At 29.1% G+C, this 288,358-nt stretch overlaps 3 protein-coding genes and 1 non-coding gene across 10 annotated transcripts; 3 read left to right on the top strand and 1 right to left on the bottom strand.

Moving 5' to 3' along the window:
- The first annotated feature begins 42,936 nt into the window (after positions 1 to 42,936).
- LOC129969481 (suppressor of tumorigenicity 7 protein homolog) lies at positions 42,937 to 64,723 on the top strand. 2 transcript variants are annotated; one of them, XM_056084070.1, is made up of 16 exons: positions 42,937 to 43,204; positions 45,370 to 45,452; positions 45,733 to 45,937; positions 47,402 to 47,572; positions 48,610 to 48,688; positions 49,458 to 49,512; positions 49,881 to 49,980; positions 52,184 to 52,281; positions 55,514 to 55,628; positions 56,591 to 56,663; positions 56,757 to 56,859; positions 57,972 to 58,122; positions 58,986 to 59,078; positions 60,945 to 61,084; positions 62,942 to 63,030; positions 64,541 to 64,723. In XM_056084070.1, the coding sequence occupies exons 1-15, from the start codon at positions 43,054 to 43,056 to the stop codon at positions 62,993 to 62,995; spliced, it is 1,671 nt and encodes a 556-aa protein (XP_055940045.1). In that variant the 5' UTR covers positions 42,937 to 43,053; the 3' UTR covers positions 62,996 to 63,030; positions 64,541 to 64,723. The 2 variants fall into 2 exon arrangements, with proteins under 2 accessions (XP_055940045.1, XP_055940044.1); XM_056084069.1 differs by lacking the exon at positions 62,942 to 63,030.
- A 39,497-nt stretch (positions 64,724 to 104,220) lies between these two features.
- On the top strand, positions 104,221 to 135,265 carry LOC129968678 (myotubularin-related protein 3-like). 3 transcript variants are annotated; one of them, XM_056082814.1, is made up of 14 exons: positions 104,221 to 104,737; positions 109,319 to 109,611; positions 109,874 to 110,040; positions 110,717 to 110,819; positions 112,321 to 112,434; positions 112,511 to 112,698; positions 113,403 to 113,622; positions 114,459 to 114,654; positions 116,255 to 116,440; positions 117,120 to 117,284; positions 119,033 to 119,953; positions 127,628 to 127,741; positions 131,826 to 131,947; positions 134,896 to 135,265. In XM_056082814.1, exons 2-13 carry the CDS (start codon positions 109,331 to 109,333, stop codon positions 131,940 to 131,942), a joined length of 2,772 nt encoding a protein of 923 aa, XP_055938789.1. In that variant the 5' UTR covers positions 104,221 to 104,737; positions 109,319 to 109,330; the 3' UTR covers positions 131,943 to 131,947; positions 134,896 to 135,265. The 3 variants fall into 3 exon arrangements, with proteins under 3 accessions (XP_055938789.1, XP_055938787.1, XP_055938788.1); XM_056082812.1 differs by lacking the exon at positions 104,221 to 104,737 and adding an exon at positions 105,318 to 105,341; XM_056082813.1 differs by lacking the exons at positions 104,221 to 104,737; positions 131,826 to 131,947 and adding an exon at positions 105,318 to 105,341.
- A 2,822-nt stretch (positions 135,266 to 138,087) lies between these two features.
- On the bottom strand, positions 138,088 to 228,540 carry LOC129968744 (cytospin-A-like). 4 transcript variants are annotated; one of them, XM_056082948.1, is made up of 16 exons: positions 227,590 to 228,540; positions 162,355 to 163,002; positions 161,195 to 161,392; positions 159,161 to 159,342; positions 156,692 to 156,944; positions 155,066 to 155,329; positions 153,668 to 153,856; positions 152,786 to 153,055; positions 152,098 to 152,259; positions 149,309 to 149,522; positions 147,693 to 147,796; positions 146,308 to 146,525; positions 144,568 to 144,673; positions 143,514 to 143,630; positions 142,541 to 142,600; positions 138,088 to 140,063 (listed from the first exon to the last, which is right to left on the bottom strand). In XM_056082948.1, exons 2-16 carry the CDS (start codon positions 162,937 to 162,939, stop codon positions 139,974 to 139,976), a joined length of 3,012 nt encoding a protein of 1,003 aa, XP_055938923.1. In that variant the 5' UTR covers positions 162,940 to 163,002; positions 227,590 to 228,540; the 3' UTR covers positions 138,088 to 139,973. The 4 variants fall into 4 exon arrangements, with proteins under 4 accessions (XP_055938923.1, XP_055938926.1, XP_055938925.1 ...); XM_056082951.1 differs by lacking the exon at positions 227,590 to 228,540 and adding an exon at positions 206,722 to 206,742; XM_056082950.1 differs by lacking the exon at positions 227,590 to 228,540 and adding an exon at positions 194,023 to 194,149.
- Positions 228,541 to 255,339: 26,799 nt separating this feature from the next.
- Positions 255,340 to 255,411, top strand: Trnah-gug (transfer RNA histidin (anticodon GUG)). Its single transcript has one exon. It is a non-coding gene; the product is annotated as a tRNA-His (tRNA).
- The last annotated feature ends 32,947 nt before the right edge of the window (positions 255,412 to 288,358 follow it).

Below are 288,358 nucleotides of genomic sequence, written 5' to 3'. Positions count from 1 at the left end.
GTACGAGACTTGGTGGCTAGAAAGGCAGAATGTGCCATTGTATTTTTCTGGTCTTCTGTTCGAATCTCTAGAGCAATAAATAATTTTGTAATTTTTCTTTTTTTTTTTTAAATAAATTTTATCTATATTTTTCCATTAATCATAGAGTTACTAAGAATCAATCCAAATCATATATTTCAAAACAATATTTTAATTTCAAAATATTTCTATTTTTAATCGGAATTTAGAGAGTCGAGTTCGCGCACATGCGCACAATCTACTCGTATTCTTAGCATTGTGCTTTTAAAACCAGATTTACACTGTACTTAAAACTTTTTGCAGAGTCGTAATGAGATTTTTAGACCCTTCAGACTCTCTCGAGGTACGAGATTTGGTGGCTAGATCAGCAGGATGTGCCATTGCATTTTTCTGGTCTTCTGTTCGAATCTCGAGAGAGACAAATAATTTTGTAATTTTTCTTTTTTTAAATAAATTTTATCTATATTTCTCAATTATTCATGCAGTTATGATGAATTATTCCATGTCATATATTTGAAAACTCTATTTTAATTTCAAAATATTTCTATATTTAATCGGAATTTAGAGAGTCGAGTTCGCGCACATGCGCACAATCTACTCGTATTCTTAGCATTGTGCTTTTAAAACCAGATTTACACTGTACTTAAAATTTTTTGCCGAGTCGTAATGAGGTTCTTAGACCCTTCAGACGCTCTCGAGGTACGAGACTTGGTGGCTAGAAAGGCAGAATGTGCCATTGTATTTTTCTGGTCTTCTGTTCGAATCTCGAGAGCAATAAATAATGTTGTAATTTTTCTTTTTTTTTAAAAAAATAAATTTTATCTATATTTTTCCATTAATCATAGAGTTACTATGAATCAATCCAAATCACATATTTCAAAACAATATTTTAATTTCAAAATATTTCTATATTTAATCGGAATTTAGAGAGTCGAGTTCGCGCACATGCGCACAATTTACTCGTATTCTTAGCATTGTGCTTTTAAAACCAGATTTACACTGTACTTAAAACTTTTTGCAGAGTCGTAATGAGATTTTTAGACCCTTCAGACTCTCTCGAGGTACGAGATTTGGTGGCTAGATCAGCAGGATGTGCCATTGCATTTTTCTGGTCTTCTGTTCGAATCTCGAGAGAGACAAATAATTTTGTAATTTTTTTTTTAAATAAATTTTATCTATATTTCTCAATTATTCATGCAGTTATGATGAATTATTCCATATCATATATTTGAAAACTCTATTTTAATTTCAAAATATTTCTATATTTAATCGGAATTTAGAGAGTCGAGTTCGCGCACATGCGCACAATCTACTCGTATTCTTAGCATTGTGCTTTTAAAACCAGATTTACACTGTACTTAAAATTTTTTGCCGAGTCGTTATGAGGTTCTTAGACCCTTCAGACGCTCTCGAGGTACGAGACTTGGTGGCTAGAAAGGCAGAATGTGCCATTGTATTTTTCTGGTCTTCTGTTCGAATCTCTAGAGCAATAAATAATTTTGTAATTTTTCTTTTTTTTTTTAAATAAATTTTATCTATATTTTTCCATTAATCATAGAGTTACTAAGAATCAATCCAAATCATATATTTCAAAACAATATTTTAATTTCAAAATATTTCTATATTTAATCGGAATTTCAAGAGTCGAGTTCGCGCACATGCGCAGAATCTACTCGTATTCTTAGCATTGTGCTTTTAAAACCAGATTTACACTGTACTTAAAACTTATTGCCGAGTCGTAATGAGGATCATAGAACCTTAAGACGCTTTCGAAGTACGAGACTTGGTGGCTAGATCGGCAAGATGAGTCATTGAATTTTTCTGGTCTTCTGTTCGAATCTCGAGAGCGACAATTAATTTTGTAATTTTCTTTTTTTTTAATAAATTTTATCTATGTTTCTCAATTATTCATGCAGTTTTGATGAATTATTCTAAATCATATATTTCAAAACTCTATTTTAATTTTAAAATATTTCTATATTTAATCGGAATTTCTAGAGTCAAGTTCGCGCACAACCGCAGAATCTACTCGTATTCTTAGCATTATGCTTTTAAAACCAGATTTACACTGTACTTAAAATTTTTTGCCGAGTCGTAATGAGGTTCTTAGACCCTTCAGACGCTCTCGAGGTACGAGACTTGGTGGCTAGAAAGGCAGAATGTGCCATTGTATTTTTCTGGTCTTCTGTTCGAATCTCGAGAGCGACAAGTAATTTTTTAATTTTTCTTTTTTTGTAATAAATTTTACCTATATTTCTCAATTATTCATGCAGTTATGATGAATCAATCCAAATCATATATTTCAAAACAATATTTTAATTTTAAAATATTTCTATATTTAATCGGAATTTCAAGAGTCGAGTTCGCGCACATGAGCAGAATCTACTCGCATTCTTAGCATTGTGCTTTTAAAACCAGATTTACACTGTACTTGAAACTTTTTGCAGAGTCGTAATGAGATTTTTAGACCCTTCAGACGCTCTCGAGGTACGAGACTTGGTGGCTAGATCGGCAGGATGTGCTATTGTATTTTTCTGGTCTTCTGTTCGAATCTCGAAAGGGACAAATAATTTTGTAATTTTTCTTTTTTTTGTAATAAATTTTACCTATATTTCTCAATTATTCATGCAGTTATGATGAATCAATCCAAATCATATATTTCAAAACTCTATTTTAATTTTAAAATATTTGTATATTTAATCGGAATTTCTAGAGTGAAGTTCTTGCACATGCGCAGAATCTACTCGTATTCTTAGCATTGTGCTTTTAAAACCAGATTTACACTGTACTTAAAATTTTTTGCCGAGTCGTAATGAGGTTCTTAGACCCTTCAGATGCTCTCGAGGTACGAGACTTGGTGGCTAGAAAGGCAGAATGTGCCATTGTATTTTTCTGGTCTTCTGTTCGAATCTCGAGAGCGACAAATAATTTTGTAATTTTTCTTTTTTTGTAATAAATTTTACCTATATTTCTCAATTATTCATGCAGTTATGATAAATTATTCTAAATCATATATTTCAAAGCTCTATTTTAATTTTAAAATATTTCTATATTTAATCGGAATTTCTAGAGTCAAGTTCGCGCACATGCGCAGAATCTACTGGTATTCTTAGCATTGTGCTTTTAAAACCAGATTTACACTGTACTTAAAACTTATTGCCGAGTCGTAATGAGATTTTTAGACCCTTCAGACGCTCTCGAGGTACGAGACATGGTTCCTAGATCGGCAGGATGTGGCGTTGTATTTTTCTGGTCTTCTGGTCAAATCTCGAGAGCAATAAATAATTTTGTAATTTTTCTTTTTTTTTTTTTAAATAAATTTTATTTATATTTTTCCATTAATCATAGAGTTACTATGAATCAATCCAAATCATATATTTCAAAACAATATTTTAATTTCAAAATATTTCCATGTTTAATCGGAATTTCTAGAGTCAAGTTCGCGCACATGCGCAGAATCTACTCGTATTCTTAGCATTGTGCTTTTAAAACCAGATTTACACTGAACTTAAAACTTATTGCCGAGTCTTAATGAGATTTTTAATCCCTTCAGACGCTCTCGAGTTACGAGACTTGGTGGCTAGATCGGCAGGATGTGGCGTTGTATTTTTCTGGTCTTCTGTTCAAATCTCGAGAGCGATAAATAATTTTGTAATTTTTCTTTTTTTGTAATAAATTTTACCTATATTTCTCAATTATTCATGCAGTTATGATGAATCAATCCAAAACATATATTTCAAAACTCTATTTTAATTTAAAAATATTTCTATATTTAATCGGAATTTCTAGAGTGAAGTTCGCGCACATGCGCAGAATCTACTCGTATTCTTAGCATTGTCCTTTTAAAACCAGATTTACACTGTACTTAAAATTTTTTGCCGAGTCGTAATGAGGTTCTTAGACCTTTCAGACGCTATCGACGTACGAGACTTGGTGGCTAGATCGGCAGGATGTGCCATTGTATTTTTCTGGTCTTCTGTTCGAATCTCGAGAGCGATAAATAATTTTGTAATTTTTTTTTTTAAATAAATTATATCTATATTTTTCCATTAATCATAGAGGTACTATGAATCAATCCAAATCATATATTTCAAAACAATATTTTAGTTTCAAAATATTTCTATGTTTAATCGGAATTTCCAGAGTCGAGTTCGCGCACATGCGCAGAATCTACTCGTATTCTTCGCATTGTGCTTTTAAAACCAGATTTACACTGTACTTAAAATTTATTGCCGAGTCGTAATAAGATTTTTAGACCCTTGAGACTCTCTCGAAGTACGAGACTTTTTGGCTAGATCAGCAGGATGTGCCATTGTATTTTTCTGGTCTTCTGGTCGAATCTCGAGAGCGACAAATAATTTTGTAATTTTTCTTTTTTTGTAATAAATTTTATCTATATTTCTCAATTATTCATGCAGTTATGATGAATTATTCCAAATCATATATTTGAAAACTCTATTTTAATTTCAAAATATTTCTATATTTAATCGGAATTTCTAGAGTCAAGTTCGTGCACATGCGCAGAATCTACTCGTATTCTTAGCATTCTGCTTTTAAAACCAGATTTACTCTGTACTTAAAACTTATTGCCGAGTCGTAATGAGATTTTTAGACCCTTCAGACGCTATCGAGGTACGAGACTTGGTGGCTAGATCGGCAAGATGAGTCATTGTATTTTTCTGGTCTTCTGTTCGAATCTCGAGAGCGACAATTAACTTTGTAATTTTTCTTTTTTTTTAATAAATTTTATCTATTTTTCTCAATTATTCATGCAGTTTTGATGAATTATTCTAAATCATATATTTCAAAACTCTATTTTAATTTTCAAATATTTCTATATTTAATCGGAATTTCTAGAGTGAAAATCGCGCACATGCGCAGAATCTACTCGTATTCTTAGCATTGTGCTTTTAAAACCAGATTTACACTGTACTTAAAATTTTTTGCCGAGTCGTAATGAGGTTCTTAGACCCTTCAGACGCTCTCGAGGTACGAGACTTGGTGGCTAGAAAGGCAGAATGTGCCAGTGTATTTTTCCGGTCTTCTGTTCCAATCTCGAGAGCGACAAATAATTTTGTAATTTTTCTTTTTTTGTAATAAATTTTACCTATATTTCTCAATTATTCATGCAGTTATGATGAATCAATCCAAATCATATATTTCAAAACAATATTTTAATTTTAAAATATTTCTATATTTAATCGGAATTTCAAGAGTCGAGTTCGCGCACATGAGCAGAATCTACTCGCATTCTTAGCATTGTGCTTTTAAAACCAGATTTACACTGTACTTGAAACTTTTTGCAGAGTCGTAATGAGATTTTTAGACCCTTCAGACGCTCTCGAGGTACGAGACTTGGTGGCTAGATCGGCAGGATGTGCTATTGTATTTTTCTGGTCTTCTGTTCGAATCTCGAAAGGGACAAATAATTTTGTAATTTTTCTTTTTTTGTAATAAATTTTACCTATATTTCTCAATTATTCATGCAGTTATGATGAATCAATCCAAATCATATATTTCAAAACTCTATTTTAATTTTAAAATATTTGTATATTTAATCGGAATTTCTAGAGTGAAGTTCTTGCACATGCGCAGAATCTACTGGTATTCTTAGCATTGTGCTTTTAAAACCAGATTTACACTGTACTTAAAACTTATTGCCGAGTCGTAATGAGATTTTTAGACCCTTCAGACGCTCTCGAGGTACGAGACATGGTTCCTAGATCGGCAGGATGTGGCGTTGTATTTTTCTGGTCTTCTGGTCAAATCTCGAGAGCAATAAATAATTTTGTAATTTTTCTTTTTTTTTAATTAAATTTTATCTATATTTTTCCATTAATCATAGAGTTACTATGAATCAATCCAAATCATATATTTCAAAACAATATTTTAATTTCAAAATATTTCTATATTTAATCGGAATTTCAAGAGTCGAGTTCGCGCACATGCGCAGAATCTACTCGTATTCTTAGCATTGTGCTTTTAAAACCAGATTTACTCTGTACTTAAAACTTATTTCCGAGTCGTAATGAGGATCATAGAACCTTAAGACGCTCTCGAGGTACGAGACATGGGGGTTAGATCGGCAGGATGTGGCATTGTATTTTTCTGGTCTTCTGGTCAAATCTCGAAAGCGATAAATAATTTTGTAATTTTTTTTTTAAATAAATTTTATCTATATTTTTCCATTAATCATAGAGTTACTATGAATCAATCCAAATCATATATTTCAAAACAATATTTTAATTTCAAAATATTTCTATATTTAATCGGAATTTCAAGAGTCAAGTTCGTGCACATGCGCAGAATCTACTCGTATTCTTAGCATTCTGCTTTTAAAACCAGATTTACTCTGTACTTAAAACTTATTGCCGAGTCGTAATGAGATTTTTAATCCCTTCAGACGCTCTCGAGTTACGAGACTTGGTGGCTAGATCGGCAGGATGTGGCGTTGTATTTTTCTGGTCTTCTGTTCAAATCTCGAGAGCGATAAATAATTTTGTAATTTTTCTTTTTTTGTAATAAATTTTACCTATATTTCTCAATTATTCATGCAGTTATGATGAATCAATCCAAAACATATATTTCAAAACTCTATTTTAATTTAAAAATATTTCTATATTTAATCGGAATTTCTAGAGTGAAGTTCGCGCACATGCGCAGAATCTACTCGTATTCTTAGCATTGTCCTTTTAAAACCAGATTTACACTGTACTTAAAATTTTTTGCCGAGTCGTAATGAGGTTCTTAGACCCTTCAGACGCTATCGAGGTACGAGACTTGGTGGCTAGATCGGCAGGATGTGCCGTTGTATTTTTCTGGTCTTCTGTTCGAATCTCGAGAGCGACAAATAATTTTGTAATTTTTCTTTTTTTGTAATACATTTTACCTATATTTCTCAATTATTGATGCAGTTATGATGAATTAATCCAAATCATATATTTCAAAACTGTATTTTAATTTCAAAATATTTCTATATTTAATCGGAATTTCTAGAGTCAAGTTCGCGCACTTGCGCAGAATCTTCTCGTATTCTTAGCATTGTGATTTTAAAACCAGATTTACACTGTACTTAAAACTTATTGCCGAGTCGTAATGAGATTTTTAGACCCTTCAGACGCTCTCGAGGTATGAGACTTGGTGGCTAGATCGGCAGGATGTGGCGTTGTATTTTTCTTATCTTCTGGTCAAATCTCGAGAGCGATAAATAATTTTGTAATTTTTTTTTTAAATAAATTAAATCTATATTTTTCCATTAATCATAGAGGTACTATGAATCAATCCAAATCATATATTTCAAAACAATATTTTAATTTCAAAATATTTCTATGTTTAATCGGAATTTCCAGAGTCGAGTTCGCGCACATGCGCAGAATCTACTCGTATTCTTCGCATTGTGCTTTTAAAACCAGATTTACACTGTACTTAAATTTTATTGCCGAGTCGTAATAAGATTTTTAGACCCTTGAGACTCTCTCGAAGTACGAGACTTTTTGGCTAGATCAGCAGGATGTGCCATTGTATTTTTCTGGTCTTCTGGTCGAATCTCGAGAGCGACAAATAATTTTGTAATTTTTCTTTTTTTGTAATAAATTTTATCTATATTTCTCAATTATTCATGCAGTTATGATGAATTATTCCAAATCATATATTTGAAAACTCTATTTTAATTTCAAAATATTTCTATATTTAATCGGAATTTCTAGAGTCAAGTTCGTGCACATGCGCAGAATCTACTCGTATTCTTAGCATTCTGCTTTTAAAACCAGATTTACTCTGTACTTAAAACTTATTGCCGAGTCGTAATGAGATTTTTAGACCCTTCAGACGCTATCGAGGTACGAGACATGGTGGCTAGATCGGCAGGATGTGGCATTGTATTTTTCTGGTCTTCTGGTCAAATCTCGAGAGCGATAAATAATTTTGTAATTTTTCTTTTTTTTTAAATAAATTTTATCTATATTTTTCCATTAATCATAGAGTTACTATGAATCAATCCAAATTATATATTTCAAAACAATATTTTAATTTTAAAATATTTGTATATTTAATCGGAATTTCTAGAGTGAAGTTCGCGCACATGCTCAGAATCTACTCGTATTCTTAGCATTGTGCTTTTAAAACCATATTTACACTGTACTTAAAATTTTTTGCCGAGTCGTTATGAGGTTCTTAGACCCTTCAGAGGGTCTCGAGGTACGAGACTTGGTGGCTAGATCATCATTATGTGCCATTGTTTTTTTCTGGTCTTCTGTTCGAATCTCGAGAGCGACAAATAATTTTGTAATTTTTCTTTTTTTGTAATAAATTTTACCTATATTTCTCAATTATTCATGCAGTTATGATGAATCAATCCAAATCATATATTTCAAAACAATATTTTAATTTTAAAATATTTCTATATTTAATCGGAATTTCTAGAGTGAAGTTCGCGCACATGCGCAGAATCTACTCGTATTCTTAGCATTGTGCTTTTAAAACCAGATTTACACTGTACTTAAAATTTTTTGCCGAGTCGTAATGAGGTTCTTAGACCCTTCAGACGCTCTCGAGGTACGAGACTTGGTGGCTAGAAAGGCAGAATGTGCCAGTGTATTTTTCTGGTCTTCTGTTCGAATCTCGAGAGTGACAAATAATTTTGTAATTTTTCTTTTTTTGTAATAAATTTTACCTATATTTCTCAATTATTCATGCAGTTATGATGAATCAATCCAAATCATATATTTCAAAACAATATTTTAATTTTAAAATATTTCTATATTTAATCGGAATTTCAAGAGTCGAGTTCGCGCACATGAGCAGAATCTACTCGCATTCTTAGCATTGTGCTTTTAAAACCAGATTTACACTGTACTTGAAACTTTTTGCAGAGTCGTAATGAGATTTTTAGACCCTTCAGACGCTCTCGAGGTACGAGACTTGGTGGCTAGATCGGCAGGATGTGCTATTGTATTTTTCTGGTCTTCTGTTCGAATCTCGAAAGGGACAAATAATTTTGTAATTTTTCTTTTTTTGTAATAAATTTTACCTATATTTCTCAATTATTCATGCAGTTATGATGAATCAATCCAAATCATATATTTCAAAACTCTATTTTAATTTTAAAATATTTGTATATTTAATCGGAATTTCTAGAGTGAAGTTCTTGCACATGCGCAGAATCTACTGGTATTCTTAGCATTGTGCTTTTAAAACCAGATTTACACTGTACTTAAAACTTATTGCCGAGTCGTAATGAGATTTTTAGACCCTTCAGACGCTCTCGAGGTACGAGACATGGTTCCTAGATCGGCAGGATGTGGCGTTGTATTTTTCTGGTCTTCTGGTCAAATCTCGAGAGCAATAAATAATTTTGTAATTTTTCTTTTTTTTTTAATTAAATTTTATCTATATTTTTCCATTAATCATAGAGTTACTATGAATCAATCCAAATCATATATTTCAAAACAATATTTTAATTTCAAAATATTTCTATATTTAATCGGAATTTCAAGAGTCGAGTTCGCGCACATGCGCAGAATCTACTCGTATTCTTAGCATTGTGCTTTTAAAACCAGATTTACTCTGTACTTAAAACTTATTTCCGAGTCGTAATGAGGATCATAGAACCTTAAGACGCTCTCGAGGTACGAGACATGGGGGTTTGATCGGCAGGATGTGGCATTGTATTTTTCTGGTCTTCTGGTCAAATCTCGAAAGCGATAAATAATTTTGTAATTTTTTTTTTTAAATAAATTTTATCTATATTTTTCCATTAATCATAGAGTTACTATGAATCAATCCAAATCATATATTTCAAAACAATATTTTAATTTCAAAATATTACTATATTTAATCGGAATTTCAAGAGTCAAGTTCGTGCACATGCGCAGAATCTACTCGTATTCTTAGCATTCTGCTTTTAAAACCAGATTTACTCTGTACTTAAAACTTATTGCCGAGTCGTAATGAGATTTTTAATCCCTTCAGACGCTCTCGAGTTACGAGACTGGGTGGCTAGATCGGCAGGATGTGGCGTTGTATTTTTCTGGTCTTCTGTTCAAATCTCGAGAGCGATAAATAATTTTGTAATTTTTCTTTTTTTGTAATAAATTTTACCTATATTTCTCAATTATTCATGCAGTTATGATGAATCAATCCAAAACATATATTTCAAAACTCTATTTTAATTTAAAAATATTTCTATATTTAATCGGAATTTCTAGAGTGAAGTTCGCGCACATGCGCAGAATCTACTCGTATTCTTAGCATTGTCCTTTTAAAACCAGATTTACACTGTACTTAAAATTTTTTGCCGAGTCGTAATGAGGTTCTTAGACCCTTCAGACGCTATCGAGGTACGAGACTTGGTGGCTAGATCGGCAGGATGTGCCGTTGTATTTTTCTGGTCTTCTGTTCGAATCTCGAGAGCGACAAATAATTTTGTAATTTTTCTTTTTTTGTAATACATTTTACCTATATTTCTCAATTATTGATGCAGTTATGATGAATTAATCCAAATCATATATTTCAAAACTGTATTTTAATTTCAAAATATTTCTATATTTAATCGGAATTTCTAGAGTCAAGTTCGCGCACTTGCGCAGAATCTACTCGTATTCTTAGCATTGTGATTTTAAAACCAGATTTACACTGTACTTAAAACTTATTGCCGAGTCGTAATGAGATTTTTAGACCCTTCAGACGCTCTCGAGGTATGAGACTTGGTGGCTAGATCGGCAGGATGTGGCGTTGTATTTTTCTTATCTTCTGGTCAAATCTCGAGAGCGATAAATAATTTTGTAATTTTTTTTTTTTAAATAAATTATATCTATATTTTTCCATTAATCATAGAGGTACTATGAATCAATCCAAATCATATATTTCAAAACAATATTTTAATTTCAAAATATTTCTATGTTTAATCGGAATTTCCAGAGTCGAGTTCGCGCACATGCGCAGAATCTACTCGTATTCTTCGCATTGTGCTTTTAAAACCAGATTTACTCTGTACTTAAAACTTATTTCCGAGTCGTAATGAGGATCATAGAACCTTAAGACGCTCTCGAGGTACGAGACATGGGGGTTTGATCGGCAGGATGTGGCATTGTATTTTTCTGGTCTTCTGGTCAAATCTCGAAAGCGATAAATAATTTTGTAATTTTTTTTTTAAATAAATTTTATCTATATTTTTCCATTAATCATAGAGTTACTATGAATCAATCCAAATCATATATTTCAAAACAATATTTTAATTTCAAAATATTACTATATTTAATCGGAATTTCAAGAGTCAAGTTCGTGCACATGCGCAGAATCTACTCGTATTCTTAGCATTCTGCTTTTAAAACCAGATTTACTCTGTACTTAAAACTTATTGCCGAGTCGTAATGAGATTTTTAATCCCTTCAGACGCTCTCGAGTTACGAGACTGGGTGGCTAGATCGGCAGGATGTGGCGTTGTATTTTTCTGGTCTTCTGTTCAAATCTCGAGAGCGATAAATAATTTTGTAATTTTTCTTTTTTTGTAATAAATTTTACCTATATTTCTCAATTATTCATGCAGTTATGATGAATCAATCCAAAACATATATTTCAAAACTCTATTTTAATTTAAAAATATTTCTATATTTAATCGGAATTTCTAGAGTGAAGTTCGCGCACATGCGCAGAATCTACTCGTATTCTTAGCATTGTCCTTTTAAAACCAGATTTACACTGTACTTAAAATTTTTTGCCGAGTCGTAATGAGGTTCTTAGACCCTTCAGACGCTATCGAGGTACGAGACTTGGTGGCTAGATCGGCAGGATGTGCCGTTGTATTTTTCTGGTCTTCTGTTCGAATCTCGAGAGCGACAAATAATTTTGTAATTTTTCTTTTTTTGTAATACATTTTACCTATATTTCTCAATTATTGATGCAGTTATGATGAATTAATCCAAATCATATATTTCAAAACTGTATTTTAATTTCAAAATATTTCTATATTTAATCGGAATTTCTAGAGTCAAGTTCGCGCACTTGCGCAGAATCTACTCGTATTCTTAGCATTGTGATTTTAAAACCAGATTTACACTGTACTTAAAACTTATTGCCGAGTCGTAATGAGATTTTTAGACCCTTCAGACGCTCTCGAGGTATGAGACTTGGTGGCTAGATCGGCAGGATGTGGCGTTGTATTTTTCTTATCTTCTGGTCAAATCTCGAGAGCGATAAATAATTTTGTAATTTTTTTTTTTTAAATAAATTATATCTATATTTTTCCATTAATCATAGAGGTACTATGAATCAATCCAAATCATATATTTCAAAACAATATTTTAATTTCAAAATATTTCTATGTTTAATCGGAATTTCCAGAGTCGAGTTCGCGCACATGCGCAAAATCTACTCGTATTCTTCGCATTGTGCTTTTAAAACCAGATTTACACTGTACTTAAATTTTATTGCCGAGTCGTAATAAGATTTTTAGACCCTTGAGACTCTCTCGAAGTACGAGACTTTTTGGCTAGATCAGCAGGATGTGGCATTGTATTTTTCTGGTCTTCTGGTCAAATCTCGAGAGCGATAAATAATTTTGTAATTTTTCTTTTTTTTTAAATAAATTTTATCTATATTTTTCCATTAATCATAGAGTTACTATGAATCAATCCAAATTATATATTTCAAAACAATATTTTAATTTTAAAATATTTGTATATTTAATCGGAATTTCTAGAGTGAAGTTCGCGCACATGCTCAGAATCTACTCGTATTCTTAGCATTGTGCTTTTAAAACCATATTTACACTGTACTTAAAATTTTTTGCCGAGTCGTTATGAGGTTCTTAGACCCTTCAGAGGGTCTCGAGGTACGAGACTTGGTGGCTAGATCATCATTATGTGCCATTGTTTTTTTCTGGTCTTCTGTTCGAATCTCGAGAGCGACAAATAATTTTGTAATTTTTCTTTTTTTGTAATAAATTTTACCTATATTTCTCAATTATTCATGCAGTTATGATGAATCAATCCAAATCATATATTTCAAAACAATATTTTAATTTTAAAATATTTCTATATTTAATCGGAATTTCTAGAGTGAAGTTCGCGCACATGCGCAGAATCTACTCGTATTCTTAGCATTGTGCTTTTAAAACCAGATTTACACTGTACATAAAATTTTTTGCCGAGTCGTAATGAGGTTCTTAGACCCTTCAGACGCTCTCGAGGTACGAGACTTGGTGGCTAGAAAGGCAGAATGTGCCAGTGTATTTTTCTGGTCTTCTGGTCAAATCTCGAGAGCGATAAATAATTTTGTAATTTTTCTTTTTTTTTAAATAAATTTTATCTATATTTTTCCATTAATCATAGAGTTACTATGAATCAATCCAAATTATATATTTCAAAACAATATTTTAATTTTAAAATATTTCTATGTTTAATCGGAATTTCTAGAGTCAAGTTCCCACACATGCGCAGAATCTACTCGTATTCTTAGCATTGTGCTTTTAAAACCAGATTTACACTGTACTTAAAACTTTTTGCAGAGTCGTAATGAGATTTTTAGACCCTTCAGACGCTCTCGAGGTACGAGACTTGGTGGCTAGATCGGCAGGATGTGCTATTGTATTTTTCTGGTCTTCTGTTCGAATCTCGAAAGGGACAAATAATTTTGTAATTTTTCTTTTTTTGTAATAAATTTTACCTATATTTCTCAATTATTCATGCAGTTATGATGAATCAATCCAAATCATATATTTCAAAACTCTATTTTAATTTTAAAATATTTGTATATTTAATCGGAATTTCTAGAGTGAAGTTCGCGCACATGCTCAGAATCTACTCGTATTCTTAGCATTGCGCTTTTAAAACCATATTTACACTGTACTTAAAATTTTTTGCCGAGTCGTTATGATGTTCTTAGACCCTTCAGACGGTCTCGAGGTACGAGACTTGGTGGCTAGAAAGGCAGAATGTGCAATTTTATTTTTCTGGTCTTCTGTTCGAATCTCGAGAGCGACAAATAATTTTGTAATTTTTCTTTTTTTGTAATAAATTTTACCTATATTTCTCAATTATTCATGCAGTTATGATGAATCAATCCAAATCATATATTTCAAAACAATATTTTAATTTTAAAATATTTCTATATTTAATCGGAATTTCTAGAGTCAAGTTCGCGCACATGCGCAGAATCTACTCGTATTCTTAGCATTGTGCTTTTAAAACCAGATTTACTCTGTACTTAAAACTTATTTCCGAGACGTAATGAGGATCATAGAACCTTAAGACGCTCTCGAGGTACGAGACTTGGTGGCTGGATCAGCAGGATGTGCCATTGCATTTTTCTGGTCTTCTGTTCGAATCTCGAGAGAGACAAATAATTTTGTAATTTTTCTTTTTTTTAATAAATTTTATCTATATTTCTCAATTATTCATGCAGTTATGATGAATTATTCCATATCATATATCTGAAAACTCTATTTTAATTTCAAAATATTTCTATATTTAATCGGAATTTCTAGAGTCAAGTTCGCGCACATGCGCAGAATCTACTGGTATTCTTAGCATTGTGCTTTTAAAACCAGATTTACACTGTACTTAAAACTTATTGCCGAGTCGTAATGAGATTTTTAGACCCTTCAGACGCTCTCGAGGTACGAGACATGGTGGCTAGATCGGCAGGATGTGGCATTGTATTTTTCTGGTCTTCTAGTCAAATCTCGAGAGCGATTAATAATTTTGTAATTTTTCTTTTTTTTTAAATAAATTTTATCTATATTTTTCCATTAATCATAGAGTAACTATGAATCAATCCAAATCATATATTTCAAATTATTATTTTAATTTCAAAATATTTCTATGTTTAATCGGAATTTCTAGAGTGAAGTTCGCGCACATGCGCAGAATCTACTCGTATTCTTAGCATTGTCCTTTTAAAACCAGATTTACACTGTACTTAAAATTTTTTGCCGAGTCGTAATGAGGTTCTTAGACCCTTCAGACGCTATCGAGGTACGAGACTTGGTGGCTAGATCGGCAAGATGTGCCATTGTATTTTTCTGGTCTTCTGTTCGAATCTCGAGAGCGACAAATAATTTTGTAATTTTTCTTTTTTTGTAATAAATTTTACCTATATTTCTCAATTATTGATGCAGTTATGATGAATTAATCCAAATCATATATTTCAAAACTCTATTTTAATTTCAAAATATTTCTATATTTAATCGGAATTTCTAGAGTCAAGTTCGCGCACTTGCGCAGAATCTACTCGTATTCTTAGCATTGTGATTTTAAAACCAGATTTACACTGTACTTAAAACTTATTGCCGAGTCGTAATGAGATTTTTAGAAACTTCAGACGCTCTCGAGGTACGAGACTTGGTGGCTAGATCGGCAGGATGTGGCATTGTATTTTTCTGGTCTTCTGTTCGAATCTCGAAAGGGACAAATAATTTTGAAATTTTTCTTTTTTTGTAATAAATTTTACCTATATTTCTCAATTATTCATGCAGTTATGATGAATCAATCCAAATCATATATTTCAAAACTCTATTTTAATTTTAAAATATTTGTATATTTAATCGGAATTTCTAGAGTGAAGTTCGCGCACATGCGCAGAATCTACTCGTATTCTTAGCATTGTGCTTTTAAAACCAGATTTACACTGTACTTAAAATTTTTTGCCGAGTCGTAATGAGGTTCTTAGACCCTTCAGACGGTCTCGAGGTACGAGACTTGGTGGCTAGAAAGGCAGAATGTGCCATTTTATTTTTCTGGTCTTCTGTTCGAATCTCGAGAGCGACAAATAATTTTGTAATTTTTCTTTTTTTGTAATAAATTTTACCTATATTTCTCAATTATTCATGCAGTTATGATGAATCAATCCAAATCATATATTTCAAAACAATATTTTAATTTTAAAATATTTCTATATTTAATCGGAATTTCTAGAGTCAAGTTCGCGCACATGCGCAGAATCTATTCGTATTCTTAGCATTGTGCTTTTAAAACCAGATTTACTCTGTACTTAAAACTTATTTCCGAGTCGTAATGAGGATCATAGAACCTTAAGACGCTCTCGAGGTACGAGACTTGGTGGCTAGATCAGCAGGATGTGCCATTGCATTTTTCTGGTCTTCTGTTCGAATCTCGAGAGAGACAAATAATTTTGTAATTTTTCTTTTTTTTAATAAATTTTATCTATATTTCTCAATTATTCATGCAGTTATGATGAATTATTCCATATCATATATCTGAAAACTCTATTTTAATTTCAAAATATTTCTATTTAATCGGAATTTCTAGAGTCAAGTTCGCGCACATGCGCAGAATCTACTGGTATTCTTAGCATTGTGCTTTTAAAACCAGATTTACACTGTACTTAAAACTTATTGCCGAGTCGTAATGAGATTTTAAGACCCTTCAGACGCTCTCGAGGTACGAGACATGGTGGCTAGATCGGCAGGATGTGGCATTGTATTTTTCTGGTCTTCTGGTCAAATCTCGAGAGCGATAAATAATTTTGTAATTTTTCTTTTTTTTTTAAATAAATTTTATCTATATTTTTCCATTAATCATAGAGTAACTATGAATCAATCCAAATCATATATTTCAAAACAATATTTTAATTTTAAAATATTTCTATATTTAATCGGAATTTCTAGAGTCAAGTTCGCGCACATGCGCAGAATCTACTCGTATTCTTAGCATTGTGCTTTTAAAACCAGATTTACACTGTACTTAAAATTTTTTGCCGAGTCGTAATGAGGTTCTTAGACCCTTCAGACGCTCTCGAGGTACGAGACTTGGTGGCTAGATCGGCTGGATGTGCCATTGTATTTTTCTGGTCTTCTGTTCGAATCTCGAGAGCGACAAATAATTTTGTAATTTTTCTTTTTTTGTAATAAATTTTACCTATATTTCTCAATTATTGATGCAGTTATGATGAATTAATCCAAATCATATATTTCAAAACTCTATTTTAATTTCAAAATATTTCTATATTTAATCGGAATTTCTAGAGTCAAGTTCACGCACTTGCGCAGAATCTACTCGTATTTTTAGCATTGTGATTTTAAAACCAGATTTACACTGTACTTAAAATTTATTGCCGAGTCGTAATAAGATTTTTAGACCCTTCAGACGCTCTCGAGGTACGAGACTTGGTGGCTAGATCGGCAGGATGTGGCGTTGTATTTTTCTTATCTTCTGGTCAAATCTCGAGAGCGATAAATAATTTTGTAATTTTCCTTTTTTTTTAAATAAATTATATCTATATTTTTCCATTAATCATAGAGGTACTATGAATCAATCCAAATCATATATTTCAAAACAATATTTTAATTTCAAAATATTTCTATGTTTAATCGGAATTTCCAGAGTCGAGTTCGCGCACATGCGCAGAATCTACTCGTATTCTTCGCATTGTGCTTTTAAAACCAGATTTACACTGTACTTAAAATTTATTGCCGAGTCGTAATAAGATTTTTAGACCCTTCAGACGCTCTCGAGGTACGAGACTTGGTGGCTAGATCGGCAGGATGTGGCGTTGTATTATTCTGGTCTTCTGTTCAAATCTCGAGAGCGATAAATAATTTTGTAATTTTTCTTTTTTTGTAATAAATTTTACCTATATTTCTCAATTATTCATGCAGTTATGATGAATCAATCCAAAACATATATTTCAAAACTCTATTTTAATTTAAAAATATTTCTATATTTAATCGGAATTTCTAGAGTGAAGTTCGCGCACATGCGCAGAATCTACTCATATTCTTAGCATTGTGCTTTTAAAACCAGATTTACTCTGTACTTAAAACTTATTTCCGAGTCGTAATGAGGATCATAGAACCTTAAGACGCTCTCGAGGTACGAGACATGGTGGCTAGATCGGCAGGATGTGGCATTGTATTTTTCTGGTCTTCTGGTCAAATCTCAAGAGCGATAAATAATTTTGTAATTTTTTTTTTAAATAAATTTTATCTATATTTTTCCATTAATCATAGAGTTACTATGAATCAATCCAAATCATATATTTCAAAACAATATTTTAATTTCAAAATATTTCTATTTTTAATCGGAATTTCTAGAGTCAAGTTCCCACACATGCGCAGAATCTACTCGTATTCTTAGCATTGTGCTTTTAAAACCAGATTTACACTGTACTTAAAACTTTTTGCAGAGTCGTAATGAGATTTTTAGACCCTTCAGACGCTCTCGAGGTACGAGACTTGGTGGCTAGATCGGCAGGATGTGCTATTGTATTTTTCTGGTCTTCTGTTCGAATCTCGAAAGGGACAAATAATTTTGTAATTTTTCTTTTTTTGTAATAAATTTTACCTATATTTCTCAATTTTTCATGCAGTTATGATGAATCAATCCAAATCATATATTTCAATACTCTATTTTAATTTTAAAATATTTGTATATTTAATCGGAATTTCTAGAGTGAAGTTCGCGCACATGCGCAGAATCTACTCGTATTCTTAGCATTGTGCTTTTAAAACCAGATTTACACTGTACTTAAAATTTTTTGCCGAGTCGTAATGAGGTTCTTAGACCCTTCAGACGCTCTCGAGGTACGAGACTTGGTGGCTAGATCGGCAGGATGTGCCATTGTATTTTTCTGGTCTTCTGTTCGAATCTCTAGAGCGACAAATAATTTTGTAATTTTTCTTTTTTTGTAATAAATTTTACCTATATTTCTCAATTATTGATGCAGTTATGATGAATTAATCCAAATCATATATTTCAAAACTCTATTTTAATTTCAAAATATTTCTATATTTAATCGGAATTTCTAGAGTCAAGTTCACGCACTTGCGCAGAATCTACTCGTATTCTTAGCATTGTGATTTTAAAACCAGATTTACACTGTACTTAAAACTTATTGCCGAGTCGTAATGAGATTTTTAGACCCTTCAGACGCTCTCGAGGTACGAGACTTGGTGGCTAGATCGGCAGGATGTGGCGTTGTATTTTACTTATCTTCTGGTCAAATCTCGAGAGCGATAAATAATTTTGTAATTTTCCTTTTTTTTTTAAATAAATTATATCTATATTTTTCCATTAATCATAGAGGTACTATGAATCAATCCAAATCATATATTTCAAAACAATATTTTAATTTCAAAATATTTCTATGTTTAATCGGAATTTCCAGAGTCGAGTTCGCGCACATGCGCAGAATCTACTCGTATTCTTCGCATTGTGCTTTTAAAACCAGATTTACACTGTACTTAAAATTTATTGCCGAGTCGTAATAAGATTTTTAGACCCTTCAGACGCTCTCGAGGTACGAGACTTGGTGGCTAGAAAAGCAGAATGTGCCATTGTATTTTTCTGGTCTTCTGTTCGAATCTCGAGAGCGACAAATAATTTTGTAATTTTTCTTTTTTTGTAATAAATTTTACCTATATTTCTCAATTATTCATGCAGTTATGATGAATCAATCCAAATCATATATTTCAAAACAATATTTTAATTTTAAAATATTTCTATATTTAATCGGAATTTCTAGAGTCAAGTTCGCGCACATGCGCAGAATCTACTCGTATTCTTAGCATTGTGCTTTTAAAACCAGATTCACTCTGTACTTAAAACTTATTTCCGAGTCGTAATGAGGATCATAGAACCTTAAGACGCTCTCGGGGTACGAGACATGGAGGCTAGATCGGCAGGATGTGGCATTGTATTTTTCTGGTCTTCTGGTCAAATCTCAAGAGCGATAAATAATTTTGTAATTTTTTTTTTAAATAAATTTTATCTATATTTTTCCATTAATCATAGAGTTACTATGAATCAATCCAAATCATATATTTCAAAACAATATTTTAATTTCAAAATATTTCTATTTTTAATCGGAATTTCTAGAGTCAAGTTCCCACACATGCGCAGAATCAACTCGTATTCTTAGCATTGTGCTTTTAAAACCAGATTTACTCTGTACTTAAAACTTTTTGCAGAGTCGTAATGAGATTTTTAGACCCTTCAGACGCTCTCGAGGAACGAGACTTGGTGGCTAGATCGGCAGGATGTGCTATTGTATTTTTCTGGTCTTCTGTTCGAATCTCGAAAGGGACAAATAATTTTGTAATTTTTCTTTTTTTGTAATAAATTTTACCTATATTTCTCAATTTTTCATGCAGTTATGATGAATCAATCCAAATCATATATTTCAATACTCTATTTTAATTTTAAAATATTTGTATATTTAATCGGAATTTCTAGAGTGAAGTTCGCGCACATGCGCAGAATCTACTCGTATTCTTAGCATTGTGCTTTTAAAACCAGATTTACACTGTACTTAAAATTTTTTGCCGAGTCGTAATGAGGTTCTTAGACCCTTCAGACGCTCTCGAGGTACGAGACTTGGTGGCTAGATCGGCAGGATGTGCCATTGTATTTTTCTGGTCTTCTGTTCGAATCTCGAGAGCGACAAATAATTTTGTAATTTTTCTTTTTTTGTAATAAATTTTACCTATATTTCTCAATTATTGATGCAGTTATGATGAATTAATCCAAATCATATATTTCAAAACTCTATTTTAATTTCAAAATATTTCTATATTTAATCGGAATTTCTAGAGTCAAGTTCACGCACTTGCGCAGAATCTACTCGTATTCTTAGCATTGTGATTTTAAAACCAGATTTACACTGTACTTAAAACTTATTGCCGAGTCGTAATGAGATTTTTAGACCCTTCAGACGCTCTCGAGGTACGAGACTTGGTGGCTAGATCGGCAGGATGTGGCGTTGTATTTTACTTATCTTCTGGTCAAATCTCGAGAGCGATAAATAATTTTGTAATTTTCCTTTTTTTTTTAAATAAATTATATCTATATTTTTCCATTAATCATAGAGGTACTATGAATCAATCCAAATCATATATTTCAAAACAATATTTTAATTTCAAAATATTTCTATGTTTAATCGGAATTTCCAGAGTCGAGTTCGCGCACATGCGCAGAATCTACTCGTATTCTTCGCATTGTGCTTTTAAAACCAGATTTACACTGTACTTAAAATTTATTGCCGAGTCGTAATAAGATTTTTAGACCCTTCAGACGCTCTCGAGGTACGAGCCTTGGTGGCTAGAAAAGCAGAATGTGCCATTGTATTTTTCTGGTCTTCTGTTCGAATCTCGAGAGCGACAAATAATTTTGTAATTTTTCTTTTTTTGTAATAAATTTTACCTATATTTCTCAATTATTCATGCAGTTATGATGAATCAATCCAAATCATATATTTCAAAACAATATTTTAATTTTAAAATATTTCTATATTTAATCGGAATTTCTAGAGTCAAGTTCGCGCACATGCGCAGAATCTACTCGTATTCTTAGCATTGTGCTTTTAAAACCAGATTTACTCTGTACTTAAAACTTATTTCCGAGTCGTAATGAGGATCATAGAACCTTAAGACGCTCTCGGGGTACGAGACATGGAGGCTAGATCGGCAGGATGTGGCATTGTATTTTTCTGGTCTTCTGGTCAAATCTCAAGAGCGATAAATAATTTTGTAATTTTTTTTTTAAATAAATTTTATCTATATTTTTCCATTAATCATAGAGTTACTATGAATCAATCCAAATCATATATTTCAAAACAATATTTTAATTTCAAAATATTTCTATTTTTAATCGGAATTTCTAGAGTCAAGTTCCCACACATGCGCAGAATCAACTCGTATTCTTAGCATTGTGCTTTTAAAACCAGATTTACTCTGTACTTAAAACTTTTTGCAGAGTCGTAATGAGATTTTTAGACCCTTCAGACGCTCTCGAGGAACGAGACTTGGTGGCTAGATCGGCAGGATGTGCCATTGTTTTTTTCTGGTCTTCTGTTCGAATCTCGAAAGGGACAAATAATTTTGTAATTTTTCTTTTTTTGTAATACATTTTACCTATATTTCTCAATTTTTCATGCAGTTATGATGAATCAATCCAAATCATATATTTCAAAACTCTATTTTAATTTTAAAATATTTGTATATTTAATCGGAATTTCTAGAGTGAAGTTCGCGCACATGCGCAGAATCTACTCGTATTCTTAGCATTGTGCTTTTAAAACCAGATTTACCCTGTACTGAAAATTTTTTGCCGAGTCGTAATGAGGTTCTTAGACCCTTCAGACGCTCTCGAGGTACGAGTCTTGGTGGCTAGATCGGCAGGATGTGCCATTGTATTTTTCTGGTCTTCTGTTCGAATCTCGAGAGCGACAAATAATTTTGTAATTTTTCTTTTTTTTTAATAAATTTTACCTATATTTCTCAATTATTGATGCAGTTATGATGAATTAATCCAAATCATATATTTCAAAACTCTATTTTAATTTCAAAATATTTCTATATTTAATCGGAAATTCTAGAGTCAAGTTCACGCACTTGCGCAGAATCTACTCGTATTCTTAGCATTGTGATTTTAAAACCAGATTTACACTGTACTTAAAACTTATTGCCGAGTCGTAATGAGATTTTTAGACCCTTCAGACGCTCTCGAGGTACGAGACTTGGTGGCTAGATCGGCAGGATGTGGCGTTGTATTTTTCTTATCTTCTGGTCAAATCTCGAGAGCGATAAATAATTTTGTAATTTTCCTTTTTTTTTTAAAATAAATTATATCTATATTTTTCCATTAATCATAGAGGTACTATGAATCAATCCAAATCATATATTTCAAAACAATATTTTAATTTCAAAATATTTCTATGTTTAATCGGAATTTCCAGAGTCGAGTTCGCGCACATGCGCAGAATCTACTCGTATTCTTCGCATTGTGCTTTTAAAACCAGATTTACACTGTACTTAAAATTTATTGCCGAGTCGTAATAAGATTTTTAGACCCTTCAGACGCTCTCGAGGTACGAGACTTGGTGGCTAGAAAGGCAGAATGTGCCATTGTATTTTTCTGGTCTTCTGTTCGAATCTCGAGAGCGACAAATAATTTTGTAATTTTTCTTTTTTTGTAATAAATTTTACCTATATTTCTCAATTATTCATGCAGTTATGATGAATCAATCCAAATCATATATTTCAAAACAATATTTTAATTTTAAAATATTTCTATATTTAATCGGAATTTCTAGAGTCAAGTTCGCGCACATGCGCAGAATCTACTCGTATTCTTAGCATTGTGCTTTTAAAATCAGATTTACTCTGTACTTAAAACTTATTTCCGAGTCGTAATGAGGATCATAGAACCTTAAGACGCTCTCGAGGTACGAGACATGGTGGCTAGATCGGCAGGATGTGGCATTGTATTTTTCTGGTCTTCTGGTCAAATCTCAAGAGCGATAAATAATTTTGTAATTTTTTTTAAATAAATTTTATCTATATTTTTCCATTAATCATAGAGTTACTATGAATTAATCCAAATCATATATTTCAAAACAATATTTTAATTTCAAAATATTTCTATTTTCAATCGGAATTTCTAGAGTCACGTTCCCACACATGCGCAGAATCTACTCGTATTCTTAGCATTGTGCTTTTAAAACCAGATTTACACTGTACTTAAAACTTTTTGCATAGTCGTAATGAGATTTTTAGACCCTTCAGACGCTCTCGAGGTACGAGACTTGGTGGCTAGATCGGCAGGATGTGCTATTGTATTTTTCTGGTCTTCTGTTCGAATCTCGAAAGGGACAAATAATTTTGTAATTTTTCTTTTTTTGTAATAAATTTTACCTATATTTCTCAATTATTGATGCAGTTATGATAAATTAATCCAAATCATATATTTCAAAACTCTATTTTAATTTCAAAATATTTCTATGTTTAATCGGAATTTCCAGAGTCGAGTTCGCGCACATGCGCAGAATCTACTCGTATTCTTCGCATTGTGCTTTTAAAACCAGATTTACACTGTACTTAAAATTTATTGCCGAGTCGTAATAAGATTTTTAGACCCTTCAGACGCTCTCGAGGTACGGGACTTGGTGGCTAGAAAGGCAGAATGTGCCATTGTATTTTTCTGGTCTTCTGTTCGAATCTCGAGAGCGACAAATAATTTTGTAATTTTTTTTTTAAATAAATTTTATCTATATTTTTCCATTAATCATAGAGTTACTATGAATCAATCCAATCATATATTTCAAAACAATATTTTAATTTCAAAATATTTCTATTTTCAATCGGAATTTCTAGAGTCACGTTCCCACACATGCGCAGAATCTACTCGTATTCTTAGCATTGTGCTTTTAAAACCAGATTTACACTGTACTTAAAACTTTTTGCAGAGTCGTAATGAGATTTTTAGACCCTTCAGACGCTCTCGAGGTACGAGACTTGGTGGCTAGATCGGCAGGATGTGCTATTGTATTTTTCTGGTCTTCTGTTCGAATCTCGAAAGGGACAAATAATTTTGTAATTTTTCTTTTTTTGTAATAAATTTTACCAATATTTCTCAATTATTCATGCAGTTATGATGAATCAATCCAAAACATATATTTCAAAACTCTATTTTAATTTAAAAATATTTCTATATTTAATCGGAATTTCTAGAGTCAAGTTCGCGCACTTGCGCAGATTCTACTCGTATTCTTAGCATTGTGCTTTTAAAACCAGATTTACACTGTACTTAAAATTTATTGCCGAGTCGTAATGAGATTTTTAGACCCTTCAGACGCTCTCGAGGTACGAGACTTGGTGGCTAGATCGGCAGGATGTGCTATTGTATTTTTCTGGTCTTCTGTTCGAATCTCGAAAGGGACAAATAATTTTGTAATTTTTCTTTTTTTGTAATAAATTTTACCAATATTTCTCAATTATTCATGCAGTTATGATGAATCAATCCAAAACATATATTTCAAAACTCTATTTTAATTTAAAAATATTTCTATATTTAATCGGAATTTCTAGAGTCAAGTTCGCGCACTTGCGCAGATTCTACTCGTATTCTTAGCATTGTGCTTTTAAAACCAGATTTACACTGTACTTAAAATTTATTGCCGAGTCGTAATGAGATTTTTAGACCCTTCAGACGCTCTCGAGGTACGAGACTTGGTGGCTAGATCGGCAGGATGTGGCGTTGTATTTTTCTTATCTTCTGGTCAAATCTCGAGAGCGATAAATAATTTTGTAATTTTTCTTTTTTTTTAAATAAATTATATCTATATTTTTCCATTAATCATAGAGGTACTATGAATCAATCCAAATCATATATTTCAAAACAATATTTTAATTTCAAAATATTTCTATGTTTAATCGGAATTTCCTGAGTCGAGTTCGCGCACATGCGCAGAATCTACTCGTATTCTTCGCATTGTGCTTTTAAAACCAGATTTACACTGTACTTAAAATTTATTGCCGAGTCGTAATAAGATTTTGAGACCCTTGAGACTCTCTCGAAGTACGAGACTTTTTGGCTAGATCAGCAGGATGTGCCATTGTATTTTTCTGGTCTTCTGGTCGAATCTCGAGAGCGACAAATAATTTTGTAATTTTTCTTTTTTTGTAATAAATTTTATCTATATTTCTCAATTATTCATGCAGTTATGATGAATTATTCCAAATCATATATTTGAAAACTCTATTTTAATTTCAAAATTTTTCTATATTTAATCGGAATTTCTAGAGTCAAGTTCGCGCACATGCGCAGAATCTACTCGTATTCTTAGCATTGTCCTTTTAAAACCAGATTTACACTGTACTTAAAATTTTTTGCCGAGTCGTAATGAGGTTCTTAGACCCTTCAGACGATATCGAGGTACGAGACTTGGTGGCTAGATCGGCAGGATGTGCCATTGTATTTTTCTGGTCTTCTGTTCGAATCTCGAGAGCGACAAATAATTTTGTAATTTTTCTTGTTTTGTAATAAATTTTACCTATATTTCTCAATTATTCATGCAGTTATGATGAATTAATCCAAATCATATATTTCAAAACTATATTTAATTTCAAAATATTTCTATATTTAATCGGAATTTCTAGAGTCATGTTCGCGCACATGCGCAGAATCTACTTGTATTCTTAGCATTGTGCTTTTAAAACCAGATTTACACTGTACTTAAAATTTTTTTCCGAGTCGTAATGAGGTTCTTAGACCCTTCAGACGCTCTCGAGGTACGAGACTTGGTGGCTAGATCGGACGGATGTGAAATTGTATTTTTCTGGTCTTCTGTTCGAATCTCGAGAGCGACAATTAGTTTTGTAATTTTTCTTTTTTTTTAATAAATTTTATCTATATTTCTCAATTATTCATGCAGTTATGATGAATTATTCCAAATCATATATTTCAAAACTCTATTTTAATTTCAAAACATTTCTATATTTAATCGGAATTTCTAGAGTCAAGTTCGCGCACATGCGCAGAATCTACTCGTATTTTTAGCATTGTGCTTTTAAAACCAGATTTACTCTGTACTTAAAACTTTTTGCAGAGTCGTAATGAGGTTCTTAGACCCTTCAGACGCTCTCAAGGTACGAGACTTGGTGGCTAGATCATCATTATGTGCCATTGTTTTTTTCTGGTCTTCTGTTCGAATCTCGAGAGCGACAAATAATTTTGTAATTTTTCTTTTTTTGTAATAAATTTTATCTATATTTCTCAATTATTCATGCAGTTATGATGAATTATTCAAAATCATATATTTGAAAACTCTATTTTAATTTCAAAATATTTCTATATTTAATTGGAATTTCTAGAGTCAAGTTCGTGCACATGCGCAGAATCTACTCGTATTCTTAGCATTCTGCTTTTAAAACCAGATTTACTCTGTACTTAAAACTTATTGCCGAGTCGTAATGAGATTTTTAGACCCTTCAGACGCTCTCGAGGTACGAGACTTGGTGGCTAGATCGGCAAGATGTGCCATTGTATTTTTCTGGTCTTCTGTTCGAATCTCGAGAGCGAGAAATAATTTTGTAATTTTTCTTTTTTTGTAATAAATTTTACCTATATTTCTCAATTATTCATGCAGTTATGATGAATTATTCCAAATCATATATTTCAAAACTATATTTAATTTCAAAATATTTCTATATTTAATCGGAATTTTAAGTGTCAACTTCAAGCACATGCGCTGAATCTACTCGTATTCTTAGCATTGTGCTTTTAAAACAGTTTTACACTGTACTTAAAATTTATTGCCGAGTCGTAATAAGATTTTTAGACCCTTGAGACTCTCTCGAGGTACGAGACTTTTTGGCTAGATCAGCAGGATGTGCCATTGTATTTTTCTGGTCTTCTGTTCGAATCTCGAGAGCGACAAATAATTTTGTAATTTTTCTTTTTTTGTAATAAATTTTATCTATATTTCTCAATTATTCATGCAGTTATGATGAATTATTCCAAATCATATATTTGAAAACTCTATTTTAATTTCAAAATATTTCTATATTTAATCGGAATTTCTAGAGTCAAGTTCGTGCACATGCGCAGAATCTACTCGTATTCTTAGCATTCTGCTTTTAAAACCAGATTTACTCTGTACTTAAAACTTATTGCCGAGTCGTAATGAGATTTTTAGACCCTTCAGACGCTCTCGAGGTACGAGACTTGGTGGCTAGGTCGGCAGGATGTGCCTTTGTATTTTTCTGGTCTTCTGTTCGAATCTCGAGAGCAACAAATAATTTTGAAATTTTCCTTTTTTTTAAATAAATTTTATTTATATTTCTCCATTAATCATAGAGTTACTATGAATCAATCCAAATCATATATTTCAAAACAATATTTTAATTTCAAAATATTTCTATATTTAATCGGAATTTCAAGAATCAAGTTCGCGCACATGCGCAGAATCTACTCGTATTCTTAGCATTGTGCTTTTAAAACCAGATTTACACTGTAATTAAAACTTATTGCCGAGTCGTAATGAGGTTCTTAGACCCTTCAAACGCTCTCGAGGTACAAGACTTGGTGGCTAGATCGGTAGGATGTGCCATTTTATTTTTCTGGTCTTCTGTTCGAATCTCGAGAGCGACAAATAATTTTGTAATTTTTCTTTTTTTTTAATAAATTTTATCTATATTTCTCAATTATTCATGCAGTTATGATGAATTATTCCAAATCGTATATTTCAAAACTCTATTTTAATTTCAAAACATTTCTATATTTAATCGGAATTTCTAGAGTCAAGTTCGCGCACTTGCGCAGAATCTACTCGTATTCTTAGCATTGTGATTTTAAAACCAGATTTACACTGTATTTAAATCTTATTGCCGAGTCGTAATGAGATTTTTAGACCCTTCAGACGCTCTCGAGGTACGAGACTTGGTGGCTAGATCGGCAGGATGTGGCGTTGTATTTTTCTTATCTTCTGGTCAAATCTCGAGAGCGATAAAAAATTTTGTAATTTTTCTTTTTTTTTTAAATAAATTATATCTATATTTTTCCATTAATCATAGAGTTACTATGAATCAATCCAAATCATATATTTCAAAACAATATTTTAATTTCAAAATATTTCTATGTTTAATCGGAATTTCTAGAGACAAGTTCGCGCACATGCGCAGAATCTACTCGTATTTTTAGCATTGTGCTTTTAAAACCAGATTTACTCTGTACTTAAAACTTTTTGCAGAGTCGTAATGAGGTTCTTAGACCCTTCAGACGCTCTCAAGGTACGAGACTTGGTGGCTAGATCATCATTATGTGATATTGTTTTTTTCTGGTCTTCTGTTCGAATCTCGAGAGCGACAAATAATTTTGTAATTTTTCTTTTTTTGTAATAAATTTTATCTATATTTCTCAATTATTCATGCAGTTATGATGAATTATTCCAAATCATATATTTGAAAACTCTATTTTAATTTCAAAATATTTCTATATTTAATCGGAATTTCTAGAGTCAAGTTCGTGCACATGCGCAGAATCTACTCGTATTCTTAGCATTCTGCTTTTAAAACCAGATTTACTCTGTACTTAAAACTTATTGCCGAGTCGTAATGAGATTTTTAGACCCTTCAGACGCTCTCGAGGTACGAGACTTGGTGGCTAGATCGGCAAGATGTGCCATTGTATTTTTCTGGTCTTCTGTTCGAATCTCGAGAGCGAGAAATAATTTTGTAATTTTTCTTTTTTTGTAATAAATTTTACCTATATTTCTCAATTATTCATGCAGTTATGATGAATTATTCCAAATCATATATTTCAAAACTATATTTAATTTCAAAATATTTCTATATTTAATCGGAATTTCTAGAGTCAAGTTCGTGCACATGCGCAGAATCTACTCGTATTCTTAGCATTCTGCTTTTAAAACCAGATTTACTCTGTACTTAAAACTTATTGCCGAGTCGTAATGAGATTTTTAGACCCTTCAGACGCTCTCGAGGTACGAGACTTGGTGGCTAGATCGGCAAGATGTGCCATTGTATTTTTCTGGTCTTCTGTTCGAATCTCGAGAGCGAGAAATAATTTTGTAATTTTTCTTTTTTTGTAATAAATTTTACCTATATTTCTCAATTATTCATGCAGTTATGATGAATTATTCCAAATCATATATTTCAAAACTATATTTAATTTCAAAATATTTCTATATTTAATCGGAATTTTAAGTGTCAAGTTCAAGCACATGCGCAGAATCTACTCGTATTCTTAGCATTGTGCTTTTAAAACAAGATTTACACTGTACTTAAAATTTATTGCCGAGTCGTAATAAGATTTTTAGACCCTTGAGACTCTCTCGAGGTACGAGACTTTTTGGCTAGATCAGCAGGATGTGCCATTGTATTTTTCTGGTCTTCTGTTCGAATCTCGAGAGCGACAAATAATTTTGTAATTTTTCTTTTTTTGTAATAAATTTTATCTATATTTCTCAATTATTCATGCAGTTATGATGAATTATTCCAAATCATATATTTGAAAACTCTATTTTAATTTCAAAATATTTCTATATTTAATCGGAATTTCTAGAGTCAAGTTCGTGCACATGCGCAGAATCTACTCGTATTCTTAGCATTCTGCTTTTAAAACCAGATTTACTCTGTACTTAAAACTTATTGCCGAGTCGTAATGAGATTTTTAGACCCTTCAGACGCTCTCGAGGTACGAGACTTGGTGGCTAGATCGGCAGGATGTGCCTTTGTATTTTTCTGGTCTTCTGTTCGAATCTCGAGAGCAACAAATAATTTTGAAATTTTCCTTTTTTTTAAATAAATTTTATTTATATTTCTCCATTAATCATAGAGTTACTATGAATCAATCCAAATCATATATTTCAAAACAATATTTTAATTTCAAAATATTTCTATATTTAATCGGAATTTCAAGAATCAAGTTCGCGCACATGCGCAGAATCTACTCGTATTCTTAGCATTGTGCTTTTAAAACCAGATTTACACTGTAATTAAAACTTATTGCCGAGTCGTAATGAGGTTCTTAGACCCTTCAAACGCTCTCGAGGTACAAGACTTGGTGGCTAGATCGGTAGGATGTGCCATTTTATTTTTCTGGTCTTCTGTTCGAATCTCGAGAGCGACAAATAATTTTGTAATTTTTCTTTTTTTTTTAATAAATTTTATCTATATTTCTCAATTATTCATGCAGTTATGATGAATTATTCCAAATCATATATTTCAAAACTCTATTTTAATTTCAAAACATTTCTATATTTAATCGGAATTTCTAGAGTCAAGTTCGCGCACTTGCGCAGAATCTACTCGTATTCTTAGCATTGTGATTTTAAAACCAGATTTACACTGTATTTAAAACTTATTGCCGAGTCGTAATGAGATTTTTAGACCCTTCAGACGCTCTCGAGGTACGAGACTTGGTGGCTAGATCGGCAGGATGTGGCGTTGTATTTTTCTTATCTTCTGGTCAAATCTCGAGAGCGATAAATAATTTTGTAATTTTTCTTTTTTTTTTAAATAAATTATATCTATATTTTTCCATTAATCATAGAGTTACTATGAATCAATCCAAATCATATATTTCAAAACAATATTTTAATTTCAAACTATTTCTATGTTTATTCGGAATTTCAAGAGTCGAGTTCGCGCACATGAGCAGAATCTACTCGCATTCTTAGCATTGTGCTTTTAAAACCAGATTTACACTGTACTTAAAACTTTTTGCAGAGTCGTAATGAGGTTCTTAGACCCTTCAGACGCTCTCAAGGTACGAGACTTGGTGGCTAGATCAGCAGGATGTGCCATTGTTTTTTTCTGGTCTTCTGTTCGAATCTCGAGAGCGAGAAATAATTTTGTAATTTTTCTTTTTTTTGTAATAAATTTTACCTATATTTCTCAATTATTCATACAGTTATGATGAATTATTCCAAATCATATATTTCAAAACTATATTTAATTTCAAAATATTTCTATATTTAATCGGAATTTTAAGTGTCAAGTTCAAGCACATGCGCAGAATCTACTCGTATTCTTAGCATTGTGCTTTTAAAACCAGATTTACACTGTACTTAAAATTTATTGCCGAGTCGTAATAAGATTTTTAGACCCTTGAGACTCTCTCGAAGTACGAGACTTTTTGGCTAGATCAGCAGGATGTGCCATTGTATTTTTCTGGTCTTCTGGTCAAATCTCGAGAGCGACAAATAATTTTGTAATTTTTCTTTTTTTGTAATAAATTTTATCTATATTTCTCAATTATTCATGCAGTTATGATGAATTATTCCAAATCATATATTTGAAAACTCTATTTTAATTTCAAAACATTTCTATATTTAATCGGAATTTCTAGAGTCAAGTTCGCGCACTTGCGCAGAATCTACTCGTATTCTTAGCATTGTGATTTTAAAACCAGATTTACACTGTATTTAAAACTTATTGCCGAGTCGTAATGAGATTTTTAGACCCTTCAGACGCTCTCGAGGTACGAGACTTGGTGGCTAGATCGGCAGGATTTGGCGTTGTATTTTTCTTATCTTCTGGTCAAATCTCGAGAGCGATAAATAATTTTGTAATTTTTCTTCTTTTTTTAAATAAATTATATCTATATTTGTCAATTATTCATGCAGTTATGATGAATTATTCCAAATCATATATTTCAAAACTATATTTAATTTCAAAATATTTCTATATTTAATCGGAATTTTAAGTGTCAAGTTCAAGCACATGCGCAGAATCTACTCGTATTCTTAGCATTGTGCTTTTAAAACCAGATTTACACTGTACTTAAAATTTATTGCCGAGTCGTAATAAGATTTTTAGACCCTTGAGACTCTCTCGAGGTACGAGAGTTTTTGGCTAGATCAGCAGGATGTGCCATTGTATTTTTCTGGTCTTCTGTTCGAATCTCGAAAGCGACAAATAATTTTGTAATTTTCCTTTTTTTTTAAATAAATTTTATTTATATTTCTCCATTAATCATAGAGTTACTATGAATCAATCCAAATCATATATTTCAAAACAATATTTTAATTTCAAAATATTTCTATATTTAATCGGAATTTCAAGAATCAAGTTCGCGCACATGCGCAGAATCTACTCGTATTCTTAGCATTGTGCTTTTAAAACCAGATTTACACTGTAATTAAAACTTATTGCCGAGTCGTAATGAGGTTCATAGACCCTTCAGACGCTATCGAGGTACGAGAATTGGTGGCTAGATCAGCAGGATGTGCCATTGTATTTTTCTGGTCTTCTGTTCGAATCTCGAGAGCGACAAATAAGTTTGTAATTTTTCTTTTTTTAAAATAAATTTTATCTCTATTTCTCCATTAATCATAGAGTTACTATGAATCAATCCAAATCATATATTTCAAAACAATATTTTAATTTCAAAATATTTTTATATTTAATCGGAATTTCAAGAATCAAGTCGCGCACATGCGCAGAATCTACTCGTATTCTCAGCATTGTGCTTTTAAAACCAGATTTACACTGTAATTAAAAGTTATTGCCGAGTCGTAATGAGGTTCTTAGACCCTTCAGACGCTCTCGAGGTACAAGACTTGGTGGCTAGATCGGCAGGATGTGCCATTGTATTTTTCTGGTCTTCTGTTCGAATCTCGAGAGCGACAAATAATTTTGTAATTTTTCTCTTTTTTTTAATAAATTTTATCCATATTTCTCCATTAATCATAGAGTTACTATGAATCAATCCAAATCATATATTTTAAAACAATATTTTAATTTCAAAATATTTCTATATTTAATCGGAATTTCTAGAGTCAAGTTCGCGCACTTGCGCAGAATCTACTTGTATTCTTAGCATTGTGCTTTTAAAAAGAGATTTACAATGTACATAAAACATTCTGCCGAGTCGTAATGAGGATCCTAGAACCTTAAGGCGCTCTGGAGGCACGAGACTTGGTGGCCAGATCTTCAGGATGTGACATTTTATTTTGCTGGTCTTCAGTTCGAATCTCGAAAGCGACAAATAATTTTGTAATTTTTATTTTTTTTAATAAATTTTATCTATATTTCTCCATTAATCATAGAGTTACCTCATTTGAAAGAAAATTAGATGATAATGGTGATGTCGTGCCCGCGTTACAACATAAAGGGTGGTATTATTATTATTTTTTTATGTTTGAATAATCTAAAGATTTGGAATTAAGAAAAATTAGGAGTGAAAAATTAGGAAAAATTTCGAGTTTCTGGCTCCATTAAAGGGGGCCGCGGTGGCCTAGTGGTAAGGACTCGGCTCTGGAACCGAATGGTTTCAGGTTCGTGATCCGATTCCACTGAAAGACCTTCGTGTAAACAGTCTGGTGCACGTAAAATCCGTCCGGACCAAAAGTTCCCCTCGCTGGTGTGGAGAGGGGGGTTGCCAGCTCAGATGTCGCCATCGTCATCTGCCGCGGTTCAAAATTACGAAGTCCATCCCAAAATCGCCCTAGTGTTGCTTTAAAATGGGGCGTTTATATAACTAAACTAAACCCCCACTCAAATTGGAAATAATTAATGAAAATGTAAATGGTTTCGAGAAAATTTTCTTGGTGTCCTTTATTTTTAAAAATAACTATTTTCTAACTTAAATTTTTTAGTGCATTGTAAGAACAAATCTTATTTATGAATTTCTCTTTTGGACTCAAATTATATTCTAAACTCGAATTTGTATAAAATTAATTTAATTAAAAGGACTATTCAAAATTAGAATGGGAGGTCCAATTTTGAAGGTTCTACCTATTTTTCATGTGGTGATACTCGTATCGAGAGGAAATTAGCACTCACTCCATAATTGGTGCTCTATTTCCTCCTCAATGCAGATTAATTCCTCCTGAAATTCCTTGAGTAAACCTCTTCCTTTTTTTTCGGAGCTAAATTAGACTTCAACCGCAGATACTACTTAAGTGTGTTTAAAAGAAGCTGTCCCATTTATCCTTTTAACATAATTAAATTTATATTGGTGGACGTACTATCTGTAAATTGGACATACATGATAAAAAAAAATATTTAGTTCTCTTAGTTACTTAATAATTTATAAGATTTAGAGCTACCATGTTTAGGGTACAGTTATATGCTTTTTAACTAGCAGACGTTCTTTAAGAAATGATTTTTCTCACGCGCGCGTTGTTAAATCCAATTTTTGTGCCTGAGTTATCACTGCTACAACTAAAAATTTCAAAAGTAATATAAAGATAGATGAATCAGTCCTCAAATATTAATTATCAAGCTATAATATTTCTGACTAAGATTCCCTTTTTTCTATGAGAAAAAATGGAAATGAGAATTTGATTCACAAATTTTTTAATTTGTTTCAAATACAATAGAAAACTACGTGCTGCCCATATTAGTAACAAATACATATTTATATATAAATACCACGAAAAAAAATGAACTCATTCGTTAAAAAAAACTCTATGTATTATAGAGGAAAATTAAATAAAACTGAATTTCAGGTCAAATAAAAAATTTTAAGATAAATCTTCAATGAAAAAAGATAATTTCCCCAATTCGGCATTAAAAAAGCCAAAATGGCAACTCAGAACTATAATTAAAAGTTATTCAGTTATTTTTCCGCTCTTTAGAAAAAGTGTAGTTGGCAATTTCTTTTCCGAAATATGTTTGCTTTTATATGCAAATGTAAAATGGAGGAACAAAATTCTGTTTCATTTGAATGAAAAACATTCATTTCATGATTAGAATTTTTCTTACAAAAATTGAATTGTTTTCTTTGAAGTTTGGACAACAATATATATATATATATATATATATTAATTTTTTTTTTCTGCGTGAAACCATTTGATCGTTGTACACCTCATATTTTAAAATATTAGTCTTAACATCATGATGTATGTAGGTGAGATCATGAAAAATTTTTTTGAAAAAGGTAAGATTTTAAACTTTATGATGCCTGCATTCTTTTTCTTACTTATTAAACCTATTTTTTAATGAGCTATTTCGATTATGACGTAAAATTCTATTTTGTATTAATTAGTAAAATGTTTCAAAAACAAAAATGTCTTTTTTATGTGCTTTATTGTTATTATTATTGTTGTTGTTCTTGTTGTAGTCTTTGTGAGTTACTCAAATCTTACTTAATTTGATCGAAAATTTGGTGATTGAATACGTTAAAAAACCCGAAATTTCTCGCATTCATCTAACATTTTCTTTCTTAGTGAGAAGTAAAACGATGAAAATAATTCCCGAGTTCATACTAAAAATAAGAAATTGAATTTCATATAGTCTAAAAAAAAATTAATTGATAGAAATTTATTAGGCTAAACTTTGATATATAATCATTTGGCGCCTTGTGAGGTTGGTAATTTTTCAGCGATGTTTTTGCTATCGTTCCGCTATTGGTGCCGTTCGTGCCACATTCGGGCGTTTCGCTAAAATTTAGCGATAAACATTTTTTTTTGGGTGGGGGGTGAAAATGATTGCATATCAAAGCTGTTCCAATCTATCTGTGTGGCTTTGCTAGTCGCTTAAAAATGATATATATATTTCTGAATAATTTATCGTGCTAGGATTTATCATCAAAGACATACGAAATAATAAAAAAAATGTATTTTTCCTGTACTGAAAAAAATTGGGGTTGAAATCTACTTTAATGTGCCATTTGAGTTTGTCGTTAGTATGGTAATCCAAATAAGCAAGTGGAATAGTTCTTTTAGCAACGTTATGCCCTGATTTTTTACCTTGCTAGCCATCTTGATGTATAACGTTATCGACTTGGCACTATTGGCATTCTTCAAGATGTCAAGAGGCACATTTAATTAAATTTCAACCAAATTTTGACATTTTAAGACAATTTTGCATTATTTCAAAAACAGCTAATGTTACATAAACTTTAATAAAATTGGATTGAAATTTGCTTACTTTATATTACGCTTTGCCCTTTCGAAATTAAATGAAGCATTAATTGCAATGTTAGATAGCTAAATTTGAATTTTCTTATTTAATTACACGTAATTAAAAAATTTCTTAAAAACTCAAACTAAATTTGTGTTTTTCAATCCAAAATATAGCCAAATTTAATCTATTGTGCAATAGGTACTTTATACTGCAGTGTTTAATTTTGGAAAAAAAAAAGAAAAAAAAAGGCTTCCCTGGGATTTTTTTTTCTGTATTAATTTACAAAAATAGCTGTACTTTAAAATATGCTTTGGCATTAAATTATAACTATGTATTTATTATATAAAGCAGAAAATACCATTAGGCTCACGATTAATATACGGTCGCCAAAGTTGATTTATTCTGAGACGATATTTTTTTTCACCAAATGTAATAGTGAGAATTTTTTATTGCAATTCGAAAAGCCATTTTGTAATCATCCAAGATGGCGAATTTTGCATGAGTTTTTGGATCATTGGCATGATTTTGTACTATAGAGCTATTTTATATTTTATTTACAAAATTAAATTATTGTACTGTTAAAGAACTGTTTATAATTTTCAAAATTAATTATTTCGGTACTTATCACTTGCGGTATCGTGTGTTAGCGAACGTTTTTTGTAAAAGTCGCCAAGAAAATTGACTAACCTTGGCAATATTGCTACTATTGCAGATATTTAAAAATGGCGTCAGAAATTGACGCTTCTTTCCCACTTGGCACAGTTGGCTTCATGATCCCTATAGTCGATAAGTACCATTATTTCTTAATAAAAATAGTTTTTTTTTTTAATTTAAAGTAACCTTTAAAAAAACTAATGTAATCGATGTTGCAAACTTCTTTTTAATGTAACTAATTTTTAAAAATTTATTTTAGACACAATTTGTAATAATGCTTTTTATTGTTGTTATTGAATTTAAAATAATTTTATTGCTTCATCAAATCCTACGCTCATGCGTTTTTGTCTGTGTTGCAATTGCGATAAAAAATATTGCTTTATTTAGATATTTACAAAAAGGCATATTTTTTTTTATTTCCGATTTGATTTTGTAGCATACGCACCATTTATTCCACACAGCATATCAATGTCATTAGTTTAATTACAGTACAATGTTTTATTAATTTTCAATTTTTTTTTAAATGGTCCTGATGAATACCATCAACAAGATCATTCATATTCCTCTTTCTACCGAAGGGAGAGGATTTAGGGGGACAAAAAGGAAGAAGCACAAAGGATTCTATTACGGTCAGATACACAAAAAACAAAAAAATATGAGAAAGATTCTTATTAGGTAATGGCAATCAAAACCACCAAATGAAGAAACTTTTGTTGATGCTATAACAATGATGGTTTGGGAGAAATGGAATCAAAAAGGTAAAACTCATACTATGTAGGTCAAAATATGGAGACAAAGAGGAACAGACATAATTGCTAGTTGAGAAATCGGACGTCACATGAAATAGAAAGCGTGAAAATTTACAAAAAGTTCTGTAGAGAATTATTTCAACGCTAGATAATCAATTGGTATCCAAATTGAAAATGAAATCAGCTCCCGATGAAATTCTTGATTAAAAATTGCCATTCTGATATTCCTATTCATTGATTTTCATTTATATTCGGTTTTTCAGTTTAATGAAGCAGTTTAAATTAGATCATTTATCAAAGTGGAAAAGTTTCACTCGTGATAATAATAAAAAAGTTTATTGTAATTTAAGTTTATTTAACTATTTTTTCATGTTTTGAGGGTATAGAGAGGGAATTCCCAAACAGTGGGAACTCCCACTTGTTATAGTCCGCTTGTGGGTGACGATACAATCTTAAATGTACATGTGACATTCCACAATTTGTAAAAATGGGATGCAACCTCAAAATCCCATAACAATATGATAAGAAATGGCGCATGTCGCAAACAATCGTCTCGCGTCGAATGACAAACTATTCGATTTTGTATTTTGTCATTAGACACGGTTATAACTCAAAAACACTTAAAACTAGATGAATGAGATTTGGTATGTGATATTTACAATGAATTTGTAGATTTCTATCAAATTTTGAACAAATATATGCACAAGAAGTTTGTCAGTACGTTCGAGTTCAAAAAATAAACACAAAATACAGAAAAATATTAAATTTGGTGCACAGAATTTGATTTTATTTGAAGTAATTTTAAACCAAATCTGTGAAAGGTTTGACTGGCTGTTGGTTTGACTCAAAAACCCAACGGCTTGAATGAATAAAACTTGGTACGTGATCTTGTTATTTACTTACTTTAGTTCTGTTGTCAAATTTTGTTCTTAATCGATCCGACAAAAAGACGACCAAAAATGTATATTTCTTTTTCTTTATTGGGCTAAGAATCACGGAATTTTTATCCACTGAACTCTGATCTGAGCATTCGTGTTCTTGCTCAAATTCTACAATTTTCTTGCTGGACGCATTGTGATATTGAAACACTTTTAATTACGGAATATGCATAAGAATTTCGGTAAAACCTCTCATGTTGGTTTGTTCTCTTCATGACCAGGTGTACTTTTTTCCAAGTAAAATTTGAGTAAGATTAAAGGAAAATGGTGTATTTTTATGGTTGGATACTGCTAAGCTGCTGATTTTTCTGTCACTGTGAATTACTTTTGTTCTACGGGGTAGCTGTGTTTTGCATAAATAACAGCATCCTTAGATATGAAGCGTTTCGCTTGAAACTCGAATCGCCTTCATTGCGTTTTGCTGTCTATTGGTGTGTCAAGGTGTTTCGTTAAAATGCACAGAATGTTGGTTTTCCATTGTTTCTGTCTTTTAAGCCATCAGTGAAAATATTCAAATCAGTGTTACTGCTGATATTGTTGCTTCCATATTCTAGCGATACTTAAAGTGAGATGCAGATATAGAAAAAGATATGAAGCATGAGTTTTGCTCAATTACTTTATTTGGAATCAAGCATGACTATTAACACTTCTTCGAAGAAAATGCTTTGCTAGTATTATTCGTGTGAAAACAGTTAGCCATCTTGAAAATAGGTCCCAGGATATAATGAACATTTCATCAAAAGAATGTTATATATAGAATACGCTCACACAATTTCTGTGCGAGCAAAAAGATATTTTATAATAATAATATACGTCATGTAAGATATTATTCCCGCCGTCATTTTCTGCCGCGATGGCTTCATAATAAGTTCTCGACTTCGGAGTGAAAATTGAAATGCAGAAGAACCACCGAATAAGCTGGTTAAATCGGTCGGAGCCAAAGGCCTTTTCGCTGATATGGTGCGAAAATTTAGAATGGAAATTATGTCAGATGTCGTCCTCGTTTTCTAACCGTGATTCAAAAGTACAGGGTCTATCCAAAAATAGTTTTAATGTTGCTTCAAAATAAGAAGTTCAATGTAATTAAATTAGTTTAAAAATATTTTCTTTATCTGCTTTCTTTCAAAAAAAAAAAAAAAAAAGAGGGAGAGAGAAAGTTTTCATTAAGGAGTGAATTACTTTTGGGTAACGCCTTTTTAGGACTTAATGTTATCAACAGTATCGGATGTAGTTCTGCAGCTCTAGATAGAAACCATCGCCAGGACCCTCTTTTTTAAATTACTTATCGATTTAATTTCACGTCTCAACTCTTTAACTTAATTAATACCTAAAATATTTATTTTATTTCAACACCATTGCAAAAATATATATTTTTTTGCATTTTTTTAATATGCACATTCTTTAAAAAATGATTAATAAAATTCTTGAAAAATGAACTACAATTCTTAATTACTGATTTCCTTAATTTCCAATTTAGGCATTTGATTTATATAATGAATTATGAAGAAATAATAAATTACAAAGAACTATAAAATTATTTTGCGGAACTTGTCAAGAACAAGGCATTATAAAAGGTTAATGAATGATTAGTATAATGCATTAGAAAAAAGTAATTAATCATACCTTAATCAATGATTTAATAATACAATGTTAATTCTAATATTTTGTAATTCAAATAATTTGCATTTTGTTCAAATCTATTTATTTGACAATGAGGCAAGTTATATTTTTTCAAGACCTGTCTAAGACCACATTCAGACCAACGGTCATAGCCTGTTCCCCAGTTTGCCTTGTCAGAAACTCGCCATTGGCTATCAATGTATTTTAAATTGTTAATCTCTTTTCCAGCTGAGTTTGTCCGATAAAAATAGCACAAGTGCAAGGTATTAGCAGCGCGATGCAGTTTAAATAGATTTCGAACCTTTCAGAATGTACAGATATGCAATGACTATTTCTAAAATTTGTGCTTTTTTTTTTCTCATTAATATTTTTATATGCTATTAAAGAAAGTTATTAGAATTTAGATTAATTTTTAATAAAAAAATCTAATTACATTTTTAGAAATCTCTTACTAAGTATTCACCTAACACTTAATAAGTAAATATGTTCCCTATTTTGTAGCTCTTGTTCAACAATCAACACTGCAGATCAATTTAAACTGTAATTTAGCATGTAAATTCAATTATTATTGTGTTTAAAAAATGAGTTGAAATTAGTAGAAAAAGTAAAAATAAATAGGTTATCTGAATTTAGTTTGATAATGTTCAATAATTATATTATCACGCTTATTAAAAGCATTATTATTCATCCTACTTCATAGGATTTAATTTTTTTTTACAAAATCTTAACTGGATTTTAATTAAAAATTAATTGAAATTCTAACACTTTTCCACTTGGAGTATATTGCCGCATTGAAGAGAGACAGTTGAATATCCATGGCCGAATGGTCATGGCCCTGGTCTCATGTACAAGAGACCTTGGTTCGAATCCCGCTAGAGACAATGCGATTAATAGTATATGTAAATACTTAATTCCTCGATTTTATGTTTTCCTTTATTTCATGTTCCAGAAGATACTGGACATTTCTTTAATTTACCAAACAAGTGTTCTGGACTTTTCTTACTGTCTCCAGAAGAGTATTCTGGAACTTTTTCTGCTTGTATAAAAGCAGAAGATTTGTCAGTTACTGTGTTCTCAGTTTTGAGTTCAGTTAATAAATTGGTTTAGCTCTACCCCTTGTGTGTGTCATTGAGTTCTATATCATAGTATCTACGTGACAATATTATAGCATAAAATTAATTTTTTTAAAAACTGTTTTAAAATTTAACAACTTTGCAATTATATCAATTTTATTTCCATAAATTTTCTTTCTATCCGGATTTTCATATCTTTTGTAATTTATTTGTATGCTTGTTGGAACGATATTAAATGCATTCTTTTGCGTACATGTTATTATTGCTATAATCAAAAAAGTAAATTTTCAAAAATAATACAAAGAATGAATCATCAAATGCTTCGATGTTACGATGCTTCGAACTAGATAGATTCGAATATATCTCCCAATTAAAAAAATAAATTAAATAAGATATCTTTTAATGAATTTATTGAGAAATGTAGGAATCTATTAAACTTTTAATTTTATAAAAAGATAGTTTACTTAATGGTTAATTTATGAAAATAAGCAAATTTATACTTACAAAAAAAAAAAAGCGCATTTCGAATGAAATCAATTTAAGTGCAGCCACAAGGACCAAACGTCACCTGCGCTAATGTCGTATTCTATTCAGCGAGGTTGCGTCCTTTTTTTCCTCCTTCAAAAAACTCAGTAGGCTTAGGCTCTATTAAAAAAGAAAAGTGCCTCACATTTGTTGTATATCATATGAATTAAACTTATTTAAATATCTTCTACTTTTTTTATGTTTCAGAAATGAGATAGGATGTTTTATACTGATTTATTGATAATATGACAAAGTCAATTTTATATGGCCTATTTTAGTATTCCGAATAGGTCGTACAATAAATTTATGAAGTAATGAGAAGAATATATATATATATATAAACGATTTCTTATACTCATTATTGTTTGCTAGAAAATGAAGCCCAAATGCGGACTGGCGTAATTGTGAAGAATGGGGCCAAATATAACTTTGGCCTCATTTGTCATAAGTGGTTTGACATATAGCCAACGGAGTCGCAATCAACAGCGTTTTAATATTCAGTGAGGACTTTGTACCATCACATTCGAAATTAATATACCTAAATGTGGCCCTTAATTTTAAAGATAGAGAACAAAAGAAAACTTTATTTTTTGCTATGAGAAACAGATCTCCGCAAAAGAGAATTTAAAGTAGAAATCTTTTTAAATGTAATATTAAAAATAAAGGTTTTTAATCGTGTGAAGATGTCATAAAAGTAGCATTATTTAATTGGGGACAAGTTAGATAAATAAAGGAAAATTAGGAATGGTAATAATTAGGAAGTCACATAGATGATAACGACGCGCACGACATAACGCGTTTTAGTTATGCTGGATATATTAATTAAATATCATTCTGATTATACCTTGTAATGCATTGCAGACTTTCTTAAACGAGCAGAGCTCCTTTATAAAAAATCATTTATTTTGAAGGAAAGGAATTATTTTATATGTTTAAAATGAAGTTTTTCCTCTTATTTTATCTAACTTAAATCCAAATAGTCATCCAACGTAGACGCTTTTATTAAGATTAGTAAAACACAAAACTTTTCTTCAAATCTCTTAGTAAAGAATAGTCTTCGGATCTTTTGTTCCTGTATTCTTTTAAAATGATTTCGCTAAATATATTTAAAGGGTAATAACATAAAAACAACAAAAAAAGATACAATGCCATGTAACATTCAAAGATATAAAATGTATGAAAAAAATATTTCTTTTAATAATGAAGTTTACAACTAGTGGAAATATTATAAGCTACTAAAAGGAAGTTATTTTCTTTTTCGTACATCTGTTGGAACTATCTTATATCTTTGAAGCCAGCTAACAGATTGTTTCTGAAGAAATGTCAACGTTGGCTGAAATGCTCCAAAATCAACATGGAGTTGCGTTATGGCTGGTTGTTTTAGTTATTTATTTTCAATAGGGAGACGCTGGTTAACTTGGTCTTGGACTTACCTGTGGTTGCTCTGGCTTATGCTTGTTGTGTTTCTCATCTACGTCCTGCGCGGTCCTTTGAAGATCCACGAGAATCTAAATATGGGTAGGTATATTTTGTAAATTGTGTGCTTAAAATTCATAATTTTTGAAGAACAGTTTCTATTGTAAGCCATTTATCGTCTGATAGTGTGATTACTTATTTTTCTACAACGCTTTCAATTTAAGTTGGTCAGCAGAACACATAGAAGTGACCATGTTGTGTAGTTGTTTACACACATGTTGGTGTTTATTATTTTTGAAATATTATCGGTAATGTGGAATTTAGTTATTCATATTCTATTTCTTAAGATGCATTTTGAGTTTCAGAGGATATTACTTTTCTTTTTCAAAGAGATTATTTTAAAACATATAAGAAAAAAATTAAACAGGTTGTTTATTTACGCCGGTGTTCGAACACATGCCGTTGAATTTAAATTTTGTACCATTATTTTGATATTATTTGCATCACAATTCATAAATTTATTGTAGTATAAACTATATTTATCTAATTGTATCTAAAATTGAATTTTATTTTTCGGAATTAATATAATTTTGCAGCCTTGTTGATCAGACTTGTCATATTGGTATATGGTTTTTTTAAAAGTATTATTTATCGAAGTGAAGTACTTTTAGTTAAAATAATAATGATTTGAATTAAAAAATTATTTTAAAACCATGCATTACTTTTTAATGAATGACTGCGAATGTAATTAATTTTATTGGCAATGTATTGAGAAATCTTACTTATTTGCTTTTCTCTGTTGTTATGGTTTTCTTTAAAAATATGAAAGAAGCCAATAAAATACAATTGTATAAATATTAAATTTCAGGCATATGGTATCTAATAATGTTGTAAAAGTATTCTAATACAAAGTCATAGTATTATTTGGCCAAAGTAGAAATGCGTTAATGTAAAAGATATAATTCAATTAATTAAATGTTATGTTTTAATTAAAAGTTTTCAAGTTTATAAAAAATATTTTTTCTTGATTCCTTACAAAGAATTCCAAATTTTCAGTAGGTTTGTGCTGTGGCAGTTATTAAAATCTGCTGTTGATTTTTTTTTAAATTTATAATTTTAGATAGCTCATTAAAAAATCTGAAATTTAAAAAACTTACTAATTTTCTTTTTTGATGAAAGATTTTTATGAATGATCATTTTTAAGATACAAGAAAGTGCAATTACTAATATAATACATGATTAAAAAATGCTTGTTATATTTTATGTGGAATTTATATACTAATATACATTGCTCTCTGAAATCCTGAAAAAAATATTCTTTATTGTACACATAAAGAAACACTATTAAAAATTAGCAATAAATACTCATATTTCTTAGAATGTGAAGTATTCCTTTTAATACGGATGTGATGTATTAATAGCATATTGTCATATTTTATGTGAGTTTTGTATGATATATTTAAAAAAACTACAAATTTTATAACTAAAAAAAGTGAAAATTTTACTTTTTTTATTGAATTATTTTTTAAATGTGTGTTTTGTTTTAATATATATGCATAATAATCTAGGGATAAAAACATTCATGAAAGTTAGTCACTATCAGCTTTCTGTAAACTAAAGTTTGCCCAAATCATTTCGTTTCATCATTTTCTAGTTAGTCCCATATATATTCTTGCAAGCAATAGAGTGTAAAATGCAAGTTATGCATATTCTTTTTTTCATTAAAATTCAAGAGCAATTCATCTTGCTTTTCTGTGGAAATTTGGGAAAAATTTTATATTTAAAACTGAAAGATATTTTTGATCAGTTTATGTATTTATATAATTTTCACTGTATAAAATCAACCATGTCTTAATTGTGCAAAATCAGTAAATAATACTGAAAAAAAAAATACCTTTTAAATAATAGCTAGACGTGTTGTAGTGTATTGCACTAATTTATACAGTGAAAGGTCATGATGCAGTGGTGGATTCAATGTATTCAAATTTATATATATATATTAGTTTTCGCTTAAGAATAGGATTTTTTGTTCTTGTTATTATTGAAAAATTAGAAAAACTAAAGTTATTTGAGTCAATTTTTTCTTTTGGAAATATCAAAGTATTTTTTTTTTCTCCTAATTCTTTAACTTTAAGACACCTCCCCCCCCCCTCCCTCTGAATATGGTTGGTAACTACTTATTTGTACAAATATTTGTGCTGCCATCAAAGTATTACTACAATAAAACAATTTGGAAGAGTTTATAATTTATTTTTTTTTAATTTCAGCTTCAATGTTTTTGAATACTCTTACACCAAAGTTTTATGTCGCATTGACTGGAACTTCATCCCTGATATCTGGACTCATTTTGGTAAGTGAAATGTATTATTTATTTTCCTATTTCTTCATATTAACTTAGTCTGACATTGAAAAAGAATTGTAAAGAGTTAGAAATACATTTTCAACTTTCTCTTTAAGAATACTTTGGCACATGTAATAATAATGAATGCTATCATGAATCTTCATGTATAACTTGTATATAGATATATTAAATTTCTACTTGCATTTAATTTTTCTACTTGCATGATCTGTGTGCATGAAAGAAGTTCTGTCATTAGTAATACATTTTCTAATTTTTTTCTCTTTTTCAGATTTTTGAATGGTGGTACTTTAGAAAGTATGGGACTTCCTTTATTGAACAGGTGTCCCTCAACCATATCTCTCCATGGCTAGGGGGAGGTGATGCAAATGGAGATACTGCCTCAAATGGTTCTTCGAGTAATGAAGGAGGAGGGGGAGGCAGTACGACAAATGGAAACAGTGCTAATAACAACAATAATCAACAAGCTGGATTTGGTAAATTTTAACATTTTTTTTTATATATTTTTCTATTAGCTTAGCTGCAATTAAAATGCCTGCTAAATGAATCATATATAGCATTTTCCATTACAAGTAGCATTTTTTTTTTTTTTTTTTTTTTTTGCATTAAATATTACTGTATTTTTTAAACTTGTATAAACTTTGCATCTATTTAACCCTTTAAAAGGCCATTCTTTTCTAGTCATATTATGTTAAAATATTTTTAGGCTTGAAATTAGAATAAGAAAAGGTATTCATTTTGCTTATTAGATAAATCTTATTTGATTGATTAATTAATTAATAATTAAGTAACAAATCAAGACACATTATTTTGTGTGAGATAAAGAACTGAAGCATCTAAGTTTCTGTTTTTATAAAAAAAATTATCAGAACTTATGCCAACTTACATAATTTCATACAAAGATTGATAAATTTGGTGGGAAGCATACTTCCCACTGCCCTAGAAAGGGTTAATTTAATAAAGAAATATTTAGAATATATATTTGTTTTTAATTATATGTACTATCTACCTAATGAAAAGTATGTTTTTCTTCTATAATATGGAAAGTTTCTTTTATAGAACTAATACTCTTCTCTAGAAAGTTTCTTTCGTATAAAATAAATGTATAACTTTTTATTTGAAATTTTTGTTGTATTATATATATATATAATATATTATTTCGCAAATTGACATCAATTTTTAATGGGATAGTTAACTTTTTCATATAAATTGCTAATTTGTTAAAGTACTATTACATGCATATGAATCATTAGGAAGTTAGCATAGTTGATTTAAAACTTTGATATAAAGCAGTATTTCATAAATTTATTTCATTTTTTTATTTAAATTTTTATTGCTTCATTTTCACATTAAAATTTTTCTGTAAATCAAAGTGAATATATGCATGACAAAATAAAATGATTTATAGAAAATAGCTTTAATTTATTTTACTAATGGTGAAAAATTTAATATGAACACTTTTCCATACCTTTTATGGATTAAAATGACATTGTAATTTGTAATTTAAAAAAGTTTGGTAAAATATCTTTTAAAAATGATTTATTTATTCATGCTGAAACTTCTAAGGAATTTATCTGTCAGTTTATATTGCAATGTATAAAATAAATGTATTTATGAATCAATTTAAAATAGTTACTGACAGATATACTTTCAAAATCATTTAATTGATATATTTTTACTTTTATGTTTACAATTTACTGCTTTTATATCGCTCTTCCCATTTTATATAAAATATAATTTTTAAAAAATTATTTCAGAAGAGAGAAAAATTAAGCTGACCCCCCCCCCTGAAAAAAATCTTATCAGTTTTATTTTTATAAGTTTTTTTAATGTATCTTTATAAATTATTATATAGGTATTAAAATGAAAACTTGGCATTTAATATTTCTCATATTATAATGTAATCTTATCAATGAAGTTGCTTTTTTTTTTTTAATTAGAGTGTAAAGTGTGGAGAAATCCTTTGAGTTTATTTCGGGGATCAGAATATAACCGGTTTCTTTGGACTACAAATAAAGAACCTCTAACCTATTATGACATGAATTTATCAGCTCAAGATCATCAGACATTTTTTACTTGTGAAGCAGATGGAAATAAACCAGAATATGAAAGTAAGCATTTTTTTTTTTTTTTAAAGAATAACTTAAAATATATGTATGTATCGATTTGAAAGATTGTCTATAATTTTATTCATTCTGTAAATATATCTATACTATCTAACATCTTACAATTTCTACTAAATTCAAATGTTAAAAAAAAATTAATAGCAGCTTTCTGTTCTGATGATTTTGAATTTTCATTTTCAAACTGAAAATAATTGTATGTGTTATTATCTCTAAACTGTATGCATATATCTATATAAATAACATAAGAAATATGGAGACATTTCTTTTTTAATATCTCTTCTTTCCTACATATATGCAAATTAGTAAATTTGCATTTATATAGGAATTCCCATTCTCGTTTATGAATAAAATGTTTGTATTAGCATAAGCGTTTGTGGAGCTATTTTTAAATTGACAAAGGCTCTTTTTTTAATCTATTATTTTTCTTTGTCATTTTGAATAATGTAATTGTGATCATTCACTTCATTCCTCCAACAATTGCATTTGATTTTAGGAATACTTAATGCAAAACATTTATTCAAATTCATTTCTAGTATTTTATTCTCATTAATTATTATTTATATATGAACATGAATTCCTTATTTCAAATTAAATATGCATTCTAATTTTTACATATACAGCCTTTTAATTTGCATCAGTACTGATTTCAAAAGGGGAAAGGGCATGTTTAAGTATCTTAGCTGTTGTAATTATAATTCTTGTAAAATTATGAATCCAAGAAAGAGAAAAATCCTTATTGTTAGAATTTCAAAGATATTTTGCTTTTATCTATATTACTTTAAACAAGTATGCATATCTTAATTCTGCATTTCTTTTCAATTGCAAATTATAATTGCATGCACTAATATCAAATATCTATATTTACCTACAAATGGGATTAATTGTACTTTTAATATACTTTGAATGTGTTGTTAGTTTTATGACTAAATTTTTTAATTATATTTTTCTGTCACAGTATCTAATTATTTAAATATTGCTATTTTCAAAAATGTACATAGAATATAACATTTCCTGTCTTTCAGTAATGCAAACTGCGTGGAGAGAAAGAGACCCCGAAGCAAGAGTAAAAGCTGCCCATCAAGCATTAGAGAAAAATCCTGAGTAACATTTTTTTTTTTTTTTTTTTCTCCTTGCTTTCATATTGTTAAATTGATGTTTGCATGACTGTGTCTTTGTTTCTAGAGTTGTCTAGCAAAAGATGCTTTTACTTTGCTATTAGTGTCATAACTTTATTTGTATCCAAATTTCTTTAAATAAATGAATTTAAAAAATACTATTTGTAAATTGATTCTTCTATGCCTCCTGTTTTGTACTGTGTATTCTAATATGAAATTGCTTACTTATTAGATCCCCAAATTATTCTGAAGAATCTTGTTAAATTATGATCCAGGTTACTTACTTTAATAAATTTGCTTCATGTACACATATAAAAAATGCTGATATGCTAGAGCTATAAATATCATAAAAACATAGAATAGTGTTAATATTTGATGAAAGTTTATTTGGCTAAAAATGAATTTATACTCAAATTCACGTCTCTCACTAATAACTGTATTGCATGCCTCAGTTAGGAAATTTAAGGGAAGGTCATATTAATAGTCAATTCTTACTAATATCTTTTACTTTTAGTCAAGCTTTTAATATTAATTACAAATCAAGGCATGCTTCGAAGAGCTTCTTGAGAGAATTCATGCAATTGTCACTCATTTGTTATTTCTGAAGGGCTGAAAAAGGTTTTTAAATTTAAATTAAAAGGAAAGATGAGATAAAAGGGGGGGAGGGATATTTTACATTCTAAAAATTAATTGCTTTCTTGGTATGTGCTAGTGTTATTTTAATGTTCAATATAATAAAATAACCTTATTTGTAGGTGTGCTCCTGCATATATCTTGCTAGCCGAGGAGGAATCTTCATCAATTTTAGAGGTACTGAGAGGACTTTTTAAAATGCTTCATTTATGTCATTTTAAATGAAATTTGTAGATTTTTTGTTAAAAATTTATTTGTAAATTCGTATTGAAAATTATTAGCTTGAGTTGAAAAAATGTGATATTTTGTTAAAAAAAATCTTTAAATGCTTGCAACAAATACTGAAGTACTTTTTGGAAATTTTTTATTTAATTTATATTTAATATTTATTTTAAAATTTAATGTTTTTTATTTTAAATGATGTGAATTTATGTAATCAAAGCAATTTTATTTTGCGAGGAATTTATATTTTTATCATATTTGATAAGCTGGAGATCTGATTTATGTTTGTAAAAAAATTTCTAAGAATTGGTTTATTTTTGCAGTCGGAGAAGCTGTTTCGACAAGCATTAAAAGTAGCTGAAGTAAATTACAGACGTAGTCAACAGCTTCAGCATCAGGGGCCCACACAAGAAACTTTACATAGTAAAATTTTACTTTCCTCTATAAGCATTTGATATTCTGTTCTGCTAATTTATTGATTTGTTTATAAATGCAACTTGAAAATTTGAATATTTATATTTATACATTTCTATTAAATGTACCGATGTACCATAAAGGAAATTTAATTATGTACAAGTAAAAATTTAAGCAGTCTGCTTTTTTTCGTAGAATATAGATTATAAAACTTCAAAAGTATTACAAAGATTACTAAAAGCACTTGCATGTAATAGTTGGTTATGCATTTTGAAATATAAAAAGTTCAAATTTGTAACCAGTGAATTAATTATTTAACTTTTACAAAAAGTCTTAAATATTGTTAACTTAACAATTATTCTTGAAATTAAAAATATAAAGGCAGACATTGAGAAATCAGTGTATACCTTTGTCAACCTGCATACAAAAATATCCCAGCTTCTTTCATTTGAGTGTTCATGAATATGTGCATAGAGAGAAGATCCTATTGTAAAGAAACAAAACTTCTAATTTTTTTTTAATGCTTACATTTAAAGTATACAGCAAATTATATATAATGTTTTAAGCACCTTGCTAGTATGCATGATATTTTTTATTGCAGCTTCATTAGTTAATCTGTTAATGTTAATGATTTTATTAATCTGTTAACCCATTAGTTAATCTGTTCTAACTTAATAATGGACTTAATAATTGTTAACAGAATAATGGAATGTTGATCAGCACATCTATTATTTTAATATTTGATCTTGTATGTACTTAATGACGTTCTGAAATGCTTTTAGAAAATAGCTACTCAAAGAAAATTAAGCTTTTAATTTTTATGTTTGTTATCTATACTTATAATAAAACTGAATGTGTGTGTATTGCCGCTTTACAGGCCAAACCATTTGACCCAGGCATACCTTGCAGGTCGGGAATGTGGGCACCTGGGGTCCGTTTTTAAAATTTTTTAATTAAAACCTAACTTTCCCGCCAAAAAAAACTTTTTTATTTTCTAACCGCCAAATGAGTAAGGCTTCAGTTTTTTTCCCATGCTAAAGAAGTTAGGCTTAACATATTTTCGGCCGATTATTTGAAACGTTTCTGTTTATTTTCTTAATGTTTGTTACATTTAAAATTAAACATTGTTAATTAATTGATCTTTCAGATTTATTATGTAGTACTTTTGAATTAAAATAAAACAGAATAAAGAAAATTAAAAATTTCTAATCTGCCTAACGTTACTCCAAATAGCATAGAAAATTCACGCATGCGCATTGTGTTCTGATTGTTGACAACTATTTACATTGAATGCGAACTTGGTTTTGAAGGCTTAACATGTTATCAACAGATTATTTCAAATGATTCTGTATTTTCTTAGTGCTTGCATTTAAAACTAAACATTGGTAATTAATCGATCTGTTCATGATGAATTGATTAAATTTTGTTGGAAACTTCTCGAGATAAATTCTACGAGAGCTAACAGAAAATTAAGAGAGAGACATATTACGTTATGGCTGAAGGCCTTTATAATTTTATGGTGAATTATACGACTATCAAAATTTTAGGCTTTAAAATATTTTGATGAAGAAGCTATTAAAATAGGAGTTACATAAAATATTTAATTATTAAAATTTTAACGAGCATTAAGATTGGCGAATTGGCTGGTCGCCAAAGGCGGGTAGTAAATGCAAAATTATGTCTCAGTGGTATTTTTATAATATTACTGTAGGTTCAGTTAATTATAAAACTAATTTGTGTTTTAATATTAATATTCAATTTACATTTGAATTTGATTCTCAGTATGTTTATGAATCCATTATCTTGCTATCCTCTCTCTCGTTCTTTTTTTTTTTTTTTCTTTTTTTTTTTAATATTGAGTAAAAAAATTTTTGTCTGGTTAAATATTGCTCCAATAAAACGCTAGAGGAAAATTTTTTGAGTATTGTATTAGTTAAATATAATTAATATTTATACAGCAGTTTGTAGAATTTTTGATATTTAAGCTGAATACTGATAAAGGAGTTATTCTTTACCTCATGAATTGCATATAAGACATATTCATATTGCAGATTTAAGCTATTATGGCATTTACTAATTTTGAAATTTTATCTAAGTATGCAAATAATTTTCTTTCACTTATTTCTTTCATTCTCATTGCTTTGTTTTTTGTTGCTTTGCTATTTCCATCATCAATGTAATTTTTTTTTTTTTTTTTTTTTTTTTTTTTCAGGAAGAGACACAAATGTTCTTGTATATACTAGAAGACGGCTTGCTATGTGTGCAAGGAAACTTGGTAAACTCAGAGAGTCTGTAAAAATTATGAGAGATGTAAGTAACATGTACAATGGCTGCAATTTTGTAAAAATGTTTTAAATGACCCATTCTTTTGTTTTTATAAAATATTTCCATAATTTTAGAATTTTATATTAGATTATATAATATAAAATATCTCATAAATAATTATATTCTGGCTATCTCAATATATTGATTAAATTTGATTGTTTACATATTTCCTTATAAAGTTAGTTTTTCCCTAACAGAATTCTAAATCATTTTACCACGTTGGAATGCTACAAAAATTTAAAAAGATATATAAATTATTTGAAGCCAAAAGATTATAAATTTAGCATGACTATGCATGTTTTTATATTTGCGTTCTTGAAAAATGTAAAATTTTTGCCATAAAAATGAAATGCAGTAATTAAATTTTATTCAAGTATTTTGAATTAGTACATAATTTTTTTTTCATATTGCATGTTTTTATTTATTAATTCTTTTATAATAAAGTATTAAAAAGTTGTGATAATATGTGTTATGTTTTTAAGATAAATGAATTACTGCATGCTTAATTTCTGTTTGTGTTCCCAATTTTTTTTTTTTAAATTCATGAATTATTTTTAAATTGCTATATTTTGAATTTAGATAGTCAAAGCTTTCTTTGTTATGTTTTAAATTTATATTTTTATTTTCATACATTTTTTTGATGAAATGTCCAGATAAATTTTTAAGTTATATTTTGAAAATTAAAAGCATGTTCGTAGAAATTTTATGTTAATTTTTTATTATTTTTTGTTATGGGTATTTTAGTTTGCTTTTCTTAAGCTATAAATTAGAAAATTGATGCATGTGTGTTTTATGTTCTCTAGGGTGAAAAGAGCTTGATGTTTCATTTAACTGTGGCTGTGCAAGATTTTAAAACTAAAACTTATTATGCTTATTTAATTTGGCTACTTCTGGTTATTTAAGTATAGATTTTTCAGAGGTAAATATCCTTATCAGTAATTGAAAAATTACTGAAATTATTAAAAATAATTGTAAAATTTCACACTTAAAAATGTGTATTGATTTAAAAAGCTTTTGTTTACATTTTAACTATATCTATTTGTAAGCATTAATTGAGTTTAGGTTATAGTGTAGGTTGCTTGATATCTTAATCTAGTTAGGTCTAAGAATCGGCAACTGACACTATACTGAATTTATAAGTTTTTAAGCGAAAATTTTCATGTTTGTGTGACATGTTCAGCATAGCTAATGCGAAACTTATTAATTCATTTTGAATACAAATTGAGACATTTTGTTTTCATACACTAGTCAAACAATTTTTTTTAGCAGTTTCTCTTTGAAAAGTAGGACTTTTTAATTCCTCTGAAATGTTTTGTTAATTTCTTTTAAAGATTTATTTAAAATGTATAAAAAGTTATCTAATGCACATGTAAGTATTAAGGAATATCTAAGCTTGTGATTTATTATAGAATATTGACTCTTTAATATATTGTTAATATAAGTTTATAATGGGTTTAAATCTTTTGAAACTTGATTCTTTTTTCTTTTTTTTAGTTAGATGCATTTAGTGGTAGTTTTTTTAAAAGGACCTATAAAGTGATTTTCATTAGCAATCATCCCAAGGCCCATAACATTTTATGTAAAAAGTCTCAGTAAAATACTTTTAAGAGTCCCATTTGAATAATGAGTGAGATAAACATAAACAGATGTCTTAATTTTTCTTTCAGAAGCTTAGATGCAAGTAGGCACTATTTGAACCAAGAAAAAATTACTTTTGAAATGTGGCTAAAACGATTACACAGAATTTCATACTGAATCAATCTGTTTTCAAAATACTAAAATTCAAACTATATTTTATTTAGAATTGAGATATAATGTGAAATTTTGACAAAGAATGTTTTATAAATATTTTATACATGTTATTAAAAATATTATTATTCAAAGAAAAAAGAAAAGAAAGAAAAAAAGTAAAGAAAAAGTTATTCCAATGACAAAAAAAAAAAAAAAAAAATGTTGCATAAGTAAAATTTTTATGGTTACTTTAGGTAAAAAAAGTTTTCATTCATGTCCTAATAAGGAAATTGTTATATAATATAAAACATAATTAAATATCTGAAACAAAAAAAAAATGAAAAGAAATGGCTCAGTTTTACTTTGTCATTCAAAAAGTATGAAGAAAATATTGTAATTGTCAAATAATTTGAATTCGAGATTTTCTCCATATTTTAGACTACACAAGTCCAAAAAATGCATTTTTGGTATTATATTTCTCTATAAACACAATAACTCAAAAATTCTTTGAGCTAAATAGCTGACATTTGCTATAAAAAATTATGACCAAACTTGTAAATTTATATCAAATTTAGAATGCAACCCATTTGCAGGAATTATGTTTGTCTGGCTGCTTGACTGCTAGTAAACTTGATAAGAAAATGCAAAATACTAGGTAAATAAAATAATGTATACAAGTTTTTCATCTAAAATATGTTCTCACAAATTTTGGACCAAATCTGTCTAGCGGGTTGACCATCAGTTGGACTGTATTTTTACATGCATATAAACATGATAATTCATAAATGCAATGACATAAATCAATGAAAACTTACAATAACAACTGTAGTTCCATGTTAAATTTTGGTGCAATGGCAGGCAAAAAGGTGCCAAAATATGTATTCTCACAATAGATTCAATAAAAATGTCGGATTCATGCCAAAGACCTATATTTCATAACCATCATGGAACCAAATGCATACAAGACATTCACAGCCCTACCAATGCCCATAATTTTAAGCAGATGAAAGGGGTCTTTTATTGGAGAGTGTGCAAGAATGTTTTAAAAAGAATACTTCACCTGATTATTTTTTATCATTAAATATTTCTATCAGTATTGTGCAACATTTTGCTTGTAACTTGTTTGTATTCATATTTCTGAAATATTTTTCAGACCCACTCCTAAAAGAATGAATAGAATAAAAAATGTTTCTTGTGAATAAGTTTTTATGCTTTATTGAATATTCTTTTGTTATAAGTTAGAATGAATATTTAAGATTGTTTTGATTGATGGAAGTAGGATATTTCTAAAGCATATTTTTCTCCTTTTATTATGAAAACATTTGATTGGTAATAAATTTTTAATTGTAGTGATTTAACTCAAAACAAAAGAATGGGTTTTGGATATTTTCATGATTTTTTTTGCATTTTTAAAATCTTTTCTGTATTAATTGTAAATTTCACTAAAATATAAAAGTGTATGCTTAATTACAATTAATATTTTCAGCTTATAAAAGAATTTCCAATGATGAATGTGTTCAATATTCATGAAAATTTAATAGAAGCACTCTTGGAAATGCAGGCATATGCAGATGTTCAAGCAGTACTTGCCAAATATGATGGTCAGTTTTTCTTAAATAGTTATTATATAATTGAAATGATTTATTGGGCATTTGATATTTTCCTCTTGAAAACTACAGTCAACCATGTTATTGTAAAAGAAAATAATTCTTTGAAAAATAGTAATGATGCATCAGAATTTTTAATAGAGGAAAAAGCCAGTTCAATACCTTAACAATTTAGAAATGACGAGTTTCTAAACATTTGTTCTTCAAAGACTATAATAAATTTTTCATTTTTAAAAAATGTCTTAAATTAAACTAAAACTCCTACATTTCAGTGTCAACATTTTAATTGCATTTAATGATTTAATTTCATGATTTAATGCATACATATAATGTGTTTGTGTGTATTTAATTGCAAGCTTGCAAATTGCTTGCACTATGCTTCAGGATGGGCTCCAAGATGTGTATTTTCTTTTTATAAAAGAAAATTTGATATGAATTACCAAATTTTATAAAAGCAAATCAAAGTAATTTTCTTATTTAAAAGAGTTGGAAAATGGGAGATTGAGATTTGTTTAATCTATAATTTGCATTTAATAGAAATAACTACACATTATTGTTAATGAACATTGTGTATGCAATTCTTTACTTCACAATAATTAGCAATTAAAGAAAATTGTGGGATAGATTAGTCTTAAATTTTTTTCTTGTTTTTCCCAATTAAAAAAAAGTCATTCTAAAAATTCTAGTGATTCCTCACTGTTTATAATAATAGATGAAATCTTACTGTGCATTGTAATTGTCAGTAATGACTGAAACAATTTTTGTATGAAGGCAACATGTATTTATTTTTTTATCATCCTAAAATCCATTTATTTGCTTTCTTCTCCAAACAACTTCAATTCCACAATTCTTTGATGGTAAAAGTGCATTAAATATCAATTTTTGAGAAGAAATACCTTTTTTTATTATAAAGTAGATATTTATTCTTGGATTAATGCCTATTTTCTTGTTTCTAGATATAAACTTACCAAAGTCTGCCACAATATGTTATACAGCTGCTCTTTTAAAAGCAAGGGGTGTTAGTGATAAGTAATATTTCTTTTTCTGTTTTGCGTATCGAAAATAAAAAAATTCTTTACAACTTGTTCAAATTTTATATTCATTTTCTTTATTTTGTTTCAGATTTTCTCCAGATGTTGCATCAAAAAGGGGACTTAGTACAGCTGAAATGAATGCTGTAGAAGCTATACATAGAGCAGTTGAATTTAATCCCCATGTGCCAAAGGTATGTTAAATATAAAAGACAAAGTATGTGGATGGAAATATTTTACAAAAATAAAATCTGTCTGTATATGAGCTTAAAACTTATCAGATGATATCAAACATATCTTGATGTTATAAATGTGTTGTTAGAATATCCTGGAATGTTAGGATATATGATGATATTCTAACTAATGCTTAACATTCAAAGTTTGTGTACATTTTAATAGGTGATTGCTTACAAATGGAAAAAGTGCATATTAAAAAAATAAACTTATTTTTTATATACATTATAACCTGTATTTAAAGTAATTGCAAACTTAAAATTCCTTCAGCAAATTATTGTAAAAAAATGATAGGACTAATTCGCTAAAGTGTTTAAATAGTATAGAATTCACTATTTGGTAATATATTATATTATTCAAACACTGAACAAAAAATAAAATTAGTTGTAAAACAATTCATTGATTAATATTTTCATTTAAAAGAAGAATAACTTAGAACTACTTATTATGTATCACAATGTTAGTATCAATGCTCCAGTAACTCCATAGCTCATAATATTTTTTTTTTTTTTTGTATTTTTTTATTTAAAATTGTATTTTAAATCAAAAAATTTAGCAAGTAAAAATTTTAGAATTGTGTGAAAGCAATTCCTCAGCTTCAGGAAAGAAAGAATTGACCATTTTATGCTGACTCTAATTTTTGAAAGAAATTATATTTCGTGTATATATGAAAGTGATGTTAGTATATTCCCACTGTAAATAGAATATTATTGAACCAAGTGCTATACTTAGTTGAAAATTTTCTGATTACATTAGTGGATTCACATAAGTAGAAGATTTTCTGATATTTTAAAAAAGAAAAGAAATCCATTTGGAATATTGATATGATCCTAAAAACTTCTTTAGAGATTTCTAAATTATATTAAAAGAAAATGAAAGCATATTGAATTGAAATCTGTAATGTTCTATCATAAGTTTTATTACTAAATATATTACTTTTTCCTTTTTAAAAACAAAAGTAATTTACATTAATACTTGTTATTTATGCTATACATTTTTTTTTTTTTTTTCATGTGACACGATGAAGTTTAACTGTATTTGTGTAATTTTGACTAAAAAGAGTATCTATCAGTATCTTTTAGAGATGAAGAGTCTCATCCTCCCCCCAGAGCACATTTTGAAACGTGGAGACAGTGAAGCCATTGCTTATGCTTTTTTCCATCTGCCGCATTGGAAGAGGGTGGAGGGAGCTCTGAATCTTTTGCACTGTACTTGGGAAGGAAGTGAGTTTACTTTCAACGTAAATCACACACATATATATATATATTAAGAGTTTCTAGTACTTGTTAGTTGTAATGGCGACCAAAAAGGGGCAAGAATAATTTTTACCAATTTGGCAATTTCAATCACACATTCAAAAAATTTCATAATAAATAATAATGCACTTGAGTATATTTTTATAATTAGATGAAATTTATTCTTGAGGCTTTTTGATTGCCATTAAAATTGAGTTAATTTTCATTCTGATTTTATTAGCAACAACTGGTTCCACAGAAGCATGATTAAATATTTGGATATTATCATGGAGATCTTGACATAAAACTACCAACTTTTATTAAATATTTTTAAAAATGCTTGCTATATTGATTTTAAATGTTTGAGTTTCTTTTTGCTGGCAATAAATTAACATGTTTGAATTTTGCATCTTTTATAATAAAAAAAGGTAGGATTCGATTGTTTATTACCCATGTGAATTTATCAAAAAGCTGATTGTTAAATTTTTAATAGATAGGCCAATATATATTGTGTGTTTATGACAATTGACTTTGAAAGCATTTTTTTTTTTTTTTTTTTTTTTTTGACGTATACATTGAAAGAAATAGTATAAAGTTCCTCAGTGGCAAATAAAGCATTTTTTCTTTTATATGTTTATCATCTATCTCATGATGTTATCCTAATTGATCATTACTGTAGTTTAGAATTTAATTAATTAATGCTATCAATAGCTGAAGGATGGAGGATGGACCTATAAAATTTTCCTTTTGAAATCTATAATAGAAGGCAATTAATTTAAATGTTATGAGTATTTAATGAACATTAAATATGATTTTTTTGTGTATTTATATTATTATTCATATATTAATAGCTTTTCGAATGATCCCATATCCATTGGAGAAAGGTCATCTCTTTTATCCCTATCCTACATGCACAGAAACTACAGATAGGGAGCTTCTGCCATGTGAGTAATTTCTCGCATTTGAAGAGAATAATTTACTTGTTGCATTTCATTCTTTTTTTAAAAATCCATATTAGATAAATTATATTGAGAGTAAGTTATAAAAAATATGAAATTGTTTTTTTTAAATTATAAAATTATCATTAAATATCATAATTTTTATCTTATACTTTTATTATGATTTGTTGGTATCTTAAACAAACAAAAAATTATTTTAATTAGAATAAGGTATTTTTTCAATACATGAAATATATTTAAGAAAATACTGTGTTATCTAGTTCAGTATTTTCGTCTTTCTTTTCCAATTTTTATTCTGAAAAGCATATTTTACAATAATTGTAATAGAACAATAATGTAAAAACGTACGTTACAGCTTTGAATTATTTGAAATTCAGTTCAGTGCTGTTAAGAAGACACAGATTTTACTAAAATGATCTTTCTTCTGACAGGAATTCATATTAATATGAAACTTTTGGCTATAGTGGCAAGTTTATGCAATTTGAAGTCCATCTTTTTAGGCTCTGCTTTTTTTTGTTAATTCAGTTTTATAATCCAACAAATTAACTTAAATTTGTTAATAATTTAAAAATTAACATAAAATAAATTATTAACTTTGTGAAAATGTATTTTTTATCCATGTTTGTTTATAATATTAAACACACGCTAAAAACATTTGATATTTATAAATATTGTAAGAATGAAGTAAATTGAACAAACGAACGTGGCTGATCATATTTTCTAAATCATAGAATTTGTATTTTTTAATTAGATGCATATATTTTTTTTAAACCCTTCTTATTCACCTTTAGTCCTGCAACTATAAGCAGTTGTTTAATCGAAAATCTGCCTCTGTTTATATGTCAGTTAATTCAAGTTAAAAAAAAAATTAATTTTGAGTGCTCACTGTGATTTAAAAGTTTTTGATTGCAATTTATAAGTCATCTCTATATTTTCCTACTGTTGGTTTTGACTAGAACTACAGATTCAAAGTTACAGACTGGACAACAAACTTGATTCATTTTGTCATAATTTTGTTTCTAAATTGTTAAGATCTTTTAAATATATATCACAAATTCAAGTTTGTATATAAATTAATATAATACAGTATGAATATTAAAATTATATATAAACCATTAAATTGACAGATGTGAAAAACAAATTCTATAATGAAGCTGGAAAGTCCAAATTAAGGTGAAAATATCAGCAAATAAATTTAAAATAAAGGTTTTTATCCTCTGTAACAATAAACAGTTTTACTTAACCAGAGCCTGAACTGATAAAAAGAGAAAAGTTATCAAAGTTTTATTATTTTATAGGGTAGCAGATTTAGAAGTTCCCTAATTTAGACCTTTGAATCCAATTCAGAGTGCATTATGAATTAGTCTTTGACAGAATGAGAAGTTTGTTCGGTTATCACATAATAAAATATTTTTAAATGATTGTATCTGAATTTTTTAAGGATAAAAACTTAAATAATTTAACTTTCATCACATCAAAGATTTAATTAGTTGACTTGATACTCACCTTCAATGTTGATATTGATCTTCATTGCAGACTAGTTTCAAGATCCTTGTAGAAATGTTGCATTAATTTTGAAAAGGATTATCCATTTCTCACTCTCTTTATTGTGTGATACTTCTGAGGAACCTATGCTATGCTGCAAAGTAACCTTTCATCAATTACAGAATATGTCAAGATTAAAAATAGCATTTTATATTTTACTGCATCCATCAAATTATTTAAAATTTCTCCTAAACTTCATCAACTGAACTGTGCTATATATTTGAAAATATCTTGACTTACAATAAGTAATATTTTCCATTATTATTGAAAATTTTATAAATATTTAAAATAAATTTTCTTTTATAGCTTTTCATGAAGTTTCAGTGTATCCAAAGAAGGAGCTGCCATTTTTTATCCTCTTCACCGCCGGCTTATGCTCGTTCACTGCCCTTTTGGCTCTGCTCACTCATCAGTACCCAGAACCCATGGGCACACTTGCGAAAAACGTATGAAATAATTTTTTTTCCCTTCTTTAAAATTTTACAGCTTAATTCATTCCTTCACAAGGGTATTCAAATATTATGAATTGCAATAAACAGGAATAAGTTACTTTTAATTGAAAGTTTGCCAGTGTCATAAGAATTATTTTCATGGGGTCGATTTATAATAAATCTATTCAAGTAAATTAATTTGCATTGTAATATAACAAAGATTCTTAAATTTTTAATTTGTTCCTCATAAATAAGAAAATATTTATGTACCATCTATTCTGTGTCTATATTGGCCTTAAACATGGTAATATTGATATGAGAAAAAGGTAATAAAACTGATTTTGCAATTCACCAAATTGAATTCGTAGGAAAGTCATAGAAGTAGTTTCAGCATTAATTTGTTTCTGACTGCGGATAACGTATGTTATCTTTTGATAATGGATTATAAATGACTGGATGTTATACAGTTTAATTATGGTTTGGCAATATTTTAATTGTCTTTCCACTTACTGCGAAGTTCTCGTCTTTTAAGTTAGAACAAGTTACCTTACATCTATTTACCTGTTGAACATTTTGATCATCATGATCATAAAAGTTTTTTAAATGGAGGCACATTGCAAATTTTTAGCAAAAATTTAATATTGAGTTTTATGACTCTGGAAATGGCAGTTTGATTTTCATTTCATCGAAATCAAAACTTACAGAAACCTTTGCTATTGATAGGAGCCCTGAAAATGAAGATAACATTTATAATGCTGAAAAAAATATTTCTAGAGAAGAATAAAAGGAAAGTAACATTCTGTAAAATGTTTTACTATTGAATTTAATGACTAATAAAGTGTTAGTGAAGTAGAAAAAATTATTTTTGGGAAACTTTTTTGACCCTCTTCCTTAATGACTGCGTATATCACAAATGAAAGAGCATCATCAAAAAGCTGAAAAGACTTTAAAATGGACTCACTGATAGTGATGCAAGAACATTTCTGGCATTAAAATACTTTTGATAACATATATGCAACATTCTTCATCAATTTTAGGAAAAATTGCTAGCCATATGTATAAGTTTTCACGAAAAAGTCCCAATCAATAGTTTGCTAACTTCAAATTCATAATTAGCATAGGGCCAATGAGGTTACTGCCAGTCTAAGGGGGAGAGTTTCCAAAATGGAGCGAAATATATGTATACATATATTTTATTTAAATCCATTAACTTGTATAAATGTTGATTATCAAAAACAATGTGCTGTAGTTTGAGAGATCACATAAAATGCAAACTTATTTTTAAAAGGTCTTTATCATTTCAGCAATTCGTAAAAGAAAATTTATTTGAAATTTCTCAACATTTAATATATTGAATTTCCTTTTAATTTAACTTGATAATGTCGGAAAAAATTAGAAAGCCAGATTAGTGAAATTAATTTGGTTATCTGCTGTTTTGCAATTAAAGTTGAAAGTAAATTTATATATAATTTCATGTTTATCATAATTTTGAAACAGTTAAAAGTATATCATCTTTAGAAGATTAGTGTTGAAATTTGTTAATAAATGCTATTATATAATATCAAAAGATATAAAACTATAAACACATTGTTATTGTATTTCTGTTCTAATCTTGTATTATTTATGATAATATCCCTTATATGAAATCTACATGTCCTGCCATTTTGGAACTAAAAAAGAATTAATCTCTGCTATTTAAATAATATTGACAAGTGAAATCTAACAAATTACCTCAACCATTTGCTAAGAACTGTATGTTAAAAAGGGATAAAAATTTATAAGTAATTTATTTTTATTAAAATTTAAAATAAATATATATTATTTTACAAGCTATTTTTCATTTAGATGAATAGTTTTTATCTTCATTTTTAGATTTTTACAGACTTTTCTGTGTGCTGTAATTCTGGGGGACTAAAATCACTTTAATTCATTGTTTGTCTAAGGAGCTCAATTTTTATTCGGTATGCTTTAATTTTGAAAATCTATGTGCTTCGTCAGATTATCTATTCATAAATTAAACTTCCAATTATTAGGAACAATTTTCACAAAATTTGATATGTAATTTTTCTTTAATCAAAAATTTATAGACATATGTGTCTGAGGTTATCAAAATAATAATGAATTTTCTGCAATCTTTATCTAAATTAAATTCATCATTATGCTATTCAATAATTAATTTTGATTTTATGATATTATTGGCATATTTGAGGAATATTGATGTTTTGTGCATGCATTTAGTAACTACAAATTAAAAGTATGGTTTCAATGCTTTTTTTATTGTTCCTCTTTGTTTTAATGGTTATTATTCTTCACTTTGGAAACTAAAAAGATGAGCATGAATTACAATTTAAATGTGCTTTCCATCAAATTGTATTTACTCTTAGAAATATTAATATTGAATAATCTTTCATTTCTGGAAACGTTGCACCTCTCCCATAAAGTTTTTTTTTTGTATTTGCATAACTGAAAAACTAAAATTATTGGAAATTGAGTAAACAAAAAACATGAATTTTAATCTTTTTTGCTTAATACCTCCTCTTGTTCACCATTTTGGATGATTTATCATTTTAACAAATCTTGATTTCAAAATTTAAGAAGTTGCTTACATATTTTTTTAGGAAAAACTCATTTCAGTATGTCAAGATTCAAAGCCCTTAATTATAAATTAAACATCTAATTGTCACTTTTAATGTCATTCCTAACTCTTAAAAACCATGAAATAAAATGATTTTCTTTTTGTGAACCTATTATATATTTTATAACCTATATTGAACCTATTATATATTATAACCTTATATTTTCATTTGACAGTTAAGATTCATCTACATTATAATCAAGAAAAAATACCCAATTGGATTATATTCAGTGGTTACTCATTTATTAAGGTAGTTCCTATTTTCCCCCTGAATGAATAATAATAATAAGCTGGGACAATAAGCTTTTCAAATCTCCTTTGATTATATTTCCATATTGAGAATTTAGTAAACAACAAAGGTGGGATAAAAATTAGTAAACAAAGGAGAGATAGAAGAGAGGATTGCTTACCAAATAGCTTTGTAAAAGCAAAAATTTGAGTTTGGTAAGGTAGGTCGTCCATCTGTGGGATAATACAAAGCTCTCTCCTCTTGCTTTTTCTTCATCTTTGAAATCAGTTTCGTGTTTGCCCATAAGAACACATCTAATTTATTTTCCTTTGTTAAAAAATTCATTCATCGGAAAAAGTCCAAGATTTTATAAAATACAATCCAAATTATTACAATTAAACATTTACATTAAAGAAGTTCCTTTTTAAAATAAAATTCTTTTCAGAAAATTTGGTTCTAGTCAAAGATGATGAACTGCCACTGATTATATCCAAATTAACTCCAGTGTAACAAACAGTATGTTTGTTATTGTCAATAGAGTAGATATTTTAGTTTTTAAAGTTTATTTTAAAATGTTCTCCTTTTTTTTTTTTTTTTTTTTTTTCAGGCCATTTCTTGGTTATCACTGCCCCTGGGCTACATGTTAGAAAAAGTGGAAGCAATGCTACCATCAAGTCTCTTACATCAGTTGTCTCGTATTTGAATAATTTGTGTGAAAATTTTGATGTCATCCTTCATTATTTATGTGGACTAAGTGTTCAAATCATACATTAAAAATCACAGCAATCTATTTGTGTTTTATTATTTGTAAACATCCTTAATCCAAGAAGTATTAAACAACTTTTTTTCCCTCTTCAAAAGATAAATTTATAAGTGTACTTGAGTTATTGTATAATAGATTAGTCTTTAAAGTTGTGTGTATTTTTTCAATTTCATATAAACTAAAAGAAGTAATTCTGTGATAACAGTTGACTTTTACAACAATGTATTAAGTTTAGCTATTCATATTGCTTCATCCAGAAAGTGCTTAGATTTACATTGGACCATTACTTAAAATTGGTACTTGTTGTCAGGTTTTTGTTATAACTGAGAACTAATTTAATAATTCTTGAAGAGGCAAGGAAAGCATGCAGATTGATTTAATTTGCCATAACAAATTCATTTTTATCTAACCACCTTGGCAAAACTAAACATCCAGTCCTCCAGCAAGAATTACTATACCGATTTTGTCGGTTTTTCATACGAAAGTTCACGACCCAGATACATCTCTTGAGAGTGGAAACAAAGGATCCTTAATAATATAAAATATCAAATTAATCTCTAATTTTTAACATTTTATTTGGCTAACTGTTATTAATATGCAGTTATAAGTCAAAAACATCTTTTGCTTTGATAAAGTATATTCCATCAAAATTAAGTGACCTGATTATTTATTAATATTATTACATGTGGTTGGTAAAGGTGCCTACTATAAGATTAATTTATTTCTGTCAATTAACTATGATACACTGCGTCTCAACAATATAAAAAAGTATGTTTACTTTTAAATTTGCAATTAATTTTTGAAAATATGATAGAACGTTCTAAAAGAGAGTGACAAAAGAAGTTACTTTCAGTTCTGTATATATGTATTTAGAAATAATTTTCATTCATCTTCACATGATTTACAGAATGTTTCATATTTTGATTGGCAATCCGTTATGTTCTAAAAAGATTTTAGTTGGATTTTGTGCATGAACTGACCTCTTGATTATGTCCCGAAAATGCTCGATGCGATTCATGTCGGACGATCTAGGTGGTTAAATCATTCACTGAAATTGTCCAGCATGCTCTTCAAATCAATTGCGAACAATTAAGTCATTGCCTTTTCTGTCTGCCTGTTTGGTACAAATTTTGCAGTCGATTTTAAACTTACTTTCTAATGAGCTAGAACCTCGAGACTTTATACATAGCTCAAAACTGGATGACAATGCAATAATAATTGCTTTGTCTCTGCGAATTTTACAATCTAGTAGCAGATTCCTTATCGACAGATGACACTGTGACAAATCGTTACTCATCGGAAATTTAGTTTAAAATCGATTGCAAGATTTTACATACATAAGACTAAAAAGCAGACAATAATTATTTAAATAAAGTCCATTTTAAAAAGTATCAATTTCTTCTACCTTCATTCAGATTTCTTAACCCCATACAGACTGCCCTAATAATTTGTAATTGTGAATTTAAAAACCGATTAAAACTAAAAAAAATTGACATTGAACAAGAATTTTTGTAGGAAGTTCACATATAGTTTATTTAAGTCATTACATTTTTGAATAATCATATTTACATGTAAGCGAATGTATACATCAACAAAGAGTCAACCCTTTGGCTCAAAATTTGATGCGGATTTACATTTTAAATATTTCAACTACGAATCAAATTTTATTGATCTAGCACTTTGTATTTTGAAGTTATCGTGTTCACTTAAACAAGGATAAACTTTCTCTCCATGGATTTGGGTTCGAAATTTGTATTGATATCAAGATCGTATACCATATTCCACCCATCTAGTTCAAAGCATATTTGATTTTAGACAGGCATAATCACAAAAATTGTTTTTCGAACTCGATTATTCAGTAAGAAAGAGGGAATGTTTGAAAGGGAGGATTTGGCGAGAGTGAATATTTGAGATTCCGCCAAATTATCGAGTACGAATTCTTGACAATTACAATACTTTCTCTTCCTATACGATAAAATAAATTATATACAGGATGCCACCCAAAAGTGAAACAAGCGTTTATTTCTTTAACTGCTGCAATTAGACATATACTTCCAAATATTCATCAAATATATAAAATGCATGAAAATACATTCACTTCTGTAGAGAAAGTTGTAAAAAATTATAAAAATCAAATTTTTACTCGACCTCCGTAGCAAAAAGTGTCAACGAGCAGAATATTTTTCTTACACTCGTCTATAAAAATACAAAGTTTCATGCTTCTGTCTGTAAAACTTAATGAGAAATTAAAAGACATTTATTTACGGCATTTTTTTGGTACTTCTGACCGGTTATTTAGCGAATATTGCATTTTATTTTTAGATAACATACATATCATGAAATATTATTAAAAGGAAAGAATCAGAAAATAAAAACACATTTATCGACTTTCAAAATTAAGTAGTCTCCCCAAAACTTTCTTTCATACTTTCTAATAAAGGTATTATCCCAGGGAACGCCTTGCATGGTATTAGGTTACAATAGTTTCGAAATATTCACCTTTGGCGCGAATTTATTAGTTTTATTAAATCTATCGGGTCATACGTGGCGAGTAATTTGGTTATTAACCCCTCAAATACAGTTAATAGTATCCAAAAGAAAAAAAAAATCGAATTTGGGCTTTAGACGCGTTTTTCCCAACCAACTGAAACAAAAATTAGACAGAAAACTACACTAGTCGCAATATTTCAGGCCAAATTTGATATATATCATTGCATTTATTTCTGAAAGTACAGACCATCAACCCCTTGTTGGATTTGGCTCAAATTTTGATTGATATCTACAATGACGATGTTAAATCTGTGTGCCGAAATTTATCTATCAAGCTCTAGTCGGTTTGTAGTTATCGTCTTAATTTATATTCAAGCAGCCTTTTATACAGACTTCCTTTGAATGGATGTTGCTTATAATTTGATAGAAATCTACACATTTGGTATTAAAATCGTATATCAAATTTCATCCATCTAGCGCCAAGCGTTTTTGAGTTATCTTTGCCACAGATGGACATTTTCCACAAACATATTTTTCGAACTCTAGAAGGTCTAAAACGTGGAGATTGGTCAACATTTCGAGCTATAATTTTTTGACGATTACAATACTTTATACTACGTATTCGAAAAATGATCAGATATTACATTCATTAAAATGCTTAAGAACCATCACATTTCAAAATTAAATCCCTGAGAGCAGACTCATTTTTCGAATTATAAGTATATTGTGAATGCGATAACTAAGACTAAAGGAACAAATTAAGTTTCATGTAATAATGCTATACCAAATTTATAATTTTATATCAAATTTTGGACGGAATCCCTTACGTTTTAAATATGTCCGCCAGAGGGCATGCGATCGCGAAAACGCAACTAGTTAGATAAATGAAATCAAGTCCTTGGTTTGGACACCCAAATTATAGATACGTGCCAAAATTTGCCTCCAAAGGGAAAAGGTACAAAATTCCATACTTGATTCTTTTCACTGACTACGAAGCTAAACGTAAAATCTGCCATATTGCATAAGTATATAAGAAAGTTGAAGGGAGGACATTCGAAAGGGTTAATTTTTGGAATAAACCTTATAAAAATTGTAAAAAGCAGTGTGGGAGAGAAAGTAGAGAAATTAATTAGTCCATTAGTCAAACTCCGATAAACTGAATCCATTTTTTTTAAACCTTTCCTTTACTTTTTCAGTGAGTATTATTTTCTCGAATTTCTCCCCCCCCCCGAGTCGAACTGAACTGCTTTATTACACTAGGAAAGTTCTTTCTGAAAAAGGAAGCTTTAAAATACGATTGTTTTGAAAGTGAAATACGGTCCTGAGAGACTTGTGACGTACTTAAACCATAAAACTTCAAAACTCCTCTACGGATGAATGATTTACTAAGGTTCGCTTTTTTTTTTTTTTTTTTCTGTCCTTGTGTAACTGTCGAATTATTCTCTTTATGGAGCTAAAACGATGCTTTTATCGATTTCCGCGATTGGCTTCCTACAGACTATCAGCGTGTTAAGTGCTCTTCGGATCACTAGTGACCGACTTTAATTTTTTTTCCTCTACTAGCCACATTTGGTTTGACTCTTCAGTTATCGGATCCGCATGTACAGATCCATTCAGCTCGATAGATAGTCAACCCATTGGCGAATTTTATTCATTATTTAATAGAAATATACAATTGTAGCTATAAAACTATATGTTAAATTTTATAGTCCATGGTATTTTCAAAACTCCTCTACGGATGAATGATTTACTAAGGTTCGCTTTTTTTTTTTTTTTTTTTTCTGTCCTTGTGTAACTGTCGAATTATTCTCTTTATGGAGCTAAAACGATGCTTTTATCGATTTCCGCGATTGGCTTCCTACAGACTATCAGCGTGTTAAGTGCTCTTCGGATCACTAGTGACCGACTTTAATTTTTTTTCCTCTACTAGCCACATTTGGTTTGACTCTTCAGTTATCGGATCCGCATGTACAGATCCATTCAGCTCGATAGATAGTCAACCCATTGGCGAATTTTATTCATTATTTAATAGAAATATACAATTGTAGCTATAAAACTATATGTTAAATTTTATAGTCCATGGTATTTTGAATTATCGAGCTTAATGGATTGATGTCATTTCAAACAAAAGCAAAAATATTTTTGAAAATGGAAATTATTTGAAATCTTTTCCTATTTTATTAATTTTTTTACACGAATTTACAAGACGAAATGAAAATGGGAATGTTGTATTCAGTTCGTACGCAAGCACTGACATTCAATGCGCTTCCTAAAAATAGACTTTCTTTAAAAAAAGTTTGCTTAAAAATTTGATTTAAATTATTTATCTGGTAATAAAATAGTGAGAAACCGAAGACTACCTACTTTTTTCTGTAAAATTAAATACTTTTTGTTCAATGTAAACAGGCAGAGTTAAAGTGACTATCTCAGTTAATAAGTAACTAACTAAAAAGGGCATTATTTTTGCTTATAAATATAAAAAAGGTCGTATATGTAAAATTATTTTATTTAGGAAAACGTTTTATGTTGAAAGAAATACGATTTTTTTTTTTGATATCATGTTTTAAATAATATTAATGGCACTACCTAGCTGAAATTTCATATTCATCATTTCATACTCATTCATTGGTATTCCAATTTCTTCATTAAACGCGCATGTTTTAAAATAAACATCATTTTTACTTTCTCGTTTAATAAGTATAAAGTATTATAATCATCAAAAAATTCGAATTCGGGAATGTGACGAATTTCCACGTTTTAAACTTTGAGTTCAACAAACACATTTTTTTTATGTCTGTTCTGTGATAAAGATAATTTTAAGATGCTTTGAGCTACACGGATGAAATGTGGTGTACAGTCTTTACTCCAAATAATGTTTCCACTCATTTCTTATCAGAAACAAAGCACATCTTATAAATAATAATCGCTTGTTTGATATCTTTTCGATGTTCTATATACTTATAATAAAGCTGAATGTGTGTGTGTCTGTAGTGATGCTCTACGGGCCAGATCGTTTGGTCTACAACTACCAAATTTGGTACATGTATACCTTGGAGGTAGGAAATGCGAACCTGTATTTTTTTAAAATTTTAATTAATTAAAAATGAAGCGAAATGTCGGCGTTTTTTCGCGATAGCTTCCGTAAATATTATCGCATAAAAATAATTTTTACATCAAGTTCAAAAAATTATCTTTTTGATGATACTAATGTTTTAACTTATAAATTAGGTTACTTTTAAAAAAAAAAATTTAAAAAAAATACTTTATTCATATTTTTTAGCAATTTAGTTGTCATCACACTGACAAAAGCTCGTATTAAAAAATAAATTAAATATTACTAAAAAAAACTAAACTGCAATTTCACAGCACGTGTCTGTATGAAATGAAATAAATAAGAAATATAATATTTTCTAAAAAATAAATGCAAGACAAAGTTTTCTGTGATCTTTTATATCTGCATTATTAATTCAATAAATCAACTTTATTTAAGGCAAACATGGATTAATATATATATCCTTTCAATTCAATTTGAAAACCTTTAATAATAGAAATGTTTTAAAATGGTCTAAATGAGGCAAATAATTATATTATATGCAACTTGAGTCTATAAAGGCTGTAATAAATGAGGAATGTTTAGCTTTTATCTGGATCCTCTGTTCTGTGAATCATATTTAACAAAATATTCTTGAGATACTAATATTTTAAATAAAAAGAGTTGAACGCCAACTAAATCAGTCACTAAAACTAATAGATTTATGAAAATTAGAATACCACTATTCAATAAAAACGGGCAATTTTAAATCACTTCATCGACCGCCCAAAATTGATACCCAATCAGCGGCCAAGGTTTCTCAAGACTGATTCTCCTATTATGAAAATGCTTATTGTTTTTACGTAACTCTTCTACTCAAAACTTCATAAATCGATCAGGTTTTGGTAGCAGAAGATAGAAACGTTAATTTATTTATTTAAAAGTCTAAGTGTCAAGAATATTTCGCAGAATATGATTCCTTAGGACCAAAGGTCTGTATAAAATTTAGACTTCATAATTTTTTGAAGTATATTTATAGATGGAAACAATATAAATTGTTATTTACGTCAATTAAAATATTTTGAAAGTAATACTAAAAACTGAATTTTATGATGAATATGAAAAAGTTTTGTTGAATAATTATTGATATATTATATACATTATGAAAATTATTCTATAGTGCATATAAGACTTAAATGTTGAACGACTGTTTTCAGTATTCATATTTAAAAAAGAAATGCTTGGTTTCAATAAAAATTATTTTTATATTAATTGTAATTTAATCATTTCCACTTTAATTTAAAGTTGAAATTTTACGGGAGCTGACAGAAAATTAGAGTGCATAATACATTATGATTTAAGACCTTTATAATAGCATATTTGAATTATACGATTATTAAAATTTGAAGCTTAAAAATATTTTGATGAAAAAGCTATTAAAGAGAAGTTAGATATAATATTTAATTGAAAATATTAACGAGCATTAAGACTGACGAAAATGGTCGGTCGCCAAAGGTGGCAATATAAAAATAAAATAATGGTCGAAAGCAAAATTGTTGTACTTTGTGGAGGAAGTATATTTTTTTTTTCATGTCTTTTTATTTCATTTATTAATGTTTATTTTTCGTTTTCTTAAATGCTTTCTGCTTCTAAACAGAATGAGTTATTTCGAAAATTTAGCATCAGAATACTTGTTTTCATGGGAAAAAAAATTCTTGTCCTCAAGAAGGTCTAAAACTTGGAGATTCGTCAAAACCTCGAATTCGGAGTTTTTGAGGATAACAATACTTTCACTAAACTTCGTATTCGTTTCGAAAGTAAAAATAAATAACAAATAAAATAAAGGCATTTATAAAGCAAAATGTAATTTTTTATGAATAGAATATGTAAAAGCATTTGAAATTGTATTTTGAAAAAATTGCATTTGCATTTTAAATTGCCTTTAGGAAAATTTAGTGGATAAAAATATTCGTTTATGAGCTTATATCAAATCTTATGAGTTTTTTCCCTTTACTGTCTTCAAAGATAATATATAATTTTATCATATACTAGTTGTATGATTCATTGACATTAAGGCTATGTATCTCTTTTTGCTCAATAATTGAAAAAGTATTTTCGAACTCTCACGATTCAGTTATCAATGCCAAAGATGGAATTTGCACAATGATTTGAATTTTGGCAATTTTCAAATTTTTAGAATAATTAGAGTGAAAAAAAAAAGCTCCATTTTAAAATTTGAAAACACAGAACATGAAAGTTAAGATAATAATAATAAAAATGTACTTTTCACTCAGAAGAAATTAATTTATTCCACAATTTTGCAACCCCTGGAGCCCCAAGGCATTTGCCTTGCCTGCCGACCATAGTTACACCACTGGGCAAAAAATAGTGGCGTGGTTATGTTGTTGTTTTAATTTTTAGTTAATAAAACATACCGTATTTAAAAAGCTCGATTAATAATTAAAGTCCAAACTTAACTAAGAAGCAAACTCTACAGGCTTGGATTCATGATGTTCGATTTTTTTCTTCTTTTATTTAAAAATAGCACATTCTGTTTTAATACGAGGCGACAATTTCCGGTTCGATCTACAGCTTCCTGTAGCGATATACTGAAATGGTGTCACTGTATTCGATTTTGAAAAGGCATTCAATGTAACTTTTCCTTTCACCGATAACAGCTGGTTTGAATTTAGAAACATAAAAATTCGACGATTCGATGCCTTGACGAAAGGAAAGGGTTAATAACTCCATCAATAAATTTATCATATATCTCAGATAAGATAAATTGCAATGGTTTATCCTGAACTTCGTGATATCTCTACATTTCGCAATTCAAGGGTGAAATTTTCTGTTCTTGAGGCTGACCGCATTGAGTCTCGTGAAAACGCTATCTGAATTGTAATCTACTTCATTTCAGAGTCACATTGGTGAAGTTTGGAAAGAACAAACAACAAATCTCTTTTGTCAGTTATAGTTTTCCACGAAAATAGAGATATGAAAATAGTTAAAATATGTTACATTGTGTCGTAAGATGCCAGAACGATCCTGTATACGTAATTCAATGATTTTTATAGAATTTTCGATATGTAATTCGATAGTTCTTTATAACATAATTATCGTTTTCTGTGCATAGAAAAATTGGGAATCAGATCTCATTAGATTTTTTTAAAAAAAATTGTATTAATTATTTATTTAAAAGTTAAAAAAAATGAAATAGTTCTTAATTGATATTTTACTTTTTTATATATGAGAAGTATGCGAAGATAAAATTATTGCAGTCGTCAAAAAGTATAGAACTCGAAAACTTTTAAAAATATAGAAAAATTTAGAAAATATAGAATTTTTTTAGCAAATCTCCATATTTTAGGTCTTTTTGTATGCAAAAAATTATATTTTTGGAATCATGTTTGTTTATGAATACTATAAATCAGAATGAACAAGTATAGTGTGTGGTTTTAACACCAAATTTGTAGATTTCTATCAAATTTTGATCGAAATTCATTCGCAGGAAGCTATCTGAGTGTAAATGAACCTGATAACTTCAAAGTGTAAAATTCATGATCGATAAAATTTAATTTACAGTTTTGTCATCTAAAATTTAAATCTGTAGCAAATTTTGAACCAAATTCTTCTCTGTCGATCTGTTCAAGTCCTATAAAAATTCTTAAGATATTTAAAGCTCTCCAATTTCTTAAATAGCCACATGGAAAGCAAACGTAAGGATGAAGGCTACGTTTTTGACAAGAATGCATATAATGATTTTTTTTTTTTTATATATAAATGGAGAATGAAAGTTCCTATTACATTGGGATTTCAGCTTATTGACTGCAGATTCCTTTTCGCTTCAATACACCATCTTTGGAAACCAAAATTAAAACTGTCCACAAGGTTTTAATAGTAAACCAACGCTTCGAAACATGATTCCAATTGATAAACTAAACCAGCAGAATCTATGGAATCTTATTCTACAGGAAAAAATAAACAATTTAATGTTTAATCAAGCCAAGGCCAAACTATCGCTCGAAAAAAATTATTCATCAAAGTTTCTGAGAAAAATAAACTCACAATTTCATCAGAAAAAAATGACATGCTTTCCATCCTGTAAAATTTCATCACCTCAACGTATTCAACAGATTTCATTAAAAATAAAACCAAGCACCAAAACGTCCAAATGCAGGAAAAATTCAATTGAAATACCTATGTGTATCATTAGTCCAATAAAACTGTCAAATATTTGCCAAAAATTCCTTTTGTAGGGAATTTTAACTAAGCATTAATGAATATTACACAAAACTATAAGAGAAAACCAGCTGGAATGGTCCCCTCAGAACTTTATCACATTTCTTTCTAATAAATTTGTCATGCCAGAGAACACTTTACATGGCATTGGCTTACAATAGTTACGAAATATTTTGTTTTGAATTTAGCTTTTTTACTGAATCTATCGTGTAATATCCGGCGAGTTATTTGGTGATGAATCCCTGGCATGCGAAAATAATATTCAAAAATCGAATTTATGCTTCAGAAACATTTTTCTCAATGATTGAAACAAAGATTTGACAAAACTATACTTCTAGTCACAAAATCCCTAACCAAATTTATTATATTTAAGTCATTGCGTTTTTGAATGATCGCGTTTACTTTTTTTTGAAAGTATAGACAGAAAGACAGTCAACACACTGTTGAATTTGGCTCAAAATTTGACCGGTTTCTACACTATAGATGTTAAATCTGTGTACTGAATTTTATCTACTTATTTCGAATCGTTTTGTAGTAATTGTGTTAACTTATATTCGAACAGCCGGACAAACGGACTTCTACAAAACAGATTTTACTTAAAGTATAATAGAAATCTGAATATTTGGTGTCAAGACCGTATATAAAATTTTAACAGGCTAGCTCAAATCGTCTTTGTGTTACCTTTTTCATAAACTGACAGACTTTTTCCGAAAATGTATTTTTCGAACTCAAGGAGGTTTAAAACGTGTAGATTCGTCAAAATCTCGAGTGCGAATTTTTCGATGATTACAATAATTTCTGTATAGAAAGTATAGAAATAAAAATGTAGAATGTCAAAATGTTCCTTTAAAGATAATCTATAAAAGAAACCTTTGAACGCAATATTAATTTCTTTGAACCATTATCAAATACTTATAGAATAATGCCTGCTGAGACGATATATGGTATCATGGGAATATCACCCCCCCCTACCTCTCGCTAACATTTCAACCTGCAAATAGAAAGCTGAGTGATCGTCCTATTTAGAATCCCTATCGCTGTGAAAGTAATCCCCTACCGACAGAAAATAATTCCTTATTGATAATATAATTGTATTAATATTATTCCAAAAATATTCTAATTTATTTGCAATTTTATGCCTATTTAAAGAAGTTATTAATAATAATTAACAACATGTATTTGTTGCCATATGTCATATGCCTCTACATTTATTTAAAAGTATGAGTTAAGCTAGAATCTGGTTTCTAAAACCTTTAAAACTGCTTGGCAATTTTATAAATCATTTTCAGTTTCCACTTTATAGTTGTCGAGTATGATATATTTCGAAAAATGCCAAGAACTTTTAAAAAGGCATAAATAATATTTTGCTTTTTTTTTAAGACAAGGAAGTCAAATTTATTTATGGGAATCGGTTCTCGAAACCATGATCTTTCAGTCAAAATTCGAATTACTTAGACTCTGACGTTTATGTCTGATTGAAATATTGAAAATTTTTAAATCGCAACACATATAGCATACACGTAAGATCTATATAACCGATTACCGTATTAAATTACCGAAAGTTATCAAATTCACTTAAAGTGAATTCCTTTTAAATACATAAAAGAAGCAGTTCAAAATAAGCCGAAATTTAAGAAATCTTTATAAGGCGGTGGAGTTTATCTGGTGAGAAACAATGAACGTATTTTTTCCAAATAATTCGAAGAATTCGATCGATTTGAATTAAAAAATGTTGAAATTGAAGCTTTTGAATTTCCGTTTGGTTATCTTTTACTATTCGGTTACTACAAATAAGAAAATTTTTTCTTACATTTCATTACTTCTATTTAAATCAGTCACGCATATCATTCATTTCCTCGAATGCATTTCGCATCAATGGACATGAACAATAGATCAATTAAACACCGAATGGTTTATGCATATGGATGATAATACCAAGAAAATATATTCTTTTAGTTTGAAAAACATTAAATCATTTTTAAGAAGCGAATATTTCAAGGATTCTCATGACGTAATATTCTACATATTGTTCTGAAATTTTCTGTAGAGGCATAAAAATTCAACGTTTTGAAAGAAAATTGTGATGCAAAATTATGTAGAAACTGCTTTTAAGTAAAAGTTGTGATTTCTAAGTTTCAATCATTGTACGTTGTACCAATAACAAACTAACTTTATCTAGAATAAACAATGGTGCGGGAATTCGTAACTAGGAGATTATTACTTATAAAAATAAAGAAAAATCGTTTCATACGTGTGAAAATATTTGAAAAAACCTGAAACTTTTGATAGGATTATGGGAAGGGAGGGAAAATGAATTATGGGATAGGTAAAGAATAGATCTGACTATTCTTGCTGTAAAATAATCAGCAGCTTTCAACAATTTATCTTGAAAACGAACATTCCAAGTCAATTTTTTTTTGTAAACAGATTATATTTGTACTTTTAAAGGAATAATTTTACTTCTTATACTTAAAAAATGTTTTCTTTTACAGTAGAAGTATTAAGGAAAGCACATTTTATTAGTTAAAAAAATACAAAAAAATAGAAATAAAAGACGACAGCCTATTTGTTCTGAAACATAGGAGAGGACAGAGTTCGTTCATATTTCTTCAAATTCGGATGAGGAATTTTCTGGTTCAATTCATCAAGTTAACATATCAGTATTAAAGCAGTTGTACAGACATGAAGCGAAACGTTGAGAAAGGATTGTTGATGTTTCATGCGCCAATCTTAGAAATGTTATTAAGACAAAACATCATTGCAATTTTGCCATTTTTTTTAAGCCAGATAAGAAGAAAGAGAGAAGAATGAATATTATTTGCTGAAAGCCATTAATCCTCGGACGGCACTGTTATGAAATGAAAATACTTTTCAAAACTACACGAGGCAGATGAATGACGTACTTATATATAAATTGAAACAAAGAAATAACACAAAACTGCACTTGTAATCACAAACCAATATTGATATATTTAAGTTATTGCATTTTTTAATTATCGCGTTTTCATGTTTCTGAATGTACATACCGGTAGACAATCAACCCGTTGTTGGATTTGGTTTAAAATTTGACAGGTATCTATATTGTAGATGTGAAATCTGTATTTCGAATCTTGTCTCTTCTTTTTGCAGTTATCGTATTAATTTCTGTTCAAACAGCTGGACGCACAAACTTCCTCTGAACGGATTTTGCTCAAATTTTGATAGAAATCTACGAATTTTATGTAAAGGCCATGTAAAAAATTTCATCTTTCTAACTCGAATCGTTTTTGAGTTGTCTTCGTCACAAACAGATAAACGGATATTTTCCAAAAATGTGTTCTTCGAACTCAGAGAGAGAACTCAGAGTTCGAATTTTTTGACGATTACTATACTTTCTCTATATTTCGTATACAAGGAAGTAAAAAGTGAAAATAGCGTTTATTTCCTTGAATATAATATCGATAAAACGGATTACTGAATTTTTAATTGCAACATCATTTTGTTCTCCACTTTCTAATAATTTACACAGCAGTTATTTCGCTTTAATAAAATAAACTAACAAATTTTTTTTTAAAAAGGTTAAAAGATTTTAAATAAATTAAAAATAAATAAAAAAAATTCTTAAATAATAATGTATTAACTGAAATGAAATGCTGTTCTAATATAGCATAATTTAGAAAGAAAAAAAAAACTCGTTGTCAAACTTTTTAAACAATAGAAATGTTTATTACTCGATTTTCAGAAACTCTTTTATAATATAGTATATTTTATAATTATTTTTGTCGAATAGTAAAGAAAAGAAAAAAAGAGTACACATTTTGGATATCTCTTCTTGGATCGAGTGTGTTAAGAATTTAATGTCGATCTATTTACTATCTTGAAGCCTAGATTACATACTCAGTTTCGTTTTCTATCACCCTGTTTTTGAGTTATCCTGTTCCACATGTACATGGACAGGCAAACTGCCATACATTGCCTTTCGACATATTAAATCCGAAATTCAACAAAAATCCGAAGTTTGATCTAAAGATGCAATGAAATTCTTACAGCTAGCTTTAAGTTATTATATTCATATACAGATAGTCGATCTCTTAATGTAGTATTTCTTTCAAACATTGATGTAAATCTATAAAATAATGCAAATCTCCGAAATATCATGTTTACAGAAAGAACATAATTACAAAAATGTATTTTATGGACTCGGGTATGTCTAAAAGGTGCAGATTCATTAAAATCTCGCTCTGTTAATAAACAATCATTCTGTATCAAATAATTATTAACTGTTATATTTATTATTATAATATTTTCTCTTCACAGACGTAAAAGCAAAAAGCTGTTTTCTATATTGAAGATTTTTGAAAGTTCTGTTGCTTGTTATAGATGCTTTATTATAATGTAAATGCCATCCAGGACTTTAATAACTTATATTTGCATAAAAATAATTTTTTCAAAATATTTATGAAGCATTTAAAATTTGAATAGTTCCGAAATGTTTTTACGTCATAGATTTTGATCTAAATAATACTTTTCTCAAAACTAATTTGTAGAAGGACAATATCCTTGTAAAAGCAAAGGAAAGATTAAAATAACGTAATTCAGTTTCTTTATTTGGCATAACCATCTCTTAATAAACGGTATTTCTATACAAAATAATTGTTAACTGTTAGATAAATATCTTATCATAAATGTAATTCGAAATCGTTATTTTCAGTATCATTCGGTATAATATGTATCACTATCCTAAATAACTGTTACATTAGCATCATTCTGATGAATTTCCTACTTTTCGTTAAATTCTGTAATCTGTACATTCTATTTTTGAAAGTCGAAACAAGTCTTTTCTTTGTAACTTTATCGTTAGATTTTAATCACTATCGATAATGACACACCTTTATCGGAGACCCATTTGACACACCTCTAATCGAAGTTCCAAACATAATAGAAAATATCCCATTTCTATATTTACATTCACTTTTGTTTTCAGTATGAGACGCCTAGCTTAGTTCTTGCAATTCGTTTTCTGTTTCCGACATTTAGTTAAGTACAAATATGTATGAAATAGTGTCTGTAATATGACAAATATTATCAAACTCAAAGCCACAAAAACAAAATAAAATTATGTAAAACGTAATTAAAAAAATAGCAACGATTTGTTAATTTTTTCCGTGGCAACAATATAGCGTATAGTATCGCAGACGATAAAAATATAAAGAAATATATTAAAAATGAAAGAATGAAAGTAGAAAATTTACTGCACACAATACCAATAAATTTTAACAAATAAAATTAATTTTCAAAATATACTAGGAACAATAATTCTCACTCAGTTCCTTGGCAAACGAAGTTTGAAAATGCATGAGACACACTATATCAATATTAGTCTAACAAAGAAGGAAAATCCGTGAGAAATGGAAAATGGAAGTGCGAAGAAAATTTTTGAACTCATCAAGAAAACAATTTTTTTTAAAAAAAATCAATAAATGCATTTAGACCATTCTTATTTTAAATTACGAAGATATTTTTCCAATTTTTTCTTCAAAAAAAAAATCTGAAAAAAAAATAATGAAATTAGAATGTCAGATAAAGGAATGTTAATTTTAATTCTTAAATATTTTTTAAATAACCCTATTATTTAAAAAAATTTCTAAAACAAATTACATTATATTATAAAGGCAATTCCTTATTTTATCTGGCAGTTAATTATCTCTTTTTTTAATTCTATGATGATCTGCAAAAATACAAAAGGCAAATCTATAAGAAGAACCACTCGAAACACAAAACATTGAATAACAGTTTTTTTTTTTTTACTTCAATTTAAATCGGGAATAAGAACTGGTGAATCTGTAAAAAAAAAAAATCAGCTGAATAACTTGTAAATTGAAATCAAAATTATATTGGATGCATCCCGTTTCATTTTATTCGGATAAAAAAAAGCGAAGGCTAGCTCATGCAGTTAGATAGAGAACTAGAGTATTTCAGATACAATAGTTTTAAGTATTTTAAACTGTTGAACCTTGGAAGTTATCTAGGATTAAAAAAAAAATTCTTATAACAAAATGGACACAAATTCATGAGTTTGAGCATTTAAAATTTCCAATATCAGTTTCTAATCGTTAAGAATTTCATATGGTTAATACTTAATGATAATTTTGCACCAGGTTTCAATCAATATTTTATTGCCTGGAAATAAATAAACTCTAATTCAGCACTCGTAATTAATTATTGCATAAAAATATCGTTCACAAAAAATAAGTTTTCTGTAATACCAATAAATAGAAAGTGCGATGCAAAATGTCTCAACATTAGTCCCATCTCTAACCGGATTATATATATATATATATATATATATATATATATATATATATATATATATATATATATATATATATATATATATATATATATATATATATATATATATATATATATATATATATCCGTTTGACAGAGCATGCAGAACTGACTGGTCAGATTTCCAACTTGTCTGATGGCAAGTAGGCTTTTTTTTTTTTTACACATTAGAAGGTATATTCCCACCAGGACGTAAATGTTGACTCAAAAGTTTCTCAGATTGAACGCAATTTTTTAGAAATTAATATCGTGGCAGATTAAATCTTGGTGAAATAGGTCAAAATAAAATAGTCCAAAATAAAAGTTTGATTTACGTAAAAATTAAAATTGTGCTCTATACAAATGTCACACAAAGTTTTGAATCCAAAATCTTATAATCTTAGGTAATATGCTAACCGACTATTTTATGACCTTGTCATCGCAAAACATTATTATATGAAAAAATTTTCGAAATATCGTATTCTTCAATATATCTAAATATTCGTATTTCTACGTATCGTATCGGGTGCACTCTTCTCCAAACAAGTGTTTAAAAGATTATTTGCCCAATGAAAATGATAATTATTTAATTTAGAATAAATATTAAATTGTTCTTGATAAAAGAATAGTGAAATGAATAAAAAATGAATTGAAATAAATGATGTATGAATAAATAAATGATAAAAAAATGAATAAAAAATGAAATAGGATAAATTAATTACGATAAAGGATCTCTCCGTACTTATTTAGATTTCATTTAATATTTCATTATTGTTTGAAATACTTTGACTGTGATGATGACAACTAAGTTTGCTTTTCAATTTCTTGTTTCTGTGAGCTTAATTAAATCCGCGTTTAAATATAAATATATAAAAAAAATCGTCAAGAAATATATATAAATCTTCAGGGATACATATATTAAACAGTCTTCAAGGAAATTGAAATTCATTTTTTAAATATAACTGTTTGAATAAGAAAACATTATGATGTACTATCAATTGTTAAAATTCTTATTCTTTGTCTTCGAAGTTTATTATTTTGTATTTCTTTCCAGCAATTTTATACTTATTTGCGACTTCTTTATTATTTATGATGTGGCATTGCTCGGTTATTTTAGTTTCATTTATGTAGTGAATTGTATGTAATGCACACTCTTGTATTAAAAAAAAATGTTAAAAAAATTAGTAGAGAATTGGGCTAAAAATTTTCGAAATAGCTGTTGCCACATAACCATCAATAACTTATTGAAGCTTCGGTCATAAAAACTGTTTATATTATACATATACATTCTGATATTGTGTCTAATGCGTAAATCAGACGATATTATGCCTAGAGCAGAATTTTAGATCATGAGTAGATTTACATTAATTTATTGATGCTTACTTAATAACTGATGCATCCGATGTTTTTCGATATAAAGATTTCATGCGTTGTATTGATTTAAAAAAATAACTACATGATTGTTACCAAGCATTCTATTAAACTTTCTTTTCCGAATTTTCAAGCAAAATCTTAAGAACTGATAACATGGCAAAAACAACATTCGATAACTGGTAGGTACGATGTGTGAAGGCTATTTACAAAATAAAATACGTGAAATGATAGAATACAACGCGTACACAAATTAAATGTTCGGAAAGTTTTACTAAAATCTTCCATATGCGTTATAGTATTTGTTAGAAATTTTTTAAAAAATCTGTTCAGCAGTAATGCGTTTTATAGAGGACAAACTATTTATGAATTTCATTTTTTATGCAAATTATATCGATATACACATGTAGTAATAGTGCATATTTAATAGTGTAATACCGAAAAGGAAATATATTACAGGGTGTCTGAAAAAAGATAGAACAATCGTTTACTTTTATGAATATTCCGTCGAGATGTATATTTTCAATTGAAAATTTCATTAAATTAGGTAGACACTTGTATAAAAACACGTTGGCTCCTGTGGTGACTGAAATTAAAAATGAATACTACCTTTTAAATATAAAAGTGTCAATAGAAAATCTTTTTTTCTTATTTTCATCTATGCACATACAAAATTTCTCATTTCTATCTACAAAATTTGCAGAGATTTGCTTATTTATAAAATTAGTGGGAGTAATTCCAAATATAAATAGCAATATTTACTATATTTAAATTTCGATATAAATATTCATTATATTGAAACTTGAAGAAATGAAAATTTATTATATTACAAAGAAGTAGCGAAATACCGAAAAAGGAAAACTTGTAATCAGTTAGGTAAGTGATATGAATTTCAAAACAACCATTCCGAGGTACTATTTCCCACTCTCCAAACTATATATGTACCAAATTTGGTAGCTGCAGATTAAATGGTTTGGCTTGTCGAATACCAACTTTCTCTCTCTCTAATGGTCTCTCATCTTTACTAATAATAAAGATGAATTTCATACACATACATCTTTATTATTAGTAAAGAATATGACTTTTCAAAAAATATAAAAACACCTACACCGATTCGAACCTTGATTCAATAAGATTGGCTACGGTGCAGGTGCAACACCGTTCACAAAACACTATACCAAATCTATCTCTTTATGCTCACATACACATACTTCAAACGATAATAAAATTTCACCATGATTAAAATTATCCTGCATTAATATTTCAGGTTTAAATAAACATAAACAAAAATAAACATTCTAAATTGAACATTATATATTCAATATTCTATTGGATTAATAAATGTGTTCGCATTAGCAATATTCTTATTACAAAAATAAATTTTATAATATTCTAAATATCTTACTTTATTTTTTTAATCAAAAATAAGAATGTGAAAACTAAATAGTTCAAACTCTAGGTTCAAAGAATAGAAATACTCAAATAAAATTAATTGGATTTTAATCACATTAATAAAATAATTTTCAATGAATATCCAAAAAATTACTATAAAAATTAAGACGCAATGTAATAATCATATCTTAATTTTTATTTAGTATATTTCAATTGAGTTTGAATATTATATATATATATATATATATATATATATATATATATATATATATATATATATATATATATATATATATATATATATATATATATATATATATATATATATATATATATATTCTATTTTTTATTACACAAAATAAAAAAAACATTGTTTAAAACTTCACTTATGCTTACAAATATTACAGAATGTATGAATATTACAGAATTTTTTGAAATTAATAACTAGGATGGCATTATCGCTGTGAAATCTTCTTTGGCTAAATTATTATATTAGTTATTAGTTAAGCATTCTAAAAATGCAAAAATATTTTATTGTCGCCAGAAATTAATAATTATGCAAGATCCCAGAATTACAAATTGATTACAAAATGCCATCTTTACAAACTTTGAATATGTGATGGTTAAGTAAAAGAGTTAAAAAAAATATTGATTGACACATCATTCATTAGATCTGTCTTAATACTGAAATAAAGTTGAGAAATGGAACGAATTTTTGGTCTTTTATTTGATAATTAAAATTGCATTGTCATTTTTTTCTTATATCGATTAGTATCCAAAATTCATTCATAAAAATATATGTATGTTCAAGTAATTCTAATCTAATAGAAGATTTTTCTTTTTATTAGATTACTAGATTTTTCCAAGATATCTGCATTTACATCTTTACTTCTGTTGGTCATCAACGAACAGAATCTATTCAAGTGACATTATTTGTAAGGTAAATGCAACTAAATTGTTACTTAAAATTTAGGCGCATTTCGTTTTACGCCATTCGGTGATGTCTTTTTCCTTCATTCAACAAATGCAACAGATACCCAAATTAAATTGATGCACTTTGTGTTCTATGTGAGTACGAATGAATTGGCTGTCGATAAAATTCCTTTTCAAAATAACTTATTTTAATAAATTTTAGATTTGTAGCATATAAAAATAATATGGCGCAAATTGCCAGTTTTTTATCTGGCTGTGAGAATGTAAAGGTGTGAAAATCAGATAAATTGAGACAATGGAAACGGCAGAATTCCAATAAAAAGCTGTTCTTTAATACAACAGAATTAAGAAAGATCTTACTGTTCTTAAAACAATTCGTTTGCCCTCTGAATATCCTTCCTTCTCACAAAAGCAAATCTTGCAACACCAAACAAGAGAGCAGCTGCCAACTAAAGCAATCACGCACATTTTATTTGTATGAACGACAGATGAAAATTCAGGCAGGTGATTTTAAATGAAATGAACATAATTAGGAGATGTTCATTCATGATGGAAAATATTTCCCTCTTTCAATAAGCAAGTTAGATATAAACCCAAAATTAATAACAGTATCTTTAAATAACGCATTTCAAATCTTGATTGACGTGATAAATTTTGGAAACGAAGAACTCCAAAGAAAGAGATGCATTAAATTTGTTTATTCCATGCTGTACTCAAAATGTATTTTCCGAAGCTTTCGAATCAATCAATCAAATTCAGTAACTCTTTTAGTTGAACTAATTTTATGCAACGGTCTAATCTTTATCTAATCTAATCAATATCTATTATACTGAATAGTGTGTGGAGGCGTGATAAAATATATTTCGAGACAATGCTATTTGTATTCTTATACAGTCATAACATTTTGATTCTTTCTACCAATATAATCAAAATCTCGGAAGCAAATGTTTGAATAATACGTTCATAAGTTCTAGAAAATAATGAAACTGCAGGTGCACTTAAATACTATCATAACCAGTAAACTTTCTTTTGTCTCTTATCTTAGAGAAGAGAAGATGCTTAATTTGCAAGAATTTTCATCTATGAAGTAAAAGCTTTGTCACCACATATTCTCCACTTTATACGCTTATGATAAATTCTTTATTCAATAAATTTATTACGATCGGTTTGATTTCTTTCCTACCGTTTAAAAAACTCCGCAAGCTTTATTTTGACTACTCCAAGCCATTATTTCTATTTCCGAATTCGTTTTCGAAGCTCTATTAGCATACGATATTGTATGATATATCCAAGATATTGTTCTGAATGCCTGTCAGTTTAGTGAAAATAGTATAACCATATAGTTGGTCATTTTGTGCTAATAAGGAGGGGAAGGATAGAAGACGACTCTCACACTATACCAATTACCTTAAGTGGCAAAGCCTTGAAAGATTTAACAGAAAAGAATTTAACAACCAAAATTACATAAAAGATCCCTTCCATACATGTTCTTAAATTTAAAAAGATATTTACATTCAAACAGAAATAGATCACGGTACCAGAATTTTTAAATACAATAAAAACAATTCAAATATTTCAATTAATACATAAAACTCTTCTTTCATCGAATAATAAAGACTAAAGATATAAAAATGTGTTAAGAGCATTTTTAAATTATGAAATTTTTTTAACCAGATACAGCCCGCCATATAATGACAAAATAATAAAACACCAAAGGCAAAATTTTAAATAAAATCAGGTTCAAAAGAATAAATGAAATTTTAAGTCTAGTTTTGATTTTTCCTAATATAATTTTTATATAATTTCTTATTAAAATGGTAGCACACATTTGGCAACTCCGCTGAGTTACAACCCAATTAATAGAACACGAAAATATCAAAAATTATGACAACAAATTACAGGATAAAAACTTTACACACAAAACAACAAGAAAAGAAAAAAAATAATAGAATGGATGTATTTTACCTTCAAATTAGAATTTATGTATATTACATAAGCGATAGCATCCAATCAAAATGAATGTAATTATAGTAGCCAAATGGAGCCTTTGAATTTTTTTTCAAAGCGAAAAGTCTCTTCAATGAAAATCAGTATACTATGCTGCTTTTTATTAAATTTCGAATTAAATAACTGCGTCAGCTTCGATACGGGCTAAATAGAAGCTTATTTTGAAACAAACAGAATGCTGAACTTAATAAATTCAAATTGAAGTATTCGTCTTTTTTCTTTTATTATATGATTTCAATATTCAGAACAAGAAAATAAAAAATATCCCTATCTCTTATCAATGATAAATATTCGAACATTTAATATTAATTAAAATTATTTTGCTTCTTATCAATACGTGTTGAAAATAGAATTAATTATCAATAAACGTACTCACCCAAACGAGTCCGACTTGTTCGGAAAAATATCTGGAAGGAGCCTATAAATGATTAACATGCTCATCAGCAATTGGTGTCAAACTGCAAAAGAAAAGATGACATCAATGATAAGTGATGACAAATTGATTTTGGATGTCTTTAGAATTTAATGAAAATTTGATATTGGAGAATTGTTCCCAGACTAAAGAGATTGCCGTACATAAAGCTCATCGATTGTGGACAGATGTGCCATTTTGATTATTTCAGGATTATCAGCGTCTAATCAACATGCTATATGACATTTCTAAACAAATTTTTATCAAAAATGAGATTGGTGTTTTTTTTTTTGCAAATGTGTGTATAATTTTAACTATTTGAAGTGCTTTTTGGTCACTTCATACATCTTTAACTCTACTATTGAGAGAAATGTCTCTCTTTATGAGCATGGGTGCGTGCATGCGTTTTGCGCTCTAGAGAACAGACTTTGAACATCCATATTTAGCACAGACCTACTTCGGATTGTGAAAATCAGTGGCTCGAAGCGATTTTTTTACGTTTTTTATTAATTAAAAATTTATATTTTTTACTTTTTTCCGAAATAACTATAGAAAATTTATAAAAATAACTGATTATTACAACATTTTAAACTATTAAAAATATCTTTTTAATATTATCCTCAGTTTAATCACCGTACAATTTTCCCCATGATCTTTGAATTTTTTAAAAATATATACATTTTGCCTAATATTCATCAATAGATTTCATTGTTGAACAGAAATCCAAAGCTTTTGAATTGTTTCCTCAAATGTTTAATTGAGTGATTTTCTTTCACTGTTGAAAGCACAGGAAAAAAGATATCTGTGTTATTTACATGAGAAATCAGAAAGTGAAATTGTATTATTGCCAAAGTCAATATGAAATTTAAAATAGATTATCCAGACATTTAACTTTTTAATGGCACTGTGAAGTTATTGTGCTTGATTCCTTAAAAGGTTCATGTACTTAATAAACAGAACAGAGATAAGGCTATAAAGTAATGATGATTTAATGTCTGTCCCAATTTGTTTAAAAATGCTTTGTTGTGGAAATCATCAGTATAAGTTTATGCATAAGAGATTCAAGTGAAATCAACAGGATCCGTAAATATTCACAAGTACCAAATTTGAATATTTACGGATAATAAAATATTCACAAGTACAAATATTCACAAGTACCAAATTTGAATATTTACGGATAATAAAATATTCACAAGTACAAATATTCACAAGTACCAAATTTGAATATTTACGGATCCTTATTGCCAAACAACCGGGAAATATCACCAAGATGGTTGCATTATGTATAATGGAACTTGGTGATTTTGATAAGATCTGAAAACCGTCAAGTAAACCGGAAACCGTAAATATACACAAGTACCTTGCATTTTAAAATCTTTTCCTTGAAATTCTAGGCTTAACTAAGTGTCTTATTGAAAATAGTCAAATTTTAGCTATGATTAATATGATATCTTTGGCGATTTTTTAGCATGACATTCATTATATATACTAGTGCCATAGCATTTTTAATTAATGCTGTAATGTAATATATGGGGATATATCACTAATATTATTTACACCTTCATTTCCTTATGAGACTATTCAATTGTTTCTTCAAAAAACATCAGAAAAACATTATGATCCATCGATAAATGCTCACCAACGTTCACTGCACTGTATTGGCTTCTTAAACAGCCAAGAGAGTTTTTCAGTCCATACCCATTAGAGAATCGCAGTAGCAATAAAAATAACAAAAATTAAAATAGAATAATTTGAAACAAAAATTTTAAAATTAAATGGAAGCATTTTTAAGATAAAGAAAACCATTTTACTGCTACATTATATATTGAATTATAAGATAATATAAAGATATTGAATTAAACAAAATAAGAAAATAATGGTTCATTTGTAAGTTGTTCAATCTAATCATTTCCGCTTAATCTTATTTAATGGCATTTCCCGAATTATTGTTTTTACTATCGCTGATATTTCTCAAACTCACTTCAGAACGATTCTTGTGTAAATGATCAAATCTCACTTTCAGAAATATCCGTTCCGAATTTCCTTAAATTCGTTTGATTTAATAGTTTTGATCGACGCCATTTTTTGGAATTACAACAAAATTAACGTCAGAGAATTAATTATTCGGGAATCTCGTTATTTTGTAACGTGGCTAAAAATAAACCGACAAACTCTGATTATGCCGACGATAGATTTAACCCCTTAATGTCTAATCTGATGCATCATTTTCACAATTCGAATGACAATAATTATTATAAAATCTGTAAGATAGAATAAACTTTCACATTAATTTTTAGAAATTATAACAAATTTACAACTATTTCTGAGATTTCTAAATATTAAAAGGAATTCTTGTACTCACTTATGTATAATAATGCTTACTTCTCACCAGTGACAAAGGATTAAATTAAAAGAAGAACATATTCTTTTAAAATAGAACAGAATAGTTCGAGATTCGAATTCTATGAATCTCGAACCGCAATTCTTTAATTCTAACAACTAAGAATTTTCCATTGATCATCCGCTTCTTAATACCAAAATATTTATTCATTTTGCTTTATTAGGCCTAAATTTCAATGTCTCGAATGTGTTCAGCATCTGTTAGTAATGAAATATCACCAAAAAAAAATAACAGAAATAATCAAAAGCATTCAAAAGTAGTAAAGTTTATTTATAAATTCTAGTAAAAGACATAATACTAATCGAATAATTCCATTTTTACTTTCTCGTAAGCGAAGTAAACAGAAAATAATCTAGAAAATATCGACATTTTGAAGAATCGCCATATTTTTGAAATTATGCTAGTCCGCAAACATGATTACTGAAAATCGCAACAAGCTGCAAGGATGAAAATTGGTATATGGGCTTTTCACCAATTATACATTTTTTATATCAGAATTTGATTGATTCAACATTGATGAGCAACAATCGAACAACAAATATTAATCAACTTACCAAGTTTATAATACGTCAATTTGCAAAAAGGATTTTTTAAATGACATTACTAAAAATCAAATTGATTAATAAACTCGACAAGATGAAGTAAATGTTGAGACATTATCTGAATTTATATCATTCAATCGGTTATCCACTTAAAAATATTTTATTATGTAGTTACAAAAAAAATAACAAACAAGTTTATCTAATTCCCTTTATTTTCATTCTAAAAAAAAGTAATATTTACAATTCCACAAAAACGTTGCCATTCTCAGTAAGAGTAATTTCTTTTCGCGTTCAATAATGAAGCTAATTTTGGTTCGGCACTAATAACGTTCTTGGTACTTTTTCAATCTTTTGATTTTTAGACCATGTGGATTTAAGTATTAATATTTGAGACTATTGAAGAGGGTCTGGCAGGGCAAATTGACTTGACAGATGGTAAGAAAGCCTGTATATTGCGATTTACGTGTGTATATACAGGACCATCAATCTGGAATGGATACTAAGTCGAATTACTTTTAGAGCTTTGGAAGGTTCGTTCCGAGAGGAAAAAATCTTAAGACCGTATGCAGCGGCTCGGCCGGATTAAGTCTTGAGGGAGGGACTTAGGAAATATTAAATTTAGGGACCTTTTTTACTTTCACGTATACGTAGAATAGAGAAAGTATAGTTACCATCAAAAGAAAGTATAGTAATCATCAAAAGAAAGTATAGTAATCAACAAAAAATTCGAACTGGAGATTTTGACGAATCGCCACGTTTTAGATCTCCCTGAGTTCGAAAAACACAGTTTTAGAAAGTATGTCCGTCCATCTGCCGATCTGTTCTCTGTTTATGACAAAGATAACTCAAAAACGCTTTGAGCTGGACTAATGAAATTTGGTATATGGTTTTCATGCCAAATTTGCAAATATCTATAAAATTTTGAGTAAAATCTGTTCAGAGGAAGTCGGACTGTTCATATATATATATTAACAAGATAATTACAAAATGAAGAAAACTAGATAGATAAAATTCGGACACAGAATTAACACCTATAGTATGGGCACTTTTCAAAGTTTGAGCCAAATCTGACGAGAGGGTGGCCATCTGTCCATCTGTACTTTCAGAAACATGTAATCTGATAATTCAAAAGCGCAAAGACTTAAATATATCAAATTAGGTATGGAATTTTGTGACTACAAGTGCCGTTTTATGCCAAATTTTTGTTTCAATCGTTTGGGAAATATGTATCTAAAACATAAATTTGTATTTCAGTAACTGTTCACTGCATGCCAGGGATTATTCCCCAAATAACTCTACAAGAAAGACACAACAGACACGGTGAAAATGCTGAAACCAATGCTCACACTAAAATTTAATACTTCCTAACTATTGCATGCCAGTGCCATGTAAGGCGTTTTCTCGCATGACACCTACATCAGAGAATATGCGAGGAAGTTTTGAGAAGACCACTGCCGCTGGGTTTTTACATCCCAAATTTTCAAAACCACATATTTTTTTATTTCCATTAAGTTAATTTCTATATAGGTAATTCTTAAGTCACTGAGATAATGATGGAATGAACTAACAAAAATTTAATTGGAGAAATTTTCAAGAGAATGATGTCAGTATCTCTCTATAAAAAATAATTAATTTTAAATGAAAAAAAATCAGAACATTTTAACACAACTTAAACACTATAATGCAAAATTTACCAAAGCTGTTCACTAGGGAAAGAGTCAGCCAGTGTCAAAAATAATTGAAACCACTTTCATTTTTAAATAATTTGAAAAAATGGAATAATGCTTTGAATTTTAAATGATATTACTTTTAATCCGAATAAAATTCAAGTGCATGGCATTTGTAAATTAAACGAAGCATAAAACTACTTATTCTTAAAAATATCCCTAGGTCCCTTGAAAGTCGGTTTAGTTTTTATTAATATCTTGTTTTTAAAACTTACTAGGGCGATTTTGATAGGCATCTTGTAATTTTGAATTTTGAGCCGCTGTCAGATAGCGAGGACGACATCTGAACTGGGACCTCCCTCTTAAAGTCAGCAGGAGGACATTTAGCCCTGTTGGATTTGGCATGCATTAAATCCGCTTACCGCCGGTTCTTCGGTGGAATTGGCTTTCGAACTTGGAATCTTTCGGTTCTGAAGTCAAAACCTTATCAAAAGACCACAACAGTTTCTGAAACCGTTGTTTACATTACCTATTTGCTAATTCTCTCCTATAGAATGACCCGAAATATGAGCAGAGATAAGTAAAATTGGGTGATGTTCGAGCTGTAAATGACGCTAAAATGCGACTCGATTGATGTTTATAAAATATTACTTTTTTTTTGTCTAAAATGATATAGTGACAAAACCAGGCTTAAAAAATGATGAAGCAAGTTTTAATAAGTTATGCAGCAGTTTGGAATAGTAAAAACTATACGAGACACTTGCTATTTTGCATAATAGAAAAATGTACAATAATTTCGCAATATTTCGTGTAAAATTTCTCCATAGAAAAGTCAAACCTACTTTTTTTACAACGAAGGATTAGTTTTTTGCTATATACCATCCAATCAAAAATGTTTTTTCAAGTTACAAAATGTGAAATTTAATTTTCTAAATGTTTTCTTGTCCCTTTCTCGCATTAAATACGCTCTCAATCTTCACGTCGAAGATAATCTTCATGTCCTAAATATCGTTTTTGAAATAACAACAGTTTGTTTGCCAGTTTACAGAATAACTCGAAACGAAAGGATAGACAGATAATTAATTAAATTATCTTTTCATCAATTTTAAAGATTTCTACTAAGTTTTCAGAGAAACTCATTGACAGGAAGTCTACCTAACCGTCCATTCCCATGCGGATACAATAATTAAAAATCGAAATGAGCTGGGTGGTTGAAATGTGCTGCATTTTTTTATTACCAAAATCAAGGATATATGTTATTTGTCAGACTTCGATTTAGGGCAAGACAATTTTTAAATTTATTTTCGACTTTCCCTTTATTTTTCTGCCGACATTTTTTTTAAGAACTGAAGATATTTATGTGTATTATTTATGTTTTACCAGATACATCTGGTAAAAGAGTACATAAGTACATGGTATTTTCCTGCATATCTAGTAGAACCGAGATTTTCGCTCAAATTAAAAAAAAAAGTAATAAATAAATACTTTTTATTTTTTAAAACATTTATTCCGGCCCTGATTAAGCCATTTTTATTCTTTAATTGTTCTTCTTTTTCCATTATTGATTATACCTTCCGCTTCAGGAATGTGCTGTCTTATTGATTCCATTAATAATCCATAGAATACTTCCTGTGTTAGTGGATTATGCGTAACTTTTGTATTACATGATTTATTTTCAGTTTAGCAAAACGCTAATCCGATACCCGTATGAGGAAAGGGCAAGATGATTAAAATTTTAATTTAAATGACTCATTTTATAGGTTTTTTTTTACTTTAACATCCACAAATCTTTTCTTAGATTAGTTGCCAATTTTTTAAAGGGCAATAAAAGAAAAAATCTATGCTTCAAACATTCGATCTAATCCAAACGATAGAACATCCGTCTTGATATAATAACATTAAAAAATGCTTCGGTTTGCCACATTTTGATTCTATAGATGGTTGTCTGCATATTCAATTGAACAACAGCGTAAAAAATAACATTTTTATTTAAAAAAACATTAAAAAAATTTTTTTTGTTTACTGGTTAATGGAATATATAACAAATATATATGTTACAGTGAAAACCTGAAATCAGTCAAAACGCGAATTAATGAGAGAAAACACTTTAACTGACAGCGCGTGGGAAAACCCGAATTAACTAGGGAAAACGCGTTTTAACTAACAGCGCTGGGAGAACCTGTTTTATTCGTGTTTTGACTGATTTCTTAGACAATATAACTTAATCCAAAATTATTGTATTAAACTATACTTACAGTATTTAAGGGAAGAACCTATCATTGAAAAAAATACTTTACTTGAATATTGTTTAATACAGTACCATTATTACGAATTACATATTTCGTCATGGCAAACTACTATGGCACTTAGAATTGCAAAGAGAACAATTTTTCATACAAAACATCTCTTTGAAGAACAACTTTTTTACAAGAACAGCGAACGAACCAATCGTTGTCCAATTCCTTTTCTTGCTGTTGTTCTCAGCGAAATGTTCTGATTCGGTACTCGTTCTTGATTCAAGAAAATTTGAGGCGATACATTGAGTTGAGATCTAAAAATCAGTGAATGTATTACATTTTTGTATCAAACTTGTACCCTGATTAGCTGTAGTCTACTGCATAAATACTTATAAAGTTAATATAAATAATAGCCATGTATTTATTAAATAAATACTGAACTAATTAAGTTTAAATATCGTTTCTTACTTCGAATACAGTTTGCTCAGAACTCTATCTTTCTTGCCAATTTTGTAAAGGCCATCTTAATTTTTTTCAAGCGCTACATCGATGAGATTTCCCAAATCAGCTTTTATTGTATCAACATCTGGAATGGAAACAATGACATTACCTCCAATATCAAGCTCAGAATGTGTTGCATCGGAGATCTTTTTCATTCGTTTGGCTTGCTTTATTAAAGTTTATTTGGCTTCCTCTGTATTTAGAAAAATATTGGTAGATTGACTAGCAAGCATATGCTGGCCTCATTGTGCTTATTCAGTTTCTTGCTTTTCTGCATTCATGTTCTCGAAAATTTTCTGACTCGATATTTCGACTTCGATATTTTTTTATCATATATGATGGTAAAGTTGTAGTTGTCATTCCAGCTCTTGGTTCAATCCCAGACATACATAGATTTTTATGGTGATTTGTTTAATTCCTGAATGTAGAGCTCTGTTTTTTATGAATTGGACAAAACAAACTTTGTAATTTGATTATCCTTCATCCATGAAGCCAACATATTTTCTACGTCTTAGTTGGCCCTCTCAATCGAACCCTGCGATTTGCTGTGCCGAGGTTTCTCATGAACAATCTTCAATTCTGGTCAATACGTACATAACTGCTGTATAACGAAATTTACAAACTCTCTTCCATTTTCATGCAAAGAGACACTAATATCAAAAAGATATCAAATACTTGCAAAGCAATCTCTTCTGTTCCTTTTCTCTGAAGTAGTCATAGTAACACAAACTTTGTTAAAATCTCCTGATAAGCCATAATGATCCTAAATTCATTATCTGCCTGAGATTGCACATCAATCAAATATACTTGGTAGCGCATGAGCGAAAAGGTTTAGAAACCAAACCTTTCCCTTTTTTCAGTTGATATGTTTCATACATCGATAAAAAATTTTTTATCATCTCAGAAATTAATTATGTAAGCAAATTTTCTTGAATTTTCCATTTTAAGTCTGTTTTTATCCTCATGTGCAAAATCGATAGCATCAAAAATTTCTTCAACTGGTAAATAATATTTTAAGGGCTCATTTGAAAAAACCAACTTTTTTACATCACCGATTTCAAGAATGTCAAACCTTTTTAATCCACGGTCTGAATGGAAGTCTTACTAACAGCAGATTTTGCTTCTTCAGCCTCAGATTAGAGAGTGCTGTATTCATCATGTGTAATAGCTTTAAAGTTATTCTGTTTTTTTTTAATGTAAAAAACTGTAACTGTCCAAGAAATTTATTTTTCTAATTTTTGGCGCAAAAAGCATTAACATTTTCTTCACTCATCGTGAATAAATCAACAGCACAAGCACGTTCCAGCATGAATAAAACTAGACGACTGCACTCGCTTTGAAAATTTCACAAGCAAGAAATCTAGATTTATATGGTTTTAAGTGGACAACACCTGAAATAATTAGAGAAAACGGGTTCTCCCTAGCGCTGTCAGTAAAAACGCGTTTGACTGATTTCAGGTTTTCTCTGTAACGTATATATAAATCTAGTGAACACAGAAAAAAAAAATACACTTGGCTCGTGCATCGTAATCTGCTGGCACGAGCATACAGCTTAAACTGCGACGTCATCTTGATAAAAACAGGATCACCACAAAACTTTTGATGACAATTCGATTGGCTTTGATACTCGAGAGTTTTTTTTTTTTTTTTGAGTTTTGATGGACCATAACAAAAGATAAAAGTAATGAAAAAAGGAATTTAATAATGAAATAAAACATAGAAATAATTTATTAATAAATAAAAACTAATTTAATAAAAGCTATTTAAAAACGTGGTTACTTTTCGACACAGTCATCGTAATGATTCAAACATTTGTCATATCGGTGGACCAGATCACTGAAATATGCCATTAATTAATTTTATAAATTCTAAGACACGACTACTTATCAAGTAATTTCATTACCAGAGTAATGCCTTTATCACCTGTTACGACCGGAGATCAACAATTTCTAGTTCATGCACTCAATCACCTATTACTAAACACTTTTCGAAAAACGTTGCTGTCAGCGATGCGAGGCGGGTTTTAATGTTCCTTTGAAGCTTCTCATTAATCTGTAATCTGTAACCTCCTGCACAGCTTTTCAATCACGGAAAAAGAGATATTCGATGAAGGAGTACACGGATGTAAGTCTGTTGCAACAGAAGATTCTGTTCCAAGAATTGATCAAGGGGTTCGAAGATACCAAAACTCCAGGCAACGAAATGGCTACTTAACATGATAAAACTGCGATTTTGGTGAGTGAGTGTTTAAACAACCATATTTCCTTTTTTTTACTTAAAAAGAAGTTTAAGAGACTTCCAGTCTGATAAGGAGTTACAAGGGAACGTTAACATTTTGACTACCAATGGAACATATACATCCCACTAACCTTTTTAAAAGCATCTTAAATAATTCTAAGTAAAAGTGTTTTTTTTTTTTTTTTTTTTGGTTTGCGGGGAGAGGATGTATTTAGCCATCATATCCTAACCACGGGTGTTTAAAAAAATTTGAAAATAAATCGAACAGATTTGTCTAATACTGAAGATATTATCTTCATTTTCTACACGATTGCAAAGAAAAATATTTTTAAAAATTGGTGATCACTAAGGCCCATCTCACTGCACTGGTGGCACTGTTCTTCTAAAAGGGGATTGAAAACGGTTCACCGATGTGACAAATAACTGAATCTTTACGATGATTATGTCGAACCAAGTTTGTACATAGCTTTTGGTAATTTCTTTTTATTCCCTACTTTTATAATCTTTTACTTTTTGGTATACGGTCTTTACACCAAATTTGTTGATTTCCATTAAATTTTGGGTAAATTCCATTTAAAGGAAGTCAGTCGGTTCGAATACGTTTACACGATAACTAAAAACTAAATAATGCTAAATAAATAAAATTGGTACACAAATTTAATGTCTGTAACATAGACACAAATCCATTTTTGAGTCACATCCGACAAGAGGTTGGCCACCTGTCGGTCAAAATTTTCAGGAACGTGCAAATGCGATAACTCGAAAACGGAATGATGTGAATATATCAAATTTGGTATGGCATTTTGTGACTACAAGTGTGTTATGTCTAATTTTTGTTTCAACGCGTCTAAAACACAAAAAAGAGTTTTGGATACTATTAACCACATGTCAGGTATTAATTGCAAAAACACTTGTCAAATATGACACGATAGATTCAATAAAAGTACTAAATTTCCGCCAAAAGTTAATATTTTATGACTATATACGTCAGTATATGCAAGACATTCTCTGAGATAACACCTTTATTAGAGAGTATGCGAGAAAGTTGTGGGAAGCCACTCCAGTTGGTTAAAATAATATCTAATTCGAGTTTTACACTAAATTTGTAGATGTTTAGCAACTTTCATATGGAATCCATTAATTTTTTTTTCTCTGACTGTCTATCTGAGAGAAAGCGAACACTTATTAATTATAAAACGCAAAGAGCTAGATAGATGAAATTGGTTTCACAGTTTTAGCATTTAAACTATAGATCTGCATCAAATTTTGAACCGAATCCTCCAAAGCAGTCGACCGTTTGTCTGTTTATACATTTGCATGCATATAAACAAGATAAACGAAAAGACTTGAATAAATGAAAATTGATTTGTCATGTTGTTATTAAAATTGTGTTTATAAGTCAAATTTTTGTGTCAATCGGCCGGCAAATAGGAGTACAAAAAGCACACTCATTTTTCCTCATTATAAGATGAAGTACAAAACGATCATGTGCGGGACTCTGAAAATAAAAATCTGAGCAGTCATGGTGTTCACAGCTTTGTTAAAAGCGCACAATTTTTAACTGGAATGAGGGAGATAATACCTTTATAAGTGAGCACACGAGAAAGTATCAGGGAAACCCTTCCAGTTCTTTATTAATTCTAATTTAATTTGTGAATCCATTGTATATCTTGTATAAGGATCTAACGTTACAGCAAAGCTTGAAATATTGTGCATTTAATTATTAAATGACATGGGCCGTTACTTACAGTCACGTCAAATGTATTGATATTCATAATTATTTTATTCTTGTTTTAGATTCATTGTAAATTCCTACATAAATTAAATTATTTGGCTATAAATTGTTAGATTTGTTCTATAACTTAAAACAATTTTCATATAGTTGAAATTAATCTAAAAAATTATAATTAATGATATCATAGTTTGTTTTCTTTTCAAAAGAAAAATTTTCTTTAGTTCTTAGATGTAAAACGCTGTAAAATATATTTTTAAAAAGTATGAAAGTTTTGATACAAATATTTTATAAGAAAACTTTAATTGAAACAATCTTTACTTGAATGCCGTCATGCACCTACAAGCCAGTACTATTTCTTATTTTTAGTTTTCGCCTTTGAAAACTGTATATATACAAAGTGGAATTTCCTTCTTAGAATTGAAATAATTTTGAATCCATTTCACAGTAAATGTCAAAGGTTATGTAATTAATATTGTACATCTGGAAAACCATTGCAATAATTTTTTTTTTGTATGATACCTTAAAAAAGAATAATAACTTTTAAAAAAAGTAAATTAGAATTTGTTAATTGTGTAAGTTCATCCGTTTGCAGCACTTTCTACCGGGATCGGATTTTTAACTCGACAAATATGTCAATTAACAAACTGCCAAAGACTACTTAGCTGATGGGTAACATAGGCAGAGCAATTTAAAAAAATGTGATTAGGTTAGTTGCCAAATAAATATATAAAAAATTTACCTTGAATTATAAATTTTAAGAAAAATACTAGCTTTTTATCAAATATAATTAGTGATGTTCCTATCTGTTGCATAATTTTTGCGTCATTTATAAAAGCAAAGCATCTTTTTAAATAATGTCAAGTAAAAATATGAATAACGTTCAGTCATGAGTCATTAAAAATAAAGAAAGATATAATATTTTTATAAAATTGCTAATATAAAAATAGACTAAAATAAAAAATAAACACGTTGGTTAAAAATGTGTAGCAAGTAAAACTAAAATGATAAAAAAAAAAGTGAAAAAGAAGGGCCTCTTAGTGTGCTCTGTGAAAGCCTGCCAAATGCTTAAATTTTCCACTGTTCCTGATGTACATATTCGCTTTTTAATGTTTGTCGAAAAATGAAAAGCCCACCATCCATTTTAAAGGACAGTTAAAAAAAAAAAAAAACAATACTGTGTTCTTGTTTTTATTTTTTTTCATTTATCTTATCTAATTTTTTTTGTATGAAGATTAGACATTACGAAAAAATAAATGAAATTAGGACACAGAAAATAACGTTTTTTTCCCCTTAACAGGCAAAGAAAGAGCCCAAGAAATAATGAATTAATCTTGAATTTCTGCTTTTCCTGTAGCAAGATATTTCAAAAGAATTTTTGAAATGATATACACGTAATTCACCAGTTCCTTGAATAATTCCTCAATAAGATCGCCAATTCCTTTTTTTGATAAATCATCATTACTTTTTAAATCTCAGATATTGACGCAATATTCCTTAAAAGAATAGAAATAAAATTCTTTCATAATCTCATATCAAATAGGTTAGCGACATTTTCGAGTTCTCAAGACAATGGCTATTATTATTTAATTATTCCTGAAATGGAAAAATTGGGGTTTCTAACAGCAAAGGTTGTCATCACCTAATGCTAGAGAGTCAAAGTTAATAAATATATATATATAAAAAAAAGGACAGTGCATTTAAAGTTCATTTTATTATATATCCGCTATTTATTCTTTAGTTTAGTTCAGTTTCGTTATATTAACGTCCCGTTTTAAAGCAACATTAGGGCTATCATTTATTCTTTAACCTGGCATAAGTTAGATCCGATGTCGTGATAAAAATTTCTTCTTCTTGGGGTGATGTGAATGTTTGGAACGGAGTGTGAATTCAAATGATGTCTATCATTTTCATCATGTTTCAAAGTAATAATGGCCGTATCATTTAGTCCTCATGTAGTTTCAGAATGTCAAGTTAAAATAATAAGTCAACCAATCAGTAGGTCTATACTAAAAATAAAAATTAATATTTTTAATTGATCAAGATTCTAATACGAACCACATTCTAAAGCTACACGAAGATTATTTTGAAACGAACCTCCTAATAGAGAGATTCACGGTTTAGACTGTAAATTGTAGCAACGTTTAAGTAAGTCATTCACTAGCACTGTATGCCTTTATTTCGTGTGGCTTTTTTTCAACTCTGTTTTTCCAATGTCGTTTTCCAATGGTATATTCTCGTCTTTTGTTATTCCTAAATAATAAATGTGAATAATTAAGGATCGCTTTGGAAATTTTGGGGCAGGAATGATTTCACTCTGGCCCTTTCAAAGTTGTGTTGCTGGACTTATTACTTTGATTTGGTTATTGTTTTTTTTTTTTCCCATCCTATGTTCATTTTAGGATCACTTTTGACTTCGAACATTTTACTTGACCCTTACTGGTCGGAACCAATGCTTTTATTATCACTCTTTGCAAACTATCATTAGTAATGTAGTGATTTAAGAGTTTTTTTTATATAACCATTTTGTTTAATATACTTTTGAGCTCATTTTATCAATTTAAAACAAACCCATTTTATTATTTTCTTGTATGCGTAATATAGAAAAAGTATAGTATATAGAGTTCGAAAAAGAGATTTTTGGAACATGTCTCTGTGGCAAAGATAAAATGTTTGTGCTAGATATTGAAATTCGGTATATGGTCTTTACACCAAATTTTTAGATTTCTATCAAATTTTGAGTACAGAGGAAGTCTGTTTGTCCGGCTGTTCGAATATAAGTTAACACGATAACTACAAAACGAAAAGAGCTAGGTAAATAAGATTCAGTACTCATATTTAACATCTATAGTGTTAACACTGTGGCGAATTTGCGATGCGCGAGGATAGGACCTGGGACCTTGTGGTTCGTAGCCCAGGAACATGACCACGATACAAAAGCAATTGCACGGGTAGCGTCGCTGTTAACTGGCTTATAAGCTTGCACCACAGATTCTCCCTCCAGTGAATCGGAGGTGAGACGAATGATATGGCTGTTGAGTGGTGATGTATTTTATTAGCTGTTGATTCTAATGCGTCTGTACCCATTTATGAACAGCGCCAAGCATTATGGCGAGTTTGTGTGGGTGAGTGGTTGCTGTTGCTCATGCTGCGTCAAGTGAATCTGACGACTTTGGGTTCCTGCGGCCTTTTTGAGTTGCTGCGTCAAGTGAATCTGACGACTTTGGTTACGGGTAGATGGCGCCACAACAGCTGTACGGAGGTTGAAGGTTCATCGTCAGAGGTTTCAATCGATTCAGAAAAACACGCATAAATGAAAAATTCGATTTTTGGTTGTTATTAATCGCATTCCAGGGATTAATCCCCAAATATCACATCAAATATCACACCATAGATTCAGTAAAAACGCTAAATTCAAAATATTTCGTAACTATTGTGCGCCAGTGCCATGTAAAGTGTTCTCTGGCATGACAAATTTATTAGAAAGAAATGAGATAAATTTCTGAGGGGACCATTCCAGCTGGTTTTTATAAAATAGTTTTATTCTACATTTTTTTATCCTATTAGACGACTTTTATCGTATATTATGCAAAATCTACATCAATGGATATCTGGCTTTCCTACTTTTATGGATTCTGATCAGTCTTTTGCTCGTAACACGTTCACTGCCACGATTCACGTTTGATATTCGGGCCATCTATCTAGTTAAATGCATCTTTCTTTGCTATCTCTTAACTATAGTAGAGAAAGGGGTCATTTAATAAAACAGAAATTTGGTACATATTATCTGTAACGCACAGACGCGTAATGTAGCAGTCAATGTGTTAAAAGCAGCTGGATTATTTTTAGATTTAGTGAAAAAGATATTATGCAATTTGGACAGAAAATGATCAGGTAATTCGATATGGATATTATTCGATCTGTCGTCAGAGGCATAAAGATTGGGGGAGAGGTAAGTGAGGTATTGATGCTCCGGGCACGGTTTTCTGTGAACATAGTAAATCGAAAATACTTTGAACTAAACGGGCGAAATTTGGTATGTGGGTTCTTTTTTTACCAATTTTGTAGATTTTTATCAGATTTTGGATGAAATACATTATCTGGGAGTTTATTTATCAAGTAATTTAAGTACAACAGAACTTGATCACTACAAGACGTAAAGAGCTGGATCGATAAGATTTAGTACATAGATTTAGCATCTACAGTGCAGATTCGCATTAAATTTAGTACTAAATCCGACAAAGGATTCACCAATTGTCAATCTGCTCTTTCGAATTGTGCGAATTCGATATTTCAAAAATGCAATGACTTGAAATTCTATGTTAGATTATGTAAATCTATCGGAAGAAGCGTTCGAAATGCATATTCTATTTTCTTTATGAGGCAAAAAACTCTCATGTGCGAGACTCTGAAAATAAAAATCTGTGTATTCGTGGAGTTCGCGGCTTTGCTCAGAAATTGTTATTTTATGCAAGACGTCACAACACCCTCATTCGCGAGTCTGCGATAAAGTTTTTGGGAGACCATTCTGAGTGATTTATCAAAGTTTTCGGAAGATGCATATGTAATGAGCAAAACATTGTAAGATTTCTAAAACAGTATGAATGACATGCTTATCAAAATATTAAGTTGGAAAATACTTTGCAAAATAAGATATTAAGAGTAAGATACACAAAACATTCAACAGAAATTTTTAATGACAGTTAATCGTGGCGAACAATCAGGTCGTCAAACAATAAAACTGAAATGCATGTTTTTGTTACAAGTTAAAAAAAATACAAAGTATTTATATATTTTTATATTAATTTACATATCAAATACACTTTTGTATTAAATAAATATATCGAACAGAGAAAAATAAAATTCCTTTTTAAAATAGCTGTTAAAATTAAGCATGTATGTAATCAGAGACGGGAATCTGTCCTGCAAAATCATATTTTGAAAAAGCGCCAGTTTCCAAAACTGAAAAGTATCAATTAGGGAATAGGGAGTTTTTTTTTTTTATGCTTCTCTGTTATTTTATTTTGCCATAGGTATCCGACTTCCTATTAGGGTTCTGATGAGGTATCATATTACTCTAGGTCAGAAGATGTAAATTAATTAAGACGCTAATAAAGAAAAAAAAGTGTGAATGCTTTGATACCATATTAAATAATTTTCAAATAATGCTGTTTCGTAAATAATTATTTAAATAAAAATATAAATTGAAAATATTTGAAAGTGATGCTTTTTATTGACATATTATAAAAGAAATATGACAGATTTATTTGTCTTTAATCATTTCCATTTCTGCACTGTTTTGAAAAACATTTCTCCACCACACAATTTGAAAAGTAAAGCATACAAAAAAGTGTTCATTTTCTGGTTGTATTTCCATCATTTAAAAAAAAATTAGCCTCGATTTCATAATACTTTCTGAAGTTAAAGCTGAAGTAAAATTTTAATTATATGCTTCCGACTTTGCACGTAATTACTCTGAGATTTTATCAGTATTCACTTCAGATCAATTTATTAAATCAATTTTAAAAAATGTTATTTTTTAAATATAACTTCTATCCAGTCATCGTTCTTCTAATTACAGTCTGTTAACATTTAAATTTTTCCACTAGAAGTTATAATTGGAAGATATTTACGATGATCAAAATCCGCTTGGATGATGCAACCAGTTGGATGATGCAATTGAATATGTTTTTAATCACTATGCTAATATGACGAGCCTTAGCGATTGTTTAAAATAATAATATGGATTAATCTGGAGGAAAAGTGTGAATTTTACTTAAATAAAATAATACTATTAAGAATTTACTCCTGTTCTCCTTTTATTATAATTTATTTCACATTTTTAAAGCATGAAAAGTTCCATATAAATTAAATTCTAGCTTATATTTCTACTATATGTTATTTAAAGATAAGTTATTTGATATAAATACCTAGTTTTATATCAATGAATATAATATTGTCGCTACAGTTTTGAAACTTCTGACAAAGTCACTTTTATTTTCATTTTCTTTGCACCAATACTTATTTGTATAAGGATGTTGGCGGTTTCGCATCGCAAAACTGAAAACAAGATCATTTTTCTATGTATCCTGAAAGAAATGATGTAAATTACTTTCGTTTTTGATTTCTTTCTTGTGAAAGTAGAATTATTTCTATTTCCCGAACGATTGCTGATATTTCTATCTTACAGAGCTGCAATTTTAATTAACTTTTTTTAGTCAACTCAAGAGGTTTTTAAATTCTATAGTGGTTGTGTCCGCCATGTTTTCACCACCAAATATTAAGTTCTACTTTTTGCGAAGTTTTTAAGTTTGTGTGCATAATGATTTTAATCTGCTGAATTGTGCTGTCAAAGATATTTGAAATCGTTTGCGATATTAATAGTGTTTGAAGTGATTGAAAAGTGGAGCGTTTTCTACGTATACATACATGGCAAGATTCGTAATTGATAAAAGCGAAGAAACGTAAATATCATTGACATTGCCCTAGAAGTTGTTTAGCATCAACTGTAAATTTTTTTTTTCTTCTGTAAAATATAGGTAAGTGAAATTTATGTATTTATCGTAAGATGCATAATGTCTTGAAAACTATATTTGAAATCTCAATTTGTTTTTCTATGTTCCTATGATATTTTAATTTTCTGCTTATCTCTTTTGAAACCTTTTAATTTTCATGTATGCATTTTCCTATTCATTAATTAGAAATGTTGTAAAATTACCACCTTCCCCGCTATTGTCGGACGGTTTCCTGCGAAATGTCATTGTAGAGGGGGAAAAATTGCGAGATTTTCTTTCTTGAAGGTGAAGTAAATAACCCTGCTGCAATCATTTTTTCACGCAGAGGGAGACTGGAAAGTTCATATCGGAATGTTTCGAATCGTGCCGCCGTGATATTAGACTAATTTTACACTGTGCATTGATTTTTATAATAATGGCTTTGATTTCGACTTCAATGAAATGCAATTAAACGAAAGAATGCAGTGGCATACAATTCTTTTATAATATATTACATGAAGTTTTTAATGTTGATTGAATTTTTTCCTTTTGGATGCCTGAATGTGTTATTCTGTATTCGTTTTATTTTATGTCACCGTATTGCACGATAGAAATTCTGGGCCAAGTGATTTTGCCGAAAATGCTTCGTGTAATTACCCGATTTTACTTTTCCTACCATATTTAGTAAGATATAGGTAGGTAAGTAAGTTTGTAATGTAAATAAGTTTTGGCAGAATTGTTATATCGAATAGTTTTATATTTCTTTGCTTTTTCTTAATATATCTCTTTAGCAGTAATATTTTGTGTTGAAATCTTTTTTTTTTTTTTTGTTTTGTGAGCATAGCATGCATCTCATCTTCCTTATTATGCTTGTTGGAAGTAACAGTTCTTTAGCTGTTTGAATGTTCTTGATCAGATTATTATAGCATAGCTAGCTATGATATTTAAAACAATTTTTCTTTCAATGGGATGTACAATGAATATTCTAAAGAATTTCTCTTCCCATGTAGATCTAATATATATATATATTATTTTATTGTTTTTGTTTATTTATTTATTTATATGCGATTGTTAGTTTATTTTTAAATATGAATTGTATGTTGTATCACCTAGCATTTTTTTAATTTTTAAATTACCTTTTTTTAAAAGAATTAAAATTGGCACAGAAGATATTTTCAGATTTTGTCTAGTCTTAGTTGACATGTGCTAAAATTGGTGTCTTCTTGGTGTAAACATTATGCATTGATCACCATTTCGATTAAGATACTTTTATGCATATTAAAGTTAATGTACTTGGAAAACAAAGATTATTAGATTTCATCATAAAATGTGTACTGCAATGTATAATTTGATTTGTCGAAAGCGACATATTTGTATTGCTGGCACTTGATATAATACCTTTTCTGCACATTTTAGTGCAAAATTGACAATTTTTTATTGTTTTAAATATGTAAAATATAAATTTTAGAAGATAACTTTATTTTATAGCTTTAAATTCCTTGGATCTTTGCAAAACTTCTCGAAATTTATTATGTTGGAATTGACATCCTGGAAAATTCTTCTAATTCTTTTCTTTTTTTTCTTTTGGAGGAGGGAGATATTTAAAAACTCTTAAAAAAATTGGCAAAATATCCTTCGGTTATTTTTTTTAACAAATGTTTATTTTGTGGTTTAAAAAATTTCTAGAAAAATCTGTTTGAATTTGTAAAAGTTCCATGATTTTATGGAGATTTTGATATCGAATTTTGTAATTTTATCAGGGAGAGGAGGAGATTTTTTTTAAAAGAAATTTTATTTATCTTGATGAATAGTTCATCTATATATCTATCTATCTATCTCTCTCTATATATATACTTATTAGATGGTAAAATATGAAAAAACTTTGACAATATCAGTAAACATGTGTAATTTTAGCCTGCATATTTTGAACAATTCATTTTAAACGTGATAAAAAAGATTGGTATGAGTTATCAATATCTTTTTATTTAGTATGTATTTAAAGATTTATTAACCAAGAAAAAAATAAACTAAAGATTTCTGAGTAGATTCATTTTGCAATTTTGTCTAAAATGTGAAATTTTAATTATCTTTGAATTTTTTTAAAAAAAGGACCTTGAAAGTCCTTGAAAAGTTACTTCAATAAAAAAAGGTTGTGCTGCACTAAGGTTCTTAATTTTTTAAAATTATAGTAAATATATTTTTGTTCATATTGAGCATTTTAGATGTGTAATTTCAGATCAAGTTTAAAATGTTTGAAGTTTAGAAATGGAAAGGTGAAATAAAAACTAATCTATATCCTTGTTAAATATTTTATATTAATGTATTGACTCTTTTGAAGAATAACAGTGTAATTTCGGTATTAAAATTGTTTCAGTTTAAACATTTCAGTAATAAAAAAGGAAATAAACAATTTAGTTTTATAAATTTCAAGATAAAATATTAAATGAAAGCCGTAGAACTGTTTGTGTATTCTTATATTATTAGTGATCCGATTTATTATATTTATCAAAATGTGAACTGTGCTTATAAAGATTCGAACATCTTTGCAAAAATATCGATGTTATTACTATCCGTTTGAATTTCTTTCATACCAGAACCTATAGTTCCTTTGCTTTTTTACTTGCGTATTCTATTAGAAATGAAATGAATCATTATTTAATTGGGGAAATTGTGATTTACCACATGATGATCTTAAGTAATATTTTAATAGTGAGGTTTCATTTTTATTCTGATAAGTAGTTAGAAAAGAGTATTTATTGAAATTGGGATTATTAACGTTGTAAGTTTTTTCAAGACACTGCATTGATGCTACAAGCTTAAAAAAAATAAACGGATTAAAAGAAGTAAAAATCTTTATTTTTAGAATCTTAAAAGTTAAAAAAAAAGTATATGCAACACTAGACACATTTTATGCATCATCTATTAAATGGTAAGCAGTAATTATAACAGCAATTTTAAACTAATTACTATTGTGTAGCTACTTCTGATTTTCTACATCTCTCTATCTGTGTATATAATATATAAAGTAATGTTCATTTGTATGCTCTTTATAGACTAAAAAATATTGAACTGATTTGATACACATATATGTATTTTTAAGTAAAATAATCCATGTTGTCAGAAAATGTTTAAAGCTATTAAAAATAAAAAAAAAGTTGGAAGCTTCATAATATTAATATAATAGTCAAATGTCATTTCCTATTTAATTAAAGACAGCTAAAAATTCTGAACTAAATTTAACAGCATCGTAAACAAAAATATAAACAGATATATATATCTTGGAATATATAAAAATTATTAAAAGCATAGTTTGTACTATTGACATTTTTTCTCTTTTCAAGATTGACATTAATTTCTCTGTATAAAAGGTGATACTTTTGTGATATTTTTATTAATTTAAAAAAATTACAGGACAAATAGCAGTACTATTAAATATGACTCGTATTGAAGTTCACTTGGTAAAAAATACTTTCACAGATACTTAAAGATAAGTTCAAGTGTATTTACATTCTGATTTTTATAAAATGAAGATTAAATTTTATTTTAAGATTAAATATTATTTTTAAATTTATCATTAAACGAATATATTGTTTAATGGTAAATTTTATAAATTCCTGACTATCTAATATTAATTTTGATTTTTGTTACATTATGTCAGCCATGCAGTCATTGCAAACATGTGGATTGAATTGGGAAAACCCAATTTTTTTTCTTGTGCATCATTAAGCATTGCATGTTACCGTATAGAAAAACCGAAGTTTTGTTAATTTATATATTATATGCCAAATGGAATCATTGAAAATATTGTATATTCAAAAATATTGCGGCGAACTTAAAATTAAATACAACAGTAATTGATTTATGCAATCGAAATTCAAAAATACATACTTAAATTTCTAATCTTAATTAAGGTAGTTGATTTCAAACTTTCAGCTATATTCATTTAGCCTATTTAATATACTCAAATTTATCAATTGTAAAACATTGTCAGTCTTTGCTAATGCTCTTGTAATTTAAAGTAATATGATTAATTTTTGGTTTATTATGCATATTGCTGTTTAAGGAATCTGTGTAATTAAATTTATTAGCTAGCAAGGAACTGAAAATAATAGATTTTTATTTGATATAGGATTAATCTTACAACTAGTTAATTTAAATGAATCTAAACAATTAATTTTTGCTATCACGGTTTGTGTAAATCTGAAACTAATTGTACATAATGTATTGAATCAATATCGTGAGTTCTGTTATTATTACAGAGTGGCTTCAGAGTGTTTTCTTTTACAGAGTATTTTGTCTTATAGAAAAGAGAAATTGTTTAGAATGATTAAAAAAAAAAAAAAAAAAAAAACTTGTAGAATATATATGAACTTGGTTGGTCAAATGTAGTATTTAAAATTCTGATGAAATTTGTTTTAATTTATTAACCATTGTAATATTTATGAAATTGATTTCTTAAACTTGACTTGAACTTTGTTTAATACTATAATCTTGTTCTGTAGACATTACTTACTTTTTGTATCTTCAATTTGAATTTCTCAGTCATTAAATTTATAGGTTTAGATTTTTTTTATTTGTTTACATCTTCATAAAATATTTGTGAAGAGGATTTTTATTTTTTTACAGGCATCTATCAAAATGGATGAAACTAGCTTGGAGGTTGTGCAGGCTTCAGAAATGTATCCTAAGCAATCGTTTACTGCAGATGATGGTGAAACAGCTATTCCTTTTACTCTTTTGAGTGGTGAAAATCCAATATTCAAAGGACATTCCTCTTATGGTGTGATTGTTATTACTAACTACAGGTTTTATCAGTCGGAAGGACCGTACATTAATATTCCTTTGGGTCTTATAGATTCAGTTGATTGTAGAGAAATCATTTATCTTTGTATATATTGTAAAGATGCACAAACTTTCAGGTAAACTTACATTTTTATTTACTTAAAATTATTACTATATATTTTATCTTATTTGCAATAAAACATCTTATTTATTTTAATTACGTAATTTAATTAGTATTAAATAGATGGAAAAGTATGGTATGTATTGAATGTTTTGAAACCTTGTCTAAATAAAGTTTCTTCAAGTTTCTTGATTTCTAGAAAATAAGTGATTACGAAATACAATGCTAATTCTATGGTTAATTATTTTAAGATGATGCATCTTTGTTTTATATTGTAGATGTACTTTTGATAATACTGATGATATACGCAAGTGGTTAGAAAGGATCCAAAGTTGTATCAAGATGCCCGAAAAGATTGATCAGTGTTTTGCCTTTCGTTTTTTGTCTTGGACACGGGAGGAACAAAAAGAAGCACTTATGTCTCAGTCTACAACTCAGCTTGAAGGTACCATTTTTGTTTTGGAAAAATAAATGGATGCTTTTATATTGCTGCAAATGCAAATTTTTATCCTTTTGTGACTTTATATAACTCCTTTATATTGTTAACAATATTTGATATTGAACTAAGTAATATTTATGTGAAGGCAGCTGTTACCATTTTTTTATTTTAATTTCTCTGTAGTTTTTCTAGTGAATTGTTTCTTAAAAGGACATTTTTGTACAATAACTGCATAATGAGGTTTTTGTTTCAAGATGTTCTCCTTATATTAAAGCCTATAAAAAGTGGATATATTTATAGATTGCTAGGTTTTAATGGAAAGGGTTAAAAGATGTAGCAAAAGATTTTAAGAGTGTAAAAAAAAAAAAAAAAAAAAAAAAAAAAAAAAATGCAGTTTTACTTTAGCAAATTGGTAAAATTTTTTGAAATTATGTAGCAACTTGTTTGAAAAGTAGAATTTTTATTTTAAATATTTGTGATAAAAGAAAATTAGCATAGATCTTATTTGAAATTTACCTTATAATATACAATATTTTATATATTATTATTTAATGTGAATGTTATAAATTCAATATGCAATTCACTAATATTTTAATACATTGTTTTTTACTTAATATTTTTTATATAATTGCTATTGGATTTTGATTTAATTATTGCTATAAATATATGAAATTTTTTTTAGTGTTAAAGGATCAGCCTCCTGATAATACACTACGGGAAGCTCAAAGAATGGGTTTTGATCTACAGCATGTATGGAAGATTAGTAAAATCAATGAAAATTACAAGTATGTAAAATCTTTTTAAAAAATATGAAGTTAAACTCTTTTTTGCCTATTTTTCAACTGTTAGTGTAGGTAAAATTTTCACTTTAAATTTGGGAGATTTTGGTTGCCGATATTTATAGGGAAACGGCATATCTTTGCCTTTGCTTATAATAAAGATGAACACGTATCTTGGTGTTCTACAGAACCAGGTGTTCCAGACCATTCGACCTAAAGCTATCAATGTAATGCACTTTGAGGTCAAGAATATGCACATTAGAGCAGTTTTTTAAAATTTGAATTTAAAAAAATTAGTTTTTATGTTTTTTTGTGATAGCTTGCGAATATAAATTCAGTATGTAATTCTACTCCAAAATAAAATATTCTACTCCTAAATAAAAACAATTTTTATTTACACCATTGTGGAGTTAAAAAAGATTTTTTTTCAATGATGCCAATCTAGTCTTTATTTTAGGTTGTATTAACTTATAAACATTAAGTATGTTTCATAACAATATGTTCATTACTGTTAGTGAAACTCAAATTGTTTTCAGTATTTCATCAAATATTTGATTGTTTGTTTTGCTCCCATTATTGAAAGTTGAAGAAGGATTCTATTTAATATTAATGTGATTTATAGAATAAAAAATGCAATCCTGTTAAATTTAAATGTATAGATGAATCGGATCTTTATGCTTTTAATAATGCTTTGATATCATGGAACTGATCTTCATTAGAAAAATTTATATATGCCATAAACAGATCATACATTCAACATTTTAAATAATACGATTTTAATATGTGTAATTTTGCAGAATCATGGATGGGAATTTTTAATTAAGCGGCCTAATTGAAATTAAATACAAATGTATAACAAATCTGCTAGTCACCAAGTGTAACTAGTATGTAAATAAAACAATGTGTCAAATTAGCATATGATCATGATGAACAATTTGTTCGCATTGGAGCTTATAATTTCAAAATTACAGAAAGCAATTTTCAACTTCTTTCTGAATTAACAACAAATGCTTTGTGGTTAACTAATTTTGCTGTTTCATTAGGTAACTCTTGAAATCGACACAGACCAATAAATCATTGACTGTCTTTTAATTAATAAATTTTTAAGAAATGCTCACTATTCTTATTCTGCCATCTTTGCTCTTATAAAAATTTTTAAGCAAGTTATAAGAGTTTTAAAGCTTAGAAATTCAGCATTATGTAGTGAAATTAAATAAATTTAATTTTTCAAATATTTTCTTATAATAATTTCTGGATAATAAATCTTTCTTACAAATATATCTGGGAAAGCAAAAATGATTTATTAAAAATTAATTTGATTTTAAATCTAGGCATATTGTCAATCTTCTAATTGAACAAATTTCCACAAATGACAATTTAATCTGTTCTATTTGTAATGGAAGCATTCAAACCAGCTTTTGGTAACCTGTTGAAAGTCTTGGATGTTTCATTACAGCTTTATGAACTATAAATAATTATTGTTGTTATATAATTCCAAATTTTTTAGATTCTGTCCTAGTTATCCCCGTTATATAATTCTTCCTGCGATAATGAATGATTCGGAATTGTTGGATTTGGCTAATTATCGATGTTCAAGGCGAATACCAGCTGTTGTGTGGAGGTATTTTAACTTTCCTTCCCCTCCCCTTTATCTAATCATTTATTGATGAAAAGTGCTAATTCAAGAAATGTTTTAGGCATCCCCGAAATGGTTGTGTTATAGCACGTTGCAGTCAGCCAAGGCTTGGCATTTTGAGTTGGCGAAATCAATATGATGAGAAGCTACTAGATGCTATTGTTTCAGCTTGTACTGCCGATAAAGAAGAGACAAGGTTAAAAAGACCTGTTGCGAATGAAACGGATTCAGACTTGTCAATGTCTTTTGGTAAAATTATTTTTAAATTGTTTTGAATATTTCTATTTAAATATGTTTGATTTTATTACACACTATTCCTGGAATCAAATTGTTCTTGGTTTAGTCTCTTGAATATGTTAGATCTGATTCTGGCATTATTTAGGTTTAAAACTGTGTTTTGTCTTGTATTTTGTTTCCCACCTGTTTTTCGCATAGAATGAAAAAGATTATGTAGATAAACAAATTATGTTTGTAACATATTGATGGGAGGATGTAACCAGAAATGGTAATAGTAACTATACCTAAAATCATTGGTAAATTTTTTTTATTTTCTAATATGCTTTTATTCTGTCATTACAAGCTTGTCTGATAATAGTTTTCAAATTCTCATTTTTGCTTTTTAAGATTATGTATTAATAAATACATATATGCCATATTTAAAAATGTTTCGCCATGGCAACAACTCTTTTTTTTTTTAGATAAATCTAATTAAAATTGATTAGAGATTTAAAAAAAGTTATGTATAAAAATATTGATAAAATCTAACTTATTTCGTCTGTAGATTAAATTATTTAAATTGCTGATGATTTTTTTTCATTTTCTTCGACTATTGTTCATTAATGCTGTTAATCTTAAATTTAATTTGTAAAAATGATTGTATGCTATTTTTAATATACATGTATTTCGTATTGCATATTTTTTACTTAAATATTGAACTGTTTATCCATTTTTAGATCAAGATTCCATAGGAATACCCGAGAAAAAGAGACTTCTAATTGTGGATGCACGATCCTTTACAGCTGCTTTTAGCAACAGAACAAAAGGTGGTGGTTATGAATCTGCTAGTTACTATGAAAATTGTGATGTGACTTACATGAATTTGGTTAATATTCATTATATACGTAGTAGTTTTGCTGCTCTGAGAACCCTTTCATCCTTGACTGATGACAACAAGTAAGTTTTAATTTTTAATTGGACTCTTTGAACTGCATCAAAATTTTAATCTTTTGTAATAAATTTTAGATTGAAAAAATTATAAGCATTTTGATTATAATTAGTTATTATTAAGGATGTCTGTACTATATAGTGCTGCAATTTTTTTAGCTGCAGCTCTTAATGTCCTAGTTAAATAAAATTTCAAGAACAGTTAACTTTTCTTTGCTCTTCAGGGTATTGCTTCTAAATTGAGTACAGGAGTTTTTATTTGTAATAGGTTAATTTTAAGAATCTATTTTCTGAAAGTGTCAAGTATAGTAACAGTACAGTAAGATTATTTTAAGTGAAGTAATTTTTCTTTTAGAATCTAATTTAAAATTCTCCAAGTCATTAGATTTTGTAATTCTAAACTGTTTTGTGATATGCTTGGAGAGTTAGGAAAACTGAATACAAAGAATCTTCAGTTATCTAATTGTAAATCTTTTTACTTAGTCTGATTTTTAGGATAGAGCTAGACTATTTGTTCTGAGATAAAAATTCTTATATAATTTTTTCTAAAAAGCATTGTTTTCTGTTGCTTTATAATATGTGAAACTTATACACATAACGAACTTAAAGGCACATATTTTACATCAATCTGTTAGTTAAATAAACCTTCAGAAATGTTAACAGATAATCTATTTAAAGTGTACATTGTACTAATTTACTCTTTTAAATCATTGCATCTATTTATGTCTGACTTGCTGTTACTAGAATGTTATGGAATAATAAAACATTTTTTTTCATCTTCTATATAAAATCTGATAATATAAAGCAAATACCTCCAGTATTAATTGAATTTCTTAATATTTTAGTTGGCTTTCAACTCTTGAAAATACCAAATGGCTACATTATATTTCGGCTTTGCTGAGAGCTGCATTGGTAGTTGTAAATGCTGTTGAAGTGGAAGAAAGGCCGGTACTTGTACATTGTTCTGATGGGTGGGACAGGACACCACAGATTGTAGCATTGGCTGAGATAATGCTGGATCCATATTATAGAACAAAAAAGGTAATTTGAGATGGTTTATGAAAGTGAAATTTGTGTTCGTTTTAGCAAATAGTAAAAGTATAACATGAATCAACAAGACTGAATGTGAAAGGGTTTTATATTGCTTATGATACATTTTTTTCTTATATTTGCAAGTTGTGTTTAATTGGTTTTTATGGTCAGAGTAACTTCAATTCTTCAAGGTTGGATTAATTTTAATTTTGATAAATATTAGTTCAAGTTTTTAATGCAGTTTGTACTGTAATTAAAGCATTCATCACACTTCACTACTCAAATAATTCTTGAATAAATGTTTCTGTTATACACATGTTACCTGTTAAGGAATGGTAAATGAATATAAGTTTTGAAAGTACCCCCCCCCTCCCCCCGAGAATAAATTCATTTTAAAGTTAGACCAAGACCATTGTTATCTTTATCCGTACCTTTTGTAAAGTTACAATTATCAACAAAATTTTTGTTAATTATGGCTTTTAAAGTTTTAATTATATTTTAATGTGATGGATATAATTTAAAAATATTTACTAATATATATTTTATGCAGACACAAGTCTAATGAACCTAGGATAATCATTGAAACAAAGTTTTTAAATGATTTCAACCAAAACTTGTGTTGCTGATATATTTGCAGATGCTTGCAGTCATTTTTGTCGCTAAGAATTTATAAAGAATGAAACAAAATTCCCAAGTTTAATTTTGGCCTTTTCTTGAGGCCATGTTTAATTCCGGCCTTTTCACAATAATGATTGAAAAAAAAATCATGCTGAGCTGTTTATCTGTTTCTTTTCAGTCTTGACATAATATATAAAATTTTATTTTTTTACTTCCCTAGTTTTATTGCTGATTGTTCTTTGATTTATGGACATTATTTAATTTTCCGATGGCTAGTTTTGGTAAGTTCTTATCCACTGAGAATAAAGTGAGAATTTTTGAGAAAATAGAAAATGTCTAATCAGTCTGCTTTTGTGTAGTTTTTTTTTCTTTTTTTCTATTTTTTCTGAATCTGTTACACCCATCAATAGGAAAAAAAATTGTAAAAAACAAATCTTAATGAATCCAATGGATTGCAATTTTCATAAACTTCTATTTGAAATTGTTGACTATTTTGAAATAAAATATTCCTAAAATATTTGCCATGATACAAGAATATTTTGATAAGAGATTTGTATTTTTAAGATTCAGTTCCATTCTTTCAGTTTCTGATATGAAGGAAGTTATGAACGTATACATTTTACAATAGCGAGTTAGGAAAATGTGTCTGAAATGTAGAAATTTTTAATAAACTCATTGCTTTTCCTTGACTTATTGTTTAATTTTTTAAGAACAAATTTTAATTGCGGTCCATTATAATTGCATTTCATTATTATGTATTCAATATGGAAATGTATTTAAGAATTATAACAAATTTTGTGTAGTCACTACTTGAAAGTAAGATATTGCCCTTTCTGTTACAATGAACATCTATATTATTTCATTGAGTCCTTGTTATAATATGGTTTGGCTACATTTGATCTTTTTAAGAACAGAGTGCATCTTTTTGTGGAAGTAAATTGAACATTCCTTGACTGTATGATGTAATTTTTTATTTTTCTTGCAATTCTAGGGTTTTCAGGTCCTTGTAGAACGAGAGTGGCTGGAGTTTGGTCACAAGTTTGCTGATCGATGTGGAAATCCTGGTGGTGTTGATGACAAAAATGAAAAATGTCCAGTATTCCTGCAATGGTTGGATTGTGTTTATCAGCTTTTGAAACAGTTTCCTTGCCACTTTGAATTTAATGAGCAATATTTAGTAAGTTTGCTTACTTCTTAATTCATAGTAATGTAAATCTAAAATACAGTTTGATATTGAAGGAAACTGAATTGCTGACAGTTATGTTTTAGTTAATTTGTATGTACTTGTTTAAAACTTAATTATTCTACACATACATTACACTATTCTTTCTTAAATTAGTAGACTGTAATGGCATATTAAAATAACTAGCTTTTTTTTTATTAAGAATTTAATCTTAATGTTTTTAAAGCTTTTTTTTATGTGTGTGTTTGTATATATTGAAACATTCCAGATTATATTCTGATTGTATGAAGTTAGGTCTCTAAAACATGAAAGAAAGGTACCATGTGAAGTTTAGCAAAATAAAGTACTTCTTTTCTATCTTTTGCTTCAAATGAAAAGTTTAATCTGCAAAATTTCTTTTATCCATTTTTTTTAATATCTTGGCATTAAGCATATAGAACATATCGATTTAAGAGCAAATCAGTAGTATGTTGCATTTCAATAATCAATGTATGTTTACAATTTTACAGTTCATTTTTCTTTTATGAACTAAAAGTGGAAATTGGTAGGTTTTCTACTTTCATTTTTAATCTGCATACTTAACTGAATTATCATCAAAATTAAAATATTTATTTTAAATGCTTTTATAACTGAAACAAGAAATGTGTTTTAACATGATCAACTTTTTTTTCAGACACGCTTGGTACTTCATACTTATTCTTGTCTTTTTGGCACATTTTTATGTAATACTGAAGAAGAGAGAAAAAACCACAGTGTGCCTTTAAGGACATTTTCTATATGGCCTGTGTTGCATGACAAATGTCAGTTTCATAATTATCTATATAATCTTAGTACTGAGGTAAGTTTGTTAGTATGCTGTGTTTGAATTTTATTCATACATTTTCCTTAAACAGTTACATAGTAAAAAAAAATATTTTTTATAATATATTAATCAAAGCAGATTTCTTTTTTAGTAATAATGTAATTGTAATTGCTGTAATCTTTTATATATATATAGTCAAAACATTGCATTAATAAATTAAGTTTTAATCTTCAAATCTTAATTGAGTTTCATTTTCAAGTTACTGCTATCTATGAGGGAAGCTGAAGGCTTGAAATATGTATTAAAAATAATGAAGAAAAATAATTCTTATTGCATTCTTCTGGGCTATATACATCATTCTCATATCCAAGAAAGCATAATTTGTAGATGTACTGATAAAAGTGATTTGCATGATCTCTTCTAGGAGTGGTTATATTATACTTGAGAGCGACATATGCCAAATAAGCATGGCTTTTTGAAATGATGAGCATATTCTACTACTAAACAATTTTACTTTAAAATTGTTACTGTAATCTTTTTTAGATTTGTGTTTATATTTATTTCTACAGAAGTGTAAAAAATTTTTATTATTCAGCTAAATAGTAATGTAAGATTGAGCTTTAGTTTCTAAAATTTTTAATGAATAACTTATTTTAAATTTATTTCACCAAATGATTTACATCAATTATTCATAGAATAAATTTTGAGAAATTTAAAATATTTTTGAGAATTTAAATTTTATGTACATTTTGACTTTTTTATTTATTAGCTTGTTTGTGGTGTACCACATGAGAGATGGAAAGTTTTGTAAAATGGCACTTCTATTTTATAGATCAATTCAGAAAAAATTCTATGCACCACTTTTAAACAAAGCTTTGGAATGTTATGTCAACTCATTTTTGAATTGCAGCTATATATCTATATAACATTTTTTGTCTATATAACTATTTATCTATATAATATATTTTTCCAATGCTATATAAATAATATATCTGTGCCAAAATTTTTGAAAATCTGAGATGGTGAAAGTTTGTAGAATCTTTTGAGTTGATATAGAATGACCCAGAAAACTGATGCAAAATAATGTATAAAAATTGTAAGTAGGAAAAATTATCACAAACAGTACAAAGTAATATTTATCTGCATTTTAATTATCTCATTTTAGAATAAGGACCTACTAACATGCATTTTATTATTATTAAGTGGGTGTTACTACATTATCAGTATTTTAAATATTTCTTGCTGAAATTTGAAATTTTTTAAAAGATTTTTTCGTTATGATCCAGCATTCAAAATAGATTTCTGCAAATATTTTTAGTAAATTTTGAAAAGCATTATAAAATTTTGAATTAATCTTGTTAATTATATATCATATATATAGCTTGGAACTTTTACTTCTAATTTTAGATATAAAAATTATAATCGATTTGTAGGCAAGTTAAATTTGAATATACAAAACTTGCAAATTGTATACACATTTATTTTCTTGAAGTTGGTATTGATATATTCATCAGTGCCATACTTGTAATTGTTGAATAAGATTTGACCTTGAAGACTTTTATTTTGATTGAATCATTAATATAATTTAAATCAATGTTTCAAATAATTAATGGACTTACTTGGGACAGAGCTTAATTTTTCTACCTTAAATTTACTAAAAAAAATGTCAGTACACTGCAATACTTAAAAAGAAAATCTTTTCTTTTGTATTGCAGTAGATTTTATGCTGTAAAACTTGTGTTTAACAAGAACCTTATTTGAGTATTTTTTTTACCCGCTTATAGGTTTTAAGACCATCTTGTCAAATCAGGTGCCTGAAATTCTGGAATGAAGTATATGTTCCAAATAGTTCAGTTGGCCTTGGTAAACCAACTGTTCCTCCTGTAGAAGAGCCAGAACCAGACTTGGTTGAAAGCATACCAGAAAAAACAAATCTAGTGAAAACTAAATCTTGTGATGACATTCACAGTGCGGAACATTTAGAGACCTTACATAGGCGGAAAAGTGACCCAAATCTTATAGAAAACTCTTTCACAGAATCCGTTGCTTGTTCGCAATTATTGGACTTAAATAAAGAAGTAATGTGTGATTCAGATACTGTTGAACCTCCACTTCCTTTTAAATATTTGGAGGAAGATATAGATGTGCCTACTTGTGAAAGGACAGATGATGAAATAGGTGACATAGTTAATTCAAATCTTGTTCTCAGACATCCTGCCATTGATGGCTCTACCGATACATTAGTCAGTGAAAGTGGAGCACTGATTCAAGAACAGCAGGGAAGTAAAAATATCTCTAAAGAATTATTCGATGCCTCTCTAGATTTAAAATCTGTATGTGACACTAGTACCGACACAAGTGATTTGCCAGTTTCTCTCGAGGACGTTTTGTTATTTGTTACAAATCATGCTAGCCTTACAGATAACAGGCTTTCCAGCTTTCCTAGCTGGTATCAAGATGTGAATGAAGCTCGTATGAGTAGCAAGAAGAATGATCATTCCAACTCTTGCAGCTGTAGCTATGCTACCCCAAATCATTCACGTACTCCAAGCTCCGGCTTTCCTGCAACCCCCTGTGATGACTCCAGTGATTTGCCAAATCTAAAAAAGGATTCTCATCTCTGTCAAATCATGGAATTTGATGGACTAAACATACTACCAGATTATATTCAAGATCGAATCAAAAAGCTTATTTTGCACTATAAGGCAAGTATATTATTGAATCTCCCTTTTTTTGAGTTATCAGCTTTTTTTCATAGGGAATTGAAAATTCTGTCCAATTTTTGTGTGGTGGAAAAATTGGGAAAAATATTTTCTTGGTCTTGATCATAAGTTTACTGAATAACTATTATAGAGTCCTGCAGATATAAATATGGGGAACAAATGATAGTGAAACGTTTTATATTTAAATATAATGTATTCTTGTTACAGTGAAACCTTGCTTCAAGAGCATAACCCGATTCTGGATCTTGCTCATGATGTGAAATATTATTAAGTTAAATAACTTTTCCATAGGAATTAATGTAAAATAGGGCAGTATGATTCATTTTTTTTTTGGTTTTAAAAAACTGTATTTATAATATTATAATTTATTATTTGTAATGCAGGATTTTTAACAAAGTTTTTCAAAAATATTTCTTCTTGAATGCTTTAAAATTTGATAAAAATGAGAATGGTTTATCTTCAATATCATTAAATGAATTTTATCATTTATAGCTACTGCCCAATTAAACTGATGCTTCCCAACATATATAATTTTCCTGGCTTTCAGTTTTTCTAATTTTACTGGAATGTTGTAATTTTGCTGAAGCTATTCTTTCCTCCTTTTCTGACCAAAGTTCACTTGCATTTTTTTTTCTTGATGCAGAATGCGATTCTGCAAGTTCCTTGGTAGTACTCGATGGGTTCTTCCAGCTCATAGATATCATTCTATCGAGAGACACTCTCTCATTAATTAAAAGCATAATCCGATGAAGGTTTTTAGGTACTTGTTCAAACCTTTCAGAGTCGCGTTTAACAATGCTATCTGTAAGTTTATGCAGAAATATGGATTATCTTTAAACAAGTGTTGATATTTGAGATATAGATCAAACCTACATATAACATCACATCTCCTCGGCACTCATTCCATGAAAAGTCGCTCGTTAAACTAGCCTTTTTTTTATTTTGTGCTTGTTAAGTGGAACTTGACTGCAATGGTGAAATGGCTTTAAAATTGAATTTTTTTAAATATAGATGTTATTTTTTAATAAAGTAATTTTTTTCGAGTATGTTGGGTCAATTTTTTTAGATTTATATTGTATGTTAATTGGAATTTTTTCTAGATCCAACCTTTAGAATGAAAATGCTTTAAAAACAATTTCAACATTAAGGTTATAAAAATAATTTTTTAATTATTTTTAAATGGTTACATAATTCAAGAGGACAGTTTTGGTTATGCTAATATGAAAATGACATTCACATTTGCTTTTCATTTTAATTCTGCTTTTGAAAATGATAAACAATATTTGTAGAGGGGAGGGATGGTATGCAATAAAAGAAAATTGTATTAAAAAAAAAACACAAAATATTCTTTTCATATGAAATTTCAAGTGTTTATATGCTCAATTTTATATTTAAATTGCAGATGAATGTTTTTTGGCCTAATACAGGTTGGCAGTATGAGTTGCTTGTGTTACTTGGAACAGATAAAACAAAAATTAAGGCTCTGACTTTTTCTAGTTCTTCACAATTAAACAGAATTTTTTTAAAAAAAAATTGATTAATATTTTAAATATCTTAGTTAAATGTTAATTTTCTATATATTTTGACTATAAAATTTTGAAAAATAGCTTTTCTTCAACTCTTTCAATACAGATATAGTTACAACCTAGCTTTTGCAGTATTTTTGAATTCATTCAGTTGTTTATCTTTTTCCTTTATTAGTTTGTATTGATGTCTAGGCTTTTCTTCAAAATATAATTTTCTTGATATACTTTTCAATATGAAATTAGTTTCTAAATCTAATATATATGATCAGAATTGCAAGTTTCAACTCCTAGTTACGAGATCATAAGTTGCAGATTTTTCTGCTATCATTTTTCTCCTATGGAAATCATTTCTCCAGTATTACAAAACATTACTGATATTTTATAAGCAAATTTTTATGTAGAATAAATCATGATTTGCTTTTCTTAATAATAACTATTTAGTTTAAGCTATGAATAATATCACTTCCTATTCTAAAATGTGATATTTTAAATAATATTAAGAAATATTATCATTAGTCTATTGTTATATTTTATTTAGCATTAATGATCATGATTAAATATTAATTGTTGTTCAAACTGTCTGATTAGTGTTTGATTTTGACGCTGAATTCACCATCAATTGTTTAAGTTTATTGCATTTAAAAACAAAGTACTGAAATGCTTTTTGAATAGGAATAATTTGAAAGTTTTGATTGGAACTTCTTTCAGCAATCAAAATAAAAAGAGTTATTGAGATTGCTCTTATAAGATTTGCGATTTTTCATAATGTGGAATTTTTACAGAGAATCAGTGACGTGAGAAGTAGGCATAGCCTGCTTAACCTTTTAGGATATGTGTTGGTTGGGTAATAATAGACACAAAAATATGAAAAATCTGCTCTTAAAATCTTGATGTCCAACATTGAACTTTTGAAGTAATAAGCATATAGAGCAATTTTTCTGCAGAAAGAAATATAAACTTTTGGTTAGGGAATAGGGGAATCGTCTTTATATCTCTGATGTTCAAGATGTTCTGGTAAAGAAAAAGATCAAGTCAACTCAAATAATGTCTTCGTATTCCCATAACATGAAGTATGTTAAAATTCTCAAGATGCTGCCCTAGAAACACATTATGGAAACAGATTGTTATTTTTTTTTTTTTTATGAAACAGATTTTAGGTTTAATAAAAAAAAATAATTTAATTTTACTTATCATTTTTAGTTGTTTTATCATTTTTTAATTATTTTTAAACAAATATGATATTTTGATATGAATTTTTTTAGTTTGATTTCATTTTAAAAATATGAAAATTAATATTGATTATTCATATGTTAAATATTGTTTAGTATAGAATTCTTTAATATTTGAAAATATCTTACTGAAAAATATAACTTTTTAGTACCTAGATACTTGAACTAATCGGTTTTGCTACAACTCTTAGTTATGATAAAAATATTAAATTAGCATTAGAAACTTATGAAAATTTGTGGAATCTGCAAATCATCTTTAATCACAATAACAAAGACAACTCATTTGTTGGCAATGTACAGAATAAACTACTGTACTTAAGTTATTGAATTTGCTATTGATATATTTTAGAGAGTAACCTTGAATTTTGGTGTACCTTGAATTTTTTCACCCAAATTTTAGTTACTTAGTTCAGAATGAAATTCAAAAGTTAGTGGAAAAACCAAGTAGTTAAAAATGCCAATAGTTGACTCAATTATTGACTTTCATATTGTTTTAAAGGAAAAAAATTTCTTTCAAATTATATGGTTTTAAGACGTCAATTATGACGTCAAGTTCAATTTTTATATTGAGGTATGCGAAGTTTTTTATTATTTAGTTATAAGTTTTCTACACGAGATGGAATGGATAATGAGGCATGGGAGAAAAGGAGGAAAAGATTTTTTAAAAAAAAGGGAGTTTTAAAATTTATTACCAGAAGGTATTATGACTTTTAGAGCTTAGAAGTTATGTGTAACAACTGGTGAATATTAACTTAAAGTAAAAGTATCCAAAATTAGTGGATGGATTTTTTTTTTTTTTTTTTTTGAAAATTGTTTTATAATTAGGAGTGCTATAGATTTTTAAATTTCGTGTTTTGTAAAGACTTACTTCTTGTCAAAAATGGCCAAGAAAGGTTGAAGTATATATTTTAAGATGCAGATAAGCATTCAGGTCAAATAATTTGTCCATATATTGAATTCCTGTAATGTTTTGGAGATAGTAGTTCATATAGATCCCTTCCCTCCCCCCCACCTGGTGTGATAGAAAGGATTTATTATACATATAATAATTTCATAATGTAACAACTGGTGAATATTAACTTAAAGTAAAAGTATCCAAAATTAGTGGATGGATTTTTTTTTTTTTTTGAAAATTGTTTTATAATTAGGAGTGCTATAGATTTTTAAATTTCGTGTTTTGTAAAGACTTACTTCTTGTCAAAAATGGCCAAGAAAGGTTGAAGTATATATTTTAAGATGCAGATAAGCATTCAGGTCAAATAATTTGTCCATATATTGAATTCCTGTAATGTTTTGGAGATAGTAGTTCATATAGATCCCTTCCCTCCCCCCCACCTGGTGTGATAGAAAGGATTTATTATACATATAATAATTTCATAAAATTTAATATTTCTACTGAGTTAGAATATTTATTTAAATTAGCATTTAATTTTTTAATGCTGTGGTTTCTCACTTATGGCTGGAATGTAATAACGGCAATTTTAATTATTGCCCTGTCAATATTTTAGCTTTGATTCTCACTTTGTTGAAAGGGGAAAAATCTCCTTTCTGAGGTGTTAAAACATCAGACATTTTTTGCTTCTATTCTTAGCAGCAAAACTGTGGTACACAATGGTCATGGATTGGCCTCACTGATAATTATATCATCTGTTTGTAAAGATTCCTCTTTAATCACTCAAGTGATCAATTATGGAATTATGGCTTTTTTTCAATGATTGCAAATTCTTTCAAGTCTCAACAGTACAAAAAACTCTTTACCCGAACATATACGTAATGATATCTCTGAATCAAAATTGAATCCTAATTAATTTCCTAATTTTTATCTTAATTTAGTCCATATTAACTTCATTCTAAAATTGTCTTGTTTCCTGATCCAATTCCATTTAAAAAAATTATTAATACTACACAAGCTCTGTAAAACTGCTTTAATCGGCATTTTCACATACTCAAGGTGGAAGAATAAAAATCGGTCACTCTTAGCAAATTCTTCTAAAAGATACTTATATTTCCCTTTCCAAAATCGATACATGTAAAGAATCCCTATCAAAATCTCATTGTAAAAACTACTAAAGAGAAAATTTCGTTCTCTTCTGCTCTTGTATTGCTTGTAAATGGACGCTAGTTTTGTCATCGCTTCTTGTACATAAATTATGTCTCCTGGGATGGAATAAAGCGCAGTTTTAAAAATTTTCAAGTGTCTTTTCTCTTTAACCACAAAACTGCCTCGAAATATGTGTTTGCATTATATATATATATATATTTATAATATATATCTATATTATATAATATAAATATTTGAAAAAAGAAACTTGGTATTCAGGCAATTTTATATATTTGATTCCATTTTTTTTCGTTTGTCTGCAATTTAAGGGCATCTTCTAAGAAATGCTGAAATGTTTATATTTAAATAAGAAAATATTTTAAATATAAATATATTAAACTATAACTTTTTTATGAAAAAGTAGCAAGATTTATTTTATTACTTAATTGTTTCCAAATAAAATTGTTGAAAATTCTTTATCTTATTATTTTTAACAGAATCTATGTTTCATTTTTTTTTTTCTTACTTTTTATCCACATATTTATTATCGCATATTCAATATTTCATGTAATGAATTTAAAATTGACTAGACATAGCCAAAAATTATTGTCTGACTATTCAGTTCTCTGACAATGTGCTGCTTATGGAATAAATGAAATGAAATGAAATGAGATTACGGTAAGGATTTTAGAAAATTTCTGCGCAGTCAAATGCAAAACCATTCCAATACATTAATTAAAAAAAAAAGAGGATCATGTTAATATTTTTTGGAAATCAAGATACTCTGAAATAAAAAGTTAATTTTGATTTTCATAGTTTTAATATGCATATCGAATAAAATTTTTAAGAATTGTTAATTGTACATTTTTAGGCATTCTATTCCTCATTTATAAAAGAGTTAAGTAGAGAAAGTACTGCAAATGAGAATAAATGGTGTTTAAAAATGGACCGTTTTCTTCATTCTAAAATATTGTTAAAAACGGTTTTCTCGTGTATATATATATATATAATATAATCTATGCGAGAAATATATATTTGGTCATCATTAACCAATATATATATTACATTGGTTAATGATGTTCTTACATAGAGTATACCAAGAGAAAGTACACTGTCGAAAGATTTTGATGATTTCAAAGGTTTTGAGTCTTATAATTTGAACTTTTCCGACATTTAATTTTTTTAATGGCTGTTTATTAATACAATAACACATACATTGAGCTTGAAATGTGTAGTTATCATATTATAGATTTCTATTAAGTTTGGGATGCAATTTGTTGAAGGAAAATAGATGTAATTTGATAAATTATATATATTTAAATTGTTACTTAATAATGATGAATATATGTATTCGTCATTTTACAGTCCAGGTCATTTATATTAGAGCTATTAAACTTGGCATATAAAATACTTTGGAGGGTAGTTATGTACCATAGAGCTCAGCTCTATGTTATGTACACTTCTGAACAATTTTTTTTAAAAATTTCAATAAGAATTGTAATAAAAAAAAATTAAGTAATCTTAATTTTTAACATATTATTTAAATTTCTAATTTTAATCTGTTTATAAAAATATTTTAAGCATCTTGGGACATTAAATCAAATAATTTAATTTGCAATATATAAAATTTTATCTACATGAGCACGCTTATGGTGTATTGAAAAAAAATTAGTTTTTGTTGCCGTTACAGCAATTAAAATTAAATTATTAAGTTACTCTTGCTGCTAATTAAACATAGAAAGGTGTAATTTTCAACATGAATCTGTAAGAAATAATAAAATATATTTTCTTAAAAAACAATTGCAAAAAAAAAAAATAATAATAATTTGTGAATTCTTAAAATAGCTGAATTATTGATTCAGTAATTTTGTGGTCCTTAAATTAAAAAACATAGTTTATATAATTACAAAAAATGCATTTTAATCGGATCCCATCAACTAATTTCTTAACAGTTTGTATTAGGCATGTACATCTAATAAGGGAGAAAAAAGTCTAGTTAAAGTAAAGAATGACATTTTTTTGCAGTTTGAGTCAATAAATGCTCTGATGAATTATGGATTTTGTATTTTTATACCGGTCCACAGTCATATTTTGTAAAATATTTTTGTGATTGTAACATTTTAAATAAAAGAAAGGTACTTTCTATTGGGTGATTTATAAAAATTTATTTTCTTATAAAATTGCACAATTTCAGACAACTCTATTGACTCTTTCGTAGAAGGTAATTCGAAATTTGAAGTTTCTCCAGCGGTTGATTAGCCGAAAATTATGATGTTGTTGATTATTTTAAAATGGTGATGTTTAAAATTTAATTCTTTCTTAATGGTCAGATTTGGTTGCAGAAGATTGTTTTTTTTTTTTTTTTTTTTGTTTAACTGTTGCTGTTTGGAGAATATTTCACAGAATGATCTCTTGTGAACAAAGGAAAAAATTTAGATTTCATAATTTTTTCAGAAGCACATTTATTTATTGAAACAAGATAAAATATTATTATTTATGCCATTTAAATCTTTTTGAAAGTAAAACTAAAAACTGAATTTTACAATAAATTGGAGAAATCTCTCTCTCTCTCTCTCTTTTTTTTTTTTTTTTAGTGTTAATTCTTTGACATATTGCATAAATTATAAAAATATTCTGTAGTAAACATAAGACTTAAATCTTGAATTGTCTTTTTTTCTATACTCTTATTTAAAAAAAAGTATAGTTTCAACAAAGTTTTTATGTTAGTTGAAATTTAATCCTTTCTGCTTCAGTTCACTGTTTAAATTTTCGAGAATTGACAGAAAATTCGATGCATAATCTAATAAAACGAATGAAGTAATGCCACAAATAAGATGCTGACAGATTTTTATTTTTTCAGAATAAAGTTGGAAATCTAAATACCCAACTGTCTGAATTACGATTAGAGTTCCTCCAGCATATATGCCGTCACTATCAAGGAAAAGAAGGCCGTTGTAGATTGGATGAAGATGCTGTAAGTATATTTTTTCTTACTTAAACTTTTTAAAAAGGGCTAATATAGAAGTTATTTTATAAAATGAGAATGACATCGATTCGTAAGTGGTTGTTTAGATTTTTTTGACCTTAGCTTTTGTTGTAAAAGCAATTTGGAATTTTCGGAAGAAAAAGTAGTTTTTTCCACCATACAAATGTAGATGCATCACACCTAAAAATGATATTTTGTATGAGTGATCCATCTACACTTGTATATTTTATTTTGTATCAAAAGTATTTTTATTTTAAAAATGGATCTAAAGTATTTGTATATTTTCAAAAGTACAGCTTTGTACAAAGTATTACTAATGACCTTTGGCTTATGATGGAATTTCATAAGTATAGAATTGCAGAGTATTGAATTGTTATGAATTAGTTGTTAAAAGTTATATTCTAATAAATGGCCTTAGCTATTCACGATATTTCAGAAATGGCAAGCAAAATGCAACTCCACACTCTCTACTTTGTCTTATAAAATAATAAAATTCTTTTCGTGAGGATAAACACTGTGTTAAGGCATTGTTTAAAAATTTTATATTGTTTTTTATATTAGTAATAACAGAGTTATGGTAATAAGTTATTTTTATATATAATGGTCTTTTAGTATATATATATATATATATATATATATATATATGTAATATTATTTGTGGTGAAGCATTATGCAGTTGAAGGCAATGAAGATACTTTTAATTTCGTGACGTCGTTTTATTTCATTTTGAAGAAGCAAGCATATGTACAAGCGACGAGCACACAGAACGACACAGAAAGGAATGAGGGAAGAGCTCTTGGACATTTTATCCCTGGTCTTATATAACCTATGATTTTGATAGGGAAAATATTTCTTTACAGTGCTAATGTATTATGAGATTTCGATAGGGATTTTCATTACAGGCGCGGAGAAGGTAGGGGAAACACAGGAAGATTTAAAAAAAGAATTTGCTTGATCAGCGGTATGTTATCTCTTCACGCGTAGTGTGGGAAAGTTAGATTTTAGCTGATTCAACAATTTCACAAAGCTTCTCTTGAATTAATTAAGTAGAGACAGTGGAGTTGGATCACGAAATAACAGAATATTTTAGAATGAAATTACTATGGGCTAAATTAAGATGAAGTTACTATGAAAATTAATTAAATTGAAATTAGGGTTAAAATATCATTACATATATATATATATATATATGGTCTTTTAGTGAAGAACAGATTTTAAAAATGTGTTAATTCCATTATTATGTAATCATTCATTGCTATGCTTGAAATATTCTGTACATGAGGCAAAAATAAGTAACTTTAATAGTTTTAGTTATGAACTTGAGTTTTTAAACTGTTTGTGCGCCTGATCTAGTTTACAAGCTTTTTCAATGTAATCATCAGTTGTATTTATTAAATGCAAATATAAGTTATTGATTTTAAGCATGAATCTAATGTTGCTTCTTGTCTTGCATTTACATTCTTGTCAATCATGTTTTGTTATGTTGCCTGTTTGTTTTAGAAAGTTTCCTTGTCTTCCCTTCCCTTCCTTAGTTTAGCCTTGCATATTTCGTAAGCCTTATTGTTATGGATTTTTATTAGAAATTGATCCCATTTATCAAATTCAATTTCTATCTGTAGCAATATTTATTTTTATAAAAATATGAATTCCAAATAAAATAATAAGATCCAAAAACATGAAAAAAAATCTTAATGAATAAACTGTGTCTAGTGTCATTCATTTTGCAACAGTCTCTATAGTATTTTTGTCTAGTTCCTATATCTATTCAATTTGTTATGAATTTCAAGATTTTATTCATTTTGCTCTAAAAAAAAGAATGGGATTCTTTCCAAGGCTATAAAAAATTTTATAAATTAAATGAAAAATTTCAATTTTTGTATTCATTACTTTTATGTCCTTCTGTACATTGATTCTTTTAAATTATTCCACCAGAAAAGAAACTTATCTTATTAGTTTGATGTAAATAATTATCTAATAACTGTATAAAAATGTCCCACTGAATATGACTAATGTTTCTGAAGAACAGAGTATTTTACTAATACTTCTATTATTTTTGCAACTTTGGAATGTTAGTAGATTTTCGGATTGCAAAAATTGGATTTTGTGCAGTAACATATGGAATCTGATATGAATGATTTTTGAAAACTTTAAAACTTTCAATCCACTTTTAATATGATAATGAATATTAAAAGAATTTGTTTCTCTGAAATAGCAAATCTGAATTTGAAAACATATTACAATTATGAGAATATTTTCATAGAGTGATAGCCATGGTTTTTAAAATCAATTTTGCAATTAATGAAATAATTTGTAAATTGAATAATTTCATTTTTAATCTATAAGCTCAAAGCTAATTAGATGCACATTTCATTTATTCTTTTATTTCCAGCTTTGAATATATATAAAAAAATTATTATTATTTTTAATATCGACTTAGTTTTCAAATTGCATATGTCATAAAATAAAAAAATAATTAAAATGCATAATTTTATGCTTTGTGTATGATATAAAGTAATTTAAATGTGAATCTAAAAAAATGTTTATAGTTTCTTTTAAACTTTCAGGATTACTCTAGGTAAATTAATTTCCATGTGAATTAATCCTGATGTAAGCCATATCATAATTACCATAAGCCAAAATATGCCATGATTTTGACAATCCAAAATAAGCTCAACAGAAAGTTGGACAATCAATTTAAGTTAAATTTATGTACTAATTTACTTGTCCCAGATCGGATATGCAGTCTTTTATAATAAAAAATGAAGTAAAATCGGCACAGATATCACTTATAACTGTAATCAAGCTCATTAATGTTGAATTTAAATAAAGAAGCACTATCTACTCCCAATTTTACTAGTAAAAAACGAGACTATACACTTTTCAACCATGAATATCATGTTCAACATTTGCAGATTATTAATATTGATGTATTAGACTCCATTTACATGTACGATATCAATGGATATCAAATCAATGTAATATTTCAAAGAAAAATCACACATTTTACAAAATCTATTTGTAGATATTCTCATAATTGTTGAATAATATATAATTTTAATTTGAACATTTGCTTATGTTCCTTTCATGTGTTAACTTAAAATGTTTTAATTGTAAAATTATTCCATATTTACATTTCTATCTTTAACATTTCCCCATCATTTACTTGTTTTCTATTGGCCACCTTGGATTAAGTAGTATTTAATATGATGGTTTCCTGTTATTTGGACATTTCCTTTGTCTACATCACTGTTTGTCTGATCCCTTGGATGTGTAAAATGAGGACAGTGCTATAATTGATTGGCATTTGATTGAATTCCTTTTAATCTACATTCATGCTTCAAATATTTTTGCATTGAAGTATTTTGCTGAATCCATCAATAAAATCAATTCTTAATAAAGCAGGGACCAGTTCGGATGGCAATATACTAGGAAAGTTTTATATTTTCAAGGAAGAAAAGTGACGAAGAAAATTTAAAATTAAAGTTCAACAGCATTTTTGTGTTTGTAAAATAATTTATTTCATAATATTAATTTTATAATATTTTGTTTTTGTATCTATCATTATAGATTTTTTTTTATCAAATTTAAATTGAACAAAATATTCGAATGGTAAAATTCAATGTATAATGCTCTGACATTGAAAAAATTAAATATAACTGTTTGAATAAATCTGTATAAGGGTTTCTTTTGTTTGTTTTGAATTTTTTAAAAAAATCTAATATGTCTGTAAATAAATTAAGATTAAATAATGCTATAAAAATTCTTATTCGTAAACATCATATTCTTGCATCAGTTTTGTAATTTAAAAATTCTAAATGATTTCAATTAATTTAAAATACTGAAAATATATTTAAATTGCTATTACAGTATCCAAATCAATATTCTGGAAATATTGGGGGGGGGGAAATAAGATGTGAAGATTTTTTTAGCTCATGAACTTTATTTCAGTTAAAAAAAATTTCATAGATATAAACTTTGAAATTAAAGTGAACTGGCTTTGATAACAATTTTAAAGGAAAAAAAAGGTAATTATTTAAGATTTGTTGTGATCTATAAATTGTCTTTCCGATAGCCATCTTTGGCAGATTCTGCTTCTAGTGGTGATCATCAGGTGGAAAGTGAGGGTTCTGAAAGTAGCTGGGATTTACTCTATTCATCCGATCATGGAGCGACAGGAGTTGGCATGTAAATGAGGTGATTGCTTTCCCTGGCATCTTTTTCATTTCTTTAACTCTCTTTCGATCTTCTTTGCTTCCTTTTTATAATTTGTAAAAAAATATGTATAATATTTTCCAAAATTCTAATATTCTCTGAGATTTAAAAAGGTAAGGCTTATGATAAAGATTTGCATATTTTGGGGAAAAAATTGCATTTTTAAAAAATAATTATTGTTTAAAATTTCCTTATTGTTGGTCAGTGGTTAATAATTATTTCTTGAAATGGAAAGTCCATTTATATGTGTTTTTTAAGCTAAAATAAATGCTTTCAGTATAATAGTTAATTAGTTCTTTTATTTTAGTGGTAAAGTTTTATTTTAAAAATTATTATAATAAAAATAAAAACAGGAATTAAAACAAAAGTTGCCTTCTAGTGTTAGTTTGCACGAAAAAATTTTGTTTCATGCTGGAATTTTGAGCATAATTATTATTTAACTTTGATTCCATATTTGTCAAATTAATAATAAAAATTCTCATGCTGCAAAATTATTTATTAAAATATATAACCCCATAGCTGTATTAAAAATTGGGTTTTTTAATTCAGTATTTAAACCTGTTAATTTCTCTTGTCAAATTTCTCAGTAGTAAAGATTCTTGTATTGTCAGCATCTTGTTTATATCAATAAATATTCTTTTATACAATTTTCAAAACTGATTGATGCATATCAGTAAAAGCTTTTTTTGCAGAAGAATTTTAATTGATCTACTTTTTTAGCAGTACAATTATTCATACACTCCTAATTTAATAGTTGAATACTGTTGTTGCATTAAGAAAAAAGTTATTTGCTTGTGCTGTACAATCTGTTTGACTTATTTTTTTCTTAATAATACAAATACATTTAAAACAAACATTTGTATTTTTCAGTATTGGGTAGGTTAGGAGTAAGTTTCAAATAAAATATTGAATTCTATAATATTTCACTTTGTAATTGCAACATTCACTTAACAACTTTTAAAATTCATTGGTTAAAATTCAAATGCCCTGCTAGTTAATCATGTGACTGGTGAAGAGAAAAACACACTTTGGGCAATGTAAAACCTCTAAATTGCAGTTTAATAACAAGCTCATTAATGTATTTAATTTTCTCATAAATTGATTTAAATTTTTTATATGTTTACATTTTATTACCATAATTATTAGCAGATTTGAACTTTCGAATTAATGACTTCGGGACCCCACTGTTGAGAGTTGCTTAATTTTCTGAATGAAGGGGGGGGGGGGAACATATCCACAGAAACATAACTACATTCTACATAAACTGTAGAAAGTTTTATAAACAACATTTTATCTTCATTTGCAGTATTAGCCATTAATCACATCTTTAAAAAATGTTTCTGATTTCAAAATTTGACATGTAATTGCCATTTAATTATATTAACTTTTTATTATATCTAATTCAATTTCTTAATATAAGCTTTTGAAAATTGAAATTGGGTTGAGTAAAAATTAAAATTCAAAATTCTTATTTTATTGTTCATCTTAATTCTTAAGAAGACCTTCCTTATAAAATTATCAGATACTATAGTAGAGTGTTTTATACAGAAGTTTTATATTCTTACTGTGTGATCAAATTCCAGATTAGTAAATTTTATGCATAATTTTTTATAAATACGAGATGTCTTCAAATTTTTTCCTAAAACTGTACTTCCCTTGCCTACCCTAAATCTGTTATATTCTTCTTCTGGCTGTAATTTTCTGCATTTGTAACCCTGAAGGTTTTATTTTTTTAAGTTATGCAAATTAAATTTAGTATATAATTATTTCACATTCCTATTTATTTCAAATTAGTTTATGCTTGCTTAGCATGTTTGAAATTTGATGTTTTCAAAGTAGATGAGTTTGTAGAAATTTTATTAAGTAGATGCAAGTTGTGTGCAAAAAAAAAAAAAAAAAAAAAAAATTGTTAATGAAAATGTAATAAAATAATTCATTGTTTTATATATATATATATATAAAAAAATAGAATTGTTACTTTATTCTTTTTTTAAGACTGGTTTAACTGTTAAAAAAAATCCATCCAATACTGTTTTTAGTAAAATGCTTTTTTTATAGCTTTATATAAGTCATTATTGATATTTATACTAATGGTTTCTTTTATGATAATTTCAGTAGATAAAGATATAGTTTCGTGTTATAGGCTTAAAATTATGATATTAGATAGATCTAAAAATTTTGGGGATACTGGGCGATTGCTTTGTTTGCTACTCCATTTCTTCTTAATTGTTGTGCTTATTACTTCATATTATGCTTTTTCAGCCTTATCATATATCAATCTGTATATTTGGTTAATGTTATTGCTAATTTTTTTTTATTTTGAATCTTAAATAAATTAGAACTGTGAAACAATTTTTTTTTGTTTAATAATTGTTTCAATATTATGTATTTATTAACAAATGTTGATTTCTCTATTCAAGCTACATATCTCCATGCTCAATAATTTCTTTATGGAACCAGAAAATATGTTCATGCATGCAGTAATATAAGAGTATATATATATTACTGTAATGTAAAATAGTATAGCCATATTTAACTTAACTGCATTCTCTCCTTTTATTTATTTACCTTTTAAAAATCGATGAACTTAAAATTATTTTGAACCATTTTCCTCGAGCATTTAAAAATTAGAATAAAATGAACAATTTTGATTTCAAGTATAGTTCTTAATTTCATTTTATTCTTTTGTAATAAAATAAATATATATAAAAAATTAAGTATTCAAATAATCTTAAACATTTGGCATTATATTTTAAAATATAATAAGATGTGAATTTTCTTTCTTTTTGAGCTTATGAGTCAGGTTGTGTTTTAATAGTAACATTTAATAATATCCATGCTGCAATCTATTGCTTTATCAAATTCTGATTTGTTTGCTGAATTAAAAGTTTGAATAATTGACTTGGTTAACTGTTTTGTTTTCCTTTCAGTTTCGTGCCTGCCACTACTCCAATGCATATGGAAAAACATCATACTTCACTAAGACACAAGCATGACTTGCTTCTCAAAGGATCCTCTTCTTTCCTGTCAAGAAAATAGAATCTTAATTGCCTTTAGTCTTAGTTGGGGTTGATTTCTCTGTACCAATCCAAATGTTGCTTTCTAATCAAGGTTTCAGTAAACTCAAGCTGCACCTCCAATACTTGTTGTTGGTGTGTTATTTTTGTTATGTCCAAACTGATATACATATGTTTAGTTTTTATTTATGTTTCGTTTTGAAATTCTATTTTGTTCAAGTATCCCATAAGCACTTTGTGTCTCTTGTTTTTATGTGTGATATTAAAGAGTAATTTGTTGGAATACGTATTGAAAAATAATTTATTAACATTAAAAAAAATTCAATTGAAAGTTATTGGGGTGTCTTCCAGAGTATTAAAAGCTTTAAGCATAAAAATTTTCAAAATTTAGTGCTTATTTCAAGTTTGTTTGTCTGCAAGAGAAGAAAATTAATTATAATTCTAAATTGTTCTGAGAATATTTAAAGGAAATCATTTCATTTGTGTTGTATATATCTCCACTCTATTTAAAATTCAAGACGGTAGATTTAGTAAAATAGTACAACTTGATCAAAATATCAAAACAGAGTAAATTATGTGAAGCAAAACATTATATTTGCAGGGACTGACTTTTTTTCATAAACAATGAAATATTCTATTCATATTTGTTGAGAAGTAAATAGTATAACTAATTGTGTAAAAATTAAAATTTGAAAAATTTATTTGATTACATTTTTTATTAAATAAAATTATTTGTTATAAATTGAAGAGATAAAACAACGAAAAAGGATTTTCTGTTAACTTGCACTGTTCTTTAACTGATTATTAATATTATATTAAGAAAGTATACATACACTCCAACTTTTAATTTCTATGTTAGGAATATAATGATCTGAAATTCTTTAAGTATTTATGGAGAAAGGCAGCAAAGCAAAGATCTATAAATTGTGATTAAAGATCCAAAGTTTATAAATCTGTTGCTTTATATATCTTCATGAATCGTATTTTATGATTTGGTTGACACCCAAGTACCTATTTACAATGCAACTTTCCTGTTGTTGAGAAATGGATGAATATTCTCATTTTAAATTTTCTTAAGTGATGATAAACTGATTTTACATTTAAATTATTTATTACCAGTTTAATTCTGATTTATTAAACAAAACTAAATTATCTAAAAGAAAAGAATTTTTATTCTGTTTGGTAAAAATATTCTTGTATTTTAATTATTTGTTATTATATATTACATGTTCAGACTTTTTTTTTTATGTACCTGTGTCTGTACAAAGTAAAATTTTAACTGTTGTTTTTTTAGAAGATTAACAGTTTTTATTTGTATATATATGATTTTCGTCTCTTGCACTTGCTTAATACAGAATAAAAACATGATATAAAAAATCCTTTTTATGGTTTTTGCAGAAGCAATTAATATTTGGCATTAAGTTAAAATAGCCAAAGGTATATGTTGAAGGGGAAAAAATTGTAGACTTACCAAAAAAAAAAAAAAAAATTGATCAGTCAATTGAAACTCTTTTGAAACAATGAAAAAAAAATGTATAAAATATTTTACATTATATTATTTTGGTAAAAAAAATTTTCATGTAAATATGCAGAGATGAAAAATGTTAAAAAAAAAACGAGTGTATAATTTGAATAAAATCGTTTCACTCTCAGTCTTTTATATTGACTAAAAAATCTGACACTTACACACTCTTCAGTGTTTGATATGGTGAAAATAGTAAAATTAATAAATATAAATAACAGCTGGTTATTATTCATAGTAATCATGATGGCCATTGCATATATGTTTTAAAGTTAACAAAACGAATTAAGCATCAGTTTTAGATCATTTAATTATAAATTTTGTTCGGTAACCTCTTACTGAAAATCGTAACTTTTTTAAAAATTCATTTTGAAAAGAAAAGAGTATTTTTATTCGTCTTTTAAACAGCTAAGAACTATTAGGAAGTGGGGTAGGTGAGGGATCAATATAATTTTTTTCAAGATGCATCATATCTGTGATCTTTCATTAATCTTATGACTTAAGGTTGTATATTATCATATGGTGCAAACATAATTTGCATAAATATTGGAAATATGTAAGGAAAAAAAGTATATTAATATACATGAACTTAAAAAGAACCTCTGTATGTGTATAAAACATTTATGTTAAGATACAGGCAGTTCAATGAATGTGTACAAAAAGTGGTTCAAGATGATTATATTTCACTGTATATAAAATATCGTTTACTAGTAAAGCAGCTTGGATAATGCATTTGCTGTTGGTCCAAAACATTTGGCTTTTTTCTGCATGTAGGATTTTTTTATCAATATTTTTCAATTGAATTATTGATATTAATTGCATAAAATAAAGTTAATTTCAAAACAATTAAAAAAGTATTAATTGTAATAATGATAAATACCTCAGCATGGATATAAACCCTGTATTTGTCATGTACCTTGCCATCTGTGTAAAACCCTGAGGTTGACAATGCTGCTCGTAACAATTACTTTAATTAGTTTTTTTTTAAAAATCTCCACTACTTAGATAGAAAATTATAAGCATACCTTCTATATTTGTAATGAAACATTAAGACCTTCTTTAAAGCCAGATGAGTAAAAAGTTTGACTTAAAGTTCACGCTATTTCTTTTAAAAAATGAAGTGAAAAGGGTGTGAATAAAATTTTGGATGGAATAATTCAAGAGATTAATTAGGTGAGCCACAGAAAGTTTCAACTCTTTATACAGAAAAGTTTGATATTCCTGATTAAGATTCTTTATATCATTAGTAAATATAAATATTACTCATTTTTTAATTATTTTTTTCTATAACTGGCATTCATTACCAATTTTGTTAACAGTAACTATTTAGGAGTGTATATTTGTGTCACCCTTTAAATTTTTGAAAATATCCAGGAAGTTGATGACATTTTATTTGTTCATTTAATTAATTTTGCATAGTTAACAATTCTTAAGTCAAGGGGTAATAAAATTTTATTAATGTTTCCAAAGTATTTTTTGCTTTTGAATCTAATTATTGATTTCACCACATTTCTTTTATAAATTGAGGGGTAAAAAGTATTAAATAAGATAAACAATAAACAGATTTTTAGAATGACATTTAATGCATATCAAACATACAAAAGCCAGCTCTTCTCTTCAACAGGATGATGACATGCAAGTGAAAGAAAAATTTCCATTTATGTACACATAAATAGGAACACAACTTTAACACATTTATTTTGTTTGCTAATACTGATCAAAATACTAAAAATTCTTTAAAATCAGGTTGGAATAATGATCTGAATTTGATGTATCATAAATACAGGATGAAAAAAAATGAATCTTCAAATACTGAATTCTATATTACACTTAACTGATTAATGTGCAAATGATGAATATGAAACGGCTTTTCTTAACATGCACATACTTATATTTTGAACAATAAACTTTACACAACTTCCATCCATTTACAATAACAAAACTGTTACACAAAATTAATTTTTATACATATTCTTTAGAGACTCTTGGATTCTTTAGTAAATTTATTTTAAAATGTTTCAATGTATTTTTAAACTTGAACAATGATGAGCCACAGAAGGTTTATATTCATTAACATTCGGATTTTAGTTGCGCTTCGTAGATACACATGGATACAGACTGTCAATTCATTCGATTCTTGATTAAAATAATATAGCTGTCAGCATATTTCAGACAAATTAGAATTGTAATAATTACAATGTCTTGAGTGATCTACATTTAATAATATATAGTATAAATTTAGATGTATTAATAATTATCACAGCAAATAGAAAACTTGCTTTGGTCTTATCACACCAATGTGTGCAGAAAATAAAGATGCAGCCAATCACAGATTTAACTTAATACATGACTGCTTAAAATTTCTACAATAATTTATTTTACTTGTAAAAAGAATACAGAATTTCTAAAGCATAAAGACATTATAAAATATTTTGAGCAACTTGCCATTTAAATTGTAAGTAGTAAATTTAATCTTTAAAAACATAATTTAGGATTTCATTTTTCTCAAATTATGACACTTTTTGTGATTTTAAAGTAGCACAAAGATTTATTACCTGCTAAGAATAATGTTAACTCACTTTATAAAAAAATATAAAAATGCCAAAAAATCAGAAAAGATTCTAACCACAACCTGCTCTACAGATCAATACTGTTTCCAAAATGTATAAAGACTGAAAAAAGAATTCAGAAACAGTCATAAAAATTTCTGTAAGTTAAGGGATTTTCTGAATCAGATTTAAGACATTTTTCAATACATTTGATTGAATTATGCCTTTCCTAATTGAATTGTATATAAGATTTTTCAAAAACATCCAGAGCTTTTGTTAATAGCCAGTTGCAATTTAAAAAATTACATTTTAAGATTTAGAAGGACAAGGGGAATTACGACAAGACACCAAAAATTGCTACCTACACACCGTACAACAGTATATTTAAAATAAATTTTGCACTTGCATGAAATTCTTACTAAAGTAGTACAAAAGCAAAAATTCTAAAAAATTGCAAAATGTTACGTAGCAAAATATTTATCAAGTGTACTTTTTAAAAATTGAAATTATGAATATAAATCTTTACAAAAATATAAAAATACCATACTGAAAGCTCCATATGGTGAGAAAAAAAAAGTTCATACACTGGCAGTGCCCACAATCTCTTTTGCTTCCTCAAGAATAGCAATACAAGACAAATTGTGTGAAATGAAAGGAGAAAAAAATCTGACATTTATAAATTTCAAAACTAATTAAATAAGCAGAAATGTGAAGCTTGTGTTCAGACAAAAGTGCAATAATAAAATCGTCCTTGTTCAGTTTTTAGTTTTGGTTTTCCTAGCTGTATGCATATGGAAATTTCTGAATACAAGACAATCAATCATGTTTGACTAGAAAACTGTGGGATACCTTTCTTCACCTTTTTCTTCCTGGCACAAAAGATCAAACATCCACATACACTAAAATGTTTGTAGATATGCTTAGGTTTCAAAATGTTTATAAATTGCTGTAACATATGACATAATGGACTGCCAATCAGGCCGCTCTTGAGAAATCAAATCGTTTATATTCTGAAATAAAAGGTTAAATAAATAATTTATATACTGGTGCCTTTAAAAATACTAAAAATTAGATCTGTTACAAATACAGAATTAATAATTTTATTTTAACAAATAACAACTGCTTTAAATTTCATAGCTTATCAAAAAATATCCAATCTTGTTAATAATTACTTTAAATTATTTAAGTGTAAATATCAATGTGGCCATTGGCAGCAAAGTTTATCTGAAAACATCATCTTTTTAAAAAAATTAATTTATCAATTTTTTCCCCTAAATTTTTAAGAATCTGTCTGCATTTCCACAGCAAAACCTTCAATGAAGTTATGGGACATACATTATTCTTTCAGTAATACTAGTTGCCTTTGGCAACAATACATTTGATTTAGCTATTATTGATAATATTGCTAGGCATATTGATTATTTTGATTTTCAATCAAATGAAAATTACTAAATTAAATGATTAAAGTGAATTTTCGATCATTTAGGAATAATTTCATGTTCAAGATTTCCTTAAGAAAGTATTTTAAGCATCAAATAATGATAAAAATTAAAGCCCTGCTATTATAATTGCCTTAAACTGTGTTGCTTATAATGTAAATGAACACTTCTTCAGAAGTCCTGCACTAATAACTTAGATACCTCAGTAATCAATTTCAAATTACACATTGTCTTTTACAATAATGTAATTTCACTTTCTGATTTTTCATGTAGATTGAAAGGATCATAATAGAATTGTTGAGTTGGATCACTGGAAGAAAGCCATGCAATCTCATAAAACAATGCAAATTATTTGTCATTCATTGCAACAATGAAAATTATTGTGGCAAGTTTATTATCAAAATTTAGAAAGAAGAAGAGGGGGGGGACCTAACTAAATTGGTATGATGAAAGACTACATCTTACATTTTAAAATGGCATAAAAATTATTTTTGTGGAATTTCAGAAATTAGCTTAGAGACAGCAAAATCTTGTTTAATTTTTAATTAGCTAAAATTATATTATACATTTTTTTAAAGTAAATAAAACCATACTGTACATTCTCCCTCTCAAAATATATTTATGTCATACTGGTAGCTGCACGAGCTTTGATACTTACAGTATGCCAATCAACACAGATATTTTCCTTGTTATGAACGAATATTTTCCAATAAGCTGGCTTATACTGGTTAAAAACTTATTCAAAAATGAAGCTTAGAATCTAATACATATTTAATTTTTTTTTTTTTTTTGAAATCAGTGTTATAACTAAAAAGGTATTGTTGGTTTTTACATTAAGGGCATTTACTCTACTACAAATAATGAAACAGATGTTAAGATTAATTCATGACTATAATCTTAAACAATAATTAAAAATTTTCAATCCAAATGGAGAGCATGAAATTTCAAGCTAAACTGAATACCAATAATCCGTTACTCAACAAATGTTATTAAAATAATTTTTTGAAGTTGATAGATTAAAAATTATATAATAATAATAATAATTATATATATATATGAAATCATCTGTTACTCAACAAAATGTTCAATTTTTATTAATATATTTGCAATACTTATATAGTATTATCTGATATTTTAAATGTTGTATATATTGTAAAGATACCTTCTTACACTGCTGCTGCCACAAGATGTTCTACATCTTGTACCAGCTGCTTGTGATAACTGAAATTCAGTATACAGAATTGAGGCCAAATTTTTAGGTTTCTATCAAATTTTGCATGAAATCCATTCAAAAACAAATCTGATTGGCTGTTTAAATACAAATGAACTCAATAACTTCAAAATGTAAAAAGCTGGATAAATAAATAATAAATAATAATTAAAATATAGATTTTTATCAAATTTTGAATGAAATCTGCCAAAGGTCTGACTCCTCTGTCTGTATTTTCATGCACGTAAATGACTTAATCAATGAAATTTGATGTTATTTAGCGACTAAAACTGTAGTTTTATGTCAAATTTTGGTATCAATTAGTCATCGAAAAGGTATACAAAATATATATTCTTATGATATATCCAGTAAAATTGCCAGATCTGACGTTAAAGATCTATATTTTGTAACTCTCATTCCCCAATGCCTAGTAAGGTAATTGTGCCATATCCAAAGATCACAATTTTTTGTGAAGGAAGGAGGATAGGATCTATATTGGAGTGTATGTGAGAAAGTTTAAGGCAGGCTGTTCTTGCTGGGCATCAATGGAAATATATTTTACATTAATTATAAGATTTAAGTATATTATCAATTCTCAACTCCTTAAATAAGATTAAGGGGTAAAAAATGAAAGCTATTTTGAGATGGATTTAATAATCATAACATTATTAAAATTAATTAATTAATTAATTAAATAAATTTTCGCAAAGAGAAAATAGAATTTAAGGAACTCATTCATATTGATTTATAAATAAATTGTAAAGCTAGCAATACGCTAAGACAGAAGATTCATTTGAAAAATTAAGAAACTATTGAAGATATAAATTTTGCTTCCTACCAGAGTTGTTGGAATTCCAACAGATTCTGCTGCCTGAAATGCCAGTGTAAAGTTCCTTCTCTAAAAAGAAAAAAAAAAAAAAAAAAAAAAAAAAAAATTAAATCAATTTTAGCATATTTATAATATTAAAACATCTATAAAACCTTTTGAACACTCTCTTCAAATAAAATATTTTTTGATATAAAATGAATAAATCTAATTTTTAATATATATTTTGTATAAAAGGCATCTTTAAGTAATAGTATATATGTATATATAATAATAAAGAGAGGTGTGTATTTCTTTGCCAGTTGACAACACATAGAAGGTATTATGATTTTAGTGCTAAATTTATCATAAGAAAAATTCAAAAAATGTAGCCATACAGTATGATGGTACTGCACAGCTATTAATTTTTTAATTGAATTTTAAATGAAATTTCTCTGTGCCTTTTTTATAAAAGAAATCCATAAAATAATTTTTACAAGATTTTAAAAAGCTATACATTTTTAAAAATGTAGTGAATTTGTTCCTTAATTTTGGAGCATATTACCATATACATAATTTGTAATATATTCTCCAACATTTTTCTTTAATTATTAAAACTAAAGGATAACATTTTAATTCAAAAACACATTTTTATAAATTTATGAAAAAAATTAAAATTAAAATGTTATTTTAAATTTTCTTAGTTATAGTTTGCTGTTTATATTAATAAACTAAAATAAAAATTAACTTCAATCATAAAAAACTATATATAATAGTAATGCCAGTATAAAAAAACATACACATATATTTAATATTATTAACTTGATACCACAACAGTTGAATACTTATTTCTAAGTCATTCATATCTGATGTTCTTATTCCTTTTGATAAAACAATAAAATTCGTAGCACTCTTAAATTGGAATCAAATAACAAAAAAGAATATTAAAAGGAATATCAAAAAGTATCACAGTAGAATTATAAAATAATTGTAAAAAAAATCTTACTTTATCTTTGCTGTCTAATTCATCATAAGGTATGAGGTTGGGTAAATAGGAATGCAGAAGTGCACAAAATGCCAAGCCATCATTCCAGCTGCTGCTGAAATTGGTTATATCAATGCCCTAAAAAAGAATTTCGTTAGCATTATTCCTTTACACTTTGGAACAGAAACAAGGATGAAAACAAAATTACATAACAAATTATTGATGAAGTTTATTAATATTAATTTTAAAGAAAACATAAGTGTTTTGAATTAAAATTTTAAGATTGTTATAATCCCTTAAGCACTGCAATCTTATTTTTTCTCAAATAAAATTTTTATTTTATTTCAGGAAAAAAAGTATTTGTATATAAATACATTTTGTATTGCACAACAAAAAGTACAATAATATACAAATGCAATGAAACATTCCTTTTTTGTAAGAATTGCCTTATCTTAAAAATATTTATACTATATAATTATAGAACTACATGCTTAATAGAAATAACACAAATTAAACAAAACTTAGACATACATGTATGAAATTTTTATAGGGAAAATAATCAAAATAAAAAATGTTTAAACACTCCGCCCCTCCTACCCATGAACTGGGGCTCTGACACATAATCCATTCGAAATCCTTTTATAGATATGAAGAGGAGGATCCAAAAATATATATTATAAAAAAAAATCCTAATGAAATATCAATAATAAAAATTATCCAAATATTTTAATTTAAGACATATGAATGAAATCATCCAAATCAAGGTGGGTTTTTTTAACCAGCAATCATTCATTACTTTGAATCATTATATCTATTTTATACTAATTAAATACCATTATTTTAAATCAATCAACAGTAACATGGAGAAATTATATAGAATTGAAAAAAAATATAATTTTCACATTTCCCAAAGGAAGAGGGTAAATAACTAATTTACTATAGAATAACATAAATCTTAATTATCTATGCTTTTGTTTTGGGATTGACAAACATTGATATGATGATCTACTATATATAATTTAACAGTAATAATAACAAGAACAATACAATAATAAAATTTCTGGAAAACACCAACCTTATATCCAAGTGTTTTATTCTGACACCACTTGAGAAGAGCATTTCTTTTAGAACCTCCTCCTTTCACAAGAGTAGACAATGGATCTTTCTTTTCCACAATGTCACTGGAAAAGAATAATTCCATTACAATTTTTATGAAACAACAATTATTGCATACTTATTAACAAAGTTGTAAAATTGTTCCATTTACTATTAGAGCAATTGTTTCAATAAAATAACCGCAATTCTCAACTATAATATTAATATAAAATTAGATAAAACAGAAATTGAGCATTTTATACTTTCAATCCTTTTAGAATACTTTCACAAGATGACAATGATGCAACAATCTCATATCCACCAACATTTGTTACCCAGCCATTGGTAGCACTTATAAATATATTACATATAATGAATATCCTCAAATTATTAAAGAATAGATGTTTTCAAAGAATTTTAATTAATTAATACGTTATTCAAAATTATTTAATAGACTTTTATTACTGACTAAATATATAAGTAAAATAATTTTACTTAAAAAACACACAATACGATTTTGTGCCATCAAACAAATTAATACTGTTTGTTAGACTTTTAGAATTTTTTTTATTGAATAGTAAGCCTTCCTTCTTTTTTTAAGTCATCATTGCTCAGTTCAACATCATAGCAAAACCCCTAATGCATTCATATACAAATAAATTTGTTCTCTTTTTTTTTAAAGCCATGCTAAAAAGAATTTCACTAACCACCAATACTGTTAAATGGAGGATTCAAGAGAAGTGCACTTTTTTTTTCCAAAGTTTTTTTACTATATATCTGTAACTGAGTAGTTTTCACCTAATTTTCGTAGCTGTTAGAAGGTATGCAATCTGTATTTCTCTTTGGTTTTTAAAGGTGTATAATTTAAGAAATATAATAGTATATCTTTAATTAGATATCCAAACTAAATCAATGATAGCAAATGTGATCATTAGGGTAGTTTATTTATTTATTTAACTTATTTGAAGAATTATCTGAAGGTTTTTTTCTGGATGATTATTTTTTCGGCAAAATTTATTACATACTTCATTATTTAATACTTACAGAAATATAGCATAAAATAAAATGATTTTTTTCACTTTAATCAAGAATTTATGGATCTAATTTTGTTAAGCATATATTTAAAACAATAGACTACCATGCAATCTACCTTTTACATTGCTTTGGGATTGCTTCAAATTCACTCTTGGAAATGATATCTTTTATTTTGTGCGTCAATAACACCTTCATATTCAATAGCAAATATGCAAGAAATTTGAAATATATATATATATATATATATATATTTGTGATCATAACGATTAACCAATGTACATAATTCTATTGTAACACAGAATTCATTTCTGTAATATAATTCCAACTGACACTTTAACCGTACCAGGATCATGTAACAAGAGCTAAATAAGAAGATCAAAGTTAATTATCAGTGGTGATAAATTTACGTCTGATTAGGTAACAAATAGACAAGAAAACTCTCAAGTAAAAAAAAAAAAAAAAAAAAAAAAACAGTCAGTAGAAAAACGAAATATTGAAATACTATTACATAAATACAATTATAACAAAACAGTACACCATATCAATAAATATTATATGCATCAGTTTTTGCTTTCGAAAAGGATTTTCAATTCCCTTTCTTGATAGGGGAAGAGCTACAATAATAAATACATATGGCATATTGTCTAAATTTTAATAAAGGAAAGAAAATCTATCAAAGTAATACCTATAACTGTTCCGTCTAATTGGATCCAATTTACTTGCAAGTATGGAGACAGGCAAAGGTTTCAGTGCGTCCCCTTCTCCTTTGTTGGAAATAGCATTATTAGAAACTTGGCCATTGTTTGTAGTATTGATTGTTTCTGAACTGGTCTTCTTGGTAAGCCTTAGTTCAGAACCTGTTTTGATATCTTTTGTAGTGGGATCTGATGAACGGAGGTTGGGCTACAAAATAGAATTGCCATTTTTAGTATCATAGAATTTAAAATAAACACATATCTTTTCACTCAATTCCAAAAAAATTAACAGTGATAATTGTCTAACTGATCACAACTCTCCCTTTCCAAGCTTTTTAATAGCATAAGAGCAGAGGGGTTACATCCAGACAAAACGGAATGAGATCTTTTGATACATTTTTAAATATCAAAATGTAAAGGTTCCTAATATGCATAACATTAAAATTAATTAGAAATTTCAGCAAAAGAGCTAAAATTGTTAACAAGTAGAAATGAATTTCCAATTGGAAAATAAATGAAAAACTTGTTTTTAGAAACAATAAAACGAACTATTCAAGGAGTACCAACATAATCCTGTATTTTGGATAGCTATTAATATAGATTATAATCAGAATTAATATATCAATTAATTTAAACTATGAATTATTGAAGTTCTATTTTGATGAAATTCTATTTAACACATGGGTTGCACTGAAGAAAGAGAAATTTCCTCAATGCACAATCTTATTTTTGATAAAATTTCTTTTTATGGAAACACTTGAAACAATATTTATAGTTCCAGTCAAATAACAATTAACAAATTAATATTTGCTTTTAAATATTGTACTAAATAATATATCTAGCAAGATTTGCAATTTCAGTAGACAGTGTTAATTAGTAGTACCTTAACAGTAATAATATTTTAACCACCTCCAATAACTGATGAAAGGAGCATAATTAATTTTAATGTAACTTTTAAATCAACACAGAACAGCTATTCAAAGTGAGCATCATCCCTTTTTTTCCTCTTTTGGAACATTTATACTTTTTGAAACATTAAATTCAAATAAATGTTCTGAAACATTTCATTTTATAACAATTATACAAGATTAAAGTTTTTCAGAAAATAGGACATTTAAGCATTTGAATAAATATTCCATCTCTATTTATTGTGTAAATTTTTATTAAGTAATATGTATTTACGCAAAATATATTTATCATCCTTTCAACAATATACAAAAACAAAAGAAATCAAACTACCATGAGTTGATTTCAAATATTAGCAAAATGATTTGGTAATTTCTCAAATTAGGAAATATAAATATTAGGTAAGAGACAATACATTTTAAATTCTATATCTAAATTATTAAATAGAAATAAATAAAGGAATTCATACCTTAATAAAAATATCATTATTATTATTCATAAGAGCAGTCACTCGAGAATCAGAGGCAAGGCTGTTTAAACTACTTGATGAAGAACTACAACTACTACTAGGACCTGTAAGCAAGAAATACATGAAATTTGAAAGTGAAAAGATAAAATAAATTAAAACATGAATGCAACTATAATAATAAATTTTTAATTTTATAGAACATTTCAACTCTACCAAAAAAATTTCATCCCTTTGCTGCAATAAAAATAAAGGCTCTAAAAAAGCTAAACCAAAACAAATCTACATGGAACTAATATAATAAAGGCAAATTTGGCATTCAGAAGGAGCCTGGCTTATATTTAAGAAGTTTCTTAAAAATTGTGCTGAATACTACAGAAAGGCAGTTTGATATTGTATTCAAAACTTCCTTTGTATTTTTTTTACAATGCTTACTGATAAATAGTAATATTTTATACAAACAATTTTAATTGAAATAATAAAAATTCACAAGCCTGAAAGGAATAATAATATAAAATAATAATAACTAAGTAAACATTTAATGTTTCACTAAAACATATTCTGAAAAATAGTCCTGGTCATAAAAAGAAAAATACTCATAGAATCAGTTTCAGTAAAAATCATCAGACGGCTTAGATTATATATTTTTTTTATAATGCATTTTTTTTTCTCTCAATTCAGCCTTCTTTGTAAAGAATGTCAAAAGTGAAACAAAGTGTGTAAGAATAATGAATTCTTTGATACATGAAGTGAAAAATTATCCAATGATGTTTTGACAAAAATAAGATAATGACAGAGTAGAAAGAGAACAGTAAATATTTGAATGTAAGTATTAGCATGTAAATGAATCTCAGCTAATAGAAAACAATATCAAGTTTTGATTGGCTGATTTAGTAAGGATATCCTATGACTTTCGCATATAAGGAAAGAAGATATACATTGCATTCTACCTGATATTTCAGTCTTTTCTCAGCAAGCCCTTTACAATTGAAAAACAAATCTTATGAATTAATAACTTTTATTTACTTGCAATTAAATTATTATAAAATCTAAATTTAAAAAAAAATTTGGTACTCATAAACTAATTTAAAAAGGAATCCTTCTACAGATACATAAATATATATATGTTAACCTTAAACAGTATTTAAATATAAGCATGCTGTTTAGAATTTGTTTAATGAAAATTACTTGACAATAAACAATAAAAAAGAATTGACATAAATAATTTATCAGATTAAAGCTGAAGAAGAAGGGGGAAAGCAAAAACAAAGAGATGTATGTATATTATAAATTTTAAGATTCCTCTGGAAAATTTTATTAAATTCATAAATATTTCAGACACAATTTGTGAAAGTTTAAGATATAAAAAATATTAGCTAAAGAAAGTGTAAAAAATTATAATATAAGTTATGTAAAATTTTATAAAGTGACTGTTATTAACTAATGACAAAGAAAATCTTTTCCTTAAATTTTATGAATAGAAATATTTAAAAAGTATCTCATTCTTAAATTGGAAAAACTATAAATGGTTTTTCACCAAAAAATGTAATAATAAATGAAGAGGAAAAAAGCTGCTTTTCAGAACAGAGATTCATAAGTGTACAAAAAACAAATATTACCTTGTCCTTTAACCTGCTTAGTGGCATTTTCTATTGACTCAATGAGAGAACGGACAGAACATTGATTGGCATTGCTTCTGTCAGATCTTTTAGTAGTGGTGGCTAGCTGTCTGCGGGAGGTTGTCTGTAGATCTTTCTCAATATTGCTAAGTACAGTCAGCTCAGAGGACAGGCTTCCTTTTGAGAAAGTAGGAGATGAAACTTCCCTCTTATTCTGGAAATGTATAAATGAATTTAATATATGCAATTACTGAAAAATCTACATTAGGCATTTATTTTGGTAAAAGAGTAAAAAAAAAAAAAAAAAAAAAAGGGCAATACATGATAACAAAATTATTTTTATGCATTGGTAGGGAAAGAGCTATAGAAGCAGAAGAGTATATAGGCTAATGTACTTATTGCATTTTTAAAATAATTATAACTTTCACATTAGCCAATTACAAAAATCATAAAGAAGGAATTAAAAAAAATAAGGACATTAAGCCATCTTTTCTTTACAGCCATTATAATTCAGAAAATAAAAATCAATCGATTTTAACAGGAGTTCCTTATCATCAAAATACATGATTATGCACTGTTCTACAAGATTTTTTTCCATATTTTCGGAATAAAACTATATTTGACCAACCTGGGCTATGGATGGAAATACTTTATATTTTACCATTAGTATAGTAAATTTCAATTGAACAAGTTTAAATTTAACAGTTAATAAATTACAGTAGATTCTCAACCATTCATTTAGTCAAAATATAATTATCCATAATAAAATCATTAAAAAGGCTAAAAAAGAAGAAGTAACTATTTGTCGAGGACTCAAACAATAATTAAAATACCTGTCAATTTTGATTCCTTAGTCTTATACCAGCCTTTTAACACTAATGCAGTTATTTATCATCTATATCTATACTTATAATAAAGCTCAGTGTGTGTGTGTGTGTTGGCGCTCTACAGGCCAGGTCATTTGACATACAGCTATCAAATTTGGTACATGTATACCTTAGAGGTCGGGAATGTGCACCTGGGGCCCCTTTTTTTGAAATTTTAATTAGAATTTTAATTATTAATTAAAAACTAACTTTCCTGCCAAAAACATCTTCCATTTTCCACACCGCCAACTTTTCAGCCAAAAAAATCTTCCATTTTCCCCACCGCCAAATGAGTAAGACTTTTTTTCTCCCAACAGAAATGAGGCTAGGGTTAACATTTTTTGGCGGATTATTTCAAACGATTCTGTTTATTTTCTTAATGTTTTATGCATTTAAAATTAAACATTGTTAATTAATTGTATTTATGTTAGTTATATATTTTTTTGTATATGCTTATAGTTTTAAGTACATCGTTTTTAAAGTAGTTTTTTAAACCTGTTTTCGACCGATTATTTTAAACGATTCATTTTATTATCTTAAAGTTTGATGCATTTAAACATTGTTAATGAATCGATCTGTTCATGATGAATCTGAGAAAATTTTGTTGATAAATTCTTGAGATATTACATAAATTAAGAAAGAAATTCTTTAGTGCCCATAAAGTTTAAACGCTCAGTGACTCTATTTTCAGTAATCATATTATTAAAAAAAATGCTTTGTTTCAGTAAAAAATATTATATTAATTGCAGTTTAGTCATTTCCATTTTAATTTTAAGCATAAATTTTACCGGAACTAACAGAAAATTAGAGAGATACATATTATGTTATGGCTGAAGGACTTTATATTATTATGAGTGAATTACATGACTATCAAAATTTGAAGCTTTAAAATATTTGATGAAGAAGCTATTAAAGTAGGAATTACATAAAATATTTAATTATTAAAATTTTAACGAGCATTAAGATTGGCGGACCGGCTGGTCGCCAAAGGCGGCTAGTAGATAAATAAAATTGAAAGTTTGAACTGAAGTTTTTGTTTCAGAAAAAACTTGCATTTTATTCAATTTTTTTTCTTTATTTAAAAGTTATGTATTTACAATTTACATAATTTCATTATTCCTGCAATTAAGTTGGACATCACAGAATTGATATTAAAATGTATGCTATAGTTTTATCCGGAATACTTTTTAAAATCTGAAATGAATTTTTAGAAAATATGAATAAGGGCATCATAAAAAGGATGTTTTTAAAAGTATAGTTGGAGTAGGAAGTGAACATTTATGAATTTTAGCCTATCAAGACAATCAGTTTACCACATAAGGTATAATATTTGGGAATCTATTGTACATAGTTTAAATCCTCTAAGTGGCACTTATCACTTATCTCAAAAATTACATTTCAATAAAAAGACATTGCCATTGTAACTTTTAATAGTATAGAGAAAAGCTAATAAATATTCTCTAAACAAGTAATTACATATATTATATGAAGAAAAACAATACTAAACACTTTAAAATTTGCCTCTAATTCATGACTACAACTTTTTTTTTATTTTTTTTTTATTTAAACTTCTCCTTATGAGAAATTATATATTCCCAAATAGTCAAGCATTTTAGAAACATGATCTTAGTTGTTAAGATATATTTTGAGAATATAATGCAATAAATAAATTTATAGATTAAATGCATTTAAAAATCATTAGTGAAAATTTTGAAATGATATAAAATGTGCATCTTGGGAAAAAAAACAAAAAAAACAACCTAATAGAAATTAAATAAACTTACTTTTTAAGTACAAAAGGTTTAACTTTTTTAACCAATCAATAAAGCAATATAAAAGAAGGGGGAAATAGTTGAAGGATAACCTGTATTTAACAACTTTAAAAATAATATATAAATAAAAATTAAGGAGGATTTTAAAAACCTTCAAGGCTGCTATTTCAGCTTCCAAAGCAGCATTCTTCTCAGAAAGCTCTTTGTTTTCAGCAGTTAGACGTTCCACGTCTTGAACAGCTTCCACCTTGAAGTCATTGGCCACTCGAACAGTAGTCAACAAATCTGCCTGAAATTTATTCCACTCTTCGACCTTGAAAGAACAAGAAAAAGAATCAATATACAGAAATCTTGTACTTCTTTTAATTTAAACAAAAACATTAAACTTTTTTTATTGTTTCCCATGCATTAAATTTAAAAATAATTTATCTAAAAGATTTAGAACTTTCTTCAGTCATAGTTAGTTGCATTTAATATGTAAAAATCAGATTTTTTTTTTGTATGAATTACAAGATAGCAATATAAATCATTCATTCATATTAAATCTTAATTAATTCATAATTAAATCTTAATTGAAATCTAAATTATTGTACTTACACAACTGAGCAATTTTTAGAAATATAATTTTGAAGAAAAAAAAATATTTCCACATAAACATGTGTATTTGATAAATTAGTATTCTTACCAAGAGTTCAAACATTACAGACATTTATTTAATCATTAACATGTTAATAAGGATATAAACTTCTCTTAATAAATCACTGAATATGTAATAAACACCTTCAGATGTTTAATACATATAAAAATTTATGTCGAAGAAGACGGCCAGTAATACGTACCTCTGCTTGATGTTTCTTCTTAAGTTCTTCAATTTCTTTTTGACCTTGAGTTAATAACAAAGTCTTCTCCTGTATTGTTTTCTGTAACTCTCCAATGGTGGCTTTTAAGTCTCGTTTGTCTTCTAGATGATGTTGACATTTCAGTTTTAGCTGCTGCAATGTATCATCCAAGGCAGCCATTTCTTGACTCAGCTGCTCCTTCTCAGCCATAACTTGTTGGAGACGGTACTCCATATCTGTGATTTGTTTGTGAGCATTGTTCTTGGCAACCTAGAAAAAAAGTGCCACCATGAAAATATTCGTCAAATGTTTGATTGAATTTCATAAAATATAAATAAAATAAAAGTTTTTTTACTTGGCAACAATACTGTATCAAACATGATCCAAATTCATAATAATAACATTATCCGTATTTTACTAAGATGAAGTAAAACTGTTATTTTTTTGTATATCATACTTATAAATTTAAGCAACCAATTAGAACATCTAAAGTTTATGTAATGGGAACATGTTCTCAATTAGAAGTATAAATAAATTCAAATAATTATGGAAAGAAGATTTAAAACAATTTATTAAAAACTTTCAAAAAATTAATAATGAATACACAAATGTCATTAAAAAATTGATATATAACAATTTCTTGTAATAATGAATAGAAATTTGTATCAACTTAAAATGAATTCCTGTGGCAATTATATTGCTTTTATTATTTCAAAACAAATAATTCATTAAACTAATTATACACCTCATTGCAATGTCTTGGTTTATGTAAAATCACATGTGAAAACCATTCGATTCAAAAATAATCCAGGATGTTTCAATAACATTTTATTTTCCCAAATGCAATACAAAAATCTATTTTAACAAAACAAAGAAGATTACCATATTTTCTTCCTGTAATGACTGCAACTGGTCTTTTTGACGAGTTACTTCTCTTTGACTTAGAGCAAGCTGCTCTTGCAAATGCATTGCTCGCTCTTCCACGGCTTCTTTGTCTTTACGAACCTCTTGTAAAAGAGCATTTAACTCAGAAGTTGCACCAGCTTCACGCTCACGTTGCAATTCCAAGACCTATAGGGATATATGAAAAATAAATAAATAAATAAATAAAAACATAAATAAATAAATAAAGTTTAACTTCAACATGGACTAAATATCTTAGAATCTTTAAAATGAGTTTTAAATCTAGTGAGTCAAACATTTGGCTGCAATATTCATTATAATATTTTTAAAGAGGAATGGTGAAAATCTAATTCTTGTTATACAAAAAAGTAAAAATTTTTTAAGTTACATAGTTGTCAAAACTGAAAGAATAATTCATGCAAAAAAAAAAAAATAATAATAAATAAAGAGTAAAGCAAAATATAGAATTTAATTATATAGACATAGATAAAATTAAATATAAATTCTATATCAAGCAGTTGATGTACTAAATATAAAGTATTCTTGTTAGCTAGAGATAATCCACTTAGCTCATTCATTAAAAAAAAGTTATTATAAAAAATTAAAGAAGAATATACAAGAATGAAAGAAACATAAAGCAGCAATCATTTTCTTGTCTCCATTCTCTCTCAGAAACAAATGGAAAAAAAATTAAATGATGATCATAATAAAATAAAAATTTGGTTAACAGATGATGAATAGAGTAGAAAAATTTCAAAACCCAGTGAGAATTTTTTAATCTTTTTTACAAAAGTAATAATTATAAATAAAATCATTAAGGGAATTAAACAAGAAATTTATGATATATACTTGAAAAAAGAATAATGCATTTCAAGTATTGAACATTGCAAAAAACTTAAATTCGATTTTAATTGAACACTAAGTCTAAAACTTTTCAAAAGACTATTGTGTGCTTGAGTTGAAATTTGTTAATGAATTTCAGGAAAACTAAATTAATTTTGAATGAATTGGAGTTCCTCAATATGATAAATATCATTTAATTTTCATGAAAATGGAAATCAGAATATTTTAAGTTCATTTTCATACTTTTTTGTGTCTCCAGAAAAGAATAAAATAAATAATTAGATCAAACAACATTCAAGATAGAAAACATATTTTTCAGATAAATGAATTTAATTTGATGATATTTAATAAAACAAAGTAATAATATATATATATATAGGGCAAAGTTTAAAATAGATCCCTGTATGATTCTAAAATGAATTTCTAATAATTTTTAGCATTGAAAAATTAATTTTCAGATGTTAAGGTATATTTAATAAAATATTACATTGATATAAGAATGCAATTTACACAAAGTTAAAAATAGACATTCACCTTTTGTTGCTCTTTTTCAAGTTGTAGTTTCAGTTGCGAAATTTCTATCTGGTTAGCAGCTAGCTGCTCTTGACTCTCACTCATTTGAGATTCCAACAGACGTTTGTCGGCATTGATACTTTCAATAGTGGATTCCAGCAACCGAACCCTATCCCTGAGAAGAATAAGATCTGTCTGGGGACGACTATCATTTTTGGCAGCTTGCAAAGCAGAAGACAGTTCCTCTTGCTTCATCAAAAGATCATCATGTGATTCTTGAGTTTTCTAAACAGAAAATAATAAAACATTAATCACTAGTTTTAATACTAGTTTCATGCCAACTTCTTGTTCTAAAATAATATTTCCTTTTTACTAAAGTTTTCAGGAATATTAATAATTTTAATGAATGAATGAAAAAGTAACAAATAAATATAATTAATAATTCTTTATGATAATATTTTAAAAAGGAAGAGAATACACTTTTATTATAACCATAAGCAATTCATAAATAGCCAAATGAAATATCAATTAAGAAATTTTCCAATAGTATTTTGTATAAATTAAGTAATTTATACAAAATAATATCTAACACAAAAGTATGCCAACTAATGGTTTAGCAACAACAATATAATTAATTTTGAATCTCCAAATATAGAAAAAAAAAAGTGTCAGAGCAATAAATAAATTTTGATACTTCATAACACTCCTGTCATAGTTTTCATGCATTCTACTTTCTCTAAAAAACTAATGTTTTTTAATTAAAGTTTAATTCAGAATTAGAAAACAAAATTTTTTTAAATATAATTTTGAAGTATATTATCTCTCAATACAACATTTTGATTGCATTAATAAATTAAGCAATCCTACAAATAGTCAAGTAAAAGGCCTGTTTTTGCAAGTAAATTTTTAAACCTGAAAAATCATTTTTCTCGTACCCTTCTTTAAGAATTTGAGATGATAATAATAATAATAATGCATACATATTAGATAATTTCTTCATATAACATTTTCAGATTCAGAAATAATGAATTTCGGCATCAGAATTGAAGTAATGTAATTGAAATCAAAATAGTTCGTAATTCTCAACTCAGTAGCAGAAATACAAGAAAGACAGGTAGATTAAAAAAAGTAAAAATAAAAGCAGACACTAGTGCAAAATTAGACATTTTATAAATCTTTTTAACTCTGCTAGCAGTCAACTGTTTTGATATGATAATGCAGATTTCCTAGCAAGGGGCTTTAAAAAGAAATAAGCCATATTTTCTAAAAAAGTAATCTGAATTTTATAATTAGAATAATTTTTTTTATCCTGAGAATTTTTAACCAAGCTGCTTTAAAAGTAAATTTTAAAAGAGTAAAGAAAGTGCAGAAGAAAGTTAACTTTAGGTCCAAAGTTGAAGATTCAAAACCGGATACCATAAAAGAAAATTCTTTTGCATTATTGTGATATAGAAATTGGGAGAGGTATTTTAACTCCCAAGAGATCTTTAACATCTGCCTATATTCAGCCTTTTGATTCTTAAAATGAACTTCATGTAACTGCAAAATGCAATGTTAATTTAACTGTGCTCAAGAATGGAAAAATTTGGCTTGATAACTTGTGAAAAAAAATTACTTAAATTTTTCATTTAAAGTTTCATCTATTACCTTCAACAAGTCCACTAGATTACTTTCCCTTTCTGATGCAGAGAGTGGCTGTTGACCTTCAGTCTGAAAGAGTAACTGTTTCAGTTGCGTTATTTGTGTGCGACACTCTTCCAGCTTTTCAGTTTGGGAACAAAGAGACTCTAGTAAGACGGCTTTTTCATCTGCCATACGTTCATTTTCTAATTGTAAATCTACTAGTTGGTCCTGAAGGTCTGTAAGCTCTTGTAAGGTGGCTTGCAATTCTTCATTAGTACTAAGAAGTAAATTTTAATCATAAACAATGAAAAAATAAACTAATCAAACAATACATAAAAAGAAATTTATAATTAAAAAACAGCCTTTTCCCTGATGCATATTTAAATGATGTCAATATACCTATGCTAACAGAATCCAAAGCTAGAACTGCAGCTCTAGCAACAATTAAAAATTATTAATAAATAAACAACAGGAAAAAATAATTAATATTTCATGAATCAAAATTAAGAAATAAAATTATACAGTATAAATTTTTTAAAAAAGGCACTGAAAACAAATATTCCTTTAGAATATTTTATTATCATTTACTTAAAATAATATATTTGAGAGAAAAAAAAAAAAAAAGAAGAAAACCTTAAATGTGCAAAACTCTGTAAAAAGAGGTGGGGGGGGAGGGCTAAAGAAGTACTTACGAAAACCAATTAATGCATAGTTAAAAAGTGCTCATGCATTTATTTAATGATTTCACTTAATTCCCTAAGGAACCTTTGCCAAATGTGATTATGGGAACTACTGGTATTAAGCCCTGCAAAGGTTAAAATATTATTTATGAGAGACTTAATTTTAATAAATATTCAAATAATAAAGGTTTTTTTTTTTTTTGTATAATTTCTAAGCAAAGTTTAGAATTCTATTGCACTATTACTTATATTATAAAATCCATTTTTACTATGCATAACTAGTCATTAATAATCCTTTAAACAGAAAATATTATTAAAAGGTGTAAATAAATAAAAACAGAAGTAATAAATATTTCATGAAAATTCATTAACTGTAAAGTAATTGTACTGATTTCACTTGTTAAAGAAGAGTTCGTAAATTTTATAAATAAAGTTCAAAAATAACTGCATTATCCAAATAAAAATTACTGAACACAATTACAGACGGGAAGAACAAATAACGGTTTAAGCAAAGGCTAAGAAAACAATCTTACTCTGACTGAAAACATGTCCAATAAGAATACTAATAACCAATTACAGAGTTACTACCAAAGCAAATATATATATATATATATAAATGTATCTTATATTCAGTTGAGGAAAAGTTAAATCAAAGACAGAAGACCAGCACATCAGTCAAAGAACTCTAGCTTAGAAAGTAATCGGAATTTTTTGATTAATTTAATCTGTAAATGTTGCCCATTGAGATGTTCATTGTGCAGAACAGAAAAAATAATGAATTTCTTTATCTTTAGTACAAGAATTTATTATATTATTAAACGTTAAGAAGTGAAAAATATTTTAACATCTAAGTTACAATTAGTAGCTATGATGAATTTCAGATAGAGAATGAATATTGCATAATGCAATTAATTAACCAAGATTCAATAGAGATTTATATCTAGATATTTTGAGCCAACACTAAAGTTATTACCCAAATACTCAATAAATTTTGAAAATCATCAATGATTCAAATAAATTTAGTATGCAATACATTTATTTTCAGCACATAAAACTCAGATTTTACTAATAGCTTAAGTAAAGAGGAATTATTTTCATTTAAGAAGGACAAGTACAACTTTAGTCTATGACTAGTTTTAAGGGAAGATTGGATTTCAAATATAAATGCAATTATTAGACTAGCCACTCCGATAAGTGGCATCTGTTTTGCTAACCATGACAGTATAACTTAAAAGAGGGTAAAATCTCTAGCACTTCGTAAAAAGGTAAAAGTATCATATTGACAAATGTATCAATTAAAACAAAAAGCAGTAAATGGTCATTAAAAAACAGAAATTTCATTCATGTTGCATGCTTTTCATAAGAAACAGCATAGCAGTACAGGCCTATCCTTAACCATCCATAAGAAATTATGACCTTTTCATATATAGACAAAAAATTCATATTTTAAATAATAAAAAACAAAAAAGTTTTGATTGAAAATGGTAAAAAAAATAATAATAATCTTCCATTATAAACAGTAACAGCTGACAAATTTATAGACAATAATCATAATAATATTTTCTGACCTAGTACATTTCATTTCAAATATTATATATCACATCATATCAATAAGCAGACAATTTTGATTGACTATGATAAGTAAAACTGTGTACAATGTAATGAGAAGCATTATATTGTGTGCAATGAATCAGACTATTGAACTATCAGACTATTGAAAATGAATATTGTACAATTATACATTGGTCAAAGAAAAATCAGAATATTTCAGTGAATAATAGGAGAAAAAAGAAACTATTTCACATAATCTTACCTATGATGTGTTTCTTCCATCTGCATAATTCTATCTTGTAAGCAGGCAACAGACATTTCACTGAGACTGCTGCTACTGCCCCTCTCCCACTCTGAGAGAGTGCGGGTCGAGGGAGGGAGATTGACCCCAGAAGCCTCTCCCACCTCTGTGTCTAGAGATTTAGGACCATCAGAATTATTGTGCTGCAGAGAAAATAAGACCAAAATAATATTAATACAACAAAAATTTAATTTATAACATATGTTTTCAATAATTGTAATAATGACAATGTAATACTTCAAAGTAATTCATTTCACAGGATGAAATTGAAATAATATAGAAACATTAAATATTTAATGAAAATGGATATTATAAGACTTATGAAGAGTTAAAAAATGCAGAAAAGCGTTTATAAAAGATAGCAATGAATAATTCTGGTGAAAATCGATTTTAAGAATGAGAAACAATTTTACAAATAACTCTTTCAACCCAACTTCAGGTAGAATTTCTTGGAAGAGAAATAAATAATAAAAAACAAAATCTTTGAATGGTGATTAAAGTTTAACAAGTTCCCATCATATCAACAAGTGCTAGGCAAAATAACTATCCTTCTGGGTTGACAAATATTAAAAATGAGTTAAAAAATGCAATGATATTTTTGATTAATCTTGAATTAAATTTTACATAAATTAAATCCATACAGCTCTAAACAAAATTAAAAAATATTTGGTATATTCCTGGTTAGAAGACTATCCAATGCACCTATTCTCTAGGCATGAGAAAATTTCTATGGATTGTCACTAAGCACAGACTTGAGAACCCAAAACCACCCTTCATGCAATAAACATATACGTATAGTTTAAAAAGTATATTCATTACTTCAAACTATTTTCAACATGTTAACATTTTGTTCATATTATCTTATTAACATAATAATAAAAGTAATTTCAATTAAATTTTCACTGGCTTGGAAAAAACTGTAAAATCTCGGATGAGTTCACAAACAGGTCATCTAGTTCTGATCTGTCTGTCAAAGGTCAAAGAATGTGTGGAAATGGTGGTGATGGAAGTTGAAATTTTCATTTCTCCAAAACTTCTTCATATTTGAAGATAAATGCTTCATTAAGATGAACAAACTTTGGCACTAATAGTTTTTTTTATAGTAATAATTGTTCAGATGTCAGAACTAAAAAATAATTTTCAGTGCCAAACTTCCAATTATTTTCAACTTTATTTATATGGCTAGTTTTATGGAGGGGGGCTTCTACACTTATTTCCTACCCTTATTAGTAAATTACTAAATGTAAATAGATTGAAGCTTAGTAGCTTGAAGAAAATTTTTCAAATAACAATATAACAGAAATATTGATTGGAAACATTACATAAAATTGATCAGCTTCAGAAAATTTCTGAAACTGCGCATGATTTAGTTATTTTGGATATATTTTATTATTATATTTATCTTAAAATCGAGAGTGTGAGCACATTTGTCTTGTCTTTATTTCATCTTTAAAGATCACTTAAATATCTTCTAAAATCGTACCTTCCCCGAGACAATATACATAAAAACATATATCTCCTTAACCATTAGGATTAGATGTTTGAAATTAGGGGTTTTTTGTTCGGAGAAGACTTCTTTTAACATAAGAAAATAATAAGACATATAGGCAAAGCACAGAATAAATTAAAATCAAGTTTAATAATTGATATTTTCTTTAAAAAAAAAAACTTTTAAGAAGTCCAGTCACTTTTATCTGATGATCTGCAGTTCTAAGAAATTGGATTTCAAATTTGATAAATTGTGCTTCTGGCATGATTCTTTATAATCTAAAGGATTTGTAATTAGACAAGGGAAATGGAAAATCTTCACTTCATTATTTTTCAAATGAATAACTCACTTTAAATGCAATTCCTTTCATTTTTCTACACTTTTAGCATTTCAACATACACATTTAACTCATTTATTTGTAAGCAAATAAGAAAAAATAAAATTTAAAAAAACAACAACAATCAAAATGATATAAATATTAAAATAAAAAACATCCAAATACTTACATGACCTTTCTCTAAGTTTAAGAATGATCCTGATAAGGATCGTTGAATAAGGATTTGTTCCTTTTGGTTGTCAGAGAGGGCTGTCATTTCGAGTGGTACACCAAGCTGAACAAGGCGTTCTTTCAACGTTTGATTCTCTGACAAAACATTTTCTAGTTCCTGCCTTAGCTGATCAACTGCATCATCGCTCTTCAGATCCTATTCATAAAATAACAATTTTTAAAAAAACTATTTAATCTAAATTAATACTCATTCACATAAAATTATTACACAAAACCTATTTGTATTCCTTTTTCATACAAATATTGAAGACTAACATATGCACTGGAAAATTAAAATTTTAGCATCCAATTTTTCCAAAAATTTCTTAATATTAATGAGGAATCAACTATTATATTTATAGTTTGAAAATTATGGCTCACTTAGAGCAGTATGCAAAAAAAATTAGTTAAGAAAATATCAAAGAATTTTAGAATAAATTACATAACACTGATTACAATAAGAAATTTCACTGTTCTTTATATATCCAAAGAATGACAGTTTTAAAAAACGCAAATACTTGCAAATCAATATTATAATACAGTCAAATTATTATTATATGAATATAATAATATTAAGCCTATAAAATGTATATGCATTTTATTTATATCATTTTTTTAATTTAGTTTAACTCCAACTACCAATTAAAATTCTTATTTGCTGCCCATTTTGTTTCCAAGATATAGTTTTAGAAATCATAGAAAGTATATACAAACATATGTGTAAAAACCTTTAAAAATTACTAATATTTTATTAATAAAATTCATTTTGCTTTTGAAGGTTATTTAATTTTTTGAACATGTGAATGCAGTAGCTTTTATGTAAGAATTCATTTATTTCTTATTATTCGGAATATATACTGCTACATGATATTGAGATACCTTATGCTAATTAAAATTACAAAAAAAAAAAAAGCATAAATTTAAACAAACACAGAATTTTCTGATACGTCAAATGTACCCAAAGGATTAAATTTGTTTAATATTGGTTGTTTTCAAAGAAAAAGACATCTAAAGTTAGCACTGAAATATGCTTTAGAATATCATGAAAGTCATAACAGACAATTAATTGAATCACTTAAAATAATACTAACACAAAGGAGAAAAGGAAAGAAATAATACCTTTAATTTATTGATTTCCATCTTCAAGATAGCAATCTCAGCTTTCTTACTTTCCGCATTCTTCACAAGCTCCGATATCTGTTGTTCCATCTGCGCTTTTTCCTTCTCCATCTGCAGAATGGTGATACAGTTATTGCTATTCTTATTTCTATTTTGCCCAACCTTCAAATTCTCTTTCTCCCGATCTTTAGCAGAAAAGTCCACACTGTCTTTACTTACTGCTCTCCTCATGTTGCTACTACGTTTGAATGTTGTTTTACGAATAAGTGGTGTTGTCTGCAGGTTATTGATCATACGAATAGGAGTGTTATCATTCTTGATGCCAATATTAGCAGCAGCAGGTACTTTGGCAGGCGTTTTTCTTCGAACACTGCTTATTGTTCCACTCAAGCTTTCTTGGCTGCTAGAACAAATTCCAGGACGAGATTTGATAGTAGAAGCTTTCTTTGAACTAGGGGTAGAAGAAGATAATTTTTCAATGGCTGTTTTATTTCCGCGTGACACAGTGGCAGGAGCCGGAGGGTGGCTCTTTGAAACAATAGTATTTCCACTCTGCTTCCCACTCACTGGTTTGTTGTTCTTCATGGTGTCCTACAGATGGACGAAACCATCGACCACCTTTAGAGTTTAAAATATTTAACAATTCCCCTGCAATAAAAAGACAAAAAAATTAAGCAAATTAATATGAATTATGTAAAAAAAAAAAATTAAATAAGTTGAATAAAATTTTTTTTAAACAGCAGTAAGCAGGTAAGTCTATATTAGCAGCATGTAACAGCAATTTTGGTGGTGATGCCTATTCTTCATACTGCTCTTAAAATATCTCTATAAAATTAAGTAACTTTCTTTTTAAATAAAGTTGTTTCAAAGAATACTGATTGCAAAAATTTAACACTGAATTATAATTAAATGCTTAATTACCTTAAAAAATATTATCATAATTATTACAATTATTTAACTGGCAGTAATAATACAAATTATAGCCTTCTTCATACTCTCGACTTCAGTTGTACTCAATCATAATAAGAAAAATATAATATGGAGTTTCATTTTTAATTTGAAAGAAGTATGTACTACTTCTTATTAATCATTTATATGTTACTATATATATATATATATATATATTTTTACATCTATTAACTAGAAACAAAGCAAGATTCGTCATGCTACCACTGTATCAAAACTTTTTACCACTGTATTAATTTTTTTTTAGAAACAAATAAAATTGTTCTATCTGATTACAAATAAATTTAAGAAAAGTAAGCTAGTTTGCTATTCTTTTTTTTAAATGAGGTTGTTGCAAATCTGAATAGTTAGTTAACTTTTTATTATATTTTAATAGAGTTGAATTAAAATTAGCACACAATTGTAGATTAATATTGCAATTTATATGGTTGCTTGTAAAGAGCAGAATATAGCACATATATACAAATTATTTATTATCATTTTTATTATGAATTTTCAAAAATAAATGTATATTGGTATAAAAAAAACAGAAAAATCTGCTCACATTTTTGATTTGATAAAAAAAAAAATCAGGATTTATACTATATAACAAAGAATATAGGGAAATGAAATAATTTTCTTTGGAAAAGCCTTATTTAAATTATAAAGATACAACAGTTTAATGTGCATTCAAATAAATTCCAAAAGAAGTCAAAACACACAGAAAGAGCATTACATTATTCAAATAAATCAAATGAAAAACATTTATTCTATACTACATTATTCTTCCAGAGCTGTCTGTTTTTGCTTTTGATCTGATAATATTCCGTACCGAACATTTAAAAAGTTCACAACATACGTGCATTTACAGAAATAACACGAGTTCTTTATTTTCAGTGTCGCTATTTTAAAAAAAACATATAAAGCTTTAAAAATAGGGTATTGTTCTATTACTCACTGCTTTAAAAACTATAGCCTAATTACTAAATTCGTAGCTTATTAAGAACATATTTTTATCATTTGCATGTAAATGCATTTAATTTTCGCGATTAAATTTGAAAACTTACAAAAAAGTTTTGGAATTCATACTAAAGACAAGCCAAGATTTGGTTTGTGAACGGTTAAAATAATTTTTTAAAAAATGCATATATATAAATATACAACATGTAGTTTAAACCCATATATATCATAACAAGTAGTACTTCAACCACTAGTTGATTAAACAAGATTACACTTAAAAAACAGAGATAATTTCTTCAAATATTATACAATTATGAAATAAGAATTTTTAAAAAAAAATTTAAATCATACCTTTGTTATAACCATTTTATATTAAAAATTTTGGAAGATTCAAAACAAAGTTGGACCAAGTCAGCCCGTTAACACGATTTTTTTTCTTATGTTTATATTTCTGATGTTTATGTGGACGAGGTTAAATATATACGCATGCGCAGTTTACCAGTTTCCGTATTTGAAAGAATGGTTCAGGATAGCCAACGATCGATTGATTGAAAAAGAGAATCGGTTCACTCTTGCTTGAGAAACATGTTTGATATCTTCATGGTCCATAAAATTTAAATAAATTTTGTTTAAGACCCTCTACAAAAAGCGTTCTTTATATTTGAAATATGTCTAAACATGCACTTAAAATTAAATATAAATGAAATGGATTGGAATTAATTTTCTTGTTTAAATTAATTTATTTTTATAATAGAAATAGAGTTTCGTTTGCGCAATTTTGAAGGGATGCGCTGTATCGATGGATTTGAAATAAAAATTAAGAAGAAAAGAAAATTAAAAAATTCCTTAGTTAAAAATAATTAATAAAAAAGTACTGCCCGGGGAAAGGAATATTAGAGTCAATACTTCTAAATTAATATATTTCTATAATACTACCCTAACAACATGAGGAAGCATAAAAAAGTGTATGGTATTTTATCTATTCTGGATGTTTTGAGGAAAAAATAAATAAATAAAATAAACGAAATATTGGAAAAAAAAGTGTTCCATAAATAGAATCTTATTTTTTTTTTTTTTTTTTTTTTATGTTTGATATATACAAAAAGATAAAAAATGTGCTATTAAAATTTTATTATATTTTTTAAATATTTCTTTTTCCTGCTTGAAGTTGCTGATGGGAAAAGTTTCATGAAATAAAAAAAGTTATAAAAAGGCATTTCTGCATTAACCACATTTGAAAAAAGAAAACAACACTCGGAGCAGAATGAAATTTGAGAGATACTCGAAAAATTACAGAAAAATGACAATATTTATTATTTGTTTCTGAAGTATATTTAAATTTAATCAATTTGTTTTTTTCATAACTTTTTATGAATTTTTTGAGTTTTAAAGTTCGAATACTTTAACTTATAATTTAAAAAAATGTTAAATAAATAGGTTTATAGGATTTTTATAGTACGATTACCTATTCAGAAGAAAATTTACATAAAAATAGAAGCAAATTATGAAATAAATAAAAAAAATTTGAAAAACAACAGAGCAATTTTTTTTTTCAAAACGCTAGAATAAACCTATAAATGAGTGCGAGAAATAAAAAAAAAATAAAAAATTAATAAACAGTTCTGTAAAAAAATTCTTAAACTGCACTTGCAAATTGAAATTAGTTAATTAAAAAATTTATTATTTGATTTAAAAACTTTCACTAAAATTTCTGTCTTTTAGAAAAAAATTTGGTAATTAATTAATATTATATATTAATTGGAAAAAATAATAGTGATGTAAATAAATATTAAGTGCAATTATTGTCTAATTAAATTTATTTATATATCTCCTGGAAAAATACGAATAAAAATTTTAAAAAATGAAATTGTTAATTGGTTGATATTAAAGCAAAACAGACTTGTGCTTGAACAAAGAAAAAGCAAGTTATTTCATTTTATTTAATTCTCAATGAATCTCTATATTGTCATTTTAAGAAAGTTTGATTAAACATATGGTACAAAACACTAACAGTAATTTTAAACTTTCTTCTTTTAAGAATGGACATGTGATTAATGAATGGAACATGCGCAATAATATTTGATTACAATCCGATATGTATGTATATATATATATATATATATATATATATATATATATCTGAAACCACAAAAAGAAAAAAAGCTACTTACTAAAAATAAGTTAATGCTAAAATTTGAATCCAGAGTTCATATGAACTTTGTAAAATAGATTTAGAACATTTAATGTGATCATATTTTCCTATTTCCTTACAATACCGAAGAAATATTTCTACAAAAATGCGAATTAGATTAAAAAAAGAGTTTTTAGTTTTAAAAAAAATGTGCCACCGAAATTTGAATCTTTTTAAATAAAAGTTTCAAATCAGCGTTGGTTAATAAGTACAAACAAGTTTCGTTATATTTATATTTTTATTTTTAAAAACTAAATTTTAAACATTTTTTTACTAATTTTTTGTAGGTTGGTAGTAATTCTAAGGGTTAAAATTTCGTTTCTTCTCAGTAGAAAGGGATGAAGTATTTCCGGGGAGTAGCAATATTTCAAACAATGTTAGTCCACGGAGTCAACAACACAAGTGAAATAAATAATTCCGCGAGTCATTTAGCTGTCTTACGTTGTATGATAACACCACTGTTTTCTTTTTTTTAATATATATATATATATATATAATAAATAAAATGGGGACTTTCAATGGCGGATTAAACCTTTTACGGCAGTAGGCAATGTGCATTATGAGGCCACTTTTTTTTTCAAAATAGTCAACTTATCTTCGCATTTTAATGCATTTTTAACTTAATTAATATATCAAAAATTTATTTTAGATAAATTCTTATTAACTTTGTGAAAATTTATTTGTTTTTATTTATTTATTTATTATGACTAAAGAAGGTTAGACACCTAAATTTATAAACAATATTACAAAAGCACACATCTTTGTTTACAGATGCTGTAATAACTAAGTGAACGCAATGAAACAGATAAGAACTTGACCAATTATACGTGATAAAGTTTTAATATTAATCTTAAGATTTTATACTTCATTCAATTTCAAATGTCACTATTAACTATATCGTGTAAGAGTTTTTTTTCGACACATCAATGCAGGTAGAGTCTGCCTCCTGATAACAAAAATGAAAAAAAAATGTCACTCACCCTGCTCAAAGTTTAAAACTATTTGATATAGAAAAAAAAAAAATAACAAAAATGCAAAAAGTAAAGAAAAAAGGTAAGGCACCATTTAAATGTATAAAATCTCGGAAAAATAAACTTGTTCACCTCATCTGAGTTGGAGAGTTTTTATATAACAGAATAATAATAATAATAAAAAGCTAAGAAATTCCTTTGGTGAGATTAGGAAGTGACTTGTATAATCAACATGTCTAAAGATGCCTTTTGTTTATTTATTCACTGCTCGGATTTCTATGCTTTATTCTGAAGAGCAGATGTAAAAATCGAACTTCAGACAATTGACAACATGTTTGGAAAAAATATTGTCTGATTGAAAATATGATCATGCAGATTAATTTTTATAGAAAACGAATTTAAAACTGCCCAGTAAAATAGTCAAGGAAAAATGCAGATTCCTCCTAGTGGCTGGAGTGGATTCCGCATTTATAAGGCGTGAAGTTATAGTAAGAAAATTGTATGAACTCATGCTACTTTTCGAATAAATTGATCTCATTTATGAGTTCAGATTGATGATCGATTTTATTGGCACTATTAGACGTTGCACTCAATGGCGGATTTAGAACTAGGCAGATTAGGTAGCTGCCTAGGACTGCCAGTAACCGGCAAGTAGGTCGATTAAAAAATTTCATTTCAATGCAAACCTTATTTTAATAAAATAAATTTGTTTATAAAAATACAAATTCTATGAATTATAAAATATTTGGATTAATATTACCATTTTATCAAATGCAAATGATTAGACTTCTATATGCTTCCTTAGATCCCCTTAGTTATTAGAATATTTATAAAACCGAACATCTGCATCATTAATACTAGGTACAAACGAGGATATTGGGCAGTCTGCAGAAATAGTGGATAAATCTAAACAAATACATGTAGGGGATATGTTATGTACAAAAAGCGGCGATGAAACTGACGTTCGTTCACATCGCGGTACTAGAGCAGAAGAGCAAAAGAGACCGACATTTTCCCTTCAATGGTTTTTACAATGAGATTTTGATATGGATTTCTTTGACACCTGTCGATTTAGGATAGTAACTTTTAAAAGTGAACTTTAAAAGAATGTTGCAAGCATTAAGGATTCTTATCCCTTCACTTGGAGCATGAGAAAATACAGAAGTAAGCATTTTTATAGGATTAATTAAGTAAAAAATAGGTATTGGATCAAGAAATAAGAGAACATTTTAGAATATAGTCAATATGAGCTAAATTAAGATAAAAATTTGGAAATCAATTAGGATTTAAATTAGATTAAGTGATATCATTACATATCCATCATCAAAATAAAAAATATTGACATAAAATAAACCGTTAAAATATAAAAAAGTGCTTAAATATGAAGCATCTTATTAAAGGGGTGGGACTCATAATCTGTACTGCCTAGGGCCCGCAAAATACCCAAATCCGCAAATGATTACACACTAATAAGGGATACTCTAAGGGAATAATTTTGGTATTAGATAATTACGATGTTCGTTCGAAAAAAATTAGATGGTTTGAAGATTGTCGACCAATGTAAACATTTTAAGATTTGGAAGCCTAAACTTTATAACATTATGGTGGCAATCGCTTTGTTCAATGTTTGCTTATAGATGGCACATTTGATGCTCGTGTAGATATAATGCTTTTATATACACCTTCGCAATCCATCCAACATAATATAAAACATCTATTGTGCTTCCATATTTGTGTATCATGTAAAATCCATTTATTACAGGGAACAAAAAGGTTTCAACCTTTTTTTTTTCTCAAACTCTTTGGCTGTGTGTTGAGTTGCGTATCGTGCGCTCTATTTCCCTTTGCCAGAAAAGCATGAATAGGGGATAAAAAAAAATATCAAAAAATAAGAACAAGAGAACTGAGATTCTGTGCATGGGACCGTGGTGGGCTTTTCAGAGGATATTTTCAGCCACTGCCTGCATTCATGTGAACGCTCAGTTGTGTAGGAGCAGCGACGCTTAGCCACCGAGTTAGACCCCTCCTGTACACTTTCCCCTCTCCAATCTGTGTTGTCTAAAATCGGTTAGGGAACAGTAAAATGTAAAGACAATCAAGAATATTAAAGTTCGAAAGAAGATAATGAGAACTTTCAGATAAAATATTAAGGGATGGTTTATCATAAATTAATTTATGAAAAAAGATATTATTGTTGACATCTTCATATATTTGTATATAAAGATATCATGACGTGTATTTAGTTTAGTTTAGTTACATTAACGTCCCTTTTGAAGCAACACCAGGGCTATTTTGGGACGGACCTTGTAATTTTGAACCGCGATCAGAGGCCGAGGACGACACCTGAGCTGGCACCCCCCTCTCCACACCACACCAGCGGGAGGACGTTTGGTCAGGACGGATTTAACGTGCAACAGACCCCCTTACACGATGGTTCTTCGGTGGAATCGGGTCTCGAACCTGAAACCCTCCGGTTCCGAAGACAAGACCTTACAACCAGGCCACCGCGGCCCATCATGATGTGCATAATTTTTTAGTAAGGATGGTGTCTATGAGTTAATCAAACAAAAATTCTTCTAAAACTATTCTTTGATGGCGAGTCACTGCTGCTGCCGTATGATTTTATAATTTCGATATCTGTTGATAATGAATTTGGAGTAATTCAGGACGAAAAACAGCTTATACGTCATTTTGAAATTCGAAAAATTATCTATTCGATGATGATAGTTTGATTACAGAATACAGAGTCATTTTTTATCTCTAATTCTCGTATACGAAGTATAGTAAATGTCAAAACATTCAAACTTGAGATTTTGACCAATCCCCGAATTTTAGATCTCCCTGAATTCGAAAAACACATTCGAATTCACAAATGTCTGTCTGTCTGTGACAAGGATAACTCAAACACGCTTTGAGCTAAACGGACGGAATTTGGTATACAGATTTAAAATCAAATTTGTAAAATTTCTATCAAATTTTGAGCAAAATGCATTCAGAGGAAGTCTGTCTGTCTACCTGTTCAAAAATAAATTAACAAGATAAACAAAACGAAGTGAGCTATATAGATGAAATTCGGTAAGCAGATTTAACATCTATAGTACAGATGCCTACCAAATTTTGAATAAAATCCAACGAGAGATTATCTGTCTGTCGGTCCGTACTTTCAGAATGACGTAATAACTCAAAAATAATATATCAAATATGGTACTTATTTTGTAACTTTAAGTGTAATTTTTTGTCAAATATTTGTTTTAAATAGTTGGAAAGAGCGCATATGAAAACTAAATTAGATTTTTCAATACTTTTGATAGCATGCCTGGGATGAATCGCCAAAAAACTCGCCAAGGAGTGCACTATGGATTCAGAAAAAATGCTAAATTCACGCCAAAGATTAATATTTCGCAACTATTGTACGCCAATGCCATGCAAGACCTTCACTGGGATAGCATCTTCATTAGAGCGAATGCGAGAAAGTTTTGGAGAGATCACTCCAGTTGATTGTAAATTTATTTTATCCTCACTCATACCCAAGAAAACTTTACAAAAGCAAATGTTTAATATATTTACTAATCGAAATAACAACGGTCGAGCAAAATAGTACAATTAATTACATAATGGTATATATAGTATTTTCTTTTGAAGTAAGTGACAATGTTCCGATAAACAAACGCATTAATTGAAAATATTTACAGTTACTTTGTAATGTCAAAGACAACATGCAAGCAAATACATAATGTAATGAAAAATATCCAAAACATTTTCGTTGAATGCAAATAATAATGCGCATGTTATAAAAAATATGTCTCATTTTTATGTCGATCCATAAAACAATAATGAACACGTAATATATAAAACAAAATTTTTTAAGTCAATTCCTACTTAGGTCAACATTTTTTTTTATTTATTGTAGTTTTATTAAATAATTACAATTAATATAAATATGTATATACATATGACAGAATTAGAATATTAAGTGGCAAAATAGAGCTTGGCGATCATTTGGCGACATGGTGATGGATTTGGCAACTTTGACGATCAGATAGAAATTACAGGACAAACTTAATTAATTAATTAATATTTGAAAGAAAAATTGTATTAAGTGTCATCCACTACAAGTTTAAAAAAACGTATTTAAACTTGTGTGGATGAATAAAAAGTATTTTATTAACGATTGAAAATTTGAACAAGATATTTATATATAGAGAGAGAGAGAGTGAGCTAATGGTAGGAAATAAAAAAAAAGAAAAAAAATTATGTTTATTTCATCGAGAGACTGACTGAAAAATTTTAATAAAGATCTTTAATTTTGATGTAAAAACCATATAATAGATTTCATTCACCTGGGTTTTGAGTAATGACACTGACATATACATAGTATATATCAATGCATATGGAGATAAACAGGCACAAAATATAATTCCATTATACCCATCACTGATCTATAAACATACATAAGAATTAGAGACCTTTCTAATCAATCAATCACGTTTTCAGAGTTCACGAGAAAAAACTTTTTTGACAAAATGTAAAATTTTTCAAAGAATTACGAATAAGAATAAATACATATTATCTTCATCTTAGCATATTTGTCAAGAAATTCTAAATAAGTCATTTTTTTTTCTAAAAAAATCACTCGTGCCATTTCCATAATCATTCTAGCTTTCGATTATTTGTAAAATGATAAAAACGCTCTCATTCATAGTAAAATATGTTTTAAAACTTGGAAATTTCTTCAAATATCCACAGTTTAATTATTAAGATTAAAAGAATTACTGGGATCAAAAGTTTTTCGACAAATCAAAGAATCACTTAATCGTTCTTTTAAGAGTGTGATAGAACTTCGGATAAAAATTTAAAATATTTACATTGACGAGGTAAACATTGAAGAAAGCATGCTTAGAAAATAATCATTTTGTGACAGTTATTTTATTCTGTATATATTGAGTTATATCATTGCAAGTTCATACAAATTTAATTTTGTTATAGGAATATTTTGCGAAGGAAGTTGCGCAAATATTTTATTCGGAATATATTCAATCCGTAGATATATTTATAGAATTCGTAAATATATTGAACATTTATACCAACAACCAATAAAAAGTTTTAGTGACATGACATTTTGCGAGGAAAATACATTCATATGAAAGTAATCGTAGAAATCAATTTAGTTGATTAAAAAAATAAACAAAAACACATTCCTTGCTGAAATATATTAAAAGTTGTATCATATATTATTTCTTATTGCGAATAAGCTATATCGATTATTTTACAGTTATGAAGATATTTAAATTTAATGCAATAAAAAATTATGGATTTTTAAATATTTGAGGCAAAAAAAAATCATATATAATCTTTCTGACAATAGAACTATACAGAATAACTTACGTTCGAAGGTATCAATGCTAAGAGGAGGACTGAAAGTTCAGTCCAAAAGATTGGTAGCTCGAGTTTCAGTGTATTTCTCTTGCGAATCTGTTTCGTCACACTTGAATCGCTTTCTGAATAGCGGTATGTACGAAAAAAAGTATTCGCCAGGTAAAACTAAAAGAAATCTGACGGCCATAGTTTGGCCAATTACGGCATTGTTCCGCACTGCTTCCAGGTCAGCTGTAACAATGAGATACTTATTCTAGGAAAGATCACTGTTGCCACACTTTTTTTTTCTGAATTTACATATAATTGCTGAGAATTTCGAACGTAAGATTTGGGTGTTGACCAAACAACTTCTTACGAAAATTGGCAATTTCCTTGAATTTAAAATTAGATATTTTTTAAAAATAATAAGCTGTAAACATTGAAGATTATTTAATAATTCTGAGAACTCATCTTAAGACACAAGATTATGTAAATTGGTGGATTCAGAAGAAGCCAGATGAATTTGCTAACTTTTGGAATCAACTCATTTAAAGTCAGAGTAGTATGACAAATATAATGCAAATGACATAACAACGGGAGTGAACGAATGGGATATAGATGACCTGGTCGACTGTAGTAAAGGGTGCTATGGTATCAAAATATTATTGCATTTATATCTCATTTTAATAGAAATCTAATGAGGCACCAAGAAAATGCTATTAATTAGGGGAAGGAGACGAAAAAATCATTTATGCATTCGATGCCATTTATTTTCTCAATGCTGTTGCTAATTGCATAGGTTATAAATAGCTAAGCAAGTTGTCTTACGCTTGTTCATATGCAAGAAGTGCTACGAATTTCAAAAGCACAATGCATTTCATATAACATACAAACAAGAAAATGTTACATTGCGCCTCCCACAATAATGGGAGGGGGATACGAAAAATCATAATATGCCTTCGGTACCACTTACCACCTCAACACCATTGCTAACTGCACAGATTATAAATATTTAACTGCACGCTGTCTTACGCTTGTTGGCCCTGTAAGAAGTGCTACGGATTTCAAAAGCATAGCGAGTTTGCATGAAACACACAGACATGGACTAATTTCATTTTGAAATCGACTGTGAAATTATAAAATATATGATATATATATATATATATATATATATATATATATATATATATATATATATATATATACTGTGAAATTATAAAAAAAATTCACGGGGTCGATTCTCTTTGAATCATTGCCTATAACATGACATTTAATTTTAAAAATTTAAAAAGTATTTTATGACCGAACATCCAAAAGTAGAAACAAAAGTGTAAACAAATAAAAAAATAAAAAAAGTAAAATAAAGTTAACTAAGTAGTTAACTAGAGTACATACATAGGTTGATTTCTGTTTTAAAAAAATACATGATTTCATTTCCTGCAAAATATCTGAATTTTTCAAAATAAAATGGATACAACAAAATTGCGCTTTTTTATTATTAAAACAGTAGCAGTTGGTTTAATAAATCGAGCATACATTTTGGACGCTTTTTTTCCAGCAGATTGACACCAAAATTGGAGACAGAACTACATCTGATTTCTATTCTCTTATTTACTCTACTCGTCTAATGTAGGCAAAACCTGAAGCGGTAGAACGGCAAGCATAAAAGTCTCTGAAAACAGACACTCCAATTCAACTTGACACAGAACTACAATTTTCGTACCAAGATCATATTCTAAATTTTATCTAAATCGCTGCGTTTTTTGAGTTTATGCAATTTACATACATGTCAATATACAGATCAAAAGATGGCCAGTAGATGGATTTTTATAAAAAAGTTATCACATATCTGCACTTTAGATATCAAAATTGCGCACCAATTTTTTTTTAATGTTTTCTTATTGTGCTTATTTCCATTTCAGTCAGGCTGACAGACAAACTATTTATAAGAGGATTTTGTCCAAAATTTGATAGAAATCTATAAATTTGGCCCAAAGACTACGTTCCAATTTTCGTCCATCCAACCTAAAATGTTTTTGAGCTATCAGGCTCAGAGACAGACGGACAAAAATAATTTTAAAAATATATTTTTTCGAATTGAAGAAACTCTGAAGATTCTTGGAGAATTCATGATAATATCGAAGTCAAAGTTCTTGATAGTTATATTACATTTTCTTAGAGATAGTGGTAAACAAAAAATGTGTAATAATAAAGTTTATATTAATGACCCTTCTATTAGAAGGTATTTTGAAAATTAAAATATTCCATGTAAACGGACGAGTATGAATAAATTGGATGGCATTAGCTCGGAATAGCTAAAACCACGAAAGTCCGCAGCTTTTACTTGTACATGTATTTATGCACATGTACAAGAATATTGTACATGTGTTTATGTCACTTAAAATAATGCTGTGTCTACTTAATGTCGTAACTCCAGGGGGCGTAGAAGCAGCCGGCGGGCTGTATATGCCCCGGCTATCAAGGCAAAATATTGGTGTGTTTAAGCTGCTCAGAATATTGGTGTATCTACTTAAGAATGTAATTCCAGAGGTCGAGAGGGCAGCCGATGGGCTGTATATGCCCCGGAAGGAGAGGGGGAAAAAAGGGGGGAAGGAGGGAAAAAAGCTATTTAAAATATTGGTGTGTCTACTAAAAGAATGTAATTCCAGGGGTCGAGAGGGCAGCCGATGGGCTGAATAGCTGTATGAAGGGGGAAAAGAAGGAAAAATATTGGTATGTTTAAATTACTTAAAATATTGGTGGCAAAATATTGATGTGTCTGCTTAAAAAGGTAATTCCAGGGGTCGAAGAAGCAGCCAGAGGGCTATATATGTCCCGGCTATCAAGAAGGCAGAATATTAGTGTATTTCTGTGTCTTAAAATATTGGTGTGTCTATTTAATGGGGAACACTAGAGGTCAAAGGGATAGTCGGCGTTTTGTATATGCCCCAGCTATCTAGGAGGTAAAATATTAGTGTGTTTATATTGCTTAAAATATTGGTGCAAAATAGTGGTGTGTTTCTGTAACTTAAAACAGTGGTGCATCTACTTAATGAGGAACACCAGGTGTCGAAGAGGCTCGTTGGCCTATATATAACCCGGCTATCAGGAAGGCAAAATATTTATCTGTTTATGTTGCTTTACAAGTTAGATGTGACTAGGGTACGAAAATAAAAACTATATTATTCCTCATTGCCAGTTACTCATGCTAAGTCATTAATGGCTCTTGAAGCAAAATATATTATTTCGAAAATGGCATTTTCCTTATCTATTATGGGCGAACAGATCTTTCGCTTTGTCATTGACAGTCATCAACATAATAAACGATAGAGAATGTCTTCCAATTGACGTAATACTAGCCTTTCGCTGTCTGAATCACATCGCGAGATATGACGTCCGCCCCTGCAAAAACAAAAACGGCCGCCGAGTTTACTAATAATCCAGTGTCCTCCAGAGTTAACAATGCCCGCCTTCACAAAAGATCGCAATTCAAAACCCTTTCCATTCATTCCCTCGCGGCACGACAACAAAGCTACCGACTTCCCCGTTCTTTCAAGAAAACTTTATTCTGCACGCGATTTGCATCCACCTCCTCATTAGACGGGGGGCGTCCCCAAATTGCGCACAGCTCCAAACCCGATCTTACTTTCAGTAGGGGAATATTTATTAGTTCTTAACTATAACGGATTGTCTTTATGTATCCATTTGGCTAATGAATTTGGCGAGATTAATTTCAAATATTGCTTACAAATATTGTTGTTATTGTCAAATATTGTTTATTGCAATCTATTGTTATTGTAGACAAAATCGACATTTTGATGTACCGTACAGATGAAGTTATAGACCTTCCTGAGTTAAATAAAAAATTATTTCCTGCAATCGATAACTCAGAAGTGGAACAGGTTATTCTTTTATATGGACATTACTCTAAAATTGTAGATATGTGAAAAATTTCGAACACATCCATTAATAGGTAGTCTGTCTTAAAACCGCAAACAGCTAAACGGATGAAATTCTTCATATGTTTCTTTTTAAATCATCATTGTAGATATGTATCAGATTTTAGACAAAATTCTGCAACGTGTTTATTGTCTGTCGGTCTATCTAAGCAATTAGTAGTTAATATAGACAGTGCCGCTGCCAATCGCTAGAGCGAGTTAGATGAATATATTCACTTAAAGAGAGGGCTTACACATGTTTCACCACAGATTAAATTCCGTGCTCATTTTAATTGATACGAAATGAAGATCGATAAAAATAGGAAAAGAAATTGTTCAAAATTTTAGTTCAAATTACAAGACATTATCATTATGTATTGTAAAATGTTACCCTCCCCCTCCCCAAAAGAATCGCTATGCCACAGCATATGAATTAACTTATAAATGGTAAAGAAGCGCAACGCTTTCAGCGGAACCTCAGATACAGTTCAACTGAATCTTGGCGGTAATAGCATCATTAAATCACAGCAACGAATGCTTTCTCTAACAGAATATCACCAACATTCAAACTTGGTGATGACTGAAATCTGGTTTAATGGATTAGAAAAGATGAAATGTTTGAATCGATTGAAAACAGCTTTTAATCCATTCATTCCTGCTTTGCGACCATATGCGACTTAAAATTCATTAATTGCAATAATTATATTTGTCAGATGGCTAATTTCCATTCCCTTTTCTTCTTATTGCATAAAATATAGGTATTTTACTCCATCTTCATACAATTTAACGTTCACTTTCACTGTAACCTTACAGCTAGTATTAGATGCTTGCTTGCATTTTAATCAGTGACATCTACTGGTAAACATGCGAAGTATCGATATAAACGACTATGGCTTTAGGGTTTTTACCAATTTACTATTATTTTATTGTTATCGTTTTGAAAGTTTTACATTTAGTATTATTGAGTTAGAAAGATTCCAATCATGGAAATCTCCAAATTGCATTTTTGACATTCATTGCTTTTTTTTGTGTTTGATTTGAAGAAATTTGCTGCCGAAGCCCATCAGACTCTTTTAGAAACTTATGGGGATGCTTCTTCGTCATAACTCAATTGTCGGTTTTGGTTTCAACGATTTAAGAGTGGTGATTTCTATGTCAATGATAAAAAACGGCCTGGAGGACCAAAAGACAATCAGTTGCAATCAGTTCGAAGATAATCAATTGCACGACTTATCGGACGAAAATGGGCAAAATTGTAGAAAATGATGAAAAATATTTTGATTGATATATATTGTACTTATTTTTCTCAATAAATACCTTTTTAAAGTGAAAAAAATGATCAAAATACATGCAAGCAGCTAATATTAACATTACTGATGCTGCTAAAACAAATGACAATACGATGCATAACATAATGCCATCCAGCGCCCTCGGTGCCTGTAGCACTGAGTTATCTAATCAGTTGGATGAGCAAAAGATGGAAGGAAAAGAAGAGGAAAAAAGAAAGAAAGAAACGGAAAATCATCCACAAGATCTCCGCAGAAAATCCCATCGGTGTCACATCCTCGACAGCCATATTTAATGTTTTCGCAAAGTAATAATTAAATGAAGGGAAGGAATAATACCTAAAAACAAATGGTGTTAATGGATCGAACTTGCAGAGAAGCATTGATATTTACAAATAGAACCTCTCTACATTTTTGAAGCCGTTAATTGTGGGTAAACTAAACACAGTACACTCCCGAGTATCCGGTTCGCAACTAACCGGCATAGTTTTCTTTTATCGTAATTAAATGAGGAAGAAAAAGCATCTATTAAGTCATCCATTAAAGACTTTTTCAAAACCTAAAAATTATAAGTTTTGACTCTTATTTTAGGGTTACCTTTTCATATCTATGTAATCATTTATCAGTGAAAAATAAAATAAGTTCGAACCATTTTTCTTAAGAATTAAGCCTACGATTTATGTTAATGCTCCATGCATTTAAATTGGGAATTATTGAATTTGTTAAAATGTGAACAATTACAGAACAGTCCTTTAACTTATTTTTTCTCTAATAAATTCCTTAAACGTGCAGTGCAGTATATAAACATGTATAAATTATCCGTACAGAGCCTTCTCTTTTAACTCGACACCATTGAGATAAATGGACGGCTCAGTACTCAATAAAAAGTGAGAAAATACGTTTTATAACAGTGAGTTTTGGATAAAAACTTTGTCTTCTGGTATTGGTGAGTAAAGAAAAGAATTCATAGAACTCCGGTCTATTCGGTTTTTTTGTTAACCGGCCAGTCATTCCATCACATTGGACCAAATACTCGGGAGTGTACTGTAGAGATCACTTATTGAAAAGAAAAGAACGAGAAAAAAAGAACCTATAAAAATGATAAAAAATGATAATGGGATATATAGAAATCAAGGGTAAAAAATATATTAAAGATTTCATAAACGCATAACACCGATTTATGGCACAACTTCTTCTACCAACAGCAAGCGGTGAACTTCCGAGATCCAAAGATCTCCATCAGAAAAAGGTGTGAACGGGTTCAGTAGCAAAAATATTCATTTCCATTATTTATTGAAGAACGAAGATAGGAAGAATTAAAGGGCTGCAATTAAATGAGCAGCGATAAAGAGAATGTGGTTGTTTTAATTCTAATGGGCTAAACTTAATGTCATCTCCCCTTTCATACTGGCCACTTAACGGATCTCTGATTCATCTTTCGTATACTTTAATTATAGATTTCCAGTGATCGTTTAAGATATAAATGTGTCGTACATTTCATAGGTCTTTTTTTATACGACAGTGCAATTTATACTGTTATTAAAGGGGAATTTCAGTTCCTTTTTTTGCATCTGAGTGACAATCGATTTATAATTTTCCTAATGCCAACAGCAGATAAAACTTTATTATAGAAGCTGTTCCATGCATTCCGATAGAAAAATCTAGTAAATCATAAAATTTTTTTTAACCGTTTAGTTTGCTAATTTCCATAGTCTGCAAATATATGAAGAAAATTCCAATTATAGATTTTTTTTTTGATATTTTTTGTAAGATCAACAAAAACGAATTTTACTATTTCTCACCAATAAAATGAATAAAAATAATATACTATTTTGGTTTATTGCTGTCACTTTTTGATAATGAAATTATTTGTACACTCATTTATTTCCACCAAAAAGCAAAAACTACAAATATCTGTTCTTAATAAAAGATGGAAATGAGGGGAACAGTTTCAGAGGGTTTGTTTCTATAACAGAAGTATAATGTTTAAAAAATAAAATTGAAGGTGGAAAAAGTTATATCAAAATCTGAATGTCAATGAAGAAAGACTATTTTTAAGATCTCACAACAGCAATTGGGAATGGACATCTTTATTTTAAATGAAGTCAATTATGGAAAATGATAACTATATTTAACTGATCCAATTAAATTCCACAAAACGTGAAGATGCTAAAACAGATGCGTTCAGATGCTAAAACAGAGAACAAGATTTTATCCATCTAGTACTAAGTATTTTTGTGGTTATCGAGTTCAGTTGCATTCTGACAGACAGACAAACAAATTTCGTGTGAATGGATTTTGCTCAAAATCAGATGGAAATTTACAAATTCGGTGAAAAGATTTCATACAAAAATCCATTCTTCTTGTTCAAAGAAGGTATAAGCATAATTCCAAAAATGTATTTTTCGTAATCAGGCCGTCTGAAACGAGGAGATTCGACAACATTTCGAGGTTGAATTTTTTGACGATTTTTTTTTTCTTTTTTTTTTTTTTCTTTTTTTTTTTTTTTTTGCCTACTTTATATACAAGAAATTAAGGAGTAATCCAAAATCACTGTTTTCTCATGAAAGTACTACTACTAATGATAAAAGTGTCCTCGTTTTACTTATTAGTATACAAAGTATTTACCTGTATAACTGCTTTGGACAGCCGGATTTCTCTATCTTTGATATAAAGTATAGAGAAAATATTATAAACGTTGAATAATTAAAACTCGAGATTTTGACAAATTTCTACTTTTTAGACTGTGGTGAAAAGCTTATAAGCTAGATAACAGTTACGAAACGTGGGCAATTGTTTTTGTCTTGTGGTCTTGTTACTCGGCTGCGAACCACAAGGTCCCAGGTTCTATCCTCGCTCGTAACTATCCGCTACAAGACCTTCCTAGGCTAAAAAGCGAGATACATTTTTGGCGTTATGACTGTCGGTGAACAAACACTATAACTTAAAAACACTTTGAGCTACAATAATGAAATTTGGTTTATAGATTTTAAGCCCAAATTGTTAAAATTCTATTACTTTTCGAACGAAATCCATTCAGAGGAAGTCTGGTCGTCTGAACTGTAATCGATAACTACAAAGCCCAAAGAGACAGAAAGATAAAATTGGGTTCACAGATTCAGATCTATAATAGATTCTTATTCAATTTTCTACCAAATTTTTCAAAAAACTGACTGTACGTCGGTCTGAACTTTCACATGCTTGCAAATGCAATAACTTAAATCAATGAAATTCAATATGTGATCTTGTGATGACAACAGTAGTTCTGTGTCAGATTATGGTTTCAGTCGGCCGGAAAAAAAATATATAACCAAAATATATTTCCTTACAATAAATTCTATAAAAAACGATATATTCACGCTAAAGATCTATATTTCGTAACAATTGTTGCCAATACCATGAAAGGCTTACATGGCCTTACACAAGATTAACAATTTTATGCCGTGTGGGGGAAGGGGAGGTAAGTTGTTTATTGAAAAATATGCGAGAAAATTTCGAATAGATCACATCCACTGGTTTCTTACTTATTGCTTTTTTTAAATTAAATATGAGATTACATCAATTTTCACAGCAAATAATGAGCCTCTGTATGATGACATGCATTTTATGCATGTTGTGAGCGATTTGAATTTGTTGCTACTTGTTCTGTTCTCCAAATTGTTGATTCAGTTTTCAAGCCACTCATTTTGAGAATTTGTTATTTTCACATTCAATACTATAGGCACTTACTTGATGTTTTCATTTAAAAGTTTCTAAAAAATAAGTGTTTAAGACAGTTTAATCCAATGGAAGCATTGTGTACAGAAAAATCATATATTTCTACTCACCGTACTTGCTTTTATGACTTTCATAAATGGTCCGAAAGTATAAAAGAAATTAGTGATTGAAATAAATAATGCTAATAAAACATATTATTCATCATTCGATGTTATGATGCATTATTCATCATTTATGTATCACTCATAATACTTTTTATTTTTGAGAATCAATCTCTTACTTCATTTACACCACAGCAAGAAAATAAAAAAAACTTTAAAGAAAATGTCAAAATGTTTAAACCTTTAAATTATTCTTCTATTTCAATAGAAAACTTCCAAAATCAAAACAAGTACTCATCAGGAAAAACCACTTGTCAAAAGGCTATTGTCAAATATTCTGTGTTGTAATAAAACACGTGCAGTAATGAAAGGCGAGATTTCAAAGAAAGCAGTCGTTTGCAATTTCATTAAAATATATTCTATTTTCTTTTTATGCAAAAAATGAGCACACATCACGTAACCCAACAGCTTGCCATTGTTTCGTGTATTCATAAATAGAGTCTATATTTTTGGTCGAATGTAAATTTGATTTTTGACTGATCTTGCATTTTTTTAAAACTTAGTTTCTTTGAATAGATGAGTCAATTTTGAAAGATAAAATTATAATTAAAGTTCAAATTTCACAAACATTGGAATATTTTTTTAGTTTGATCATATTATTTAGAAAAAAAAAAAAAAAAAAAAAAAGAACACTTATTCGTGATATTTTGAATCCCGAGGAAATAAAACTGAATTAAAAATAATGAATTTTACTTTAACATTGTATTATGCATTTCTGATGAATACTGTGTTTCTAACAGTGGCATTTCATAAGCTAAAAATATAAATAAAATGAAATGAAATTTAAAAAAATAAATAATGCCAGAAAAGCTTTCTCTGTGCATATATTTTTGAAATATCTACCGCTTTTTATTATTAATACAAAATTTAAAAGGTTTTATCTTTTTGCACTTAGAATTTTTACTTCAGTTCAGCAAAAATTTGACTTTGAAATAAAGATGATAAATGTCTTAATTGTAAAATGAGGAACTAATTCTAAAATACACATATTCAAAAACCGCTGTTGTCATGAAAGAAAAAAAAATTAAAAATTAATAAATTAATTGCATATTACCCCAAACTTTGCTTTGAAGTGATAACCTTTTGGCAAGGTGTGCGATGACGTCGCAAATCAGATTGAAATGTGTCACATGGATATGAAACAAAGGGAATTTCCCTGTTTTTGCATTTTTCTGTTAATGATTCCCTAAAATCCAATAATTTTAAATCACATTTCAAATCACTTTGGAGTTCTAAAATTTTTTTGGCGATATAAGTTGTTTCTACTTTACCACACTTTATCACAAAGCCTTTGAATAGATTATTTAATTTTAAAAATTAAAAACATTACTCAAGTTCAATTTTTGTAGAAATTGGAATGTTTTAAACTTCAATATATTCTTTCAGAAAAAGCAGGGGGGGACCATCTTTTTGCTATGCACATTTAAATATTAATGATAGTGAGGAACTAAATGTTAAAAAAAACCGATTTAAATAGCAACTTTTGATGTAACATTTCATTCAGGCAACAGATTAAAACAGCAATTTAAAAGCAAGTAACACTACCAATTAAAAATCTTTTTCTACGTACATATCTTAGAAAAATATTTCTGCTTTTTAACGGTGTAAAAAAAAATGTCTAAAACGGAGATATTCTATATGCTTAACTATACAATGACGAAACAACTTTAAAATATATGTTTTCAAATACAGCATTTTCCGCAAAATATTATAAGAAAATTTTAATAATGAATTTTTCTAAACTCTATTTCACAACTAAACACTTGCGCTTTTAAGTGGTGTACTTCTTTCTTGGCAAAAAGCGCAATTTAATCCCAAATCAGATTAGTGATGCGATTTAGACATATATGCAAGAAGGATATAAACTAACTCAATTAAACAAAATATGATGTTTTTGCAATTTTTCGCCGTTATTTCTTAAAAAAGTAATCACTCTCAAGTGAATTTTATTCATTTTGGCATTCGAAATTTTTCCTCACCCAGAAAATGTTTACGGGTGTAGAAGGGACGGGTCTAATGTAACACCGAGTGGTTATAACATTTCACGAACCGTACAACAGGTTCACAGAGCGAAAGTGGCAAAGCCGGTTAACTAAGGTTCCCTGCTTTGCGAATCGGAAGCAGGAAGTCATGTTGAGTCCCCTTCCGGCAGAACAGCTAATGACACTCCTGTCCCTACCCCCCTCTCCCTATTTCCGGAAACGAAGCAAGAAATGGAAACCGAAAGTGACAGTCAGACGAGATCCCTACCCTCCTAGAGTGCAATCCTGGCTTTATCATGACAGACGCCCCGATAGGCAATCTGTTCTTCTCGATGAACAATCGATTTCTATTATCCTGCGCACTTTTTGTACGCCCCGAAAAATCGTTTGGGGGATTAACAATATAGCTCAGACATTTTCGTTCGATGCGGTGTACTGTGGATGATTTATCGAATAATGAATTATTCAGCTTAACATTTACACAGTTTTTATTCATGGTGATATACAGAGTCATTTTTTTTTTCTAAATCAAATAGAAAAATAAATATATCTGAACCAGAAGGAAACATATGTATCATCAAATTGTTACATTCAACAATAAATTGACTCTTTAATCACCTTTTTGATATAGTTCCACATGATTACAATAAGTATGAGTCCAAAAATGTTTGCACTGGATAAAGCTCCGTAAGAGTCCTTCGGTGGAAAAAAAATCGAGTCCCTCCCCGTTTATTTTCTCAGAATAGCAGAAATACTTTTTATTGAATTTATTTCTATCTCTATATCAACGAATTTTAAAAAATAAATATTATGATTAATTGAAATAACAATATACTCCCACGAGGGTCAACTTTAAACTAAAGGGGGTTGGCCTAATGGTATGATCTCGGCTTCAGAAGCTGAAGGTTTCAGGTTCGAGATCAGAGTCCACAGAAGAACCGCCATGTACGCGGGCGTGATGCACGATAAATCCGTCGAGATCAAACATTCTGCTGCTGATATGATGTAGAAGTCTGGAGAGAGGGGTACCAGCTCAAGTGCCGTCCTTGTCATTTAAGTGCGGTTCAAAATTACGAGGCTCACCTCCAAATAGCCTTAGTGATGCTTTAAAACGGGACGTTAATATAACTGAACTGAACTCAACTCAAGATAACTGGATGCAGTAACTCGAGTAATTTTTTTTTTTAAATTTAAAAATAATTTTAAACAAAGTGATAAAATTTACCTAAAACAATCTAAATACTCTAACAGAAAGTTTTCCAAATCTTTTGACATATATGCGAATTTGAAAATATAAATAAGAATCTAAGTGTAAAGATCCAAAATCCAAACAGTTCTGGATTTTAATTTAAATAACATAAATGTATGAACCATGTAAATCAAATGAAAATATAAAATTAGATTATCTGGGAAAATCTCCACCGCCCAAAATTTCGAGGCAATGGGACCCACAAAATAGAAGGATTTCTAGGTAATTGCTTATTAGACATTATGGCCTTATTTACCAAGCGCATATTTTCTACAACAATTCGAAAGAATTTTTTATTCAAAATTCTATTTCTGCCAACATTGAACTAATCTTAAATCATAATTTAATAATTTCGATGCTTTCACGTGGCACTTTCCGAGATCTTAACTGAAAAAGAAAATGTATCTTTTCCCATTTAAAAAAAAAAAAAAAAAACAATCTATTCGATAATATCACCTCGACCGTCAAACATGTTTTTTTTTTTAATAGAAATTTTAAAAAGTCACTTTGACAGGGCGAATCATTTTGCGACGAACAGAGTTATTTAATTTTTACTCTGGTTGAAGTCACAATGTGCGTTTGAATAGCAATATTAACTCTAAATGTATATGATATATGTATTTTCATTGGAAGTGAAAGTCAAACTATTTTTATAAAAACAAGGCTTTGTAGTTTATTTTCATACCATAACAAAGTAAATATCGTCGAATCAGTTGACGGATTTGGTGTAACATTTCCAATAGATCCGAGGATTTGATATAGCAACCTCATGCATCTAGCTTGTTGCCTTTTTGAGTTATTGCGTTTATATAAGTATGCGCCAACAACACTGGTATTGCCACTATCCGTACTCCCGTTGACAGACCAGAAAACCTTTTTCCAATTTTGAAAAGATCAATATCCCTCCCCCCCCCCCCTCTTCTGATTATATAACCTCGGGTTAAGAAACTCTGATCTACGGGACAGAAAAGTAAACAGGACCGGGTAAAATTCTCAGAGGCCCTTAGGGAGTGCAACATTATATTCGTACATATTTTCATATTCTCTTTCCCAAGTTCAAAAATCATATTTTTTTCATTGATTATAATTTTATTTTCTGTGCAAGCAGTTTTAAGTGCTAAATTTTGATAAACTGAAAGAGCAATTGTCAGTCACTCTCATAAGAAGATTGGTTTTAATACCTCTCCAATAAATAAAAAAAAATTCAAAAGTAATATCTAAAAGTGATTTTGAACAAAATATTTAAAAGATTGTCAACAAATTTTAATTCAATCTAAATGCCTCTTAAATATGGAATCTTATATATATATATATATATTTTAAATTGTTAGAATTATAAAACAATGTAATATAAAATTATTAAAAGATAATTAAGTGTGCTATTAAAGTAATGTTTCAAAATTTAAACGATACTTGATTTTATTCTAAACGAGTTCAAATGCATGACCTCTGTAAATTAAATTTCTCTGAAAATACCACAATAATAATAATAATAAATATGGAGACTCGCCCCTCTCAAGTCCAGAATAGCCTCTAAACAATTGTTTATTTTATTAATTTAATAATCCATCCCTGAACTGAAAACCCGGCACATTCTTTCAAATGTTTCGATGAATTGGCTGACTTCGTACTTTATTTTGTGCACCATCCCTCGGTTCTTTTCATTGTCCTAATGAATTGTTTTGGCGCTCGGCCACTTGACCCTGAGATGCTTCGTGGCAACGTCTCTTCACTGATAACATCTCGTTTGCTCTTGGAGCAGGCCAGAGGAGAGCGGGAGATGCCCTGACAGGTTGTCGTACGAACAGACGCGCGAATTAGCATTCACGGATGACACTGAAATACGAGTGCGGAAGATGAGACTGTTTTGGGGATTCTTATTTTGACCTCACAATGGTTCATACTGCAAGCATTTCAACTAAAGAATATTTAACTAAACACACGCATGCGCGTGCGCGTCAAAATATTCGAACTCGATATCTTTGCATCTCTTCGTTTCAGACTTCCCTAAGCTCGAAAAACATATTTTTAAGATAATATTTTTCAATCATTCTATCTGTATGCGCGTATCTCACGAAGGAATTCAAAACACAGGTCTCAGACGGACGCTACAGATTTCTGACTCTACAATGTTTGTTTATATGCTTATACACAATGCAATTTATCATTTTTTTTTTTTTTCCTTTTCAGTTAGTAATGTCATTTTCCTGTAAGTCCAACTCATAGTCGTCATTTATTTAAGTATTCTTGTCCCCTCCATTTAGTTATTACATCACCAAACATTGAATAGAGTCGTGTAGGATTTGACACCGATGGGATTCTCTCTGGAGATCCCTGGATGGTTTGTAGTATCTTTCTTTCTTTTAAAATTTTTTCTTTCTTACTTTTTTTTTTTCTTCCTTCCATCTTGTGCTCATTCAACTGGATAGATAACTTAATGTTATAGGCACCGGGGAGCAGGATGGCCTTATGTTATGCTATGTATACGAACATGGTAACTGAAAAACTTTTTGAGCTAGATGGATGAAATGTTATATATGTTATTAAACCAAATTTGTAGATTTTTATTAAATTTTGAACGAGATCTGTTTAAGAGGAATCTGTCTGTCCGCCTGCCCGAGTGCAAGTTAAAAAGATACTTAAAAAACCTAAAAGGCTAAATAGATAAAATTTGGCATACAGATTTAGCATCTAGGTGTGGATGTAGATTCATCTAATTAATCGCTTAATTCAATTAATTAATCGCTTGCCATCGATTAATCGCCAAAGATCGCACGCTAGATTTAGTCAAAATGCTAAATTCTCGCCGAAGATCGTTCTTTCATAACTATTGTTCGTCATAGTCATGCAATTAATTCATAAATATTAATCCGCAAGCTCTTTTCTGCACTACGAAACGCACGACTCTTATGCGAACTATTCTTGAAAATAAAAATCTGAGCACTTGTGACTTCATGGTCTTGTCTAAGGTCCATAGTTTTATGTTGGAGAAGGAAGAGAACAACTTTATTATTGAGAACGAAAAAAAAAAAAAAAATTAGGGTGACCTCTTTCGCTAAAATTTCTTGAGACTTGTTCTGTTGTAAAACGAATATTAATGTTTCAGTACATAATTTCTCAATCCGTTAAATTTTGTTGATTTACCGAATAATTTTTCAATACACTATGCTGAAAACTGAATATTGAATTTAATTTTGCTCAGAGCAATATATCTCTTTTTATAACCCGAATTTAATTGTCCTTTAAAGCAATATATCTCTTTTGCATTATATTTCCTCTTTCTGTTATTAAGGAGTTTTTTTTCTATAGACTATGTGTTGAAAAATAAACGAGTACTGACTATATATACAAGTTGTAATCAATTAAAAAATTTATAAACAGAATGTAATTTAAATTGTATTAATGTATTTTAATTTGCTTCTATATATTTATGTCTATTTTTTTATTTATTTCATTTCATGTGCTAAAAGAAATGACTTGTACCGGATCAAGCATCATCAACATCAGCTGACCACAGTCAAAATTTCAAGGTCGATTCGAAAATAAATCTCGGGTTATTTCAAAAGCAGATGTTAATTTCACTAAAATGAAACTGAAATAAACATTTTTATCTCTATTTAAACATTTGATAGTTTTATTCTTTCCGGTTGCATTTGGTCAAAAGATGCTTTATTATAAAATTCATTTATAAATTAATCCTATATTTGGAAGATATCATTTTATATAAAAGATTTGTTTATCAGTAATTGAATCTGCACTCGATTAATTAACTTTTTTCATTATCATTTCTTTTCGTTTAAGATTTTACCCGTTTCAAACCAGTGGGAGAGGCCTTCTTTAACGTTCTCGTGCACTCCCAAATAAGGATTCTAAAAATAAAAATCTGAGTACTGGTGGTATTTAAGACCTTTTACGTCTGTCGATCTGTATTTTTGAATGCATATAAAGACAACAGTTCATAAAATCAATAAAATTTGGCATGTTATTTTAGGACTACACCTGTGGTTTCGTGTCAAATTGTTGTTATAATCGATCGTCCAAAATACATATTCTCACGATAGATTCAATAAAAATTATGGATTCGTGCCAAAGATCTATATTTCGTAACTATCTTTCACTAATGCTACGCAAGATATTCATAGCTTTATCCGAAATCAACAGTTTTATGCAGTTGATAGACATGAAAAATTTATTGATTTACTTTTATCTATGAAAGAAACTTTTGGCGAAATGACTCCTGCTTGTTTTTATAAAATTGCCATAATCTGATGTCTAAGACGAAAAATGAAAAAGTAAAGATTAGAGCTGTTATGAAAGCTATCACCTGACCGGCTAAATCAAAATGCAAAGCATGCATGACAGTTTCTGTTCCGGTTTAGTTGACATTACGATGGGTCAACCGTATTAGGAAGGTCAAAATTTTGTATTTAAAGTTCGTTAAAATTATTTTCCCAAAACATAAGAGGGCTTTTCATAGTTCGCAGATAATATTATGCTCAATTTGAGTTTCTGAGGCTTAATCACATCAATGCAGTAGTTAATTTAAGTTGTTTTGTTTACAAGTTATATGCGTTTGAAATCCTCATATTAAAATATTTTCATAGTAGATATGTAAAAAAGTTTGGAAGATTTTAACACATTCAGATTAAAACAATTGGCAACAATTTAACACAAAACTTTAAAAAATCTCAGGATTTACAACAAAAAAATTGTGAAATAAAAATATTTTTTTATTAATTGTAAGAGATAATTCAATCATTTGGTTAAAGATCTTATAGTCATTCAAAGGTGAAAAAAATTACCATATAGGATAAACATCAAGTACGAATATTTTAATCTATAATTTTTCAAAAATAAATCAAATGAAGACGATTGAATTTTGGAATTCACTGTAACTCTTTCTGGAGGGAAAAGAGAGCGAAGTTGCACCATAGCCTTATATGTAAATATTCATGGGCTTATGATCACGTGATTATGATATTATATAAACAGAGTCCATTAACAATGACAAATATATCTTTCATAGCATTTAAGAATTAAAAATATAGAAATATGGGTTAATGGACGAATTTAAAATAGCTTTAATTAAAATTAACTCCAGCTTTAATTAAAATTAACAAAAAAACGGAGTGCCAGGACATGATTGAAAAGACAGCGGTAATATTTATCCCTTAATTTACGTTAAAAATGAAATTTGCTTGAAAATTGTGCACAATTAATACATGAAATTCATTTTCATTTCAAGGCATTTAAAACTATTATGTTATCGTCATATTTGATTCGGCAATGATATTTAAAATTCCATTTTTTACAAACTGTTAATGTTCCAAGCACGTCTAAAGCATATATTTTATAAACTAATCATTAAATTTCTGCAATAACTATTGTTTATAATAAACTATATCTTGTTATATTTCTGAAATATTTTTCAGAAGACAGACAGTTTTACAGAAAATGTAAGTATTGGCTTATTGCTAAAGAAACAATGACATTTTGTTTGATAAAAATCTTAAAATCTGAATGCAGAGACAATTGATATTCTGATTCCAAAAATGATACGAATGATTTGGACACTGATTAAATAAAACCCTAGTTCAAGATTTATGTTGAATAAATAACTGAAAAAGGTGTACTGAACTATGAAAATAGATATGGGGATATAAATATTTTTGGTGCAATATATAGATCTTTCTTTATTAACAATTGGGACTTCGCCATTTCAAGATTTTTTTGGATACATTAATTAACAATTTAAGAACACATGATCATATTTTGTAGTACTACAAAGAGATTTTGTAGCAATATATATTAAGTATATGAATTATATTTTGCATTCTTCCATTTTCCACAATGAATCATAACCAAATAATAAAAAAATGCGCACATTTTAAAAATTTAAAAGCATTTATTTTATTTTATGTAGTTCAAAATTATAAAAATATAAAAACAGCGTTTAAACTATCGTATATCGATAAATAATCTGATGAATACACGACTTTATTTAAGAAATATTTTAATAAATTATGCCCATTAATTAGATTAGTATAAAAACAGATCATAAAGTAAAATATCAGATGAAGTGGTATTATTTTAGACCATAATCAAATTGAAATTTGAAGATGTTAGTAAATCTATTATTCAATTTTTGTATTTAAAGGCGTTACTTTTTAAATGTTGCCAAAATATATGATTATAATTTGATCTAGACTAACCAAATTGTCCATGTTAAATTATACTGCATGTAACTAATATTCTACGATTATGATAATAATAATTAACAGATTGTGACAGATATTTATATTAGATATGAAGACGTAAATTCAACAACGGAACGAGTATAGTGAATGAAATTTGGCGTGCGGCTTACATACTAAAATTAAAGATTTAAATCAAATTTTGGCTAAAATTGAATTATTATTTTCATTTGAGAATTCATAACAATTAAATGAAGGTAGATTGTCACAATCAATGGTGAAATTTTCTGCTTGTCAAAATTTTACTAAGAAATTATGGATTAATTTAAAAAATGGAATAGGATTTCAAGAGAGCAATTTTACTATTCAGTCTTGCAATGAAACTAAAAAAAATGAAATGGAGTAACTCAAGAATGGAGAGAGATCGATGAGAAAAATTTAGCATTTGCTCGTGAACGCAAACTCAAAAATAAAATGCGCATGATGAAAAAATTATAATATATAGTTCTGAAATCAAAGTAAAAAATGAAATGAATTAACTTAAAAATGGAATAAACTCTATCAGAGAAATTTAGCATTTGGTCTTAAAATCAATCCAGAAAAATGAAATGGATTAAATAAAATGAATTCATTGAAATTGATGACAAAAATTTAATATTTTTTCTTAAAATCAAACTCAAAAGTGTAATGATCAGGATGAGGAAAATTTAGCATTACTGAAATAAAATTCAAAAATGAAATGGATTGAATAAACAAAATGCATTAAAAATGATGATAAAAATGTAATATTTTGTCTTAAAATCAAACTCAAAAGTGGAATAAGCACGATGAAAAAAAAAATTAATATTTGAACCTGAAATCCAATTAAAAAATGGAACAGATCAACTTAAAAATGGAATAAGCTCGATGAGACCAATTTAGTATTTGGTCCTGAAATCAAATTCAAATCGATATGAAATTTTAGACTAAATTTTTCGTCGAAAAATGGTACAGTTTCAAAATGAATACGATTATCTCTTCTTCATATGATGGAGATCATTCAAATTGCTATACATCCAGAATGTCGGTGGAAAAAAAAATTCTTCAATACATGGAATGTTTATTTCCTTAAAAACTTATACTATATAATAAATTTCTAACACCTTTCAACAAATGGAATTTTCACGGTTATTTCCACCAGAAAGCGTAGCCAATGGATTGTTCGAAGTAAAGACGTCCCGCTGTGCTCGGAGGATTAGGAAAGGTCATTGCTGCCGGAAGACGCGTTTGGGAAGACCCTCTTGTATGAGTGGATTAGCTACGCGGAAAGGATTTCGCCAATAAAGGCCACGGTCTTAGGATTAACTTTAATGCAGCATGTGTCAATGAAAAGTCTTGACGTTAGCAGAAGGATAAGAGCTGCGACCATGGGGCGTTCCGTGCAACAATGTCAGCAAGAGATTCAAGTAGAAAGTGAAATCAACCATTAAGTAAAATACAGCAGAAGTTTCAACCAATAACATAATATTCATTGATGGTCATTCATATGCTAATGCAGAGAGCCTGATAAACCCGACTTCACAAACAGATGCCTGAAAGATTTTAAGAAATGAATGGCCATAACAAGAAAATAGAGCATCGAATAAAAAAAATTAAACTAACAGAAAATAATGATTTATTTGATAAATTTCAAAGATTTATTTAATATAATAATAATTTATTAAATTTAAAGAGATATTTTTATAGTAAATTACATATAGACAAGGATGAAAATCATAAAGTATAAAAAAATTATTGAAAATTGTAAGCTGATTTATCTTACAATCGATTGTGTAACTCAGAGATCTCGGAATTAAAATACTTTTAAGTAAAATATTTTTTATATATAAAAACTAATTTCACATAAATTATTATAATATACATTATTATATCACATTACTTGATCTCTGCCTTTGGGCCTTAGTTATTTATAATCAATCGCTTTAAGATGAAGGCTCTGTTAGTTTTTTCTTTCAGTCCTTTTAGGCACCGTTAAATAACTAAGTGACGAAATTTTTTGCAAAAAATATGAAACAGAAATTTCAAGAAGAAAGACAGAACAGAGATAAATCATTCTGTTGTTATATTCCAAAATCTATTGCCTTAAATTAAAAAAGAAACAATGGCAATTAAAGAAAAAAATAACTGCACATAAAGGAATCTGATAGCGTTGAAACGGTAAAATTTCGAATTTTAAGTTGGTACTAAAATATTTCCTGTAAGATAATTTACTCTAAAGTTATTGCAGAAAAAATTTCAGTAAATTTCTAATTAATTGAATATTTAGTTAAATTTTGGATACAGAGAAAGAAAAGTTGTCATTATTCTTTATCTTATCTTAAAAATAAATATGCAAAATTTGATTAAAATTGACTAAGTCGTTCAGGAGAAGATATGGAGCATAAATACATGGCCAAAATGACTTTTCTTTATATTAAGATTTCATAAACATTCATTTTCAAATAATATATGAAATGCACCTATAATTTAACATGCATTTATGACTTAAATGCGCAATCAAATCATTTTAAAAAGTATTAATATGGTGAGCATTTGATGTAAGAATCATACAATCCCAGGACTTCTGTAAAAGTATTTTCACTGCATCAGAAACTTTACAGTAAAAAAGTTAACATACAGGCAATAAGGAAAACACTGAGACAACAGATGTCTTAAAAGATCAGTAGCAGTGCTTACTTACCTTCCTTGATCCAGGTGAAGGTTCCCAAACATTAAGATCTGTTTTCACGTGAGTTAAAGTCACACATAAAAAAAACGGAACTAACGTCACTTCCGCTTTGAGTGACGTCAATGAAAGGACAGCAAATAACAGCTTCAGGAAAACGGATCCAAATGAATGTTGAATCAGAATCTCGAAAAAGCTCTCGAAACGAATCCTAAAGATATTTACGAATCTCCGTAAACAAAGAGTGAAAAAAAAGGACTGCTGACCTTTATTTCGAGATGGAAGAGCAACACGTGGTTTTCAGGATAAATGAGTTTGCGCGAGACCAGAATAGCTCCTTGTGCACTATTGATAGGAAGCAGCAGAAAGTAAACAAATTCAATAAAAGAGCGGAAAAGCCTTATATGTGTCGCAGGTAAAGGAAGTTGGCAACGGCTAGACTAAAGAAGAAGAAAAAAAAATCACGTGACGGAATATTACTCGATTAATAAAAATAAATTTACCCTCCACTTGTATCTCGATGCTAAATAAACATCAGAAACATTTTAAATAAAAATAAATATGTTTATATATTATTTGTTGTATCATAAAAAAAAATCATAATTTTTTTTATTAAAATATTATTGTAAATGAAAAAAAGAATAATTTTATATAAATGAATAAATTTATAAATAATATTAAAACAAATTTTTCCAACTAATTTTTACATAAAATTTTAATTGTACATTAATGAAACTGTATTTATTGTATTAACAAATCTATCGAATGCACTCATAATTTTTTTATTTACAAGTAAAAAATAAACAGGGCTTATTAAAATTATATTGGTTTAATAATTAGATTTAATCGAAACAACCAGCCTCTTTTACTTGACAGTATTCGTTTGTTGCCATACTTGGACAAAGTATTGCTTCGTATAAGAGGAAATTCTATGAATAAATTGATATTTAATTTTTATATAAAATAAATAATCTTTTTAAATTTTAAAGAAGTCGGAGTCATATTTATTTACCCAATAAATATTGAAGTTTTGCTATAATTAAAAACTTATTATATATTTATTATTAATTAAAAAACTTATCAAACCAATTATTAAATTATCAGTAATAATTTATGACATTATAAGGAATATTTAACAAAATTGCAAAGAAAATTTCAAGGCTCACGTTGAGAATTGGCCTAACTTTAAAGTAGAATTAATTGCCCTTGTCATTTAAAAAATTTAATAAAACAATTTTATAAATCTCATTTCTTGAAATTTTCTTTAAAAGTCGAGAAATATGATAACAGCACAACCCTGGGAGAAAATTTCGCTCATACACAAACAACGATAAAAGGACGAAAAAAATTATTTCCAAAAATAGAACGTTGAATATCCAAAAATATACTGATATCTGTAATGAATAATGCATTAACAGGTAGCAAGAGAATTTGAACTTTGGAAAGAGTCACCTTCAAAAACAGCTTATTTGTATTCATAACAATTTTTATGCATCTTCAGAAGTAACAAAATTTTCCACGGAACTTGTTTTGTCGCGGACTTGGAAGCTTGAAATTTAGAAAATACGACGTTCAAATTTCAAAACTTGTAATTTTAAAATCCATATCGACTTCCAAGATCCTTTTTAAAGTTTATATAATTCTGGTTCTTTTGAATATTAGCTTGCCAATAATGTTTTTCTAAGCCTTTCTATATTGTATGATAACAGATTTATACTTATAAAAGAAAATGTTTGAATGTATGTATACACGCACTTATACTGTTTGCTTCAGTACTGACCACTTTTCGACGATTATATTTCACTAAGGGATAAGACATGAAAAGATGTACGCATTTCCGTAATTTACTTGATTGTTAAATGTGAACATCCAGTTCTTTAATCTTTCCTCTCACCCCTATTTTGTTGAATTAAACCTATCTTAACGTATGAGCAAAAGTGCGTATGTTTTTAGAATCCATTGGCAAACAATAGTCATGACATTTTGCATATAGATAGTCGTAATAGTGATTCATCACAACTTGAAGCCTGTATTTTAAAATTTAATGTTCTGTATTAATTTGGATAATTTTTCATACAAATTTGCTTGCAGTATTGTTTCTTATAATTGTAGAAAACAAGTCTGTACACAAACTGTACTGCATGCAGCTGTCATTTTAAAGAAATTCATTTTGTTTTATGGCGTAATTTATTCAATATTGAGAATTTTTTAAGCTTTAATCATTTTTTCAAAAAAAAAAAAAATCAATTAAGAGTTGGAATTAAAATTTCTTCATTCTAAATTATAATTTCGTTATCCTTTTCAATCTTTTTTGAAGTGATTATTCAAAATTTCTCTCTAATTCAATAAACGATAACGATCAAAATGTTATTATTCACTCATTTTTAATTAACAGTTCTCCTAATGAGTTTAAAAACACTGTTCTCTGATTGGAGGATGAAAGCGTGTATCCGCTTGATTGAATAAATATTGATTAATAAATAAATGATCTGGAAAATAAATAAATAAAAAAAATTAAAAATAAAAACATTTAGGATTTTCTTAACTGATCCGCTGGGAGATGTTTTACTTCTTTCCTAAATTGGCAAGGAGCCAAATTCGTGAAAAAGAATCATGAAAATTATTCTATTATAATTGAAATAATAATGACAAAATTTGCAAGACATTTTCTAATTTCCTTGCCCCTTGCTCATTCTTTTAGCGTATCTTTATTTTCAATTATTTGTTCTTATTTTTATCATTTGTAGTTCACCAAAAACAAACAAAGAAAAATAAAAATGCAAATCAATATTATATTTTTTCTTCATTTTAATATTTTATGCGATAGTGGTTCTAAATTTGCTAATATTCATCAAGTATGGATCAGGCCGTGCGAGTATATTATTAAAATAATGGAAACTAAGAAATTGTAAAATAATTCAAATAAGGTGAATGTTTAAAAAAAGGAAAATTATTATATTAATAGTACAGCATGCAGATTTAGTTTTACGAAAACGGAACATAAACATAAATAAAGGCTTATGTAAATAAAATGATGATAAATAATTCAATACATCGTTCGAATGTATCTATAATGATATTCATTTATCTTATATGGGAAATTAATAATAATTTCTACAATGATATTCCGTCGATCGAAAAATGGTCAGTTCTTTGACGTATTAATTAATATAAATCAATATAGAAGATTTTAAATATATCTTTAATATCAAGAGCAGATTTAAGTAAAACAATTTTATATCCGAATCGATTATATAAAATTAATATACTTTATAATATAATTCTAAACTTTCCCATGTTTTCTATCAGTCCCTCCCTCGTCATATTGATTTTTTTTTGCAGTTTTTGCAGCTGTACAGCCAAAACAGAATTGCATATCCCTCATGTTAGATATGCACGTTCCATAAATTGTTTTTCATAGAATCTGATTAAATTTATGCTTCTCTAGATAAATTGAACGTTGAATAGAACGTATCGTTTGAAACCATCCAGACAAATCGAACGAACAAAGAGCAAAAACTGCAAAGTTTTTGCTCTTCGAGCATCGAGTTTGAAAAAGAAATAGAAAAGTAATCTTTATATAGGGGCAAATAGCTTTTCGCCTTCTGTGTGAAAAAACCAAAGAACTGCCTTTCAATATTTGAAATGGGCTTTTTAGAAATTGGAGAATGAGCGGAAAAAGCACTTAAGAGGAGAGCCAGTGCGAACGTGTTAAGAGAATTAACTTCTCCCCTAATGTTACTGAAAATCGAACCAGACGTGCGAGAGCAAAGACCAGGAGACTTGACATAAGACCCGAACTTGACAAAATAATTTATACTCTAGGGAGGTTACGGTCGATAAGCGTATTTCGAGACATCTCGACTATGTTCACAATTCATCAGAAAGGTTAGACTGTAGCGTAGATTTTTTTTCTGGGCCCAATTTCGAGCCAATCCAAAAATTTCTGCACATACAGTGTCTCACAAAAGTGATGGGACACTTGTGCTTTACAAAAGGAAACTGTAATAAAATAAATTAAAAAAACATGTACAAATTTTTTGTGGGTATGTTTCATACTTAAATTTAGTAACAATTATTACATAACATACATTTTGTCAAAATATCAATTTAATAAAAATACAATTGTTTAGAACGGAGCAAAAAATAGCTCACATAAGTGATGGGACACCATTAGATATGCAACAAAAATCGTCTGAAATAAGCAATAAAAATATTTTTGGTGGTTTTATTTTTACTCAAAAGCAATTGGCAATAATTTATAAAATCGTCTGCAGTATTTCTCTCTAATTTGTTTTCGAATTTTTGTGTTTTTTAGCTCTGTGCAGCCATGAATGCTAAACAAAAAGAAACTTCGCCTGAAATTCGAAAATTAGTTATTAATTTGCATATTGAACGTGGAAAATCTATTAGAAAAACTGCTGAAACAGTTAGCTTGAGTCATTCAATAGTTTTCAATATCCTTAAACGATATAAAAAGAATCATATTATTCAGGATAAAAGAAGACCTGGCCGACCATCAAAGCTATCCAATGGAATAAAACGAATTATCGTTCGAAATATTAAAAAAAAAAAAAAAAAAAAATCCAAGAAAGAGTGCTCCTAAAGTTGCTGCTGATTTACAAGCATTATATGGAATAATTGTTAATCCTGAGACTATTAGAAGGGTAATTAGATCTGCTGGATATCACGATGGAGTAGCCAGGAAAAAATTCTTCGTAAGTGAAAAGAATAGAAAACTCAGACTAGCTTTCGCAAAATCCAACATAAGTAAGAATTCTCATTACTGGAATAAAGTTATATTTGCTGATGAGAGTAAATTTAATATATTTGGTTCTGACGGTAGAATCTTGGTGTGGAGAAAACCCAGGGAAGAATTTCACAAGCAGAACTTGGTGCCAACAGTAAAACATAGTGGAGGAGGAGTTATGGTATGGGGGTGTATGTCGTCCGCTGGAGTTGGTAATGTTGTTTTTATTGACAGTATAATGGATCAGTACAAGTATATTGACATTTTAAAGCAAAATTTGAATTCTTCAGCACAAAAATTGAACCTTCATAACGATTTTAAATTCTACCAGGACAAAGCACACTGCTTTGAACGTTAGACTCTGGCTGCTGTATAACTGTCCTGAAATAATAAAAACACCACCACAATCTCCAAACTTAAATCCCATAGAGAATATTTGGCAAGAATTGGAAACAAGAATTCGCAAACACACCATTTCTTCAAAACAACAATTAAAATCGGTGCTTCAAGAAGAATGGGGTAAAATCACTCCAGAAATCACAAAAAAATTAGTCGAATCCATCCCAAGAAGACAGTAAAACATAGTGGAGGAGGAGTTATGGTATGGGGGTGTATGTCGTCCGCTGGAGTTGGTAATGTTGTTTTTATTGACAGTATAATGGATCAGTACAAGTATATTGACATTTTAAAGCAAAATTTGAATTCTTCAGCACAAAAATTGAACCTTCATAACGATTTTAAATTCTACCAGGACAAAGCACACTGCTTTGAACGTTAGACTCTGGCTGCTGTATAACTGTCCTGAAATAATAAAAACACCACCACAATCTCCAGACTTAAATCCCATAGAGAATATTTGGCAAGAATTGGAATCAAGAATTCGCAAACACACCATTTCTTCAAAACAACAATTAAAATCGGTGCTTCAAGAAGAATGGGGTAAAATCACTCCAGAAATCACAAAAAAATTAGTCGAATTCATCCCAAGAAGATTAAATCATGTTTTAAAAGTAAAAAGAAATGCAACAAAATATTAAAACCTTTTAAAAAGTAAAATTTTTGGATAAATATTTGATGGAAAAGTAAGTGTCCCATCACTTATGTGAGCCATTTTTCGCTCAGGTCTAAACAATTGTATTTTTATTAAATTAATATTTTAATATTTTGACAAAATATATGTTATGTAATAATTGTTGCTCACTTTAAGTATGAAACACACCCACAAAAAATTTGTACATGTTTTTTTAATTTATTTTATTACAGTTTCCTTTTGTAAAGCACAAGTGTCCCATCACTTTTGTGAGACACTGTACGTCAAATGCTTTAATCTTGGTTAAGAATTTTTAAGCTGTTAAGAGTTGTACTTTTTGAAAAAGCAAGAATAATATTTTGAAAAAGTGCTAAAAACATCAAAGTTGCTATAATTGGCAATGTACAGATGTAACTTCTAAAGAAGTACAATGTTATAAGTTTCTTCATATTGTAATGAAACTGATTCAAACTTGAACTGAATGGCTCAGTGATAGAATGCGATGAAGGGAGTTCTCAAGTTCCTGTCTGATTGCAGGCAAGTTACTTAAAATTGTTTTGTTATTGATTTATCTCGTTTGTTCTAGAATGTTCTTATAATTTCTGTATCTTTCTAAATCTGGAAGTTTCGATCATTTTGTCTTGTGAATAAAAACAAATGTAAGGTTTAGTTCTTTGAATAAAATCTCGAGTTGAGATTAGCGAATATTATCTTTGATTTTAGTTAACACACGGTTTATCTACGCGACAATATAATTTAAAGTCATTTTTGTTAGTTATCATCATTTATTGGAATGTTGTTAATGTTGTGTTATAATGTTGGTTAATTGAAATTTATGGGTTAGAAACACAGAAACCTCAATTCCAGCTAGAAATTTAGAGAGCGAGGATTGTGCCGAATATATGTTAAACAATTTTCATATTCATATGAAAATAATGACACTAATTATACAAAATTTTAGAAGTAAATCTCATTTAAATGATGACAAAAAAGGGGGGGAGGCAAAGGGAACCCGGCAACATAAATTTGAATAACAGATGGTAATAAAGTTAACACGTAAACGTTACATAAGATATTTTAGATTCTGAAAAATGCTCAATAATTTTTTGTGAAATCACTGTCATTCTAGACGAAATTTTCGCAGGAAATTCGGATAAAAATATCCAAACGGCAATAATAGTATAAAACTGGTTGAAAAACTTTTTTGCCATATTTATCTTATTGAAATGTCAAACTTCAAGAAGATATTTATGCCATGAAAAAAATGAAGTACGATTCTTTAAAGAATTCAAACTAAACATTATATTTAATTTGACCTAAAATATGGAATGAGCATTTTAAGAAAAGAGTAACCAAAAGCAGAAAAGGTTCTTACAGATTAGAAAACAAGTTTATAAACTTTAATATTCATATTGTCTGAATATTTAAATTAAACTAAATTCATATTGATTACATGATAAAACGATAATAACTTTAAAAAAAACCCATCTTGGGAAAAAAAAAGCACAAAGGCAATTTATCAGGGAAAGAATTTATCAAGCTAATTACTAAATGGTTTTGTAGAAACGATTTATTCTTTGGAGAACACGGTTTATTCCTCTTTAAATTGAGGCAAGCAAATCTATAATATAGGTTAATTAATTAATAAAAATAATTATTTAATTAAAATATGTTAAAAACAAGATTCAAAATAATACGAAAACTGAAGAAGCATTTCGAAGATTTTCTTCTAAAAAATTAAATTGTTTAAATATTTTCTATTTACCTCAAAGAATTAAAAGTTATTATTTAATTTTTTCAAACGATAAAAAGAAACATTGAATTCTACTTTTTCTTTTCTATCTTTCTCTTCCTTTCATTAACTTTCACCTACAGCTGGATTTTTGAAGCAACTCTAATCGATATAAAGCATCAAAATTGATGTTAGAAATTCATATTTTTTTTATCAACCCCATTCAGGCCTCCATGATAAAAAAAAAGAAAGAAAGAAAAAGGAGGGCAGGGAATTGATAATGAATGATGGAACAAAAAGACATTAAACATCATTAACAATATATACCCCGTTGATTGCTGTAAGCTTTCTAGGTAGATGACGCGTGCAATGCCAAACGTATTAAAAATGAAACAAACTTTTGCAGTTAATGTTAGTTTGCAGTTTGGGTCTGCCCTCAGGAAAGCAGGGAGGCATGGGGGCCCTTTATTTGGGGCTTCCCCGTACGTCATTATCAGTGGCGCGTGATGCCCTGCATGCACGTGACCGGGGAGCGCGTGCGTCGACGACCCGGATCGTATAATGAATCGGAATCGAGAGTTTTTTGGCTTCAGAAGACAGGGAAAAAAGAAAGCGCCGCACAAGGGGGTGGTCGGTGTTCCGCACAATTACTAGGCACGTGACAACGAGGGGTTGCATTAGGAAGGGTTATTAAAGTCATTCGACTAGAGTTAAAGGGGAGGATTAAAACCTGTTGAGGAGTACGACGCAATAGGAGGGAATTCTTTATTAATAGTCGGTCATAGGAAACTTAAGAAAAGGTGTTACAAAAAAAAAAAAAAAAAAAAGTCCAAACAGTCTACTCCTAATTACAAAGTCAGTATTATAGATGTAGTAAGCTGCGTTCTATGGTTCTGAAATATCAGATATTATTATGAATATAATTTAGCTGTGAGAAAGGGATGAAAAGATGAGAATATCATCGAGAGATAGAAGAGGAGAGATAAAAAGATAAAAATATTTATCGTAAAATATTCTTCTTAAAATGCTAACATATTGGATTGTTGACAAAGGGAGTTCTCAAGCAATATCATACATTTTTATGAAACATTTTGTATAAAAGTATGCTATAGAAAAATGTAATTAATATTCTATGTCTTAAGCTTGATTTTACAAGTTTTAATTTCTACAAAAATTAGATTTTTGTTAAATATTAGCTCAGATGTATTATAAGTTGGATATTTCTCAAAAATAAAACTTCTTCTATGAAACTACAACATATAACAAATTTTCAGATAATATCTTTTGAATACAAAGCAATAAAAATAAAACGAATTATCATCATGTATTTCGTTTATATAGAAAATAAGTTAAATAGCAACTTATATACATTGATAAATATTGATAAATTATTGACAATCCACACACAAAAAAAGAATTTTATTATCTTTTTATATATTTGTAAACATAATTATAATAAATAATATTTGTTTTATTATAAATTATAATTATTATTTATAAAAAGTGACAGCAAAAAAATTCATATTTTTTAAAGCAAGTGTTAGTTAACTTATGCTAATCGCTTGCACAATAGTATATGTCATGTAAGCGAACATCGCCTTACATTGTGTATTTATATCATACTCTTTTCTCTTTTATGCAATATTCAAAATCAAACATGTGCAACGTATTTGACGTGCATGACATGGGCACGAATTTTGAATAATAGAAAGTATTGCAAACAATAATGTATCCCTTTTTGCAATCCTTTTTCATAAAAAAAAATCTAAAGTAGACACATTTCAATCAGATTACATCTAATTCTAAAATACATTGCCGCCATAAATAATTTATTTGTACATCTTTCTTTTTTCTACAGTTGTTTCAATACTATCTTGGAAATTTTATGCATCAAAACTACGATCGATTCAATCCAATTTCACAAAATATACCCCCCCCCCAAAAAAAAAGCATCATTTTGCCCAACAACGAACGACTTTCTTTAAATAAATCACGAATTTAAAACAGACTTCATTTTCTATAATGGTTGGATACAGTGCAGTTTTTCTTATTTTTTTATACTGCACAACCGCAAACGTTACTTCCCCCTCCCCCATAAAAATGTATCGTTAAACTTTTAAAAGGAAGGCAATCTCCCCACCCATATTCAAGATGGAGGTCGGGAAAAGGTTTCTCGCAAGGGCCCTCCTAGGAGCCATTTATCTCAATTTTTAAACAGGTAGCTGGCAGCACATCGTAGCTCTTGACGCAAAGGTATTAAACTGTTTTTATGAGTTTCTTTATACTCGGAATCGTTTTTAAGATACAGACAGGTTGGCTACGTATTCTTTACTTTTTTCATACAGCATTCTGTTTTTTTTAATTTTTTTTTTTTTTTTTTTTTTTTTTACTTTCCGATTTATTCTTGAGATTGGCGGCTACTTTCTTTCTCGCATACGTAGTAGCGAGAAAGTATAGTAATCGCCAAAAAAATGGAACTCGATATTTTCACGAATTCCTATGTTTTAGACCAACCTGAGTTCGAAAAAACCCATCATTTTTGGAAAATGTCCGTCTGTCTGCCTGTCTATCTGTGACAAAGATAATTCAAAAATGTTTTGAGCTAAATGGATGAAATTTGGTATACGATCTTTACACCAATTTTAGAGATTTCTATCAAATTTTGAGTAAAATTGGTCCAGAGGAAGTCCGTCTGTTAGGTTGTCTGAATAGAAGTTAACACGATAACTACAAAACCAGAGAAGCTAGATAGATAAAATTTGGCACACAGATTTAACATCTATAATGTAGGTATTTATCAAAGCTTGAGCCAAATCCAGCAAAGGGTTGATTGTCTGTCAGTTTGTACTTTTAAAAATAAGTAAACGCGTTAATTGAAAATCGCAGTAACTTGAATATATGAAATTTGATATGTGATTTAGAGACTATAAGGACAGTTTTGTGTCAAATCTATCTTTGAATTGGTTGAGAAAAACGCGTCTAAAGCCCAAATTCTATTTTCGGATACTACTAACGGCATGCCAGGGATTAATCGCGAAATAACACGCCGAGGATGACACAATAGATTCAGTAAAAATGCTAAATTCACGTCAAAAGTTAATAATTCGTAACTATTGCATGTCAATGCCATGCAAGCTGTTCTCTGGCATGACAAGTGTTTTAGAGACTATACGAAAAATGGAGAAACACCTTCCGCTGGTTTGAAATTGATATTTCTAGCATTTATTACGGTTAATATAACTCTGGAATATATTTCTTAGACTTGTAAGAATATTCACTCGTGGATCAACAATAAATCTTTTAGAATGATTGATTATTAAGATTTAAAAGTAGCTAAAGGATCTCCCAGAACTTTTTTGCATATTATTTAATAAAGATAATATTTTCCTCCCCCTCTTCAAATTATGGATCTTATGAAAGGCGGTATTTGCAACGAATTCTGAGATTTTCAGCTTTAGAGTGCCACGCATGAGAATCGTTTGCTTCATGGTATAGTAAAGAAAACCGAAATTTAAGTATTAATTGCATGATAATGGCAAACAATAATTACGAAATATAAATGTTGGGTGCGAACTTATCATGCGATCTTTGGTTATTTTTGTCTTTTGGCGATTATTTATGGTTAATGCACAAGTACCAAGAAAACCGAATGTGTATTTTCAAACCTTTTTCCCGACCAATTGAAACCAAAATTTCATGGTAACACAAAATTCATAAGATTACACAGCAAAATTCGTTTATTAAGTTATTATGTTTCTGAGTTATTTACATGAGCATTTACATGTATGAAAAAGTACGGAGCAACAGATTATCAACCTTAGACAGATTAGATTTAAAATTTGACAAGAATCTACACTTTTGATGTTAAACGTCCTTTGACGAAGATGCTATTTATTTCAATTATGGGTCTTAGATGAATGTGAAAGATAGATGGTCAACTCTTCCATGAATTTATTTGGTTAAATATTTAGCACAAATCAGATGGGAAAAAAAGCAAAAAAAGAGAGACAGTTTTCGAATAAATTTTGAACACAAACAGATACAAGAAAAGAAGACACAGCAATAGAATTTCGATTTATTAAAGCAATTGCTGATTACAGGCTAGAAAAGAAATCTACAGCTGAATTCCCATTTGTATCGAAATTTCTTGGTTGAGTTTTCATATTATCATTGAAAAAGAGTTTGAATTTTCTAACAGAGACTTTACCGAATTCGTAACTTTAAAGATTTTTCAAAAATGTGTTGTTTTTTCCTTCTTTATGCTTACATTACTGAGATATCAATAAATAGCATATATAATTTTGAATGCATTAATAAAAAATGCAATAAATGATAGTACGAAATGCAAATAGAAGTATTGGCCAATATACTGCTTTTTGACGTAACCACCATTCATGTTGAGGCATTTGCCCAAGCGCTATATCAGTTAGACTTGCAAAGGCATTTGCACCAGACACCCATACATTCATCTTTATTTTCAGTTGTGATAAAATTTTAAATCAATCATGAAAGGGAAAATAAGCTTAGAGTCAATACTCCAGACGATGCTGCTTATAAAAAGGATTATTGACAAGTTAACATACGTTCTTAAGGACAACATGAAGCAAGACTACAGCTTCTGAACATTGATCGAAGAAATAAAGAAAAAAAAGCTAACTAAATAGAAATTAATTATTCAAAAAATAGTTTAGTTGCAAATAAAATGGAAATGTGTATAAGAAATTTCATAATGATACATTTCTTTAAAGTGCGCAGATTTAGAACTATCAACAAGTTACCTGAAGGAACTCGTCAGTCTAAAAAACAATGCATCAATTTGAAAGATGGAACAAATTTATGATGCCATATTTTTATTCATTAGAATTATTGAAAAATAATTAAATCGTTTGCGTCTTTTTTTCCTTTTATTTTATAATTGGAAAAATAAAACGGAAAAGATGCAAACGATTTCATTTTAAATGCATTTGAGAAAAACGTTTCGATGATTTTTTTTAAATAATTTAGGATAAAAATGGCTTATAAAATTTATAATTTAGAACCAAGATTTTAATTTAAATCATTAATTTATAGTAATGATGTCGCACTAACATCATTCTAACTTCAAAGAAATATATCGTTTTGCAATCATACTATGTTTTATACAAATCACATATTGAAACATTATTTTCCAATTCTAAAAATAATCAAGAAATTATGACTTACTCGATAAACAAAAGCTTTGAAAATGATATTTCACTTAAATTTCAATAATGTTTGAAACTGAAATGTTCCATATTTTTATCTATCTTTTACACGTCAGAATAAATATTGAATGAAAAGTTGAATGTTATCATCAAAGAATATTTCATTTAATTGATAGTGCTTCTGTCTTTGCAGATTAAATAGCAGGTTTTGCGGTTTTCTGTCAAGACCGCAAAATGAAGAGCTTTTATTTTTCTTCTAATCTCATATATTACATTATCTCTTCTGATTGTTGAAAATACCTTAAATTAGATAACAATACAAGTGCAATTTTTGTTATCTGTAAAGAGGCTTTACTTCTATTTTATCTTTGCAAAGAAACATGAAATATGAAACCATCGTTTAGGTGAAGGATATCTAACTTCATTCACTGGAGTTTATAAAAATAAATTTACTTTAAAATGGAATTGTTTCCAGGAAAAAAACAGATATAATTTTACACTATTTGAAAAAGGATTAAAATTATTTATCAGCTATGTTTCGTAAAATAGAAGAGTTTCAAAGACAACATTTACTGTCAGATATTTTGCTATATTTTACTTTGAGAAAATTTCTCTAATGAATAAAGTTGATTAAAATTACGATGAGACCTTACCTTACACGTACTTACTTTTCGGTCATATAAAATTATAAACAGAAGATGCCAACATTAATTGTTAATAATTAAAGATATTTTATTTATGCATTTAATTTTAATTTCATATCATTTTTTAAATTCTATTACACATAGTATTTTTTAAAATTCATTTAAAATTTTATTTAATTTTTTTGTTCCATTTTTTCATTTGCATTTGTATATTCATCATCATTCTATTAAAGTTAATTATGATAACATTTACAGAAATAAATTAAGTCAAACGTTTTTTTTGCAATTCTTTTTAATTATAAAAAAAATTGATAGAAATGCGTTCTTTCATGTTTTCACGTATCCGTCTGGGACCAGGATTTTAATTTTCAGAAGCTTGATTCTTGAAAAATAAACAATTTCGAAAGATATACCACAGAACAAAACTGGGAACAAAAATATAGATCGAGTCTAAAATAACAAAACTGCAATTTGTCTCGTTGATTTATATTGAAACCATGGAGAGTAATCTGGCAACACACGAAGATAAACTTTTTGACAGCATAAACACGAGGGAACCCACAAAAATGATGCTAGCCAGGCATATATTTTCACTCTTCTATTTCTGACTCCATATCTAATGTTAGAATCTAGTCGCGGATACTCTGGATATTAGTAATTTTTTTGCTTTCTGAAGATGGGAAATATTTTAAATCGATATTTTACAAAATAATATAAAATGCCATATATACTAGTCGTCAAATTCAATGGCGGATTAAGATATTTCCAGGCTCTAGGTAATGCACCTAGAGGCTTTTATACAATGGTAAATTTAGTTCCATTTCATGCATAGTAAAGTCGCGTTATTTTAATAGCCTTATACATATCCTGTTCATTGTGCACACGAAGCATCCTAAAGAAGTTCCTTTGACTAACTAACAACTATTTAACAAACAACTATTAAAACTTTATTAATTTTTATAAACTTTAAACAACTATTTAAAACTTAACAGTCCACTTCATCTAACTTTTGCAATACTGCAACATCACTTTCTTATTCGTAATATTGCCGCATTGAAGAAAGGCAGTAGAATATCCATGGTCGAATGGTCATGGCACTGGTCTCATGATCAAGAGACCTGGGTTCGAATCCCGCTAGAGACAATGCGATTAATAGTGTATGTAAATACTTAATTCCTCGATTTCATGTTTTCCTTTATTTCTTGTTCCAGAAGATACTGGACATTTCTTTAGTTTACCAGACAAATGTTCTGGACTTTTCTTACTGTCTCCAAAAGAGTATTCTGGAACTTTCTCTGCTTGTATAAAAGCAGAAGATTTGTCAGTTACTGTGTTCTCAGTTCAGTTAATAAATTGGTTTAGCCCTACCTCTTGTGTGTGTCATTGAGTTCTATACTATAGTTCTACGTGACAATATAAACTACGCAGATATTAAATAGAATTCTTCAGTCCTAAATTATCAATAACGGAAAAAAAATCACACGATTTAAAAGTAAAAAATGTATTTTAAAAAATTAAGCAACATTTTTTTTAATTGCAGAAATGTAGGGAAAAATTGCATTGCGATTAAATGGATATCATTAAAAAGATAACTTTTTGAATTTTAAGAAGGTAAACATCTCTGTGCTGAAATATTTTCGGGAATTATAGTGGAAAGCCGCCAAAATTTTACTTCATATTTAATTATTTGAAATCACACCAACACGCTCATTCCCACCTTTTAAAGTATATTTCTACCTAATTCAGTGGTTCCAGGTCTTACTATCCATTTTCTAGAGCCTTACATACATATTCATCTTTATTACAAGTAGAGATTATATAAAGATAAGCTAAACTTGTTCATTTACATAGCTTCAGGAAGTATAAAGCCTTAAGCAAAAGCAAAATAATCCTAAATTCATAAAAAATTTTTGAGAGTTATCACTGTAAAAAATTTACGGAAAAATAAATATACAAAAAGAAATTTTATTTAAAAAATAAAATTATTTTTATTATACCTATGCATTTTATTTAAATAAATTATACAACTTTTTATTATCTCAAAAGATAAATTTCTTCGTGGTAAATAATTTATATCAGTTCAGTCAAATAGTGAATGTGCGTCACAATTACAAAACTTGGCGATCAAATGGACGCTTCAGCTAAGTGGCACGGAACGGACCCCGGACATGCCCCAATGAAAAAAGATATAATTTAGACCCAATCTCATCTCGGGGTGGTCCAGTCCGTGCACCCTACCATCAAGTGAACATTAAGAAATCGATTCCTAGCATGACTCAGGTTTCTCCCACTGGATCATTACTGCAGAAAGCACAGATCGAAATACCTGCGGGCGATGTCAGTCAGATGCGACAACTTTCCCTTGATTTTAGGGGGGGGGGAATCCTAAACGAAGTAAAGTGAAATAAGATCACCTTAACAAATAAATAACGGAAACAGATAAAATGGGAGAGAAAATTAAGGAATATACTCCTTTTTGTTTTATTTCGCTACAGTTTTTATCCTTTTATCTTGCCTCCAACATAAGATATCGAATTATAATGAATCTGGCATTTCATCTCCGGGATCGAGATTCCAAATCAGGAATCTATCAATAGATTCTCATTCGGATTCAGAATCTCCTACTCTGAATCCGAAAATATCCTTTCATGCTAAACTTTCAATCTGTGAAAAGAGTAACTCAAGTATATATTCAACTCAAGTAAAAGTACATCGTCTATACTTTATGGTTAATATGATTAATTAATAATTATTAATAGTAACCAATAAAGCTTATTAATTATAAAACAAGCCGATGAATTATTATTGATACTAACTACAGTTATTATTAATAATAATCCATTAATCACAATTAACTGTTACATAATCACCCAAACTGTATACCTGTATCATACTTTAGAACAAAGGGAAATCTGTCTGTTTATCTTGTCATGCGCATATAAACACGATAACTGGAAAATACAACGACTCATATGTCTCGGCTTCGGAACCTGAGGGTTTCAGGTTCGAGACCCGAAGAACCGTCTTGTAAGTGGATCTGGTACACGTTAAATCCGTCGGAGTCAACCGACCTCCCATTGGTGGGATGTGGACATTTGGAAGGTGCTGGCAACTCATAAGTCCTCCCTGTCATCTGGTCGAGGTTCAAAATGACAAGATCCGTCACCAAATAGTCCTAATGTAGTTTTAAAATGGGACGTTAATATAATTAAACTTGCTTTCTCCAAATGGCGCTGTAAGCGATCTCAAACTGCTTGGCTAGTTTTATTATACCTAGACACCAAATTTGGGGCAACAGTTGTCGTTTTTCTCAAGTTAATGTGGAATGCACAAATCAAATGATTGGAAATACTCTTTTTCGATACTTTTATTATCATTTATTATTCAGCAAGTAATAAGATCCATTCAAGCTCACGTGAAAATTTTAAGAAGTTGAATCCATTTAATTTTTAAACCCATTACAGATCTTCAATTTGCTGTTTATGCTATGGATCCAAAAACAGTCTTATATGCTTCTGCTTAGACTGAGTCGTGTAGTTTCCGTTTTACATCTTGCTCAAGGTAAATTAATGTATAAGCAGATGTTTGACGTAGAAATGTAACAAAAAACACATCTTCTAACTAAACAGGGGGAATCGTTCACATTATTAAGGGCAATATATGAAAAGTAAAAGCTTTGGGAATACTGTTCCTAAGTTCAGAATTAATATTCCTAAATTTGAGCGAAAATTCCTCAGTTAAATTATTTATACTCCAAAGTTCTATCATTAGGCCATCCCTTGTGATTACAAAGTACCTCTCTATAGATTAAAAATTGAATCTTCTTTCAATAAGTCAGTAATAGCAGAATAATACCTTTAAAGAAAAGAATCTTAAAATAATTCTTAAATTCTCTCTTATATTTTAATACCTTAAAAAGCTCCCTTACCTAAAAAACATACTCATACTCTAAAAAAAAACTCTGTAAAAATTCATACTCTAAATTTCTACATTCAATTACCCAACGGCGTCTTTTTGTTAGTGTGGTTATGGTTACAATTTCCGTTTTAGAATGATGATTCATATGCTTTTCTATTAGGATGGCTTTAACCACAAGAATTTCTGTCAAAAGAATAGGGGGTTCTTAAAATAGGGGTTTTCTTATAGAACCTCGAATACCTCGCGTTCAAGGTGAAATCATTCACTGCTATTTTTATTTAAAAAAAGATGAAAAATATTTAGCCGTTTTAATTCTTTTGATGTTTTTAATTCATCTTATAATATGTATATAAACCATTCGGAAAAAAATCGATGAAGGATGCATTTTAATTAAAAAGATATTTTTAATAAGCTTAGCTACCAAACAAATAAACATAAAACAAATATAAATTCAGAGAATTATAAACTATTGGGATAACGTTGATATTTTGTCGCGTATAATTGGTCAAGTTCCTATATGTTTTGTTCGACAGCGCTTATAAAATCTGAGCTTCTATTTTAATAGTATTATGTAAAAATACGAGTCTGTCTCTGCTAATGATAATTATCTAATAATATTAAAGATGAATGTGTGGGTGCTTTACGCGCAGGACATTAAAAGTTAGATTAAAAAAAAAACTATCAATCACGGTACGCATATAATTTATAGGTTGTAACTGTGCAACTCGGTGCAATTTTTTGAAACTTTAATTAGAGTTTGGTCGAAATTTTGGAGATTTTACCGCGATAACTTTCGAAAATATTATAGAACAAAAATTATTTTGATTTGATCTTATAATTCAATAAATAGTCTTTTCAATGATACCAATTTTTTAGCCGTACATTTTTTTTTATTGTTGATGTTTAGAATATGAAGATTCGATTTATTTTCCCATATTGAGTGGGTATCAGTAAAAGGTATGCTTTTAATAAAATTTTTGAAATTTAGTTGTTCTTACAATTAAGGCTTCAGAATCAGAAATACTAAAAATCTTTTAATATAATTAAAATATTGTTGCTCTTTTTGGAGATATACGTGAATGTTTAACGATTTAGAAAAAAAATTAAGGAAATGCATAAGACAACGAAAGACTTCTTAAATTGCATGTATCATATATCTATAAAAATTTCAAATTTAAAGATATTTTTCAGTGATATTTAAAACATAGATAGATAAAATATTTAATTGAAATTGTGGAACGAATCAACTAATCTACTGGTCACCGAAAACAATCAGTATATAAATAAACAATAATATCTATATATTAATAAAGTTCATAAAATAAAAAATGGCGTAAAATTAGTAATTAACATTTAGATTAGGCTAAAAATGATCCAAAAAGTGGAAGTTAATTGACAAGTTTATTAAAAAAAGTTGCAATACTCTCCTTATAATGTTTTCTGCTTGAGGTTGCAAAATTTCTAAATCTACCATTAATAAGAATTACAATAAAAAATGAACTTAATCATGACAAACGATAATAAGCTAGAGGAATTTGAAAGTAAGTGAAAATAATATTTACCTAGAAAATATTTTGAAAGATTTTCAATTTCGCTTCCCCCCCCCCTCAAAAAATAATTTCCATTAACTTCAACAGAGTCTAATTACTACTTAAAAAGTAAGCACAAAATAAAGCATCCTACAGAATACCACATGCTTATTACATCTTAATTAAACCACTGGATGGAATCATTTTATTAGTGTAACAGCAGCCCTCTCCGAGAGAAAGAGATTCCTTGTGCATGATCTTCTCAAATGACTTCAACAAGAAAAATCCTCTTCAGCAAAAAACAAAAAACAAAAATCGATAAAACAAAAAGGCGCGTTTTCTCATGTGACGCGCCGTCACACAAGACAATGGATCCGAAAGAAAACTTTATAGGCCTCCGCGAGGCCTGTGCAAATAACATCATTAGCACGCGAAACACTGTCTCATTACTCCGCTGACAGTCGACTCTTGTTAGAACGTCGTAATTTATCTGCACATGTACGTGTGCATCGTATCAAAGGTGGCATTAATAACGGCGGCAGCTTTGGGGAGATGGCTCTAATACTTGGGAAGATGACCATTAAAACTAATTGTGTTGTCATTCTTTAAATTCGTAACAGAAATGGTCAGTTCCGGGCACTTTTATGGTGTTCTGTTCATTCAGGGCCATGAGGAAACTTCTTATTTTAATAAAAGACCAGATGCCTCAAATAGGTTCAACTTAATGAGTGATGAGACGTGACTAGATGCAGCTGGACTTCCACCTACAAGATTAAGCAGCAACTTAAAGTGACCTTTACTTCAAACAACTTTTAAAACTTTAAGCCAATGATTTGCATTTCATTGGTGTAATATTGCATTTTAAAGTAACATCTTTTGATTATAAATTTAAGCAAATAAAGGTTAAATGAAGGCTTAAACATATTAAAGTAAGAGATATAATTAAAAAATTAAAGTCACGTGGTATTTTAGCAATAGTGAAAGAGATAAGTGAATCTCTTTCTGATACAATTGCTTATCCATTGCCATCGTCTCTGGTTTAAACGCGATTCATTTGAGGAAATTCATTAAATATTATTAAAAATTTAAGGTACTTTTTCCTAAACCGTTCAGAGCCAAGTAGTTATCACTGCATTTTTTACATTTAATTTCCGCATTCTCTTAAAATTTAAGAATTAAGAATTATATATATATATATATATATATATATATATATATATATATATATATATATATATATATATATATATATATATAATTCCCATTTGGAATACAACTTAGACAAGACTTTTAGAATTTAACTTTAAGAAGAAATTTAACTTTTAATGTAAATAATAATCTAATGCATTTAAATTTAACTTTTAATGTAGATAATAAAATAATAAAATTAAGAATAATTTCTATTAAAGAAATATTTACATTTCTATTTATATTATATTGATATTCATCTACTTATTAAATTATACATCTGATTTTTTTATAAATAAAAAAAAATTGATAAAATAAAAAGTCTAAAACGTGGAGATTCGTCAAAATATCAAGCTCAAAGTTTTGACGATTACGATACTTTGTATATATTTCGCATACGAGAAAGTAAAAATGAAAGTAAATGAAATTTTTTGAGGGAAAAGTTATATCAATATAAGCAATTTCATCATACTTTGTGAAATTGCGTTGCAATTTTAATTTTCTTGTATCTGTTGAATATTTTATGGGTGCCTTGTATTACAAAAGAAAAAGAATTTTTATTTATGATGTTAAATACAAATTTAGCATTTTAAATGTTTCCCTAATAACATGTTCCTTGATATAAAAATATATATTTTAGTTCTTATCATTCATGTCACATCATGTATTATGAACTGAGTTTCGAAATTTAATATGGGAGACAAATTTCAAAGGGGCTCTGTATATCTTCGATCCGCAGCTCCTCTACCCTTTTGAAGAGAAGATTATCGTCTGCCCGATATTTTTAGAAGAGTGCTCATTAATGCTGGGGCCAGACGACGTGTCTGTCACGAAGTTTAATTGACGATGGGGGCCGGGGAGGGGGAGGGCGACTGCTAGGCAACCATTCGGTGGATCGATGAAGACTCGGTGGTCGAATGGAGGGGTGCCACTCGACTATGGCGCATCGTTTGGGATCGGGCGTGGCAGACGATTATTATTCTCTTCTCTCCTCTTTTCAAAAAGGGGAGAAGCATTCCTAAATTGTTTTGTAAACTCATCCCTCAGAGAATTGACCAGCTATCAAAACGTTTTTCATTTTATCCCACTTTTAAGAGTTCATTCCCCTGGCAAACTTGGGATTTTCAAGATTGGGATTTCAAGCGCACAGCAACTAAACTTAGTTGCTGTACGCTTAGTAACAATATAACAATATTTTAATTTTGTTATTTGGATTTTATGCATTGTTATTTAGATTAAGGGAAAAAAAAACCAAAAAACGGTTTTTAAGATATCGTAAAATTCGAAAAATTTATCTATTTAATGATACCAAATTTACAGACAATTTTGCTTCTTTGCTTTTTCGTATACGTAGAGAAGGTATTGTAATCCTCGAAAAATATGAAATATAAAAATATGAATAAATCGAAAAATGAGAAATATGTTTTTGAACTCCTTGAGTCCGAAAAAAAAAATGCCTATCTGTCTATGAACAAGACAAATAAAAGAAAAAAGGCTTTGAGCTAGACGGATGAAATTCGTCAAATGGTCTTTAGGCTCATTTTGTAGATTTCTATCAAAATTGAGTAAAATCTATTCAAAGGAAGTCTGTCTGTCTGGCTGTTGGAATACAAGTTAACACATTAAAATTTAACATTTTGTAACATGTATAAACATTTTTGATCGGATGGTACATGGCTATGAACTAACCATTCATTGTGAAACAAGTAGTTATTATTTTTAGTTTTCCATATACGTAGTATAGAGAAAATATAGTAATCGTCAAAAAGTTCAAACATTTGACGAATTCGAGATTTTGGCAAATCTCCACTGTTTTGATTTTCCTGAATTCGATAAATATATTTTTAGACAATGTCCGTCTGTATGTCTGTGAAAAAGACTACTCGAAACGATTTGTGGTAAACGGACGAATTTTTTTACATGATCTTTACACCAAATTTGTGGATTTTTATCAAATTTTGAACAAAATCCGTTCAGAGGAAGTTTGCCCGTTTAGTTGTTCGAAGAGAAATTAATACGATAACTACAAAATGAAGAGAGCTGGATGGATAAGATTTGGTACATAGATTTAGCATCTATAGTGTAGACACATATCAAATTTTGTGCCAAATCCAACAAGGAGTTGAATGTCTATACTTCAAAAGCAAATAAATGAGAAAGAAATTCACTCACAGAAAGTTACAGGCGAGTACAGCTGAACACGATAACAACAGAGCTTAAAAACTTGAGAAATAAAATTTAACACACAGATTTAGCATCTAAAGTGTAAATCTGTATAATGTTTTTTGGAATTATATTCTTCAAAGAAATAATCGTCTATCATTCTTAATTTTCGCATGTAACTCAAAAACTCAATGATTTAAATACATGAAATGTGGTATATGGTTTTGTTATTTTGTTGTCAGTCAAATTTTGGCTTTAATCAGTCGATAGAGAGTCACCCAAAATTCATATTCATTTCTTTACTGTATTACAAAACTCTCAAGCATGAAAATCTGAAAATAAAGATCTGAGCACCCGTAACGTTCACGGTCTTGTTCAGGGTCCATACTTTTTATAAAGAGGAAGCGATATAACATCTTTATTATGGTGTCTGAGAGAAAATTTTGAGAAGATCACTCTTGTAAGTTAAGTATAGCCACGATAACGTATTTAACCTTTTTATAGGTATATGTAAAAAACTCAATAATTAAAAACGTTTGTATTTTTTTCCCCACTTGCTATGTGCATGCTAAAGTAATCTATAGAGCTGAGTCTTTATTTTCATAATAAGTTGAGGAAACAGACTTCAGAAAAAGTGTCTTTTCTTACTACCATATTTATTTTCCCAAAATTCTATACAGATCGACCATTTTGCTTAAATGTCGTATACAACATTTCATCCAACTAGCTTGTTGAGTTTTTAAATTATACATACTCTCGAAGAATCTTTGTGGAATTTCGTCAAAAATCAGCGAAACGGAATGTATCGAATATATATAAAACCTTATTTGAATGCATAGTTTTATTTTTGAGTAGTTGTATTCATATATATAAGAAGATCAGATTAAAGGACGCATTCGGGCCGGATTAAAGGGTGCATAAAATTCATCAAACAATATTTTCGAAATCACGACGGCCTAGAATTCAATTAATTCTGATAGCGAATTCTTTAGCGATAATAATAATTTATATTTACTTCGTCTACGGCGAGAGTCAAAATGCTCAGAAATTAATTTCCACCCCAGATTAATCGATCCAACTTTTTCCGAAGTGCAAAGCACAATGTTCTATTCATGATAATTAATATAAATGTCCGTTCCAGATGTTCTTAATATACTTTCCGTTAAGACAGGGCGATTTGGTGAACGCATATGTAACAAGCAAATACTTTCATGAAAATAAATGATATTTCTCGAAAACAATATCAATTTATTTTCAAAAAAAAATAAACTTACAGAAATGAAAAAAAAAATTACACAATAATCGTGTGTTCTTTATTAGTTATTAGTTCTTATTGTTCATATTTTATTAGCAATTACTTTCAGTTATATTTTATGTCATATTTTTATAAAATGTATATTTCACATCTTCGTATCAGTATCTTAATTTTTTTTAATTCAACTCTCATAGTTTTTGAAATATCCATAATGATTATATATATATAAGGTGGTCACTTCAGAAGCATAATAATTAATTTTTAAACTGTTAGTTAAGGGTTCATAATTCCAATCGGAAAAATGCTCTGCATGTGGTAAATAATCATATTTTATATCGTTGAAAAAATTATCAAAGTTTAATATTTTATACGCTCCTCTGATTCTATTAGACATATTTAGTAAAATATTCTTCACCCATTAATATTTCAAACAAGATAAAATGTTCAATTATTTTGCAATTCAGACTTGCCGATTTATGACGTTTAATACATCATTACTTCAAAGGAATTTAGACATTTAAGACGCCTATCCACTAATTAATGATATTTTTTGAAGGCAACCGCTGATCGGCATAAAATAATGAAATTCCAGTTAATTTGAATTTTTTCTTTACGTTTTTAATTTTGTAAGACAATTATACTTTTCTTTTTTTTTTAAAAGGAAGAAGTGGATTGGTTTGAAGTCTCGTTTTTAAAGCTATTTTTTTTAAAGAAAGGGTCTAATCATTTCCAATTGCAGTTATATGACTGGAATGGAATCAAGAAAAGGTATGGCACCTCCCTCTTCAATCTACCAGACAAAATTGAAAGGAGTGCAATTGATCCGAATGGCTTTAACATGCATCAAATTAGTGCATATTAGGGGGGAAATTGGATGTCTAAGCTGTAAACCGTGGAAGTCAAGACTCTGCTAATAAGCTGCTCGAGTCAAAAGAAAAGATAAGAACTTTATAAAAAAATTCTGATAAATATTTCTTGTTACAAGACATGGCATTAAGTCATGATGCATGATACTATACATAATGAGACAGCAAATAATACTAGAAAAAAAAAAGATCGAATAAAGAATTTTTTTCAATGAAAGGCGCTCTAACGTGCAATCCGAGGAATGAGTAGAAGTGCAAGCAATTTCTGACAAAATCAAATAAATAAATAACTCAGAGAAATAATAAGCAACGAAATAAATATTTAAAATCACTGGAGAGGTTCTCTCTTACACACTCCCTAATAAAAATGTTATTCCTCCTCCACCCCCAATATAAAAACTGTGGATCATGGGCAGAGTCTTAAACGTCACGAGTATTCAGATTTTAATTTTCAAATTTCTGCACATGAGCGTTTTGTGCTTCATAGTACAGCAAAGGAAACAACATATGCATTTCTGATTATTTTTTTTCGACTAATTGAAATCAAACTTTGTCACAGAATTAAAATTTCAGTACTAAAATCATATAATAAATTTCATTTACCTAAGTTGCTTCACTTCTGAATTTTCAAGTTTACATGCATATAAAAATGCAGACACTGACAGATGATGAATCCCCTCATATAAGTATATCTCACGGAGTTATTTCCAAATCTACATTTCAGATGCTAAATCTGTGTTAACAAATTTTATCCATCTAGCTCTTCACATTTGCAGTGATTGTGTTTACTTGTACATGGGCAGGAAGACAGATAGACTTCTTCTGAATGGATTTTGTTCAAAATTGGATAGAAATCTAGAAATTTGGTTAAAACCCATATACCAAATTTTATCCATCTAGTTCAAAGCTTTTTTTTAAAGTTATCATGCTCAAAATATAGACAAGTATAATTCCAAAAACATTTCTCGAACTAGGGGGCGTTTGAAATGTGGCGATTTGTCATGATTTCAAGTTTTTTTTTTTTTTTGATAATTACAGCACTTTTTTTTTTTTTTGTATATTTCGAACACGAGAAAGTAGGAAAGTACATGGAGCGTTCAACATTTTTTCTTCTAACTGACTCATTTATATTATACTTATCATATTTCATCCATATAGAAGGAAAAGTTGGAAAGAAAAATTTTTCAGAATGCTAAAATTTTTAAAAAAATTAAATTTATGCGAACGATTTGAGTTTCATTTCAACAATAAAATAGATTGTTGTAAAATACACTTACAATTTTTATTAAAAGTAATTAAAAATGATAGAAAAACGAAAAGAAAAATTTTTTTATGCCCAAGCCGGTGAAACTTCGTTTAATTTTTATCTTATCGAAATTTCAAACAAAAAAAATCGTTCCAAGTGGCATATTTGCACTTTCCAAATTATACATTTCGAAATTTGGTAGCTCTAAGTCAAACGATCTGGGCTGTAGAGTGTCAGTGCACACATTTTCGTCTTTATTATTAGTATAGATAGTGGCAGGGCGCTTAAAGGGTTAAGTTGAATATGGAAACATATTCTTAATTGGAAAAAAAAATTTCAACTTTCAAGCCGATACTGAAAAAAAAAATTAGCTTATAAATAAATGTGATATAGATGTTTACGTCAGGTTTCTCCGCTATACTGAGAGCATGAACCGTAAACAAGAACAGCAGTGCGCGCAATGGGAGCGGAAGTATCTATGCTTCGCAGCAGACGATCATTGAACTTCTTGGTCACTGTCACGGAAAGCGAGTCACACCTGCTGTTCATAGAAAATTAGGGGAGGGGAAAAAAAATAGCGAACTCATTATTCGCTCAGATTCTTGTTGCCATTTAATGGGTTTTTAAAATAAAAAACATTTTCAAAGTAACAATTTTTTTTTTCTCTTTACGATTTGCTTTCAAATGCCACACTTATTACATGTTAGCAGACTGTTTAATTGAATTTTTTTTTGTAAGATTGGAAGATATTGCTAAGCCAGAGATAAACAATTTTTAAACTGATGATTTAGTAAACTAAATATTTATGAATAAAATTTCTTAATCTTTTTTTCACAGCGTATGATCTTCTAAATTTTGAAATAAAAATCATACTTAGGTATAAACCACATAGATATTTTGGAACACCTTTTTTTCCGAACGATTAAAACCGAAATTTGATACAGAATTGCGATTATAGTTACAAAATCGCATACCAAAGTTCATTATTTAAGTTATTGAGTTTCTAAGTGATCGCCTTTACATGTTTTTGAAAATACAGACGAACAGACGGACAACTCATAGGCAAATTTGATCCGAAATTTGATAAAAATTATATATTTTTAATGCTAAGATGTGCACCAAATATTAATCGTGTAGTTAGTTCAGTTTTGTATTTATTGTATTTTGTATTCAGGCAATCGGATAGATAAATTTCCTCTAAATGAATGTGGTTTATAATTGTTATTTTTTTTTAAAAAAAGCTCCATAAACCAAATTTTATCTGTCTAGCTCAAAGCGTTTTTAAGCTATCGAGTTCTCAGGCGAATATAATTCCAAAAATGCGTTTTTTGGGCTCGGTGAGGTCTGCGATATGGTGATTCGACAAAATCTGGAATTCGAATTTTTTGACGATTATAATACTTTCTATGTGTATAATTCATATACGATTAAGTAAAAAGCTATATAAAGTGATAATTCAGACTCAAGTGAAACTATTCATTATAACCTAATCATATAGTCTTGAATATGTTCCTAATGCATTTGAAAATATTTGATTTTTTAAATCAGAATGCAGAAACATAAATACTTTTTTCATGGAGAAATTTTCATTTTTAAAAAAATGAAATAAGCTTTACTTCATATTGTTCTTTCTATAGCCCTATTACATTTCAAATACTACTACATTCACACTGAGAAGGCGGTATTTTGTAATTTCCAATGTACTGTAAAAGGGAGATGCCACGGATATAAAACCATTCACTGGAATAGATTTGAAGAATTAGAAATAGAAAAAAAAAGTGAAAATCAAAAACAACTTCGGAACTTTTCTGAAAGTAGTATAATCGGTAACATTTAAATGATAAATATGTCAATTATTTTTAGTATTATGTGCCTAAACCATAGATAAATAATCGCGTGCCCTAAAACATTCTTAATTTATGTTTCTTCGGTTTTTACATTTTGAGAATTTAACACTAAACATACCATAACCGGTCAAATGACCGATTAAGAACTTTTGCATCGAAAATGCGCATATCATTTTATCGCTTTTGCACATAATAATTATAAGAATTATACACAGTTAATATTCTATCATTTTCTAAAAATTTGTATTTTGTTTATTTTGAGTAAACTTGTATACCGTTATCTACCACAACAGGTCATTTGACCGGGAGAACAATTTATTGCTTTATAAGGTTATCGGATCGGAAATTATGATGTAATGAGTATTCAACGTATTGTATTCTGCAACCTGGGGCCGTCCATATTACAATAAAATTAAATTTGATGTAGACATGACTGATCAAGTGGCAAGGAAATATACCACAAAATCTAAGTCTTGCAGATGTTCTCTCTAAGTGCTTTTCAATATTCTTGATTTAGCTGGGGTAAATGCCTGGATTTTTTACAAGTAAACGACAGACGAAAATATCTGGGGACAAAAGTTTTTACTCTAGTTAGCAGTAGAACTCGCCGCCGATTTTCGAAAAGCCAGTGAACAACCAAAAGAAAAAACAAATACAAAACGATCGATGCCCAGATCTATTACAGGTTCTTATCAACGTAAGACATTTCAAATAGTATATTTTAACGAAAATAAAATCATCAAATTTTGTTCTAAATGTGACTTGTTTGAGGTAAATGTACAATGGAAACACCCTATATATGTAAAAAAATGCGATAAGCAATAAATTAATAATTCTTACTCTTTGTGTTTGTAATGCATAGAAATTGGCAGTACACAATTTTGTTTAATTGTATTGAAATTAATTTCCTTTATAACATTCATATTTCATACATTGAATCAGGAAACATAAAGTCCGGTCATTTGACCGGCTATGGTAGAAATCGGTAGGTATTAAATGTTGGTATGTTTAGTGTTAAAAATGAAATTCGTTCTTGTCGAATTTCACTACGTTCTAAAATAGGAAAAAATTTATATTTATTAATTTTTTTATATTTAAAAATTAAAAACTTATACTTCACAAATTTCTTTAAATATTCGTTATAAAAGCAGTATTCAAGGAAACTTCAAATAAATGCAGCACTGTTGAAATGAAATGAAAATTGGATGAAAGCATTACAAGAAAAAGTGAAAACAAAGTTTTAATGGTAAAATATTTACAAAATCAAGCTTTTTAAAGTTTTTGTTAAATTACTTTTTTTTCTTGAATATAAATTTAAATTTTTCGGTGAAGGAGACAAGTAGTTATTTTCAACTGAGAATTATTTTCTGTATCGAAAATTGTTCTTCATTAATAAAATTTTTAAATGCATCAATATTAGATTGCATAATGTTTTAAGAGACTGGATTATATGGATCAATGATCTTTTATATACATATATTTAGAAAGAGAATTTTTAACACGGAAAAGGAGCGTCATTTTTTCTGAAATTCTGAGAAGTCAAATTTTTACGATACATTATTTTCATAAATTTTGTTTTGTATTAATCAGACTTCACTGTTTCATAACCACCCATATTAGCACATTTTCATTTTATTGATAATAAGAACTGCAGTCAGACATATTTTGATTTCAATTTTTTAAAATGATGGTTTTCTATCTTATAATATCCAGTACGCAATTTTTCAAATGAATTTTACTCCCACGCAACTTTTCCATAAATTTCGAAGCAACTTTGCGAATATTTTAATTAATTTTATTTTTTTAAACAAGGACGTGGTGGCCTGTTGGTAAGGCTTCGCCCTCGGAACCGGAGGGTTTCAAGTTCGAGGCCCGATTTCACCAAAAAATCGACGTGTAAGCGGGTCTGGTGCTCATTAAAACTGTCGGGGCCAAACTACCTCATGCTGGTGCGGTGTGGAAGCCTGGCGTGGTGGTGCTAGCTCAGGTGTCGTCCACGTCATGTCTCCGCGGTTCAAAATTGCGAGGTTCGTTGCAGAAAATAACCCTTCTGTTGCTTTAAAACGAGATGTTAATATAACTATTAAACATTGTTATCGAATTACCTTTTAGATGTTACCTATTACGTAATCTGATAGTTTTTAAGAGTGATATTTTTCTGTGTATGAATTGAATGAAAACTGGATTATCTGATTCAGCAAATCTGTTAATGACTCGAAATTATAGCTGTATTGAAAATGCATAATTCTATTTAAATTGAAACTGACAGGGATGACTGAAATTAAAAACGGAATTTTTAAATGTTCGCTTAGAATAAATTGAATTAATTTTATTTGACGAACGTTTTAATTGAATATCATGAATTGTAAGCATTAGGGGCCATATATGTATACAGAATAATAGCATCAATCGTTTGCAAACATTAAAAAACAAACAATTTATTCAGAAATTTCCAACCAATGGGGAGAAAATTAACAATAAAGGTTACAAAGACGTGAAAAAAGGTTTAAAAAAAGAGATACTTATTTAGATCTACATTCCGTTCATCTTCATGTCTATCTCTTCTAATAATAATAGTGAATATGTATGTGCCTTCCTATTTGTGTGTTTGCGCTTTACAGACCAGACCGTTTGGCTTAGAACTATTAAATTGGCTCATATATACTTTAATGGGTATGAATGTGTAACTCGAAGTGATATTTTTAAAATTTCCATTAAAACTGAAATTAATTCAAAATTAAGGGAAATGTGGATGTTTTTCCTCCATAATTTCTAAAAATATTGTAGTACAAAAATAATTTTTGCATCAATTTAAGATTTAAAAAAAATTATCTTTTCAGTGATACCGTTTTTTATCGTATAATTTTTTTCCCCCTTTCTAATCAGTTTTAAAAAATACTTTAAGCTTATTTCACAATAATGTATTTGATTGTTGAAATTGAGACTCAAACAGTTTTCATTATTGTTATTAATGTTTTTTCGTCGCTTTTTTTCTATTATCGATGATGATGGGATGAAATCAGAGCTTATTTTCCCATAATGAGTAAATTTCTGTTTAAAGCATGCAGTTTCTTTTTTTTTGTTGTTGTTGAATTAGTTAAACTTTATTAAATAATTATCTGAATTAATATGTAAATTATAAAAAATAATTTGTACAATACTTAAAATTTGAAACCAGGACGATTCTACCGTCTATTCTCATATTTTAAATAAAAATCTTTAATTTCACCAAAAAAACTTTTTGTATTACTTCAGCTTGAAGCACTTCTGTTGTTTTTCCAATCAAAGTTTACATTTTAAGTGACATGAAATGAAAGAAGTGCGTTTCCAATGAGCAGAGTGGGGCAAGGCTTTTAAAATAGCACATCCCTATCAAATTTCAAGTTAATTAATACTTTGCTGAAGACGGTATAGAAAGAAAAAGTTACAAAAATATTTAACAATCAATAATTCTAGAGAATCAGCTGGTTGTCACGCGTTGCTAGCAAAACAAACAAAATGTTCTTTAGTTCATATGAAACATCCCAAAAATATTTTGATATTATCACTTTAATAAAACAAAACTCCTCCAAAAGGGGCAAAATTTAACAAAAATCATAGGATGACGTGATTTTAACTATTAATAAAATTTAGGTCCCCAAAACTAGAAGGCCGCGAACTGGAATCTAAAATAACAGTGAAATCATCTTATTCGAGGAAACACCCATTTTGTTGTTACTTATCCTCAAAAACTCCAGCAGGTTGTTGACCGTCAAAAAAAATCTATAATAATAAGATGATCGGATATTATGTCTCCCTTAGAAACTCCGATGCAACCCAGAATGTGATCCGGTGAACCTAACGGTCATAGCATTTTTTACAAGTGGGATGGATTTTTCAACCACATTCACTTAAGGCACTGAAGGTGGCCACTTTTTAGTCTAGTCAGAGCAGTCTGGGAGCCACGGTCACATTTGATTTCCAGCAGAGTGCCAGGGGATGTTCTCAAGTACCATTGATGCGCAGGTGGAATACGCCATATTAAATTGAATTTAGATCTTTCATTTGAGTATAGTTCTTGATAAGTAAGCGAAGAGCCAGTGGCCGTTTCATTCTCACTAACCTCTTAGGCCAATCTATCGACGATCTCATTATCATTAAAGCTTACATCTGATGGGATCCATTGGAGGTGGACGTCGTGGTTCTGAGAGATCTTCCTCGGAAATACCCATAACTACGTTAAGTTATTTATTTCGTGTTAAGCTGTAATGTGGAGGTATATCTTTAGCCATAATATATTAAAACTTGGCGCATTTACTGTGTATCATGTGACGAAGAATCGACTCTATTCGACTCTGTTTCGAATCTCAAGAATCGAACAAGTTTTGAATATATGTTTACAAGCTTGATAATATTTTGGTTTTTAAAGTACTGAAGTGTTAGGCTTTCAGTCTGATGTCAACACGTCATAATATTATTTTTATTTTCCCGAAATTTTTTAATATTTGTATTATATTTTGAGAGGAGTTACATAAATATGCCTTACTATAGCAAAGAGTAATCAACTTTTTTAAAATTTTATACCACATTAATTAGAATAAAAATATCTATGTATCATCATTTTCCAATAAAGAGTCAATGTATCATAAATGCAGTGTTTATAATTAAAGAATAAAACCTCTTAAATTTATATTTATTTATTCTTAAATAAGACCTTTTGAATAATAATAAAATATACATAAACCATATATTAAAGTAAATATTGGGTGATAATAATAGAAAATGGTCGATTTATTATTTATGAGGAACCATTCCATTCTAAGCAGTTTCGATTTTTCAGTTTTATATATACCAATTTCCAGATTTGAAATTTCTACTATGTGCATAATTTATTTCTGATTAATAAATATCATGGTCAAAAATATATTCCCACAAAGATATTATTTGTTGAAAGACATTGAATTGCTGTGACTGAAATATATTTATGCTTTTTAATCAAAAACTGCATGTTATCTCTTTTTTTTAAGAAACTTATTCATGAAATTTCTCTTAGATTCTATATCTAAAAATTGATCTCTTTATTGAATTTAAAAATTATCTAGCATATGGCCAAACTGTCAGTCGTCACAGGAACAAATTTAAGGATAAGGAGAGAGAAAAAAACACACGAGAGAAACACATATATGTTTCTGAATAAAAAATATTAAAATAAATTCATATAAAAGAAACTATGCTTTATATGAATTTAATTTTTTTTTGTTCAAAAATTGTACCACCAAAAAATAATGTAATATAACATTAGAGGTACATATATAACATGCTGAGAACCTCTGTTTCAAGCATATTAATAAAGCTTAAATAAGATTAAAAAAAAAAAGCTGCATAGCACTTCGTGAAATTTAGTTATTTTATTGATTTTTTTTGTTTATTTTACTTTATTATAATAGCTTATATTTTAGCAATTTTTTAAACAATATTTTTACTTATTCTAAAGTAAAATTACTTTAAAGTAAAAGCGTATTTTATTCCTCATTTCAACTATTCTGTATCACAGATAGAAGAGAAATCCATTAATTTTTTTATTTTTAATAACTATTTTTCTGTTTCTTAAATCAATAAAATAAAATTTGGAATAACAAAAAGTTATGTTATAAGACATCTTTTTTTCTGGAATGTAGGTTTCAGAATTTAAGACATGAAAAGCTTTAGTGCTTAGAATAATAATAAAAAACAATTCTCAGTTTTATGGCAGGAAATAATGTTGAAAGTTTTAGTGATAAAAAAAGATACAATTGTAACATAAAATATTCCGCAAAAATTAAGAGCATAAAAAAACCCCCCCATGAAGCTTATCTTTAACTTCTTAGATAATATCAAAGAAAAAAACGAACTCAATAAAAAGGCTTAAAACTGATTTCAAAAATAACTTGACTAAAGTAAGAGATTTCATACAATATCGTGTTCTCGTCGAACCAGCTTATGTAATCAATGAATTTATATTTTCAAAATTATAACATCGACTTTATTCACAAAAATTTCAATTAAAGACGTTAATACAGTACGAATTATGCACATGAATAAAAGGTTTTCTTTTAAGTTACGAATTTCATAAAATTTTGTATCAGACAATAGGGTAGCAATGTATTAGAACGCAACATTGCTATTAACACCGCATTTTAAAACATTTATCAAAAAACAACGCAGAAAGATAAAAGCTATTTTCTATGAATTGACATTGAATTATTTGCTTACCTGATTCCATGTTTATTAACGATCAGGTGCCCTTCACTTCAGCTGCTTTCCACAAATATTAGCAGTTGCGCATATCCCGATCAAGGATACTGACAGTCACAGTTGCCAATAAGCAAAGAGGAAAAAAAAAAGAAAAAAATTGTTCTGCAATTGCTTTCGGAAAGTTACAAACGTGAATTGGCATCAAGGTTATCCAACTTCTTTTTTTTCTATGATGCCGCTTGTCACTTTAGAAGTTTTGGAATACTTTAAATGTCTATTTTCTCATGATAATTTTGTGAATAAAATCTCACAAACCATTTAAATGAGGACGCTTTTCTAAGACATGTTTTTTTTTTCTGCAGTAATCGGGAGGAAAAAGAAATTGAAGTTTGCTTAATGTTATAAGTGAATGAATATAACATAAAATCAATACACGATAAAAAAGATGAAAATGTGAAAATAAGTCTTTTCTTTTCTGAAATGGATTCTAATTGTTTTCGAAAATATGATGATTATGATTTATAATGTCTTTCAAAAAAGATTTTCCAGGACAAAAGTTAATTCTTTTATCCATTTTTTTAATGAATTTATATATTATACAGTCAATTTTTGTTGGTAAATTATCATCGACAATAATTTTGTCAAGGTATTCCAGAAATTGGAAACATTGTTCCGCAAGCAAAATATTAAAAAATATCAATTCTTGATGAAATGATAAATCGTGAAACAAAATTTTCGTAGAATATCTCATAAAACATCAAATTCTACAGATAAAAAAAAATGCAGATAAAAAAAAAAGGAACTTGGGTGAATTTCAAATTCTCTTATCAACAGAAACGTCCCGTTTTTCCACACCTCTCAGCGACAAACAATAAATAATTATCAGTGTTCGTTCAATAGCAGTTTCCTCTCCGCAAGATCGTCTGCTAGCGGCGGCACGGCCAAGCGATCCACCCTCGCAAATCGAAGTGAGCGTATCCTGCAGCACAACAGACGATTTTGAGTGAGGACGGCGCTGTGAGCGCACTCGTCCCGATTCGGATGAGCAAGCCTGTTGCCAAACAGTAGGGGAGAAATAAACATAAAAGAAAATCTAATGAGAATTGCCGCTACAAATAAAGGTTTTAATTCTTTTAACTAGAACACATAAAGCTTTTGTTATTATTTTTTTATTTTACTGTTCTACGAAGTGCAACCATTTGTGGTTAGCATCGCCCAACACACATTTTAACAACGTTTAATGATATCTGACGGTACAAAAGTTGATTTTTTAAACTGTTGTAACACCCCTTTGAAATTGAAATGTAGGCTTTAGTCTTAACTTAAAAGAGACCAAGAAAATTCATATTATATCACCTCGATTCATTTCAGTCTTGAAAAGTTATTAAAAATACAATCAAGAATTAATTAGAGATTACAAACTAATTTGATGTATTGTATTGAATTTTTTAAAAAATCTTAATTACATATACTTCACTCTTTGCTGTGGAACAAAATTTAGTTAAATTTACTTTTTTATTTTGTAGTGAAAAAAAAAATGCAGATTCATTTTCTTTTTGAGTTTTGTTCGACATTTTACATGATTCCGGATAATAATTAAATTAAAATGATCGGTAGAAACAAAAGATTACTTTAATTTTCTTCTAAAAGTATTAAAAATATTATTACAATTAACAAATCTATCACTTTGAATATAAAATATTCTAAAACAATTTGTTTTGTAGAATTCTATTATATACGATAAATAGTACACCCACTTTCCAAACTTCCAGGTCTGCTCTACTTGAAGGCGATTGTTCCTCAATGTCTATTTTTATAAACCGGATTTATTTTGTACAGACCAATATACTAGACAAATCCTTGGTGGAATCGGATCTAGAATTCACATATCTTCCTTCATCTTTAATCAGCTGCCCTTTCAGCATTCACTTCAAATCTGTTTTCTCGGTCATCCGTAATTCACATTCTGCATTCCTTTTAACATCTGAGTGCAACCTCAGTTGTATAGTTTCTCACTATATTTCATTTGCCTTCCTCCCAGCTTCTGTTCTATACTTTCTGTTTTGAATATTTCAGTTCAGAGGTTTTCACAGCTGAAGAATTTCCGCAGTCCCTTTATTTCGAAGTACGAATCAAATTCTCATTTTCCATGGGCCGTGGTGGCTGGTGGTAAGGTCGGCACCGGAGGGTTCCAGGTTCGAGACCCGATTCTACCAAAGAATCGTCGTTTAAGAGGGTCTTGTGCAGGTTTAAGTCCACCCGCTTGAAGAGAGGGGTTCCAGCTCAGATGTCGTCTTCGTCATCTGACCGTCTTTCAAAATTATGAGGTCCGGCCCAAAATAGCCATAGTGTTGCGTTAAAACGGGGGGTTAATATAACTTACAAATCCATTTTCCTTAGTGTGCAGAAACATTATAAAGCAGGAGGAGGAAACAGAATATCAGTAACACAATGACAGAAACTTATTTTGTTTGATTAAAGGTAAGAATTTTTATAAACGAGAAAAAGCGTTGCCAAAAATATATATTGCAAAATAAAATATCGAAAGAAAAATAAATGAAATTTTTTTTAAATGTGTTTCTTTAGCTTATGAGCAATATGTAGATTGCTGTACATTGTACGAAACTGTCATCATATTCCATATTTCAGTCTCGTCAAAGACGGATTTAATTATTTTATTACCCTAGACAGTGCGTACTATTGAGAGCCCTCTTTTAATCAGATGCTCAATTTAATTTCGTATATCAGTGTATTTTTCTCATGTTAATGGTATAATTTACATTAACATTTCCTATTTTATAGATTTTATAAATATGTATTAATTTTTATTTATTTGTTAGGATTCCAAACTGTTCCAAATTGATCGTTTGTACATAATATTATTAAAGCAGATATTTGGATTTTTAAAAATGATGTTATAACTGAGTGAGCATAAAGAAATGTATAGGAACTGACTAATTATAACTGTATGTATTAGCTTCTTCAGCAAAATATTTTTAAGCTTGAAATTTTGATAATTACATAACATATACTATTATAGAAACCTTACGATTCTGTTCCTTTTACTATGCATTTCTTTAAACATTTGGCCGTCCTCTCCTGTCCGTCAAAATTTCTATTTTTCCTCTGTTTTTCGCCGCATTAGAACAAACAAAAATTAAAACTCAAGCAAGTAAACATTTACAAAGCGTTTTAAAACGTTTAAAAGTTTTAAAATGTAGAACGCTTGAAGCGCGTTACGGCCGCCCTGCAGATGTTTCACCGCAACGCACTAGACGCGTTATGGAAGAAAAAAAAAGTTAATTTCCTGTCAGCTGCCATAAAATTTGAACTTGAAATTGAAGCGGAAGAGATAAAGCTTCAATAAATATATATATAAACTTTTTTTGGTGAAAACCAAACATGTTTTTTATAAAAAATATGACTAGAGAAAATCGAATCCTACAGCAGTAAAGTCTTATGTGTGCTACAAATTGTTTTTTTTTTTTTAATAATTTGTGCAATATTTTAAAGAATTATTCAATAAAATTTTCTCTGATTCATAATAAAATTCAGTTTTCAATTTTATATTTAATAGGATTTAAGTGCGGTAAGTAATATTTTACTTCATTTAATAGTTTGAATTTAAAAATATTTTTTATTGTGTTAGCTCACTCTTATGGCAACTGTGTTTTAAATGGTCTGCGCATGCTTAACGAAGGCAGAAACGGACATATGCACATTACCAGTTACTTTATACTTATAGAAGATTTTAAAAAAAAAAAATTAACCCTTTCTAAGGCAGTGAGAAGTATGCTTCCCACCAAATTTATCAATCTTTGTATGAAATTATGTAGGTTGGAGTAAGTTCTGACAAATTTTTTGAGAAAGACAGAAACTTAGATGCTTCAGTTCTTTATCTCACACAAAATGATGTGTCTTGATTTGTTACTTAATTATTAATTAACCAAATGAATTAATGAATCAAATTAAATTTATCTAATAAGCTAAATGAATCCTTTTTTTAATTCTAATTTCAAGCCTAAAAATATTTTAACATAATATGACTAGAAAAAAATGGCCTTTTAAAGGGTTAAGCTATTAGAAATATACATCCGCTTCAAAAAGAGGTTGAATTTGAATTTGTCCTTTCTATTTGAATTTTATGCTGCATTGGTAATTAGACTTCAAACATCTTCTAAATCTAGCATAAAATCTCAAAAAAAGAAAAGAAAAAAAAAAGAATTCCCCATTTAATGTTTGAAAAATCCAAATCGATATGCTCTTTTTTTATGAGAAAAAAGAAGAAAAAAAATATGAATCAAATCTTATGCAATATTGTGCTGAAATTGCTTTGGTAATAAATTCAATATTACGACTGCAAAAAATTCTGCCATGACAAGGAAAAAAAAAAAAAAAAAGAAAAAGAACTTAGAAGTGAGTTGTGACGTCACGCAAGACGAAGTTGATCCGTTCGTTTTGGATCATGAAGCAAAGGGTAACGTTTGTCTATTTCGGTTCTGAAACTCTTCCTTTTTTTTTTTTTTTTTTTTTTTTTCTTTTCTTTTTACCGCAATCAAGTGATGCGTTCCCCACTAGGAAGTTGAACTTCAACAAAACTTTTGGGACCTCCAATTCTTCTAATCCAGTTATTTAATTATTATGGTTGTGACGCGAGCGCAAATCGGATTCTCCGAGTTTGAACTTTGTTGCAGTCATTGCATTATTTATTTACATCCGTTAAGCAAGGCGGTAAAATCGAATTGGAATTTTTTTTTCAACTTCTCGTTTCAAAAAGCTATTACAAGTGAAGCATTCAACCATTAAAGATGTTACCTATTTGAAAATTAATGATTCTTGCAGACGTAAAAAATTTAATCTGGTTTTAAAACAGTGTTCCTCTATACGAACTAAGTCAAGCCAATTTCGCGATATCTGTTCATTTAGTAAGTTTGTAAGTAAGTACTTCTGTACATTTTAAATGTCCGGCCGCTAACAGTTCCGTAGAAGGTTAGCTGAAATCTTTGACCACACATTTATTTAAAACGACTTTTGTATTTGAAGCGTATTTAATTTTTTTGAATATGTGAAGGCCTTAGCTTTTACGTAAAAATTCATTTATTTCTTAAAATTCAGAATATAAACTGCTGCATGATATTGAGATACCTTATGCTAATTAGAATTACAAAAAAAAAATAATAATGGAAACATAAATTTAAACAAATACTGAACATTCTGATACGTCAAGTGTACCCAAAGGGTGAAGAGGCTGTTGGAACTTTAAACTTTTAAATTTTCGAAAATCTTTTTATGGTTTCATTTAGTAGATGAAACTCTTCTGAACATTTTAAGGTATTGCACATGTGTGCACGTTAATTAGTTTTAAAAAAATTCAAAAAGTGAAGATTTGTTCAGTTTAGTTATATTAACGTCACTTTTAAAGCAGCACTAGGGCTATCTTGGGATGGACCTCGTAATTTTTAACCGTTGTCAGATAGCGAGGACGATACCTGAGCTGGCACCCTCTCTCCAAACTTCCGCACCACACCAGTGGGAGGACATTCGGCCCCCGACTGATTTAGCGTGTGCCAGGCCCGCTAACACTACGGTTCATCCGTGGAATCGAGGTTAAACCAAACTAAACTAAAACTTTATTTAGGTGGAAAATTTTATGAGGAATTATTATTATGATCGATTAACGATAATTATTACATGTAAAAACTATGAACGTTATATATTTATTGTATGTCATATTTGATATTTATTTTTATACGAGCATTATCGAGCTGACTGAATGAAAGTGAAGTGTATGGGGGGGGGAGAGTAGGTTTTTATACTTTTATATGTTGAATTATTGTTTTCATAATCACATAATTTTCTTTTGATAAAACTATAAGAAAATTAAACCATTTATGGATGTCGGGATCAATTCCCTTTCCTAACCCCAGATGGCAGCATATTACAGTTGTCTTGAAAGTTATGCAGAAAAGATTTCTTATTTGCTTGGCAGTCAAGAAAAGTAGACGTACATGTGTAGTGTGAGCGATCAGTAGCTCGCAAGGAAAAGCAGAGCAAATTTATTTTAACGATCACACGGAAATCCAGCGAGTTTTTCGTGAAATTTCTAGTTTATGTAGAAAAAATTTGTATTGTCTTGAAGAAATATTCGTAACCATGACATGGAATTGCTTTTCCATGTCATGGTTACTGTAAATTGTAAAAAATGAGGAGTGGCTCGATGTGAATAAATGGATGATTAGTCAAAAATACTTTTTCCTCATTTTTCTTGAGTAGAATCTTCAATTTTTTTTGCAAATAGGAACGCAAGGTATGGGCTCACGAACAGTGCAGAAATACTTCGTTAGGAAAATGTCCTCTATATTCGACAATTGGTTATTTAATATAATTGAAAGTTAAAAGAAACTTTTTATATAGATTAAAAATTAAAAATTTTAGGCTAATCGTGGTTAAAGTAATTTCCTTTTAAGATTGTAATCTAATGATCAATAATTTTTGATACACTGTTAATTTTTGAGCCTTAGTATACAATCCAATTTAATTTAAACTACATAGAGTATTGAAGAAAATCAAGCATACATTTTAGATGTCCTACTTTTACCCGTTCTACCCAAAATTAGAAAAGAATTTTCAATTTTTGGCATCAAGTCCGCATTTGATTACAATTGTGTAAGTACTGGGTTTTTTACTTAACAAAGAATAGATAAACCGATAAATGCTCAATTTATTAACCGACCGAGTCCAGAATCTGATGCATATCTACAAATTTCTTAATAACATTATACCAGCTTTCATCCGTCTAGCGTGTTACACTGCTTCGTTCAACAACATCTCCAGACAAACAATCCGTAAAATTGTAAATTTCTTTATTCAAAACAGAATATTTTTTCAATATGTAATCCGTCATTTTCTGTCAAAGATCTAAGTGGATTCTTCAATAGCTTCTATAGTTTCCTTGTAAAAGAAGAGCTACATAATGGAATAGTCTAGTTTAAAGTATTTTGAGTTTTTGGTATATCACATTAGAGGACCCTCTTTTTATTTTGTATATGCAGTATAGGAAAAGTATAGTAATCGTCAAAAGAATTCGAACTCGAGATTTTGACGCTTCACCACGTTTTAAATCTCCCTGAACTCGAAAAACACGTTTTTGGAAAATGTCCGTCAGCCTATCTGTGTCGAAGATAACTCAATAACGGTTTGAGCTAGGTGGTTAAAAGTTGGTATACGGTTTTTACATCAGATTTCTAGATTTCTATCAAATTTTGAATGAAATCTGTTCAGAGGAAGTCTATCTGTCCGGCTGTTCGAATATAAATTAACACAATAACAAAAAACGAAGAGAACTAGGTATATAAGATTCAGTACACCGATATAATATCTATAGAGTAGACATCTGTCAAATTTTGAGCCAAATCCAGCAACAGGTTGACTGTCTGTCGGTCTGTACTTTGAGAAACATGTAAGTTCGATAATAAAAAATGAATCACCTCAATATATGAAATTTGGTAAGGGATTTTGTGATTACTTGTGCAGTTTTGTGTTAAATCTTTGTTTCAATTGGTGGAGAAAAATGTGTCTAAAGTTCAAATTCGATTTTCAGGTACTGTTAACGTTGTGCCAGGGATTAATCGCCAAGAAATTCGCCATGAATGACTACAGATTCAGTAAAATTGCTAAATTCACGCCAACGGTTATTATTTCTTGCATGGCAAATTTATTACAGAGTATGCGAGAAAATTTTGTGCAGACCACTCCCGCTGGTTATTAAATTGAATCAATTTAATATTAACATTTTTTTTATTTAATCAGCTCATTAGTGAGTTAATTTCAGTTATTTTTGCTTACTCGTATCAAAAAGGATTGCAATGATCGCAGAATTCGAACCCGGCATTTTGACGATCTCCATGTTCCCGATATCTTCGTTTTTGTGTATTATGTCTGTCTTTTTTTCCTGTCCATCTGTCTGTTTAAACACGATAACTCAAAGCCGTTTTAAGGTAGATGAATGAAACTTAGTATATGATTTATACATCAAATTTTTTTCGATTTCTGTGAAATTTTGGATGAAATCCATTTGAATGAAGTCCGTCTATTTGACCGTCCAAGTACAAGGAGACATTAATTACTTCAAAATACAAAGAGTAAGATGGATAAAATGCGACAGAGGCCGTGTTGGCCTGGTGGTAATATCGTGGCTTAGGAAACAAAAGGATTCAGGTTCGAGGTCTCATTACACCGAAGAACTAACGTGTAAGCGAGTCTGAATTAGTTTAGTTATATTAGTATCCCGTTTGAAATGAACGCTAAGTCTATTTTGGGACGGATCTCGTAATTTTGAATCGCGGTCAAATGACGAGAATACACCTGAGCTGGCATCCCTCTCTCCAAACTTCCACACTAGCAGAGGACGTTTGGCTCCAATAGATTTAACGTGCTTCAGATTCGTTTACACGGCGGTTCTTCGGAGGAACCGGGTCGCGAACCTGCAGCCCTCCGGCTTCAAAGCCGAGATCTTACCACCAGGCCACCGCGACCCTACGTCAGTCTAGAGCGCGTTATATTCGTCGGGACCAAACGTACTTTTCTTGGTATGGCATGGAACCTTGGAGAGTGTCTGCCAACTCAGGTGCCTTTCTCCGCGGTTCAAAACTACCAGGTCCGTCAAAAAACAGCCCCGGTATTACTTTAGAACAAAACGTTAATGTAACTGAACAGAACTAAAATTTGGTACACAGATTTAGCCTCTAAATCGTAGATCTTTGTTACATTTTAAGCGGAATGCATTTATGGCTTGGCTATTTTGTGCTTTCTTTTGCTTGTTAACACGGTAACTCAAAAACGACTTTAAATAAATGAAATTTGTTATGTGATCTTGTTACTAAAATCATAGCTCTGAATCCGCTTTCGATTTCAGTCGGCTGAAAACAACTAGGAGTAATCACTTCTAAACTTTCTCATATATTCTCTAATAAAAGCGCTATCTCGATCTTACTCTGCATGAAATTGTGGAAGCTGGACAAAGCCTTTATGCCACGAATGCTCAAATTTGTATTTTCTGAATTCCGAACATGAGTACTTTGTACTCCGTAAGCTATGAAGAAAACCGAATATGAATTATCTTCAACGCTTTATATTCGGCAGATTCAAATCAAAGCTTGACAGAGTTACAAGTGTTATATGATCACAAATTTAATTTTTATTTACACAAGTTGTTAAATTTTCGAATTATTACATTTACAGTAGACTCCCGATTATCCGCGGGCGGGTTATCCGCGCCTGCTGCACTTAAGTTTTTTTTTTTTTTTTTTTACTTCTAAGCAAAGAGAAAATGCTTCCAAAGCAAGAAGCAAACACAAATGACTGATTTCTTCAGAAAGGTGTAGTTTTACAGTTATGCTTTTGTAATTACATAATACATTACAGTATTAAAAAAGTACATATGTATTAATTTTTCTGTGCATTCTTGACGCCTCTCATAAGTACAAAGCACTTTTCTGTTTTCATTAACAAAATGCATTTTAGGTTAGTTTTGAGTGATATACTAAAATATTGAGCGTTAGTTAAACATTTCCTGCTGTTTATTTTACATTTTATTGTACATAAAACGATTTTTTAAAGTTGGAATGACTTTTTTCTCTTTTGCTATACCCGTTTTTAGCTTTTTTCGGATTATCCGCGATTTTTGTTATCCGCGGCGGCCGCGCCACCCAATTCCGCGGATAATCGGGAGTGTACTGTACATGCGTTTAAAAGTACTGATGAACAGACAGTCAAACAAACCCTTGAAGCATTTAATTCTAAATTTAATGCAGATTTATATTTTAGATACTAAACTTGTGTAACAAATTTTATATATCAAACTCTGTATGTTTTGTTATTATAGTATTTGCTGTTGTAGCCGGAGTGTTCTTTCCAAAAGTTTTCTTCATATTCTCTAATAAATTACTCTATTCATCTGCTTTATCCGGAGGTTAAGAACCTTGAGTTCAAGAGCCCCGTGCCACTATTCTTAAACCGGCAAATCCCACAGTATAAAATCATGGGCAAGGCAGATTCTAGTTTTTAAAGTCCCACACTTGAGGATTGTATGTTTCGTAATTCGGGAAGGAAGACCGACGCTCGTGTATTAATTGAATGCAATGGTGAATTTAGTTACAAATATCAATTTTTGGCGTGAATTTAGATTGCGTCAAAAATTGGTAATTTTCTTTTTGGCGACAAATCAATCTCATGTTGTTAATGCACAAATACATATGTATTTTGGATGCCTTTTTTCTCCAACCGACTAAAACAAAAATTTGATATAAAACTTCAAAAGTAGTCATAAGATCACATATTAAATTTCATTTAATTAAGTCACTGCATATTAGAATTACTGCGTCTATATGCATTAGAAATTGTGGGTCAGCAATCTTTCAAACCTTAGATGGATTTTGTACCAAATTTGATATGGATCAACATTTTAGATGCTTAACTTGTATGGCAAATTTCATTTAACCAGCTCTTTATGTTTTATAGCTATCATGCTCTTTTGTACTCAGACGAACCATTTCTGAATACGTTTCATTTAAAATTTGAAGAAAATATAAAAATGTGAAAGAAAGTCCTTATTCTATATTTCAGCCTTCTAGTTTAAATTGCTTTTGAATTATCGTGTTCACAGACAGATGGATTGAGGCAGGGATAATTCCAACCAGTAAGAATGGTTTACTCGAAACTTTCCAGCACTCTTCGATAAAAAATTTATCCCTTTCCCCCGCACAAGTTTAGTTTAGTTTAGTTGTATTAACGTCCCATTTTAAAGCAACACTAGGGTTATTTTTTTTGGGGGGGGGGATGGACCTCGTAATTTTGAACCGTGGTCAGATGACGAGGACGACACCTGAGCTGGCACCCCCCTCTCCACACCACGTCACACCAGCGAAAGGATCTTCCCTGCACAAAATTGCTTGCCTTGAATAAGGCCACGAATGCCTTGCATGAGAGTGGCGAACATTAGTTATATATTAATTAGTTTTTGCGTGAATCTAATATTTTTTATTGAATCTATTGTAAAAATATGTATTTGGAACGCCTTCTTTCTAAACTATTGTAAACAAAATGTGAAACTAATAAATTGGAAATAATAATGACTTTAGTTTATTAATAAACATCAATAAAGTCATATTAGTGTCCCATTTTTAAAGCAACACTAGGGCTATTTTGGGCTGGACCTCATAATTTTGAACCGCGATCAGAGGATGAGGATGAAAAATGAGCTGACACTGCCTCTTCAAATTTCCACGCCAAACCAAAGGGAAGACGTTTGGCCCCGACGGAATTAAAGCACACCAACCCCATTTACACGACGGTTCTTCGGTGGAATCGGGTCTCGAAGCTGAAATTCTCCGGCTCCGAAGCACATACTTTACCACCAGGCTACCTCGGCCCTTGATGCCGAATTGTAATTGCAGTCACAAGATTGCATACCGAATATCAATGATTTTAGTTATTGTTTTTACATGCATACGAAAGTACAGACCAACAGATGGAGAGTCTTTTGATAAATTCGATAAGAATCTGCATTGCAGATACTAAACCTTCATACCAAATTTTATTTATCTAGATCTTTATTCATTGAAATTATCGAGTTCATTTGAAAAGCCATCCAGTCTTTTTTTGACTGGATTTCATTTAAAATTTGATAAAAATTGACATTTCAGATGTTAAACCTGTTTACTAATTTCTCTTTACATTTTGAAATTACTGAGTTGAACATTTGAACAGCCAGCCAGCCAATCTTCCTTTGACTGGATTTCGTTTAAAATTTGATGGAAATCTATATATTTTGTATAAAGTAGACATATCCAATTTCATAAGTCTAACTCAAAGCGTTTTTGGGTTATATCCAAAGGCAGATAAATATAATACCAAAAATGAGTTTTTCCGAGGACAGCGATGTCTAAAACGTAAAAGTTCGTCGAAATCTCGAGTTCGAATTTTTTTATGGTTACAGTACTTCCTCATACTGAATATACAGGAAAGTAAAAACAGTTTTTTTCGAATGAAGGGAGATTTCAAAAGTAGAGTTTTATCAGAATCTCGAGTTGGAAATTTTTGATTCCAACTCGACGATTAAAATACTTTTTTCTTTGCGTATTTCGTATAAGAGAAAGCAAAAAGTATTGCAAAGCTCTGTATAATAAAAACGGAAGATCTTACGGTTTATTTTAACCATGTTTCACAAAACGATTAACAAAAAGAAAGGCTTGTCATTAGTTTCATGAACAACAATTACTCTTTAATAAGATCTAATAGCAGTGGAAATAAGATCTAATGGCGCTGGAATTTTTTCGTTGGTTATTTTCTTCCAAGCAATTTTCTTTTCCTAAAATATATTATTATTTTCCTAGAACCTTTAAACCAAGACGATCATCAAATTTATGAAGAATGTTTTCAATCGCTTTTTGTGAGACTTCCATAAGCAAAGTTGCTGTTCGATCTTTAAGCTCTGAGCCAGATTGTTCGAGTTTATCTTTAAAATTTTTATTGTTCTCAATCGCTATTAAGTTGGTTTTAAAGGCATTAGAATATTTTATAAATATTAAGGTGTCCCATAAGTTTCTTTGTTTCTTTCCTATTCCTAATATGAAATGAATGCACAATATTTACTGTTTAAGATATTATTTATTTTGTTATATAACAACCCTTTTGCTCAATTACCTTCTTCCATCTCTCAGAGAGCCTCATTATGCCTTCTCTCCACAATTGTTGTGTTTTGGATAAGAAATAATCCTCGAGGTGCGCTTTTATTTCGCTGATGGATTTAAACCCTTATCGCGAAGAGAATTTTTTAACGACAGAAAGAAGTAATTATCAGATGGAGAGAGATCTGGAGAGTATGCAGGATTCAATAAAACATCCCAATCGAACTTTAAGCGCTTCTCTCTTACAGCTAATGCAATATGTGGTGTCGCGTTGTCATGATGAGAAACAACGCCTCGTCGGTTCATTAAATCTGACCGTTTTTTGCTATGGCAGCTTTTAATTGATCCAGTTGATGACAGTATTTCGTAGAATTTATTGTTTCACTTAGAGGAAGGGGCTCGTAGAAAATTACACCTTTCCAATCCCACCAAATGAACAAAAGAACTTTTTTAGGGGGGTAGTAGAGTTCTGGTACGACTGAAATCGATAGTACAGACGGATAATAGATAAGCCTGCATGTTTGCACAAGCGGAGACAGATAAGGCCATCCTTAGCGCGATGAGAAAGAAACTTTTGAGACACCCTAACAGTCTTTGGGGACTAATAGTCTTCACCAATTGCAACAAGCTCTTTGCATTTCAGATTTAAAATCTCTTGAAGGAATGGGATGTAAATATATGCGGATTACCACAGTTATTATATTTATTTGGAAAGGTCATGATGAGAAAAGTGAAAAACTTTTATCACAGACACTTAATGGGGGAAAAAAAAAAGAAAAAAAAGAAGCATTTCTTGCACTGATGATTTCGATCAGCTAACGCGCTCCTCGGTGACCTGGTGGTAAGGTCTCGGCTTCGGAACTGGAGGATTTAAAGTTCGAGACCTGATTACACCGAAAAACTGTCGTGTAAGCGGGTCTGGTGTTCGCTAAATCCATTGGGACCAAGCATCCTCCGGCTCATGTGGTGTGGGAGTTTGGAACGAAGTCGGGTGTCGCTTCGTCAAAGCTTGGGTGTCGTCATCGTCAAACAGCCCTAGCGTTGCTTTAAAATGGGCAGTTAATAAGACTAAACTAAACTGGAATCTCACACTCTTACATGAAACGGGGACTGAAGTTTATCCATCTTGGTTTACAGAGATCCTGTAATTTCGTCTAAAAAAAGTGGTTGACTGCAATAGGGGATCTTTCGTCAAAAAAAAAAAAAAAATGATTTTATCAATGTGAATACATGTTTGCGATAGCTGTAACTCTGTGCTCTTTCTCTTTAATTTATTTTTGTAAAATGAAAAGATTCGAATATGGCACTGGAGCATTCGAATTCACATTGGTCATGACTACATTGATTTTTTGGATTTATTTAGGACAAAAATGCAAAGCAAATTCTTTAGTGGACTTATGGTTCTTATAATAATTACACAGACTCGGATTCATTTTTGAATTGTTAAGTCAATTCCAAGATTAATGTCTTATAAACGCTCTCTTACCTAAAAAAAAAAAAAAAAAAAAAAAAAACTTGGGCCACGCATTTTCGAACTTCCTAGTAGCATTTTTTTATTTTAAAAGAAAAGGGTGATTTAATCAGAAAAAAAATCAAAATTAAACCTGTATTATTTATCTGGATCTGTGAAAGTAAAGCTGAAATTTATGACAATGTAAAGAATTGATACTTTCTTCACGAAAATAGAGATTCTATAGAAAGTTGTTTTCTTATGATAGAAAGAACAGATATTAATTCAAAAATGGAGGATCTTTAAGAAAACATTATTGAAGTTTATCGCATTATAATCCCTTTTGTCACGGATTTAACACTAGGTTTACGGACATTTCTTATGTACCTATCTCTACGACATGCGCCAATTTGACGCATGAACGACCACATAAATTTAATGAAAAAACAACCACTTAGAAAGCAATATAATTTTACTCTATAAGTAAAAAATAAAAATATGATATCTATTTATAGAAAGTTTTAATCATTCAAAAATTTTAGTATACATTATTTCAATATTTTACATTCATTTCGTTCATCTTTTTAGCAAATACTCAATTATGTTTGCACACTTTCAGCAAAAAATCTTTTCACATATTGTACAAGTGTTATTGCTTTTGTTTCTTTTACAAAAACCAATTTGTTAACCCTTGCGTTCTTGCGAAGTACTAGGTGACGTGAGATTATAACATAAGCTTTTGTATTTTTTTTTTTCTTATTTCTTTCTGCAAGTTTATTGGACAACTGAAATAGAAAATCCTTTAAGATAGTTTTGATGTAGTATGTTCTTGTATAAGATCTATGCATTTATTGCCACTAAATATCAAATGTTGAAAAACAGAAAGGCATCGAAAAGATGCTACCTTGATGGTATATTGTCTTTTAACGTTAGGTTAATGATCGCGTCTGATACACATTTGTAAAGATAAGTATATTGCATAGAGAATTACAATATTTCAACACATTAGAAGAAAATAGATATTTACTTTGCTCAACGGATGAAAGTCAGTGCAAGAGATAAAATAAAAATGTGGACTTTGTAATTTTCCTTAAAATATTTGAAACGTGTCAAAATGAAATTCTTCCGTAAACCTAGTGTTAATGAATTTGATAATTCTACATCTTCAGCAATATATGAGGTACAATACAGCAATTTATTTTTATTTGTTTTGATTTTTAATAGTTTTTTTTTTCTGTTGGAAAGATTTCTGTGTGAAATCTTGAGATTCTAAGTGCGCAAAGTTACAACATTTTTTAATTTGAGAGCAAGTTAAGAGCGTTTAATTCAAAAAAGAATATTTAAAGAATATATGTTAAGGTAGACAAAAATTAAACATCATATGCTCGATGTTATGTAATTAATGTGCTGGAATATTGATATTTTTCTCGGAAGAAATCGCTAGTTTTAAAATTCTATATTTTGCATTGTACTTGTTCTAAAACTGATTGCTTTCCACAAAGAATCGTTTGCTGAAAGAGAATAAATAAAATCGAATAGAAAAAGAAAAATATTTAAGGGTAGATGTTGTATTGCTGCAGAACAAAGCGATGCACGTACAGCTGCTATTTTAAAACGCGCAGCCGATTTTTTTAAAGCTATTTTGACAATTATTTTACTGTAGAAATCTATCTGTAGCAAAATTTTTCGGAATCGTTTGAGGTTTCATTTTCAAAACACTTATGTATTAAATCGATTTTTAATATTTCAATAATGAAAAAAAACCCGTTGAAGTGATTTTTAACTTAATAAATATAAATGCACAAATCTAATTTAAACAGTATTTAAGGAGATAGTTGACTCTATTAGGAAACTACTCTATTACTTTACTCTATGCATTTTTCACTTAGTGATGACATTTTTTTTTCGTATATGTATTAAAATCTAAGTCAAATTTCCTTTTTTTTTTTTAAAAAAAAAGAAATTGAACCGAAATATTTTAGAAAAATTAAGAGTATAATTTTTTAAAATTTTAAAATATTCCAGGTGATTCAATTTTTTATTTTTTCCATAATTTCAATGTAAACGTATTTAGAATAAAACTGTGTGTGATTTTGTATTTCCAACTAAATACTAATTTTTTTAGAAATATTTTTTCTATTTATTGAATTTTTATAAGAATTTTTATGTGTTTTAGAACTAAAATTGACTTTTAACTAATCCACCATAACTTTAACTTTTAAAATCCTTGAAATATAAAATGCATACATAATATTCTTTTAATTTTTAATAGAAAATCTTTATTATCAATTTCATTTAATTTCTTTAAAAATTAAGACACCTAGAGCATTTCAAAGATATTTAAATCTAATTAACAATATCACTTTAAAAAAGTAATTAAAATGTGTGTTTTTTTTAATTTTTTCCTTTTGAAGTATTCATTTTATTAAACAGTGCATCATATAACACCATTTTAGTTGAATTACAAACATATATTTTTGTAAGGAAACGATAAAAATAAAATTTCTTGTTTCTGTCGATATTTGCTTATTTCAAAATCCACTGCCCCCCCCCAAGGCATAATCAAAACTCGTCAAGCTAATGAATATAATGGGAAATTTTTAAAAGAATACATTTGGTGAATCCTCCTCCTAAGAAAAAAACTTAAATGCAAATAATTCTGTTGATAATAATCAGAAACCAGCTGTTGACGTGCAAACAAAAATTTAAATCCTCTTACGAAGTAAAATTTCAGCTGCTTGTAACAGTTTTACTTTTTTTTTATTTGTATGAGAATTTTTCATTTACAGGATTTTTTTTTGAATTAAAGTGATCTGTGTTTTAACAAGTGTTGCTGTTTTTTACTGGAATTACAGAATTTGAATTCTTGAATATAAGTAACTTTTTATAGATTAATGATCAAGTGACTTTAATTTTAAGTTTTTAGAATCATTAATTATTTTTCCATTTTAAATATCACTTTATTTTGTAATAAAAATATCATTTTCCCCTCATTTTTTTTATTTGAACATATGTATTATTCATGTCCAAGTTGATATATATTCTAATGCATTATACATTCTTATCATTATATACCTTACATTATGTTATTCATGTGCAAATTGAATATATATTCCAAAATTTTCTGTTGAATATCTGAATCAATAAAAAACTACAAAAATACTCTTAAATCATTATAAAAGGTGCCATTTTTTTGAAAACCATAACCAGAAACTGAAATTTGAAATTCAGTATCACTGCACATACGATGTGCTATCTGGTTTTTGGTGGCTCAGAAATTTTTTGATCAGTGTGCAAGCCGTGTCGAATGGGTAAATTTCACCCAATTTTTCTTTTCAAGTTGTTCCTTAAAATTACTTTTATACCATTCTAATTTAAGTTCAAGAGCTTTAACTTGGTCGAATGTAATCATTAAGTAACAGAATTTTCTTTGTTGTACATTTGAAGATGTTTATAATTTTTTTTCCCCTTTGAATGTGTCTGATAGAATTTGGGGACTATATAAGAAGTGGTTCAGGGTGGTCATAATTCTTTCTCTTATTAAAAAAATCAATTGAATATGATACTGTAAAAGTTCTGCTATGGAGTTGTCATGTTCTGAAATTGTTTAGTGTAATAGATAACGCAACTACTGGAGAAATGTTTTTTTTTTTTGTTTTTTTTGCGCATTCGATTGATATCAGTATGTTGTAAATGAAAGAAAATATTGGATGTATTCTTTAATCTTAAGAATTTGGTTATTACTATTCAATGTCACTATTGGCGTAGCATAAAGGATTGTATTTTGCTATCTAGTTGACGAAACAATTAAGTTAGGAGTCAGATGCTGCATCTAGTGGGATAGTCTAGTGGACAGGATTGGAATACCGCCTTCATATTCGATCCCCCAAAGGTGCCCACATTGAAATATTCTGTTAGTGGTTTTATTAAAAGCTTTGTTTCGATGTATTATAAAGACATTTACAATCGTATGCCAAACTATTTTGTGAGCTTGTGATGGAGGAAAGGTCTTTTTGATCTCCTTGTATTTCTGAAAAAGTTACTAATTTTGCCTATTGATTCAAGAAGAAGAATTCCTATTATATCTTAAACCATTTTTGCAATTAAAACAACATGTCTGTCTAATTGTACATGATGTTAACGGATATCCAGTACAATCTGTGGCTGCAATAACTCGAAAAATTGTCATAATTGAGTTTCCATGACAGTATTATGATGTGCAAATTAAAGCGCAGTTGCTAAAGCGTGTTCAATTGAGTTTAAACAATAACTTTTTTAATAAAACCTTAAAAATCCACCTTTATAATATATATATATATATATCCCTGCGGAGTGCCTTGAAAATGTTCGTGTGAGCGTTTATAATAGAAAAAGGTGGTGTTGGCACAAGCGTAACAAATGCGTTGTAACAATGAAACAGAAAACCAGCATGCGGCACCACAAGATGTTCGTCCAGAAAATTAAAATACCGAATTTTTGCTGTAAAAACTTTTTTAAAAGCTATTCAAAAGGATAAAAATGACATCTAAATAAAATTTAATTGGATAAATATTTTCTGCCTACAATTTTATTTGCAGGTGATACATTTTAAATTGAAATTAATATGAAGAATTGCTCTCATTTTAAAGATAATTTAAAAAATCTAGATAATTAAGATAAATTATTAAATTACTATCATTAATATTGGCAACATGAACAGAATCGCGAATCATTTCTATCAACGCTAACATTATTTAGAAGTTGTAAAATGTTTAATCTTTGAATTCAGGAGATATTTTAATAGCAGTATATGCAAGAGAAATGTGTTTTGTAATAAAGTAATTGATAAAGGATAAAAATTAATGAAATTTCATGACCGATTAGAAACGAAACTGCCAAGTTAGAAGCGTGTTTTGGATAATTAGCAGAAAGATTTAAGTCAATAAAATTGCTGTTGTGTATTCCCCCCCCCCTCATCTAAGGCGCAATTCAAATAATCTAAATATGTAGAATCTGTAAATATATATTAAATATGACACATATCCGTGAAAAACGCCTGTTACAGCATTTGCAGAATAGAAATTTTATTATTTTTGAAATAGAATGACATTCTTTAACATTAATAATCATACAATATTTTTATTATCTCAAACACTTTTTGTATAAATTTATTCATTTTATTATTCAATGAATCAAACTTACTTTACTTCTCTGTGTTTGTTTGGCAAAACATTATTTTTTGAAGTTTTTTTGTTTCAAGCCTGCTCATGTGATTGGAGTTCTGTATTAAATGAATTTAAAAGGGAAATAAGGCTTTTATCCATTACCTTAATTTAATAATAAATTAAACACAAGATGGCAGCACAATATTCTTGTAAACTATAAATTGGATGCAAAATTTTTAAATGGAAATGCCAGCAATTCTTTTGCGTTTTATTAAAATTAATTAACTCTTATGGAAGTAAACTATTGCTAATTCAGTTTTACTATTAAAGCTGATTTACTGTTGTTTCTAAAGGTGCTGGCCAGCAATTTTTTATACTTTAATCTTAAATGCCAAGTGTTGCTTGTATTAAGATTGAAGTTCTAAGGTCTAAAATTGTTTATAGAATACAAACTAAAAATGTTATCAAATGAATTTTCAACAAGTACATGATAAATTGATATTTTCTTATTGTGATTGCTTGCCTTCTTATGTTTATAAGATTACTAATTCTGTATTTTATTCTGAACTATAAATCCCATGATTTTATTTAATAAATGGAAGTCGAAAAATATTTTGTAAAGTATCGGGCATTTAAGGATTGAATTTTGATCAATTTTATGAATTCATATATATATATATATATTTAAAAAATTTGCCATCTGCCCCCTTAAGCTTTTAATTCTTTTATTTTTGCCACTTATTTAAACCTTCTGTTTAAGATGCAGAGGAAGATGGATAGTGATGTGGCAGTTAAACATTTGTTACGAATCTGCGATGCGGCTTTCCAGCATAGTTGGTTCCATGGGAGGTCACAGAGCTTGACGACAAACTTGGCGACGAATTTGGCGCTAAAATAGATTATACCCGAAACATCGAGAATTTTCCCGAACCGTCCAGTAGGAACGGAGATACACCTCGAACGTTCCTGATTGGTTGAGAGGCTTCTAGCCCCACCTCCTGAGATCTATAAAAGGAAGCACCCGCAGCTGCTGGGCAGTGGTGAAGTGGGTCGTGAACCAGATTGAAAAAGTAGTCGTTGTCGTGAACCAGATCGGAGAGTGGTGAATTGAGTGGTGGACCAGTGGAGTCGAAGAGTAGTCGGAAGCGACGGTGAAGAACTCGTCTTCCAGGGACTAGCGGAGCAGCGACGGAGTAGAGCTGCTGTGTACACTGTTGTATGCTGCACGTCTCGGCTGAAGATAATCGTCTTCTGTGCTGTATATAGTTGTCGTCTTTGTGCTGTCTTGTGTGTCTTCGTGTAAATAAATGTCGTTGTTTTATTTTCTACTGCCGCCTGCTGATTGAGTGTTCTCCACACCATATCACTTCCACTATCCAAACGAACCCGCGAAAATTTCGTAACACATTGTTTTTAGTCTTAGAAATATTGATTGGGTTACCTTTTGGTGTAGCTTTTTCTGGTCTATATTTATGACGTATAAGATGAGATGCGACGAAAGAGAATTAAATATCTTAATTGCATGAAAATAAGTTAGATGAAAATTCTTTTAAAGTGTCCAACATTTTGTCAAATGCAATTATTTAATGCTCATATGTATGGAAAAAAAAAGTTTAATGATTCAGGAAAAGAATAATCAATCTTGTAATTTAGATTTCACTGATTTTATTCACGGCAGAAATTATTTTGCAGTTAGTTGTTTGTTTTCTTATACAATAATGTGTATATGTATGTATATGTAAACATATTTTTCGTGGCCGCGAAGAAACTTAACATATTGCAAACGGGTCATCAGATTTCTCATTTTTGGCAGGCTGAATGTTGTGGCCGGGTCACGAGATATCTCTTTATTCGTGTTTTTTCGGCTAAATCGATGCATAAGCAACCAGATGTAAATACTTAATACATTAAGGACCGCAAAGAAATCTGTAGAACATGCTCTTGCTACAGCACGTTTTTGGGCCACGCGAAACACGAGAAAATTCGTGAGAGTTGTTTAATGTCTTGAAATAAGATATGGTTAAAATGTAAAAATCTTGTTATAATAGTTAAAATGTAAAAATTCTAGCATAATAAATACATGTAAAAAATATATAATAATATTTAAGAATACTTTATGTAAATATAATACCAAATGCAAATTAAAAATGTGCATATATGCATCCTATTGCTTGCCAAATATGGTTCTAGAGCATTCAAAAATGTGCGGGCTCTGGGAACGCGTTGAGCCGTGACCCTCGGGGGTCACTGTTGAGCGCGTAGAGCGCCGTACACCATGTGTTAAGATTTAATTTGATTTATTTGATCATGGAAAGCATTGTGTGCAAGGAAGAAGCGGTGGTCAAAAAACGCGTCAGTCTTCATCTTGACACAGGAGCAAAAGAGACCGAAATTTTCCCTTCAATGGTTTTTACAATGAGATTTCGAGAAGGATTTCTTTGACACATGTAGATTTAGGGAAGGAAAATTTAGGTAGCTTTAATTTTTTATAGAACTTGTGTCGAAAGGAATTAAATAATTTTTTAAAAAAAGGTTAAATTGGTTCAGGAATTAAAATAACATTTTAGAATGAAGTTAATATGGGCTAAATTAAGATTAAGAAATATCATTACATATACAGTTTAAGTATGATACATTTACTCTAAATTGGGCGATGTAAAAAATCGCTGGAACATTCGATAGGGCAGAAGACCATTTAGACTCACAAGTTTCCATAATTATACAATTTATTAAAGATTGGAGGGAAAAATTTTCTTGACACTTTTTTCTTAAAATATTGTGAGGCATTCATTACGGCACTCCATCCCAACACCGTGCACGAAGCACATCGTTGGCAATATTGTGAGGCAGATTTTTTTTTTTTTTTGAGGAAAAAATGGGAAGACAAAAACAGTCACAAACTAAAGGTATTGAAATAATTTTAAAAAGGAAAGAAATAGAATACATTATAAACGCGTGTCAGGATTAGTTCCCTTTCCTAACCGCAGATGGCAGCACATTCCCGTAGTCTTGAAAGTTATGCAGAAAAGATTTCTTGTTTGCTTGGCAGTCAAGAAAAGTAGACTTTCACTTGGAGTGTGAGCGATTAGTAGCTCGTGAGGAAAGACAGAGCAAATTTATTTGAACGATCACATGGAAACCCAGCGAGTTTCTTGTGAAATTAGTTGTTTATGAAGATAATTGTTATTGTCTCTAAGAAATACGCGTAATTGTGATATAGAATTGTTTATCGGAAATTGTATAAAAATTAGGTGTGGCTCGATGTGAATAAAACGGGGTGACTAGTCAAGAACACTGTTTCCTGATTTTTTTCTTACGTGAATCTTCTATTTTTTGCAAACAGAAGCTCAGGGTATGTGCTCACGAACAGTGCAGGAATATTTCGGTAGGGAAATGTCCCCTACATTCGACAACGCGGTTACAATTCAGTTTACAATAATTTACTGCGGAAGTCTACTTTTACGTTTTTTTAAATCCCTTATTCTTTGAGAAAGTAAATTTATTTTAAAAATGTTAATGAGCTTTTTTTAAATTTCTTATTTTAAATAATGTTGATGATAGAGGTGCCTGCTATTTTTTTCAAGCATCAGTAATTATGTATTTCATTTCATTTAACATTGTGCATCGTTAAAATTTTGGTCTCAAATGCTTTGTGTATTTTTACTTTCATTTTGGGAAGGGAATGGCTGAAAAACTCAATCGCTGTTATAAACTATATTTTTAATGCCTTTTAACACGTTCACTGATAAGAGTATCATCCGTAGATCATACCTATATTTTAATTCGTCTAATTAGATGACCCCTTTTCTATTATAAGATATGATTTAATTGGATATAAGTGCTCCAAATATCAGGCATGAGCAATGGCAATGAACGGGTTAATAATTATGCAGAAGTCTACACGAAATGATGAATGTCGCTAGCGTCAACGATTTTGAAGTAACAATTAATGTCATATATTCCTACTTATAGGGCCGCGGTGGCCTGGTGGTATGTTCTCAGCTTCGGAACCGGAGGGTTTTAAGTTCGAAACCCGATCCCACCGATGAACCATCGTATGAGCGGGACTGGTGCACATTCAATCCGTCGGGGCCAAACAACCCCAGCTGGTGTGGTGTGGTGTGGAAATTTGAAGAATGTGTACCATATCAGGTGTCGTCCCTGCCATCTGATCGTGGTTCAAAATTACGAAGCCCGTCCCCTATAGATCTAGTGCTACTTTAAAACCGGACGTTAATGCAATTGAACTTCCAAATATACATCTGTCCTCTTCGCTTCCGCTTTAAGAGCTAATCCAAAATAAAACTTGGGATAGAGCCTTTCAATCTCGACTACTGGATCGATACATTTCTCCACATTGCCAGCGTAGCTACCCAATCAGAATGCCCTGTCATTATTTTGCAATCACAATGTACCGCTTCATTGGTGTAATGGAAGCTGGAAACACGGTAGTAGCTATACTGAATGCTTGATTATGGCTATAAATTCGTCAACCAAACATTTCTTGCGGTCTTAAAAAGATGCGCCTATTAACATGTTAATTTCATTTTCAGACTTAAAGGAGTCGTATACAATAATAATAATAATAATAAAGAAAAAAAAAATTTGTCTGAAGGATGATTTATCTCATTCACATAGTAAATCTCTTGCAGTTAGCAGTCAGTTATGGTGACTAAAATTTACTGCCAATCTGTATTAAACAGTAGCAGTTCATCGAAAAGTTTTAACATAATTGTAACATTAGGGTGGTATTTTATTAGTAGGTAATAATTTGATGACATGTTTTCATGCTTTTTACTTGATAATTGTAAAGATAATTAGCATCTGAGAATAAGTATTTCATGTATAGACAATTAGTCATGTTAAAATTTCCTTTCCATTATTATTATTATTATTTAAGTTAGTTTACTCGAATTTCAAGTAGTTTAAGAAACTCTTCATTGAAGAAAATCATTTATAATTCACTAGTCGATATAACAGACGTTTCTTGGAAATTAACGCGTAACTGGAAACATGAATTTCCTCAAGAAATGTAATGAGTTTCCAAAATAAATTCCGCTGCCAGAGACGTAGTGTCAAAATGACTCTGTTGTTAGTTTTCTTTTTAGTCTTTTGTAAACAGCATTGAAATTTATTTTGGAAACGCAATACATTTCTGAAAATCATATATTTACAAAAAATATTTATATTAAAAATGTTAAATGCTAAAGTAATAAATGTTGGAAAAATGTTATAAGAAAAACCTAAACAATCTTTTAATGAGTATTCACTTCGTTTGGATATTACGGAATTACACTAATGTTTATAACTGTTAGAATTTAACAAACGAAAATGAATACAATATTTTAAATACTTTAAGAATATTTTTTTATTCTTTTTGAATTTTTCAAATATAAAGCAATTCCAGAGACATGGAGACTCCGTAAATAACAAAAACTTTGAAAAAGACTAATTCGGTTATACACACGTTTTCATACTTAGGCTTTTGCCAACATACCGCTGAAAGAAATATTTAAAGGAGATGATTATATTCAAGGATAAAATAACCACGTGATAATCAGAGCTAATGAACAACGTAGATTCATTTTGATTCCTATCTAAAGTAAAGGGTTAAAAACTTTCATGTATAATACTTTTAACTTTAAATTGATTTTGTACGAATTATTATAATACACAGAATCATTTTGTTACCTCACACCACTTTTTTAACTGTCCATGGGTCTCAGTTATTTGAAAATGAAAGGTACATAAGGTTCTTTTATGCATCGTTAAATATCTATGTTAAACCGATAAAAAAAGTTACTAAATGTATTAAATAGAAATTTTTAAAAAACTGTTGTAGAATATATAAAGTTCTACTGTTATTGCATTTTAAAATTGTTTGCGTTAAAAATTTTTTTTAAAAAAATTATTATTTAAAACTGAAGTAAATATTGCTTAGAAATGAATGAACTTGGTTTTCCTGCGAAGGTAACATTCTGAATAAAAATATATTTTGCAAAATAATTCGCTCTGAAGATACTGCAGAAAAAAAAATGAAAAATGCAGTTTTTCTAATTAATTTAATTAACTTTTGCACTTTGAAAAGTTGACGGTCTTCTTCTTTCTTTTATTATGAAGAAAAGGGTTGGTTGAAATTGTCCAATCATGTATAAAATATGGTTCCAATCATATTGCAAGGAAGCTAACCACATGTCTCCGTGGCTCGTTGATAAGACATCGGACTGCGGGCAAAGAGATTGCTGGTTCGATCCTCGGCAAATAAATTTCTTTATTTATTTATTTTCCTTTCAGCTCTTCCAGAAGTTTCTGGAATATTCAATTATTATAATTTCCTTAATCATTGTACGTCATTTCCTCTTCAGTTAGTTCTAGGAATGTTCTAGAACATTCTACATGTATATATAAGAGCTTGATTTGTAGTAACCGGGGTCTTTGGTTTACTTTAAATAAAGTGATATTGTTCAAGAGTGTTCTCTTCTTAAGCCTATAAACGTGACAATATATAGCCACAATGACTTTTATTTATATTGAGATTGTTGTCTCATTTAATTTCAAAATCAACGTATTCAAAAAAATTCAAGTGTTGCAATACTTAGGCCCTCACCAAAAACACGGTAAAATTGCCCCCGCAAATGGGACGAACGGGGGAAAAAGGTTCAAAAATAATCCTTAGATTTATATGATTAGCTGCATGGATAAAAAACAAAGAAACTAAAAATAGGATTTCTATGGGTGATTAAAAAATTGCCAATCAATAAAATCTGTCCGAAATTTAATTTAGATTAGTTATATTAACGTCCCCTTTTAAAGCAACAAACATACTACGGCTATTTTAGAATGGTCTTCATAATTTTGAACCTCGGTCAGATGAGAAGGATGGCACCCCCTCTCCAAACTTCCACACCACACCAGTGGGAGAACATTTGGCCCCGGCGGATTTAGTGTGTACCAGACCCGCTTACACGATGGTTCTTCGGTGAGATTTGGTCCCGAACATGAAATCCTCCGGTTCCGAAGCCGACATCTTACCACCGGGCCACCACGGCCTTAAAATCTGTCTAAAAGACTACTGTTTATATTTACTGGAGTATTTAATTTAATGCGCATTGTGTTTATCATCAATGTAAAACATCAAGCTATGCTATTATCTTTAAAGATTATGCCATTTAAATCAAACCCATTTCTAAAATTATGAAATTGGCAAATCTATATAAAAAATTTGCAGAACGAGAGTTAGCCGGGGAATTTGAAAATACAGTACACTCCAGAGTATCCGGTTCACGACTATCCGGCTTCCGTATTATCCGGCCTAATTTTCTTTTATCGTAATTAAATGAGGAGGCCAAGGTGTTGCATTCTCAACATTGCCAAGTCATTGGAAGAGGGCGTCTGCTACGATTCTCCTACGTATCGTATTCAAAATAAAAATTGTAGCAAGAAAAAAGCAGCGTTCTGCTCGTTGTTCATTGTTTCGTCAATGAGTAACGGACTTCTGTTGTTGCGCTGTTCCTAATTATAACTGCTCGGTATGTACTGTATTCGTAATAAATTCATCAAACGTGCAGTACAATGTATAAACTACCAGTACAGAGCCTTCTATTTCAACTCCATATGGTACCGGCAACTGCTTCTATGTGTACAGAGCCTTCTATTTCAACTCCATATGGTACCGGCAACTGCTTCTATGTGTACAGAGCCTTCTATTTCAACTCCATATGGTACCGGCAACTGCTTCTATGTGTACAGAGCCTTCTATTTCAACTCCATATGGTACCGGCAACTGCTTCTATGTGTACAGAGCCTTCTATTTCAACTCCATATGGTACCGGCAACTGCTTCTATGTGTCCGCGGTTGCTTTCACATGCTGCGTGGCTTGAGATAAATGGAACTCTTGGTGCTCCATAAGAAGTGAGAAAATACGTATTTATAACAGTGAGTTTCTGGTATGTCTTCTAGGATATATATTGATATGCAAAGGAATGAGTTCATAGAACTCCGGCCTATCCGGCTTTTTTGTAACCCGGCCTACCCTTCCGGCACACTAGGCCGGATACTCAGGAGTGTACTGTATGTAAAAATGTAGTAACAGAGAAAGAGAGGTGTAGTTCTGGTAGTGGCGCAGAATCGTCTCTGTATGACCCACAGTATGCATAGTATTTATCCACCCCCCCCACACCAAAAAAAATGTATTCATCTTAGCTATGGATTATAGCAGGTAAAACACGCCTTGCCCCACCCCCCCTGTGATTATCCCCTGAAGTCACATTAGTTGTAATAGTGCCTCCCCCCTTTCCGTCCTGATCTAATTGTATTTCTTCGAAGGGATAGCTCACATTTGAATTGATAAGGCGAAACGAATCGGTTACTTATGTGTTTATAATCGAAATGGACATGGTTGAGTGACACACCCTTTCCTTAGAAGACGTAACTGGAGCAGAGAGGAAGATTTGCTACAAATTGGTTTCTGAAAGAACTGAGATCGAAGCCGTGATCGTATAGTGGTTAGTACATTGCGTTGTGGCCGCAATAACCCAGGTTCGAATCCTGGTCACGGCAGTAGAAGTTTTCTTTTTCTTTCCTTTTCTATTTTCAAACTGAAAATAGGTGCTGCTAACAGATTCTATTCCTTAATTACCATTAATAAATCTATATTATTTTGTTTAAAATTATCATTTTAATTACTAGTTTATTGATTATTTAATCATTAGCTTAACATTATTTTAAGCCAATGGATACTTTTAATTAAATTTAAATTCATTTTTGAGTGTAGGTATTGAATTTTATTTTCATCAATTATTAGTTATATATTTTTGTGTGGGGCATACCATATTATGCCTATCTAAGTTATTTATTTCCTCGGGATATATCATATTAATAATATGTATTCAAAATGTAGTATGTTTGAATTCTATAATATCTTGAAATATTAATGTATAGTAGGTTGGAAATGAAAGAATAGAATATAAAACGCCATTTTTTTCGTTAAAAGCTTTTATTATATTTACTTGAAATGATGAAATATTTTATTTAGAAAATGTTAAGGAACTCTCTTTCATTAGAGAATTTTTTTTTTGATAATTATCTTGCAAATTTTTGATAACTTTCTTCCTTTTCTGTTAAATTTTATTTGACAGGCAAAATAGTAATCATAAAGTAAATAAACAAAAGTATTTATTATTTTCAGCAGTTAAATTGTGCTTCAATTCAAGTATAACAAATATGCATTGTTTAAAATCTTGTGCTGCGCGGAAAGTGTTGTTTGCAAACTGAAAGAAATTCGTTTGCTTCGCGACGAATTTTTATAAATTATCCTGTTTAACATATCACGTAAGGGGTGCTCCCAGGGCTCTCACATTTTTCAGTGCTCTAGATGCACGCAGAAGGATGCCTATATGCACATTTTTAATTTGCATTTGGTATTATATTGACATAAAATATTCTTAAATATTATTATATATTTTATACATGTATTTATTATATAAGATTTTTTTTTACATTTTAACTATTATTATTTCGCAGAGTTGAATAACGGTTTAGAGTGTAACATTTGGTAAAGCATAATCCTTTGTTCGGCATGATTTACGACGCCGGCGACCTGACCTAGGGGTAGCGCGTCTTCCCCATAATCTGGGCGTCCCGGGTTCGGGCATTGTTGTACTCTAACCTGTGTTCTATCTGAGGTATGTGAAAGAGCCCTCCTGTGAAAAGGGATTGTGTGTGTCATCTTCATGTGAGATAGAAGTCAGATTTCTGCCCTCGGGTGGTCAGGAGACTTGCCCTCAGAAGCAAGTGCACACTTGGCTTAAATCGCTGACAGTTCGTCAGTGGGCTTGTGAAGTGTTATAAGTAAAAAAGATTTGCAGCAGTTACCTTGTTTTAAGACATTAAGGACCGCTCGTGAATTTTCTCGTGTTGCGTGTCCCATCTGTTATTGCTTCATAAATAACAAAGTTATGGTGATTTTAGAACGTGCAAGTTTACCCAGAAACGTTCTGTTCCAAGTGTATGTCTTACAGACGTACGCCTTTCTTTACGGCCCTTAATGTGTTAAACATTTACCTCTAATTGGTTATGCATCGATTTAGCCGAAAAAACATGAAAACGAGATCTCTTGATCTGGCCACAACATTCGGCTTGCTAAAAACGAGAAATTAAGTGACCTGTACGCAATGTGTTAATTAAAGGGAAAATAGATTGTGCCTCTAAAAAAATCAGCGACATCCAAACTCTTGATTTAGATGATCTTCACCAACAAAATTTTTTTGCAGTTTTTCTGGCCAAGATTCTGATTGTGTTGTTACGCTTTAGAAGAGTTGAAAAGAAATGTTGGTATGTTTTTTACAATGATACTGGTGACAACCCAAATTACTTTGCTAATTTTACTATTTTTTGCTAAATAAAAATGCTGTTAATTATTTGCATTTTTAATACACTGTCAGGAACACTAATCCTTAAACACTTTTGAAATCCATTTTTCCTGTATGTAAATAATATCAAATATATATATATATATTTCTGAAGCCTTTTTTTGAATTCAGAATGAAATACAGCAACAAAAAAAGCTATCAAATGAAACTTATTAAGAATAATTATACCTCCATACGATCTATTTTAATAATATTAAAACCTCCCAGAAAATGTGCGGCCAACCCTTTGAGTTAGCAATTTTAATAAGAAATGAATAGCACTATTCTATACAATATTATAGGATATATAGTCATAATTTAAAATCTAATTAAATCTTAATTACTTTCTTAATTTTTAGCACAATTTTGTGCATATTAATTTCTAAAATATTCTCTTATTTCCTGATCCCATTCCACTTTTCCTATCTAATTAATTCAACAGAAGCTTTGTAAAATTGCTGAATCGGGTGAAAGCCAACACTTTCCCATACTCCGAGTGAAGGGATAAAATATTGCCGATATAAACTGCACTAAATAATTCCACTAAAAGATTCCTATGATTCCTTAACTTGTGATTGAAACGTGATGGAAATCCCTATTAAAATTTCATAATATATATAAACAGGTATAAAATTTTCATCAGATTTTCCTCATTTCGTGTTGTATCGTTCTGTGTTGTGTGTGTTGCTCGTGGCTTCTACTTCTACATAATGCGTACTTCCTCGGGATGAAATAAAGTGACTTCACACAATCGAAAGTCTCTTCACTGTCTTCAAAATTCCCTTTTGATTCAAAAATTAAATGCTTACATATATATATATCCCATAATATAGTATAGTATAGTGCTATTCATTTCTTATTAAAATTGCTATAAATCCCATATCCCATAATATTCCCACTCATATTAACTTAATTCTAAAATGTCCTCTTATTTCCTTATCCAATTCCACCTTTTTTTTTATTTATTTAATGCTAAACGAGCTCTAAAATTGCTGAAATCGACAGGTTCCCACACTCCGAGTGAAGAAATAAAAAATCTGTCAGTCTAAACAAATTCTTTTAAAATATACCTATTTTCCCCCCTACCTAAATCGAAGCGTGTAAAGAAATCCCTATCAGAATCTCACATAACTCGGGAAAGATATTTCTCGTTTTCTTTTGCTTTTGTGTCGCGCTGTAGATTGACGTGTCTCGTCGCTTCTTGCTTGTGCACAAATTATGCCTCCCGGGATGGAATACAAGTGAAGTTTGGAAAGATTTAGAAGTGAAGAAATTTTTCAAGTGAAGAGTTTTTCTCTCTCTTCGGCCAAAAAACTGCTAAAAATATGTGTTTTGCATTATGTGTGTATATAAACGCAACATTTCTCTTATTGGCTGTTCCATTATAAATTAATTTAAGACACTTATTCACAATTTCTATTTATGCCGTATAAAGAGGTTTAAAATTTGGGTCGTAAACCAAAAAACAAACAAACATTAGAGATGCTATTGCTATGAAATTTGTTTCTTTTTGTAAACAAAAGGAGGGTGGGGGGACTTCATTAATGCTCGAATTTTTCTTAAAACATGTATAAATTGACTCGTAAATATATAATTTTTTTAGTATTAATTACATTAATGTCCCGTTTTAAAGCAACACTAGGGTTATTTTGGAACGGTCCTAGTAAGTTTGAACCGCGGTTAGATGACGGGGACGATACCTGAGCTGCACCCCCTCTCCACCACCCCAGCGGGAGGACATTTGGCCTTAACGTATTTGGCTTGCCCCAAACCCGCTGACAGAACAGTTCTTCAGTAGAATCGGGTCTTGAACCTGAAAGCCTTCAGTTCCGAAGCCGAGACTTTACCATCAGGCCACTGCGACCCCCTCGCAGGTGCATAAAATTTCATTCTATATTACTCAAATTCTTATCAAAAGATTTACAGTCGCTTATAGTATATAATTATAGATTTGACAGTTCTAAACCAGAACATCAGAAGAGCGCCATATTCAATTATTATTATTTACTTAACTTTAATCTAGTAGAAGTTATTGCAGAACACTTTATTTATGCAGAAAACTTTATTTATATCATATGGGATTCAGGCAAGAGAATCTTAGGTACCTTTGAAAGGAATGTGTAAGTTAGGGTTTATACAAAAACCGACTTTTTGAAAAACCGGTTTTCGAATTCGACATTTCCAAAAAAACCGGTTTTAGCCGGTTTTCAAATTTTTGTCAAAAAAAAAAAAATTGAATAGGGAAAAATAAAATATTTTTCCCTATTCTATTTTATCTTATTTTAATTTATATAAAATAACAAAAAACGAAATCAATATGAAAGTCAAAATATAAAAAACAAAATTAAAGATTACATATACATATTACTTACACAAAATAACGAAAACTCAAACAAAAATTTCAAATAATATTTATATTATTTTCACGAATTTTAATTTCTCCTAAGAAAATAGGATTTTAAAAAACATAAAATATCCACTGAACGGTGGTTAAGTCTCGTTCTTATTTTGGACACAATATTGCCTGAAATTGAAAATACTAGTTACTGAGTTTGGCATCAAATTACAAATCTAAGTTTTTTGTTCTTTTATTCGTTTGTTCAAATAATGAAAATTCAGCTTTCAGTGTCTTTGGATTTGTAAGTTTTTCTTCAGGATCTTCAAGAAACTAAACAATTATATTATTTCCGACAGTTATTTTATGAACTGCTTTCAAATGATTATGTAGAGTGCTCGTAGATGATCTGCTGCAGCTCAACATTTAATTGCAATGATTGCAGATTGCCTTGCCTATACCGAACTTTTTGAAGCTATCCCAAACTTCCGACTTACTCATTTTTATCTAAAAATGAAATTAAAGTTATTGAATAAATATTTTTGACGTTTATTTTACAATTTTACTATTTTAACTATTAATATTAATGCAATTTAAAATAATCTAATCTACACATTTTATAGGAATTTTGAAAAAAAAAAAAAAAGCACTTAATCTAATTCCGATGCTTAGCTAAAGATATAATTTATGTTAAAACGTTACGAAAGAAAATATGGGATATTTTAACACCCTGTGTTTTATTTTAAATCCCATTAAACAGAAGCCAGAACTTCTTATTTTACACTAATTTTTGATAGAAGAAATTTATATAATAAAATTTAAATTTTAAAATGTAAGATAGAAAATATAAACATAAAAATTAAACATACTTAATACTTACGTTATTTTTACCAAATATAACAACTTTATATTTTTGTTTCCAGTTTTCACCTTCACAATATTAAGCAAACTTGTCGTGACTCGAAACGGATCGGATTCTGAGTCCACATTTTGACAATTCCATTTCATTAAAGGGTGAGACTCGGAACGATGAACACATTTGACCTTGGTTTTCTCGCATTAGATACTTTTTTAGTTCTATTTTTTTCCCCACGTGTATATGAGTGTTATGTCATTTCTGACAACATTTTATTTTAACTGAATATTTTGTATTGATATGGCTAGTTCAAGTGGTATAAAAAAGCTTTCAGAGTGGTACGAAGAAAATTTTATATATCATTAAATACTGTGATCAAGAAGCAGAAAACGCGGAATTATTTATTCCTTTCACACGTTCTTCGAAACGAGCCAGTCAAATTGCTGAGTTTCTATTAGCACCGACTTCATACCAATAAACAAAACATCCAACGAGAGGCAAGAGATGAACTTTATCAAACTTTTGTTTCACCTAAGAAAAAAAAGTGAAAAGGGATGTTCATAAAAAACATAAATTGACGAATTCGAGGCGCAACTGTGAGTTCACAAGCACTGGCCAATGCAACTTGCAACGTTGAAAAAATGTGTTTGCTGCCCATTGCATAGAATGAATAGCAAATAAAATAAGTTCAAAATTAATTTTTACATAATAATATGAATTCTTAAAACCGGTTTTCTTAATTTAAAAACCGGTTTTCGAATGTGACAAACTTTCTTTAAAAAACCGGTTTTTTAAAACCGGGTTTGAAAACCGTCAAACCCTAGTGTAAGTGTTAGGCATTTTTATCTTTCACTCGGATCTTAAGAAATTGCCATAGTTAACTGTTTAGAGCGCGTGTTAGAAATAATTAAATAAAAAAACGATATTCGGTTAAGGAAACAAGGGAACATTTTAAAATAAAATAATATGGACTAATTTAAGATAAAAATTAAGAAATCAATTAGCATTTACATTTGAGAAACATTTGGATATCAAAATTCATAACTCCGTATAATAATTTTTCATGTGAGATTTGTTTCATACGACGCAAATGATTTTTTTTTTCGAATTTAATTTTACTCCATTCATTTCTTAAAGTTCCTAAGAAATCTGAAACTCGTTTATAATATGAGAATGGAATTTAAATTCAAGAATTTTCTTTCATCTACTCAAAAGATAGCTTTGTTTCTGTAAATAAAAAGAAAATGATTTCTGAAACACATTACTTGATCCTATATGAAGAGATATGTTTATATTTTGTAGAATTTTAATTCAGAAATATTATTCTTTATAATACGGAAATGGCCAATAATTAATTGTTAAATTTTTTAAATCAACTTTTTCTTAATTTACTCGTCTTTTGAACTAATTTCACGCATTATCCTATTAAAAATTTTTAAAAAATATTTTCGATCCGAATTTTATCACAATATATTTTATAAAGATCTAAAAATTAATTATTGAATAAAGAATTAATCAAAAATAAACAGAGTTTTAGTTTAGAATTTCAATATTCAAAAATATTTTAAGTTAGCATGTTTTTCGGAAATATTTTTGCTTAAAAACATTCAGAAATCTAAAAGAAAACGCAGAACTTAGTTTTTATTTTATTTTTCTTTTCAAAATTTTAAATTTGGGATCAAGATTTAAAGTTTTATCTTAATCTAAGCATATTAATAGATTTTTTATTGACTAACCCATACAACGGGTTTAATAATCTTTTTTTAAGTAACTACTAGTAACTCATAATAACAAAAATCATTCATTATAGATTATATCAATAAAGAATGGTAATGCAAAGCCTGAAAGTTTTAAAGGAGAGATTGGAGATAAGAATATTTACCGTTTTGAAATTTGGCGCTACTCAGCCAAATTTGGCTATGACATCAGTAAACTGACCAATTGCATCGAACATTCAAAGAAGTTTACTGGCCCAGACATGAAATCGGGCGCATTCGTTCAGTACTCTCCCTCGTATTTGTGAATGGACAATACCATTTGGCGAGTAAATGCACATTGTATACCAACCCTGTTTCGAAAGGGGGAAAGGACCCTCTTTTCATCATCTTTCTATGGTACGAACGTTTGCGGCAGTTCTGTTCTAGAAGCACTGAACTGCACGTGGAAGCTAATAAAATTATGATCCCTACTGTTTTTGTACTTAAAAAGTAAGTTTTTATGCATTTTATTCTTGCATTGATTACTGATATATATTTTTAAATATGTGGTCACTTTGTTTTCCCACTTTTATATGTAATATTTAGCTAATATTCTAGCATATCATAATGATTTATCATAAATGATTCGTATTTTTTTTTGCCATTTATTTTTTATGAATATTTAGAAAATATACTTAATAAATAAATAGATAAAAACGATTCGAACCTCTAGTCCGAAATATCGTCTGCCTTGTTTTTGGCTTAATAAATCTAGTTTGTATTGGTTGCGTATATCTGCTATTACTCTGACAAACGATTTTTATATCGCGTCATTTGGAGGAAGAATATTATCTTAAAATAATTATCGTTTGCAGCAAAAGTTGAAAATCTGCTTTGAAGCTCTTGGGCTTAGAAAGCAATTTTTATTCTATTTATTTTTAACTGTAGCCAAGACAAGTGAGAGAAAAATTTGATAAAATAATGATATTTGTTTGAATTTTACTACAACAATCAAAGCATTGTTACGAATTATGTCCAAAAAAATTCTGAAATTCTTATTAAAATTTTTTTAAATATTACAGAAATAAAATTGATATCGCTAAAAAGTTAATTTTTTAAATTTTAGAATGATGCAAAATGTGTTTATTTGTGCCATAATTTGAACCAAAGTTAAAGAAAAACTTTAAAATATTAATTAAATTTAATTAGTAAAAAACTAAATTGGATCTTATATAACCCCTTTTTAAGATATTACCCAAGATGTAATCACGTGCCAAATTTAGTAGGCGAAAAACAGTCTAAATAAAGTAGGTTAGTTAAAAAATTATGCTAATATTATTTCGCTAAATAAATAGTGTTGGGTATATATTTTTATTAAGTAATGTTAAATTATGTACAAGTCTTAAATGTGTACATATACGAAAAGCTTGGTTCTTTATTCTTGTACAGTTATTGAAAGAATTTTTTTCATATTACATATAAGATTTTTGTCTATACACAATTACTATTATTTATCTTAATTTGCTAGCTTTGCCATTGAAGTAGTTTGTTTAAATTTCAAAATTTCCATATAAAGCGATTTTATCATTATTTTATATTAGAATATTTTGTTTAATTCATAAAAGTAAACATTTTTCTCTAAAATATCTCGCAAATAATAAAGAAGGCTTTATAGCTTTGGAATGGTGAAAAATATGTGCCATTTTAGTATGAGATTGAAGACTAAAATTGTATCTAAATATGCCTTCTAAAATTTCATTCGACCTAAAAATAATAAATAAAATTACAAGATCTATTTTTTGTAGTACTAAAATCGAATTTTTAACATTTGGACATTATATTTAATAATTGCAAATGTTATGGACTACTAAGTGGCACCACGTGTATAGAGGCTAAATTAATTTAATGGCAACTAACTTCTGAGAATGTTAAAATAGTGCATTATGATTGAGGATACACACATGTGCAAAATTTCAAATCTAAAGTACATCAAGAAGCAAGCGAAAAATCGATTGCAAAATTTTATCTTTATAAACATTAAATATTTCAAGTTGAATAGAAACAGTAAAAAAAGAGAAATTCATGCTGATAAAATTACAATGCATGGAATGCCGACTTAAAAATATTTTGCCTGTTTTTTTAGCGTGTTTAATATTTTATGATACAAATAAGTGAATTATTATTATATCTTAGATCCTTTTATTTAATATAATCTTATATTTATTTAAAAAGTTAAAAAAAAAAGAAGAAATGTGAACTTTTATTCCGAAATGTTGTAATTTAGGCTTAATTTATTCGTTTATATTATATTTAAAAATTTGCTCTTATAATAAAAGATCCGGAAATCCAATGAGAATGAGTTCGCGTGCATGAATTAAAATTTTGCTTAATTATTTATATTTTAAACTTGTCGCCGCTAGCAACTAGCAAGTACGGTTTTAATTTCAGACAAAGCGCTTAGATGTAACTTGATGCTCAAGATTCCGTCAAATTATCAGAAAGTAAAACTGTATAATTTTATTTATTTTACATATATTTTGTTTATTGTGTACATAAATCTTTCTAGTGGTAAACTGTCGGTTGACATCGCGGCGCTTTTTAAAACGTGTATACCCGGTTCATTTATCTTCTGAATTTCATGAGGCTGCAAATTTTTTTTTGTCTTTTTATTCGAATTAAAGGTAATATTGCATGCACGTGAGATTATCTGTAATTATCATACTGCTACTGGTTTATAAATAAGACACATACGTACTGTATAACTTATTGAGCAGCATAATTTGATTTGTTATTTTGTTTTTGTTGAAGCATGTTTTTAAATAATCGATTAGTTTTTTATGCGTAAGGATACAAAATTGGCCTCTTTTAAACATTTTTTTTCCCCATCCGGTATTACGGATAGCGTATTTTGAAAACTATGAGCACAATTTTGATATTATAAATTTGACAATTCGTTGTACCTCTAGAATACTTTGAATAGACCATTTTATTTTATTCTTATCTTGTATTTAACAGTATTTGATTGTTAACATGTGTAATTCTATATTCAGTGTAATGAAATTATATTTTGAATCATAATTGATGGATTTCAGATTTTTGGAAACATTTTATTCATTTATGAAGCAACCATTGATTGTTTATTATACACTGTCAACTAAGTCACTCATCTTCGAGATTAATGGTTGTTAAAATTCTCAATTAAATATTCTATGTATCTTCGCTTTCATGGATTTCTCAGCAAAATATTTTTGAGCGAAAAAAATTTGATAATCATATAATTTATGCTGTTATAATACCATGTGTTATGTTATGTGCCATTGTACTATTACATATGTTATATTATGTTTATGTTATAAAAGTCTTATATCATTCTGTTCATTGTATTATGCCTTTACTAAATTTACTTTAATCTCCCTAAAATTTGAGCTTTAGTTTGAAACGGAAGTGTTTAAACTTCAATTAATATGAACATAATTTTGCTGAAACAAAATATATATTTTTTTAAATATGAGTACAGAAAAAGAATCATTCAACATTGAAGTCCTATGTACTACAATATATATATATATATATATATATATATATATATATATATATATATATATATATATATATATATATAATATAATTACCTTTTCCAAACATAACATGAAATAATTATTAGCATTTATGGATTTTAATATATTAAACTAGTGTTATCGAAAGTGACCGTGCATTAATTAAAAAGATAAATTTTATTTTGCTTTATCTGATTTTTAAATCCAATTTGTTCCATTTAAAAATTATTTTATGAATTTTTTTCACAATCATTTTTTTAATGTTCAATTCACAAGTTGCTCTTTTTTAGAATTGTGGCTTTATTCTGGCCTGTCTTTCAACTGTTTTTACTTTTTTTTTTATCCATAGGTATAATAATTAAGATAATTTTAAAGTTACCTCTCTGGTGACTGTTTGTGTACTTTGAAATACTTACGAGTAAGTAAATCCAATTCTTGTGCACATATTTAAAATTTATCTAACCAATTCAAGTTGATCACGAAAAAAAATATTTCAAATTTCATCAAAGAAGTCTTTTTAGAAAGGAAGAAATAAGCAAAACCAAGAAGAGGTTTGGAATTGTAGGTAAGCATATTTTCTTTCATTATTTATTCAAAATTACTTTTACATTTCTTTTAATATGGGTATGCATTTTTAAGTTGCGCTATAAAGCACGTTTCTGTTAGTGGAAAGAAATAAAATTTATATTGTATTTATTTCAAGTTACTTTTAATCTCAGCTATAGAATATAAGCTAGTGTATTTGATTGTTTCGAGTCAGGATTGAGGCCCTATGCCGAATGCAATCGAGTGTGGTAAAATTTTCCTTGAGCCCATTTGTTTATAGATGCCAAAAATTTTATTATAAAATAAGTATTAATGACAAAGGAAAAGAAATTGATTTGAAAGAATCTAATTCTTTGAAAATGAATGAAATGATTACTGTTTTAATGAGTTATCAAAATAAATTTTTTTTGCTCAATGATTTGAATGAAAGGAAGCACAGAATTGTCGTTATTAATGTTTTTCTGACATGGAATCCGAGACTAAAATTTTAGAGGTCCAAATTTAGGCAGGTTTTAAATGGAAATGATTATTTGTGACCTTTTTCTTTTCCTAGAAAACATAATTCCTGTGTGTGGCCTGGTAGTAGAGTCCCTAAGGAACTGGGGAGTTGCAGATTTGCGACAGACTATCAAAAGGCCACCGTTCATATAGTCTTATCCCTAAGGGCACGAGGAGTAATCGCATAGGGTAATCGGGGATCAAGTGTCCTCAAGAGAATGTGGTTTGGAATTATACTGCCCGAAGCCTTAGAAAGTATAATTCCAAACCATATTCTCGAACTTTAGTTAGAATTAAAAACCAAGTTATTTGTCCCAAAATATGATTTGTGTCATGTCCAAAGTGGAGTGTTAATCTTAATTAGATCTCAACATTAGATTAATATTTAGTTCATGGAAAAAAAATAACATCCTAAGGTAAATAGATCAAGGTTAACGCCAACTTTGCAAATGCTAGCATTAGAGAACCTTGTTTCACCTAGGTGCATAAGGTTAAGCGTTTAGGGTAATTGGTGATCAAGTGCCCTCAAGAGAATGTGGTTTAGAATTTTACTTCCTGAAGCTTTAGGAAGTAGGATTCCAAACCACATTCTTGTACTTAGACTGGAATTCAAAAGTAAAATGTCTGTTCCAAAATATCATTTGGGTCGTGTCCAAAGTGGATAGCTAATCTCAATTAAATCTAAAAATTAGATTAAGATTTGGTTCATGAAAAGGAAATAACATCCTAAGATAAATACATCAAGGTTAACTCCAACTTTGCAAATACTAGCATTTGATAATCTTGTTGCTCCTAGGAGCATAAGGAGTAATCAAGTGCCCTCAAGAGACTGTGGTTTTTAATGATACTTCCTGAAGCTTTAGGAATTATGATTTCAAACCACATTCTCGTACTTAGACTGCAATTCAAAAGTAACATGTCTGTTCCAAAATATCATTTGTGTCGTGTCCAAAATAGTGTTAATCTCAATTAAATCTTAAAATTAGATTAAGAAATCTGTCTCATAGAAGAAATTTCTTATCTCATGAAAGGGAAATAACATCCTAAGATGAATATGTCATTAGGGCTAACTTTATAAATGAGAGCAGTACAGTATCTTCTTTCATTCAATGGGCATTGTACCTTTTTTTCTGTCACTTATAAATTTCAAATTTCTTTTCAGGTTCAAGAGAAATCTGCTTGCAATTCACAGGAATAAAGAAATAATCGAAAGTTGACTTCATCAATCTATCTTGTATCTAGTGTATATTAATATATATTTTACAGTGGGGTCAATTATGGCTGCATCTAATCACGATTCTAAAATAATCTTACCATTTATTCCATCTCTTTCCCATATAGCTTCAGCAAAAGTCGCTATTGAATTGCACAGTATGGTAGATATTGAATTCTTGTTGGCACTCTCTCGCAAAGTGCAATCCGGAAATTTAACAATTTTTGGAAAAGACATGCAAGAAAAATACAATGAGAAGTACGAAAAAGCAAAAGAATTGATACTTCACATCCCTACGAATTTGAGACAAAGAATTTTTGAAATAGTTCAGTACATCCATGATGAAGTTGGCATGTGGAAATCGGACCATTCAGATATTCTATGTTTGAATCAGGACTACATTTACTTCACTTTCTACTGGAGATGTGACGGGACTATTGATCGCACTAAAACAGCTCAAGAAATCATTGGAAATGAAAAAATTAATGTCAAGAAACGTTTCGTAATGGCTTGTATTTATTGTCTTGAGTATGAGGTCACATATTTGTGGGCGAAACTGGAGTTATGTGTTAAATTAAGGATTTTTGAAAAGCCTGTGAATTCATTCGTTTTCTTTTGGGTTAGATGGCTGTGTTATGGAGGTTTATATTCTTGGACTCAATACGTTCAAAATTTTCTTATGCCTCCTTTGATTTTTTCTAGTCTTGGCACTCCTATAAGATTCAGTTCATTCTTACGTGAGCTGCGATCAGAGAACAGGCGAAACTTTTACAAATTTTTGGAACTTTGCCATCCTGATGATTTTCGTTTCTGCATCTATCAAGCGACAAAAGAGGAACAAAAAGAAATATTGAAAATGCACCCTGTCAAAGTGCTTCGTTGCTATTTGGACTGGCCGCTCCAGACTGAGTTCCTTGAAGTAGCGGATAAAATGTGGAATTACCTCCAACATTATCATTTTGGTCTTGTACTGGAGTTCCTTATGGCTGTGGTGTACAGGACAGATTTCGATTACAAGGAACTTCTCGTTGAATTTTGGAGTAGGAGCCCTGATGATTTCAAAGTATATGCAAGGAAAGCAAAAATTTTAAACAAGCAAATCGATTTGTTTTTTAGCGGAAGAAAAAACAAGACAATGCTTGATGATGAAAATGATCGAACAAGCCTCAAAAGTCTTCGCGGTCTATAAACCCAGATAAAAGGCGACAGAAAGCTTGGAATTTATACCAAGATAAATAGAGGTATAAAAAAAGCCCTCTTTCAAAGAAACTCGACTTTAGAGATTTCCAATGCATATGCAAATTTGCGTAACTTCCATGTAGATCCTTTTTCACATTTTCAATTCAGAAACATTTAACGGTAGTACTTACCATTATTAAATAATTGTGTTGCAGATTGTTTTCTTTAAAAAATTTAATTTTTTTCTTTCAGTTTTCTTTCTCGAACATTTTCTGTTTGATGCTAATTTGAAATTCCTCCTTTCATCTCTAATTAAGTTTCTAGCTTTTTCTTTTCTTCAATATTTTTGCATATTCATCTTTTAATTAAAAAAAAAACATTTCCTTTAAAAGTTTTAATTCCTTTAATTTTCACAGTTGAATGATTATTTATTTATGATAAAGCAAATTCTTGAATCCGTCCTTTTTTTTTTTGATATTCAATTATTTTGAGAGCAACTTCAAACAATTTGTGATAACTTAAAATTGTTTTCAGCGAAAAAAAGTTATAAATATAATTATTTTAGTTTTTTTTTTTGATACTTTTAAATAAGACAAGTGTTTTTTTTAATAACCATTAAAGTTTCAAAATAAAATGCTCATAAATTTCTAACAACAGATTTTAACATGATAAATAATAAAATGCAATTTTTCATTTTTGAATTTTTGCTCTTGATGTTTTTATGCTCTGCACAAGTTTTGGAAAAAATGAATCCCCAAATAATGTTTTTAATAAGCCTGAAACTTCTCATTTTTGGGCAGAGCTCTTAAACTTCTGGAGAAAAGTTCCACTATTTTCTAACAAAAATAATCATATGTATTTCGTCAGAATTTAATGATTTTCGTTAAATTTAATGATTTTGTTTCAGCTTTAGTTTTCAGAAAATGACCAAGAAATCTGGAACTATGTGCTGAAAAATTGCATTGTGATATAAAGACTGTGATATTTTATATATTGTGATATTTTTTACCTACATATATTTTAGCTTTACATTTACTTGTTTAATTATCTTCAATATGTAGTCCAGATTGTGCATGTTAAATTATTTGTATGTCTTTTTCATATGTGTTTAATATGTCAGAGAAGTGAAAATTCAATAAATAAAATACGGATATGTTCCAAAAAAGGGCCTTTCCATTGAATTTCTGATATTTTTAATTCAGTATATCTATTTTATTAAACTTGCTTTGTTTGCTTTAGTATATGAATTGAACTAAAGGTCACAGATAGTGCATTTAAACATAAACTGTCATACATTTAATTTTTGTCTGTAAATTTTCCAAATAAATATATAATGAAAAAATATCTGTTAACTGTGCTGATAGAGCAATTAATTGATATTTTATCTTTGTCAGATTTAGGGGCAATCGAATACATTAATTCTAATAAATTTGTTTGAACTGTTAATATATTATTTTTAATATAATCATTATTTAGTTTAAAGATCATAATAACTATTAATTTTTACAATAATTGCAAATTTTCAAATTTCTAGTTGTAAATATCTGCAAAATTCATGCATCCCAACTTTTATATTGGGTCCACAGTTTCTACCAGGTGTGTGATTAACTATGAAGCATATAATTATACATTACATTTATGTTACTATTATAAAGCAGTTACTGGTATAATTTTTTTTGAATGATAATTATGTACTTCAAAGCTTAGATTGCTCAATTGCTTTTTTGTGTGTGTTTTATACCAACCGCATTTTCTTATGGGTAAATTGTCGTATTCGTTGTTAGGGAAAAAATTACAAAATGGATCAGCATATATGATGTTCTTTAAGATTTTTTAATCTTTTTTTTAAATGTTAATTATTATTAACAATAATTTGCCTCTAACGTGCAGAGTAATAATTATTAAAACTTAATCATCTATAGATATAACTTAAAACTCTCTTTAAATATTTATTGTTATTAACAATATTATTAATTATTGACTGTTGTATATTAACTATATTTTACTATTTACTTTGTCTTTTAACTATCTTATCTATAAACTTATAAGTGCCTATAAAACTGACCCATATATAATACAAAATTCAGCTTCTTGTGTTCCAGTATCACTTCTGAATAGCTGTGACATCTGTGATGAAACTTGATACACAAATTCCTCTTTGGTAGGCTATTATAAGGTATCAATCCCAATCCACCCTCCTTTTTTGTTGGATAGAGGTAAGTATTAAATAATTTGATTGGCATGAAGTTTGGTTCATATGTTTCAGATTAAAAGTGCCGCGGCTTTAAATGCTGGGTGTAATATCTAGTTTTTGTCAGAAAATAATTGGCAACAAAATGCTGGCAAGCAATTTGGGGCATGAAATCCATTAGTAGCAGTTGAATTTTTCACTTATTTCTCCGAGCTAAAGCTTTCAGTCAATTACTTGGAAAACGTTTTGTGCTTTCTCGCCAGGTAGGGACTAAATTTTAGCAGAACTAGTCCCAGTTTCTGTACTTGTGGAACATTCGTGCCACTTGTGCTTCATGCTAAGTGTCATTACAATTCAATGCAGTTGGAAGTATGACGTGAAGTACATTAATAATAGTACATGTGCACTATCAAGAATGAATTTCCAATGGCAGGTACTTGTGTTTGGTGCAGAAAGATCAGGTCTTGCTTTTGCGCCATAAAATTCCAATGCCAGACAAGTTATTAGAGAAGAAATATCGAATGTGGGCAACAGGTTTAAATCTGTTTTAATTAATCCCTCAATATGACATCTATTTCCAAGGTATGTAAGAATATGTGCAAGAAATACTAGAGCGGTTTTGTTGAAACCTGATACAAATTTCTTATTAATCAAGCAAAACTCTAACTGGTTTTTTTTCAAATTCCCACACTTATTTTTAAATAGTGAGGATCAGTGTGAAATAAATAAAACATTTGACGCAGAGGTTGGTACCTAATTTATTTGATGCGGTTTGCATTGTCAAATTAACATTACAATCGAGAAAAACCTTATCTACTGTTTGAATGAAAATTATCCCTAAGATAAGAAGGGTTAAGAAAGAGCAGATTGAATACCCGTTATGAAATATATAAACTTGTTCTTGTTTAATTAAAAATGCTGTTATTGTATTGCAAATGAATCCTAACCATGTAATATTACAATATTTGATATTAGTATATTAACTGCCTGACAATGCTTAATAGTAAAAATTATCGCCAAACATGCCATGTTTATTTCAACTAGAAGCTAACCACCAAAAGAAAATCGCCAAAAATTTCATATTAGCCTATTGACTATGTACGCCAATGGTTTGCAATTGAACCTAAAGTATACTAATGACATGCAATTTGTACATAAGTATCCAGTATCCGAAATGGATAGAGAATTCATTGAAATATTGATACCACATAAATGAATCACTAATTTTTTTTTAATAAATGAGCCGACTGTCATGAATCTGGTTGATCCGTTTCTAGAGACATTTTGATAGAACTCTGAGCACATGTCTTCAATGATTGAATAAAAATGAGCAGTTTGCAAATCATTTTTTTAAAAACTTAAATAATATTCCATCTGTAAAATAATAAAACTTTATATTTATATAATATTGTTCCGTTTTTTCCTGTACTAGATTTTGCTAAACACAAATTTTTGAGCAGTTTCGTGGCCATAGAGAGAAGACATTTTGAATTTTTAAACTTCGCTCTATTCCATCCCTGGAGGCATAATTTATGTACTAGAAAGAAGCGATGAGCTAAGTCAGTCCACAGCTACATACAAGAGCGAAAGAGGGAGAGATATTTATCCCCAGTGATTATATACTATGAGATTCTGATAGGGATTTCTTTACACGTGTCGATTTAGGTGGAAGAATATAGATATTTTTAAAAGAAATTCGCTTAGCTTGACAGATTTTTATCCCTTCTCTTGGAGCGTGTGAAAGTGAAGATTGAAGTAGTTTTACTAAGCTCGTTTAACATTAATTAAATAAAAGAGGGTGAAATTGGATCAGGAAATAAGAGAATATTTTAGAATTAAGTTAATATGAATTAAGATAAAAATTAGGACATTTATTAGGATCTTCATTACATATACATAAAAAGGTGCAATGTTGTTACAAATCTGTAATTTTGCTACCCGGAATGAATAGCGTCATCGTGGGTAAAACCGTAGTAAGAACTGTCCTGTGCGTGCTGAGCGGATGCCGCGCCAATGACCTCAGAACTTGGCGATCATTTAGATGACGAATCGGGCGAGTTTAGTGACTAAATGGATAATACTGGAAAGTTCGAGAACTTTTACGATCCCTGCACTAAGAACCGAGATACACTAAGGTACGCCCTGATCGGTCTGAAGATTGTAGCCCCGCCTCCCGGAATTATAAAAGACAGGCACTCTGAAGCTGCGCAGAAGTCGTGTGTATCGTCAGAAGTCGTGTGTGAGAGTAGTCGGAGCCGCCGACAAGTAAAAGAAATAGAGGATTTGACAGCAAGCAAACTGCTGAACTAGTGATTTAAGGCGCTGCGCTATTGCGATTGATTGACGGTATTAGTAGAAGAATTTTTTTCACTTTCCTGTAATAAGACGGCATATAATCAACAATATATAATATTATGCCAATATGTAGAAGGAAAAAAAAAATATAGAGGAAAAGGTTTTCTGCCTTTATATGATGTTAAATGTAGTAGTACGCTGGAAAAGATTTCTTAAATTTAGATGTATTAAAGAATGTTTAAAAACTACTGAATTATATATTTCATTATTATTGTATTCTTGGGTCCAACTAATTTGTTAGCAAAACAAATGAAAAATGGAAGCAATTTAGAAATGATTTATGTGTACATTTTTTTTTTTTTTTTCATTTGCGGCAGATTATTTTCTTGATTAATAAATTAAAGTTGTTCGTTTATTTTTAGATGCCATCTCATTATCGTTAAACTTTATCCAATTCAAATTCAAACTGAAAATCTATACATATAAAACGCTAAAGTACGAGGCACAGAAATCGAGCTTATTAGTAATTGTCGAATGGCAACAGTCGAATATAAACAAAACATGATGAGAATTTCAAACAGCTTCATTAAATGAAGATTTTTACAGCTGTACGGATTCAAAGGCTCCGTAACTGCAAAATATTATTAGATGTGCTTTGTAGATAGTTTCTCATGGCATCAAAGAGAGCATGGGTGAACCGGAGTTTAACCACCTTCTTCGCCAAGTTGCGATAACGCACCAAAGCTGGCAACCTCCAGACTGGCAAACCTATTATCTTTAGCCTTTATTATACTCAGGGGTGTTTGTGCTCCGGGGAAGCCCCGGAATTCCGGGGATTTTGAACTTCGATACCCGGAAATTCCGGGGATTGTCGTTCAAAAGGAAGTAAGAATAATAATGAATAATTTATTTTGATCTGGGTAATTTTGTTTGCTTTGAAAGCAGAAAACGCAAGGTCAGTGTGTGTGGTGAAAACTTTTCCTTTCTTTCTCCAAAGGCAGTGATAATGCGTGAAAAGGGGGGAAAAACTTCTTTTTTGTTCTTTCCTTATTGCGAGTTATGACTCATTCCCCCGGTTCTCGGACATTCTCTTCTGGATTCTTTTCGGCAAGTAGGCGCGGCAGAAAAAAAAGGGAGAGACTTCGTTCGACCAGATGTGCGATCACGTGACTCTGGGTTCAAAGGTCTTATCTCTCCTGGCGTGGCGCCAGTAAGTAGAGAAGGGGGATTTTTCGCCGTATTAGCTATTTGTCATTGATCGCTTCGCAACTTTTTTTTCTCCGCTGTGTAAATTTTTCGTTTCGCTTATTGAAATATTTTTTTATTTATGTACGCAAGAGAATTTCACTTTGAAATTTCAGCATATGAAACAGAAATTACCCCTTAAAAATTCATATCTAATTAGTTTTACAGCATTAGATCCAGAGCTAAGAGGTAAAACCAGTACAATATTAGCTTTTGAAAAATTATCATCTTTTATGTCCCATATTTTTAGTGATAATGAAAAGTCAAAAGTAGAAGCTGAAATAAGGTTATACCAGAGTGATATTGATATCACCAAAGAAATGCTCTACACATCTGATGAAAGTGGAAATCAAGTCAAGTGTACAATTGATAAATATTGGTCTAAAGTTTTTAATTTAAAAGATGATTTCACAAATGATTATAAGTATCCTACATTGGCTAAATTGGTCAAAGCCTGCCTTAGCTGCTTCCATGGCCCATTAGTGGAAAGTGCATTCAACTTAATGGATACACTTGTCACTGACTATAGAACCTCTCTTAAGATTGATTCCCTAGATGCAGTGCAGACTATTAAATATGATTTAATTTCTTCTAAAGAAACCTCATGTGAAAAATATGGCTCAAAAAATCCCATGACTGATCCAATTCACAAAGATCTCTTACTGAATATGAACAGAAGTTGGAAAACATATCAAGAGGACTTAAAAACATGTATTTCAGATGAGTCACCTATAAAAGTCTCTGAAAAACCTTCTACATTAGCAGAAAAGCAAACTGCTTCTACCTCTGCATGTGCTGTTCTCGAGGAAATTTCTTCAACTGTAAATGAGGAAAATAAAAGTCAACCTTCCTGCAATTATGAAGTTCACCACAAAAGAAAGACAAGCCCACAAACATCAGAAAATAAAAAAAAAAGCAGCAGAAATTAGATAATTTTTTTAAAAGAATTAATTTAGGTAATTTAAAATATTTGCATAAAATGTAGTAATTTATATCTTTGAAAATTTATGGTTATTAATTTTGCAAAAAAAGTAATTCATTGAACTTTTATAATTAGGTCATTCAATACTTCATAATTGTAATTTTTCATTTCTCCCCCCCCCTTCTCGAAACTCCAAAATGCCGGTAGTAAGTCCGTAAAAGTTTCAGGGGATTTTTTGGGGTCCCACAAACACCCCTGTTATACGCTTTGATTGGACATTTGCTCCCTCGCTTTTAAACATTTTGCAAAACCTGCGCAAGACCGTTGTTGGCGAGTTGGCAATTTTTGAAAATTGCGCCAAGCAGGGGGTTAAACTCCGGTCGTACCGAGAGCATTCTGTCAGAGGAAAGAAGATATAAAAGAAATAAAAAAACAGACTTAAAACAAAAAGTGCACATCAAGTACAGAAATAAGCTTAATGTTGCCAGATAAGTAATTGTGGTTAAGACCTAAGATTAACATCTGGTTTTTTGGCAAGCACGTCCAAAAAACTTTCTAAAAGTCTGCAAGCCTTATTTGCATACCAGAAATGTAAACAAATGGCTTTTAGAGGTGCAATCAAAAATTGTCACGGTTATATTTGGTGAGAAATCGCTCAAAAATGGTTCAATTTTGGCGCCCGTATATTAATTTCAAGTGTAGTTGTAATCGCGATGACTTGCCTTTGAAAATTGATACTCATATCTTCCAAAACAATCGTCTTATAAATAGTGCTTCTTGTTTTATCTTAAAACAAAACAAAAAAAAAAAAAATTTATGATATACATTTCATTTTCGTATAATTTTTCATTTAATTTTAATATTTTAAATTCAATTTGATTTACTATCTGAAACAATGTTTTTAAAATGCTACGTAAGGAATCAAAACAGTCAAATATGTGCTTTCGCCAATCACTCATTCAGTAGTAGGATTTTCAATTCCACTTTTATTTCGTAATATAGGGTGTTCATTAATTATTGTCGGGGTTTCCGTACCTCATAACTTTCGAGTAAAAAATATTACGCAAAAACCGATTACGTATTCGTAAATTACAACTCAAAGAGTTTTATTAATGATATTAAAGTGTAAAGCTTGCACAATTTGCACTTTGTAGGCATTCAGCTGAAGGCGATTATGTATTCGTAAATTCGCTGAACAAATTTTGACTCGAAATGAGGATGATGAAAATTACCTTCGGAAATGGTTCTTCAGTAACGAATCCACTTTTCATGTGTCAGAAAAAGTGAATAAACATAACTGTAGAATATGGGGCTCGGAGAACCCGCACGATTATCAAAAGTCAAAATTTGTTCAGCGAATTTACGAATACATAATCACCTTCAACTGAATGCCTAAAAAGTGCAAATTGTGCAATCTTTACACTTCAATATCATTAATAAAACTCTTTGAGTTGTAATTTACGAATGCGTAATCGGTTTTTGCGTAATATTTTTTATTCGAAAGTTATGAGGTACGGAAACCCCGACAATAATTAATGAACACCCTTTATATACAGTTTGTAATTTGCAGTAAACTATTTTAATTGAAGTCGCGTGTTTTGTTACCTTATTTAATTACCAGGTGAAATGTTTTTTAAAGAAATATATCCCATATTAATAATTAATAGACTAAAAAAATCAATAATCTAGACGAACTACCTGGTAGACAAAGGCGGCTATATTGTGAAAGACGTTTATTTAATTTTATTAAATGAAAATCGATATTGTTATTGTTCATTTAGTTTTATTAATTTTCATTTAGTTGAGTGTTTTTTCAATCAAATAGTTCATAAATAAGGTTTTATAGGATTAAAGCGGTAAATTTATAGGAAATATGCAAAATTTTGTAAGAATATGTAATAAATAACTTCGGATTTTTATTTTCTCGTATACGTAGTATAGAGAAAGTATAGTGATCGTCAAAAAAATTAGAACTCAAGATTTTCACGAATATCTAGACTCAAATCTCCCTGAGCTCAAAAAACACATTTCTGGAAAATGTCCGTTTGTCTATCTGTGCCGAAGATAATTCAATAACGTTTCAGCTAGATGATTGAAAGTTGGCATATTGTCTTTACATCAAATTTGCAGATTTCTGTCAAATTTAGAATAAAATCTGTTCCGAGGAAGTTCATCTGTCTGGTAATTTGTATATAAGTTAACACAATAAGAACAAAATGAAGAGAACTAGATAGATAAAATTTGGTGCACATATTTAATATCTATAGTGTAGATATCTGTCAAATTTTGAACCAAAACCAACAACGGGGTTGACTGTCTGTTGGTTTGTACTTTCAGAAACATGTAAACGCGATAATATATCATTATCAATAATATTTATCAAAAGGTAAGTCACGAGAATTATTTCGGCCCGAAGAAGCGTAAACAATAAACTGAATGACTGTCATTTCGACTACGCAAGATGGAAACTAAGATTTAATCCTAATTGAAATCTTCGGTGACATTATAACCCGTCCTGTAGGAGATACGTCTGGCCGTAGAAGTGGAAGTAACTCGATTCCGTATCAACCACTATTCCGGTTACTGCTCATCCCCATCCAGGGATATACCAGTAAATTACATACATAAATCAAATGAAAATAAAGTTTCATGTCAACTTTTGTTATGAATGGACATATGCTTTTACATTAAATATAATCAACGATATTCAGTTTTCTTTCGTGATTTCGTGTTGGTCTTGAATCATTCCTTTGTGCATACAGAATGTACTTATGAGGTGTTGCAATTAAAGATCAACTTTATAAATGAAAATAAAGATGGATGGATTTGGTGCGAAAACTATGGATTTGATGTGAGTGAAATATCATGACTAATAGTCTGACATCCTCATTTTGATGCAACTTAAAATTTTGAAATTTATTTATATTAACGTCCCGTTTTAAAGAAACACTATGGTTATTTTGGACCTCGTAATTTTGAACCAAGGTCAGATGATGAGGACGATACCTGAACTGGCATCCCCTCGTCTTACTTCCACATCACACCAGCGCGAGGACCAAAATTTTGGAGAGTGATGTGATCGTTTCTGTATCATTAGCCAATTCTACACTGCGATATCTTATCTTCAGATCCCTCGTATAGTTTGAAAACGTACTAATGAATCAAATCAATCTAAATAGCAAAATCCATAAATAAAAAATAAAAAAAATGAGTAAGAAAATTCGAGAAGTTTCCAGTTTTCTAAAAACTAGTTCAGTAGTTAAAGAACTAAAAGTGCTTGGAAAATTAGAAAGAAATATACCATTTCAACCTATTACTTAATAATTTAGAAACAAAAAATTGTGCAATATTAACAAACGTGATGAAATGACAATTTAAATCGTTTCCGTTTTTGATGAATTTTTTGACAATTGTCCATCCTTGAATCCTATCCATTTTGAAAGATTTTCTGACATTTTTAATCATTAAATCCTGACGACTTGGCGAATTTTTTGACAATTTAAGTCTCTAAATCCTATCCGCTTTGACGAATTTCTGACTATAAAAGTCTCTAAATCCAACCCGCCTTGTCGAATATTTGTCTGACAATTCATTGAATTTATTTAAATTGAATCTTTTACGCTTTGATGAATTTTCTGAGAATTGACCATACATAATTATACAATAACTTCATAGACAAATTCTTTTGTGTTTCTTCTCCATACAAAAAATACTTTGAAAATATGACTTTATAAATGATTTACTGCTGTGTTTCCAAAATCGTATCTGATCTATTGTTTAACAGATGCATCGCAAAATATGCGCATCCAAAAATCAAAATTCATTAGTAATTGATAGGTAATCCATTGGTAATTTAATTGATTGCATTACTACGTCAAGTTTGGTATATCAAAATGTTCACATTATACTGAAATTACATTGAATCCATTCAGATAGGGCAACGAGCTCAATAGTTTATATAGTTACATTAGTTAAGTAATGAAATAAGTAATTTATATATGATATTGCTATATTTACAGCTACTTTTACTTACACTCACAATAACATTTTTAAAAAATTGTAGCAGTAGCATTGCTCTATCTTCTCTTTTGCATAATAGATGGCGACACATGATTAGGTATGCATCCCATAGAGCACTGCGATTGTTATAAAAATGAGATGAGATGCTGTTCTCTTAGAAGTGTGCGCGCGTTAACATCTTGTTTTGTGTGAAATATGAACATTAAAGAAATGTTCCCGTGAACATGGGTCCTCTTGCTTTCATTTCACGGATCATAGTGATTTACATTCCACCATAAAATATTTTATCTATGCCGCCACGCTTTACTCATTAGTATTAGATATTGGTAAAAACGGCGGAGAAATAACATTTTATTCTCTTGCTTCAAAAATGTGAAACGTTTTTAAAGAAATTTAAGTATTAATATTATTTTACTTAAGATGTTTTGCTATCTTTTCTTGTCTCAACTATGCATGTTTTTTTACTTCCTGCTTAACGTGTTTATACATAATATATTGTTACGAAATTTCTGGTGTTCGTTTAGATAGTGGGAGATATATGGTGTGGAGAACACTCAATCAGCAGGCGGCAGTAGAAAATAAAATAACGGCGTTTATTTACACGAAGACACACAGGACAGAACAAAGACGACAACTATATACAGCACAAAAGACGATTATCTTCAGCCGATACGTGCAGCATACAACCGGACTCTACTGCAGACAGTAGCGCACAGCTTAGTTCAGAACTAGCTTTACTCAGTCGCTGCTCCGCTCAGCTCTGGAAGGCCAGTTCTTTACCGTCGATTCCGACCGCTCTTCTCTGTCACTTCCAACTACGACTACTCTTTCTGTCAGCTGCGGCTGCTTCCTTTTATAGGTCTCAGGAGGCGGGGCTAGAAGCCTCTCAACCAATCAGGAACGTTCGAGGCGTATCTCGGCTCCTACTGGATGGATCGGGAAAATTCTCGATGTTTCGGGTATAATCTATTTTGGCGCCAAAATCGGCCAAATTCGTCGCCAAGTCGCTAAATGGTCGCCAAGCTCTGGGATCTCCTATGGGACCCATTATGCTGGGAAGCCGCATCAAGGATTCATAACAATATATTTTAACGTTCCGTTTTAAGGCACATTGGGGCTATTTTGGGACGACCCTCGTAATTTTGAACCAAGGTCAGATGATGAAGACGATACCTGAGCTGGCACCCCGTCTCCACACTGCACCAGTGGGAGGGCGTTTGGCCCCAACGGATTTAACGTGCACCAGACCCGCTTACACGACCCTAAACCTTCCGGTTCCGAAGCCAAGAATTTACTAGGTAGATCACCGTGGCCTACAACTGCTTAACGTGTAAGTTTAAGCATTCTAGTCGATTATTATTCGACAAAACACTGAAAGTTTCGAAAGACTCATAAATCAGGCCCTATATGTTTTTGTATTTCCTTTAAGACGATAGGAGTTCTCTAAAGTAAAATAATTTGATATTATTGAAACCAAAATTCATGTTTAGATTCCAATTCCAAATATTTAGAATGGAAATCTGTTCAAAGATAACAATTACATCTACGTGCATTCAGATATTTTTTCATGGTGATTTTTTTTTTCAATGATACACAATGTGATTTTTCTGGTAGTGTCGACTAGAAAAAAGACTGATTATAAGAAAATATTTTTAGTATAACAATTTTCGAATAAGTTCTTATGATAATAATAATAAAAAAAATACCTTCTTTTTGCAGAAAAATATTGTTTATCGTATTAAAATTAGAAATTATCTTTATATATGCATATGATCGATCGACATAGCAATTAAGCGTCCAACAATCGAACAATGTGATGAAAACAAGACATGAGTAATTGCAAAATTAGGGAAAAGATCAAACTTTACTCATAATAATGTGTTGAATATTTTCTGGCATGCGGTGGACTGGTAGTATGGCTTCTGCTTCGAGGATGTCAGAGTTTGAAACCCGATTCCACCCAAGAACCAGGTCTGATGCTCGTTCAATCCATCGGGTCCCAACGCCTTCCTGCTAGTGTGATGCAAGAGTCTGGAAAGAGGGTTGCTATCTCAAATGTTATCCTCTTCATCTGACTGTGGTTCAAAATTATGAGCTACATTCTAAAATTTAAACGGAATGTTAATATAACTGAACTGAACTAATTCCCTTTTCTGGTTCCTTATGTAATTTTTTTTTTAAGTTTTTCCCTTAAGTACTTTTTTTTTTCGCTTTGAAATGAATCATTGACACAATTTTCTTTCCGTAGATTATTGATGCTATTCTTATTGAAGAGATTTAAGATGGTCTTTTCATTTGTGGTGCAGTATTTTTTTCAATGTTTACCACAATGTTTAAGACTTTCTAAAATGAAAATTATGGAAATAAAAAGAAATGGGTGCTTAAATAATGGTAAGTAAAATGAAATATGAATTTTTTTATAATTTTATTTTTAGTGGTGGGGGCTCCAAAGGGCGTTGGGCTGAGAACGGGTTGTTAACAGAGTGATAAAAAAATTATTTTTTTGCTTGTCGAATAAATAAATCTATAAAAAAATTTCAAATTCAATCGAATTTAAAATGTCAGCATACTATTGACAATTTAGGAAGTATAATTGATCATGTTCCTATGCTTTCTTTATACTTTGCTATTAGAATTTTAATAAACAAACTAATACTGTGTACCATAATATGTGTAAACGTGAATGCCAAGCAATCTAGAAAAATAATAGATAAAAAAAATAAATACATTTTCATTGAATCCGTGAAATTTTTATTGAATAACTCTTTCAGGTATTATAAATTATGAAAATTATTCTGTAATAAACATAAGACTTCAATGCCGAAAGACTCTGCTTTCAGTTCTCATATATCTATATTTTAATTACATGCTTGATTTCAGCAAAAACATGTCTTTATATAAACTACAGTTTCATCATTTCCTCTTTAATTTAAAATTGAATTTTACGGCGCTAATAGAAAATTGGTTAGACACGCGTAGTAAAATGAACAGAACAGCTCAAGGCCTACATAATAGTATAAGTAAAAAATATGACTATCAAAATTTGAAACTTAAAAATATTTTGCTGAAAATCCGATTATGAGAACAAGCTACATAAAATATTAATTGAACATTTTAACGAGTATTAATTCTGGCTAACCTGCTGGTCGCCAAAGGCGGCTAGTGTGACATAAAATAAATTAACATATTAAAAATATCTTTAAATTAAATTCTCCAATTTATTAAACAAGGTGTCTCAGAATTTACCACAAAATAACTAAATTTTCCACTTTTCATAAACATTTCAGTAATTTAATATGTCATTATATTAAAGAAAATGTTTTTTGACTGCGTAGAAATACATCCTTTGTATAGAAATTTAATACATTTTATTATATTATTTTGTACATTTTTTAATTAATTTGATGTATTTCATGATTATAGAGATGAAATTTTGTAACTAATTTTACATTCATTTATTGATCAGCCAGAGATTTTAAATTTTGTTTATATATTATCAATGGCGATATATTATTTTTACATTTTCAGCACTTAATTACCAATTTATAATTTAAATAAATTTTGATTGCATATATGTGTCACCACCTGGCAGAGAATTTGAGAAAAAACTAATTCCAGAGTTTTTTAATATTTATAATATAATTATGAGTTATAAACTAAAAAGTAAAAGATATTAGAGAGAGAACGATTAAAATATGAATGAAAAAATCTACTTTCCAGAACAAGAATTTAATTAAGAGGTCATTAAAAATTTTAGCATATTCACAGGCGGACATATATAATTCCTAAAATAGATATTTTTTCCTTAGTTTTATATTTAAGACTATTTAATTTTATAAATATATTTCTCTTATTATTTCCGGACTTGCATGAATGACGGGAAAAAATTCGGTGCTGCCCTCTAGTGCTCACTTGTCGAATATTTTGATATCGCCAGTATTTAGAATTGAGTAATCTTTTGAGAAATTAGGAACAAAATTCGCTTCTGTTATTATTATGCATTTAATAAAAAAAAAAGGAAATATATTGACTTGTTAAAATTGGGATTTTATTTTATTTTATTTCGGATAATTTCCTCTTAAAGCAATGCTTTTTTATGTCTACTCTTTCTTCATAACTAAGAAAGAGTAAATGGATGCACAATTATAATGGTCTAACATTTATAAAACTTTCCGTTTACTTTCTTTAGAATAGCAGTATGTCGATTCCTAGTTTTTTTGGCGTTTAATTTTGTTTTTGGCGTACTGACAGTAAAAACTTTGAATTAACTCAAATTCTTATGATGCATATTTTTATACGGACTGTTTGGAATACAGGAGTTTCTATCATATTCTTCTTGTTATGAAAAAAACAATAAACCTGCTGAAAAGACAATGTAATATAGATTAGCACAATATTTGCTCAATGTTATGCTATGTGCTCAACGATTCTATACGCGTTTTTTTTCATAGATTTTCAAGCGTTTTGAGCGTGGCATGCTAGCAATAATTTGTTAACATTGACGACTCCATTTCCCATAGCACTATCTCATTATACGAATGTTGCCCTAATGCATATATTCTTTACAGTGACCTATTTCCGAATAGGCAGACTAGGTAGCTAAGGCTGCTGAATTGAAAAGGGGCTGGCTGCAGGCAAACCAAATAAAAATGTCAAATAAATCAGTTTATAAAAAAAATACTAATTTTATGAATTGTGAATTATTAGGACTGCAATAACTGCTTAAACTGAATATTAAATAAATTAAAATTGAATAGATTACTTATAATGAATGGAATCTAAATTGTTGATATAATTGTTATATGTAATTTATCAAATCCTATAAATAATAAATTTGAAAATTATACTAGCTTGAAGCGTTTTTTGTTATGTATCATGATGATTAAAAGCTTTTTTTTTGTTGTAAGAAAATCATTAGATAATAGTTATATCCTATTTTTTTTAAAAAGTTTATTACTTTAGCCACATGAGAGGGAGTATTCTCAGCAAGAAGTAAAATAAAGTGTTGCACTTGAGCTAATAATATAGGATGTTCATTAATTATTGTCGGGGTTTCCGTACCTCATAACTTTCGAATAAAAAATATTACACAAAAACCGATTACGTATTCGTAAATAACAACTCAAAGAATTTTATTAATGATATTAAAGTGTAAAGCTTGCACAATTTGCACTTTGTAGGCATTCAGCTGAAGGCGATAATGTATTCGTAAATTACAACTCAAATAATTATGAATACGTAAATTACAACTCAAAGAATTATGAATATGTAAAGTACAACTCAAAGAATTATGAATATGTAAAGTATAACTCAAAGAATCACCTTCAGCTGAATGCCTACAAAGTGCAAACTGTGCAAGCTTTACACTTTAATATCATTAATAAAATTCTTTGAGTTGTTATTTACGAATACGTAATCGGTTTTTGCGTAATATTTTTTATTCGAAAATTATGTGGCACGGAAACCCCGACAATAATTAATGAACACCTTGTATAAGAGCGCCAAGAAATTCAATATTTCTATAATTTCAATTGTTTTTCCTGTTTCAGTTTTAGTTCGGATATCAGCTTCAATTTTTGTTTCTCATTGTTCTCCAGGATGCTTACTCTCGGAATTTACGACAGTTTGTAGTATCGGTTGTTTTTGGAACCAACATCTATTGCTTCCACAATATTATCAGTCTTGTGTTCACGATTTGAAAGTTGATCTTTTCAGGTTGACCATTTGTTGACTTAGAGTTTTTAACTATTGTTGATTTTTTATTTAAAAAAAATTATTGCTTTTATCATGGTATTTATACGCAGCATCATTAGTGGAGACTGTGTACTCGAGTTGTATACGGCTCAATCAACCTACATCCATAATAAAAATAAAATGAACAGCATAATGTTCGTAAAATTAATAAAATTAAAATTTAAACTAATTTTTAGCATCTCAATGAATTAAAAATGTGTGAAAATGGGAAACTGTATTGACCAATATTATTTATAGAGGGGCTTCATACCGCTTAGATCTCATAATACTCATGCATGTTAGATGCATAAGTATACCAGAGTTTATTGCACTCATTGCTCATGGAGTCACGAATGTCATGGAAGGAGTTTAAAGATGAAATATCAAATCCTGATTAACGACCGTACAATGAAATGATGATTTGTAGGTGGTTTTTATAATTGGAGCTATATTTCAGTTAGAAACAAGCATGATTTCTCCACACAGATGTAATACAATCTGTTAAAATTATTCTCACACTTTCGAGACATTGTATCCTGACACTGTTGGCGACTAAACTTGCGAAAATATAACAGTGAATAATTTTCATTATTTCTTTAATTATATTATGTTGGATTTAACAACAACAACAAAATGTCGCTATCATTACAAAACAATGTAATCTCTGATTGATATTGAAATTCTGTGATTGCTGTCCGAATGTGAAATGACTTATGGTAGGAAAATTCTTTGACTTGAATTGTTTGTGAATAGGAGTAGAAAGAAAAGGAAATTAGAATCACATATAAATAATGCATAATAAAATATAACGTATATAAATGATAAATAATATCAAACATAAACTATATAAAAATAAAATTTAAAAAATGTATCATATGTGAATAAAGTTTTATTTTGAAAATTTAAGAAGCGAGCGAATTTGAAAATTTCTGAAGTCGGATTCTTAATTAGAATTTTCGAATTAATAAAAGTTTTTGGTTTTTGAAGCATTTTAGATATAAACCAGAGTTACAGCTAAAATGAATGGTAAGTAGTATAATTTTTGTAGAAAATTAAAAAATTAAATGTATGTAAAAATAAATTTAAATAATAAATTATATATAATAATAAGAATTAAAAATACTAATAAAAATAATAAGGTATTTTATTATTACAAAAGTTAAAAAAATAGAAAGAAAAAATAATTCCAAACATTATTCATACTAATTTAAATATTTGCTTATTGAATAACTAACTATAAATAGTTCTATGTATCTTTACGCATCAAAGACATTATTTGAATTTAAATTTTGTCGAAAAAAATGATTAGCATTACTAAAGGAATTATTATAACATTTTAATATTGATTATAGCATGCTTGTTTGAGAGACGGTATATTTTACAAAAGTATTACACTTCCTTTTTTGTTTATCTATTAAATTAGATTGATTGAAAGCTCTGGCGCTGTACTATTTTTAATGAATTGGAAATATTTGAAATTACTATTTAATGATAGAGGAGAACTGAGATGAATTTGAAAACTTTTCTTTTCCACCAGCTGATTTCATTCTGTTTTGAGTAAAAAATTAATTCAATAATTTTTTTCTTCATTGAATGAAGATTTATGGTGCCTGGCATATTCTTTGTGGAAAAGTCTTTTATTTAATGCAAAAGACAAAGTTTTAAATTAATGTGTTTTTTTTAATGTCAGTAAACTGTGCGATTTTTCCTTAAATGATCGATCAATCTTCATTTTCATAAACTTTAAGTTGCCACTTACTGAAGAACAAGTAAAAAAAAAAAAAAAAAAACGCTATTAAAATATTTTATTTTTGATATCGAGCAGTCTCAATAAAATTATATAAAATCTGTGTTCTAGATTAAAAATAGATACTTTATATTTTTAACTCAAACAAACCATCTACAAATAAAATTAGCTATCTTGCATATACCTTCAAGCAAGTCATATGTACTTTTTTTCCGAAACTCAGATATTACTTTAATTGTCTTTATTTTTTAATAAATAAGATATTTTCAAAAATTGGAGATAAATTGACTTTCAAATCACTGTTGCTTTATTATTTGAATAGGTATAAAAACTTACTGTAGTTTCTACCCACTGGATTGCATTTAGTTCAAATAAGTAACAACAGATGGCAGCACGACTGCTCGTAAATTGAATCACTTACAATTGCATCGAAGTAGTAAATAATCTTTTTATTTATTTACTTATCAGATCAAACTTGAAATGATAATATTTAAAGAGTGACTTGTAAATTCAGACATATGACATGCTTGATGAAAAAATCGTTCAAAACGTTTTGTAGGGCAAACATCACATCTATAGTTGTTAAATATATCAACTACATAGTTATTTCTTAGCTGAAAGTTCTTTACCAGGGAAGGATTTTTTAAAAGTGTTATTTAGATTCTAATTTAAAATTATTTAAACTTTCATTGTTTTCATCAATAACTGCGGAGTATATTATTGTATAAAAACCATTATAATTCCGCTTAAAAATTTAAAAAAAAAAAACAGTTTTTAGTGACATTAATTAAAATCCGCACAGTTTTTATGGAGTGGAGAATTCTAATGTCTAAAAATGTTAGAAACAAGAAGTTCCAAATAAGTATTTAAAATATGAGTTTTCTCCCTAGAAAGTTTCTGTAACGATGCTGCACTGCCGCAGAAATTTGTATATTAACCAAAAGTCATAAAAATTGCCGGGAAAACAAAAATTATTGAATACAAGGTATCGTCTAAAGATCTCTTTGCTTCTTGCAGATTGATTTTTTTAAAATTTATGCCATGATCCACTCCTACGGGTGTC

The sequence above is a fragment of the Argiope bruennichi genome, chromosome 5 (genome assembly GCF_947563725.1).
Source record: "Argiope bruennichi chromosome 5, qqArgBrue1.1, whole genome shotgun sequence".
NCBI classification, from domain to species: Eukaryota; Metazoa; Arthropoda; class Arachnida; order Araneae; family Araneidae; genus Argiope; species Argiope bruennichi.
The sequence above is the reverse complement of the archived record's forward strand: the minus strand, read 5'-3'. Positions and strand labels throughout refer to the sequence as shown.

What these genes read in the sequence shown, in the direction of transcription:
- LOC129968678 (XM_056082812.1), top strand. An exon ending in TCCTTGACTGATGACAACAA is followed by an intron (nt 113,623 to 114,458) that starts GTAAGTTTTAAT and finishes TTAATATTTTAG; the next exon opens with TTGGCTTTCAACTCTTGAAA. An exon ending in CATATTATAGAACAAAAAAG is followed by an intron (nt 114,655 to 116,254) that starts GTAATTTGAGAT and finishes TTGCAATTCTAG; the next exon opens with GGTTTTCAGGTCCTTGTAGA.
- LOC129969481 (XM_056084069.1), top strand. Translation starts at nt 43,054, where the DNA reads ATGGCTGGTTGTTTTAGTTATTTATTTTCAATAGGGAGACGCTGGTTA. An exon ending in GCAAGGGGTGTTAGTGATAA is followed by an intron (nt 56,664 to 56,756) that starts GTAATATTTCTT and finishes ATTTTGTTTCAG; the next exon opens with ATTTTCTCCAGATGTTGCAT. An exon ending in TGGGCACACTTGCGAAAAAC is followed by an intron (nt 61,085 to 64,540) that starts GTATGAAATAAT and finishes TTTTTTTTTCAG; the next exon opens with GCCATTTCTTGGTTATCACT.
- LOC129968744 (XM_056082948.1), bottom strand. Translation starts at nt 162,939, where the DNA reads ATGAAGAACAACAAACCAGTGAGTGGGAAGCAGAGTGGAAATACTATT. An exon ending in ATGGAAGAAACACATCATAG is followed by an intron (nt 156,945 to 159,160) that starts GTAAGATTATGT and finishes TTTACTTCTTAG; the next exon opens with TACTAATGAAGAATTGCAAG. An exon ending in AGAAGAAACATCAAGCAGAG is followed by an intron (nt 152,260 to 152,785) that starts GTACGTATTACT and finishes TGTTCTTTCAAG; the next exon opens with GTCGAAGAGTGGAATAAATT.